At 52.9% G+C, this 259814-nt stretch overlaps 1 protein-coding gene and 2 long non-coding RNA genes across 8 annotated transcripts; 1 reads left to right on the top strand and 2 right to left on the bottom strand.

Moving 5' to 3' along the window:
* The first annotated feature begins 53042 nt into the window (after positions 1-53042).
* Positions 53043-247397, top strand: Septin9 (septin 9). 6 transcript variants are annotated; one of them, XM_045159748.1, is made up of 12 exons: positions 53043-53119; positions 72057-72113; positions 159836-160471; positions 234370-234561; positions 236576-236704; positions 237014-237095; positions 238494-238631; positions 240228-240345; positions 241885-241980; positions 242173-242269; positions 244514-244565; positions 245532-247397. In XM_045159748.1, exons 1-12 carry the CDS (start codon positions 53101-53103, stop codon positions 245665-245667), a joined length of 1752 nt encoding a protein of 583 aa, XP_045015683.1. In that variant the 5' UTR covers positions 53043-53100; the 3' UTR covers positions 245668-247397. The 6 variants fall into 6 exon arrangements, with proteins under 6 accessions (XP_045015683.1, XP_045015685.1, XP_045015684.1 ...); XM_045159750.1 differs by lacking the exons at positions 53043-53119; positions 72057-72113 and adding an exon at positions 85083-85381; XM_045159749.1 differs by lacking the exons at positions 53043-53119; positions 72057-72113 and adding an exon at positions 131614-131659.
* Positions 196222-198035, bottom strand: LOC123463586. The gene is made up of 3 exons (XR_006638999.1): positions 197919-198035; positions 197636-197728; positions 196222-196442 (listed from the first exon to the last, which is right to left on the bottom strand). It is a non-coding gene; the product is annotated as an uncharacterized LOC123463586 (long non-coding RNA).
* On the bottom strand, positions 204599-209152 carry LOC123463585. Its single transcript, XR_006638998.1, has 3 exons — positions 209022-209152; positions 206946-207066; positions 204599-205079 (listed from the first exon to the last, which is right to left on the bottom strand). It is a non-coding gene; the product is annotated as an uncharacterized LOC123463585 (long non-coding RNA).
* Positions 247398-259814: the final 12417 nt, after the last annotated feature.

Genomic DNA, 259814 nt, shown 5'->3' with positions numbered 1-259814 from the left:
TGTCCAGTGCCATCTTTTGCAGTGTGAATGTTTATTCTGTGCCATTATGGGTTTTCTGGGGATTTTTTGTTATTATGGCTCAGAAGATCTTGGACTATGGGGTTGTATGAACATCACTGGAAACGATAAAAAGTATGGGGACTTTTAAAGTTAGATGAGTGCATTGCATTTTACATCATGTATGGTTATCAGTTTATGGGGGCCAGGGGCAGAATGTGGTGGTTTGATTCAGGTGTCCCCCATAAACTTGGGTGTTCTGGATGCTAGGTTCCCTAGCTGATGGCAATTGGAAATTAATGCCTCCTGGAGGAAGTTTATTGTTGGGGATGGGCTTATGGGATGGGCTAGTTTCCCCATGCTAGTGTTTGGTACACTCTCCTGTTGCTATCTTCCACCTTATGTTGACCAGGGGGTGATGTCCACCCTCTGCTCATGCCATTGTTTACCCCTGCCATCGTGGAGCTTCCCCTTGAGCCTGTAAGCCAAAATGAACCTCTTTTTCCCAGAAGCTGCTCTTGATCGGGTGATTTCTACCAGCAATGTGAACCTGACCGCAATATCAGCTTTAAATATTTCATTTATTTATTTAAGAGAGAGAAAGAAGCAGATACCTATATAGAGAGAATGGGTGCATCAGGGCTTCCAGTCGCTGCAAACATATTCCATATGCGTGTGCCACCTGGTACATCTGGCTTACCTGGGTATTGGGAAATTGAACCTAGGCACTTAGGCCTTGAAGACAAATGCCTTAACTGCTAAGCCATCTCTCCAGCCCCTAAACTAGCTTTAAACACGAGGAAGGAGCCGACATGGTGGCACACACCTTTAATCCCAGCACTTGGGAGGCAGAGGTAGGAGGATTGCTGTGAGTTGAAGACCACCCTGAGACTACATAGTGAATTCCAGGTCAGCCTGGGCTACAGCAAGACTCTACCTCAAAAAAAAAAAAAAAAAGGAAGGGGACTGGAGAGATGGTTCAGTGGTTAAAGGCACTTGCTTGCAGAGCCTGGTGGCTTGGGTTTGATTCCCCAAATAGCCAAGTAAAGCCAGTGGTGCATGTATTTGGAGTTCATTTGCAAAGGCAGAGAGCTCTGGTACACCCATTCACACACACACTCTTTCTCAAATAAATAAATAAACACTAAAAACACTAAAGTGATGTGTTTAAAAATAAATAAAATAAGGAAGTAGGTACTGGGGTGGCCAGGACAGTAGCTCCTTCCCAGCACCAAGACTGTGCTGTGATGGCTAAGTAGAGGGTCCAGCTCATGCAGTTTCTGTCAATTCGTGTGATATCTGCTATTTTTTAACTTTGTAATGGAAAGGTGGTTGATGCCCCATGTGTGGTGGTTTGATTCATTGATTCAGGTGTCCCCCCATAAACGCAGGTGTTCTGAATGCTAGGTTCCCAGCTGACAGAGATTTGGGAACTAACATCTCCCGGAGGCAGTGTATTGTTGGAGGCAGGTTAATGGGTGTTATAGCCAGCGTCCCTTTGCCAGTGTTTGACACACTCTCCTGTTCCTGTTGTCCACCTGATGTTGGCCAGGAGGTTCTGTCCACCCTCTGTTCATGACTTCATTTTCCCCTGCCATCGTGGAGCTTCCCTTCAAGTCTATAAGCCAAAATAAACCTTCCCCCCCCCACAAGCCACTCTTGGTTGGGTGATTTCTGCCAGCAATGCGAACCTGACTGCAACATGTGTTCAGTGAAGGGCTTTAGATGGCTTGGTGTGCCTTGAAGGGAGTGCCCGACACCAGCTCTTTACCTGGGAGGGTAGCTTTTCCCTGGGTTCTGGCTATGCTGCACAGCCGGGGCTGTCCTGCAGGAGCTCCTGTGTGGCCTGGGATGTCCTGTGGCTGGGCCAAGGACAGCTGTTGGGCACAGTTATGGGCCGCAGGCCGCTGGAGGCTGCAGCAGGCCTGGACCTGGTCATCTCACCTTGAGAGGGGCAGGAGTGGGGCTGCTCCCTCCCTTCGCCTGGGGCACCTGGACGTTCTGATCAGACTTAGGTTTTAGTTTCTATGGCCATGTGACCTTTTACCATTTACCCCGGAAGGTCCCTATCTGTTAATGAGGTATCAGCCAGCAGCCTTCACACACTCAATCCCCCTGTGACCCGTACCCTGTACCTTTTCCCTCTGCTACATGAACGCTTATAAGCTGTCCTCAGACACAGTCTCCCAGTGTTTCTGCCTGTTGCACTCACGGCCACTCAAGACCCTGCTCCACTGTTGCCTGGACGCCCCTGGGAAACCAAGGTGCAGCAGCCCCAGGGCGGCCAGGAACCAGAGACAGCAGAGGAGGGCACAAGCTGGAAGCACGGCCAGGCCTCCGCACTCTTAGCCTGTGTTCCCGGGAGAACATCGTCCTAGTTACTGCCGTACCTCGCAGCCTGCTGCTGCGGTCACCCTGCCTGTGGGTGGGAAGCAGAGGATTGTTGCCCACCCCAGCCTTGCCTTTGGGCTTCACCACAGGCCACTGAGACCCCATTTTGACAATGACAGAGGGAACAGTCCAGCGTCCCTACTGGGACATGCATCAGCTCCAGCTGCTGTGTGTTGAAACTAGAGACTCAGGGTAGAGGCCAAGCTGCTCGTTGCCTGTGCACACTGGCTGCCCTGCTCTGCCCGCTGGCCCAGAGATGTCACTCTGTGCCTGTGATGGGTGGCTCCTGGGAGGAGTCCCCTGAAGGTGGCCCTGCTCTGCTGAGACTTTCCTCCCCTGGCACAAGCTTTTGTCTCCTGTCACAACGCTGAAGCCCCCCCCCCCACCAAAAAAAAGGCCAAGTGCTTAAAGGCTTGGTCCCTAGTGGTGTTTGTGGGAGGTAACGAACGGAGTCTTTAAGAGGAGGGCCCTCATGGGAAGTCTTTGGGCATTGGGGTCCTTCCTGCCCTGGAAAATGGTGGGGGACCACACTTGGGCTTCCTGGCCAACAGATGCATAGTTTTACTTCTTGGCACAAAAGTGGGGTACCACAAATCCTAGGCTGGAAACTCCAAAGCCTAGAGACCCAGAATGAACCTTTTGTCTTTTTAATATGGCAGAGACATCATTGCGGTAACCCAAAGTGGACTGGCTGATACCAGCTGCTGCCAGCCGTATTTAAGTACAGCACCCTCAGCTCTGGCATTTGATACCTAATCGTGGGAAGACATGCCTGGGACTTGCTGATGGATTTCCTGTACCTTTTACTGTTAGAGTACACATCCACTTATAAAGAAATGTTTATAACAAAATAATTGTTGGGGGCTGGAGAGATGGCTTAGTGGTTAAGGCACTTGCCTGCAAAGCCTAAGGGCCCATGTTCAATCTCTCTCCAGATCCCACATAAGCCAGATGCACAAAGGTGAGGCAAGCACAAGGTCGCACATGCGCACTAGGTGGCTCAGGCATCTGGAGTTTGATCTTAGTGGCTGAGGCCCTGGTGTGCCAATTCTCTCTCTCTCTCTTTTTCTTGTGCTTTCATTCTCGCTCTCTCTAAAAAATAGGGCTGGAGGGATGGTTTAGTGATTAAGCTGCTTGCCTGAAAAGCCTAAAGGCCCAGGTTCAATTCTCCAGATCCCACATAAGCCAGATGCACGTGATGCCATATGCATCTGAAATTCACTTGCAGTGGCCCTGGCATGCCCGTTCTCTCCCCTCTCTCCCCCTCTCTCTACCTCTAATAAATAAAATTTTAAAATATTGAAAAATAAATAAATAAAAAATAAACTGGGGAGATGGCTCAGGTTAACAGAGCTTGCTGCTTAAACATGAGTCTCTCTCAGGCTAGAGACTACCAAGTTTGACTCCCCAGAACCCAGGTCAAAACCTGGGTGTGGCCATGCATGATCTGTAACCCCAGTCCACGGAGGGGTGGGAGAGTAGAGACCAGACAATCCCTGGGGCTCCCTGGCAGACAGCAGCACTGGGCTGACAGCGAGCCCACCCCGGAGTTTTCTCAAGGTAGTAGTGTCTTGCTCTAGTTCAACCTGACCTGGAAGCCTCCACTCTCGGCGATCCTCCTACCTCTGCCTCTTGAGTGCTGGGATTAGAGGCATGCGCCACCACGCCCAGCTGAGCACCCCTTCTTGAGGAGATACACGGCTGGGTAATAAGAGCAGGACACCCAGTGACCTCCTCTGGCCTAGGCACCCGTGCGTGCACACACATGACCACACATCACACACGACACAGACGAACTCACACTCACAAGTAGTCAAGCTATGCCAGCCACAGCCACATAGACCACCTGTATACTATCTAGGATCTAGGTTTTGTATGTGTGCGTGCATGCGCTGAGGTCTTCACATGACCAAATCACACACTGACACATCTCTCAGGACGCGTCACTATTGTCAACAAAGGATGACTGTCACACACATGCACCTATGCACACACCCTGCTGGTTCCATTCCCCTGGAGCACCACCTGTGAGAAGAGGTGACCTTCCCCAATCCCAGACATGCGGTCTTAGACTCTGATGAAGCGCTGGCTCCTCTGAACGATCCCCTTCGCAGTCCGTGGGGCATGCTGGGGTTCTGGGCGTTTCCCCCCACGCTCAGGCGTGTCCTGCCTGGAGGATGAAACATCGCTGTTCAGCTTGACGGAGAGCCTTGCGGTCTGGGGGAGCAGGAGTCCAGGGACAGGATGGAGAGAACTGAGTGCCAAGTCCGGAGTTCGGGCAGAGTTGTGGGTCCAGCCAGCCACGGAACACTGCACAGCCCCAGGCTTCTCTCAGCCTCCCTTTCTTTCTTTCTTCTCTTGTGGGACTAGGGCTGAATCGGAGTCACTGAGGTGCCTCCATCATTACGACCCATGGCACGAGAGGACACCAGCTAGCCCTCTGGTTGTTGCGTCACTTGGTGCCATCAGAGCTCTACACACAGGGTGTCTCAGCACCACTCCAGACCCAGAATGCCCCTGGGCACGCAGGGCTCAGGGACAGCATGTCATGGGTGACAAAGCCACTAAGGGAGAGTTCATCAGAGAAAGAGAGAACAAGGTTATGCGTTTCCTTCCCTCTCTGGAGAGGACATGAGATGACCATGGGAATGGCACTAAAATGTCACCAGGCTACCCTTGTGCTCGGGAGCCCCTGGCAGTGAGAGGGCAGAGCACTTGGGCTGAGTGCCAGGTCTGGAGCCAAAGGTGTAGAGTGAAATGATGGCCGAGGAAGAATGCGCCCTGGCTTCTGGCTCCTTTTCTCTCGTCGCCTTCAGACCCACATCCTGTGAGCTGCCCGTGCCAGCCCCTGGCGAGGGCCCAACTCACCCCTCTGGGACAGCTGCCTCATATCTGGCTCTGCCCGTCTAAGGTCAAGGATGGCCTGGCCCAGAGAAGCTGCCCAGAAACCCCTGTGGGGTCAAGTTGAAAGATGCCTTTTCTTACCAGCTTCAGCCTGGCACTTGAGTGGTGACCTGACCTTGGGCCCTGACACCTCTGCCTCCCTGGGCTCCTCCTTCCATTAGCACACATTAGCGAGTGTGTTTCACAGCTGCCCACTTGAAGACCTTGTCTCCCAGGGACTTGTGAGCACTCATTTTATCTTCTGAAGCCGGGCGTGGTGGCACACGCCTTTAATCACAGCACTAAAGAGCAGAGGTAGGAGGATCACTGTGAGTTCGAGGCCACCCTGAGACTACATCGTGAGTTCCAGGTCAGCCTGGGCGGGAGGGAGACCCTACCTCAAAAACTAAACAACAAACAAACAAAAACATTTTCATTTACCCCTGAAAGAATCATGGGCCCTGTGGAAAGGATAGGCCACTCCCAAAGGTGGGGAAAGGAAGACCCCTCAAGAACTTCAAACGGGTGGGCCACCTGCCCTGCCAACATCATGGTTGGTGGGTGCCGGGGGGGGGGGGCGTGTGTGAAGGAGGCTGAAGCAGCTCTGCCCTGAGCCAGCCCACAACCTCAAATCTGGGGGAAGGTCAGGATGAAAGGACTTCTTCCACAAATAAAAGTAAGAGCCAGGGCTGGAGAGATGGCTTAGCGGTTAAGCGCTTGCCTGTGAAGCCTAAGGACCCCGGTTCGAGGCTCGGTTCCCCAGGTCCCACATTAGCCAGATGCACAAGGGGGCGCCTGCATCTGGAGTTTGTTTGCAGAGACTGGAAGCCCTGGCACGCCCATTCTCTCTCTCTCCCTCTATCTGCCTTTCTCTCTGTGTCTGTCACTCTCAAATAAATAAATAAATAATAATAATAATAAAAAAAGTAAGAGCCAGAGGAAGGGAGGAATGCTTTGGAAAGCTACCTTTAGGTTGCTGTTGGATTCAAGACCTCACATGGCTAGAGGAGGGCAAAGAAATGATGTTAAGGGCTGGATAGATGGCTTAGCAGTTAAGACACTTGCCTGCGAAGCCTAAGGACCCATGTTCAAGTCTTCAGATCCCACATAAGCCAGACACACAAAAGGTGACACAAGTGTGCAAGGCTGCACATGCTCACAGGTGGGGCACGTGTCTGGAGTTCACTTACAATGGCTGAGGCCCTGGCACGCCAATTCTCTCTCTCTCTCCCTAGCTAGCTATTTCTAGCTATCTCTCATTCTTGCTCTTGAATTTTTTTTTTTTTAAAAGGCCAGTCTGTTGGGCTTGCCTCCAAAAAAAAAAAAAAAAAAAGATGTCAAAATGAACAAGGGTCCAAATGGGAAGAAGGGGTTTGGGGGATGTTGTGGAGGAGGGGAGACGGCTCAGCAGCTAAAGGCGCTTGCAGCCTGCTGGCCTAGGTTCAATTCCCCAGTACCCATGTAAAGCCAGATGAATAAACCAGTGCATGCATCTGGAGTTCATTTGCTGCCGCAAGAGGCCCCAGCATACCCACTCTCTCTTTCCCTTTATCTCTCTCTCTCTCCTAATCCCTGTTGCAAATAAATATTTTTTTAAGAAAAATATTAAATAGAGCAAAAGTATGGAAAGGGAAGAAGGAAAGAAAAAAAAAAATCTACAAGGGAAGGCCACTGCCTCCTCACGTCTCCTCTCAGTGCCGTGGTGGCAGGGGCAGTTGCCTGTTACCTGCCTGTCTCCACTGGAATGAGGGCCAAGCCTGGCACCTTGCCTCTTCCTAGGAACTGCGCCCACTAGTGTCTGTGCAGGGGAAGACCGTGAAAGGAGGCCTTCCTCACCACCAGGAGGGACGGCTGGCCAGCGGCCACTTCGTTGGACCCTTTGAGCCACCCTGGTGACCACCCATGTTCACCTGGCTCTTTTTTGTTGTTGTTGTTTTGTTTTCTTTTGGTTTTCTGAGGTAGGGTCTCACGCTAGCTCAAGCTGACCTGGAAATCACTGTGCAGTCTCAGGGTAGCCTTGAACTCTCAGCGATCCTCCTACCTCTGCCTCCCGAGTGCTGAGATTCAAGGTGTGCGCCACCACGCCTGGCCTCACCTGGCTCTTACATGAGAGTTCTAGTATTTGTTCCCCCAAGGGTCGCAACCCCAAGGGCCTTGGGGACTCTGGGTTAAGAGGCCAGACAGGGAGCCCAGGGCTGGCTAAGAACAGCAGGGGTTAGGGTCTGGCCCAAGGCTTGCTGAGTGCAGACCGAAAAGCCCCCGACGTGCAGGGCTCACCCAGACCCCCCCCCCCCCATGGGAGTCATGCACTGGAACTTCACCCACTTCACTTCATTCCAGCCTCAGCGGCGAGGCGTGGCACAGTCTCTGAGGGAGCAGCGGATGGAGTCATTTCTCTGTTGACTCAAGTCTCCCAGCTGAACTGCACTAAGCCTGGCTTCCTGGAGGCTCAGCTGTGTTTGTGGAAGGATCTGAGCTGCGTGAGCTTTGCTGCAGGGGGGACAGCGGCTCCAGATCAGGCTGCTCGGCTCTGCTGGCCTCTTCCTCGCCAGGGGCAGTGCCCTGTGCCTGGGAAGCTCTTCCATCGGACTTTGTATTCTAGTGGCCAGTGTCTCTTGTGGCCCTCCATGGCGGCCTACACAGACTTCTGTGCAACCCAGTGACACTAGTGAAATTGGCTCATCAAGGTGTCCCTTCTAGATCTTTCCAGCAGAGACTCTGTGTCCCTGTCCTGTACAGCTTTACTGTCCCTGGGCCTGTCAGGGCGTGGCCAACTGGATACGTCACTGCAGCTGTGGCACAAAACCTGCTCAAGCTTGGGCCCATCAACATTCGGTCATGGGTGGCGGAGACTCATGAGGCGTCCCACCCCCGTCCGAGGAGCTGTGGCCAGTTAGTGGCTGCTGGGGGAGGCCTTTCCTTCAGTGCCGTGGCCACTGGTCACTTGCACGTGCTCCGGGAAAGAACTTCCCACACCCGTGCTTACGCGAACAGTGAGGCCCAGTGGGTCGCAAACAAACACACGAACAATCACAGCAGACGTGGGGTTAGCTAGGAAGAAGGGGCTCAGTGGGAGAAGGCAGGGAGTAAGAGAAGGCAGTGGGGGATAAACTTTAATAATGAACGAACCCATTCCCGAAGAAGAGAAAGGGGAAGAGGAGGAGGGGAAGTTGTTCAAGGCCAGCCCGGACTACATAGCAAAACCCTGTCTCACAACAAAAGGGGTGGCGGTGGGGAGGGGAGACGACAAAAAAAAAAAAAAAAAAAAAACCCAACCATCAACAGGGAATGGGGAGAGAAGAACCTAGACCTCTTCCTGACCTCTATGTAGAGGGAAAAGAGCAATTTTGGATTGTCAAAGGAAAGTACAGAAATTTCACAACAGGCACCTTCACTAGACCTCCATTGCTGTCCAGTTTGATCTTGCCATGCCCGGACTTAAGTGAGCTGGAAGGTGAATCAGTCTGGTGTGCTCAGACGGCAATGGCGGTGCACCCCAACATTCACAGCCCGTTCAGACAGGGTCCCCAGGCTTGGCACATGGGTTTCCCAGCCATAGTGGGCTCCGTGTGAGCACAAGCTGTTAAGCTGGTTCACGGTGCCATCCTGGTTTGCTTCTTTAGGAGACAGGATCTCTATATAGTATGCGCTTGCCTTGAAATCAGTGTGGAGCCCAGGCTGGCCTTGACCTCCCAGTGATCCTCCTGCCTCAGCCTCTTGAGTTCTGGAATTGCACGTCAGCAGGGAAGGGATGGAGACCTGGCTTCACACTCTTACCCTCAGCAACCCAAAGCATTCCCCTAGACTTCTGGGGACCTCAACTCAGGATACAAGGATCTGTGGCTTCCACAAAGGAAAGATTTCCAGCTTGTCCTGCTGGGTGCCTGTTCTGGGGCATTTCCTGTACCAGGACTAATTGTCATAATTTCTTCTTCTTCTCCTTCTTCTTTTTCTTTTCTTTCCTTTGAGGTAGGGTCTCGCTCTAGCCCAGACTGACCTGGAATTCACTATGTAGTCTCAGGGTGGCCTTGAACTCATGGTGATCCTCCTACCTCTGCCTCCCAAGTGTTGGGATTAAAGGCGCGCACCACCACGCCCTGCAAATTTTCATTCTTGATATGAAAGAGGACAGCATGCTTTTAGTCAAAGAAAACCATTAGGTGTGGTGGACAACACCTGTCAGCCCAATATTTGTAGACAGAATCAGGAGGATCAGGAGTTCAAGGTTGTCCTGGGCTACATAGGCCAGGGGCTGGGCAGATGTTCAGCAGGTAACAGCTGTGTGAGCATGGACCTGAGTTCATTCTTTTGCACCCACAGGGAAAACAAGGCATGGCCATGCATGCCTGTCACCCCATCACTGAAAGGGGCAGAGAGAAGAAATTCTGGGGTTCCTTGGCCAGCCAGTCTTACTGGAAGAAAATGACAAAAACTCCAGGTTCAGTGAGATTCCATCTCAAGGAAATAATGCAGAAGAGTACTTGGCTTCTGCACATAAGATGTTCACTGGGATGCATATCTGCCTACATATGAACACAACACACATATGTGAATATTCATAGTTTTCTGTCGGAACACATTGGGACCATCAGTTGAAAACTGTTTATAGCATTGGCCAGCTGGAACGGCTGTCTGTCCTCAAGCAACCCAGTTGGCTGGGTTTATTAAAGAAACATGGGGAAGAGGGATAGAGGACCTGGTCACCCTGACGTTTCGGGGAGACCCTGCTATCCCATGGCAGTGTTGGGTGCCACAGCTCTCGGATGGCCAGCAGTACCTCACTTCCTCTCCAGTGTTCCCAGGTAGGAGGTTTCCCACTGGGCCATCACTGCCACCAATGAGAACAGCCCTAGATTCCCCTGTCGGTCATGGGGTCAGTGGTGGATTTGGCAATGAGCCTACTTGCAGTCTGGGAGTACTCTCTGAGTGCTGGGTGCTGTCTTGGTGACCCCACTTGGATGAATGAGGTTCATCTCCTACAGGGCTTTTTAAAAAAGTATTTTTTAAAAATTTATTTGAGAGAGAGAGAAAGAAAGAGAGAATGGGAATGCCAAGGCCTCCAGCCACTAGTAACATACCCCAGACACATGTGCCACCTTGTGTACCTGGCTTATGTGAGCCCTGGGGAATCAAACCTGGGTCCTTTGGCTTTGTAGGCAATTGCCTTAACCACTAAGCCATCTCCACAGCCCTCCTCCAGAGTTCTTCAAATTCATTGCTGCTGGCTTGCTGGATGCTTTTTCTTAGGCACAGGGCTGTTCTGGGAGCTGCAATAGTGGACTTCCTGGCCTCCACCTACTTGGTGCAGCCTGGGTGGGCAAAACTGCCCCCCGTAAAAAGACTCAGTGTTCTAATCCAACTCCCTTGTGAGTAGGAGTTAGAAATTTAGGCCCAGAGAGATTAAGGCATTTGTTCAAAGGAGCACAGAATGAGGTGGGACATAGTCTATGCCCAGAAAGTTCTGGAGAAGCTACTGGGGGCTGATTATTTTGTTTTTTCTTGTTTTTATTTGCTATGAATTTGAGGCCAGTCTGGGCTATGTAGTGAGTAGTACCTGCCCAGCCTGGGCTACAGAGTAAGACCCCATTTCTCTTATTATTGTTGTTTTTGAGGTAGGGTGTTGTGGGTCCCTGGATCCTCAGGGTCGCCGTTCTCCAAAGGCGTCCAGGCAACCGCAGAGAGCAGGGTCTTGAGTGGCTGTGAGTGCAACAAAAAGAACCACTTTCAGGAGGCAGTGTCAGTGAACAGCTCCTTTTGTTTGTCGGGGAAATGGGTTCATAAGCAGTTGAGAGTGGGAAGAGGGTCCTAAGGGGATTGGTGGGTTCAAAGATTGCTAGCCGATGCCTCGGAGCCTTCATTCCAGCACGTAGGAAGAGAGTCAGGGGCTCTACATAGTGGTGGGAATGGGGTCGCAGGGGGATGGGCTGGGTGAAGGCTGCTCTCTGGTGAGTTTCCTAGGCAACTGGCCAAAGGTCACAGGGTTATGGGCAGAGCCTAAGTCGAGGCATGTTGGGAAGTGGCCCTCCTGTAGCCTGGGGGTCCTTAGCCATGCCTGGAAGCTCAGGCCCACCTCCTGAAGGCTCCAGCCTCGAGCATTTGCCTGGCAGTGCCCAACAGGGTCTCACTCTAGCCCAGGCTGGCCTCAAACCCACAGTGATACTCTTGCCGGCCTCTCAAGTGCTGGGATTGAAGGGTTATGCTACCCACTTGGCTGTATTTGGTTAATACCACCCCGTATGCCACACTGGTTTTCAGTTGCTTTCTGGGGTAAGTCTGTCAAACCTCTGGTAGGCATTCCTCCATAATACCAGATTTCTGTCATGATTACTTCCTGATTTTGTGTTTGACAATCAAAGTGACCTAGGCGAGGGAATTTTCTTAAAGCATGACCACACTCAAGGGTTCTGGAGGGGCGGAAGGGAGAGAGGGAGGAAGGAAGAAAGGGGCTCATGTGGGAGATCAGAAATAACCCTAAGGACCCAGTGTCTATTCCAGGAAGAGCACATGAATTCATTCACGCGTTTGATTTTATAATCGTGTCGTTAGAGGCTCTGTCACAGAATATGCAAATCAGAGGGAAATTACATGCTAATGGGCACCACATCGGTTCTATTTTCAGTCCCGTTCTGCTGCCTCCTTGGGAGAATAGATGTGGCTTCTTTTTTATTCCCAAAGCCGTTGGGTCAGGTTGAGTTCTGTCTTTTTCCTGACACTAAACCAGCCACTTTCTTGTTTCACAGTAAGATGGAGAACTTGTACCAGGAAGACTGACACATCTCCTCCTCCATCAGCTCATCTTCGTGCAGGCAATTGCCATGGAAAGAACCCACTGTGGAACCTAACAAGGGGAAGCTCCAGGGACACTCCTTCTAGTGTGTCTCATGGGGCACTTGTTCTTTCCAGAGGGCCAGCCCATGCTCCAGAGAGTTCGTCAACTCTTCCGGGTCCTTCATTCTGGCTGAGTGCATCCCATGTTCTCACAGCCAGCTCTCCTTGCCTGGGTATCACGTCTCTGCTAGGTAGTTGGCTGGTTTTGTTTTGCAGTGCGTGGGATCAAACTCACGCAGTCCCAAGGATGGTGGGCAAGCACACTACCACTCCCAGCCCTCCTCATTAGCTTTTTGTTTTGGTTTGTTTTTAGGCAGGGTCTTGCTCTAGCCCAGGCATTCACTCTGTAGTCCCATGCTGGCCTCAAACTCACAGCGATCCTCCTACGTCTGCCTCCCAAGTGCTGGGATGAGAGGCGTGCGCCACCCTGCCTGGTGCTTCGCTAGTTTTTATAATAACCTCACTGTCAGTTCAGAGGGTTTCCGCCTTTTGACGACAGGTTACAGAATGCCAGGCTGTCCCTATAGTTCCCACTACAGGGCTCCTGTCTTCTGCTCTGTTGGTGTTCACCAGGTGACCTTGAGATGCGCTCACCCCCTCTTTGAACCACTAGCCCCGCATTCTCAGGCTGAAGGACACTGGGCGCCCAGCCCCCACCCAGGGTGAGTGTCGCTGGAATAATAGCTGCAGGGTCACAGTGGCCATGGTGAGGACAAAGTCACCATTGGGACTCACTGGAAGCCCTGATCACGCGCTCGGGGGGGGGGGTCACCCCTTCTCTGGGGGTGCCCACCCCTGAATGAGTATTACTGCCTCAGCTGGAGGCCCTGCGTCACTGCCACCACCAGCAGCAGCCCAGTGGGTGTGGTCACAAGCTATCTGCTGCTCCAGCCAGCACAGCCAGCAGAGGCTCGCCCTGTCTTGGTGAACAGACTGGACAGACGCTGGCTTCAATGTTCATCCTGAAAGCTAGCACTGGGCACAGGTAATGGGGTGGGAAAGTGGCCCCCAGCCTCTCCCCACCACGCATCCATGTGCACATCTAGGGTCCACAGAGGGTCACCAGAGCCCAGCATCACACCATTCCTATAACCACTGCAAGGCCCAGGTTCAATGCCCCAGCCACCCACATAACAGCCAGCCAGGAGCTGGAGAGATGGCTTAGTGGTTAAGGTGTTTGCCTGCAAAGCCAAAGGACCCAGTTTCAATTTCCCAGGACCCACATAAGCCAGATGTACAAGGTGGCACATGTGTCTGGAGTTCGTTTGCAGTGGCTGGAGGCCCTGGTGTGCCCATTTCCTCTCTCTCTCTCTCACACACACACATACACACATGAATAAATAAATAATAAATTTTTTTTAAGTTGGCCAGGCATTCCATTGCAGTAGCAGGAGACCTTGTGAGTATACACACACACAAATATTAAATAAACCAAAACCAACCAACCCATCAAATAAATAAGCAGAGGCTGTGGGGCGTCAGTCCCTTTCAAATACCTGCCACTTAAACTCCTTGGCTTCCTCTCTCTTTGCAGCCTGTATGGTGTCTGCAGCCCAGTCTCTGGAGCTGGTGGGCTCAGCCTGAGTAGGGATTCCAGAACTTTCCCCATGCATGAGAAACTGTGTTTCAGCTGAGGACAGTGAGCAGTCAGGAGCAACTTGGAGGTCTGGCTGGGCAAAGGTGGCTCCCAGGCCTTCTGTGTCCTTGGACCAGTCCTGCGTCCCAACCTTGTGTCCTTGGACAAGTTCTGCATCCCGACCTTCTGTGTCCTTTGACCAGTCCTCTATCCCGACCTTCTGTGTCCTTTGACCAGTCCTCTATCCCAACCTTCTGTGACCTTGGACCAGTCCTGCATCCCGACCTTCTGTGACCTTGGACCAGTCCTGCATCCCGACCTTCTGTGACCTTGGACCAGTCCTGCATCCCGACCTTCTGTGACCTTGGGCCAGCCCTGCATCCCGACCTTCTGTGACCTTGGACCAGTCCTACATCCTAACCTTCTGTGACCTTGGACCAGTCCTATATCCTGACCTTCTGTGTCCTTGGACCAGTTCTGCATCCTGACCTTGTATCCTTGGACCAGTCCTGCATCCTGACCTCTGTGACCTTGGACCAGTCCTGCAGAGGCAAATGATGCTTGCTACACTGACTCTCCCAAGTCCAGTCCACGGTTGATCACAGGTTGTTAACAGGAACGAGAGGGAGCGATGCTCTGGCATGCCTGCAGCTGGACAGGCCAGTTAACCTGGGTATGGCCTGTACTCATGCAGCATGTTGGCGAGAGGAATTGTGAAGTCCTGCTATTTACAAGGTCAAAGTCCTCCCCTTCTGTGGTGGTTTGAATAGAATAGGTGGCCCCCAATATATTCAGTTGTTTGTTTGTAGTTTGCATTTGTAGCCACCTTCTGGAGGCGATGTCACTGGGTGATCTTAAGGTGTGGTGGTGGGTTTCTGATTTCAATCTAAAGATATGCAAAGTGTGCCTAGCTGGAGTTCCTGAAGTGTGTGTGGCTTTTGGCTTTTGGCCTTTTGGGCTTGAGCTTCTGTCTCTCTGCTTGGGCCTGTGAAGGCAGGCCAGCTTCTTCTGCCATTATGGAACTTCCCCTGGATCTGTAAGCTTCAATAAATCCCTTCCTCCATAACTGTGCCTGGTCTGAAAGTTCATCTCAGTGAACCTAAAGCTGCCTGCTACATCTCCACAGTAAGGGAGCAGACCCAGGGAAGGGGGGACAGATAGCCTGCTTGATAAGAAATGGCTAGAGGGCTGGAGAAATGGTTTAGCAGTTAAGGTGCTTGCCTGAGAAGCCTAAGGACCTAGGTTCAATTCAAGCCAGATGCACAAGGTAGTACATGCGTCTGGAGTTTGTTAGCAGTGGCTGGAGCCCTAGTGTGCCCATTCTCTGTATGCTTCCCTCTCTCCAATAAATAAATAAAATGTAAACAAATGAACAAGCAAGCAAAAAAAACCAATTCTAAACAAAACAAAAAGAAAAGAAAGAAAAGAGAAAGGAAGGAAGGAAGGAAGGAAGGAAGGAAGGAAGGAAGGAAGGAAGGAAGGAAGGAAGGGAAGGAAAGAAGGGTTAGAGCCACCATCTCACTTCTGTGCCTCAAAGGACCACTTCCTGGGTCAGGCCTGGGTGACAGGAGCTGCAAGACAAGGTGAGGACGGGTCTACAGGGCTGTGTGCTTTGAGCTTGGCCTGCAGCCTGGCAGGGGCAGATGTATCAACCCAACAAAAGCAGTGGGGGTTGGGATATGTGCTGTTAGCCAAGAGCTCATTCAGTCCCCAGGAGCTCCTCATGGTTCCAGAATCTTCTGGGCTGCTTGGAGGCCTGAGGCCCTTGGTGTGCTGTTTCCAGTCCCCCTCCCAAAGCACTCACTGTAGAGCCTGTGAGTCATGGCCCCAGGATGCGGAGCCCCATCTGGGACACTGCAACCTTGGTGACTTTAATGACTGTTGTCCCCAGACATCCATGTGTGATTTCAACCCCCTCACCTCCTCCTTCCTGTGAGCAATTAATAGCTTTTTGTTGTGACTACATAGTTTTCCATATAATTAGTGCTCCTCTAAGAATTGTACATGATTTTATTAAAAGTGGAAAAAAAAAAAAAAACTAAGCCAGGTGTGATGGCACACAACTTGAATCCCAGCACTCGGAAGGCAGAGGTATGAGGATTGCCATGAGTTTGAGGCCACTCTGAGACTACAAAGTGAGTTCCAGGTCAGCATGGGGTAAAGTGAGACCCTACCTCAGAAAAAAAAAAAAAAAAAAAAGCCAAACCAAAAAAAAAAAAAAAAAATACCCTCTAGAAGAAGTGACAGAGGAGTGCTCAGCACTGCAATATCTCTTTCACACCTTCCAAGGCTCAGGGCCTATTGTGGAAGAGGTGGCAGAAAGAATGTAAGAGCCAAAGAAAGGATAGGACTCCTTACAACGTGCTCCCTCCAGACATAAAATGGCCTGCATATCCATGACCTCACAGTGCCTGACGCTACCTACACAAGACCACCATAAGAGGAGGAAAAGATCATGACATCAAAATAAAAGAGAGACTGATTGAGATGGGGAGGGGATATGATGGAGAGTGGAGTTTCAAAGGGGAAAGTGGGGGGGAGGAAGGGCATTACCATGGGATATTGTTTATAATCATGGAAGTTGTTAATAAAAAAATAATAAAATAACAGAAAAGAAAAATCCCCTCTATTATAAGCTGAAGGTGGTGGTACAGGCCTGTTACCCAGCATCTGGGAGACACAGGTAGGAGGAAGAAGAAAAACGGAAGTCCAAGGTCAGTCTGGAGAGACAGCTCAGCGGTGGAGCATTTCCTGTGCCAGCACGGGTTCCTGAAAGAAAGGTCAAGTTCGAATCCCAGGACCCACGTAAACAGCTTGGCATGGTTATGTACGTCTGCAGCCCCAGTCCTGGAGGGGAGCAGGAGAGGCCTGAGAATGGCCAGAGCTCGCGGGACAATGGCTGGCAACTCCAGGGTCAGTGAGAGACTCTGGCTCGAATAAGAAAGAACGGGCAGGAGGACGCTGCAAGGGGACACAGCTGACCTCGGCTCTGGCTTCTGCAGGTGAGTGCACGGGGCCGCCCCTGGGCGCACACACGCATACGCTCCGCCCCCACACAGAAGCAAAAATAAAAGAAAGTTCATGATTATCCTCAGCTACATAATGAGTTTGAAGCCAGCTAGGGCTACATGAGATTCTGTATTAAAAAAAAAAAAAAGCCGGGGACTGGAGAGATGACTTAGTGGTTAAGGCACTTGCCTGCGAAGCCAAAGGACCCAGGTTCCAATCCCCAGTACCCACATAAGCCAGCTGCATGAGGTGGGCATGCGTCTGGAGTTCATTTACAGTGGCTACAGGCTCTGGTGCACCCATTCTCTCTTTCTCCCTCTCTTTCTCAAAATAAATAATTTTTAAAACAAAAAATTAAAAAAAAAAACTTTATAAATCAGCCAAAACAAACAACCTTCAGGCATGCTGAGCAGTACAGAGAACACCACCATTGATCGCCTCAGGACCGACTTCTACATTTAACAGTGGCTAACACTGTATGGTTTGCCTCTTCTGTTTTTGTTAATTATTATTTTTAACATAAGTTATCTTTCTTATGACATTTCCCTTAAATAGTTTTAGACATTTTCTTTGAAAAGTGACGTTTTAAACCTGAGTGGTGGCCCATGCCTGTCACCTTGGGCCTTGGGAGGCAAGGTCAGGAGGATTAGGAGTTCAAGGTCATCCTCAGCCACATAGTTTGCTTGAGGTCAGCCTGGGCTACATGAGGCCTTCTCTCAACCAAACAAACCAAATTACCCCCAAAATAATTTTTTTTAAAGTAGAGCATAGCGTTTCCATTTTTTTGTTTGTTTGGAATTAGTGTCAGCTGGCCATGAACTCACAGTGATCCTCCTGCTTTGGCCTCTCCAAGTGCTGGGGATTAAAGGCGCGCACCACCGTGCCCGGCAGAATGACGTTTTCTTCCTTCACTAGAATGCCACCTTGGCAGCTAACACAGTGGTGATTCCCTGTGTTACTAGTGCCTGTCCATGCCAGCTTTGTCTCTTTTGTGCCCCAAATGCCTCCTGCTGCCAGCACCCAGCTGCGGGCCGCACACAGCACGTGGCGGGCACACCTCTTGTGTTACCTCTAGTCTAGCCCAAGCCCTGTGCTATGGCTTGGGCATGGTTGGAGTGTCCCCCAAGGGACCCAGTGCTCGAAGCCCGTTGGGTAGAGGGGCTTGTTGGGGGTCAAGCTGTCGGAGAGGGTCGTGGAGAGCCCTCAGGCTGCTATGCTGCTTCAGCATCCGTTGACTTCCTGTCTGTTTCTCTGCTTTGCTGTGAGGCAAGGGCTGGGGTGTGGGCGACTCATGCCAGGGTGCAGGTGCCCTGCTGTTTGGACACTTTAGCCATTGGGCAAAATAAACCAGTTTACTTGGTAAATTGCTCCAGCCTCGAGGATTTGGTAGCAACAGAACAGATCGAGATCACGACCTTGATCATGGAGAAGCCTGGGCAGGGTGATGTGAGGAGGGAGTGCCAAGCTTGTGCTCCCCCCCACCCCCCAACCCCAGCTGCTCACTCGGTGTGCCCCGCCCCCCTGCATCAGAGTTTAGGCAGGTTTGACTTTGGTGCCAGCATGGAGCTCAGGCGACAGAGAGCTGCCCACAACACGCAATGTGCTGCAAGTTGGGCCCTAGGCTCCTGGTGAGAGCCAGCCCTCCCCGTTGCTAAAGCTCTGTGCCCTCGTTGGTGACGTTAAGGTCACCTGTAAGTGACACTTTAGTATAGGAGACATCCCAGGGAACGTGCTCTGAAGGCAGGGACAATGACACTGACCCTGAGTGGCTCCGCCCCCTCCCAGGCCCGTTCCAGAGGCGACAGCGCCATCTGCTGGCGTCCCCGCGCTCCGGCGGCCCGGGGCGTGCAGGGCGGCTGGCGGCGGGAGGGGGTGACAGCTTAGTGACCCACGGCTCTGCTCCTTCGCGGACAGAAGCCTGTCCTCCCTCCCCGGCACTTCAGGGGCGTCAGCGATGGGCGTTGGCACCCAGCTTTCACCCTCACTTGCCTGCCACATTCCCCAGCTTACAATCTGAGAAACTGAGGCCGCGTGAGGTCCCCGCGGGAGGCACAGAGATTGGCTACAGTCTCCGTCAGATAGACCACCCCTCCACACACACACCTGCGGACCTCACAAACTGCTCTTAGCCTTAGGAGCAGCCTAGCTGTCGCCTCCTCCAGGAAGTCCTCCCTGGTCCCTACACAAGAGGGCAGCGCTCCTGAGGCTGCCCCTGTGCCCACCAGCACCTGCCAGGTGTCATCTTCTTTGTCTGCTAGCTTGTCACCCTGAGAGGGAGTCAGGTAGTCTGGTAGGGTGACCCCTGAAAGAAAAAAAACAAAAGCAGGAATGTCTTTGAGCCAGGATCTGGCTTCTTTCTTACCTAGACTTGTTTTTCCACAATCTGGACCCCTCCTGGGAGGTCTCCCAGCTGTGACCCTGCCCTGCCCCGTCCTGTTCCCTGATCCCCTCCTCATGTCTCCTGCTGAGGCCTGCCCGATGGTACCCCACCTTGTTGGGGTCTGTCTACTGTCTCCAAGACCCTCCTGTGGACGTCTGTGGCTAGGAAGGTGTGACCTGGCCTGAGACCCCGCCTCACTCCCAGGCCCTTGGCATTGCTCCCAGCTCTGCGGCTGGCCTTGCCAGGACAACTGCCTCCTGCACCAGGTGTCAGGGTTCCACGGAAGCCTGAAAACTCTGTGGGCCAGCCCACGCCTGTGGCCAGGAGCACCCAGACTTCTTTCCAGGAGGCTTGGCCCCAGAATAAGTCCTGGAAAGGGGAGTCAAGTGGAGAGGAATGGCTACTGCATCCCCTCATGTGGCCACCGGTTGCCAGTGACTCAGGGCTTTCCTGGTGCCCTGGAATGATGCAAACAAGGTGCTGGGTATATTTGGGCATCAGAATCCACCAAGCGCAGGTCCTGGAAACTGGGATTGTCACACGACTGAGCAGCCATGAAACCTCTAGTGGGTGACAAACTCTCTGGACTTGTGTTTCCTGTGTGAAATTGGGGTCTGTAAGAAGGCATCAACACATCAGAGGTGAGGGCTGGAGAGATGGCTTAGCAGTTAAGGCACTTGCTTGCAAAGTCCAAGGACCCATGTTCTACTCTCCAGATCCCACATTAGCCAGGTGCACAAAGGTGAGGCAAGGGCAAGGTCGCACATGCCCACTAGGTGGCGCAAGTGTCTGGAGTTCAAGTGCCGTGGCTGAGGCCTTGGAATGTCACTTCTCTCTCTTATTTTCTCTCTCTAGAAAAAAATAATAAAGCAAAAACATCGGTGATGAGGGTGGAGGGGATGTGCACCTTTCCCTAAGCTGAGAGAGAGAAAGAGAGAGAGAAGGAGGAGGGAGGGAGAAAGACAGGCAGAGAGAGTGAGAGAGGGAGGGAGACTGCTTATACAGAAGTTGGGCTTACTACATGTCAGAAGCTCACTTGGGCTTGAGAAGTGGGGCCAAAGTCCTTGGGTCTTGGAGAGACTCAATCCAGCCCTTGCCCCCTGGAGCACAGAAGGGCATCTGAGCTGCCTGGCAGGAGAGGTGGCATGCTTCGTGTCCCCCATCCCCATTTTCCAAAGGATGCATGAAGTTTCCAGGAGTCAAGAGAGTAGGCCAATGGGAGAATCCTTGAAGGGCTTGTTGTCTAAATGGCATTCAACCATTGGGCCCAGCAGTTGGGGTGGGCCAGCCTGGCAGGACGGAGTGCCCTGGGGATACTGAGGCAGTGGGTGGGCCTGCATCTAGATGCCTGCTTGTACAGAGGGAGGGAGGCCAGGAGTGGAACAAGGGGAAGAGCTGGCAGCCTCCCTCGGGATGAGAGCCTGAGGTCTGGAGGTGGGCTGGGGGACAGTGGGGAGCACCAGCACAGTGGCTGGCTGAGAGGCCCTGGAAGTTGCCCAAGACGTCCACAAGGGTGGGGAGGAGAGTCATGGCAGGAAGGCAGAGTGGAAGAATGGAGCTGCTTGCGCCCTCCCTCAGAGTTCCCATTCTCCTGACCCCCTTAGCCCCACCTCACTGCCTCCCCGACGGCCGCACCCCATAACGCTCTCTGCTTCCGTCACGTCTTCCCGTCACTCCCACCATCACTGGCTGACTCACCCGTTACCTCCTCTCTCTCTCATCCATCCATTTTCTCTATTTCTGTTACCTCCACTTCTTCCACAACCTTTACCCCATTCCCTCCTCGCCCACTACCTCCTCCATGCCATCACTTCCTCATCCTCACCCACCACCTCCTCCCCGTCATCGCCTCCTCATCTGCCTCCTCATCCTCATCCACCATCTCATCCGTCACCTCCTCATAACCATGCGTACCCATCGCCTCCTGCACTCACCACCTTTCATCATCACTTCCGTATCCCACCACCTCCTCCTCCTCCGTTTTCTCGACCCCATCTCTCCCATCCCCTCCTTCCATGTCACTTCCTCCATCTCCACCTCCTCCTCTTGTTCTGTCCAGTTTCATCATTCCCGAAACAGCCCCGCCACCATCATCACTTCCACATCTCCTAGTTGGAGAAGACCCAGAGCTTGCCCATGCTGCCCCCAGAGGCCCTTATCTGGTGTTTTGCCCAGTGTGGCACCACCACTCCATCTCCTTCCTCTTTTACACCTGTCAGAAGCCCTTTCAAAGCACAGAAACAGATCAGGTGCTGGTCCTGGGACCAAGAATGGAGCTCAAGCCAGGAACGGTGGCTGTCATGCCTATCTTCCAGGACTCAGGAGGCTGAGGGAGGAAGGTCAGCACGAGTTTCAGGCCAGCCTGGGCTACAGAGTGAGTTGCAGCTTAGCTTGGGCTAGAGCGAGACCCTGACTCTATAAAAAACAAAGAAGGGCGGGCGGAGGAAATGGTTCAGTAGTTAGAGGTACCTATTTTCTTTTTTAATATTGTATTTATTTATTTATTGAGGAGAGAGAGAAAGAGAGAGGAAGAATGGGTACACCAGGGCCTCTAGACACTGCAAACACTCTCCAGATGCATGTGCCACCTTGTACATGTGACTTATGTGGATACTGGGGAATCAAACCTGGGTCCTCAGGCGTCCCAGGCAAGTGCCTTACTGCTAAGCCATCTGTCCAGCCCAAGGCGCTTACTTTCAATGCCTGCTGGCTGGGGTTCAGTTCCCCAGCACCCACATAAAGCTGATGCAAAGTAACACATATATCTGGCATTAATTTACAGCAGCACAAGCCTCTAATGCCTCTTGCTGTCAGACACTCACATACAACACACACAGACACACACGCACACAAGTTTTTTTTAAGTGGTGCTTGACAGGGTCATCCAGTCTCAGGACTGAGAGGGAAGGGGAGGTGACTCTGGGCTCAGGATTACAGACTGAAACAGGGTGTGCCACCATGTCGGGCTTACTAGGTGTTTTAATAGATATTATAAACTGAAGATTATTCAGTGTTTCTATCTGCATTCGCAACCTTGAACTTCCCACTGAATATCACATCTTTTACTCCTTGTTACTGTTTTAGAATTTCAGCTCCCTGTGAAATTTGTCATTTTCACAATCAATACTAAGTTAACATACACATGTCTGTGTTCACCATCTTTTTTTATGGTCTCCTCTGTCTCCTGCCGAAGCTCACATTTTGGTAACGTTTTCAGGAATGGCTTATGGGAGGGTAACTCTTTCTTAGGGCTTGCATGTCTGATGTCGTATACCTGTCAGCACTTGTGTGGGATAGTTGAGCTGGGTATCAGATCCTGGGGGACAGGCTGCACCCCCTTAGACTTGATAGTAGCACCCCAGGCTGCTAGATATCTGCTGAAGTCTACGGCTTGTTTGTCTGTGCATCTTTTCATCTCTCTCTTTATTCTCAGGTGCATCATAGCCTTGTGTGAAGTGTCAGCCAGGTTCAGGACCCCGGGTCTGAAGAGTCAAGTCTCCTTTTAGTTTTGAGACGTTTCAGCTGCTCTCTCTGAGAACGCCATATCTTGCCTCATCCTCTCGACTCCTCTCGACTCTCTGCCTGCCCTCTCTGTTCCTTCGTGGTCACTGCTGATTTTGACAGATTTCCTCTGCTCTGAGCCACAGGGCCAGTCCTACCAGCCGACCACCTTCTTCCTTTCTTCCGGGTGTCCTGCCAAGTACCTTCCTCCACCAACCAGTGACCCCAGCTTTTCAGGATTCCCAGTGGGATCTTCTCAACCACCTGTTTTCATTTCACTGAAGCCATTTGAGGCTTCACAATTTCTTACATTCTTTGATAAGCCTAAGCATTTTTATTGAAAGGTGTGTATTTATGTTTGCCATTTTTGTGTGTGTGTGTGTGTGTTACTGGTTCTACCTGTGCTCTCTTCTGTTAACTGGTATTTGAGTATAGCTTGTTTTTTCTAGGTTCCTTATATGTGTGCTTTTCCTTTTGTTCAGCATGGAGGATTCTATCAAGTATTTTCTGTAGAGCTGGTTTTGTCTTCAAATACTCCTTTAACCTGCTTTTGTCATGGAATGTCTTTATTTCTCCATCTATTTGAATGGATAACTTTGCAGGATAAAGTAACCTTGGTTGACAGTTGTTATCTTTCAGAACTTGGAATATATCACTCCAAGCCCTTTTGGCTTTAAAAGTTTGTGTTGAATAATCTGCTGTAATCCTGATGGGCTTGCTTTTGTAGGTAACTTGATTTTTCTCTCTAACTGCTTTCAATAATTTTTCTTTGGTTTGTGTGTTTGGAAGTTTGATTATAATATGGCGAGGGGAGGTTCTTTCTGGGTTTTGTCTGGCTGGGGTTCTAAAGGCTTCCTGTATCTGTATTGGCACCTCTTTCCCAATTTGGGGGAAATTTTCCTCTATGATTTTGTTGAAGATGCCTACTATGCCTCTGGAGTGGAGTTCTTCTCCTTCTACTATGCCCTGAATTCTTATATTGGATCTTTTCATAGTGTCCCGAATATCTTGAAATTCCCACTCATACTTTTCTATAAGTTTGTCTTTCTCTTTGTTGGACTGCATTAGGTCTGCCACCTGGTCTTCTAGCTTAGATATTCTGTCCTCTCCCTCATCCATCCTACTGGTGAGATTTTCTACAGAGTTTTTTATTTCATTAGCTGTGTTCTTCATTGCTAGTAATTCTGACTGGTTTTTCTTTATTATTTCTATTTCCCTATTTATGTCTTGTATTGCCTTCTTTATTTCATTAAATTGGTGTCCTGCCTCTTCTTTGATTCCTTTGATTTCCTCTTTGATTTCTTCCTTGATTGTTTTCATGTGTTCTTTGACCTCTTGGAACATATTTATAATTATTCTTTTGAACTCTTTCTCAGGCATTTCCTCTAACTCTTTCTCTCTGGAGGACATTTCTGATGCATTAATACTTTTAGGTGGATTTATATCATCTTGCTTTTTAGTGTTTCTTGTGTTATAATGTATATATTTTTGCATCTTGGATTAAGTTTATGCTTGGATTTTCTAGCTAGCTGTGTATTCTTAGCTGTATCAATTGATTTGATGTAATATATTTTCAGGGTAGGACCTTAAGGTATTAGGTGCGGCTCTTAAGACTCTCAGAGTATCTACAAAGATGTTCTTAGGGGTTGAGATTCCCTGCTATAGGAGTATTCAAGCAGGCTGAGTGGAATAAAATACAGGTAGATTCTAAAATTTAACTAAACACTGTACACATTCAATCAAAAACAGCCCCGAGTATGTATGCAAGAGTAGTTATTATAATGACCAGATCTTCTATCAACAAAGAGGTTTAGATTTCTGGTCTGTTGAGGGATCCAAGTCAGCTTGTGACCAGTGAGACCCTTCCCTGGTGCAATCCCAGTTACCTTGGGTGATTTTGGTCTCAGTCAAGTTGCTGCCTGGGTCGTCGGGCTGCTGTTCTGATTTCTGGAGCTGGGCACTTGCTTTTCCTACGGGGCAAACCGAGCCGCTGCTGCTGCCTCTGCTGCTCCTATAGCTGCCACCACCGGAGCCACCACCGCTGCTGAAGCTGCCGCTGCCGTGACCACCGCCACTGTTCCCCCCCCCCCCCCGAAGCCGCTGCTGCGGGATCTGCCGCAGCTGCCGCTCCTGGGTCCGCTGCTGCTGGGGCCGCTGGTACCGGTACTGGAGCCGCTGAAGTTGCTGCCGAACTCTGCTCCTGCTTGGGTCCCGCTGTCAGCCCAAGTTGGCGTGGCCGGGTCCCGGGCCGCTGCTGTGTTCGCTGGAGCTGGGCTCAGGCGGTGGGGGAGGGGAGGGAGCCGCGGCTGCTCTGGTTGTCTCGCTGCTCCACGTGTGCTTCTACCTCGCGGTCGTCTCCTCCCCTGCTCGCTGCCGCTCTCCCCTCACGTTTCCCAAGTTGCGGAGAGCGCGGTGTGAGGGGAAAATCCCGCACCTGGCTTTTCCTGCGGCTCTAGCTGGTCTGGCGGTTTTCTGTTGCGCCGCGGCTGCGGCGTTTGGCTGAGCTGCCTGAGCCGCTGGAGCCGCTTATCCCGCCTGTGCGGGCTCTGGCTGCTCTATAACTCTTCTACTTCTCCGCTGCCGCCTCAATTTCCTATACACCTCACTTTTTAGTAAAAACGTGTATTTTGCTGAGTTTTTTGGTCTTTTTCCCCCCTAGGCTGCTTTGGCGTAGTACCTACGCCGCCATCTTAACCAGAAGTGCCTAAGCATTTTTATTTGAAAATCATATTCAGATGTGTCTATCATCTCCATTGCATCTGGAGTGGTTTACTCTTCACATGGTCTAGTTTCTTGGTCTTTAAGGTTAGCTCTGTCCATGTGTTTGGGGTCATGATTGCAGATTCTCTGTGTCTCTGTCTGTCTGTCTCTCTCCATATGTATCACTCTCTCTCTTTTCTACTTGCAGCCACATGTCTAACCTCTTCCAGTGCCCCTACCCCAGAGTGATGAGGTCATTTGAGACTGGCTCAGAACTCCCACCTACTCAGGGGTCCACTAGAGGCACTGGGGTGGCAACTCCCAGGGTGCTGGTTCTGAAGTTCTGGCTCCTCCAACCCTGCAGCGCCATCCCAGCACCTTCACAGAGCTGGGCTCTGGCCACCACCTGCTTCATTCTTTTCTTCTGTGGTTTGATTCTTCACCTGAGACAAAAGAGATGATTCATTGTGCAGATGATGCTCAGCCACAACAGAGAACAGAGCTCATCCAGAATGCCACAGGTCCAGGACAAACAGCCAAAACAACTGCCATGGCTATGAGTGAGGCAGGCCTCTCACAGGTGGCCTTGGCAATCAGAGGCTGGTGGAAGAGATAATTTCTAAGGTTTTGCTTGCTTATTATTTTTTAATATTTTATTTATTATTTATGTGAGAAAGAGAGAATGGGCATGTCAGGGCCACTGGCCACTGGTCACTGCAAATGAACCCAAGACACGTGCACCAATTTGTGCATCTGGCTTTTTGTAGATACTGAGGAATTCACTCTAGGTGACTAGGCTTTGCAGGCCAGAGCCTTAACCACTGAGCAATCTCTCCAACCTTTTTTTGTTTTTTTTTTTTTGAGACAGCATCTTACTCTGTAGCCCAGGCTAGCCTCAGACTTGCCTCAGACTTATGGTGATCCTCTTGCCTCTGCCTCCTCAGTGCTGGCATTACAGGTGTATGCCACCATGCCCAGCATCCTAGACAAATTCTACACAGTATCTCACAGTCTAACAACTTGTGCCAGCGTCCCTCTGGAAGCCTTTCTTTCTTTCTTTTTTAGAGAGAGAGAGAGAATGGTGTGCCAAGGCCTCAGCCACTATATCCAAACTTCCGTCACTTGCGCCATCTAGTGAGCATGTGTGACCTGGCATTTGCCTCACCTTTGAGCATCTGGTTTACATGGGCTCTGGAGAGTTGAACATGGGTCCTTAGGCTTGGCAAGCAAGCACCTTAGGGGCTAAGCCATCTTTCCAGCCCAAAGCCTTTATTTCTTTTTTTTTTTTTCTCTCATTTTTATTAAACATTTTCCATGATTATAAAAAATAAAAAAATATAAAATATAAAAATATAAAATAAAAAAATATAAAAAATAATGGTAATACCCCCCTTCCCCCCTTTTCCCCTTTGAAATTCCCTTCTCCATCACATCCACTCCCCATCTCAATAAGTCTCTCCTCTATTTGGATGCCATGATCCTTCCCTCCTCTTATGATGGTCTTGTGTAGGTAGTGTCAGGCACTATGAGGTCATGAATATCGAGGCCAATTTTTTGTCTGGAGGGAGCACGTTGTAAGGAGTCCAACCCTTCCTTTGGCTCTTACAGTCTTTCTGCCACCTCTTCTGCATTAGACCCTGAGCCTTGGAAGGTGTGATCGAGATGTTATTCGGTGCTCTAGTTACTTCTTTCCAGCACCATGATACCTTCTGAGTTGTCCCAAGGTCACTGCCCTCTGGAAAGAGAAGATTCTCTATCCAAAGTGAGAGTAGCATTAATATAAGTGTATAAATATTAAGAGAGGTGCTTACTGGGCAGTTTGATAAGCATAGTATATACACTTATCCAGACATCAGCAGATGTTACTACCCTAGGGCTCATGACTACCCCTGTTTTAAGTTTTCAGTATCAGGGATGTATTCCCTCCCTTGGAGTGGGCCTCCGGTCCAATTGGAGGGCAGTTGGTTTACACCATGACAGATGTGCCACTATTGCACCTGTTCCAAAGCCTTTATTTCTGTCATAGGTCTCCCTGGTGCACAAGCTGCTTTGCCTAGACTCACCATTCTCTTCTTTCCACATTTGCCTTCCTGCTCGTGGAGTGGAAGTTTCAAAGGTGCTGGCATTTAGCCAGGAGCCCCAGACTCACTCTTCATGTCTTGTACATGGAGATGTTTTTCTGACCTTCAGATATACACTGAAGGTTATATCTGCTTTTTAAAAATTCGCTTGCATGTGTAATGTGTTATGGTGTGTTGTGTATGGCGTTTGCATGTGAACATGCCCATGAATGTGTGGTGCATGCATGTGCCCGAGCACTTGCCTGCAGTGGGATATGCTCGCCTATGGGGTCCAGAGGGGAACATTGGGTGTCCCCCTCCATGGCTCTTCTGTCCAGTCTTCTACTGTCCTTACTTGAGCCAGGGTCTTGCAGATTCTGGAGCTTGCGATGTTGTTGTGAGCCCCAGTGATTCGCCAGTCTCTGCTCCCAACAGGACGAAAGTTACAGATGTGTGCGGCTATGTCCAGCTGTTCCCGTGGGCCCCGGGGGTCTCTGAGGCCCTCATGCTCACACAGGAAGTGCTCTTAACCTCTGAGCATTTCCCCAGCTTCAAGGCTATATCCTCTAATGTTCGCTTTTTAAAGTTTATCTGCCTCTGCCCTGTGGAATAACTTGAAATATGAACTTTAAAAATGCCATCATTTAATGATTCAAATCTTTTCTTGATTGTAAGTCCATTAAAAGTAGAAACCCAGTTTAATTTTTCAGAGTCCTGGAATGTAATGAGTTTGAAGGTTAATTTTTTAAATGAACCCCATCAAACTGACCCAAATGTGAGCACAGCTGGACACATTCTCCCCCGTGGTGGCTGGCTTTGTCAGCAGCATGCAGGCGAAGGTCATAAATCACTCTTCCCACTTAAAAGCTGGAGGCAATAAAATGTCCTAGCACTCCTATCAGTTTGTCTTGATTGAAGCTTCTTTGCTAATTGGAGTTAATTGTTGATAAGCCATTTTATTGAATTATAATATTGACACAGAAAAATGGACAAATTATAAGTGTGCAACGTGACCAGCATTCCCACACGGACACTGTCATGTGTCCTCCCCGAGAACATGGGTGGAGATGGGGACACCAACTCCTGCTCAGGAGAAGGAAGTGCAGATCCGGGAGGGTGCGGGACGTTTCCTAAGGGGAGAGGCAGGTAGAGAAGGGCCAGGCCGCCTAGTCTCCTGGTCTCTGGCTCTGGAATTCTGGGAATGACTCAGAGACCCTGATGTGGCTGGAACAGTGGGTGATACCAGCTGGGAACAGAAATGAGCAACTGACCCTAGGTGGGAGGGGTCCAGGAGAAAGGAGGGAACAGGGAGGGGCCTGGTGGAGGGGGTGCGTGTGAGCCCCCTCAGGCTCAGAGCTAGGGGCCCTTGATGATGGCCTGCTCTGAGGGCAGGGTGTAGCCTTTAACAAAACGCTGGCGCAGGGGAGATGGCTCAGTGGATAAAATGCTTGCTGTATAAACAGGAGGAAAGACAAGAGTTCAACCTAAGCACCCACGCAAACAAAACAAAACAAAACAAGAAAGGAGATGAGTGGTGCATGCCTTTAATCACAGTACTCTGGAGGCTGAGGTAGGAGGTATCATCGCAAGTTCACATGAGTTCAAAGCCAGCCTAAGCTACATACAGATTGAGCTCCAGGTCAGCCTGGGCTACATAAAAAAAAAAAAGAAAAGAAAGAAAGAAAGAAAGAAAGGAAAGGGAAAAAAAAAAAGCACCATATGGCAGTGACTACTGGAGAGACTCAAAACTTTTCAAAAAGCTAAGAAGCGAATGTTGAAGGCCAGCACTGAATGAGACACTTCTCTCACTGCAGGGCTCAGGAAATGTTGCAGAAGAGGAGTAGAGAGAATAGAAGCGCCAGAGGGGACGTGAAGCGGCTGTTGTAGTCATGACCTCACAGAGGCTGTCCTTACCTGCCCAAGACGGGCACAATATTGGGCTCACCAACATGTCATCATGGGTCATGGAGAAGGGGGAAAAGACATCAGAGTAGAGAGAAGAAGGGGTTCAGTGGAGAGGTGCAGCAGGAGGGCGACAAAGGACGGTAACGGGAGGAGATTAGGATCAAAACACATCATGTCCGTGTATGGAAACTGTCAATAAAAAAGTTCATGCCAGGGCTGGAGAGATGGCTTAGTGGTTAAGCGCTTGCCTGTGAAGCCTAAGGACCCTGGTTCAAGGCTCGATTCCCCAGGACCCACGTTAGCCAGATGCACAAGGGGGCGCACGCGTCTGGAGTTTGTTTGCAGTGGCTGGAAGCCCTGGCGCACCCATTCCCTCTCTATCTGTCTCTTTCTCTGTCACTCTCAAATAGAGAAATAAAAATAAAAACAAACAATATTTTTTAAAAAGCTCATGCCAGGCTGGAGAGATGGCTCAGCGGTTAAGATGCTTGCCTGCAAATCCTGATAACCTGGATTCTATTCCCCAGTACTCATGTAAAGCCAGATGCACAAAGTAGTGCATGTTTCTGGAGTTTGTTTGCAGAGGCTGGAGGCCCTGACGTTCCCATTCTGTCTCTACTCTCTCTCTCTCTCTTTGCAAATAAATAATTTTTTTTTTAAAGAAAAGGTTGCCAGGCATGGTGGCAGCACTCGGGAAGCAGAGGTAGGAGGATCACCATGAGTTTGAGGCCACCCTGAAAATTCATAGTGATTTCCAGGTTAGCCTGAGCTAGAGTGAGACTGTGGTGCTTTGACGCAGATGTCCCCCATAGACTCAGGTGTTCTGAATGCTAGGTTCCCAGCTGATGGAGATCTGGAAATTAATAAGTCCTGGAGGCAGTGTATTGTTGGGGGCAGACTTATGGGTGTTATAGCCAGTTTCCCCTTGCCAGTGCTTGGTACATTCTCCTATTGCTCTGGTCCACCTTATGTTGGCCAGGGGCCATATCCCTCTGCTTATGCAATTGTTTTCTCTGCCATCATGGATCTTCCCCCTCAAGCCGTAAGCCAAAATAAACCTCTTTTTTTTTTTTTACCAGCAATGTGAACCTGGCTGCAACGGTGAAGTGTTACCGAGGAGTGGGATTGCTGCTAGACACCTGACTGTGTGGCTTTGGCCTTTTGGAGCTGATTTTCAAGAGGAATGTGGAAGGATTTGAAACCTTGGCCTAAGAGATGGCTTGCTATGCTGTAAGTACAGCTTGATGGACTATTCTGGTCAGAGTTGAAAGACCTGAATGCAGTAAGAACTATGGACTGTGAGGTTTGGCTTATGAGGGTGAGAAAGAGCTTTGCTTGGAATGGGCTAGCAGCTTGTGTGAGAAGCTTGCTGTTATGGCCGTGTCCTGAGAAGTTGTGCAGGGTTGCTTTGTGTAGAAATGAACTGTTGTGAGCAGAGGGATATGGCACAGAAAAAAAAAAAAATGAAACCTTTGGGCCTAAACTGTTGCCTGTTCACCTGCAAATTGGTTGAGACATTACAACCATTGAGGCTGGGCCAGCTGATCCTCAGTGGGGCATCAGGAAGAATATAGACTCTTTTGAAGGGGCCTGAGTGCTCAAGGCGTGTTCTGTTCTTCAAAGTCTGCTTTATTCCCTCCTGGATTAACAATTTGGCACCCTACCTAGTATTGTGGAGTATAAGAAATACAGAAAAGAGAGGGTCATTGAGTTTGCAACATGGTCTTGTGTTTTGGAAATGGCCATGGTCAGTGTGAAGCAGGTTTGCTGGGTGCCTGCATGGAGACCCCATGGAGACATGAGGATGAACCGTGGATTGCAGTGGAGACCCATTGGAGATGTTGGGACCACGAGATGGCTGCTAAGGAAAGCTGCCCTCCCTGGTGAAATTTTCCTGGACTGTGAGTAGTCTAGCTGGAGGGGTGGAATTGGAACTCCAGAGACTTGTTGCTGGTTAGAATTATCGGACTTGGAGACTTGTCACTGGCTAGAGTTGTTGGACTTGGAGCTCTTGGTTGGGTGATTTCTACCAGCAATGCAAACCTGATTGCAACAGAGACCCTACCTCGGGAAACAAAAATAAATAAATAAATAAATAAATAAAAAATCCCAAGTTATGCTTGCACGTCCACATATGCATGGTGACGCGCGCATACCTGCATACACACACCACACACACACATACACACACATACACACACACACCAAAATAAAATAAACACAAAAGATGGACAGAGTCTCTGTAAGTTTTGTTTGAAATTCTGGCCTCAAGCAACCTTTCTGCTTCAGCTTCCTGAGTAGCTGGGACCAGCTGTGGTTTTGATATTTTATTTTATTTATTCATTTATTTTTGGTTTTTGAGATAAGGCCTCATTGTGGCTCAGGCTGAACTGGCACTCACTCTGAAGCCCTGCCTGGCCTCAAACTCATGGCAGCCCTCCCACTGAAGCCTCCCTAGTGCTGAGCTTATAGACGTGAGACACCACACCCAACTTTTATTGTCTTTTTTATTTAAAAGATTATTTATTAAAGAAGTGGGGGTGAAGGAAGGGAGAAAATAAGCATGCCAGGGCCTCTAGCCACTGCAAATGAATTCCAGATACATGCGCCACCTTGGGTACCTGGTTTACATGGGTCCTGGGCATTCGAATCAGGGTCCTTTGGCTTTGCAAGCAAACACCTTAACTGTTAAGCCATCTCTCCAGCCCTATTTTGTCTTTTTTGAGACAAAAATATCACACTACTGTCTAGAGTGGCCTGAAGCTCATAGTGATCCTCCTGCCTCAGCCTCCAGAGTGTTGATATTACAAACACACCTCACCATACCCAGCTTATCATCGTTTTATTTTTATTTTGAAACAGAGTCTTGGGTAGCCCAGGCTGGCCTTGAACTCCTGGTCCTCCTGCTTCCTCCACCCCCTTAGGGATGGAAAGCATGTAAATCGTCATGCATGGCTGTCATTATTTTATTTTTTTAAGGACAGAAACACACATACACGTGAAGACATCAGCCTTCTAAGTTGAACTTTACAATGTGTGTGTTTATATATGATATATATTTGTTGATACAGGATAATATACCACAGAAACGTGCTGCACACCTGAAGGTTGACTCTGTGTGTGTGTGTGTGTGAGATGTGTGCATGAGTGTGAATGTATGTTCATATGTGTGTGTCAGTGTGCTTGCGCTGTGGGTATCTTTCGCAATAGCTTTCCACTTTATTCTTCAGACAGGACCTCCTAAACCTTGACAATGAGCCTCGTCTGGCCAGCCAGCACTCCCCAGACGGCCTCCTGTTGCCGCCCCCCAGCGCTGGGATGGCAGGTACACTTACCTTCCAGGTGGACCTCGGGGATCAAACGAGGTCCTCGTTCATGTGCAGTAAGCACGTTACTCAGCGAGCCTCTCCCCAGCCCGGACGGTCTGATCTTAATGGGCGTGCTGCGTCGTATCTGGCAGGGTGCCCGGGGAACGCTTGCAGAGATGTTGCCTGCGTACTGGAGTGAGTGTGTTACAGCCCCAGAGACACTGCCTGCAGGCCTGAGTGGCCCAGCACATGGCTCACCCCAAGTGCCCTGACCCTCAGTCACCTGTAGCCGCAGCCCCAAGGGCAGAGAGAGCCGGTTTCCCAACCCTCCTCTGGTGCTGCTTGGCAGGTTTTGTATTTATTTATGTTTTAATGAAAGCAAATTAGGATTCACTGGCTCTCAGGAACTGTGGTGCGATTGCTCGTGTGATAAGTGGAGACACCTGGCTCCTCTCGGCTTCACACAGGCGCTGCGGGAAGAGGCCCGAGCTGGGCTGGGTCTGCAGCAGGCTGGTTCCCACAGGCCGCTTTGCTGTCCATCATCAAACCCTTACCAAGCGTCTGTGAACCAAAGGGGGGCCTGGGGGAACCCGGAACTCAGTCTGGGAGACAACAGTGGACTAAAGTGTTCATGTGTTACCCTCTGCACACAGTTATGGAGCGGGCCTGGTAACCCCCAGGGGGAAGAGGGGAAACTGAGGTTCAGGATGGTAAATGATGGTGTCAAAGAACAGTGGGCTGGGCTGGGGAGAGGGTTCAGTGGCTACAGAGCTCGCCTCAAAGCACAGAAGTAGCTGGGTGTGGATCCCTAGACCCCACGTGAAAGCCAAAAACTGAGGTGAGCCTCTGTCATCCCAGCATGCCTACTGCGAGATGGAGGGTAGGGACGAGAATTTTCCAGAAGCTCGTGGGCCAGAGCCTGGCAAAGAGCATGGTGAACAATGGATGAGACCCCGCCTCCCACAAGGTAGGAGGTGAAGCCAGGCCCTGAATGCTATCCCCAGATCTCCACACATGTGCCATGGCATATTGCATGCCTTCACATGCAGAGAGAGAGAGAGAGAGAGAGAGAGAGAGAGAGAGAGAGAGAGAGAGAGAGAGAGAGAGGGCACGCACAGGGCTCATGTGCAGCACCACAAGAGAGACTTGGCCCTTGGTGCTCCTCAGACCCAGGAGCACTCTGTCCCAGAGATGCTCTGATGGTTTCGATCTCCCTAGAAGGCTCCAATGCAGAGGCTGCACTAGCTTTCCTTGGCAGCTGGGAGGAAACCTTCCTCTGACTGTTTTGGAGAGATGAGCCTTCGCTTGTAGTGGGAAGGCATGTAGAAAGAAAAGATGGCAGGAGCAAGGGCCCAGGGGTGGGAGTGTCACTTTGCCATTGCTGAGACAAAATGCTTGACCAGAAGCAGAGTAAGAAAAACCAGGGTTTGTTTTCAGCTAACAGTTTCAAGGAGAAGTTCGTCGTGGGAGAGGAAGCATGCCCGGGGCTCACTGCCACGGTCACATTGCCACACTCGCAGGGAAGAAGTAGAGAGGTGAATGCTGGTGCTCAGCTCACTTCCTCCCTCTAAAAAAGTTTTTAAAATTTATTAGAGAGAGAGAGAAAGAGGGGAGGGGGCGGAGAGAGAGAGAGAGAATGGATGCACCAAGGCCTCTAGCCATTGCAAATAAACTCTAGACACATGCACCACCTTGTACAACCGCTTTATGTGGGTCCTGGGGATTCGAACCTGAGTCCTTGGGCTTTGCCAATAAATGCCTTAACCACTAAACCATCCCTCCAGCCCACTTCCTCCTTTTTGTACAGTTCAAGAACCAGCCTATGAAATGGTGCTGCTCACAGTTAGGGCACATCCTCCCACCTCAGCTAACCTAATCTAGAAAAACTTTCACAGACAAGTCCAGAGATTTGCTTCCATGGTGATTATAAATCCTGTCAAACTGATGATTCGATGTCACAGGGGACGCTGGCACCATCAGGCCGGCTCTGCAGCGTAGGCCGCGTCCATGTGCCCGAGGTGCCAGAGGAAGCAGAGACAAAAACCAGAGCAGCTCCATCTGCCGGCCGTGACATGACCGTCGCTGTCTTGAATCACAGCAGCTGTGATCATGGCACCAGACCCGTGCAGGGTCCGGGTAGGACCTTCCCTTGGAGAAGTAGGGAGAGTCCTAAGGTCCTTGCCTGAGACTCCAGCTGCTGCCTCTCTCCTGTCCTGCACCACCTGCAAGAAGTCTTGCGGGTGCTACCGTACAGGGGCCGGGTGGCTGGGGAGGGGTCTCCAGTGATGCAGCCTTCTTGAATTGTTGCCCATGCCACGGTGGTGCTTTTGTGATGGATTTTCTGGAGTAACCCACAGTCTTGTCCTTACCTCCCCAAACTCATGAGTTCACCAAGCTAGGCTGAGGTAGAGTCATTTCTTTGGTCTGTCACTGGTGCCCTATGTGGGGTGAGTCGCCCCAGGAAAACATCATATAACTAAGACTCAAAATATAGGTTAAGATTGCCTTGGCAAATGGGGCATGGTGGCTCATTCTTGTCATTCTAGCACTTGGGAAGCTGAGGCAGGAGGGTTGCCATGAGTTTGAGGCCAGCCTGGGCTACGCAGTGAGATACTGCCTCAATGAAGAAGGAAGAAAGGAGGGAAGAAATGTTGGCTGGGGAATGGCTCAGGTGTTGAAGGAGCTTGCTTGCAAAGCTTGCTGGCCCAGGTTCAATTCCCCAGCACCCATATAAAGCCAGATGCATCAAGTGGTGTGTGCATTTGGAGTTCATTTGCAGTGGCAAGAGGCCTCAGGTGCCCACACTTCTCTCTCTCTCTCTCTCTCTCTCTCTCTCAAATAAATAGTTAAATATTTCTCTTTTTTAAAAAATATATTTTATTTATTTATTTGAGAGAAAAAGAGAGGGAGGGAGTGCCCCCTCTCTCAAATAAATAAATAAAATATGGGTCTTTTTTGTTTGGTTGGTTTTAAAGAGAATGGGCAAGCCAGGGCCTCCAGTCACTGCAAACAAACTCCAGATGCATGTGCCACCTTGTGCATCTGGCTTTATATGGGTACCAGGGAATCAAACATGGGTCCTTTGGCTTTGCAGGCAAGTGTCTTCATCACTAAGCCATCTCCCCATCCCCTAAATATTTCTTTTTTAAAAAGAGAGATTGGGGCCACAGAAATGACTTAGTGGTGAAGGCACTTGCCTTCAAAGCCAAAGGACCTAGCTTCAATTCCCCAGGACCCACGTAAACCAGATGCACAAGGTGGTATGTGTGTTTGGAGTTTGTTTGCAGTGGCTGAAGGCCCTGGTGCACTCATTCTCTCTCTCTCTCTCTTTCTCTCAAATGTAAGTAAATAAATTTTTAAAAAAGAGAAAGATTGGGGAAAAAAAGAGAGATTGGAGCAATTTCTCAGTGGTTATAGGCACTTGCTTTCAAAGCTTGCATGCCTGGGTTCAATTCCCCAGCACCCATGTAGAGCCAGATGCAAAAAGTGGCAAAAGCATCTGGTGCTCATTTGCAGTGGCAAATGTGCCCATACACATGCACGAACACACACAAATAAATTAATTAAAATGTTTTCAAAGAAATCAGGAATGAAAAAGAAAGGAAGGACAAAAGCAAGAAAAAAATAGGACTGGAGAGATGGCTTAGTGATGAAGGCGCTTGCCTGCAAAGCCAAAGGACCCATGTTTGATTCCCTAGTACCCATGTAAAGCCAGATGCACAAGATGACACATGCATTTGGAGTTTGTTTGCAGTGGCTGGAGGCCCTGATGTGCCCCCTCTCTCGAATAAATAAATAAAATATGGGTTTTTTTGTTTGTTTGTTTTTAAAGAAACAAAAGAGCTGGGTGTGGTGGCGCATGCAGAGGTAGGAGGATCATTGTGTGTTCAAGGCCAGCCTGAGACTACATAGTGAATTCCAGGTCAGCCTGAGCTAGAGTGAGACCCTACCTTGAAAAACAAAGAAAAGAAAAGAAAAGAAAAGAAAAGAAAAGAAAAGAAAAGAAAAGAAAAGAAAAGAAAAGAAAAGAAAAGAAAAGAAACAAACAAAGAAGAATGGGAGAGAGAGAGAGAAAGAGAGAGAAGCCTTGGGGCTTGGGGTTTTCCTCTGGTGATTCTCAGGGCCCCAGCTTCCCCTCCGGGAAGGTTCTAGAGAAGTGTTGTCAGCAGGGAAGCCAGTCCTTCTCCTTCCTCATGCCCTGGAGTGCGAGGTCACTTGGCTCCTACCCCTGAAGGGACCGGCAAGGCCTGCGGGAAGTGACCAGGGTCAGAGGCGAGCCAGCCGCGGGTGAGGGGACGCTCTGTCTGTGGGCTGTGGGCGGCTGCCTGACCAGCTTCGAAGCCGTGTGCCCAAGGCTGCGAGGCCCTCGAGCCACCGCACGCACAGCGCCTGCGCGAGAACAGAAACAGACATTGCTGTGTCTTTCCACACAGTTCGAATGTACTGACTCAATAAATTCACAAGCCGTGTCAGGCTCAGTGGCTGAAACTGACATAGTAATCCTGATTTCCCTTGATGTTGCCATTGGCAATCACAGATTCTTTGTGTGAGTGTGTGCGTGCGTGCGTGTGTGTGTGCGTGTGTGTGTTCATGTGTGTGAGTATGAGTGTGGGCATGCACAGGCCACTGTGTGTGTGTGTGTGTGTGTGTGTGTGTGTGTGTGTGTGTATGTGTGGAGGTCAGAGGACAACTTCTGGGTGTTGGACCTCACCTTCCACCTTGCCTGAGGCAGCCCATCTCGTTCTAGTTCTTGTTCTAGTTCATTGCCGTACTCATCAGACTAGCTGATCTATTATCTTCTAGAAACTTCTCCTGTCTCCGCCTTCCATCTCATTATGAGCACGCTGGGATTACAGAACCCTGCCCTAGCTTCTAGTTTATGTGTGGGGCTTGGGGATCTGAACTCAGGTGCTCTGGCTTGAGTGGCAAAGGTAGTGGCCATGGAGCCACACACACCCCCAGCCTCCACAGGTTTATCCCAGTCCTTGTGCATGAGTGTGTTCATGTGTGTGTGCAAACACGTGCATGTGTCGTGTGTGTGAAGGTCAGGAGAGAAGGTCCAGTCATCCTCCTGCTCCTTCCACCTGTTCTTTTGGGGGATTGTGGAGGCTGAAATGGAGTCTCACTCTAGCCCAGGCTGATCAGGCTAGCCTCAAACTCATGGCAACCCTTTTACCTCAGCCTCCTGAGTGCTGGGATTAAAGGTGTGCATCACCATGCCCAGCTTCCTTCCCCATCTTTTTGTTTGTTTGTTTTTGTTTTTCTGTGATAGAATGTCACTCTAGCCCAGGCTGACCTGTAATTCACTATGTAGTCTCAGGATGGTCTCGAACTCTCGGCGATCCTTCTTCCTCTGCCTCCCAAGTGCTGGGGCTAAAGGCTTATGCTACCATGGCCGGCTAACCTCTTATTTATTTTTTAAAACATTTTTGTTTATTTGAGGGTGAGGCAAGAGAGAGAGAGAACATACGGGAATATAGTGTGCCAGGGCCTTCTGTCACTGCAGATGATCTGTAGATGCCAGATGCATGAACCACTTTGGGTGTTTGGCTTTACATGGGTACTGGGGAATCGAACAAAACCATCAGGCTTTAAAAGCAAGAACCTTGCCAGGCATGGTGGTGCATGCTTTCAATCCCAGCATTTGAGAGACAGAGGCAGGAGAATCTTCGTGAATTTGAGGCCACCCTGAGATTGCCACCACACCCAGCTTACTTTTCTTTATAAACTTTTGTTGTTGTTTATTGAGGTAGGGTCTCAGTCAAGTCTAGGCTGACCTGGAATTCACTATGTAGTCTCAGGGTGGCCTTAAACTCATGGTGATCCTCCTACCTTTGCCTCCCAAGTGCTGGGATTAAAGGCATGTGCCACCACGCCCGGCTTTCCCCATCTTTTTGAGACAGGGTCTCTCTTGTTTTGCAGATGCAGGCTTCCAGCAAATGGCTGGGGAGCTTCCAGATTCTCCTGGCTCTGTCTCCTGTTACCATGGGCATGTTGGGGTTACAGAGTCATGCACCATTGTGCATCCAGCTCTGTGTGGGTGCTGGAGGATTGAACCTGGGCCGCACATTTGCATGCAAGCTTCTCCAACTGCTGAGCCATCTCCCCAGTCCTCATTCCAATCTTAATTACCAACAATGACTCTCAGATCACATATTATATTTCACAGGTTGTATTTAGAGAGAGTAAGAGACTTCTGGTTAAGATGGTGGTGTAGGTACCACGCCAAAGCAGCCTGGGGGGGAAAGCCAAAAAAAAATCTCAGCAAAACATACACTTTTACTAAAAAGTGAGGTGTATAGGAAATTGAAATGGCAGCGGAGAAGTAGGAGAACCAGAGCATCCAGAGCCCGCACAGGCCGGTAGAAGCAGCTCCGGCGGGTCCGCAGAATGCAGCGGTGGCGGTGCACCAGAAAGCTGCCAGGCTCAGCTTGAGCCGCAGGAAAAGCCAGGTGAGGGGATTTTCCACTCACACTGGAGCTCTCTGCAAACTCTAGAAACGTGAAGGGAGAGCGGCAGTGAACAACGGAGGAGCAGATCACAAGGTAGAAGAACACGTGGAACAGCGAGAGAACCAGAGCAGCATGGGCTCCCTCCCCTCCCCCACCGCCAGTGCCCAGCTCCAGAGAACAGAGCAGTGGTCCCGGGACCCGGCCACGCCAACTTGAGCCGACAGCGGGACCCAAGCAGGAGCAGAGGTAACTGGGATTACACCAGGGAAGGGTCTAACCTGGTCACAAGCTGACTTGGAACCCTCAACAGACCAGAAACCTTAACCTCCTTGTTGTCAGGATTAAGGGTGTGGGTGGGGCACCACATACCCTAAGGGACAGTTAGAGGATCTGGTTGTCATAATACCTACTCTTGGATAAATACTCTGGGCTGTTTTTCATTGAAAGTGTACATTGTGGGCTGGAGAGATGGCTTAGCAGTTAAGCGCTTGCCTGTGAAGCCTAAGGACCCCAGTTCGAGGCTTGGTTCCCCAGGTCCCACGTTAGCCAGATGCACAAGGGGGTGCACGCATCTGGAGTTCGTTTGCAGAGGCTGGAAGCCCTGGCGCGCCCATTCTCTCTCTCTCCCTCTATCTGTCTTTCTCTCTGTGTCTGTCTCTCTCAAATAAAAAAATAAAAAAATAAAAAGAAAGTGTACATTGTTTAGTTAAATTTTAGAAACTATCTGTATTTGGTTCCACTCAGCCTACTTGCATACTCTCATAGCAGGCAAACCCAACACCTAGGGTCACTTTTGTAGATACTCTGAGAGTCTTGAGAGCCACACCTAATGCCTTAAGCTCCTACAATGAAGATATATAACATCAGATTGACTGATACATCTAATAAAACCCAGCTAACTAGCAAATCCGATCATGAAATAATCCAGGATAGAGAGAGCAAGGGCGAGTGTGTGAGTGTCAGAAGGGCTAAGGAAGGTCGAGGAGGCTGCAGAAGTCTGAGGCAGAGCTGATACAGATGCGGAGAGAAGTCTGTAGGGGACCAGATATGAGCCATTCAGACACATACTTGCCCATGTCAAACTCACCTCCAAATGGCAGGATAAACTGCTGAAGCTGGAGCCAGGATAGAGGCAGGAGTCCTTTGCTATGTCATTTTTCCTAGATGATGCAGGTCACTTGGTCAGCATGCCTGCCTCATTTCAGACTGGCGGTGCTCATTTTTTTTTTTTTTTATAGTCCCAGGTGAGGGGGTTCCATCTGGTGTGTAATGGTTCATGTTGTCAAGTTGTTAGGACCTAGAATGGCCTGAGGGCTGATGTGATTAGATCAGCCTCTGGGCATGCCTGTGAGGCTTATCTTGAGCAGGGTAACTGAGGTAGCCTGTTCCATGGCCGGGTCCTGGCTGTGGAGGAGGAGAGTGCTGCCTGAGTGGCAGCCGTCGTCACTCTGCTTCCTCGCTGTGCTGAATGTGAGCAGCCGCCTCAAGCTCCTGCCGCCACACCTTCCCTGCTGGGAGGGGCTGGCACCTGGATCTGTGAGCAGAAATACACCTTCCGCCCTCACGCTGATGTTTGTCAGGTGCTCTGACCCGGCAATGAGGGGGTGACTACTACAGGGTGTGATTGATGAGCTCGTGTGTCTGTGTTTCTTATATAATTGGTGCATTTTCAGGTGTCATTATTATTGGCACAAGTAAATTATTTCAGCAGGTTGGTGCCTCTTGGTGTGCCGGCAGGTGGTGACTGTTCACTTGTTCTTTCTTGGCACTTACGCTCAAAATGGAGTCACTCCAGTCAAGACTGTTGCTGTATAAATTGAGCCATTCTAGGCTCTGCCTGGCCCGAAAGCTGATATTACATACAACACAGGATAAACAAGAGAAGGCCCTGCCTGCTTTCCCCATAGGATTCCCAAAGGAGGTCTCACAGAACACTTCCTACAGCCTTCATGGCACACCTGCCTACTACAAGAAGAGATCTATTATTGTCCTCTCTACCTAACACTGAATACTCACCTATTTCACATGTCCTTGTACCCAAGGCTATGCAACACGCCAGCATGTTTCTTCGGTCAAGGTCTGATCACGTCCCCGTGGCAAAGCCCTGGACGATCTTGTGCCTCCTACAACCCAGGGCCACCTCATCCCAAGTGGCTCACGTAGTGCTGTTTCCAGGTGAGATGTGATTCTGCTAATCCCACCACATCCCACCCCAGCTCCCTTCGGGTGCACAGGGCCTCCTCAGCACCGCTTGTGGGGACCCCTGTCGTGTGGCTCTCTTCTGTCTACCATACTGACACCCCAGTCAGAGTCCGGAGTCGTCCCTAGCACCTCTCCCCTCAGACCCCCGACACAGCCCCACTGCTGGTGATTTCTGCCTGTGACTTTTGAAAATGTCCCCATGTTCATGTCCCTCTGCTGGTCCCAGCCTGCCCCAGGCTCTCCTTGTGGTGGCTCCTCTCTCATAACCCGTCTGTGACATCTGCTCCTCTTAAAAATCCAGACCTTAAGGCTGGAGAAATTACTCAGTGGTTAGGGTGCTTGCCTGCAAAGCGAAATGACCCAGGTTTGATTCTCCAAAATAAAGCCAGATTATTTCGATTGCCCAAAATAAAGCCAGATGCATAAAAGTGGCGCATACATCTGGAGTTCATTTGCAGCGGTTGGAGACCCTGGAGCACCCATTCTCTGTGTGTGTGTATGTCTCTCAGCATGCCAATAAATAAATAAAATATTTCTCGAAAATATCCAGGCTTCGGAGTGTCTGCAAGGCCTGGCTCCTCCTCCATCCCTCTACTCTTTCTTTTTCTTTTTCATGAGGCAGGGCCTCACTCTATCACAGGCTGACCTGAAACTCACTCTCCTAGCCCAGGCGGACCTCAGAGTCATAGTGATCCTCCTACTTCAGCCTCCCGAGGGCTGTGATTAAAGATGTGCGCCACCACGCCGGGCTTGTCTCTTCAGTCTTTCTAGGCTCCAGTCCAGGTCCTTGGGTAGGAGAGAACCTTCTCCCTACTCCTCAGTCCTCCCACCACAGGGCCTTTGCACAGGCCACCTCTGCCTGCAGTTGAATCCCTCTATTTTTGCTGGTTTTGTCCCTGCACATCTTCCAGCAAATGTTTTGATTGCTCCCTGCTGCCCCTTCTTCACCTTTACTCCACCTGCCTTGTCCCTGGATGAATGTCTGTCACCCCACTCAGTCTATGCCTGGGGCCCCCATGTGTAACGTGTGGAAATAGTCAAGAAGTAGTTGTTGAATAAGCAAATAAAAAAATAATTACTGAGGCAAAAACGCATGGACATTATAACCTTGATATTTTCAGAGTGCTTTCCAGGAAGGCAGTGTCGGCAGACACGCCCACAGTGTGCACAAGTGTGTCTGCTCAGCCACACCTTTGCTGTACTTTGCACATGCACGGCCAAGTGTCAGTCAGCGGACATGTCAAGCTCCCAGGACAGCCAGGGTGGGAGCAGAGTCAGCAGCAGGCCTGAGAGCAGCCCGTGCACGGAGCAGAGGAGCCCCTGATAGCACTCAGAGCCTATGAGGAAGTGAGGGGGCACTGTGGGGAACCCGCTGGGGCCCTCTGCAAAACAATTCTGGCACTGGATTGGCTCCGAGGCTGGGACTGCTGATGGGCCTTCCCAAGGGCAGGTGGCTTCCGCAAGGGCCTGGGGTTCCCTGCCTCACAGTTCTCACGGCCTGCAAGACCTTCCAAGGCCAGACCTGTGGCTTGAAGTTTGCAAAGTTCTCTGTGTGCGGGCACCATGTTTCCTGTATGGTGATGCTGAGGTTAGGGGGCCTCTAAGAGGTGGGGCCCCACGTGACCTGGAGAGGCTGTAATGGGTTTGGGTTCTGCCCTGGGAGGGATGCATGGCTTCTGAGGGCAGCGGTCAGGTCTCCAGTGACTGGGTTCCATAGAGAATGGCTGTTATAACAGTCCAAGTGGGGGGCTGGAGGTGAGGCTCCAGGGAAGAGCGCTCGTCCAGCATTGTGACGTGCTGGGTTCTGTGCTCGGCATCACACACGTGAACCATCAATCGACAACGGCTGAGGAGATGACTCGGGTGAGAAACTGTTACCACGTGAGTATGGGGACCTGAGCGCAATCCCTGCGACATGTGTGAAGAAGAGCCGACTGTGATGGTGCGTGTCTGTGACGCCAGCACTGGGAAGGTGGAGCCAGGTGTACCCCTGGGACTCACTGGTCAGCTAGTCTAGCCTAATTGATGAGTTCCAGGCCGGGGAGAGAACGTGTTTCAAAGGAAGTAGATGGTGACTGAGGAATGACACCAGAGGTGGTTCTCTGGTCTCCACACACATATACACACATGCGCATGTGCCTGAACACATATCGACACACAATAAATAAATAAATAAAGTTTGCCTGAGTTGCTTAGCTATTGTCTTTCTTGTCTCTTGCATATATATTTATTGCCCACACACTTGTTTATGTACTATGTTATGACACTTTTGTGAGCCTCACCCTGCTTTCTAGTCACCAGAACTGTTATGAAAAAAACAAAAAACGGGGCTGGAGAGATGGCTTAGTGGTTAAGCGCTTGCCTGTGAAGCCTAAGGACCCCGGTTCGAGGCTCGGTTCCCCAGGTCCCACGTTAGCCAGATGCACAAGGGGGCGCACATGTCTGGAGTTCGTTTGCAGAGGCTGGAAGCCCTGGCGCGCCCATTCTGTCTCTCTCCCTCTATCTGTCTTTCTCTCTGTGTCTGTCGCTCTCAAATAAATAAATCAAAAAAAATTAAAAAAAAAAAAACGGGCTGGAGAGATGGCTTAGCAGTTAAGCACTTGCCTGCAAAGCCAAAGGACCTAGGTTCGATTCCCCAGGACCCAAGTTAGCCAGAGGCACAAGGGGGCGTATGCTTCTGGAGTTCATTTGCAGTGGCTGGATGCCCTGGCTTGCCCATCCTTTCTCTCTCTCTCTAACTGCCTCTTTCTCTCTCTGTCACTCTCAAATAAATGAATGAAAATAAACAAGAAAACTTTTTTTCTTATAAAATACCCAGTCTCAAGTATTCATTACAGCCACACCAAACAGATCAAGTAGGACAGTGTCTGTTCCACCTTGCTGGTCTTGAAATGCCAAGTGGCTACACTGGGGAGTCCCACAATACGAAGCTTGCATGTAGCTGGCTAAAAAAAGAGAGGCCCTCGGCCTCTGCATCTTCCAAAATCTCAGTGAACTTGAAGGCAGATCCCTCCCCTGTTAAGCCTTCAGATAAGACCTCAGCCTTGACTGGCTCCTGGCTGTGGCTGGACATGGAGCTGAGGAGCCAGGTCTAGGCCCCTGAGACTGAAGCCAAGAGGGGGTACATGTGAGTGGCTTGAAATCATGACGTCTGTATCATTCCTTATATGGCGACCAACACTGCGCTTTCCACGTGCCTTGGCATCCTCTGGACACGGGTTCTCTGAAGGTCAGCCTCTTGCTCGGTAGACCAAGGCCTGGAGGGCGAGGGTCCTAGAAAACAAAGCAACTGTTTCAGGCCCTTACTTTTTTTTAAATGTTTTATTTTATTTTTATTTATTTATTCATTTATTTAGACAGAGTAGGAGGCAGAGAGAGAGAGAGAATGAGTGCACCAGGGCATCTAGCCACTGAAATGAACTCCAGATACATGTACCCCCTTGTGCATCTGGCTTACATGGGTCCTAGGGAATCCAACCTAGGTCCTTTAGCTTTGCAGGCAAGCGCCTTAACCGCTAAGCCATCTCTCCAGCCCCAGGCCCTTATGTTTTACTTTTTCTATTCATTTCTGTATTTGTGTGTGGTATTGAGTGCATGTGTGTATTTGTGGGCACATGTATGTGTGTGTGTGTAGAGGCCAGAGGTCACGGTCGATGTCTTTCTCAGTCACTCGCTACCTTATTTACTGAGACAGGCTGTCTCACTCACAGAACTCACTGATTCAGTAGTTGAGTTATTCAATTTGCCCAGGAATCCTCCTGCCTCTGCCTCCTAAGTGCTGGAATTATAGGTATGTGGAGGCAGGGGTTTTGAACTCATACTTACATAGGAAGCACTTTACTAGCCCTGCAGCCACTTTTGGACATAACATTTAATAAATATTTAATTTTTATTTATTTAGTAGAGAGAGAGAGAGAGAATGGGTGTGCCCGGGTGTCCAGCCACTGAAACAAACTCCAAGATGCATGCACCACCCTGTGCGTCTGGCTTACATGAGTCCTGGGGGATCAAGCTTGGATCCTTTGGCTTTGCAGGCAAGTGCTTTAACTGCTAAGCCATCTCTGTAGCCCCTCCAACATAATTTTTTAATTATTTATTTATTTATTTGAGAGCGACAGACACAGAGAGAAAGACAGATAGAGGGAGAGAGAGAAAATGGGCACCCCAGGGCTTCCAGCCTCTGCAAACGAACTCCAGACGCGTGCGCCCCCTGTGCATCTGGCTAACGTGGGACCTGGGGAACCGAGCCTCGAACCGGGGTCCTTAGGCTTCACAGGCAAGCGCTTAACCACTAAGCCATCTCTCCAGCCCCCTCCAACATAATGTTAAAGGGACTTTTTCCTCCTTTTCTGGTCACAAACTACTCAAAGAGACACAGGTCCTCTGGGTGGGAGGGGTTTCAGGTGGTGGCAGAGCTCGCGGGTCTCTTACAGACACTCATCTGCCCAAGCCTTCTCGACTACAGTGGGGAGCTCAGAGCCTCCCAGTCCAGAGCCCGCAAAGGGAATCCTGGGCAGATGAAGTCCTGGGTGGGAGAAGTGCCTCCAGGCTTGTCCTGGGACCACCTCACCCTTTGGCCCTGTCCTGAGTCACACTTCCCTTTTCACCCAAAGAAATGAGCTTGCAACTGTCAGGCCTTCACAGCCTGCTTCCTTCCTCCCAGAGGGTGAAAAACCTCTTTCATTGCATCCTGGCTCCTGCCCATGTGGGGCCAGCGCCCAAGTCCTTTAAGAATGTGGGCGTTCCCAATGTGTGCATTGAAAATCCACCCCATCGGACAAACATCCCACTCACAAGACTGTTTTTTTTTTTTTTTTAAATCGAACAGGATTTTTATTTAGAAGTAGTTCCAGGCTTATAGAAAAATCACACAGAACACAGAGAATTCCCCCAGCTTCTTCGCTGCTACTGGCTGTGTGCTTACCGCTGTCCTGTACCAGGCAATGCATTCATTAGTTGCATGCCATGCGCCTGCATTGTTGTATTACTATTTATGTGTGCATGTCTGTGTGTGTGTGGGGGGGGAATGTCAGTTTGCTTCTGGTAACTGGGACAAATCGCCCCAACCAAAGCAGTTGATGTTTTATTTATGATGGTTTATTTCAGGCTTTCAGTGTCCAGGGAAGCTTCATCACGGTGGAGAAAAGCTTGCAGCCAGCTCCCAACGTCACACACCCTCCGCACAGACAGAGGGGACATTAAGAACCAGCTAGCTCCGACCTCCAAGTGGGCTGGGCTAATCAACCCAAGCCCCGCCCCCAGCCGCGCAGCTCTCCTGCAAGGCTCCGCCTCCCAAAGTTCCCGCCAGCTGGGGCTCAGCAGAAAGATTCATCCTAGACACTTGATGCTATGGGGGGCATGCTCACATTCAAACCGCCAGGGTGTGTGCGACGTGTGTGTCTCCTTGTGCCACTGTGCGTGTGTGGAGGTCGGTCTTGGGGTGTTGGTTCTTTCCTCTCACCTCGTTTGGGAAGGGGGTCTCTATTATTAGACTCTCTAAATGCCAGACTCGCTGAGCTTTGGGATTCTCCTGGGATTACAAATGCATGTGACACTTGCAAGTGGCTTTATGTGAGTGCTGGGGAATTGAACTTGGGCTGGCAGGTTTGCAGAGCAGCAGCAGCACTTTTTTTGTTGTTGTTTATTTCAGAGTGACAGAGAAAGAAAGAGGCAGATAGAGAGAGAATGGGCGCGCCAGGGCCTCCAGCCACTGCAAATGAACTGCAGACGCGTGCGCCCCCTTGTGCATCTGGCTAACGTGGGTCCTGGGGAATCGAGACTCGAACTGGGATCCTCAGGCTTCCTGGGCAAGTGCTCAACCGCTAAGCCATCTCTCCAGCCCCAGCAGCAGCACTTTTAACCACTGAGATATCTACTCAGGCTTTTATTTGGCATGTGCATATGATATGCATGTATGAGTGTTCATGTGTGTGATATGTGTGCATATGATATGCATGTATGAATATGGGTATTCATACGTGTGAATCCGGGAACAGGCGTGTCATGGTGCATTCATGGAGGTCAGAGGACACCTTTCACCCTCCATCTTGTTTGAGGCATGGTCTCTGTTGCTTACTGCTTCATTTGCCAGTTAGCCTTCAAGCTTCTAGGGAATTCTATCTTCACCTCCTATGTTGCAGTAGGCGTGCTCAGATTACAGAAGCCCACCACAGATGGCTTTCCCGTGGGGCCTGAGAATCTGAACTCAGGCTTGTGTGGCAAGCACTTTATCCACTGAGCTGTCTGTCTCCCCAAGTCTGTGTTAATGTAGTATTATTTGCTAGGCCATAGTTTATGCTGGACTCATTCTTGGGATTTTATATGCTGCAGATTTTGACCATGTATAATGCCATGTACCCATTGTTACAGATATTTCAAGAACAGCTTCCCTGCCTGGTGTGGTGGTGCACGCCTTTAATCCCAGCACATGGGAAGCAGAGGTAGGAGGATTTCCATGAGTTTTGTGAGCAGAGGGAGATGGAGAGAGAGAGGGAGAGAGAGAATGGGCCCAACAGAGCCTGTAGTCACTGCAAATGAATTCTAGATGCATGCTCCATTTCGCGCATCTGGCTTTATGTGGGTACTGGAGAACTGAACCCAGGTCATTTGGCTTTGCACACAAGTGCCTTAACCACCAAGCAATCTCTCCAGACCTGGTTGAGTTTTTAAAATATTTTACTTATTTATGTAAGAGAGAGAGAGGGAGAGGCAGAGAGAGAATGGGTGCACCAGGGCCTCCAGCCACTGCAAGTGAACTCCAGATGTGTACCCTTTTTTGTGCTTCTGACTTACGTGGGTCCTAGGGGGTTGAACCTGGGTCCTTAGGCTTCATAGGCAAGTGCCTTAACTTCTAAGCCATCTCTCCAGCCCCTGGTTTGTTTTTTTTTTTTTTTTTGAGACAGGGTCTCCATGTACCCCAAGCTGATCTCAAAGTCAACATGTAGCCAAGGCTGGCCTTGAGCTCTTGATTCTCCTGCCTCCACGCCCTGCGTGCTGAGATCACAGGTATGTGCCACCACACTGAGCTTGTTCTGTTCCCGTTGTTTTGTTTTGGGACAGCATCTCATTATGTAGTGTAGACTGGATTCAAAATCGCTCCTGCAATCGTTCTGCTGCAGCCTTCTGAGTGTGGGGGTTGTAGGCATGCACCACCAGGCCCAGCTGTGTCTCTGAAGTCGTGACAACAGGCCTCACAATCCCCTGGGGACTTCTTAGTCCCCTCCCCACAAATCCTTTCTTATTTAAGAATCCTGGGGTTAGAGAAATGGCTCAGTGGCTAAGGCACTTGCCTGCAAAGCCTAATAGCTAGAGTTTGATCAAGCCAGCTGCACAAAGAAGTGCATGCATCCAGAGTGCATTTGTAGCAGCTGGAGGCCCTGGTGCACCAGTTCTGTCCGTCTGTCTCCTGTCTCTGCTTGCAAATAAATAAATAAAAAGAAAAGGAAAGAATTCTTTGCTAGCTAGATGTGGTAGTGCAGGCCTGTAATGCCAGTGCTTGGCAACCTGAGGCAGGAGGATCTCAAATTCAAGGCCAGCCTGGGTTGTGTAGCAAGACCTTGTCTCAGACCTCACTGGAACACTGACGGATTTTCAGTACAATAATTATGTTATTGTCATTATTTGCTCCTCTCTCGCCTTGGCTGACCATGATGTACACTGGGCACATGTGAGGCCAGCTTCCCACACTGTTGCAGGCAATGGCTTTGCTAAGCTTTCTGCCTCTGCGGAAGAAGGTGTCCTTTCCCCCAGCGTCTAAGAGCGATTTTTTGTTTTGTTTTGTTGCTTTCCTTCTAGCCTTCACCAGCTTCTGCCAGGCCCACTGCCCTCAAAGCCAATACTATGTGTCTTGGGTTTAGTCAAGCCTCTTTTAAAATATTTTAAAAATTAATTAATTAATTTGCAATCACAGGGAGAAGAGAGACAGAGAGAATGGGCACGCCGGGGCCTCCAGCCACTGCAAATGAACTACAGATGCATGTGCCACTTTGTGCATCTGGCTTTACATGGGTCCTGGGGAACTGAACTTAGGTCGTTAGCTTTTTGCAGACTAGCGCCTTAACCAGTAAACCAGTTCTGTGCCCTAGTCACAGCCTCTTAATCATGACCCCAGCTGGCAAAACGTGGAGAGTACTGTAATTCCCATTTGTGACAGTGAAAACCAGAGCTTGGAGAAATTGTATGAGGGGCAAAACCCACCAAGTAGATAGAGGAACTGAATGTTTAAAAGGGTTTTTTTTAAGTGTGTAACTTTTCTTTCTCTCTCTCTAAAATAAATAAATAAATTGTTTTTTTTTTTAAAAAAAAAAGGGGGTTGCTGTTCCAGACAGCCTGTCTAGTGCCAGAAGGTGCTACATGAGCTACTGGGGGAAAGTGGTCAACATCTGTCTGAACAACGCAAGGTCTAAGAAGCAAACAGCCTGACGTGATGCTCACACAAGTGCAATAGTGGCACACAGCCATGGTGGGTAACCAACTGCTCTTGGATTGGCTAACAGATCCACTCTGTGGAAAGGAAACCACATCTGGAATTGGGAAACAAGTCAGAATCATATCCAAATAACGATTTTTACTTTCCAATAACCACTAAATTCTCTCTAAACTAGTAATGATTCTCCCATTTAACCGGTGCTGACTTCACTCTCTGTTGGAGAATCTGCTTCTCTTTTTCAGATGGAAGTGGGACCTGAGGAGAGAAACCACCCATCGCACTTCATTCCGGCCCCAGCTGAAACCACAGAGGAACTGGGGAAAGAGTGGTGCTTTCTTAGTGAATCTGATACCAGCACAAGGGTGATGGAGATAGACATTGAGGACCCTGAACTCCTAGCAAACCAGACAACCGGAGGCTCCTGAGAGCCCATCACTGAAGTAGACTTAAAACACCCAACATGGCTCAGGGAATTTCGTGGAAGAGGGGGCAGAAATACTGTTAGAGCCACAAGTTGGGACATTATGCACAGAGACATTGCCTCTTCCCCATAACTGATGGCTACCCCCACAATGCACAACCCACAATCCCCATGGGGATGACTGGCATCTCCAATGAGGAAGGTCTCTTTGGAGGGGGCACAGGGATGAGGGAAAGGATGGTACCAACATGTGCTGTTTACATACTGAGTATGTCCATAACTAATAAAAGGGGGGCTGGAGAGATAGCTTAGTGGTTAAGATGCTTGCCTGTGAAGCTTAAGGACCCAGGTTTGATTCTCCAGAAACCAGGGCCACAAGGTAGCCCACATGTGGAGTTCGTTTGCAGTGGCTAGAGGCCCTGGCGCACCCATTCTCTCCCTCTCTCAAATAAATAAATAAGTAAAACATTTTTTAAATTTATTTATTTATTTATTTATTTATTTATTTATTTATTTATTTATTTATTTATTTATTTGAGAGCGACAGACACAGAGAGAAAGACAGATAGAGGGAGAGAGAGAGAATGGGTGCACCAGGGCTTCCAGCCTCTGCAAACGCGCTCCAGACGCGTGCGCCCCCTTGTGCATCTGGCTAACGTGGGACCTGGGGAACCGAGCCTGGAACCGGGGTCCTTGGGCTTCACAGGCAAATGCTTTACAGCTAAGCCATCTCTCCAGCCCCCTTCTTTTTTAAATTTATAGTAAAACATTTTAAGTAGCATATCCAGACAGCTTGGGGAGAGGGCCATAAGAGGGTCAACTAGCCCTTGTGAGGACTGTCAGTGGGAAACCTCAGTAACGTTAGGTGTACACTCCACTCACTCAGCAGGGGACGGTGTCACACATTTTGACATTTAGTTGTCCACGAAAAAAAAGTAAAATAAAAATTTGGTGCTTAGGGGCTAGAGAGATGGCTCAGAGGCTAAAGGTGCTTTCTCTTTTTTTAAATTTTTAACTTTTTATTAACATTTTCCATGATTATAAAAAAATATCCTTTGGTAATTCCCTCCCTCCCCGCTGACACTTTCCCCTTTGAAATTCCATTCTCCATCATATTACCTCCCCATCTCAATCATTGTACTTACATATATACAATATCAACCTATTAAGTACCCTCCTCCCTTCCTTTCTCTTCCTAAAGGTGCTTTCTTATAAAGCCTGATGGCCCTGGTTGGATCCTGGTACCCATATAGAGTCAGATGCACCAAATGGTGAAATGGTGCATGCTCTGGAGTTTGTTTGCAGTGGGGAGCGGCCCTGGCACCCCATACTCTAGCTCTCTCTCACTCTCAAATAAATAAATAATAAAAATATTTTTTTTAAAAAAATTGGTGTTTAGCCCAGCATGGCGACGCACACCTTTAATCCCAGCACTGGGGAGGCAGAGGTAGGAGGATTGCGTGAATTCAAGGCCACTCTGAGACTCCATAGTGAATTCCAGGTCAGCCTGGGATAGAGTGAGACCCTACCTCGAAAAACAACAACAACAACAACAAAATGACGCTTAAACAATCTTCACCCGCCTCAAAATGTCCACTTCCCCCCACCCCCGCCGCCCTCGCCCCAGGTGAGATGAGGAAGGGGACAGGGTGCCCACTCTGGTCCAGGCAGTTCCTGGCACTAGGGCAGAAAATGCTGATGCCTGGATTCCCAGGGAAGGAGACTTGTTGGAGGTGTAAACTCTGTTAGTCTCTGCATACTCTCCGCTGTGGACAAGACACCCGGCGGGCGCCTCCCCGCATCGCCGACACCCGAAGGCCGGTGAGTCTCCGCCGGCTGCAGAGACAGCGCGCCCCGGGCGCCGCCACGCCCTCCCCCTGCCCGGAACCCGCGCCTCCCATCACCTAGGCTACCTGGCACGTTCCCGCTCATTCTCTAAAGCCTTGTTTGCCTTGCCTTGGCATGACCTCAATAGAACGCTTTCACCACCTCCAGAAAGAATTAATCATTTTCTCCTCTATACGTTTCAAAAAGCCGTTTCATTACGGAACAACGGAAGAAGCTTTTTTGGTGTGTCTGTGGGCGGAGCTGGGGGGGGGTCCTCACTCCGTAGCCCAGGTTGGCCTACAACTCACTGCAATCTTGCTTTAGCCTCCCGTGTGCCACCATGCCCGTCTGGGACGGGGGGAGTCTTAAGAATTCAAACGTGGAGGCTGGAGACATGGCTCAGCAGTCAAAACCAGGCACTGGCTTGTGAAGCTCACCAGCCTGGGTTCGATTCCCCAGTACCCACGTAAAGCCAGATGCACAAAGTGGTGCATGCATCTGGAGTTCGTTTGTGGTGGCAGAGGCCCTGGCGCGCCCACAGTCAGTCCCCAGCACCCCCCCTCCCGCAAATAAATGAAAAAAAAATAAATAAAAGAATTAAAGGTAAAGAAGCTGGGGAGATGGCTCAAAGGTAGGAGCGCTTGCCACACAAGCGTGAGACCCTGAGTTCGAATCCCTGTCCGGAGCGGTGCGGAGACCGAAGGATCGCGGCGGACCAGCCAAGAATCCAGAAGTAAGGAAGGCTCCGGAGCCTGACAGCGCCGGTTCCCGGGTGCACGGTGAGCGCCCCGCACGGCGCGGAGAGCTCGGAGGCCGCCTCGCTCTGGGGCGGGCGGCCCGTCCTTCGAGGACAGCGGGGACAGGCCAGCGCTCCCTCCTCGGGCTCCCACCTGGCCCCGCCCCGTCCCGAAGGGGAAAGTTGCCCAGGCGCCGCGGACCAGACCACGGGCGCGGGGAGAGGGGCGGGAGTGGGGGTGCGCCGGGGCGGGCCTGGCGGGGTCCTGGGATACAGCTGCGCGGGGCCGTCCTCGGCGCGGTCCGCTCCCGGGATCCTCTCCCGGGGTCCCCTCCCGGGTCCGCCAGGTGCAGCGGCGGCGGCCGGCGCGGTAGGCGGGACACCCTGCTCCCCGCCCCGCGCCCGCCCAGCGCCGCCCCGGGCTCCGAGCGACCCGGGAGCCCGCGCCCCGCCGCCCCGCCGCCACTTTCCTGGGAGCTGCGGCCACGGCGGCACCATGAAGAAGTCCTACACAGGTGGGCGCCGCGCCCGGCGTGGGGAGGGTCAGCGTCCCGGACGGACGGACGGACGGACGGACAGACACTGGCCACCCGCGTCTCGGACCCCGCAGGTCCATGGGCCCACAGAACAGCCTTGGGCGTCCCAACTGGGTGGACGCAGCGGCCTCCTCCTGGCGGCGGGCACCGAGGGGGGAGGGGCTCCAGGCATGATCCTCTTTTCTCCACGCGCTTGTATTCCTCTTTGCGCCAAGTGGCAGCTCCCTGGGGGACGACGGGGAACTGGAGGAGGAGTTTTAGGATCTGGAACCTCTTCTGACCTTGGCCTAGGGTCCCCTAGTTGTCAGGCAGCCCTGGCCCGCTCAGGAGTGTGAGGGACTTTCTTGGAGACATATTCTCTGCTTTAGCTGCTGTAGATGGCATACAGGTGGCACTCCCCGTCTGGGTGGGTGGGAGGGACTGGATGGAGGGGCCTGGGCACTGGCGGAGCCTGACGAAGCATCCTTTCTTCACCGGAGCTCCCGTGAGTCCTCAACCCAGTGGGGCACAGAAAGGTCTCCAGTTGGGATCATCAACAGTGCTGGGCTCATCTTTTGAATCTCAAGGTGCCATCACTGCCAGCTCCTCTACCACAGGCCCACAGAGGGAGGAGGGCATCTCCACTCTATGAGGGCGGTTCCACTTCACAGATGGGCAAGCGAGGGCCCATCAAGGGCAGGCTAAGGGCATAGTGGATCGCCATTCTTGCTTTTCTTTTCCCCTCCTTTTGTGGTCCAGGCAGGATCCCCTGTCCTCCTGAATTGTCCAACCTTTCAGTCTCCTTTTCAGCTCACTCCACCAGCCTTCCGTGTCCACTCCTGTCCTAATCTGTTTGGACAAGATGCTTTCTGCCACAGACCTGGGGATTCACTTAAGAAAGAGTGCAGAGTCCTGGGCCTGAGTTGAAGCTGAAGAGGTCATTTGGGCCATGCCCCTGCCTTGGGACTGCTCTCTATACTGAGGAATCTCTTGGTCAGCAGCTCTGCCTCTAACCTGCTCACTTCTGGTTATCATTTTGGCCGCTGGGCCCTGGAGCACTCTCTCAGGAGTCTCAGGTGGTCGGTATGGGGGTGAGGGAGGGAGGAGGGGGCTTCCAGGTGGCATTTGCTTGGGTTTGGCCCTGGGCCTCCTTCCCTCCTCCCCGGCATGCTCCACATGCTTGAAATGGTTGTGGGCATCACGGCTGGGCACCGGCTTTCTGGGCTGCTCAGGGATGACCCATAGTCCTTTGCTTTGTGGTAGGCTCCACCTCCATCTCCCACTGGTGGTACCCATCACAGGGGCGTCCAGGTCCTCCTAGTTCATAGGTGCTTGACCTTTGCAACTGCGATTCATCTGTGCAGGCCCCTGCAGCAACGTGGATGGGAAGGGCCTCAGTGCCTGATTTATTTAGAGGAGAGAGACCAGGCTCTCCAGTCCTCTCTTCCACACCTATCCCACCCATCCATGTGCCTGGTAAAGTTTTGCTAAAAGGATGAAACTTTCTGCAGTAGGCAGAGCTTCTGAGGTGGGTAGGAGCCAGCCCCTGTAAAAGCAGGCTCCAGGTCTCCTTATGTTTACCTAAAGGGGCAGGGCTCCTGGAGGATGGGCGAAGGGAGGGTCTGGACCCGTTCCAGTTGGTTCCTGGCCTGGCAGTGGGCCAAGGTTTTTGGGATCTCTCTCTGTTGCAGTTGCCTGGGTTTGGTCCGCAGGAAGCTCATGATCACATGCTGAGTATCCATCCCCCATGTCTCTTGGAGCTAGCTCTGTTCTGAGTGGAGACACTAGCTGGTTAGACTGGCCTTAAGAAGCCATTGTCGTTGTGAACTTAAGGACAAGTAGCAAAGAAAGTTAAAATAATAATAATAATAAATCTCCTGTTGGAAATCCAAGGGCAAGCAGGAAGGTTTCTATTCCCCTAGACTGAGTAAGATCATTGCTTCGGGGCCTAGTTATGAACTTGGAATACACAGAATGGCTGCCACAGTGTTCTCAAGGAGAGCTGGTGCAAGCGTTCCTGGGGCTCTAGAAGGAGCAGATGAGAAGTATGTTGGTGACTTCAGGACCGTGGGTCTGTACACATCTGTGGAATATACATTTTGTGCGGTGGGCGTACACCGCCAGGTCCAAAGGGGGCAAAAGAGATAACAAGATGTGGTCTCTGCTTGCAGGAGCTTGCCTTGTCATGGGGAGGCAGGATATGGGTGAGACACCAGCTCATTATCACCCCTGCCTCCTTTGGAGCACACCAGCCTGGGAGGAGGAGAGGCGGGGAAGTTTTAGGAGGAGGTGAGATTGAGCTTGGAGACTGTGGAGTCTGGAGTGTGGGGGATACAAAGGGTGTTCCCAGGTCAGGATGCTGCAGAGCACAGTGGGCACTTGGGGGACTCTCCTGGAGCCCGAGTCCAGCGCCAGGCTGTTCCTGGATGTACTGTCCACACCTCCGGTGTGCAGAGTAAGTGCAGGCTACAGCGGTGTGGCCCAGTGGTTCAGGGCAGGGGCTTAGCACCCATGGGGTCTTGGGATTAAGTTCCAGGCTGCTGTGGGAACCCAGTTCTTCTCCTCACCTGTCTTGTTTACTCACTTGTTAAACAGGGACCGTGCTCATGAGTTCATCTAGTGACAGCTTCAGCAATACCTGCTTTCCCATGCTGGCAGCTGCCCCATGCATTATTGTTGTGGACAGCAAAAGAGACCAGGAGGTCACAAGTCCCCCTCTCAGGATGTCCCAGGGTGGGGGAGAGAAGCTTCTGCTGGCCTCCCTGGCCTGGAGTGACCGCTCAGCACATAGGCTGCTCTCTTCCTGTTGCCTGGGGTTCCGAGTCTAAAGGTCACGTGGGGTGTTCTTGTGGGTGTCCCTGGCTTCCTTGGATCTATTCAGTGCCAGTGGCATGGAGTCTTAGCTGAAACCTGAGAGCTACCAAAATGGGTGTGAGAGTGTGATCGTACACTGGGGGATGATCCCGGAATTCCGTGTAGTTTCCAGGAAACTCTCAAAAGGGGGCCGGCCAGCATCACCAGCCCTGTGCCAGGCAGGGATTCAGTGAGAGGTTGCCCCCAGGATGAAGAGGGGGTTACCCCCAGTCTGTGCTCTAGGGGCACCTGGAAGGGTGAGAGATGCACTCCCCCCAAGGTCACCTCAGAGTCAGCCGAACCCGTGATGGTGAGTGTGGAAGGGGTGACCCGGGCCTCTTTCCCCATGGCCCCTTGTAGCTCTGTGTCTGCTCAGACAGTCTCTCACCTGCTGCTGTGTGCCCGGGTGCATTCCGGTCTGTAACTGTGTCCCACCTTTGCCACCCCGGGGCCCCCTGGTCCTGAGAGTGCTGGCTGAGCACAGGCTGAAGCCAACCCTTCCCAGCCTGCTGGGGACGTGAGAAGGCAAGTTCAGACACGGGCAGCTGGCTTCCTCGCTTGCCCTGCACACCCCAACCACAGCAGTCTCTCTGCCCAGGGGTTCAGGGTGAAGGGGTATCTAGGGGCATGCCTGAGTGTGAGACAGTCCCCTTTCTACTGCAACCCCTACGTGGCCTGCTTAAGCCATGATGGGTGCACGGGGACAAAGGATGGCCACTTAGGAGCAGCGGGGCTCCGGAGTCCACATCCAGCCAGATTCAGGGGCTGACTGTGGTTGAAGGGCTCAGGTGGGGGTCAGTAGAGGAAGCTCACCTGAAGCCCCCCGCCCCAGGGGGGGGGGAAGGGAGTGCTCCTAGCCCCCACCTTTATCCCTCAGCTGCTTTCCTGGGATGTCTGTCCCAGGATGCCCTGGGGCCGGCCCCATGTGGATGGGACCTGGAGGCAGACCCTGATTTCCGCGTGCTTGCCCCTGGGCAGTGTTGCATGGGCCCTGCAGTTTGCTTAAGATGTTCCTGATAGGAAGAGTAGGGGTTGACCAGTGCAGGGTGTATCCCTGGGGGCCCCAGGCGTGTGTGAGAGGCTCCAGAGAGAGAGGCCCAGGCCCGAGGAGAATGAGCCTCCGGATGAGGAAGGAGAGGTAAGTCGAGATCCCGCACCTCTGTTTGTTGGGGCTGTTGCTATGGAAACACGCCAGCTCTAAGCTGCTGCAGGGGACCGGGGAGGGAGTGGAGGGTGCCAGCGGCCCGTGAAGCCCCCTGGGGCTTGTACAAAGCACGGGATGTTGTAGTCCTACTGTGCTGGGCCTCAGACTCTCAGGGGAAGCTACCAAAGGTCACGTGACCCAGATGTGCCAACCAAAAGGAGTCTGTCTTAGTGGGTGCAGGGCTGTAATAGGGAGCCACTGTGATATCAGGCCCTGGGTTAGGTGGCAGCCAGGCCAGCAGGGTGTCCAGTGTCTGTGGTAGCAATTGTGCTGGTGACGTCTGTCTTTTCCCTACCGCTGTGCCTGGGCCCCTTGTTACAACAGGCCTGCTCAGCTGTGGAGGGCCTCATATCCCCAGAGTTTCTGGTTTGTTTCAACTCTCCCTGAGCATTCGTTCCAGAAACTTCAGCCCGGTGCTGCTGTGCACCCCAGGCTTATCTGGCTGTTCCGTCCCAGTCTTGAAGGGGCCCGAGGATGGAGAGAGTTCTCTGCTCCTAGCCCAGTTTCTCTGTCTTATCTCCCTGCCACTGCCTCTGGCCCAGGTCCACTTGCAGCCACCGTGAAGGGTACACTGAGCTGCCACCAGCAGAGGAGGTGGCGGCCCCCGGGCGCCTTGCTTGTCAGTGACCTCTTGGCAACTTAGCAACAAGGGAGCTTTGTGCAGGGCCTAATCTGACCTGGTTCTGTGAAGCGTGACTGTTGGCAGACCGGAGACCTTGAGACAGGAAACGGGAGCAGTGCAGGGACGGAAAGCCGATCTCAGCTTTGGGTCACAGGGTGGTCCTGGACCCAGGCCTTCGCTGGCGAGGATCACTGGTCGTCCTCCGAGATCCAGCGTCCCTGGAAATTCTGGGGTAAGGGATGAGGAGGGCCTTTCTGAAGACTTGCCGCTGGGTCCCACCCAACCGTGACCCGAGCTTCCAGAGGAGGGGTTCAGGGAGGAGTGTTGGCCTTCCCTATGGAAGCTAGGGCCCCATGCTCTTGGTGGGCTCCCTTGCCTTCGGGATTCAGAGGCTGTGACTAAGACCACTGGTCCCCCCCCCAGTCTGTACCTGGAGCTAGGTGTGGGCCACCACCATCAAAGAAGCCGCGAAATACCGTGGCTGGGCTCCTAGCCCTTGTCAGGCCAGACGTGTTGGGGCAGCGCCCACGGGAGCAGCAGCCGAGGTGGGAGCTGGGCTCCAGGTGAGCAGTTACCAGGAAGGGCTGGGCAGGGGCGAGCTGGCAGGCTGCCCGGGGGCCTTGCGCTGAGGTCATCAGGACCCGCATCCTGGGGCCTCCTCTCCCAGCTGGCTTCTAAATGATGACTCCTGTTTTCATCAGGGCCAGATCCCAGCAGGGGAGTCAGGCTTCTGTAACTCAAGCCACTTGGAAGTGGGTTACATCCAACTCTTGTCATCTTCCAGCCTGCAGAGGACTTTGGCCGCTCAACACAGAGGGCCTTGGAGGAGGTCGTTTGTAAAACTCACTAATGGTTTTGTGACTTTGCCTCCGTGGACACAAGGGATGAGTGAGTGTGTGGGGGTGGGGTGGGGGTGTTCCTGCTCACCGGTCGCCTAGCAGATACCGTGGTGAGGAGTCAGACAGAGACGCTGTGAGGGCACACAGCTCCTGGCCTCTTGGGGCAGGGAGGAGGGGCAGTGACTTCTCGCCAATATTGGCATCATGCTGCCTCCTGGCTTTTCCAAGGCGTGGCAAACCTCAGCTATGCAGAGTGAGTCATTCTGGATAACAGAGCTTTTTCCTGGTGGCTGGGGGTTGACACTGTTGGACTTTGACATTGCTTTTTTTTTCTTTCCCTTTTTTTTAAAGTATTTTTTTGGGGGGGGAAAGTTTTTCTGAAATACACTGTGTATTAATCTTTCCTTTTTTGTTTTGCTTTTGCTTTTGTTGGCTGCTGTTAATTTTGTTGCTGTGAACTTTACTAAGCAATACAAACAAATTGAAAGGAGAAATTCAAGAATCCCATTGGTGATAACATTTCCTTTCATGTTCATTTCAGTACTTGTCCCCGCATGTGTGAAATGTGTCATCTAATTATTGGAGGTGTGCAGCATGCCTTTCCCCCAGCTGCGTATTCCACGTTGGAATAACGTGTCATCCTGTCTGTGCACTTGTGACTGGACTGTAGGTGTGGGTCTTAATGAGTGCGTCGGCACTCTCCAGCGTGATGTCCCGTAATTTTCTTCACCATCCTGTCATGGGAAGGGCCTGCTGTCATGAATCCTCCAGATGAGGTGTGACTCTGGAAGGGTGGTGTGGAGCTGAGCTGACCACGTTACAGCGACACGTGTGCTTATAGCTGTGAGATGTGGCCTGGCCGGCTGGTGGCTTGAGTTTGTGTCCTCAAACCTGTGATCCTCCTACCAAAGCCCCCTGAGTGCTCCAACAGGTATGAGCCACCACGCTGGACTTTGGAGAAGGAGGATTTCTTCTTTCTTCCTTCTCTTAAAAAAGAATGTTTTTTTTTTTTTTTTTTTTTGAGAGAGGGTCTCCATAGCCCAGGCTGACCTTGAGCTAGCTGTGTAGCCGAGGCTGGCCTTAAACTATTGACCCTGTTTCCAAGTGTTGGATTCCAGGCGTGCATCCCCACTTCTAGCAGTGGGGTCTGCCTCTTCTTATTACAAGATTGACGTGATGCCTACTGTGCCAAGAGGGTATCGTGCTTGCTTCTTCAAGTAAACTCTTGTGACCCCAGAGAAAGGCAACCAGTCAGTCACAGCAGCACTTTTGATGTGTATACATGGGTTTTAAGCTAGGTAGTTAAAACTCAGGTGACATTACCATGGCGAATCTCTTTTCAACCATCCTGGAGTTATTCCCAGTGCCAGACAAGGGTGCTCACTACAGCATTTTATTTTGAGGCATGATGGACAAAAAGTACCACCTGCCATTCATCAACGTATCAGTGGTCCTTGGCTCGCTGGCTGTCAGACCATCTACCTGCTGTCTTGATTCTGCACTGTGGCTCAGAGGCAGGGCTGGGCATGGCATGGGCTCCTCCTACCCAGTGACTTCCTACACCCTGTGGTTACATCTGCGCCTAAAGAGCTTCCTTGGAACAGCACGGGCCAAGGCATGTGAAGATGGGTTGATCACCACGGTGACATTGTTATGATTTCTTCTGGAACCTTCTTACGTTCAGGCCACTCAATAGTACTGGCTGTAGGGCCTTCTTCTGTTCCTCTAGCTTTCTCTACCCATCATCCTGGTAGTTTGGGCAGGTCTCTTCTCTGCAGTCCCCCACCTCCTCCTCTCCATGGCATATCTTTACATTTGAATCTGATGATTCAATAAAGTTAGATTTAAGTTTACATTTGTTTCTCTTCATGGCTTATGATAACATACCTCTCACCGGAGTAACTTAAGGAAGCAAAAGTTGATTTTTGGCTCACAGCTCCAGTGTCCAGGCCATCATTGTGTGGGAAGCTTGGCGGCGGGAACATGACTCATAAACTCAATGTTAATCTCCATTCAATCATTTATTTGTAAGGAAAACAAGAAAGAAGCATAGCACTTCTTGCTGCTGCAAACAAACTGGTATCTCGTCTTGTGCCTTTCAGCCTTGGAGGCTTCGGGAATGAATGCTGGGGCTCAGCTCACTTTCTCCTTTCTTTTTGATTTTAAAGTATTCCGATGGTAGGATTAGGAACAGAAAGGCTTAACTTTGGGGGATATCTTTCTTTCCCTTCCTTCCTTCCTTCCTTCCTTTCTTTTTTTTTTTTTTTTTTTTTGAGATAGGATCTTACCTAGCCTGGGTTGGCTTTGAACTAGCTAGGAATCTGATGATAACCTTGAACTCCTCCCCCAACCTCAACTTCCCAAATGCTAGGATTATTATTTTTTTTATAAATATTTTTTTAAATTTATTTGAGCGACAGACACAGAGAGAAAGACAGATAGAGGAGAGAGAGAGAATGGGCGCGCCAGGGCTTCCAGCCTCTGCAAACGAACTCCAGACGCGTGCGCCCCCTTGTGCATCTGGCTAACGTGGGACCTGGGGAACCGAGCCTTGAACCTGGGTCGTTAGGCTTCACAGGCAAGCGCTTAACCTCTAAGCCATCTCTCCAGCCCCCAAATGCTAGGATTATAGGCATACGTCACAATGCCAGTTTATGGAGTGCTGAGAATTGAACCCAGAGCTTTGTACATTAGGCAAGTGCTCTACCAACTGAGTTACAGCCCTAGACCAGGAATTTTTAAAGCATGGATAATAGAAGAACTGAAAAGGGGGCTGGAGGGATTTCTCAGTGGTTAGAGTTGCTTGCTTGCAAAGCTTACTGGCTGGGGTTTTGGTTCTCAAGTACTCACGTAGATCCAGACATACAAAGTGGCACATGCATCTGGAATTTGTTTGCAGCAGCAAGAGGCCCTGGCACACCCATTCCTTTCCTTTCCCCTTGCAAATAAATAAATTAATAAAGATGAACATAGAGTTTATGAGTCAAGTTTTTCTGCTAAATTCTGATGGGCTCAGTGCCCTTCATGAACCTGTCACATAAGCCAGCTGTGGTGGTACGTGCCTTTAATCCCAGCACTGGAGAAGTTGAGGAAGCTTGATCTCCAAGTGCTTGGGGCCAGCCTGGGACTACAAAGTGGTTCTGGGTTCTAGAGTGAGATCCTGCCTCAAAAAATAAACAGGGCTGGAGAGATGGCTCAGCTGTTAAAGGCACTTGCTTGCAAATCCCAATGGTCTGAGTTCAGTTCTCCCCTACCAACATAAAGCCAGATACACAAGGTGGCATATGTCGTGGCAAGAGGCCTTGTTGTGCCCATTCTCTCTCTCTCTCTCTCTCTCTCAAATAAATAATATTAAAAACCAACTATCAGGGCTGGATAAATGGCTTAGTGGTTAAGGTACTTACCTGCAAAGCCAAAGGACTCAGGTTCAATTCACCAGGACCCACGTTAGCCAGATGCACAAGGGGGTGCACACACTTGGAGTTTGTTTGCAGCGGCTGGAGGCCCTGGCACGCCTGTTCTCTCTCTCTCCCTACCTAATTTTTTTTCCTCTCTCTCTCTCAAATAAATAAAGAAAAATTTATTTATATATATACACACACATAGCCAACAAGCAAAAACAAACCAGCAAGGTGTAAGGTGTTGGCTATTGATCTAACATTCTTGCTGCTGTGGTCAGCATGCTGTTCTGTGTGACAGGGTGAAGGGGATGGACTTCTGTGCTTATAACTTTCCCTCTGGTAATCGCTATTGTTTTCCACAGGCCTGCTCCCTGGCTCTGTGCACTTCCAGTCCTGGTTCACTTCATTGCCCACGTTTTCTTTCTTTTTTTTTTTTTTTTCTTCCCTTCTGGCGCCAGGCGCTGTAGGACATGTTGATGATGTCTGCTGCTGTTGGATTCCCCACTGTAGGTGGAATTGGATGTGTAAGAGGAGGGAGGATTCCTGGAATCCAGCTTTACGTTGGGATGCTGAGCAGCCATTGAGTTATGTATGGAAATAACTGGAAATCCCATAAAAATCATGCCGTTCACGCCAGGCTAAGTGGCTTTCCAGTTGAGCGTCTCCCTTGTGGAGTCCCCCAATGCCAGCAATCCTTCCCTGTCATCTCAATCAGGGGGCAGGACAGTGGGCAGGAACTCAGAATGGAAATTCACCCTGATCCCAGCTGATCATAGTGCAGGTTATTTTCCATTCAGTACATTTTGCAAATGGCTTCGGGCCCCGGGAGTAGGTTTCTGGGACCTTTGTCACTGTGTTAGAGGGACCCATGTACGAAGAAGGTCTTTAGTGGGGGTGGAGATGATCTAGAGATTATAAGGAGTTCCCTACCCCAGATTGGACCTCAGAGAGAGTGTCTCAGTTACGTACTCTGTGCTGGGACAAAATGCCTGACCAGAAGCAGCTTAGGAAGGAAAGGGTTCATCTTTGGCTTGCAATTTTGAGGGCAACTTTGTTACAGTAAGGAAAGTATGGCAGGAAGAGCCAGCTAGCCAGCATCACATTGTCACATCAGCAGAGAGGAAGCAGACCAAGGTAATGATGGCTCACTGCTTTCTCCTTTAAAAAAAAAATTATTTATTTTTAATGAGAGAGAGAGAGAGAATTGGCATGCTAGAACCTCCAACCACTGCAATGAAACTCCAGGCGTGTGCGCCACCTTGTGCACATGTGTGGCCTTGCGCTTGCATCACCTTGTGTGTGTGGCTTATGTGGGATCTGGAGAGTTGAACATGGATTCTTAATCTTCACAGGCAAGCACCTTCACCACTTAGACGTCTCTCCAGCCCTCCTTTTTTTTTTTTTTTTTTAATTTGAGGCAGGGTTTCACTCTAGCACAGGATGACCTGGAAGTCACTCTGTAGTCCCAGGCTAGACTCAAAGTCATGACGACACTCCTACCTGAAAAGGCTGGCACTACCACATGGGCACTTCCTTCCCATTTGATAGTCCAGAAACCCAGCCTATAACATAGTGCCATCCACAGTGAGGTGGGTCCTCCCACCTCAACTAATCTCATCTAGATTAGACCTCACAGACCAGAGATTTGTTTTCAGGGCAATCCTAAATCCTGTCAGGTTGATGACCAGAGATTATCGTAGGGAGAAAGTCCTGTCACCATAGTCTGGGGGCCAGGGTCACCTAGAGAGCTTGGACAAAAGTGGGCCACTCCAGCATGAGCCCAAGTCACTGAAGAGACAAAACCTGCTGCCGAGGACACCCTTGGGGTCAGAGATGGGGTGGGAACCTCCTCAGCCTCTCCTCTGCTCTGATCTTCTCAGCGCCTCCCATGCCTCCCATCGGTTGAACATAGCCCCCAGGGCTCCTGCTCCCGTAGCCTGCAGAAGTCCACTCAGACACACCAACAGAGACCTGGAGGGGTGAGGAGTGAAGGGTGACCAGTGCGGAGTGCGCACATGGGAGCCACACCCCCGGCTCTGCCCTGCACACACCTTCCCCGCTGTCAGGCAGGAGGAGCGCCCTGCTTCCTGCAGCAGCTCCCTGCCCCTCCCCATAGCTCCTTTTTTCCTCGCCTTTGCTCTTATCAGTGAGGTTCTGAGTATCATTTCCCATCTATGGACTCAAGTATCCCCCCAAAGTCTACAGTGAGACCTTAGCCCTCTGTGTACGCCTTTGGGGAAGGCAATGAAGATGCAAGGAGATTATAATGGTTCATATATATATATATATATATATATATATATATATATATATATATATGAGTGAGAAAGCGAGAGAGAATTGGTGCACGCTGATCTCTATTTAGTGCAATCGAACTCCAGGCGCGTGCGCCACCTTGTGGGCATGTGTGACCTTGAGCACTTGCATCACCTTGTGCGTCTGGCTTATGTGGGTCCTGGATAGTCAAACAGGGGTCCTTAGGCTTCGCAGGCAAGTGCCTTCGCTGCTAAGACGTCCCTCCAGCCCATAACGGTTCATCTTGATTGTCAGCTTGACAGGTGCCACCTTGTGCATCTGGCTTACATGGGTCTTGGGGAATTGAACCTGGGTCCTTTGGCTTTACGGGAATGAAAACACCTTAACCACTAAGCTATCTCTCCAGCCCTGAAATTCATTTCTAATGAAGCATCCTGGTTTTGTGGTTTCTTTTTCTTTTTTTTTTTTTTTTGAGGCAGGATCTCATTATAATCTAGACTGACCTGGAACTCACTGTAGAGCCCAGGATGGCCTTGAGTTCATGGTAATTCTTCTGTCTCAACCTCCTGAGTGCTGAAACTATAGGTGTGCACCACAGTGCCTGGCCTCATTCTGTTTTATGTGGCAACCTTACATAGCGGGGGGACCTAGTGTCTAGACCCCACTGTGAGCCCTCAAGGGGAGGTTCTATGGGTCCTTTTGAGGGGAGCCCTGATGTCACATGATGGACAGGGCCACCTTGCAGCCGGAATGCATGCTACCCCATGCAAGTGGACAGAGCTGGCCATGGGCACTCCCAGCATCCTCTTCCTTAGCTATAGATTGTGATTCTTTGTCTTGTACTGGATATTGAACCTAGGGCCTTACACATGCTAGGCCTGTGCTCTACCAATGGGCTACATCCCCAGGCCTCTGTCTGAGTCAGATACCCTGGCTGGTGCACCACTAAGAAAGAGACTGGCAGGTAACCCAGGCCCAGAAAGCCAAGCGCCACATGTTCTCTCTCATATGTGGATCCTAGCTACAGATGACTGGGCTTCTGCGTGAGAAGGAAAATACTTAGTAGCAGAGGCCAGTAAGTAAAAAAGGAGACATAAAGGGTGGAGAAAGGAAGGGAGGAAGATACTTAATAGGTTGATATTGTATATATGTAATTACAACGATTGTAATGGGGAGGTAATATGATGGAGAATGGAATTTCAAATGGGAAAGTGTGGGGATGGGGAGGGAGGGAATTACCATGGGATATATTTTACAATCATGGAAAATGTTAATAAAAATTAAAAAAAAAAAGCAAAACATAAAAAATAAAAAAAAGAAAAAAAAAAAGAAAGAGACTGGCCGCATTTGGTCTTCTGTATCTTGCACAGCACCTGGCATAATGTAGTATTTTTCATTCGTCCAACTCTCTCTCTTTCTCTCTCTCTTGTTTTTAAAAATATTTTATTTATTTATTTATTTGAGTGAGGCAGGGGGAAGGAGAGGGAGAGAGGGAATGTGCCAGGGTCTCCAGCTACTGCAAACGAACTCCAGACACACACGCCACCTTGTGCATCTGGCTTACGTGGGTCCTGGGGAATTGAACTTGGTTCATTTGGCTTTGCAAGTAGGTGCCTTAACCACTAAGCCATCTCTCCAGCCCTCTCTTTTGTTTTTTGAAGCAGTGTCTCACTCTAGCCCAGACTGATCTGGCACTTACTCTGTAGCCCAAGCTGGCCTTGAACTCATGATGATCCTCCTACCTCAGCCTCCTAGTGCTGGGATAAAGGCATGTGCACATCTGGCCTGCATCTCTTTTTGGTTGTTTGGTTTTGACAATTTTATAAATGCATATAAAGTACTTTGATCATATTTGCCTCTCAACATCCCTCTTCTTTCTCTCTACTCTGGCCAAACTTCTTTGCATCTAATCCCTTTCTACTTTCATATCTTTTTTAAAAAATTACAAAACTTTATTTATTTATTAGAGTCAAAGAGAGAGGGAGAGAGATAGACAGAGTGAGCGAGATAGAGTGAGAATGGGCGCGCCAGGGCTTTCAACCACTGCAAACAAACTCCAGACGCCACGTGTTACCTTGTGCATCTGGCTTATGTGGGTCCTGGGGAATTGAAACTGGTATTTTGGCTTTGCAAGTAGGCGCCTTAACCACTAAGCCATCTCGCTAGCCCCGCTCAGCAACTAGGAAGTGCCAGTAACTACTCTGGGTAGAAGGGGTCTTAAGAGCCCCTCCCCCGTCCATGACAGACTACTGACCAGGTCAGTCTTGCGCAAGAAACCACGGCTGCTGTGACTTCATGAGCTGTGGCTGAACCGTTTCCCTCATGCACATCTTGGAGATTAAAACCTTGTTGAGAGCTAAGCAGCAGGTTCCCCAACACAAACCAGAGTGCTCTGGCCCAGGACGCACATTGCCTCCTGGGGACTTTTGGCCCTGCAGCTGGACCGTAATGGTAACCCTAACCCACACAGAGACTGGGGGCCTCGCTGGGTAGGTGAGTTTGCCACCATCTTTTGATTGACATTTTGTAGCGCATGGACTGTTTGCTTTGCACTGTGGCCGGTGGGGGGAGGCAGGAAGCATGCCCTCCACTTTATGGAGGGGACAGATAAGGAGCTGGGAACCCCTGGCATCAAGGCTGAGGGCTCTGCTGAGATCGTGTTTGATCTTGGGGAGGAAGGGGCTGAGTACTGCCTCAGTGCTGTGCTGACGGGGGTGGGGGCACGGGGCTCACCAGGAGGGTCTGAGCCCCACGTCTCCTCAGTGCATGGCTAGGATTGGACTGCAGCAGAGGCCAAGGGCAGGAGCAAGGAAGAGGGGAGGCGTTATCACCCCACCTCCTCGCGGGGGTCTAGAGATAAGTCCTGAGTGGTTGCTGGTGATACGCTTGGAATCCGCTCTTCAGGTCCACCTGCAGTCCTTGACGCCGGTCCAACAGGGCACCACTTCTGGGAGCAAACACGGAGGTGGGCATGGAGACCATGTGTCCTGGAGCCCCCCTCCCAGGCCCCAAGGAGAAGGGCAGCCAGGGCAGGAGCAGGGCTTCCCAGAACAGGGGCCGCTGAGATCCCCTGGTCTGCCCCCAAGAAGCTCTCATGAATTTTAAGATGGGGAAAAGGCGCAAGTTGGGTGATGGCTCCTGCTTGTAATCTCAGTGCTTGGTCGGCAAAAGGGTTATCACAAGTTTGAGGCCACCATGGGTTACACAGTGGGCTCCTGGCCAGTCTGGGAGACAGAGGGAGAACTTGTCTCAAAATCAAAAAGGAGAGGGGCCTGGAGAGATGACTCAGTGGTTAAGGCACTTGCCTGCAATGCCTGCGACCCAGGATTGATTCCCCAATATCCATATAAAGCCAGATGCACAAGGTGGAGTTCGTTTGCAGTGGCTAGAGGCCCTGGTGTGTCCATTTTCTCTGTCTTTCTCTCTCTTTTTTTTTGAAGTCTCAACTATAAAAATAGAATTTATTCAAATTATATACAGATGCATACAGAATACAAAATACATTCACATTCAACTTCTATTTCTCAACTAGAAAGTTATGTATATAGTATGAACAGCTATATGGAATTCTAAAGTTACCATTTTCTTTCTTTGTTCTGAAGTCTTTCCACAAATGGACTGGTCTTACCATCTTACACTATGGCATTTACTTCCCTTCCACAAGAAAACTTATCACACCACATATATCTGGCAAGTCTGTCTCTTTTCTCTCTCTCCCTCTCTCTGCTTTCAAATAATTTTTTTAAAGATCGCATTTAGGGCTGGAGACATGGCTTAGCAGTTAAAGCACTTGACAGCAAAGCCTAAGGACCCAGGTTCAATTCCCCCCGTGTAAGCCAGATGCACAAGGTGGCACATGCTCTGCAGTTTGCGATGGCTGGAGGCCCTGGCGCAACCATTCTCTCTCTGTCTGTTCGCCTGTTTCTCTCTCTGTCAGTCACTCTCAAATAAGTAAATAAATAAATCAAGTATTTTTTAAAGACATAGAGTTTAAAAACAAAAAAGGGGACCTGGGGAGATAGCTAAGGCGCTTGCTTACAAAGCCTGCCAGTCAGAATTCAGTTCAAGCCAGATGTACAAAGTGGCTCATGCATTTGGAGTTTGTATTATAAGAGGCCCAGGCATGCCCATAATCTCTCTCTCTCTCTCTCTCAAATAAACAAATAAAAATATTTTTTAAGGGGGAAAAGGTCTTTGCCTTATAGGGCTTTTAGGGTTTTGCCCATGTTAAGCACAGACTGTACTAATGAGCTAGACCCCCCAAGCCCCAAATCTTATATATACATCACCATGTGCTATTTTGATATGATTTATGTCAGATATCTGAGTCGGATAAACATTTCTACCTCTTCAAATGTACGGCATTCCTTTAAGGTGTAAATATCTGAAATCTTTTCTCTTGCCTCTTACCAAATCGAATAACCACTGAGGAAACCCCAACTCTGTTCCTGTTGGGCCGACCTGAAGCCAAAACTAGACAGCAGGAGTCTGAGCCAGTGCCCAGAGACTTGGATTCGAACCCAGGCCTCAGCCTTGGAAGACTCCATCATTCGCTTTGGGACGACTCCAGACAGAAGGGTTTTGCATCATCTTCTCTCCTAAATATGCTTTATTTTAAAATCACATAAAAATAACTCAATTCTCCACTGGATCATGGTCCTTAGCCATCTTGGAGGAAGGCCTGCAGGAGGAGGTCCAAACCGCTACATGTGAGTCCCTCCTGGTCTGGGCTCTTCCTGGGGCAGTAGGAGCCCGAGCCTGGCCTGCAGAGGCCCTTCTACCTCTCCACAGTGGAGCCCCTTCACATTTTCTCTGTGATGAGGGCTGGTTGGGATCAGAAAAATAAACAGCCTTAAGAAAATAAAAACTCCACCCCAGAAATATGAAACACATGCTATTTGTCTGTTGGGTTTGGGGAGAAGGGGTCATATGCCCCAAGTTGTTAACCCACACAGGTTCTCTTCTCTGGTCCTTATACATGGAAGCCAGATGACAGGCAGCAGGAATGGGTGTCCAGCTGGTCCAGAGGGAGGTCCAGGCAGCCTCTGTCCCCAGCATTCCCCGCAGAGAATCATCTCCACCGGAAATGACTCAAGCCACAAGAATGTTTGGCCTGGTCTCTCTTGGCAGGCCAGCCATTCCTCATCCCATGGTTTCCATATAGGGGGCGCACTGGACTTGGGGCCATAGCTGCTGTCCACTGATTCTAGGTGGTTCTGAATAGCCACATAGCCCTGGAGTTTGTAAAAATGAGGCATGGAGTGCAGAAGATATGACCATGACCACTACGTGTCTATGACTGCCATGTGTCCATGACCCCTACGTGTCCATGGCTGCAGTGAGGTACCCACCATGACTGTCCTACTCCCCAATAGATTCAGAGGTCCTGCCTCCATTTCTCTCCTGTGGCCCTGGGCAACCCACCTGAATCACATCCTGGCTCAAGGGGGCTGTCTGTTCCTAGAACCAGGTGCTGGCTTCTCACAGCCCCTACCTGTCCATTCACTTATCTAGCCATCCTTCCACCCCCAACCCCAACCACACATCTGCCCACCCATCTATCTACCTATTCATCCATCCATCCTTGTACACACATCTACCCATCCATCCATCCATTCATCCTTCTAACCATTTACCTACTCACCCATTGCTTTCCCCATATAACTGCTCATCCATTGATTCTTCTGTTCCTCTAAGCATTGGAATTACAGTTATGAGTGCCACCCTTCCATCCATCCCGCCTTCTACCCATACAACCTACCCCCCCCCCATGTATTCACCCATCCATCCTCTGCCCATGGGATGGACTGGGATGCCCTGGGTGTCCTGGTGAGGTCTCCCTTGCTTGGCAGAAAGAGGAAGATGCTCACGAATCTCTGGGAGAGGTCACAAAGATGGCGAGGGTGGGGATCAGCCACTGCTGACTCTGGACCAGTCGCTCAGCTCTAAGCCTGACTCCTTCACTCTCCTATGAGATGAGGGGGGGAGCACCTTGGGGTGCTTGCCTCCCTGGGGATGACAGTAAGGGCAAGGGGCACTCAGACAGTGCTCAGCCCATGGGCAAAGCCTGGGCAGGTGAAGGCAGGATGGCTGTGCAGTGGCCACTCCATCTCCTCCGGGGCTCAGGCCGGCCCTTGACGCTCCTTTAACTGAAGCTTCCCTGGCTCTCTGGGCCGAGGCGCTCACAGCCACACGGGAGCTTGTTGCTTACTTTGGACCAATGCAAAGCTCAAGCTTAGGGTTAACTGAGCTCTGCGTGTGCTGTTTCCTGGGAGAGTACACTGCGTCTCTGCTGTGGGCTTCCCAGTCCTCTGTAGGAGTAGAGCTTGTGTGCCACCCTGGGGAGTGGGACACCAAAGCAGGTGGACAAGACCGCCTGGCCCGGCTCCCGAAGCGCTGCAGACAGAGCTGGCTGCATCTGCTTCCAGCTGACCACAGCTTAGAAGGGGGCTTGTGGGCTGGTTGAGGGGTGAATAGATGAGTGAGTGAATGGATGGGCAGGTTGGTGGGTTGATGGGCAGGTGTGTGGATAGATAAATGGGTGGGTAAGTGGTTGACTGGCTGGGTGGGTGGGTAGAAGGATGGTTGGATAGATGGGTGGATGGATGGGTGGCTGGCTAGTCGGATGGATGGATGGATGGATGGATGGACTTGTGGGTGGCTGACTGGCTGAATGAGTGGTGGGTGGGTGGATAGGTAGGTATGTAGTGGAAGGATGGGTGGATGAATGGGTGCATGGATGGTTAGGTAGCTGGCTAGTTGAGTGGGTAGGTGGACAGATGGGTGGATGGGCAGATAGACGGGTGGGTGAATAGGTACTGCCAGTCTGAAGGATTACAAGGAGAAACTGACCCCTTTGACCACTAACCAGGGTGGGTGACGGGTGGTAGAGCCTACAGGGAGGTGTCTGGGTCTCGCCTGGGGACTAATCTTGTTGCAGTGGGGGTGGCGAGTGTCCGAGGTTGGATGTCCTTGCAACTCTGAAAGACGGCTACACAGCACTGTAGGAGTCATGTCCCCTAAGTCCCCTGAACGTCATGACCTGGCAGCGGCAGAGTGGCCACCTGCTTTCTTGAGTCTGCTCCTCCTGGCAGACTTTGGGGTTTGCTCAGCTTAACACCTCGCAAAGTCCTCAAGTGAAGACTTGTCTGCAATGGGCCCCTCCAGCAGGCGAATGCTGGTCAGGGTGTGCGTGTGCGGGTGAGGGCAGCTTGTGGCTCCAGGCTGGCTTGATTTAGGCTTGTTTTGTGTTCCTCCCAGGGGCAGGAAGAGAGCAGCTCTGGCTGGCCTTCCTCTACCCCAGCCTGGTCTGTGCAGCTTTGGGAGCGATGGGGACTGGACAGGGCTTTCCATCCTGGTATGGGGAAGCCTTGCTCATAAGCTAGGTGGGCGTGAGTCCTAGGATGGGCTGGCATTACTTCTGGGTGCAGCCCCTCTCCATCAGCACTCACTGTTGCCAGGATGCTGGAGTCATACCACGGGCCTAGATCCTGGTTGCTGTGTGACCACAGAAAACTCAGCCCTGCTGGGACTCAGCTCCCTTACCTGCACAATGGGATCCTGAGGTTTGGTGGGAGAATTGTGTAAGGCAGCTCTGTGGGTGGCTGTCAACACTCTAAGGGGCAGATGGCTGCCAGTCTGGGTTTAACTGGTTCTGGAGCCCTTGGCAGGTGCAGAAGTGAGAACACACCTGTGTTAACCACCCACTAAGAGGGAGAGCCCTGGTGGCCTCGTGTGACCTTTGCCTGTTTTCTGATCCTAGGAGTCTCGAGGACCTCCAGCGGCCGTCTCCGGAGGCTTGGTGACCCCACAGGCCCAGGTAAGTGCCTTGGTTTTTAGCCACCTTTGAGACCTGAATTCCCACTGGCCATCCTAGGCTGGTGAAGGAAGCTCCTTGCCAATGGCCTGCTGCCTTTGGTGGCTCTAGGCACACATGGCTTATGGCACATCTTTGCGAGAGACAACCTTGGTGCGGCAGGGATGTCCACTCTACAGATAGTCGACCCCCAGGGCAGAGGTCATGTTCATGTGCACAGGGAAGAGAAAGCGGGGTATGCATTCAGCAGGGTGGCCCTTTTGGAGGTGTGAGGTAATGGGTGTGCCATGGAAGGGTGGCTTTGACTGTAGTTTCTTGGTGTGAATTCACTGTCCACAGACCCATCATGACCTACTCCATCATTAGGGCGCTGACCAGCATCAAGTCAGTGGACGCCTGTGTGGGGGGGTGCAGGCGTGGGGAGGGAGAGTCATATGCTATTTTTTCTGCTGCATCAGCAATGTTCAAAATTTTCCCTAATAACAGTGAGGAGATGAAACAGACACGCCCTACTTGGGGCTCTGGGGCCAACCAAAAGCATGGACTTACCTCTCCAAGGCCCGCAGTGGGCCCTACCCATCACAGCATCCAGCCTTGTCAGGCAGTGGGAGAAAGTCTTGTGTGGGTGCTGGGGAGCACCCTCCTCCCTCAATGCCCAGGGCAGAGTCATGTGTCTTCTCTCCCTGGGCATCTGTAGCCCCCAGGCTTGCCCAGAGTGGCCTCTCAAGTCCTGTCACTTCTTGACTGTCCCTTCCAGTACCAGTCTGAGGGGGCACATGTGCTCGTTATGGTAGTTTTGGTTCTGAGAGGAGGTCGGGACCCAGAGATGAAGTGACTCGCCTCCCTAGGAAACAGTCTTTTATTTTTATTTTTTCGAGGTAGGGTCTCGCTGTAGCCCAGGCTGACCTAGAATTCACTATGGAGTCTCAGGCTGGTCTCAAACTCATGGCAATCCTCCTACCTCTGCCTCCCGAGTGCTGGGATTAAAGGCGTATGCTACCATACCTGGAAACTTTTTTTTTTTTTTTTTTGAGGTAGTGTCTCACTCTAACCCAGGCTGACCTGGAACTTTCTCTGTAGTCCCATGTTGCCCTCAAACTCATGATGATCCCCCTACCTCAGCCTTCTGAGTGCTGGAATGATAGGCATGAGCCACCACACTCAGCTGAAATGACAAAATGGGCTCATACGTCCATGTGTGTTGGGAACCAGATGGGTGTCAGATCCAGGATGGGTGGAGAGGACATGTAGAGGCAGGACAGACAGCCACTAAGGAAGAAAGACCGATGCTACAGGACACAGAGGGAAACCCACAGAGACAGATCATCTGAGCATCGGGACTGATGTGAGAGACATGCTCCTCTCACTCTGGCCTTTCCTGAGCGGAGCCCTCTCCAGGGCAGGGAGGCTATGGGGGGCAAAGGCATGCCCCCCAGGGCTCACCTCCCTCTAGCCCAGCCCTGTCCCCACAAACACTGTTGTGAAAGTGTTTCATCTCTTACACTGTGGTGAGCCCCACATATCTGTTGTCCCCTTAAAGTGGACACTGAGATGTGAATTGGATTCATACATTCATCTGAGTACAGTTCTACGTGACACTGATATGCAGCTAGAGGCCAAGACAATAGATAGTTCTAGACCAGCACCAGCTACCCAAGGTTCCAGAATTCCAAGTGCCCCTGAGGTGTTTGCTCCCAGGGCAGCGAGATGTCTCCCAAGTCTATCTTCTAGCGCGTCAGGCTGCCAACCTCAGGGTGTGGGCTGGCCAAGGGTGGCTCTTTATAAGGAACTGTCGTGGCAGCCGGGGTGTCGTGTGCGTAGCATGTGGGTGGGTGGCTTGGATGCTGTGCCAACGTGCTGGCTGTGATGACCCGAGCGAGGGTGTGACTAGCCTGGGTGTGGGAAGTAGACGGTGACGCCCTGGCTAGAGGCAGCTGGAACCCCGAGCCATTCAGCACCCGTGGTTAGGGGACGCTCTGCCCACCGCAGTCCCAAGACCCACTAACCACTGAATCGCCTCACCAGTGTAGCGTGTGGGGGCGCCCTCTGTGGGAGGCAGAGTTGATCTGTAGCTGCTCTGCCCCACTGTCTCCCTACTTGCTGGCCAGACTTGATGGGAAGGGGCTGGGGAAGGCGACACTTTGGGGGTTCAGCTCTGGGGGAGGAGATGGCATGCTGAGATGCGTGCCCGAGCCCCCCCCCCCCCCCCGCTGTTGCTAACCCAGGCTCAGACAGGCCAGTTCTGTGCCGTCAGCACTTGGTGGTCACGACATGCTCAGCTTGGAAGCCTAAGGCATAATTTGCAGGAGCCCAAAGCTGCAAGCCAGTGATCTAGGTTCCGCGCGGGGCTGCCTGCTGACACACACACACACACACACACACACACACACACACACACACACACACACACACGCAGTCCTTTCCGGGGCCTCCGGAGCAGTGGCTCTGGTGGGACACACTTTCCCAGTCTTCGTGGCTTCTGGTCCCCCAATCTCTGCCTCCCCACTGGCAAGACTAGGGTCTAGATGGGAGTACTTCCCTAGGCCCCAGGCCTCCACTCCCTGCCTCTTTGTCCCTGTCCTCTTCCCAGCCTCTGTCACACACACCGTCTCATGTGTCTGCAGAGCCGAGGCCACATCGTGGTGCTTGAAGTTCATTTTATATTCTTCCCGAGGCTGAGTTTGAGTCTGGCCAGGCAACGCTGTTTATGGCAACCAGGCACAGTCCCTCAGCTCAGACAACACACATAGTCAAACTTACATATATATACATTTATAGATAGATAGATATACAGATATACAGAGATATAGATATAAATACAGCAGAAAACAACTAAACCCCAAACTGCGCAGTGTGGGGCATTGCAGGTGTCGCCAAAGCCCCTTCTCTGCGACCCTCCCCCCTCCCCGCCCCCTGCCCTTGCCCAAGGATGACCACGCCTCTGCGTGCAGCCTGAGTCAGGCGTGTCTGTGTCTGCACCGGGCACTTGTGCATCTGAACCGTGTGTCCCGAATGCCATGAGCGTCGCGTTACTGCTCTTCTCCTGGGGTCAGCCCTGCTCCTTGCTCACGCACACGGCACGGTGGCTTAAATCATTGATTCCCACAGCGAGCCAGGGCTTCGTGTGTGCGGAGGGTGTTCTCTGCCTGGCATCCTGCTGGGGTTCTCGGCTAGGCTCTGCTGGGAAAGCTCTCTACCACGTTTGCCCAGTGGGACCCCGTGAGCTGTAGGATGCCTACCTCTGTCCCAGAGATGCCACAGCACCCTTGCCGGTGGCTTTCTGTCTACTCTCCCACACTCGCCCCCTCTCTGTGCCCCAAGCTGCTTGTCTGGGCGCAGCCACTGTCGTCTCTCAGACTGCAGTCCTGGCTGACCTTTGTCCTGGTTCCCACGGCACACACAGCATTTCCTGGGTTGAGTCTGAGCTTCCCTACCTCCTGCTGGGCTCCCTAGAGCCTTCTCCTTCTGCGGACACGACATCCCTGGGTCTCTAGGGTCTGTCTTTCTTCATTCCAGTACCTCTGGCATCTGTGGCCTCACCCTCAGCCATTGCTCACTTTGTATCAGGCCAAAGTCATCCCTAAAATGCCATGTCTGCTTAGAACCTCAGACTGTGACCCGACCTGGTAATAAGACCTTCAGATATGTCATTGTTCGATAATCTTTCTATGGATTCATTCTCGGATAGGGAGGGCCAATTTCCAATGGCTGGTGTCCTTCTATGCACAGGAGACGACCCAGAGAAAAGGCACCCCAAGAGCAGAGACCAGAGCGCTGTAGCCACCTGGGGAGAAGCCAAGGAGGAGGTGTGGCTCTGTCAGCATTTTTTTTTTTTTTTTTGAGAGCAACAGACAGACACAGAGAGAAAGAGGCAGATAGAGAGACAGAGAATGGGTGCGCCAGGGCCTCTAGCCATTGCAAATGAACTCCAGACGCGTGCGTCACCTTGTGCATCTGGCTTACGTGGGTCCTGGGGAATCGATCCTCAAACTAGGATCCTTAGGCTTCACAGGCAAGCGCTTAAATGCTAAGCCATCTCTCCAGCCCTCTGTCAACATTTCTGAACTGATGAATTCCAGAACTGTGAGAGAACCAAGCGATACTGTGTGGAGCCCCCGTTTGTGGCCCTTTGTTACAGAGACACATGACTTTCAAGCACTTCCCATGGGCTATTGTGGACAGACACCCCCTCCCCCAAATGCCCTCTGTCTTTGGGCATCTGAGCCCTCACGGGGGGGGGGACACCTATGTAAGAAAAATGAGCAAAAGTCACTCTCCCTGCCCTGCTACTACTGCCTGCCTCCTTCAGCTGGTGCCCCTGGATCCGTTCTGCCCCTTACCCAGCCTACTGCCCCTCCCATGCACCCTTTTCGGGAAGACTGCTTCCTTAGGCCTTGCTAGGGCCCTGCTTGGTGAGGACTTGGACTGTGAGCCTTGGATATGACTCATTGCCTAGCTGCCAGTGTCCCCAGTAGACAGTGGGCACTAGAAGGGCGAGGCAGGTCATCCTTGTTCTGTTTCCCCAAGGCACTGTGCCCTCCTGTCTTGGCGACAGTAGCTATTGCAGGTGTGGGTGTCTATGGCTGGTGGCCCTGAGCTGGACAAAGTGGATGAAAGCGTGCCATGCTGAGGGAGCTGGCAGAGGAAGAGGCTGCTGAAGGCTTTGTCCATGGGCTCCTGAGGGAACATCCCGGCTCATACCCTCCACTCCTACCCACGGATGCCCATACTTTTCCTGTATCTCAGTCTTGCCGCCCACCCAAGTCCTCAAGCCAGAATTGCCCTGTTGACCCCTCTGCCTCCAATAGGTTGCCAAAGGTCTCACCAACATGCCTGTCTCCACTTGATGGGATGCCCATTGTCTTGACTATGTCCTTGACTGGGGCTGTCATCTCCTGGGACCCACAGTGTCTCTCCCTGGACCCCTGGTGCCCTTTTTCTCACTCTTGCAGGTCCCACTTTGTACATAGCTGTATTTAGGTGACATTTGCGAAGTCCCTCCTTGTACCAGGGACGAAGTCACAGGATCCCTCCCCCTCTGCTGCTCACAGCATGTTGGGCCACAGTCTCTCTGCGTATGGTGCCCCTGGCTCTGCACCCTCACCAGGAATAAGCTCAGCTCTGAGCTGGGCTGGTGACGTGTCTCCCAGACCCCCTTCTCCGTTCTTGTCCTTCCCTTTCTTCCCTGCCTGTCCCCAGCACATAGGCCCCCCTGGATGGACTCCCCCAGAGCAGCCTGCTCTCCTCACCCCTGGCAGCATTCCCTCGGGAAGACAGCCACCTTGTCCCTGCGGGGCCAGGCTGGGATCCAGAATCACACTGGCTTCACCTGTCAGGTCCTGTTAACAGGTTGCCTCTTCTGTCTGCTCTGCGGGGGCACATGCCTAACAAACGTTGTTGGGTTGGCTTTGATAGGAGAAGCATGGGGGGAACTGGCCAAGGCGAGTAGCTGAGAACAGAAACAACAGCCGTCTTTTTCTTTGCCTGCTGGGGAAGAAAGTCATGGGAGGAGGAGAAAGAGACAAAAGTTTGGGATAGGGGCTGGGGGGATGGCTCAGTGGGTAAAGCACTTGCTTGCAAAGCCTGTCAGCCTGGGTTCAGTTCCCCAGGACCCACGTAAAGCCAGACGCACAAAGTGGTGCATGAGTCTGTAGTTCATTTGCAATAGCAAGAGGCCTTGGCATGTCCATTCTCTCTCTCTGCTCACGAATAACTAACTAAATAAAATATATTTTAAAATGTTATGGATAGCCAGGAGGCACTTCGGTCATTTTTCTTTTCAATTATTATTTCAGACAAGGCTTTGCTATAAAGCTCAGGCTGGCCTCAAACTCATGATCCTCCGGCCTCTGACTCACTGGGGGTGCCACCCTGCCCTCCTACTATTTAAGTTTCAATTAGCATAATGGCTAATGAAATGATTAGCATAATTAGGGCAATTAGCACAACTAGCTGGTTCCTGGTGGCATGCGTTCACCGCCACACACCACCCCCATGCCAAGCAAGGCCGTTACAGGACGGTTTGTCACTGCGGACAATTGCAAGAGGAGGTGCTGGTTTGCATTGCTTACATGCTGGCTTCTCAGCTCCGTCCTGTGTCCAGCCAACATTTGTTAGGCTCCTACTGAGCAGGCAGAATGTCAGCCTCCCGGTGGGAAGTGGGGCTCAGCATCTGTTGGGGTGCAAAGAGCCCCGGCATCCCCCGAGCCCCACGTCTCTCATTCCACCTCTCTAGGAGTGCAGCGTCAGGTGGGCGGCGGTCCAGGACGGATGGCTGAGCGCAAGGACCTTTAGCATGGAGTCCTGCCCGTGGGGGCTGCTTCTCCCCCATCTTGGTCTCCTTCCACGCTGATCTGGAGGGGCTCCCAAAGCAGCGGCTGGTCCGGGGACCCATGAACTCTGCCGCAGCCTTCTGGGCAGAGAGGAGCTGGCCTGTGTTTGCTTAGGAGCAGCCTCTCCTGAGATATAATAAAAAGCAAAGATTCTGGAGAGGAATGCAGCGGCCCTACGCTTGCTGGGGGAGCCAGAGCAGCCCGGGTCAGGGCCTCTTCTGGCCGCCCACTATGTTGGCAGGTACAGAGGGAGAGGCGGCTGCAGGCCAGCTCGGCAGTGGCCGCCAGCGCGTCCTTGCCTCTGATCCGGGGACGCTGGCTCCCGTGGTCAGTTCTGCAATGAGTGAGAAATGAACAGCAAAGGCCTTTTTTTGGTGGAGGCTGGGTTTCATTTTTATTCTTTTTGACACAATCTCACTATTGCAACCTTGCCTGGCTTCGAAGTCATTATATAGACTGGGCTGGGCTCGAACTTGCTACACTCCCCCTGTCTCTTCTGCTCAGTGTCTGGGATTGCAAGCACGCCCTGCAACACCTGTCTTGGGAGTCGTCTGTGTGTGCGGTGCATGGCTGCGTGTTCACGTATGCATGTACAGGCAACAGGCAGAGGCTGGGGGAGCTTTCTCGATCATTCTCCGCTTTATTTACTGAGGCAGGTCTCTCACTTGAAGCCAGGGCATGCTGCGTTGGAGTTGGCTCGTCTAGCTAGCCAGCACTCCCTGGGGATCCTCTGCCTCCCCCCCCCCCACTAGTGCTAGAATTACAGGAGGGAGGGTTACCACGGCCACCTGGCATCCACACAGGTGTTGAACTCTGGTCTTCACACTCATGTGGCAGATGTTTTATCCACTGAGCATCTCCCTGATCCCAGAAAACACATTTAAAAAAAAAATCTTTAACAGGTGAGGTGGCTCAGGCCTTTAATCCCAACACTCAGGAGGCAGAGGCAGGGGGATTGCCATGAGTGTGAGACCAGCCTCAGACTACAGAGTGAGTTCCAGGTCAGCCTAAGACTCTACCTTGAAAAACAAAATTTTTTAAACCCCCCAAATAAAATAAAATAAAATCTTCCTTTTGGAGTGTGTGTGTGTGTGTGTGTGTGTGTGTGTGTGTATGTGCGTGTGTGGTATTTGTGAGTGTGGCCATATGTGGAGGTCAGAGCACAGCTTTGGGGTCAGACCTTGACTCGGTGTTGTTCACCTCTGTGTTTGCCAGGCTGGCTGGCCTACAAGTTTCTGGGGAGTTGAACCTGGGTCCTTAGGCTTCTCAGGCAAGCACCTTAACCACTAAGCCATCTGTCCAGCCCTGACTGGGATTTTAGATGTCCACCATGGCATCTGAATTTTAAATGGCTTCTGGGGATTGGAACTTAAGAACTTATATTTGTATGGCAAGAGCTTTATACATTAAGCTATCTCCCCAGCCCCACAAAAGTCATAGAGAGAGAAAGAGAAAGAGAGAGAGAGAGAGAGAGAGAGAGAGAGAGAGAGAGAGACTGACTGACTATGGGTGTGCTAGGGCCTCTTGCCGCTGCAAATGAACTCCAGATGCATATGCCACTTTGTGCATCTGGCTTTACCTGCATACTGGAGAACTGAACACAGACTAGAAGACTTTACAAGCAAGCACTTTTAACCACTGAGTCATCTCTTCCCAAAGTCTTTTTTTGTTTGTTTGTTTGTTTTTTTGTTTTTTTGAGATAGGGTTTCACTCTAGTCCAGGCTGACCTGGAATTCACTATGGAGTCTCAGGGTGGCCTCGAACTCATGGCGATCCTCCTACCTCTGCCACCCGAGTGCTGGGATTAAAGGCGTGCACACCACCTAGCCCCAAAGTCTTTTTTTTTTTTAAGTGAGAATGACACTGCATCATAATGTGGCACTGACTGTGGAGGCTCCTACGCATCTGCATTAAGGAAAGGGACATAGAAGGTGACAAAAAGTCAGCCCATAGCACTATCAGTCCAGTGTCCACTCCCACCTCACAGTCCCTTTTCCAGCAAGCATATAATCCTCTTTTACCAGGGACCTCTTGCCTGGGCCAGAACTCATAAAGGAACCCTTGCGTTTCTGCTCTCCTTGGGGCCTCCTCATCACCGCCTGCAGCTCAGACCACTCGCGACACTTGGCACATTTTGATGCCTGTACAGCCAGGCTGGGGTATAGAAGATGGGTTGCCATGAAGAAGACCAAGGTGCCAGGGTCTGAAGTGGCAGCTGCAGGTACATTTGGGAACTTCCTAGTGTTCTCTGGTCCCAGCTCTCGGGTGCTGCACAAAGCCGCTTAGCCGTGTGCTATAAAAGCGGATGCTGCCGGGCTGGAGAGATTGCTCAGTGGTTAAGGCACTTGCCTGCAAAGCCTAACCACCTGGGTTCGATTCCCCAGTACCCACGTAAAGCCAGATACACAAAATGGCGAATGCATCTGGAGTGGCTGAAGGCTCTGGTGCCCATTCTCTCTCTCTACTTGCAAATAAATAAAAAATATTTAAAAGAATAGATGGTGTTGGGCTGGAGAGATGGCTTAGCAATTAAGGTGTTTGCAAAGCCAAAGGATCCAGGTTCAATTCTCTAGGACCCATGTAAACCAGATACACAAGGGGCACATGCATCTGGAGTTCATTTGCAGGGGCTGGAGGCCCTGGTGCACCCATTCTCTCTCTCTCAAATAAACAAAACAAAATAAAATAAAATAATAGATGCTTTCATTTGGGAGCCTGAATTTCTGCTGAGGAAGAAAATCCCACCTGAGAAGAAGGCTGCCAGGGCCAGGCCACATTCCGAAATGCAATAGAAGGGACAGGATCAACTCTGAAGGGCTTCCTGGAGGAAGAGGCATGGCTGAGCCTTGACAAAGCAGTGTCGGGTCCAGCTGGAGAGTGAAGGAGGGCAACTCTGCAGATGTCCTGAGCTGGGCCAAGGCACCACAGGCAGAATAGCCCTTGTTCCCAGCTTTTGGTTCTAACTTCCACAGCACACCAGTGTCTAAGAGAGAAAGCTGCCCTTACTCTTCCTCTCTGCCCTGCCCAGGGTTCCCAGTTGCCTCTTCAAATGGGTCACCTCTGCAGCTCAGAGAGGCTATGAGCCAGGAAGAGGCCAGGGTGCTTGGATCAAGGGCATGGGCCAGTGCAGGGTGAGGGCTGAGATGCTGCCCCAGGGCTGGCAGGGACTGGAGATCATGCTGCCCTGCCTGTGGGCAGGCCGGGGGTGAGGTAAAAGTTGGGGCCTATGGGCTGGCACAGCCAGAGCTCCCAGAGCTCAGGCATTGGGTGTGCAGGACAGCAAGCCTCAATCCAGGTCAGAAAGGCTGGCAAAGCCAGGCTGGCAAGGCTTCTCTCTGTGCTCTGGGCGTTAGCATACCTCTGGGGTGAAGGGTCCCCCAAAGCCTTCTGTGTTCCTCTGGAAGGGGAAGGAGAGGGTGGCCTGGCAAGTTGTCCACACGCCTGCACACACGGTGAGCAGCGGGTGCTCCACCATCTTTGCACCTGAGTTTGCTCCGCCCCGACCCTTTCTCCAGCGCCTCAGCGCGTGACTAAGGCAGGCCTTATCCGAGTCAGCCCATAGGGCCAGAGAGGCTGGTTTCAAATGATCCTGCACTTGAGCCAGAATGCTTGGATTTTTTTTTTTTTAGGCATGGTGAGGAAACAGATCTTGAGCCAAATTGGATCATGAAACGCCAACGGTCCCCATTGTGCTGAGCAACAGTAGAGACTACAGCATCAAATCCAGCACTCAGGAGGGAACTGTAGAAGGACTGCCATGGGTTCAAGGCCAGTCTGGGGCTACAGAATGAGTTCCAGGTCGTCTTGGGCTAGAATGAGAACCTGCCTCAGGAAAAAAAAAAAAAAAAAATATCCACTTAATAGAATCAGCAGACAGTACAATTATAAACAGAAAATCCAAGAAGGGCTTTTTCTACTTCAGTAAAAAATGGTAGTGTAATCCCAGAACTTGGGTGGTGGAGGCAGGAGAAGCAGGAGTTCAAGGTCATTTTGGGCTGCGTAGTTAGTTCAAGGCTAGCCTGGGCTATAGGAGACCCTGTCTTGAAAACAGAAAACCTCCCTCCTCCCTCGATTCCCAGCGTTCACGTGGAGCCGAGGTGGGTCTGACTGCGGGTTTCAGAAGAAGATGGCTGCTTCTGCTCAGCACATGGAGGCCTTGAACAGCGGGGCTTGGGTCTGTCTGGGGCGCCTGCCTTTGTGCCCCAGGCTACCAGAAGAACTCGCTACACAATTTTGTTCTCTTACAGTCCCGGGGGCCAAAAGTCAGCATCGCTGGTCTGAAATCGAGGTGTGGTCAGGGGGTGTGCCCACTCAGAGGCTGAGGGGTGCCCATTGTCCATCTCTGCCAGCTGTTGTTGGCCACAGGTATTCCTTGGCTTCTGGCCACATCACTCCAACCTTCTAGGCCACATCTTCCGTTCTCTTTGCTCTATCTTCACTTGTTCTTCCCTAATCTTTCTTCTCCCCCTCTTAATTTTTTTGAGGCAGGGTCTCACTCTAGCCCAGGCTGATCTGGAACTCGCTGCAGAATCTCAGGTTAACCTCAGACTCACAGTGATCCTCCTGCCTCTGCCTCCCGAGTGCTGAGACTGAAGGTATGCACCACCATACTTGGTTCTTTTTCATGTAGCCCATTAGGGCCAAGTTAGGTGGCCAAGTAGGATCTTGAATTTCCGATCCTCCTGCGCCTCTGTGTCCTGAGTGCTGGGGTTACAGGCATGTGCCACCACAGCCAGTTCAAACCCAGAGCCTGTGAATGCCAGGCAAGCACTTTACCAACTGAGCCACATGCCCAGACCCCAATCTCCCTATTGTGGGAATCATTGCCTCTCAGGCCGCTCTGGATAAACCAGGACAATGTTTTCATCCGGAGGACCTCAATCGCGTCTGTAAAGTCCTTGTTCCAAACAAAGCCCCAGTCGTGGGTCCCCGGGATTGGGACGTGAGCTCTTCAGTCCACTACAGCACTGGGGAGCGCCGGGTCTCCCTTGGCTAAGGTTCCCTCCTCACCTTTTCTCACAATGCCGCTGCCCTCTGGGACTCTGCTCCTCACTCATTTGAGGTTTCCCAGAAAACACAAATCCGACATGAAAATGCCTTGCTGGCTGGGGGCTGGGGGGTGGGGGGGCACATCTGGGGTCCAGTTCCAGGCAGGGAGGGGATGGGCCTGAAAGGCTTCTAAGGCTCCGTGGCTGTGTGATCTAGCTGAGGTCTGTCTGGAATCCTTTCGTTAATGCACATAACTCACGTAGCCCCATGGGGCAGAGACTGTAAACTCAGAGGCCTCCTAGGGGCCAGCAAGTAGTGACAATGTGGCTTGTGGGACCCAAACACAGTGGACAGTGAATACTTTGTCTAAAGAGGGCTGTGATCTTCAGGCTAGCACCGAGTGGGCAGGTAGAAAGTCTCCCCCCCCCCCCCCCCCGCAGGCCACATGCCCTCCATTATTAAAGAGACACTGTAAATTTGAGCCAGGCATGATGGTCCCCTGTCTGTGAGCCCTGCACTGGACAAGGAGGGCAGGAAGATCACTGCAAGTTCAAGGCCACCCTGAGTCTAGGAAGTACATTCCAGAACAGCCAGGGCCTCACTGTTATCATGACCCTATCTGGGACTACAGAGTGAGTTCCAGGTCAGCTTGGGATAAAAACAAAACAAAACAAAACAAAACAGAAAAACAATGAAAAATCCACACCATAAATCCTGGAGTTTCCAGAGAAACAGCCTAGCATAAACACACGTTTTCTTTAAATAGCAATGGAGGAAAAAAAGCCCCTTCATTTCAAGTGTGAATGGTGCCACACGGCCTGGGCACCGTCCTGCAGTCCTCCTATGGGCACTGCTGTGCCCACTGGCCTAGTCCGGACTCTCACTACTGATGTCACCTTCCCCTTTCCTAACCTTCCTTGCTAGGTGAGCAGCCCCTGGACTCCAGGTGGCCAGCAGGAAACGGAGCTGAGCCACCACCCCCAGCCACATGCCCAGAGAGCCGCTGAGTCTGGGGAAATCACAGCCAGAGGACGTGCTCCCTCCCCGGGGACCACTGAGACTTACTGACTCATGTGTGTGGGGTGGGAATCTTCCAGGAAGCCTCCAGCCAGCTCACCCTCTTGGGAGCCTGGGGTGGGGATGGTGACTCCCTCTGACGAGTCACATTAGCAGGACAGAGGTGACTCCGGTCAGGGTTTGTCCTGGGCAGGTATCTGGAACCTTCTGTCAGTCCTCAGGCCTGTCTTCGAGGTGGCTGGCCATCCTCCTGCCCAGCCAGGCCGGGTGCGGGGTGAGGGCCGGACCAGCGGAGGACGAGCACACAGCTTTTGAAACGTTAAAACCCAAGGAAATCGCACGGTCGGTCGCTTGGAGGGAGGAAAATGAAAGACTTTGAGAGTCTCCAGGAATTTGACTCTGCGAGTTGGTTTCCAAGAGCCTAAGTTAAGCATCTCCAAGTGGATATTAAAAGGGAGCAGCCAGACTCCGGCGGAGGGGGCTGGAGGCGGCGGCGAGAGGAGGCGCTGCCCCGGCGGAAGCTGCACGCCGGCCCGCGGGGCCACCACCGACCGGAGGCCAGGCGGGAGACCCGGGACGCCGCTGGACCCCTTCGAGACTCATCCTCGCCCCTTCTCTGACTGATTTTGGTTTTCTTTTCAATTTCTCTCCTTTCGCTCCCCATTCCCTCCCGTGTGGAAGAGACAATGGTACTTCAGTGCGGAGCAGAGACATATGACCAGCACATGAAAATGTGGTAATTTGGATGTATTCGTGATTGCAACATATTGAAGAAATTAGACCAGACAGAGAGTGTTTTTGGAAGAGGAGGAGGCAGCAGAGAGAGGGAGGGCGACGAGGGTGAGAAAGGGGAGGACGCCTCTGCCTAGGGGACTCCAGGACGGCTGCTGCTAAGTATATCCATCGTAGGAATGGAGAGGGACCGTATCACAGGTAGGCCACGGCCCTCCTCGCCCCAAGTCCCCTCCCCCCCCCAACCCCAGACCTGGCTAAGTCAGAGCTTTAGTGATGCTTTTGTAAAGTGAGCACCCAAGGTCACTTGTACTCATTTTTATGGAAATATTTCCCCTCCTTCGGACTGTTCTAGGTTCCGGAGATGGGATGTAACTCCCCAAACTGAAGCCTGCCAAGCCTGGCTTTTATTCAAACTGGGCTCTCCTCTCTCCGTGAGACTTCCCTTTCATGGCCCAGTGTGTCACTTTTGCATCAGCCATCACTGTGACTGCTCAGACCCAGGACAGTGGGTGGGGAACCGCTGGGCACCCACCCGGGGTTGGGGCAGCCAGGCCTGTGTGTCCACCACCGCGGTTTGCTTTGCGCTGCCAGCCAAAGCCCGTCTCGAAGGCCGCCTTGGTCTCCTCCCCGAAATAGCATTTGTGGGCCTCGCCGCCGGCAGCTGATTATAGAGGTGGTGGCTCCGGAGCTCAGAGGAAGCATGCTAGCGCGCGTGTGCCCTCCCGTGCCGCGCGTGCGTGCATGTGCATGTGTGTGCTTGTGCAAATGTGGCCATGCGCTCCAGCAGCCCCCTTGGAGCCGGTTCAGAGCTGGGCTGAATTCTAGAAAAAAACACGGAGTCTCCCCTTCCCTAGCCTACAGTCTCTCCCAGGCCCAACCTCCCCAGTTCTTCTGCAGCACGTGCCCTGCTGGCCGTGACTATTGGTGATTGTGGGTTAGTAGTGCCTCTGAGCTATGGGTTGGTGAGGGGCAGTGTGGTGGTAGGGAATCCTGGGGACGTGACCGGTGCTCTAGGCTCATGAAATCCTGGGTTCGTGGCGAACTTAAGAACACCATTTCATAAGTGCTGTTGGCTCTGGGAGGTTGGTTGCTTCTGACTATGTGTTAGGGGTCCTTAAGGGACCGGAAGAAGGAACGATCATCTTAGTGGCTCCTTCAAGGGACAGCCTGCTTTTTTGGAGATACTCGGGTTCCTGATGTGAGGTCGGGATTGGCCAGCATCCACAGAGAGAGAGTCACCAGGGCTCCTGCTAATATTGGGTGTGGCATAGGGCACTGATGGCCACCGTAGATGATATGGCAGATGGGACTTACTTGTACTTGAGCTCTGTGACCTGGGCCAGCTGGAGGTGCCCAGATTCTGTGTACCCAGTCTGTAGGGCTTGCATGTCAGGGGGAACTAGCAGCCACTCCCTGGGCCTGGACAGGTGTATGGGGTCCTCAGAGAAGACCACCCCATAGGCAGCCTGGCAGAAGAGAGTGACCCTGTTGCCTCCCCCCATCCCATCAGCTGGAAACTGACGGTTGCTTTGGTGGAGGGGCTGGGGAGAGCCTCAGGAGCCTTGTCTCCAGCTCTTATTTATGTAGCTGTGCTGGGCATGGAAGCGGGAGCCTCATGAATGTTAGGCAAGCACGTAGCCGTTACCGAGCAGCACCTCAGGCCAGCCCAGGTGGTTGAAATCAGGAGATCAGAGATCCTCTCATAGAAGACTCCCTGGGGACCTGGGAGGGATTGCTTGGAGCCTCTTGGGCTGAGCAGAGAGCTTTTCATGAACAGAACAAAGCAGCCTTTGAGAGCAGCCCATCCTGGCCTTTGCCACACCATCACCCGCTGTCCTCAACTGAGGACAGCGCAACCAGGGACCAAGTAAGAGCCGATCTTTTTTTTTTTTTTTTGAGACAGAGTCTCTTGTAGCCCAGGATAGCCTACAGCTTATGTAACTGAGGATGACTGAGCGTCTGATCCTTCTGCCTCTACTTCCCCAGTGCTGGGATAACAGTGTGTGCTATGATTCCTGGTTTATACAGTGCTGGACATGGAACCCAGGGCCTCACGCATGCTAAGCAGGCACTGTACCCACCGAGCTCCATCCCCTTCCCAGCTGGGACCTTCTCTTGGGATAAGCCAGGGTCTAAGGTCCTCCCTCCCTTCCTTCCATAGTTCTTCCCTTTTCCCTCCCTCCTATCTTCCTTCCCTTTTTGGCCATACGATAAACGGAACCTAAAAGCCTCAGTCATTCTAAGCAAGCACTCTACCAACAAGCTATACCCCAAGCCATTTACAGTCTCCCTCTCTCTCCCCGCACGCGCGTGTGTGTGTGTGTTCGTGTATTGAGTGCAGATACGTAAGCCACCACCGCACACATGGAAGTCAGGGACAACTTCGTGTGTCTCTCTCTGCCTCCACCTTATTTGAGGCAGACTCTTTCATTATTCACTACTTAATGCTTTTGCCGGTCTAGCTGGCCCTGTGAGTTTCTGGGCAATTCTCCTGTCCCCATATCCTCTCTGACTGTAGGTGTGCTGATTACAGGCGCCTGCCACAGTGTCCGGCTTTTACACGAGGTCTGGGAATCCAAACTCAGACACTCACGCTTCAACCTCCCAAGGATGTAAGCACAGGTCACCTCTCCAGGCGACACGGGTACTTTCTGTGAAGGCTCCAGTGATTTTGCGACACTCACTCCCCTCCCTCCGAAACGCAGCTATGAACTGGCTGTAACTAGCGCAAGGGGTGGAGCCGGCTGCTTCTGCAGGGCGCTTCTTGTCATGTCAGTTCGCTGGGGTCAGTCATAGCTAAACTCCTAATCCCAGCCCCTAGGGCAGCAATCTCTCCTTAAAAAAATATATTTTTATTTAGTTATTTATTTGACAGAGAGAAAGAGTTACAGGGGTGGGGGAGATATTGGGCAAGCCAGAGCCACCAGCCACTGCAAATGAACTCCAGACGCGTGTGCCATCTTGTGCATCTGGCTTATGTGGGTCCTGGGGAATCAAACTTGGGTCCTTTGCCTTTGTAGGCAAACGCCATCCCTCCAGCCCTCTTTTTTTTTTTTTTTCGAAGTAGGGTCTCACTCTGGTCCAGGCTGACCTGGAATTCACTATGTATGTAGTCTCAGGGTGGCCTTGAACTCACAGTGATCCTCCTACCTCTGCCTCTTGAGTGCTGGGATTAAAGGCATGTGCCACCATGCCCAGCTTCTTTTTTAAAATATATTTTATTATTTATTTGTTTGAGAGAGATAAAGAGAGAATGGGCATGCCAGGAACTCCAGCCGCTGCATACAAACTCCAGACACATGCTCCACCTTGGACATGTGGCTTATGTGGGTCCTGGGGAATTGAATTTGGGTCCTTTGGCTTTGCAGGCAACTGCCATCTCCCGAGCCCTGAGAGAATCTCTCGTTCTGGTGCACCGGGCAGTCTCGAACACATCACTTTATGGCATGGCCTTCATTTCCTAAACTGCCAAGGGAGGCCAAATCCCTCCCCTCCAGTGAACTCAGCGTGCCTTGAGTTCGCTGGTCCTCTGTACCTTGCGGAAAGGCTGGCTTCTTCCTTCCTGCTGGGCATGCTGGCTCTTGCCCTTTTGTCTGCATGCCAGTGACAGTGGCTCTCATCTGCACTCATCTCCATCCATGTTCCAGTGTGTGCTGAGCTGGCGGTGCACAGGAGAACACACGTGGCTAGATACCCGGCTTGCCACACGCCCCCCTCCACTGATCTCCAGCCGTGGTCTGTGGGCCGATGGGTAAGGTGTGTCCAGCCTACTGCCCATCAGCTGCTTAGGAAAGGTAGGGGTGGGAATATAGTCCCTCCTGGTGGCCCCGCAGGCTATGCTTAGCCTCAGGAAAGGGACTCTGGACAGGTGTCCCCAACTTCAGCTCTGCCTGCTCCTTCCTCTTCCTCCTTCCCTTCTCCTCGCCTGTGGCCCTGGCTTCTCTGCAGCTCTCTTGGAGGTTACCGCCTCCCCTGGGAAGCATGAGTCACAGAGCGGGGACAGGCCTCCGAGGCACAGAAGGCCACTCCTCCAGCCAAGCTGGGTCTGGGATCTTTTTTTAAAATATTTTTTTGTTGTTATTCTGGACTGGATTTGTAGCTTTTACAAATTAAGCAGTTTTATCTTGTTCCAAAAGCTTGTGTTTCCACAGCGAGAGCCTCTCCAACAAGGGGACTTTCCACTGGGAACGGCTGCTCAGCTGGACCTGGAGAGGGTGGGGATGGCCAAGCCGGGGGGGTCACTTATAGGCAAGGAACCTGGAAGTCACTGCACGGTCATGAGAAGGGCCCAGCCACCCTGTCATTGGAGATGTCCCCTCACTGAGGTCTTACTGGTAAAGTGGGGCCTGGAAATGGGGACCGGCTCCTCAGGGCAGGGTGATTCGGCCATGAGACAGGCAAGGAGCTAGGGTCACTGTGGAGGTCATGCCCACCTGCCCTCATCTTGCTATTCCTTCGCTTTGCCGCCTGGGGCATTTTCACCCCGGGCCTTGGCATGCACTGAGGGCCCTGAATTTCCCCACTGCCTTTGTTGTCTCCCCTCCAAGATCAGAGAGCTGGCCTGAGGCGGCTTCTCCTCCACCCGCTGCATCACCAGCGAGGTCTTTGGTCCCTGTCAGAGGTCCCAGTGGCTCAGAGCCCCACAAGTGTGTCTTCCCCTGCTGGGCAGGCCGGGAGTCTGAGAAGATGCTGCCAGGACTCCCTCCTTCAGAGGCTCCAAGCAGCTTCTGTCTCAGCTCTGGTGGCTGCGGCCGTCCCCGCTCTCCTTGGCTTAGAGCCACATCACTCCAGCCTCTGTCTCTCTTGTCAAATGGCCCTCTTTCCTGTCTCGGCTCTGCTCCTCTGCCTGTTTCCCTGTCTCTCATAAGGACACTAGTCATGGATTTAGGGCCTCCTGGGCAGCCAGGGCAGTCACATCTTTGGGGGGGTGCACAGGCACATGTAAATGCAGATGTGTGCACCCCATATGTACATGTGAGAGAACAGAGTTCCTCCTGTATCACTCTCTCTTCCTTATTTTCCTAAGACAGAGTCTCTCACTGAACCTGCAGCTTTCTGTTTTTCTTTTGGCTGACCAGTGAGCCCCACCAATCATCCAGTCTCTGCCCCATTCAAGACTGGAGTTACAGGCATGTGTGGTCATGCCTGGCTTTTATTATTATTACTATTTGAGAGAAAGAGACAATATGGGCGTGCCAGGGCCTTCAGCTGCTGTGAATGAACCCCAGTTGTGTGCACCCCCTTGTGCACATGTGCAACATTGCACGCTTGCGTCACTGTGCGTCTGGCTTATGTGGGACCTGGAGATTCGAACATGGGTTCTTAGGCTTTGCAGACAGGCACCTGAACCACTAAACCATCTCTCCAGCCTGAAGCCTGGCTTTTTTTTTTTTTACATGGGTGCTGGAAACCAAACTCAGGTCCTTGTGTTTGCATGGCAAGTTCCATTACCACCGAACCATCTCCCCAGCCACTCTTTCCCCTACCCCATTTTTTTGAGACAGAGTCTCATGTAGCCTAGACTGGCCTTAGAGTCGCCATGGAGCCGAGGATGTCCTTGAACTCCTGGTTCTCCTTCCTCTGCCTTCCAAGTGCTGGGATTACTAGTGTTCCCTACCATACCTGGCAGCCATATCTTAAGGTGCTTAATTAATTATGTCTGCAAAGAGCCTTGACCCACATGAGGCCAACTTCCACTTCAGGCAGACATGATTTGAGGCAAGGAATACCATTCTCCCCCATGGAGTCCTTGCATGCTGGGCATAGAGGCTTGTCCCCTATCCCATACCCCTCCCTGGACTGCTCTGGGCCTGTGGTGTGGCTACTAGCTTTCTTGCTTGGGTATTTGTCCCTGACGATGCAGGGAGGGGCTAAGTCCCATGTGAGATTCTAGGGACAGTGGAGCCTCCACTTACTTCCTGCCCTGGGTCATCTTGTGCCCTGTCCCATCTGGTACCCTGAGCTCCTAGGGTGAGAAGGGATGGGGTTCCAGCCTTGGAGGCAGAGTGGACCTGGAGACAGGATGCATGGGCAAGAGGGCAGTACAGTTCTTTCCAAGCCCCAAATTGTCTCTACCCAGAAGGAAACAGAGAATTTATTTCTCAATGTGAGTCTACAGCCATACCGCCCTGAATATGCCCCATTGTGTCTCATCTCAGGAACCGAGAATTTATTTCTAAGAATGGCGTACATGCACAACATGCTGCTCCGCACCAAAGAGCTTCCCTCCTAGCCAGGTGCAGGTCCACAAGCACGTCATTCCCGCACTTGGGAGGCTGAAGCAGGAGAATAATATTAAGTCAACGGACCTCGGTTCGATGCCCCAGGACCCACGTTAGCCAGATGCACAGGGTGGCACATGCGTCTGGAACTCCTTTGCAGTGGCTGGAGACCCTTGAGCGCCCATTCTGTCGCTCCCTCTGTCTCTGTCTTTCTGCCTCTTTCCCTCCCTCACTCTCTGAAATAAAGAAATAAAATTAAAAAACAAAACAAAACATAGGGCTGGAGCTTGGGAAATGGCTCAGCTGATCAAGCACTTGCCTTATAAGCACTTTCTTTACTCTTTTTTGAGTTTTGATCCCTAGGATTCACATGCTTAGTGCGGCGGCGTGCGCTGAGGAGAGGGGCCAGAGACACATGGACCTCTGAGGCTGACTGGCCAGCTAGTCTAGCCAGTCAGTGAGCTGCAGGCCACTGAGACCTTGTCTCGAAGGAGATGGGGGGCGGTCCTGAGGGGGACGCACGAGGTTGTATTCTGCACGCACCTAACTTCCATACGCACGCACTAGGACGTCTGCTGGCCTGGCTCCACAACAGGGCCCGTGCTTAGCACAAGAGGAGCCCTGGCTTTGGCCTCCACACAGAGCAAGATCAGGGACGCGTCCTTCTGTCTGGGTTGAGCTCCATAGCCACTCTGACCTTGGAGTACTCTGGATTCTGGATTTTTTTTTTAATTGTGTTAAGCCTGGTGTTTGTGGCTCATGTCGATAATCCCAGTGCTTGAGCAGCTGAGGCAGAAGGATTGACATACATGACTTCTAAGCCAATGTGGCTACAGAGTGAGACCCTGTTTCAAGACAGAAAAAAAAAAAAAAATGCCAGGCATGGTGGTGCGCGCCCTTAATCCCAGCACTTGGGAGGCAGAGGTAGGAGGATTGCTGTGAGTTCAAGGCCACTCTGAGACTCCATAGTGAATTCCAGGTCAGCCTGATCCAGAGTGAGAACCAGCCTTGAAAAACCAAAAAAAAAAAAAAAAAAAAAAAAGCAAATAATGCCACACCTGTAGCCCACACTCGTGATCCCAGCACTGCGGAGATAGAGAAAGGAAGATCAGGAATTTTAAGTTATATTCAGTTACATAGTGGAGTCAATACCAGTGTGTGCTGCTTGATGCCTTGTCTAAAAATAAAAAAAAAACTCAGGAGGCTGAGGTAGGAAGATCACTGTGAGTTCGAGGCCAGCCTGGTGCTAACAGGGAGTTCCATACCAGTCTCCAAACAACAACAACAACAAAAAATCCCAAATAGGGGCTGGAGAGAAGGCTTAGCGGTTAAGCGCTTGCCTATGAAGCCTAAGGACCCCGGTTCGAGGCTCGGTTCCCCAGGTCCCACGTTAGCCAGATGCACAAGGGGGCGCACCGCGTCTGGAGTTCGTTTGCAGAGGCTGGAAGCCCTGGCGCGCCCATTCTCTCTCTCTCCCTCTATCTGTCTTTCTCTCTGTGTCTGTCGCTCTCAAATAAATAAATAAATATTTTTTTAAAAAAATCCCAAATAGTAATAGTGACAAATTGTGGTTAAGCATATAATAGCACCCCAGTGCAGAATTCAGGGGGATCAGGACAGTTACACGTGTAGCCTTCCCCACCACCCTCTCCAACTTTTCATCCTCCCTGTGACACTCTGTCCTAACACCAGCTCCCAGTGCCTGATAAGCCTCACGATCTTTCTGTCCCCTGTGGATTCGGTAACTCTTTGAGCCGAGCCCAACTGTCCATGTCCCTTTGCAAAGGGCTTGGGTCACTCAGCCCGGCTGTCCTCAAGGTCCGCACATGGCGGCATAGCAGATGTCAGCATGGCCCGCCTCTGAAATCAGAGGGCATCGGGCCTGTTGTCCAATATGCAGCGTGAATGTGGGTGAGAGATGTGAGGACCGGCCCGAGCTCCTGTCTTGGTCCCTTCAGGGACACCACAGAAGAGGGGTGGCTGGGCTCGCTGACTGTCTGAGGACCAGCCGGGCTGTCTTCCACAGCAGCTGAGTACTTGACATTCCTGCCAGGACTGTCACGAACTCCCCAGCCTCACCCACCTGCTGCTTTCTTTATTGATAGCAGCCTCCCGAAGGGGTGTGAGGAGGCTGTTCATTATGGACTCTTTTCATCACTCTTCCTTTCTCCTCTCTCATCCTGGCCTGGCCTGGCCTCAGTTCTGGCCCTGGATGTGGTGGGACGTGTGGCCAGGGTCTGGGCTGATGGTGGAGGCCTTTGGGACCCCCAGGGTCCTGTTGTGGGGGCTTGGCTGCTGCGCCTGTGTAAGGCATGTTGGCTTGTGAGTCAGGGGAGGGGGACTCTGTCGTCCACCTGTCCCCACATCCGGCTGTCCTGCTCAGGAGAGGCCTCTGGGCACACCTGTTTCTGCTTTGGCCACGCCTGGGGTCCTCCCTTCTGATGTGGGCGCGGCCTCCATCCCTGAGCTCCTCCCAGGCCTTTGTGCTCCCTGGGCCCCAGGCTCAGCTCTCTCTCCTCTGCTCCAGCAGTGAGGCCCGCCTGCTAGGGTCTCACTTCATTCCCTGAGTGAAATGGGGTGCTGGTTGGCTTCCTGCCCCAGACAGCACCCATCTCCCTCTGCCGGTTTCTCCCCTACCCCTGAGGTTTGGCTCCGGTTCAGCCCTGGATCCTTCATCTGCTCTGGGCGGGGGATGCTGGGGGCTAAAGGGGAAGATTGTTTGTCTTCCTGATGGTATGTGGACAGATGTCTATGTAGCCAAGACAGGATGCTGATGACCGGCCAGAGAGATGAGTCCACTCAAGAAGGGGTGCTGATGACAGAGCGGAAAATACCCGGCCAAGAGCAGCCTATGGGGGAAAAGGGTTTATTTTGGCATACAGACTCAAGGAGAAGCTCCATAATAGCAGGAGGGAATGATGACATGAGCACAGTGTGGACATCACCTCCTGGACAATATCAGGTGGACAACAGCAACAAGAGAGTGTGCCAAACACTGGCAAGGGGACACTGGCTATAATACCCATGTGCCCGCCTCCAACAACACACCGCCTCTAGGAGGCATTAATTCCCAAATTGCCATCAGCTGGGGAACCTAGCATTCAGAACACCTGAGTTTATGGGAGACACCTGAATCCAACCACCACTCAGGCCAAAGAGATGAGTCCATTCAAGTCTAACTTGGTCAACCAGTGAATTCATTGCAGCCACTTATAGGGTGACACAAAAGCAGCAGCGGCACAAAAAAAGCCATCCCAGCTGTGGTGACAAGTCACAAAACTATCCCTAGAGCTTTCGGCCCGACTTGCAGGCAGCTCCACCGAAGAGTCTCCCTCTCCAGCAGTTGTCACTGCTGGTGTAACCCGAGACTTGTCCACGTGGTTCATTTTCTGAGCCTTGAGGGAATGTTTCAATCTGGTCTCTAAAAAGTCTGGGGACCTGCAGTTCAGACATTTGGTTAAAGCTCAATTCTGGGGGCTGGGTAGATGGCTCAGTGGCTAAACGTGCCCCAGGCACCCACATAAAGCTGGATACAAAAGGTGGCACACGTGTCTTGGTGTTTGAAGTGGCCAGACCTCGGTGCACACTCGACACGCGTGCACATGCACACACACACACACCACACGTGAGAATAAGCAGCAATTGAAATCTCACTTCTGGTATTCCGGGCCCCCGCCCGCCTGTTTCTCAGAGCGCATGGTCTCTGCTCTCTTGGGCACTGGGCATGGGGTGCTGCTGTGACTCCCTAGAAGCAGCAGGAGCAGGGCTGCCACTCCATGCCCTGTCTTTCTGTGGCTTCGCTTCCGACTCTCCCTCTCTGGTCCTTCTACCCTGACGCTCAGCGGGGGCGACCCTCAGCCTGGAAGGGGCAGGACAAGCCTGGGTCCCCGCGCTCCGGCCCCAGGGACAGGCTCCCAGCAGGTCTCAAACTATCCACCATGGAGGAAGCAGACCTCAACATGCTGCTTCAGGGTCTGCAGTCCTAGGCCGTGGTCCGCAGAGGTGTGGTGCGCGAGGGAGCGAGGAAGGAGTGGGGCAGAGAGGGTGTGCCTGTGGGAAGGGGTACCCACTGGAAACTGGATGCTGTGCGTGGGTAGAGGGGCTCTTTATCTGCAGACAGGCACTTCCTGTGCGTCAGCACCGGCTGATTTATTGCAGCTTTGTAGGGAGCAAGGGCATGACACATTTTGTCCAGCAGGTGGCGGTGCAAGCCCTTGAAAGTGGGGTCGGCCCTGGCTTGTGCTTTCTCCTGTATCTACAGGATGCCATAGGGCGCAGGTGAGGGTCGTGGCCAGGATTAGGGAGACAGAATTCCTGGGACTCCTGCCCCTAGGAGGGACATTTGTGAGCTGTAAACTAGAGCTCTTGGGGAAAGGGAGGGAGGTATGACACTCCGTTGTTTGCCTCGATCTCTTACCAACTTTTTCTTTACCAACTTTTTTTTTTTCAAGGTAGTATCTCTCACTCTAGTCCAGGCTGACCTGGAATTCACTATGTAGTCTCAGGCTGGCCTTGAACTCACAGCGATCCTCCTACCTCTGACTCCCGAGTGCTGGGATTAAAGGCGTGTGCTGCCACAGCCGATACAGGGAGAGAGGTTGGAGGGAGAGAATGGGTGCACCAGGGCTTCCAGCTGCTGCGCCACTTTGTGCATCTGGCTTTACATGAATACGGGGGAGTCGAACTCTGGTCATTAGGCTTTACCGGCAAGTACCTTAACCACTGAGCCATCTCTCCAGTTCTTTTCCCAACTTTCTATGAAACATTTCAAATATTCAGAGGAGTGAGTGGAGTGCCCTCTGCTCTCTGGGGACTTACTCATTTACTATTAGTTTACTTCCATTTTTATTTTTTGCTTTTGTTTTTATGAGGTAGGGTCTCGCTTTAGCTCAGGCTGACCTGGAACTCACTCTGTAGTCTCAGGGTGGCCTCGAACTCACGGCAATCCTCCTACTTCTGCCTCCCGAGTGCTGGGATTAAAGGCGTGTGCCACCACACCCGGCCCTATTTGTTTATTTCTTTGCTTCTAGGTGTACGTGTGCAGTGTGCGTGTGTGTTTGTATGTGTGTAGGCACATGTGTGTGCGCATGTGCGAGGGTAAGCCAGAGGTTGATGTCGAGAGTCTTCCTCCCCATCTTGAGGCAGGGTCTATGTGGCCCGGGCTGCCTTGGAATTCACTGTGTAGCCCCGGGGTGGGTGTGGGGGGTGATCTCGAACCCCGCCCAGTGTGCCCGCATACCTCTTGAGTTCCGCGATTACAGGCGTGCGCCACCACATCTGGCTGATGCAGTACAGGGGGAGAACTCAGCACCTTGTGGGAACAGGCCCTGAGCCCTGTTCCCAGCTCATTTCATTTTTGCCACAGCCAGTGGTTCCTGTGCTGCAGTGCGGAGGTGGATGCCCCGCTCTCTGAATTTGGACAGGTAGGTCTACTGTGTGTCCCGGCCCCAGTGGGAACACAGAAAGTCACTTTTTCCCTGGAGTGTCTCTCCTATCCCTTCCCACTCAGCTCCTGCCCCCTGCCTTCCCCAGGGCCGGCTGCCGCTCCTACTGATTTCTACCATACTTAGCCAGTTTCAGTGCTGGCCACGTCACCCTTGTGGCTGGTGGGTACCATATTGTTGTTGGATCGTGTTCCTCGCGTGACGCTTCAGTGGAAGCTTTTCCATTTTCCCTGTGGACGAGCCCCTGGCTGCTTCCCTTGGGACTCTTGGGAGTTGAGCTTCCTGAGGAGCCGGCATGCCCGAGTCTTTCACAGACAAATGCTCTCGTTCCTCTTGTGCAGGTACGTAGAATGACCGGGCCATTGAGTAGGTCATACCTGAGGGTACTGGCCACTGCGCATTCGGCGCTGTCACTCTGGTCTGTGGGTCATTCTGGTGGGTGGCTGGTGGGATTCCGTCACAGCTCGGATTGTGCATCTGCCTGATGACTAATGTTGAGCACATTTTCCTGCCCTTTTTAGCTATTCGTGTATTTTTCCCTTTGTGAAATCTCTTTTAGAATCTGTTGCTCATTTTAAAATTGGATGGCTCAGCTTTTCCTGATTCTTTCTGGATATTGGCTTTCCGTAGGATTCATGTTTCAAAAATAGTTTATCCCAGCTTGGGTTTTGCCAACTCATTTTGTTAATCGTAGCTTTTATTTATTTGCAAGCAAAGAGACAGAGAAGAATGGGCACACAGAGGCTACTTGCTGTTGCCAATGATCAGCAGATGCATGAGACACTTTGTGCACCTGGCCTCATGTGGTTACTGAGGACTCGAACCTGGGCCATCAGGCTTTGCAAGCAAGTGCCTTTAACCGTCTCCCCAACCCCAATGGTATCTTTTAATAAGAAAAAGTAGTTGGGTGTGGTGGCGCACGCCTTTAATCCCAGCGCTCGGGAGGCAGAGGTAGGAGGATCGCTGTGAGTTTGAGGCTGCCCTGAGACCACATAGTGAATTCCAGGTCAGCCTGGGCTAGAGTGAGAAAAAAAAAAAAAGTATGTCCTTTTACTTTATTATTTATTTATTTTATTTATGAGCAATAATGAGCAAGAGAGAAGAATGGGCGCACCAGAGCCTCCTGCCCCTGCAAACCAACTCTACTTGCATGTGTCACTTGCTGCATCTGCCTTTATGCAGCTACTTAGGAATTGAACCTTGGCTACCAGGCTTTGCAAGCAAAAGCCTTTAACAACTAAGCCATCCCTCTAGCCCTGTTCTTTGACTTTTGGTGAAGTCTTAATTTTACCAGGTTTTTTTTTTGTGTGTGTGTGGTAATCAACTTTCTTTGTTGTTTTAAGAATTCTTTGGGGCTGGGGAGATGGCTCCATGGGGAAGAGCACTTGTTGCACAAGGGTTTGGTTGCCAGCATCCGTGAAAGGCAGCCAGGTGTGGCCATGCATGCCTACGATCCTAGCCCTGGGAGCGGGATAGAGACAAGAGGATCAGGGCTGGAGAGGGCTTAGCGGTTAAGCGCTTGCCTGTGAAGCCTAAGGACCCCGGTTCGAGGCTCGGTTCCCCAGGTCCCACGTTAGCCAGATGCACAAGGGGGCACACGCGTCTGGAGTTCGTTTGCAGAGGCTGGAAGCCCTGGTGCACCCATTCTCTCTCTCTCCCTCTATCTGTCTTTCTCTCTATGTCTGTCGCTTTCAAATAAATAAATAAATAAATAAATAAATAAATAAATAAATAAATAAATAAATAAAGAGGATCAGTGCACTGGCTGGCCAGCCAGTCTAATGGAAAACAGTGAGTTTCCAGGTTCATGAGAACCATCTCCCTAGCCCTCTCCACCTACATTTTTGAACCAGGTTTCCACATTTTATGGGAAAGCCCCTCTAGGGTGGAAGCTGGGTTTGTGTAACTCTACAGATCAGTTTGGAAAGAATTCACATCTTAACTTCTTTCTTTCCTTTCTTTCTTTTTTTCTTCCTCCCTCCCTCCCTCCTCTCCCTCCTTCTCTTCCCCTCCCTCTCTCTCTCTTTTCTTTCTTTCTTCCCTTCCTCCCTCCCTCCCTCCCTCCCTTCCTTCCTTCCTTCCTTCCTTCCTTCCTTCCTTCCTTCCTTTCTTTCTTTCTTTCTTTCTTTCTTTCTTTCTTTCTTTCTTTCTTTCTTTCTTTCTCTCTTTCTTTCATCACACCAGGGCCTCTAGCCACTGCAATTGAACTCCAGAGGCTCATCTGGCTTATGTGGGTACTGGAAAATTGAACCTGGGTCCTTGTACTTCACAGGCAAGTGTCTTAACCGCTAAGCCATCTCTCTTGCCCAATTTCTTTCTTTTAAAAATTTTTTTATTTACTTGAGAGAGGGGGGCCGAAAGGGAGAGAAAGTGAGAGAGAGGAAGAGAGAGAGAGAATGGGTGAGCCAGGGCCTCCAGCCACTGCAAACAAGCTCCAGATTCATGTGCCACCTTGTGCAACTGGCTTACATGGGTCCTGGGGAATCAAACCTGGGTCCTTTGGCTTTGCAGGCAAGTGCCTTAACTGCTAAGCCATCTTTCCTGCCCAAGACTCACATATTAATATTGAGCATGTTCATGAACATGGCTATTCTAAGTCTTTTTTAAGAGAAAATTTCTCTCAGCAGTGCTCTGAAGTTTCCTGTGTAGAAGACTGTCATAATATTTGCTAAATTTATTCTTAAGGATTTTAGATTTTTTTTGTTTGCATACTTTTTTGTGTCTGGCTTACATGAGTGGCTGGAGAATTGAACCCCAGGCCAGCAGGCTTCACAAACAAGAGCCTTTAACTGCTGAGCCATCTTCCCAGCCTTTTACTTTAGGTTTAAAATATCTATTTTATGTATTTATTTATTTATTTATTTACAAGCAGAGCTGGGTGTAGTGGTGCACACCTTTAATCTCAGCATTCAGGAGGCAGAGGTAGGAGGATGGCTGTGAGTTCAAGGCCACCCTGACACTACATAGTGAACTCCAGATCAGCCTGGACTAGAGTGAGACCCTACCTCGAAAAAACAAAAACCCCAAATATTTGTAAGCGGATAGACATGAGAGAAGAGAGATAGACAGAAAGAATAGGCATGTCAGGGCCTCCAGCCACTACAAATGAACTCCAGACACATGTACCCTCTTGTGCATCCAGTATTACGTGAATACGGGGGAACTGGGCCCAGGTTGTTAGGCTTTGCAGGCGTACCTTAACCTTTTAGACCTCTCTCCAGCCCATCATCATCATCATTATTATTATTACTTGTGTAATCACTGTCCATCATCTACTTGGTTGTATAAAGAAACACTCAGGGGGCTGGAAAGCTGGCTTAGTGGTTAAGGCGCTTGCCTGCAAAGCCAAAGGATCCAGGTTTGATTCCCCAGGATCCATGTAAGCCAGATGCACAAGATGGTATGTACATCTGAAGATCGTTTACGGTGGCGGGAAGCCCTGGTGTGCCCATTCTCTCCCTCTTCCCCTCCCTTCTTCTCTGTCTCTTATAAATAAAGGAAAATAATAAAATAAAATAAAGAAATACTTGGGGCATTAGTGAGGCATGTCTGTGAGGGTGTTTCCACTAGGAAAGCGCTCTACTGAGCTAAATCCCCAACCCTTGTTTTCATTTTTATTTATTTATTTATTTGTAGGGAAAGAGGGACGGGGGAGCATGTAGAGCCTCTAGCTGCTGCAGACGAATTCCGAATGCTGGCACCTCTGTGCATCTGGCTTTACATAGGTGCAGGGGAATTGGAGCGGTGCTGGCAGACTTTGCAAGAAAACTAAGCCATTTCCCCAGACCTTGTTTTATGTTCATAAAAAAAATCCAATTTATCATTTTTGTGAAAAAATGTTATGAAATGTACTTTTGTGCTGGTGTAAGAAATCTCAGGGACTGAAGAGATGGCTTAGCGGCTAAGCACTTGCCTGTGAAGCCTAAGGACCCCGGTTCGAGGCTTGATTCCCTAGGACCCACGTAAGCCAGATAGACGAGGTGGTGCACACATCTGGAGTTCGTTTGCAGTAGCTGGAGGCCCTGGTGCACCTATTCTCTCTCTCTCCCACTGCCTCTTTCTCTCTTTGTCTGTCGCTATCAAATAAATAAATAAATAAATAAAAATAAACAAAAAATTTACATACACCACTTTGTATCCGGCTTTACTTGGTTAAACCTGGGCCAGCAGGCTCTGCAAGCAGGCGCCTTTAACTGCCGCGCCATCTCCCTCGCCCCAGGGTCTCCTTGTTCACTGCTGTCAGTCTAACCGGCCCGTGAGCTTCGGGCTCTCCTGTCTTCTCCCGTCTCCCCAGAGGTGTGCGCTGTGACTGCAGACGCGCCACCACGTTCGTAGGTTCTGGGAGTTTGAACTCAGGCCGCCAGGTTCACATGGCAAATGCCTTACCCACTGAGCCATCTCCCCAGCCCAAGACTGTTTAGCTTTATAATCAGCAAGTGTCTCTATTTTTAAAAAAAATCTGTTTTATTTATTTATTTGAGAGGGACAGACAGAGAGAGAATGAGGCCAATAGAGAGAGAGAGAGAGACAGAGAATGGGCACACCAGGGCCTCCAGCCACTGCAAACGAACTCCAGACGCATGCGCCCCCTTGTGCATCTGGCTAATGTGGGTCCTGGGGAATCGAGCCTCGAACCAGGGTACTTCAGCTTCATAGGCAAGCGCTTAACCACTAAGCCATCTCTCCAGCCCCAAGTGTCTCTGTTTTCAAAGGTCTTTTCATTTTCCCCCAGTTCTCTCCACAACATCCGCACTGCTTTGTGGTTTTGTGTGGCTTGTCAAGTCTGTTCCTAAGGATTGCATTTTTTGGCACCACTGTAAATTCAAGGGCTGTATATTTTTTCTAGAACAAAGCAAATAGACCTTCTGCTTCTCATACTATCCCCTCAGGACATGGGGCACTTCTGACACTGAGGGTCCAGGGTGCCCCCTCCTCTCCCCCACCCCCCATGTACGGAGCAGCAAGCTCACAGCCTTCCTGTAAGGCAGCTGGGCTCTGACGCTGTCATCTGCCAGCAGGAAGTGTCGGGTCCCACAGGCTGGGGTGCAGTCCCACGAGGCTGTCCCTTCTCAGCAGCCAGTCAGCAAGCCTGGACTTCTGGACTTCCGACTCAGCAGCCACAAATTGGAGAAATCCTCCTGCACTTCAGCTAATTTGCTGGATTAGCTCTCTTAACTCCAGAAGCCACTTTGTGCGTCCCAGCTTATCATGAAAGCTATCTTTTTTTTTTTTTTAACGTATTTATTTATTCATTTGAAAGAGAGCTTGGGCACATCAGGGCCTCTTGCCACTGCAAATGAATGCCACTTTGTGTATCTGGATTCACATGGGTGCTGGGGAATTGAACCTGGATAGCAGGCTTTATAAGCAAGTGCCCTTAACTGCTGAGCCATCTCTCCAGCCCCAGAAAAACTTTTTTTTTTTTTTTTTGAAGGCAGGGTCCCATTGTTCCAGGCTGACCTGGAACCCACTCTATAGTCCAGACTGGCCTTGAACTCATGGTGATCCTCCTACCTCAGCCTGGGATTATAGGTATAAACCACCATGCCTGGCTCACGAAAGATATTTCTTTATTTATTTGCAAGTAGAGAGATACAGAAAAGAGAGACGGACAGAGAGAATGGGTGCGTCAGGGCCTCCAGCCACTGCAAATGAACTCCAGGTGCATATGCCTCTGTGCATCTGGCTTTATGTGGGTACTGGGGAATTGAACCTGGATTGTTAGGCTTTGCAGGCAAGCACCTTAACCACTGAGATGTCTCTCCAGCCCATGAAGGCTATTTTAAAGGAAAGACATAAACAGCCAGATGAACAGGGCGAGGTCTGAAAGGGTCAGAAGTCTCTGTGAGATTCGGGGTGCAGCTCCCTGCATGGGGTGGGTTTCTGTTCCCCTCCCTGCAGGCTTTCCTGAGCCAAGTCCTGTTGGAGCTTTATTGAGACCTCATTATGCAACGTGAAGGATCAGTCACTGACCGGTGGGACCAACTTTAACCCTTCCAGTAATTGATCCCCTTTCACTGGTTATTCATTCTTTAGCCAGCTATGGTGGCTTGAGCCTGTAATCTCAGTGCTCAAGAGGTTGACACAGGAGATAGACATGGGTTTGAGGCCAGCCCGGCAGCTACCTTCTTCTTTTTTTTTTTTTAATCTTATTTTTTCTCAATTTTTTAAAACATTTCCCATGATTATAAAAAATATCCCATGGTAGTACCCTCCCTCCTCCCCTTTTCCCCTTTGAAATTCCATTCTCCAGCATATCCCCTCCCCATCTCAGTCAGTCTCTCTTTTATTTTGATGTCATGGTCTTTTCCTCCTCTTATGATGGTCTTGTGTAGGTAGTGTCAGGCACTATGGGTCATGGATATCCAGGCCATTTTGTGTCTGGAGGGAGCACGTTGTAAGGAGTCCTACCCTTCCTTTGGCTCTTACATTCTTTCCTCCACCTCTTCTGCATTAGACCCTGAGCCTTGGAAGGCGTGATCGAGGTGTTACTCAGTACTCCAGTCATTTCTTTCCACCACCATGATACCTTCTGAGTTGTCCCAAGGTCACTGCCATCTGAAAAGAGAAGATTCTCTACCCAAAGTGACAGTAACATTAATATAAGGGTATGAACATTAAGAGAAGTGCTTACTGGGCAGTTTGATAAGCATAATATATACACTTATGCAGACATCAGCAGATATTACACCCCTAGGGCTCACAACAACCCTTGTTTAAGTTTTCAGTATCAGGGATGTATTCCCTCCCATGGAGCAGGCCTCCAGTCCAATTGGAGGGCAGTTGCTTTCCACCATGACAGACCTGCCACTATTGCACATGTTGCCTCATTTGGCCTGGCTGGCCAATTATAAGGCTTGCAGTGTCCACTGTTGAGTATCTTCACTGGTGGTATCTCTTTCTCCCATTGAACTGCATGGAGAATGGCTTCTTCCAGCATCTGTCAGCTGGTCTACATGGAGGAGGTTATCAGCTCAGTTCCAGCAGGATTTCTCAGTGGCCTTGCAGCCTAAGTATGTGGAGTCTTCAGCAATAGGGTCTTACCATCTATTCCTGGTGGGAAACCAAGGACCTCAGCAATGGCCTATAATGTTTTGGGGGCAGCTACCTTCTTATTGCAGGGACAAACACCCGACCAGAAGCAGCTTGTGGGAGGAAGGAGTTTATTTCAGGCTTACAGATTCTAGGGGAAGGTTTATCATGGTGGAAGCTGCTCACTCCATCACACTCCAGCCACATCAGAGAGACCACAGCCAGCCCCAGCCAGCACACACTGACTCTGAACACACCTTAGGGCTGGACTCAAGATCCACTCTCAGCGACACACCTCTGCCAGCAGGGCTCCTCCTGCTGGGGACTACATAGCAAGCTTAACCTCAATCAAGAATCCCTGAGGCTATGGGGACATTTACATTCCAAGCCACTACCCTGGGCTACATAGTAAGTTTGAGGCCAAATGAAAAGACCCTGTCTCAAAAAAGAAAAAGAAAAGAAGAACTGAGAGATGGCCCCGTCAGTAATGGTTTTGCAAGTCAGTAATTCTTGTGTGAGAATGAGGAGCCAAGTTCAGGTCCCCAGCACCTCCGTACCCACATGAACACAAGTACAGTGGAGCCTGTCTGTAACCCAGCACTGGGCGGTGGAGGCAGGAGGATCCCCAGGGCTTGCTGGCCAGCTTGTCTAGCTGAATCACGGAGCTCTGGGTTTGGTGAGAGATCCAGCCTCAAAGAGTAAGTTGAAGAGCGACTGAGGAAGACACTCATGATCATGGTGGCTTATGTCAGCAATGCCAGCACTCAGGCAGTTGAGGCAGGAGGAAAGAAAATGAGTCCAAGGACAGTCTGGGTTAAAGAGTGAGTTCTAGGTCAGTGTGGTCTCTAGTGAGACCCTGCATCCAAAAACAAACAAATAAAAAGACTAGCAGATATCCAGTGTCAACCTATAGCCTCCCCAGGCATGTGCACACACACGCACACTCACATTAACATGTACACACACACATAACAAACACACATATACATGCAAAACACAATAAAATTTAATTAAATGTTTAAGAAATCTATTTATTTTAAAAGTTACTGTTGAAGACAGGCATGGTGGCGCACGGCTTTAATTTCAACACTTGGGCGGCTGAAGCAGGAGAATTGCCATGAGTTCGAGGGAAGCCTGGGCTAAAGTGAGGCCTTGTTTCTAAATAACTAAATAATACAAAACCCTAAAAATTGCTCTTGCAATCAGTTGTGTGGTTGCTGTCTCCTGACCAGCCCTGACTAAGACATCAAAGCCAGTGGAAGGAAGCAGTAATCATGATAAGAGGCGAAACCAAGGAAGTGGATAAGAAAAAAAAATAAGGTCAAACTTTGGTTCTTTAACATGATCTACAGCCTGATAAACTTGTACGTAGACTGATGACATAGAAAGTGGAGAGAGAAAAAGGGAGAGCTTTTATCAGTGTTAGCAATGAAGTGTCATCATATAAGATCCTAGATGTGATAAAGGCATATTATTCACAACCTTATATGACTACATTCAATAATATATGTGAAATGGAAAGATTTTTCAAAATGCAATTTATCAGCCAGGCATGGTGGAGCATTGAAGAGGCTGAGGCAGGAGGATTAGAAGTTTCAGGCTAGCCAGTTAGAGCCAGAATAGTTCTCTCTGTATATTAAATTGATTTTTTAAAAATATTTTTTGTTCATTTTTATTTACTTATTTGAGAGTGACAGAGAGAGAGGGAGAGAGAGACAGATAGAGAGAGAATGGGCACGCCAGGGCTTCCAGCCACTGCAAACGAACTCCAGACGCATGCGCCCCCTGGTGCATCTGGCTAACGTGGGTCCTGGGGAATCGAGCCTTGAACCGGGGTCCTCAGGCTTCACAGGCAAGCGCTTAACCGCTAAGCCATCTCTCCAGCCCTTAAAATGATTTTTAAAAAACCCAATAAGAGGGCTGGGAAGCTGGTTTAGCGGTTGAGGCACTTGCCTGCAAAGCCAAAGGACCTTGGCTCAATTCCCCAGGACCCACGTAAGCCAGATGCACAAGGTGGCGCATGCATCTGGAGTTCATTTGCAATGGCTAGAGGCCCTGTCGTGCTCATTCTCTCACTCTGTCTCTTTCCCTTTCTCAAATACATAAATAAAAATATTTTAAAAAATCTAAGAAGAGCCGGGCGTGGTGGCACACGCCTTTAATCCCAGCACTCAGGAAGCAGAGGTAGGAGGATCACCGTGAGTTCGAGGCCACCCTGAGACTCCATAGTGAATTCCAGGTCAGCCTGGGCTAGAGTGAGACCCTACCTCAAAAAAAAAAAAAAATCTAAGAAGAAAATTTTAGGCTCAGATGGCTTCCTTGGTAGATGCTATCAAACATTTAGGGGAGAGAGGGCTAGGGAAATGGCTCAGTTGGTTAAGCACTTGTCACACAAGCATGGGGACCTGAATTTGGAACCCTAGCACCCTCATAAGTACTAGGTGTGGTGATGTGCCTGGGAAGTAGACATGAGGATCCCCCAGGCAAGCTGGCTAACCAGCTTAGCCCAATCGATGAGCTTCCAGTTTCACTCTCAAAAAAAAAAGAAAGAAAGAAAGAAAAAAAAGAAAAGAAAAGAAAAAGGGAAAACAAAAAAAAGGAAAAGAGAAAGTGGAAAAGTGGGGAACGTGATTGAGGGAGACACCAGTGTCGACCCCTGACTTCCGCACGCTCATGCACACTCAGGCACTCCTATGCACACATGTAACTATCATACGCTCCCACACATATACCACCCACAGGAAAAAAAACCACTGAAGGAAGACCTGGCACCGATGGTGTGTGAACGTTTGCAGGAAATAAAGAGGAGGGAACACCTCTGTGATGGTGTGTTTCATGGTCACCTTGACAGGACCCAGGACACCCGTGAGGGCTTCTGCAGATTAGAGTGCGCTCTGGGCGTGTCTGTGTCGGGTCATCGGGATTGGGCCGAGGTGGGAAGACCCACCTTCACCGTGGGCGGCATCATTCGTGATGGTCCTGAAATTGGATAAAGGGGAGAGAGGTGGCTGAGCATCAGCTCTGGTGGCTCTCCGCTGAGGTCACGATGTGACACGCCCGTTCCCGCCAGCTTTCCCCAGCTCAATGGGCAGGAGGCTGAGGCGAATCCTTTTCCTCCTACAACTTGCTTCTGGCCGGGTATTTTTGCCTCAGAAGTGAGAAGTTGACTGAGACAGCCGCCAAACCCATCTCAGGATATCTTGTCCCTGACAAAGACATTACCGAAACAGAGTAACGCAGGAAATGTCACACCTATCAACATTTCCCCCTCCTCCCCCACAAAAATCCTTATCAAATAATTAGGCTAATGAAATCCACCAGCCCATAAAAAGGATTATATATCATAACCAAGTTGGTTTTATTCCAATCTTGAGCAAGACTTCTGTTTTTTTGTTAATTTTTATTTATTTATTTGAGAGTGACAGATAGAGAGAGAAGAGGCAGATAGAGAGAGAGACAGAGAATGGGTGCACCAGGGTTTCCAGCCACTGCAAAAGAACTCCAGACGCATGCGCCCCCTTGTGCATCTGGCTAATGTGGGTCCTGGGGAATTGAGCCTCGAACCGGGGTCCTTAAGCTTCACAGGCAAGCGCTTAACCGCTAAGCCATCTCTCCAGCCCAAGACTTCTTTAATATTCAAAATTGACAGCTAAGCATAGCGGCACATGCTTGTAATCCTAGCACTTGGGCAGTGGAGGCAGGAAAAGCAGATGTTCAAGGTCATCCTTGGCTACATAATGACCTGGGGTCAGACTGGTCTACATGAGACCTTGACTCTAAAAAGAAAAGAAAAGAAAACAGAACCAGAATCAGCCACTGTGACTCATCCTCTTCACAGAATAAAGAAAACACTGGTCATTTCATAGAGACAGGAAAAGCATTTATCAAAGTCAACACTCATTGAAGTTCAAATTCTCAGCAAATGAAGGGGAGAAGGAAATGTTCTCAGTGCGACAGACTCAGAGTTAACACCGGCATCTCCCACCTGCACCCAGGGCATTTTAGTATTATATCATACGTCACAGGCCATCCTCAGACACTCTGGAGTGTCTCTGTCTATGCCAAGTGCCCAGAATTAGGTGTGTGTGTGTGTGTGTGTGTGTGTGTGTGTGTGTGTGTGTGCGCGCGCGCGCGCACGCGCGTGTGTGGTGTGGGGGTGGGGGCTGGTTCCAGACTTCCTCTTTGCCAGCTTGTTCTGGTCATTTGTTGATTTGGCAGCCTTTGTACAAGGTCTTTTGGTCCTCACCCTCCACACTGTTCTCCTGCCTCACTACATCACGAGAGAACTTTGAAGACAGGGTGCTAAGCGAAAGAAGCCAGCTGCTTGTGCCTGGAACCCTAGCAGTGGGAGGATGAAGCAGGAGGATTATGAATTCAAAGCTGGATTAGGCTAGATATTGAGACTCTGTCTCAAAGCAACTATAGTTAATGAGCTTATTTTAAAAAAAAATTTTATGAGAGAGAGAGAGAATTGGTCTGCCAGGGACTCCAGCCACTGCAATCAAACTCCAGATGCGTGCTCATCTTGTGTGCATGTGCACGCTTGTGTCACCTTTTGCATCTGGCTTATGTGGGACCTGGAGAGTCAAACATTGATCCTTAGGTTTTGCAGGCAAGTGCCTTAACTGCTAAGCCATCTCTCCAGCCCAGTGATCTCCACCTATTGGGGGCAGTGTTTGATATTTACTGTTTAGGTCAAGGCAGGGAGAAGTGTTCAGATTTTTTGGTGTCTGTTTCTCTATTGCTGAGAATGGCATTGGCTGTGGTTGGCTCTTTATGTTGTTCCCTCACCTACTCCATAGATTGAACTTTAATAATAACCAGTGCAATGGTGTTGGGAGGTGGAACATCTGGGAGGTGATTAAGTCATGTAGAGCCCTTGGGAATAGAAGGTGTCCTTGTCAAAGCAGCCTGAGACAGTGTGCTTGTCCCTCTACCATGGGAGAATGCAGTAGAAAGCCTGTCTTTTTAAAAATATTATTTATTTATTTCTGAGAGAGAGGGAGACAAAGAGTCAGAGAGAGAGAGAGAGAGAGAATTTGTGCGCCAGGGCGCCAGCCACTGCAATCAAACTCCAGACATTTGCACCACCTAGTGGGCGTGTGCGACCTTGTGCTTGCCTCGCCTTTGTGCATCTGGCTAACATGGGATCTGGAGCAAGATCAAACATGGGTCCTCAGGCTTCGCAGGCAAGCACCTTAATTAACAGCTAAGCCATCTCTCCAGTCCCAAATTGACTGCTTTATAATGACAAAGTGTACCCTTGATTTCTGACAATAATATTTTCTTGGGGTTGACTTTATTGATATTCTCATAGCTTCTCCAATCTTCATGTACTTACTATTTGGAATGTATATCTTCTTCCAAATGGGAAATTTCGGCCTGTGCTTAGACTTAAAGCAAGTGTCATATACATGGCGTATATTTGGGCCTTGCCTTTTAATCCATTCTGACAACTTTTGCCTTTTAATTGTTTTTGAGACCATTTCTAGTGAATACAGTTGCAAATGTGGCTGGGTTTAGTCTGCCACCTGACTCTCTTGTTCTTATTTGTTCCATTTTACTTTTTTGCCTTCTTTCTTGGTAATTTTTTGTTTTTAGAATTTGATTTGAATTTATGTTTTGGCCTTTTTTTTTTTTTTTTTTTTTTTTAGGCAAGGTCTCGCCGTAGCCCAGGTGGACCTGGAACTCATGGCAATGCACCTGCCTCAGCCTCCTGAGTGCTGGATGGCAGGTGTGAGTGACCACGATGGGCTTTGCTTTGGCCTATTAATTATGCTTCGTTGTATCGGTATCTTAGCAGCTGCTTTTTTTTTTAATTCTTTCTTTATTTATTTATTTGAAAGCGACAGACACAGTGAGAAAGACAGATAGAGGGAGAGAGAGAGAATGGGCACGCCAGGGCTTCCAGCCTCTGCAAACGAACTCCAGACGCGTGCGCCCCCTTGTGCATCTGGCTAACGTGGGACCTGGGGAACCGAGCCTCGAACCGGGGTCCTTAGGCTTCACAGGCAAGTGCTTAACCGCTAAGCCATTTCTCCAGCCCAGCAGCTGCTTTTTAATGACAACAAATATCTTCAACTTTTCACAGTCTACTCAGAATCAGCATCATAAAAGCTAGTGTTGGTGGCTCACACCTGTAATCCCAGCACTCAGGAGGCAGAGGTGAGCTGGGCATGAGGCCAGCTTGAGCTACAGAGCGAGTTCCAGGTTAGCCGGGCCTAGAGTGAGACCGTGTCTCAGTGAACTACTAACTAACTTACTAGCTGACTGGCTGGCAGACTACAACGAATCAATGCACTGTGTTGAGTACACCATGCCAGGAGCAGAGACGGGCACTCCACTGTGCCAGATTGTACTGAAGGACTGCACTCAAACTATGCCAGTTTTGTTGGCTACAGTCAATCAAGTGGTGCCAATTGTTTTTCCCTAGGTGGCCCCAGGGACAGTCGGGGCTTCTCTGCTTCTTGGTCCCTTAAACTGGTTGGTGGGAGGACAGGTCACCATCTCAGTGTTAGGTGCCCTTCTGTTTATAGGGTCAGGGGAGGAAGTTGTACCTTTTCTTGGTCTGGTGTGTTTGATAAGTTCTCCGGTGTGATTTTTCTGATGTGATTTTAATACGTCCATGTGCCCATGGGTGCCAGTAACATACGCAGACATGTTGATGTCTTTCCACAATGTCAGGATTTATTGAATAATGAAAAATTTGCAAGCTACATGAATTCTGTTGGCTGCAATCTGCCAAGTGGCCCTGATGTGCCTTGACAGCTGGCCATTGACAAACACTAGTTCTTTTCTTCCTGCCTTTTAATCCAGCTGGGATTCCATTTGCTCTCGTTTCTCCTGGGGGCTTTCTGAAAGCTGATTCTCCCTGACATCCATGTATCTGGAAATGTCTTTCCCTGTCGTCAGCACCTTCCTCCTTCTTTTGGCGTTGGGGATGAAACCCAGGGCCTCGAGCATATGAAGCTGCACCCCTAAGCTGTACCCTGGCCCCTCGCCTTCACTCTGTTGTGTTGAGTGTGAGTGTGTGTGAGTGTGAGTGAGTGTGTGTGTGTGTGTGTGTGTGTGTGTGTGTGCCTGTGGAGGACAGAGGACAACCTTGAATGTCAATGTCATTCCTCGGGCACTGTCCGCCTTTACTTTCTTTTTTTTTTAAAATTAATTAATTTATTTATTTATTTGAGAGCAACAGACACAGAGAGAAAGACAGGTAGAGGGAGAGAGAGAGAATGGGCGCGCCAGGGCTTCCAGCCTCTGCAAACGAACTCCAGACGCGTGTGCCCCCTTGTGCATCTGGCCAACGTAGGACCTGGGGAACGGAGCCTCGAACCGGGGTCCTTAGGCTTCACAGGCGAGAGCTTAACTGCTAAGCCATCTCTCCAGCCCTCTTTCTTTTTTCTAAAAACATTAATTTGTACCTTTATTTTGAAGTAGAGAAAGAGATGAGAGATGGGGGGAGAGAGAAAGAAAGAACGAAAGAGAATGGGCACACCAGGACATCTTGCCACTGCAGAAGAACTCCAGATGTATGTGCATCTCTGTGCACATGGCTTGGTGTGGGTACTGGGGAATTTGAATGGGGGGTCATCAGGCTTTTAAGCAAGCATCTTTAACCATTGGACAATCTCTCCAGCTCCACCTTCATTTATTATTTTTATTTTTAGTTACTTCTGTTCACCTTTTTTTTTTTTTTTTTTTTTTGAAGCAGGGCTCCTCACTGGCCTGGAGCTTACCAGGTAAGCTAGGCCAGCTGGCCAGCCAGCCCTGAAGGTCTCCCCATTCCACCTCCCCAGTGCTGAGATGACAAGCACCTCTCCCGGCATTTTTACATGGGTGCTGGGGCTCAGACTCAGGTCCTCTTGCTTGCATGGCAAACATTTCACCGACTGAGCTATCTTCCCAGCCACCACCTTAGCCACCATTGCTTCTGTGGGGAGGCAGCATTCATATGATCATTCCCCTGTCCATACTGTGACATGGGGGGGGGGTCTCAGAGAATTCCCACGCGAGGTCTGGTTGCTCAGCGCCTGCCCTTGTGCAAAAGTCCTTAATAAAACACAAACTCAGGCCGGGGAGATGGCTCAGTAGTTAAAGGCACTTGTTCACAAAGCCTGTTTGCCTAGGTTTGAGTCCCCACTACACCCACAGAAAGCCAGATGCACACAGTGGCTCATGCGTCTGGAGTTCTGCAGTGGCAAGAGGACCTGTTGTGTCCAATACACACACTTTCTCTCTCTCTTTCATAAATATACCAGAAATTCATCCAGTTGAGTGGTCTCTCACTTTGTGGAGACTTTGCTGTGGTTCCCGCTGAGTCCTGCCACGAGCCGAGGCCCCTCTAGGAGCAGGTCCTGCTACAGCAGCTGCTCCGATGATGCCAGGGCTGGCCCTTCCACACATGTGGTTCATCCATAATGGCGTGCTTAGGGTCCAGGAAAGTCTTTGAACTCTAAACCCTAGGCTCATTTCTGATTTTAATCAAAGAATTGAATTTAAAAGACTGAGAAAGATAATTATTAAATTACTATATTTATTGAGGGAAGTACAGAGCTAAGGAAAGACATCCACGTGGCTAGAGATCCCACGTGGAGGGCTTGGAAAAACCATGGAAAGAAAAGAGAAAAAAGAAAATTCAAGGAGCTCCTGCCATGTGGGCAGTTGAAGGGGATAAAGAGCCCAGTGGAGAGTAAGGGCTGGGGGCTCTCCCCTCGGCTCAGCCAGGCCAGACCTAGGCTGGCAGCTCAGCTGAGGGAAAAAACTCACCCACAGCTAGAAGTTCCCAAGTGGGCAGAAAGCAAAGGTATTTATGACCTCATAGCGGTGGGCTGTCTTCCAGCGCAGGTGACCCAGAGGGATCGCTGGTTGGTTACGGCTGGGGGCTGTCTCGGGAAGAGGCTAGCCCTGACACCAAGTTCCAGGGACTGAACTTGACCAACCACAATGTTTAAATCCTATGTAAGCCCTTCCTCCCAGGAGGGGTCCTGACTCTGGAAAAACAGGTCTAGAGAACTAGGCAAGAGATAAGAAGTCAGATCATCTTTGATTTCTAGCAAGTGCAGACTCTCCTGCCTTTTTGACTTTCAGGGGTCCAGTCACCCTAACTGCACCCCCTCCCAGGACTACATTGCTGCCACCCGGATGTGGGCTAGTCGCATCCTCCTTCCTGTGAGCTCGCCGGTTGGCCGGCCAGTCTGCCTCAGACCTGGAGGTTCCCCCTCCCTCAGCAGCGAAGTACAGGGCAATTGCCCTTCTGGCCTGGGTGGCCATGGAGCCTGTTACAAGTCACTGGTTAGGCCAGCACAGAGACCCTCCCCCCATAAGCTAGAAGGTCGGGTGGGGTAGGAGCCCCATCACCTCCAGGACTCAGCTTTCCTGAACCCGTTGTGCAGCCTGGGGGGGAGGGGCAGCCTCCCTTTCCTCCTCCCCCACCAACCCCAAGCCTACCCGCCTCCAGTGCCCAGCACAGCACCAGGCCTGGATGGCGCTGCCATGGGAGTGGGGCACTGCACATCACTCCCGTGTGCTCTGGATGCTGGGCTCCACTCTGAGGCATGCCAAGAGAGACTCCAGAGGCACAGGTCCTCCCTCCTCTGTGCTCCCAGAGACGAGCAGGGGTGGCTCAGGCCCGAGCTCCCCGCTCCTCCTCCTGCGCTGGGCCCGGCCTGCCCCCGGCACCGCGGGTCGTGCCCCAGCAGCACCAGCCTGTGCACGTGCTGGGGTGCCAGGTCCGGAAGGAGGCCTGCGTCTCTTCTTCCCCTCGGCGTGCGTGTGTGTGTGTCATGTGCACACATACACCCTTCCACAGAGGAAATGATTCACACCCAAGCACGGAGGTTAGGGTCAGAGCAGGCAGAGCGGATGAAAAGAACCAAGGGGAGGAAAGAGGGTGGGTGAGGTTGGGAGCAGGAGGGCGGGCGGGGGGCCCGGGGAGCCAACCGCCTCCCACGCGTGGAGCTCGCTCAAGCCCCAGGGGAAGATGTGGACTCAAATCTCTGAAGTTCAATCTGCTTCTTTTTTTTCTTTTCACAAGTTTTATTAACATTTTCCATGATTATAAAAAATATCCCATGGTAATACCCTCCTTCCCCACCCCCGCACTTTTCCCTTTGAAATTCCATTCTCCATCCTATTACCCCCCCATCTCAATCATTGTACTAATATATATACAATGCCAACCTGTTAAGTACCCTCCTCCCTTCCTTTCTCTTCCCTTTATATCTCCTTTTTAACTGACTGGCCTCTGCTACTAAGTATTTTCCTTCTCACACAGAAGCCCAATCATCTGTAGCTAGGATCCACATATGAGGGAGAACATGTGGCGCTTGGCTTTCTGGGCTTCTTTCTTTTTAAAAATATATTTTATTTATTTATTTAAGAGCGAGAAAGAAGGGGAGAGAGTATGGGCACGCCAGAGCCTCCAGCCACTGCAAACGAACTCCAGATGCATGCGTCCCCTTTTGCATCTGGCTTATGTGGGTCCTGGAGAGTTGAACCAGTATCCTTTGGCTTTACAGGCAAATGCCTTAACCACTAAACTATCTCTCCAGCCTCAATCTGTTTCTTTTCTTTTCTTTCTTCCTCTTTTTTTTTTTTTTTTGACCTAGGGTCTTACTGTAGCCCAGAGTGACCTGTGACCTGGAATTCACTATGTAGTCTCGGGTGGCCTTGAACTCATGGTGATCCTCCTATCTCTGCCTCCCTAGTGCTGGCATTAAAGGTGTGCGCCACTACACCCAGCCTCCAATCTGTTTCTTGATGTCTGGAGATGCTATGAGGGTGAAGGAAAGGATGTATGTGGCATGTGTGTGCACATGTATGAAGTATGCAGGTCTGTGTGTATGTGGGGAGGTTAAGTGTGTGCATGCGTGTAGCATGTGTATGAACATGGGTGTGAACATGCAGGGAGCTATGCAGGTGTGTGGGTGTGAGGTGTGGGGGGTTGTACACATGGGCAGGTGAACAGTCGTGTGTGTACATGTGGGGAGGCGAGTGTATGCGTGTAGGGAAGCATGCAGGTGTATGTGTGTTTGCACGTGGGTATGTGTGTGCATTGGGGAGGTAAGGGAGTTTGTGTATGCATGGGAAGAGTTATGAGGTGTATGTATGTAGGAAGGTATGTAAGTATGTTTGCATGTGGGAAGTATGAAGGTGTGTATGTGGAAAGGTGTGCAGCAGATTCATGTGCATGCATGCATGTAGCTCTCACGCCCATCTTACTGTCCTCTTGACCATCAGGCAGAATATCCGTGAGCCTCTCCACTCTTCAGGCTGCACATGGAAGGATGCACATGCTTGATCGGACACATACACACACACACACACACACACACACACACACACACACGCACGCACACACACGCACACACATGCACACGGCAAGCCCTCCCATGGACTGCACCTAGGTCCGGCAGGAAATAGACTCTGGGAAGCTGTGGCCACACCTTTGGCGCAAGACCATGTTTCTGTTGCAATTCATTCAAGGCAACAGAAGGTGGTTGGGGGGCGGGGGCAGTTGTTTGGGAGAGCAAGTGTTTCCTAATGTGTAGGGCAGTTGAGGGACTGTCTGGGCAGCTCTCGTCTCAGGCTCTACAAGGCCTGGGAGGTCAGGAGCTGCCACACTGAAGCCTGGGCGGGCCCTCTTCTGTCTGAGCTCTGGGCAGTGGGAAGGCTGACCTCTGGAATGGCCCTGGGCCCTGCCCCTGGAGTCCTAGCCAAGATCAGAGCTGAGAAGTTTCCACCCCAGGAAGGGTTGGCCAGCACCCGTCCAGCTGCCCTCCTGGCTGGCCCTGGGTGGGGGTGCTAGGAAACCTGTTAACTGTTAACAGGCCCAGAACTGGGCATATTGTAGTAATCCCAGTTCTCAGGAGGCTGAAGCAGGAGGATTGCTGTGAGTTCAGTCCAGTTTGAGCTACAGAGACCTTATCTCAACAAACCAAAACCTTATAAGTTCCAGCCGACCTTGGGTCCCTAGGATGCCTTGATGTGAAGGAAGACACCTGAATGAGGACACAAACAGGAATGGGAGCAGGGCAGGGCAGCCACACAGGCCCCGTGTGCAGATGCTCAGATGGTCAGTGGCCAGCTGCTCCTGTGAGGGACGTGGGCGATCCCACAGAGGCTTGCTGACTAGGGCTGGGGCAAACGGTTTATTACCTGTGCCACGAGGCAGAACAAGGCGTACAAGATTTGGCTGTTGGGAGGGTGGGACATCACACTTCAGGGCTGTAGGACCGATGGCCTAGACGGTCAGAAATGGTCTGTCCTTGCCTGGAGTCCTTGCTGGACAAGTGCGAGGGCCTGAGACCAATCAAATTTGATCTCCAGCGCCCATGTCAACTGCTGGGTTTGGCTACATGTATATAACCCCCGTCCTGTGGGGGTTGGAGAGCAGAGAATTGCTGGAGCTTCTGATGGGAAAAAAGAACCAAAACAGTGAGGACAGCAGCTCTATGTTGAGTGAGAGACTGTCTCAAGCAAACGGGCTGATGAGCGGCTAGGCCCACCCTACTCCACTGTGCCTTGATTTTAACTTAGCGACATTTGCAAAGACCCTGTTTCCAAATAAGGCCACATTTATAGGTACTGGAGGTTGTGCTCTGACCACACCTTTTTGAGGGACACAGTACACCCCTCTTTAGAAGGGTTTCTTCAGGGCTCAGAGAGCCCCAAGAAGAACCCACATGGCCACAAGCCTTGAGCTGGTGTCCAGGAGGTCACTCTGGAAGGGAGCTAGGTGGGGTTGCTTCAAGAACAGGAGGCGTAGCATAAACCAGGAGCTTGAGTCACTGTGGCCATGTGATTGCAGGGTTGTCAGACAGAAAGGGAGCCTTTATTTATTTGTTTATTTATTTAGTTATTTCGAGGTAGGGTCTCTCTCTAGGCCAGGCTGACCTGGAGTTCACTATGTAGTCTTGGGGTGGCCTCGAACTCATGGCCATTCTCCTCCCTCTGCCTCTCAAGCAGTGTTGGGATTAAAGGCGTGTGGCCACTGGTGGGAGCCTTTATTTTTGAGTTCCAAATACCAAAGTAGATCCAGAGACTTGGAAGGTACTAGAAAGTGTTTTTCTCGCCGTTTTCACTTAGTAACAAGGCACTAGGCGTTTCACAAAGAAGTGTGTTGCCCGTGTGTGTTGGCTACTTGCTCATGGCTGCAACAGAATACTTGACAAAAGCAACTTAAGGAAGGAAGTGTTTGTTTTGGCTCACGGTTCCAGAGTACAGTCCATCATGGCGAGGAAGGCGAGGGTCAGGATCGTGAGGTCACACCGAGTCCCAGTCAGGAAGCCCAGCTGGATGCTGGCACTCCGCCTGCTCGATCTTTCTTCCGTACGCAGCCCCAGACCTCACCTCGACGGATCTGGTCTGGAGGCTTCCTCCCAGATGTACCCAGAGATCTGTTTCCTAGGTAGTTCTAGTGACAATGACCATCAAGTGACAATGGAGATTAACCAAGCAGGGACCACGTGGACGTTGTCCAGGGCTGCCAGGGAGGAACCGCTGAGGCCCTCACCAACACCAGGAGTGTGTCGTTTCACAAGAGCTGGAACTCCAAAGTGCATCCTGGCGTTTGAGGACATGTGTGCAGCGGTGACCCCACGACCAGGTCCTTCTCACTGGACCTTGTCTTTAGGGTCGTGGCTCCAGTCTGCTGCCCTTCCCCCCCCCACACCCTTTCTTTGCAGCTGCCTGGGTGACAGGAAGCTTGCGGCTCCTGGTTCCCATGGAAACAGAGCCCCACTGGGACTTGGAAATTAAGCCCCTAACAGGTTCTGGGAAAGTGTGAACAGATGGTTGAATGTGCGTGAGAGCGCGGGCCCGTGTGTGGCATGTCATGTGTGTGCTCCTCCTTGAAAACATCACTTACTTGTGTGCCCATGGGACTGTTTGGGGATATTCGAGGACAACTCCAAGGTATCTGTGAGGTGAGGTCTTCTTGCAACTGCCAATGAACTGGCAGAATGCAAATGACCTTTAGAATGGTTGGCCCGAGAATCACAGGTCACTGAGGTCACGGGGATCACGGATGCATGCACCACTTTGCTTCTCTCTCTCTCTCTTTTTCTTTTTTGGAGGTAGGGTCTTGCTCTAGCCCAGGCTGAACTGGGATTCACTATGTAGTCTCAGGGTGGCCTCAAACTCACAGCGGTCCTCCTACCTCTGCCTCCCGAGTGCTGGGATCAAAGGCGTGCGCCACCACGCCCAGTTTATCATGCCCCACTTTGCATCAGTTTCACATGGGTGCTGGGGAACTGAATCTAGGCTGGCAGGCTTTGCAAGCCAGCGCCTTTAACTGTTGAGCCATCTCTCCAGCCCTCAACGTATGTCTTATTTTCACTTAATTTCAATGTATGTCTTATTTTATAGCTTTTTTTTTTTTTTTTTTTTTTTTTTTTTTTTGGTGCCAGGTTCTATTCTTCTATTCTCAGCATTTTACAGATATAAATACATTGTCATTTCAGCATCATTCCATGAAGGAAGTAGTACCTGTCGTCATTTTATAGATGCCACGTGGAAGCATGAGGAGTCACGGGGTCTCTCTGTTCTCTCCCTCACTCTACTGCTGTTGCTTCTGCTCTGATGTGAGATGAAGGCACCCAGGAAGGTTCTAGCAACCCCATCCATCTGGTCTGACTCAGCTCCTAAGAATGGGTTTTCCCCAATTCTTCTGCTGGCCCTGGGGCCCCCTCGCGGTTGGGGGTCTCGTCAGCTCCTGCTTCCTCCAGGTCTGTGCGGACACAGGACTGGCACGCTGCTCGGGAGGCACAGCTTCCTGTAGCTGTCAGGGAGAGGTAACGGGAGCAGGTCACTCCTCCTCCCAGGAGCCTTGGAGACAAAGCTGAGGGGTCCATTGGGTCCTCCTGCCGCTTCCTTGCCTGTCATCATAAGTGACAAGCTGTCACAGGGCTTTCACACAGGTGACAAAAGACTGCTGTCTGCGATTCATATGCTTGGTGAGGGACATTAATTCCAGCCCTGGGCGTTGCCTAGCTACTCAACCCCAGGCTGGTATTTACCTGCTAACAGTGTCTCACAGAGACCAGAGCAGTGGGCACATGGAGAGTGATGAGCAAAGATGGTGGTAGCCACCAGCTACCAGCTCCTTGGCTCCATGCCAGGGTCTTATGTAGCTTACACCAGACCAGGAGCAAGATAGATTGTTGTGGTTTTAATTTCTTTTGAGACGGGGTCTCATGTATCCCAGCCCTCTTGCTATGTGCGAAATTTGACCTTGAACTTCTTTTAGTTTAATTTTTGTTTATTATTTTTATTTATTTATTTGAGGATGACAGACAGAGAGAGAAAGAGGCAGATAGAGAGAGAGGTAGAATGGGCACGCCAGGGCCTCCAGCCACTGCAGACGAACTCCAGATGCGTGCGCCCCCTTGTGCATCTGGCTAACGTGGGTCCTGAGGAATTGAGCCTCGAACTGGGGTCCTTAGGCTTCACAGGCAAGTGCTTAACCACTAAGCCATCTCTCCAGCCCTTGACCTTGAACTTCTGATCCTCTTGCCTCTATCTGCGCCCCCCCCCCCGGACTAGGAGTGCAGGTATATGCCACCATGCCTGGTTTATATGGCATTGAGGATGTAACCCAGAGCTACGAGCATGCTAAGCGAGTGCTCTACCAACCGAGCTACAGCACCAGGTCTCTAGATTTATCTATTTATTTATCTTTTTTTTTTAAAATTTTTATTTATTTATTTATTTATTTGAGAGCGACAGACACAGAGAGAAAGACAGATAGAGGGAGAGAGAGAGAATGGGCGCGCCAGGGCTTCCAGCCTCTGCAAATGAACTCCAGACGCGTGCACCCCCTTGTACATCTGGCTAACGTGGGACCTGGGGAACCGAGCCTCGAACCAGGGTCCTTAGGCTTCACAGGCAAGCGCTTAACTGCTAAGCCATCTCTCCAGCCCTATTTATTTATCTTTATTGACAACGTCCATGATTGTAAACAATATCCCATGGTAATTTCCTCCCTCCTCCCACTTTCCCTTTTGAAACTCCATTCTCCATCATATCCCCTCCCCCTCTGAAGCAGTCTCTTTTATTTTGATGTCATGATCTTTTCCTCCTCTTATGGTGGTCTTGTGTAGCTAGTGTCAGGCACTATGAGGTCATGGATATCCAGGCCATTTTATGTCTGGAGGGAGCACACTGTAAGGAGTCCTACCCTTCCTTTGGCTCTTACATTTTTCCTAGATTTTTAAAAAATATTATTTATTTATTTGCAAGGAAAAAGAGAGTGAGAGAGAAAGGGTATACCAGGGCTTTCAGCCACTCCAAACAAATTCCAGACACATGCACCACTTTGTGCATCTGGCTTTATGTGGAGGAACTGAACAGAGAGAGAGAGAGGCAGATAGGTCCTTAGGCTCTATAGGCAAGTTCCTTAACTGCTGAGCCATCTCTCCAGCCCTCTAGATAGTTTTGGCTGAGATGTTTATTTATTTTCTTCAAAAATTAATTTTATTTATTTATTTATTTGCAAGGAGAGAGAGAGAATGGGCACGCCAGGGCCTTCAACCACTGCAAATGAGCTCCAGATGCATGTGCTACCTTGTGCATGTGGCTTACGGGGGTCCTGGAGAATTGAACCTGGGTCCTTTGGCTTTGCAGGCAAAATGTCTTAACCGTTGAGCCATATCTCCAGCCCTATTTATTTATTTATTTTCGAGTCAGGGTCTCACTCTAGCCCAGGCTGACCTAGGACTCACTCTATTTCTCAGGCTGGCCTTGAACTCACAGTGATCCTTCTACCTCAGCCTCCCAAGTACTGGGACTAAAGGCATGTGCCACCACACCAGGCAAGATGATAACTTAGATCTAGTCTCTTAGCTCACTGTGGCTGTTCCGTAAGTCCCAGAGTGAATGACAGAACAGGGAGCTGATGGCTTTATTAGCTCTGCTTGTCACCATCCCATGGCCCATCCCATGGTCTCCCTTTGGGGTGTTTGACCTCGGAAAGAGGGACTCTAACTCTTTATCCGTGTCAGGATGAGCGTCCACGTGGCATCAGGGGAGCAGCTGGGGATTGCCAGCACCCTGTTGTTGGCGGGCTGGCAGCCAGATTCCCTGGCACGGGCGTGTGGGTGATTGCCAGCCACATGGGTTTAGAGTGCCGTGCGCACGTCTCTGCCCCCAACCGCCGCACTGGGGATGCTGTTGCTTCTTGCTTTATCCTGTGTTGGCTGCCGTGATGTGGTATCCAGCTGTGTTACACAGCTGTGTACGAAGACCCCAAGAGAGGACCCAGGCCTGTGTCTGTGCTGGCAGAACCTTGGCCCACGCCCCACCTTCTGTGCCGGCGGCTGGAGTCGGGCCGTGCAGGCTCCATCTGGACTCAGGCTCCCCGGGGTGGCAGTGGTGGTCCCAGGCCAGACCAAACCACCAGGCTCTGTGGTCTCTGCAACCAGTGTCGACGTGGCCCTGTCTGGGAACGTCCCCACCCCATTCCCGAAGGTGAGGACTGTCTTGTTGTTGAACAGCTTCTTACAGAGAGCTGACTCAGTGTTTAACCAAGGATGACCTTGAACTTCTGATCTCCTGCCCCTACCTACCTCCAGAGAGCTGGGATTACAGGCATGTGACACCATGCCTGGCCCTTTATTTATTTTGCTACGTGGCCCAGGCAGGCCTAGAACTCCTGGCCCTCCCCCCTTGTTGGGAACACAAGCGTTGCCCACACCCGGGCTCTTTGGGCTGTTTAAAGGGCTTTCCGTCAGCTGGGCTCCCTGCACGTTGTGACATTCCAGCCTGGGGACCGGGGGTGGGGGGGGGACGAGGAAGGACATTCCTCCATCTGACGGCTCCTGGGACGCTTGCTAGCGGAAGTGATGTCTGAGACCCGAGGAGGGAGAAGAGTCAGGAAAAAAGGCAGGAAGGACTTCAGGGCCAGGCGAGGACCAGGAGAGACAGGAGAGACGGCTCAGTGGGACACTCTGAGCGGCTGGAGGCGTGGGGGAGGCAGAGGGGCTCGCAGATTGGACGATGGCTCACTCTGAATCTACCAAGTATGGGAAGCCAGGAAGGCTGTGACAAGGGAAGTGACAGGTCACACCTCCCCTTTCGAAAGGTCGACCCACCGTCGGCTTGGAAGCCTGGATGGAACCTAGTCAGAGCGCAAGCGGGCGGGCGTGTCGGGGCGGCCGTGGGTGGACGGAGGACCGTGCTTGCCACTGACTTGCACGAGTGGCCGATCGTGTCTAACGTGGTGTCGTATTCAGGGCTTACGACTCGGAAGTGGGAAGGTGGCAGTCGGCCTCCAGAGGCTATGGCCCATCTTGTTCATGTCCCTCCTGGTCTGCTGCCGTATCAGGTCACCCCTTCAGCTAGCTGCCTACTTGCGCAAGCCCCCATAAGCCCATCTCCTCTTCAGGTCCTCAACAATAAGGAAGTGGCCAGAGGAGCCCACTCCCCATGGATTCTGGAGGTGTCCCTATGGACCCCAAAGCCTCGGCTCTGGCGCCGTGTCATTTGTGTGGCTCCTCTGCATCAGAGGGCCTGGCAGAGGGAGCAAGTCCCTGGCAAGGGCCCTTCCCTGCAGTCACCAGGCTGTGACTCATGCTGAGGGAAAGGGGCAGAGCAGGAGGCCAGCATGTTAATGGCAAACCCATTAGTCCCCCCAGGTCACTCTGCATTGGGGACAAATGGCTCATTTAGGTTGATCTGGCCACCTGGTGGCTTCCAGCCAGGGACAGTAGACCTAAGTGACTCGCCTACTCACCGAGCTTCCCACCTCCCTCCCCAGCAGCATCTTGCTTCCCAGGGGAGCCACGGGGCCAGGACTGAGGTTGCATGTCAGCTAGAAGTGACCCAGTGGCCAGCATCTCCCACAGAGTCACCACACCGCCTAGGGTGTGACTCGTGAACAGGGGAAGGTGGAGGACTCCGGTCACTTGGGTCCACCTAGCTATCCATGTCTCTCCTGCAATAGATGAAGCCTGGGAGGCCTTCAGAGAAGAAGAAGTTAGCAAGAGGCCAGGACTGGGGGACCTACTGGCTCCCAGGGCTGCTCAACTCTCTGTGGCTTCCCCCAAGGTCATTGGAGCCTGGCCCAAGGCCAGCCTGAGACAGCCAGCTTCTCTCTCCCTCAGACCTGCATCTGCCTTATGAGGAAAGCCCCGCGATGCGTGAGGTCCTGGGATTGCTGGCCACCGGCAGGACTTGCTATGCCCACCTCCTGTTTCCAGGAGGCTTCCGGCTGTGTGAGCTCAGGTACTGGGGTTCAGGCCACGTCTTCCTGGCTGGCAGCTGATGGGAGAGCAGGGCCCCTGGCCGCTCGGCTCTTTCCCTGAGTGGTGCCCAGGGAGGTCGTCCGTCCTGGCAGGGGTGCAGAGGGTTCCTGTTCCCGCAGGTCAGTCTCCACTGTGCACACGATGTCCCAACCAAGGGACCAAAGCCCCAGAGTCCAGGCCCCCCGAATGAGCTGCCAGTGATTCAGGACACCCACCTCCTTCCTACCTGCTGCTCTGAGATGCCAGTTCCATTCAGCCTGATCTCTCTCTTCTCACTGCCCCCCTATCGTGCTTTCTCCTCCCCTCTAATGCTGTCTTTTCCCCTGTCTTTAGCTCATATCTTCTATTATCTATGTATCTACCTATCAATTTATCTATTCAGCGCTGGGGACAGAACCCAGGGCCTCATGTGTGCTCAGCGAGCGCTAAGCTACCAAGCCTCGCCCACAGCCTTTTATTGTTTTTGTTTTTGAAAACGAGGTCTCATATAGCCTGGCCTGACCTCAAACTCACTTTGTAACCAAGGCTGTCCATGAATTTATAATCCACCTGCTTCTACCTTCCAAGTGTTGGGATTACAGGTGTGTTACCCAGCCTTCCTTCCCTGCCCCCCCCCCGAACCCCCGCTTGAGGTAGTAGGGTCTTGCTTTAGCCTAGGTTGACTTGGAATTCACTATGTAGTCTCAGGCTGGCCTTAAACTCACAGTGATCCTCCTCCTGTCCCTCCTGAGTGCTGGGATTAAAAGCGTGCACCACCACGCCTGGCTTTCCATCTCTTTTACACAGCTCAAACTGTCCAAAGACAGAATGAGTGGCATTGGTGGGTACTGAGCTCTCTGTCACGGGGAGAGTTCAAGAGTAGAGTGACTAGGCGTTTAGGGACAAGAGAGGGAGGTGGGGGCCAGCAAAGCTGCGGGGGCAGACAAGCCTTGCAAACCCTCTGTGAGGTGCAGGAGAGGGAGGAATAATTTCTGCTCCCTGTCCTTCCCAGGTTGTCTGGCCCCTGCTGTCCACCAGCCAGGGGCATAGTTAGGACCCTGGCCACAGGCCCAAGCAGGGGTTTGCTTCCTACAGATGATGTCTCCGGGGCCACTGTGGTGACTTTAAAAATAAGTACTTTCTTCTTGCTGTGATCAGTGTTGATGTGAAAGGAACTAGGGCATGCTGGTGACTCAGCCCGAGTCCCCACACTGCAGCAGTGGCAAGCTGCCTCCGACCCTGCAGGGCAGGGTGACTGTTTGAGTCCAGCACACTGTGGGCCTCTGGGAACAGCCTGGCCTTCCCTAGTGGGCATGCTGTCCAGCCAAGTGTCTTTGGCAGCACAGGGTGAGGTATCTGCAGGCAGGTTGGCACAGGCAGAGGGACAAGCTGGGTGTCTGGGTCAGGACCAGGCTGGTCACTCCTGCTTGATCCCTTGTGTGCCTTGGCAGAGCCCGGGGGTGGGGAGGGTCAAGGCTGCCCATCCATCCGGCCGTCCTCTCTATCTCTTCACCTCCAGCCTGGGTGGGGTCTGGGACTGGCCCATTCTGAAGTCATGCCATGGGGCAAAGGGAACTGTGCAGGAATGCAGGGCTACTAGACTTTGCAGAGGGAACGAACAGGGAGGACTCAGGGGACATAGAGCTAGGATCGGCAGGCCTCTCTGCCTACCGGGCGGGTTATAACTCACTCAAGCTGGCGCCGGTACCAGGATTCACCATCTGTGATCATTCAAGGAAGGGTTCTGATGGCAGCGAATCTCTTGGAGGGTTGCACTTTCCACCCAGCCCTTCATTCTTTGGGGGGGACAGGCCTATCCCTCCCTGCTTTTGTCCCCATGGTCACATCAACTTTCATATCTTTGTAACGTGCAAACTTTTCAAGTGAGCCAAGCGTGGCCTTGCACTCCTGAAATCCCACCACTCAGGAGGCAGAGCAGGAAGATGGAGAGCTCAAGGCAGACGTGGGCTTCCCTGTCTCAGAAAATCAACCCACCACGAAACTTCCCCAAATTTGAAGTTGAAACTGAAAAACAGGGGAGGGCCAGGCAGCTTGGCAGCCCCTGGTCCTATTTTCAGCGCTGGGAACACAGGATCCATAACCGAACGTGCTCTGAGCTACTGGGCCCACTGGGGTGGTGGTGGTTGAGGGGGACTCGGTGCGGAGAACAGAGCGTGGTCAGGGCCCCAAGGCCGGGAGCGTCCTCGATGACTCAAATACCTAAATGTAAAAGAGGAACGAATACTTTGTTTTAAAAAGTCTCTGCTTGGGAGATAAGCGCCGGATTGTGGTCGGGTTCCTTGTAAACGTTCCGCAAGAGGCAGCTGGCTGGTGACTGGGAGGCCGGGAATGGATTAGTCATGCGCCCCTGTGAATGCGAAGCCTGGGCAGATGGTGGGACAGGCTTTGTGGTCTGCGCACTGGGTGATGTCAGCTGTCCCCACCAGCAGGCTACATGGGCAGATTCAGAGTCGACTGGCCTACGGGAGACTCAGTGGTCCAAGCTTGGTGGCTCGCTGCTCCAAGGGTGGATGACAGAAAGGGACACGGGGGGTGGGGGTGGGGGTGGCCCAGGCATAGGCAACGACCCGCCGGTGATTCTGCATGCATTAACATGGGGCTGCTGGGCACGGAGGCTGGCAAGAGTGCAGAGTGTTGAATGTCCCTGAACCCCTTTGGTAGGGGTCTCCATCAGAGGTCCCCTTGATCCTGCTGTCCAGCGAAGGACACTGCCTTTGTCATTCCATAGGACTAAATAGGAGCGAGGGGGTGAGTCCCTGTTGCACGCTGGGAGGTAAGGAAGCAACCGTGTCCACAGCCCTCATGGTGCTGTGAGTTTGACAGCAGAATGGCCGATGGCTAGACAGCGCAGGAGGAGGCTGTCCAGGCTGGCGGAGCCACAGGTGCCGGCGTCCTGGGCAGTGTGAAGGACAGGAAGGTAGGCATGGGCTGAGTGACTGGACGAGGCGAGGGAAGCTGGCAGAGCTGGGTAAGAAGTTCGCATGGTGTGAGTGAGGCCCTCCAAGGAGGCAGCATTTGAGCCCAGCTTAAAGCCTGGCTGTGAGGAGGGAAGGACAAGGTAGGAGGTCAATTAGGAGCCGGTGGGGAGCACAGGAGAGAGAGAGCAGCCAGTAGAGCAAAGGCTGATACCCGAACCATGAAAAGTCTGGTGAGCAGGCTGTTCAACCCAGGTGCCATCAAAACTGAAATTGCATATAATGTAAAATTAGATATAACGGCCAGGCGTGATGGGGCATGCTGTTAATCCCAGCACTCAGGAGGCTGAGGTAAGCGGATTGCCGTGAGTTTGAGGCCAGCCTGGGGCTACAGAGTGAGTTTCTGGTCAACTTGGGCAAAACCACAGTTAGAGGGCTGGAGGAATGGCTTAGTGGTTAAGGCATTTGCCTACAAAGCCAAAGAACTGAGTTCAATTCCCCAGGACCCATGTTAGCCAGATGCATAAGGGGGCGCATGCAGCTGGAGTTCGTTAGCAGTGGCTGGAGGCCCTGGCATGCCCATTTTCTCTCTCTTTCTGCCTTCCTCTTTCTTTATCAAATAAATAAAAATAAAAAATAAAAAAACAGATATATAGCTATATGTAAATTATATGAACTTACCGAATTAAAATGTAGTTATACATGAATTATTGTTTGAAATTAATTTCATAAAAGTACCATGTTGCCGGGTGTGGGGGCGCATGCTTTTAATCCCAGCATTGGGGAGGCAGAGGTAGGAGGATCGCTGTGAGTTTGAGGCCACCCTGAGATACATAGTGAATTCCAGGTCAGCCTGGGTTACAGTGAAACCCTACCACGGGGGTGGAGGGAGGTGGGGGGGGGGACACAAGAAGTACCATGTGATCTAGCAATTACACTTCTGAAACATCTCAAGAAACCAAAAGCAGGGACCCAAGCAAGGGGGCCATGTGCATTGCAGCAATATTAACAACAGCCACAGGAGAGAAGGAACTCAGACATCCACTGAGTGATAACTGGATACATAAGCTGTGGTGTGTCCATAAAATGGAAGTTTCCAGCCTTGAAGAAGATGGAGAATGCTGTGTGTAGTGTCACATGCCTGCCTGGTAATTCCAGCACTTAGGAGCTGGAAGTAGGAAGATCAGGAGTTCAAAGTCATCCTTGGTTACATACTGAGCTTGAAGCCAGACTGCGCTATGACAAAAAAAGCATGGGCGGGGTGGGGGGGGGGAGAAATTCAAAGCTGGACATGCTGGTGCACACCTATAACCCAGCATCTGGGAGGCCGAGGCAGGAGGATGCCTGTGAGTTTGAGACCAGCCAGGGCTACATAATAAAGCTTTGTCTCAAAACAAAACAAATAAAAAAACCAACAAGCAGGAAATTCTGACTCTTGCTACCATGTGGATGAACCTTGAACAGTGAGCCTCAAGGATATTAGATAAATTTGCGGATAATAAATTTGCAGGCAGGCAGAGGAGGATGGGAAGTGGCTGCGGAATGGGTACAGAATTCTACTTTGAGAGGAGGACAAACATCTAGAGATAACTGGTGGCAACGGCTGTAGCATTGTGTGTGGTTAAGAGGGAAATACTTTTTTGCTGTTGTACGTACTTCAGCACGTTAAAAATGTATTTAAGAGGGCTGGAGAGATGGCTTAGTGGTGAAGCGCTTGCCTGTGAAGCCTAAGGACCCCGGTTCGAGGCTTGGTTCCCCAGGTCCCACGTTAGCCAGATGCACAAGGGGGCGCACGTGTCTGGAGTTCGTTTGCAGAGGCTGGAAGCCCTGGCACACCCATTCTCTCTCTCTCCCTCTCTCTCTGCCTTTCTCTCTGTGTCTGTCGCTCTCAAATAAATAAATAACAAATTAAAAAAATGTATTTAAGAGCTGGAGAGATGGTTCAGAGGTTAAGACACTTGCTTGCAGAGCCTAAAGACCCAGGTTCGATTCCCTTGTACCCACGCAAAGCCAGATGCACAAAGAGGCACATGCATCTGGAGTTCATTTGCAGCATCTGGAGGCCCTGGTGTGCTCATTCTCTCTGTCTCCTCTCTCTCTCTCTGTTTGCAAAGTTTTATAAAATAATTATGTTTAAAACACACCTAAGAATGCACAAAACTTAGCAGTTACTGTTTCTGCTCTTTTATAACCTAGTTGTGCTGGGATGGAACCAAGGACCTCCTGCTCTATCTCTGAGCCCCGCCCAGCCCTGTTGTTCGAGCCCTCAGACCTGTACCTGTGCCGGAAGTGCGGTGTGCATGGCATCAGGATGGGTACTCGATCTGGTCCTCAGATATTCTAGAAGTAGACACTCGCTAGTGGTCTGGAGACGAGACAAGGGAGAAAGAGAAAGAGGGGGAGAGAGAGAGAGAGAGAGAGAGAGAGAGGATGCAAGAATGATTTCTTGAGCATCTAGTCAAGTCAAACAGTGACGCCATTTCCCAAGAGTGGGCAGAGGGATCCTGGGGAGGCTGTGGAAGGCCTGGTAGTGGACAGAACCAGAGCTCTGGGGCTCGATGAGGCCCAAAAAGAGGTGAGCTATTTGTGGCCTGCCCTTGAGAAGCCTCAAGTCCCAGCCCTGATGGCAGGCAGCGTCCTGTCCCACGGTGCGGTGGTGCCGGGCAGAGGGCCATGGCCTCCTTTGTTCCAGCCCCACTGCGGAGTCGCTTCCCATGGAGGCTGGGCCCGGGTGCCAGGGTCAGGGACTGTGACGAGGGAGCCGAGCGGCTGCTTCCCCCAGTTCTGAGAGGCGGTCCCATGCCTCATGCAGTCCATTCCTCAGGGGGACTGGGGGCTTTTCCCCAGACCTCCTCTTCCCCATTTCCAGAAAGGCCTGACCAGGCTTCTCCTTGCGTCCTTCCTACTGACTCTGGACGTCTGGACACTTGCTCTCTGAGGTCCGCCCCCAAGACGGCAAGCCGTCTGTCTACCTCTGCCAGGTGACTTCTTAGGTATCTTGTGATAGGATGCTGTGGCCTCAGGGATGGCCCAAGTGGGAACAAGGCTGCACCAGCGTCTCCTGGCTGTAGTAACTACTACAGACTGCTCTGTCTCAGGGATGCCAGCCACCTGTAGGCCATCACCTAGCAATCAGGGTGTCCTCAGGGCCACACTCCCTCTGGAGACTTCCGGGAGGATCCTTCCTGCCTCCTCCAGCTCCCAGGTGATCCATTGCCCGTGGCTACGCTCCTCTAACCTCTGCTTCTCATTTCTCTTGTTTTTAAGTAAGCTTCATTCTTTTTTATTTATGTCTTTATCTTTGTAAGCAGAGAGAAAGAGAGGGGACGTGCCTTGGCCTCCTGCCTGGTGAACAAACCCCAGACACATGCACCCACTCTGTGCATCTGTGTCACCTGGCTTTCGGTGGGTTCCGGGGAATTGAACCTGGACCTTTAGGCTTTGCAAGCAATCGCCTTAACTGCAGAGCCGTCTTTGCACCCTCTACTTCCTCTCTGTCTCTGTGCCTTCTTGCCTCTTCTGAGGAGCCTGGTTGTTGGATTCAGGACCCATCCACCACCGCTACACCCTCACCTGAATGACATCTGCGGAGACCCTTGAGCTGTGGCAGGTCACATTCTGAGTGACCTTCCAGTGAGCATATCATTTTGGGGACTATGGTGCCCCTGGGAGCAAGTAGTCCCTAGCATCTAGCCTTTAGGTACATAGTCTCTTTTGGCCAGTTTTATCATGGATCCTACCCCTTCTCACAATCTTGGAAGGATGCTTGCTCTACAATGACTTAGAGCCTTACAGTTCTCTTTCGCTGGCCAAGTTTTTGATCAGCGCCCTGCCATGCAGAGAGGGCCCTTCACCACACTAGGGTCAACCCTTGTGAAAAGCCTGGAGCTTGGGCAGGGGTGGTGGGGGGGAAAGAAACAACATGGCCAAGCTATCAGAGGATAGCTGGGGGGAAAGGGGTGGGCAGCCATGGAAGGAGCCATGGTTTAAGCTGAGAAAGCGAGTGAAAGCCAAGTGGCACTTGGATTCTTCTGCAGTTTGGAAAAAGTAATTATGGTAAGAAGGGAGGTGCCCCGCTGTTTCTCATGTCCACCGAGGGCAGAAAGAATGATGTACAATTAGAGAAGTTGGTTAGACACAATGGTGAACTTCCTGCTGGGAGTATGGCCAAGCCCGCCTTAGCTTACCTCAGAGGGTTTAAAGAATACAGGAGGTTCCCAGGCCTGGTAATGTGGACTGAATATTTGCAGTGATGCGGCTGGAGGTGCGGGTGGGTGGGGAGATGGGGTGCTTGAACTTTGGAGGCAGGTTCCACTGGCTGGCAAGGGGTACTTTCTAGCTATGGAAGTCAGTTCCCTCCTGCTATTGTCTTCTGAATTCCCAGCGGGGAAGCATTTTGGTGGCTGCACCCTGGCGGGGCTCCCCCCCCCCCTTGCTTAACGCCTCCATGCATGCAAACATGTCATGCGCAATGACCTGTCGCTCTGCTAATCTCCACCCTGGCCCTGGGGGAGAACAATCGCATGGGTGTGTCTATACTTACCAGGTGCTTTTTATAACAAGATGGAGAAAACACCCGCCAGCTCGGGCTGGAAGCCGTCCCACAGACCTGGCAGACCCAGCCGTTTCCCAGGCCTCTCTGCTGTGGGATGGGGCTTCTTAGAGGACTGTACCTTTAAACCTCCCAGTTCAGGATGGACAGGTGACCTGGTGGTGATGACTCCATTCCTGAAACCATGGCTCCCAGGTAGACTAGGCTGTGCAAGCATCTGAAATGGTTGTGGTTTTGCAGTTTTCATGCCCATAACCTCAACTGGGTTGCAAATAGTTTGAAAAAAAAATCCAAGGTCTGAGGGAAAGAGGGGGTGCTTGTGTGAAGAAGGAAGGACTCCGTTCCTTCCCACTCAAGAAGCGGCTCCTCTCCTGAAGCCCAGCCTGCCTCCTTCAGGTCCCTGCCATTTGGGGTCTCTAGTGGGGTGAGAGTGGCAGCTCTGAGGCCCACGCTAGCTCAGGCACTCACACGCCACTACTGGAGACCAGGGGCAGATTGCTCACCCGCTCCAGAGGCGGGGTTGTTATTCCCTGCCCTGCATCGCCACTCCCAGAGCCCTGACTGCACAGACGCCCTAAGGTAGTGACCAGGACAGTGAATAGCTGTGCTGGCTCGGTCAGGCAGAAACACTCCTGTCCCCTGTGGGGGTCCTGGAGACCCCTCCCGAGGACTAGCATGTTACTTCTGTGTCTAGCCCATGGTTCTGTCCTCAGTGGGTCGAGCGGTCTGTTTGGTGGATGGAGAAGTGTAGAAGATGGTTCACAGGGAAAGCACTGACAGTGGGTACCAGCCCCACAGGGAGGGGGGGGGGTCTCCGAGCATCCCTCCTCCTCTTCCCCGCTTCCTCTTTCTCCCTTCAGATGTTAGAAACTGCCTGCTCTCCTCTGCGGGGGAAGGCCGAGGCCCACTCCGCCCCAGGGGGAGCCGTGCAGTGGACGCGGGGGAGGTTGGAGCAGTTTTTGGCTCTGCTGCCGGGGCTGAGCATCGCTGCCCCACCGCTTCTCCTGGGCCAGGGCTTTTTTTTTCAGCTCAGCCCGAGGATGCCACAGCGATCCCGGGAGTGCGAGGCGGGTAAGATGCAGCGCACTCGCCGACACCCCCCCACCCCCAGCGGCCCGCCTGCACCCTAGCCCTGCGCCGCCACTTAACCCTTGCGGGGCCCTGAGCGCGCGGAGCCGGCGCTGGAGAACTTGAGCTGTGTAAATAAAGCCTCTCGGCCGCAGGAACCCCGCGCCCCGGGGAAGAGGAGGAATCTCGTCCCCCCTCGGAGCCCGCCCCGCGGCCCGGCCTCCACATCCGCCCACATCTGGCCGTGCTGGGGCGTCCGGGGGGGAGGGGCCGAGGCTGCGTCCGTCGCCAACAACCCCCCCAACCCGGGCGCAGGCCAGGCTGGGAAAAGTTGGGGGGGGGAGTGAGGGCTGCTCAGGTCGGGTGCCCGGGCCTCTGGCTGTCCCCGCCGAGGCCGGCTCGGGCTCCAGCGCTCCCCTCCCCACCCCAGGCCTTGACGGGCGGGCGGAGCAGCCAGTACGAGCCGGGGAGGCCGGGCCCCGGGTGCGGGAACCTGATCCGCCGGGGAGGCGGGGGCGGGGCGGGGGCCGGGGCGCGGGGAGGGGCCGGCGCCCGCCTTCCTCCCCCATTCATTCAGCCGCTCGTGGGGGGCCGAGGGGGCTCCGGCGACGAGCTCGGCACAGGCTGCAGCGCGGGCGGCGGCGCCCCAGCCAGCGCGCAGGGCCCGGGCTCGGCCCCGGGACGCTTCCTCGCCGTCACCGTCCGCGGGACTTCCCTGCCCACCGCCCGCCACCATGTCCGACCCCGCCGTCAATGCGCAGCTGGACGGGATCATTTCGGACTTCGAAGGTGGGTGCCGGGTCCAGCGGCCCAAGCGGGGGCGAGCTGGGCAGGACCCTCGGGCGCGGGAAGAGGGTCCGCGGAAGGGAGGGAGGCGGGACCCCTCCTTCATCCCCTCGACCCCGATCGCTCGCCCTCTGCTGGAGAGCACCGCTCGTCCCGGGGCCCCACGTCGCCTACGTGGAGCACCGGATGGGTCTGGGGGAACCCTGCGGTTGGGGGGGTGATCGTGCACCTCATGGACCCCCGGCTCTTGCACCGCCGCCGAGGGTTCCCTTCTTTCCATCGTTGTTTGTGTTTGCCGAGCGACAGTCGCCTCCCCCGAGGGCGCCGGGGACTTGTTCGGAACTCCTCGGGAGCGCGCGGGCCCCGTCGGTTCCCTCCCTCTGGTGCGCGCCCTCAGCTCCCGGGTGCCCGCGTGGGAGTGAGCGCCCTCCTTGCCTCGGATCCAGTGGTCGTTTGCGTCCGTTCTGGGGGACCGTCCTCCCCTCCCCCGCCCCAGGCCCCCGGGCTGCGCGGCGTGCGGGCTGGGGAGGGCCACTTCGCCGTGCAGCCCGTGAGCCGGGCGCACCAGAACCACGCAGCGGCGGGGTCCCGGGTGGGGCGTCCCATGGCCCTCATCACCCAGGCCTGGGACAGCCTCATCCACATCCGAGCGAAGGGCACAACCCTGCCGGACCGGGGGGGTGGGGGTTTGGGGGGGAGAAGGGAGGGAAGCCCTGGGTGCGGGCAAGGGCAGCATTTTGTTCCCGCTTCCCTTCCGAGTTTACAAAGCGTGGAGACACTTGGGGCTGTTTCCTCCGAGGGTGGACCTGGCATCCCAGCCCTCGGCCTGTGGGTACGCGCGCTTTCCTGGGGCCCCGCGATTGCTGGTGTGGTGTCTCTGCGTCCCGAGTCCCTCGGAGTAAATAAAGCGTTGGGAAGCGAGTCTCACACAATGGTCTCCGCGCTGTGTCTGGGGCAGGGTTTCCGAGGGGCGGTCCTGCCTTTACCCGGCCTCTGCGCCCGCCCCTCGACCGGGCGCTTCTGCAACCTTGGGCAGAGCCCTCTGGTGGGCCCGGAGCGAGAGAGGATGGACGCCAAGGACTTACAGGCGGCCAGGTACCAAGCTCACCCTGAGAGTCACCAGCCAGAGATACTGTTTGCTCCCGACTCAGCCGCCCACATAACCCACCAGAGTTCAGCGTCATCTCTAAGTGGGGGTGATGGAGTGACACCTGGAGACCAGAGCCCAGAGCCCATGTGTGTGTGTGTGTGTGTGTGTGTGTGTGTGTGTGTGTGTAAAGGAGGAGCTGATGGCCTCTTGGCAGGCATAGACTTTGCAAAACCTATCATGTCATAGCGTGGGGAGTTGTGGCCTGCAGAGCTGTTAGGACTTGCGTCCCTGACCATGTAGAGCTCTTGGGTTTTCCCCACGTCTGTTTAGTTCTGTTTTGCCTTCTGCAGCCTGGTGGTCACCTCCCTCCCTGGGTCACACGTTTGTGCATCCTCCGCTCTGGAGACTTTCATCCTCCTACAGCGTGTCATGTCCCAGTCAGCCAGTCTGGTCCCTTCTCTGCACACGGGCTCATGGGCAGAGACACTGCCCACCTCAAGTCCGTGGGCAGTTTGCAGGCCTGGGGGCATTCGGGGCTGTGCTTTCATTCCCGCAGGAATAGCAGTTGGGGGTGGGCTTTCTGGAGAGGCGTCAACGGTGGTCTAATGTGCACTGTGGAGGCCAGCAGCGTCCTATCCCTGAGGGTCCTTGTATGTCACTTCTTTGTCACCCCATCATGCTCCTCCAACTGGTGGCCTCTGGGCTGCCTCCCAAGCCGGCTTCTTGACCCTCAAATTAAGTCCAAGACAATGGCCTCATTGAGAGCATCCTGGTACAGCAATTGGCAGTCCTTTGATTGGGGGAGGATTTCGTAGTCTTAGGGAGTAGGGCCTTGATCTTTACTTCCCTGTGGTCATCGGCCCTCCCTCCCCCATCACCGGTGGAAGTGTGTGTGCATGAGTGTGTACAAGTGTACACAGTGCTTGAGTGAGAGGCCAGAAAAGTGACCCTCCCCAGTGCTCTATGAGTGTGGAATGGAATTGATATGTGGGTAACCTGGGCATGTGGGGGGTCAGATAGTCTTGGGTAGTTTGGGATGAAGGGACTTGGGGAAGGGCGATCCGAGAGGAGGGTGGCATGGGTGAGAGGAGATGGCAGTCGGCATCAGGGCAGGGAAAGGTCACCGTGGACTATCGGGAGAAGTCGGGCGGGGGAGGCTGACCTTGAGTGAAAGTAGGAATTTGACTGCAGGGTGGAAGAAAGAGAGCTTTCTGGTCAGGCTGCTGCTGTAGGCGGCAGGCAGGGAGCAGCTGGGGAGATTGGAAGGAGCGGGCCTATTAAGGGGCTGGGGTGTGTGTGTGGGGGGCAGGCAAGGCTGTGATCCGAGGCGTCCAGCCACAGAGGGCCAGGTGAGCCCTGAGAGCGGCGTGGCAGTTCGCTGGGAAGCAGCTGCTGGTCTGAGCAGAGCTGGGGGAGCGTGCTGTCTTTGCTCAGGGGCTGTCCAGGGGCCTCCGGGGGTCTGCCCATCCCGTCTGCCAGGTAGGTGCAGAGGGGAGGGATTAAAGAGGCAGAGGTCCTGTGGCTGGCCGTAGTGCCTATCATGGAGTGCATGTTGGTTACCGAGGTGCCGTGACCCAGAGGTGGCCACCCCTGCAGAAGGATGAGCTCTGAGCCAGGGCATCTGTTGGGGCGTGGGGTTCAGATACAACAGAGACCCCACCCTGGAGTTCAGCAAGGAGTTTGCAGGGGGGCGGGGCTGGAGTGTCTGGTTATCCAGCCAGAGGAGTCCCTATGGGTGTGTGTTCCGAAGTGAACTCTGCTGGTATCTTCACTCTGGGCATCTGATTATCTTTCTGTTTAATTCTGTCTGTTTCTTACCCCTGATTACCGATCTTCCCCATCCCTGTCCCCAAGGACCCAGGGAACCATATTCTTATTATCACCAAGGATGGAACTGGGGCGTGGGGCGGACTCAGGCTGTTGGGACTGATAGGGTCGCTGAGCCCTCCACAGTCATGAACCTCCAATGTCTCGTCTTTTCTCTCCCTTTAAGGAAGGTCTCGGGGGTCTTCCCCTCCGCCCCGTCTTGTAAGACAATTTAGAGTCTCATTTCCCACCACTTCTTGCTGATTTCCTATGTGCGAGCTCTGCCTTTGCCACTTCCCAGCACAGAGGGCTGCTTGGCGACTGTACCACGCGCCACCCCTGCCTTCCCCCTCCTCCTGCCGTGAGGTGACCGCAGCACCCACCACTCCCCTGTGACGGCGTAGGAAGAAGAGCCACCCTTCCCTCTCCCCTTTCCCAGTCAGGGGAGGCAGCTGGACGGTGTGTTCTCTCCTGAACGCACGCCAAATCCTGTTATCGCAAACGCAGTGACGAAAGCCGCTCCAAGTGGCCGCTGTCCGCACTGGCTCTTGCGGTGACCAGATATGCATGGCCAGAAAGGATTCCTAAAAGTCCTTGGTATTTGTTCACGCAGAAGGCCAAACACTGATTCAAGACCCTGGTGATGTTGACCTGGAGCGCTCCTTCAGGGGTCCCAGAAGAGGCCTTCGGGCTGGGTCCCGTGGGCATTGCAGTCTCCCACCCATGCAGAGTTGGTCGAGGGAGCAGAGAGAGGGGCTCTTGGGTGAGAAGGGACCGTGAAGACACTTCTGAGATGGGGGGGCAGAGGGAGCCGCTGGTGATGGCTGGGCCCAGGGAACACTTCATTCCCTTCAGTGGGGTTTGTGGACCACTGCAGACCCGCCCCTAATCAGTGCGCGGGGGGGGGGCTCCTGCATGACGAATTCTGAGTTCCCACCAACACTTCAGGCTCCCAGAATATTGCCACCTGCCATTCACACCTCCCTGCAGAAGGGGTTGATGAGGTTGCTCAGGGGGACCCCAGGGGAGCCAGGGCTTCCTGGTGTGATGTGCCCAGCCGTGAGAGGGACCAGCCTCTTTGTCAGATCCAACAACTTCAGCCCCCCTGGCTTGATGCCCTGTGTGTCTGGAGACCAGCACTAGACGAGCCAGTCTGTTGTGCCCACTGGACGGAGTGGACAGGTGCGAGTAACATGTGCATGTGGGGGGTCGTATAACTTTGGGCGGCTTGGGATGAAGGGACATGGGGAAGGGCGATTCGAGAGGAGGGGAGCATGGGTCGGGGAGGCTGACATTGAGTGAAAGTAGGAATTTGACGCCGGGTGGGTGGAAGAGAGTTTGTGAGTGCTGTGACCAACCTGCGGCTACACGGAGGGTCACCCTGCCCAGTTGTCCAGGGAGAGATTGGATGGGGGAGGGGCTTTGGTAATGCTTGCTGGCCATGTGACATCACAGGGATGTATGAAAGAGGCTGGAAGGGCCAGAGAGATGGCTGAGCAGTTAAAGATGTCAGACAGGTTGGCCCTAAGCCGTAGAAGGTCCCACAGGCAAGAACCCATCCGATCCCACGGTGGGGCCAAAGCTGGACAGCGTGGTCACCACTAATGCTGACCAGATGACTTAGCATCCATAGATCCCTTCTGGGAGTTCCTCTGAGTCCGGCAGATACCCAGGTTCCTGGCCGAGCAGGGTAGGGGGAGTCCCTTCTTCCTACCCCACTGACATTATGCCTGGAGGTGACCCAGTGCTCCTTGGAGACTAGGGTCATAGGAAGGTTGTAGGCTCTTCTGGAAGATTGACCCAGTGTCTTGAACCTGAATGTCACTGATGGGTGGAGCATATGTCCATCTACAGGGCCAAAGGCTGCCAGGCACTGGGGGAATGCTGCTGTCAGCTGAACTGTGAAGGCGGGGCAGCTGAAACACATGGATACAGCGACCCCCAGTCCCCTCATCCAGAGGCACAAGCTATAAATTGTGTGTGTGGTGCAGAACTGGGCTCTGAGTTGTGACTGTCCAGTGATGACCGTGAGAGCTGAGGGGCCAGTCTGCGCGCTTGCCACGGGCACTCGCTCTGCACCTCCATACCACTAAGGGCTTGGGGCATCTGGACCTGGGGTGGGGGCTGTTGCCTAGGAGTGAGCCCCTAGGGTTGGTGGCAGCCACAGCCAGTTGATCAGCTAGCACACAGTGGGCTTGCTGTGGCCGCACTTGTGGGCAAGGCTGACCTGCTGGTGAATATCCGGCACCTACCACATGCATGGCTGGCACTCCCAAGGGCTTCTGAGGGATTATGAGCGGGTAGAAGCTGGGAGCTCCCTGCCTGGTGACTGGTGGCCTTAGCCTGTCCCTCTCGGGGTGCTGAGCTTGGCATCTCGGTGCCAGGAGGAGAAAGCTGGTACCTTCCTTTCTCCAGCTCCCACTTCAAGGATGAAACAGACCTGATTCCAGGGCAGTGCTGTGTCTCTCTGTTCACTGCCCTGGGACCCCGGAGATCAGTGGGGGGTGCCTTGCTCCTCCTGGCAGAAAGATGGAAGGAACTCTGTCCTGGATTTGGGGGTGGGTGGGGTACGACGTAGATGCCTTGAGCAGCAGACTAGCCCCCCTCTGAGCAAGGCAGAAGACAAAGGGAAGGGGACGGTACCAGCAAGGACAAGATGAGTCCTGGACATTGGCAGCACTTTAAAAAAAAATTGACAGTAAACTTGAAGTTTCTGAAACGTCTGTTGGTCCCCGTCTGAACGGAGCCAGGCTGTGTCCAGTGCAAGTTAAACAACCAGAGCTCAGAAATGCCCTCCAGGCGCCTGAGGGTGTCCCGAGGCAACTGGTGGTGGTGTCTGGCTGGAGGGATGACGAATCCTTGAGCTTCTGAGACTGTATTCCAGAGAATTCCAGGCTGTTTGGTCTTATAAGTAAGTCAGAGAGCCTCCAAATTTGGGGGAAAAAAAATCAAGAGGGCTTTTGGAAATAAAACCAGTTTGACCTTTCTTCCTCAGTGTCTAGGTCAAAAGAAAATACAAGAACTTGTTTCCCAGCTGGGTTTGGGGGAGTGAATTTTAAGAAGTAGATGGATGATCTGTAACTCTAATCCCAGCACTTAGAAGGCTGAGGCAAGAGGATTGCTGTGAGTTTGAGGCTAGCCTAGGCTACGTATGGAGCCCCCCCCCCCCCCCCGTCCGAACCTTCGTCCCAGAAAAATAGCCTGGGCGTCAAGCTCTGGACAAGTGCCCCCCCCCCCCCCAGCCTCCAGGCTGCCCAGAGCCCAATTTACCATCATGTCCTTGGCCCCTAATGGGGATTTCTGGGATCTGGCTTTTCTCCGCCCTCCCCCCCATTCTTTCCACAAATGGTTCCTCTCTGAGAGCCTGGGTCTCCGAGCCCGGGTACAGTCTGTGTAAGGCCTTTCTGGATTCCTGGTTTTTATCTCCATCGCACAGCTGGTGTCAGGAAGAGCTTTCAGACCCTTGCTGTCTTGGCAGATGGACTAGGGCAGGGCTCGGGCACCCCCCTCTAGAAGGCTGCAGCGGAGGGACCTCAAGGTATGAGGGAAGCAGGCCACCTGGGCTCCAGACAGGCCGCTTTCTGCCTCAAGAAGATCAGGGCTGACCAGCCTCATCTGTCCTTTTGGCGGGAAGAGAGTGGTCAGGCCCAGGTGTGGGGCCGGTAGGATGAGCGCCCTGCTGCTCCCCTCCCCCAGGCCCTGCCTGGTTCTGAGTGCAGGGGCCTGCTCGTCTGGCAGATTCCAAACTCCAGGCAGTGCCTCCCTGGGCGCAGGAAGCAGGCTCTGAGCAGGGATTTGGCCTTACTTTCCACGTGGGTGGGCAGTTTCCCTGGGAGGGGTAGACCAGGCCCCTGCCTTGTATCCCCCCAGAGACCGATGCTATCTGTGGTAAAAGCGGACAAGTTTTCCTGGCTCCAAGCCAGGCCTGGAGGGGCTGTGTTCTCTGCTGTCCCCTGCCTGCTGTCCCCCATTATGGGTCATGCAATAGAGTGCTCTGGAAATTAGCTAGGCTTTGTTCTTTGTTGGTTTATTTTTGTTGTTGTTGTTGTTTGTTCTTTAGTGCAAAATGCGGCCACAATTTTCTTTTGCTATTTCTGCAGACTTGTGTATGCATAAGTCCCCGTGTGCCCACATCTGGCACAGATTCCCTGGGCACTGAGGCTGAGAGTGTGGTGGGCATTAGGCAGAACCTCACCACCACCATTAGGGTCTCCCCCAGTCAGACCCTGCTGTACTTGTGTATGGGATCTGGGTGAGGAGGAAAGCATCTATTTGGGGCACATTGCAGCCCCCCAGTACAGGAGAGAGTGGAGGCCCAGGTCCTGGCCCAAGGACAGGATAGGGACACTCCTCCCCTAACCTTCGCAGCAGCCACAGCCAGGCCAGGCTGCAGGCCTGTGACATAGTTACCTCTCTGCTAATATTTAAACGATGAAGCCAGGCTCCTGCAAACAGCTGCCCTGGAGCCAGCTGAGCCTCCCTGCCTCCCCACCTCCCCCATTGCATTCTTTGTCTCTGACCCAAGTCCCGACCCTTCCAGCTGTTTCTCCCCCCACCCCCCATGCCTCACAGGCATCTCCTCTGTCCTAGCTTCTTATTAGTTTTCATATTCTCTTTTTTTTTTTTTTCAAGGTGGGTCTCACTCTAACCCAAGCTGACCCGGAATTCACTATGGAGTCTCAGGGTTGCCTCGAACTCACGGCGATCCTCCTACCTCTGCCTCCCGAGTGCTGGGACTAAAGGCGTGCGCCACCACTCCTGGCTCTTTTTTTTTTTTTTTTTTTTTTAAGGTAAGGTCTTGTTCTAGCCCAGGCTGACCTGGAATTCACTATGTAGTCTCAGGCTGGCCTTGAACTCAAACTATCCTCCTACCTCTGCCTCCTGAGTGCTGGTATTAAAGATGTATTCCACCATGCCTAGCTCATATTCATTTATTTAATTATTTATTTTAATTTTATTTATTTATGTGAGAGAGCAAGAGACAGAAAGAGGCAAACACACACACACACACAGAAAGAGAGAGAGAGAGAGAGAGAGAGAGAGAGGGAGAGAGAGAGGGAGAATGGGTGCACCAGGGCCTCCAGTTATTGCAAACGAACTCCAGACGCATGCACCACCTTGTGCATCTGGCTTACGTGGGTCCTGGGGAATCAAACCAAGGTCCTTTGGCTTTACAGACAAACACCTTAACTGCTAAGCCATCTCTCCAGCCCCATTTTTTAAAAAAGATACTTGGTGACTTCCTTTTTAAAAAACATTATTTTAGAGAGGAGAGAGAGAGAGAAAACAGAGGGAGAGAGAGAATTGGCACGACAGGCCTTCAGCCACTGCAATCGAACTCGAGACGCTTGTGCCACCTAGTGGACATGTGCAACCTTGCGGTTGCCTCACCTTTGTGTGTCTGGCTCACGTGGGATTTGGAGAGTCAAACATGGGTCCTTAGGCTTTGCAGGCAAGTGCCTTAACCACTAAGCCATCTCTCCAGCCCTCATATTCATGTTTTTAACTGCACCCCTGCTTTATATGCTAGGGCTTTTAAATCCCCTACCCCCATTCCGGCAAGGGGAGCTGGGCTGCAAGGGTATTGCAGATGCTGCTGGGCAGACCCATGTTATCCCAGTGGAACCACCTACCATCACTCCCACTGCTGAGAACTACTCCCTGGCCCCGCCACGTGCCACCTCACAGAGCGAAATCTTTGTCTCTCCTGTCCGGCTGACTGCCGCTTGGGTGTGGTGGAAATCTCCACCCGTTTGACAGTGATGAGTGGGGATCCCAGGCTTTCAAGATTGGGGAGCTGATTTGTAGACTGCCCCAGCCTTCCAGCTTGTCCCCAGCTTGGGGCCACATCTGTGAGAAACGTGAAATGGGAGCTCCTGTTTGATTTGTTAGGTCAGGATGGGCTTTAGTGCGATGGGCTCCTGGCATTTGGGGTCTCGCTCTCGGAGGCCCAGTTGGGACTTGTGGGCAGAGCGCATGTGTCGTCCGCTCCCCTCTTGTCCGTGCTGCGGCGCTGGGCAAGTCATTCGCCTCTCGGTGCCCCCATTTCCCATCTGCAGGAAAAGTGAACCAGTCTTCCTGGCTCCACAACAGCCTAGGCGGCCACGTCCTCTGCTGTGCCCTGCCTGGTGTTCCCCATTACAGATCAGAAAGTGGATATCTGGACACAAGCTGGCTTTTGAATTTCCCTTTAGTGCAAAAAAAAAGGTGCCAAGTCCTCTCGTCATTTATTTTTCACATGTGTTGTTGTATGTTTGCTCATATGTACGGGCGCACATTTGTGTGCGGGTTAGGGTGTGTGTGCAGGTCTGTGTGGAGACCAGGGTTGATGTTCAGGTCTTTCTCAGTCACTGTCCATCTATTCTTTTTAAAAAAATTATTATTTAGAGAGAGAGAGAGAGAGAGAGACAATGAGCGAGCCAGAACCTTCAGCCTGCTGCAAATGAATGCCAGGTGCATGCGCCCCCTTGTGTGCATGTGCGGCATTGCGTGCTTGTGACACTGCCTCTGGTACGTGGGACCTGGAGACTTGAACATGAGTTCTTAGGCTTTGCAGGCAAGCGCCTTAACCACAAAGCCATCTCTCCAGCTCTGTCCATCTATTCTTTGAGACAGGATTTCCCCAGACTTAGCGCTCACCGATAGCCGTAGAGTACTAGCACTTTGCATTTCTGGGACAAAGCTGACCAAAGGGAGTTGATGGGAGGAGAGGGTTTATCGAGGCCCATGGTCATGAGAAGAAGCTCCATGATGGCAGGGGACAGCTTGGCATGAGCAGAGGCTGGACACCACCTCCACGACAGCAGGTGGAGAACGAGCAGGAGAGTGAGCCGAACTCTGGCAAAGGGGAGCTAGCTCTAACACCCCTAAGCCTGACCCCCAACCAGAATACCTCCTGTAGCAAGCCTCCACCTCCAAAATTACTGTCAGCTGGGGTTCAGACATTCAGAACACATGAGTTTATGGGGGACGTCCACTTCAAGCCATCACAACTAGCTAGCCAGTGAGCACCAGGGGTTCCCCGCCTCGGCCTCCCCAGAGCTGGCATCACACGCGTCTTACGTAGTCTCTGGGGATCTGAACTCAGGTGCTCGTGTTTGCACAGCAAGCACTTTGTCTGCTGAGCCGTCTCCCCAGTTTCTGCAGATACGCGTCCCAGAGAGACGGCTGCCCTCGGGGGGCCTGAGGAGGGAGGGAGGATGAGGAGGCACTCGGGAGGCCCTGACTCCAGAGCCAGGCGACGAGGCCTCTGCCACACACGGCGTGAGGGCCCTCGTGCAGTGGGGACAGATGAGCAAGCCTGGCTCCTGTTCCCTGGAGGATGACTGTCAGCAGGAGGAAGGTGACAGTGGCTCTGGAGGAGGGAGGGGAGGTGATGCATTTCCTGCAGCTGGAACGTGAAGTCAGTGGGTTTGTGTGTGCGTGTGCGTGCGCGTGTGTGTGTGCGTGCGCGTGTGCGTGCTGTTCCCAGGTCCCGGTGGTGGTGGAGGGACCTTCTCTCTCTAAAGTGACATAATGTAGGCCTTGGGCAGGTTTGGGGACCTTGTGACCGCCACACCTCCTTTGTCCTCAGGAGCGCTCAGTGGGTGGCTGAGTTGTGGGTGTCCTTCAGTCTGTGACTGCCCCAGGAGTCGGGAGTTGAGCAGTGGCCAAAGCTGGACATTGTCCTTGGGTGACTGCTGGGAAGTGAGCTGGGGGAGGGGCAGGCTGCTGAGCTGGCAGCTCTCGGCCCGGCAGGGCTGTGTCCGTCCGGAATGGTGTGCCTTATGGGGTTTCCTTCTTGCAGGATTCCGGAGGGCGGGTGGTGGAGCTGAGGCTGTGTGCTCACAGAGCGTCCAGATGTCCACCTGTCACCCCTGGGCAACATCTTAGGGTGCCCAGACTCACCACTCCCTGAGCCAGAGCCAGAGCCTCCAGGAGCTAAAGGCCAGCAGTGAGTTTTAATAAGCTCCCAAAGTGATTCTGGTGAGCAGTCCAAGCTGTGGATAGTGGCCTGGAGTCAGAAGCTTAGAAATGTAGAGAAATCTGCAGTCAGGATCCAGGGATGCGTGGGCCCTGGCCACAGTGACCTACAGGCTCTCAAAGTGCACATGCCAGCCAGGAGCTGCTCAGAGGATAAGGTATTGGCTACCCAAGTGTGAGTCCTTCAGTTCAGTGCGGTTCCACCGTACCGGTGGCAGGCACCCTGTCGTGAGAAGGGAGGCCGAGATAGGAGAACCCTCTGGAGGCTCGGGGGCCAGTGAGTCTGGCCAAGAGTGCCGAGCAGTGAGAGACCCTGCCTTGAACGCTGTGGGAGGCAAAGACTGACACCAGAAGTTATCCTCTGACCTCCGCACCCACACTCACACATAGGGACACACGCGTGCCCACAGACACACGCGCCACACGCACATCACGCAGCAGCATGCGGGATGTCAAGACACTGGTGGTAGTTATCTGGCATCATCGTGGGGTTTGGGGTTTCTTCTGTGTGTACTTTTGTGGGTACGTGAAGTACGTGTGTGATGTGTGGCGTACGCATGTGTGTGTGCCAAGGGGCATGGCCCACGCACGTGTGTAGGGGCCAGAGGAGAATGCCGGGTGTCTTTCTCTTAGCACTCACCTTGAAACTGGGTCTGTCCCGCAACCAGGCGCTGCTGTCTGTCAGCAGTCCCCAGGGCGCTCGTTTTGGCTCCCTGAGTACCGGGGTTCCGGACATGTATGGCCACACCCAGGTTTTTAGGTGGGTTCTGTGGAACTGAACTTGGTGGCCTCTGGGCCCAAGAGGTTTTCGTGCTTAAATGGCAAGTACTCTTAGCCACTGAGCCATCTCAGCCCTGTGGGTTTTTTTTTCTCTTCTCTCATTTTCTGATCCGTGTCAGCCTCCATCGTCCTAGATTGTCAGGAAACAGACCAGAAGGGTCACGTGTGTGTTCCAGGGTAGGGTGTGTACATATGGTCCTTGTCCTCTGTGCCACATCCGGCAGACTTCCAGCTCTGGGCGATCTGCAGAGCTCCCCAGTCCTCCCACACTGAGCGGCTGTGAGGATGGCTTGGCTGAAAACTCCATCTTTAGCTGAGAAAAGGTTGGCCAACAGGATCTTCCTTCTTCCTGTCCCAGCCCCTCCCCTAGCTTCTGGTCCCTGCTGGGGCAGTAGCTCCCAGGCGGTCTTGAGGGGTGGGGTGCTGAGAGCTGATTGCTGCTACTGTGAAAGGCCTGGCTACCTGGGCCCCCAAAGGCAGGGCAGAGGTTAGGGGCTGATTGCCTGCTGTGGGCAGTGGAGTTGGAGGCCCTGGGCTAGAGTGTTCTCTGGCGCCCAGGGCTTGGATTTACTGTAAATAAGTAGTTCCTCCAATGTTTTTGGCACTGGCGTCAACAGAATTGAGGGGGCATCTGCTTACAGTATGTGGCCCTGGAGGGGCGGCGACAGCCCACCTGACCCGAGTAGACAGGTGCTGCCCGGGGGGGGGAGACTGGCTCTGGATTCCCCCCCCCCCTCTTGTAAACAAAGTCCAGGCAACACATGGAAGGTGGCATAGCATCCATGGGTGCTGAGGACCCAGGGCCTGTCCTGCACAGGAGGGTGGAGGGGGGTTGCCCTATCTTCCCCACCCAGGAAGACTTTCCCAAAGCTCTTGACGCCAGGCAGCGGGCTGCTCAGAAGCTCAAGGAGAGAAAGGAAGGCAGTGTTCTCAGCCTCGGAGCTGGGACTGGGTGGGCGTCGAGAGAACAGATGGACAGAACAAATGTGTGAGACATGGAATGAGGTGGGGACAGCGTGATCAGTCCCTGGAGGCTCAGGGGTTTGGAAGAGGCGGTGGAGGCTGAGGAGCAGGGAACACATACCCTTAGGTTTGCTAAGGTCGCAGCCCAGATGGAACTGGAAACGTGGGGGAGGCCAGAAGCGCCAGCTCCAGGTGTCTGCGGGGTGGGATCTTTCTGGGGCCCTGAGGGGGTCCTGTGCCAGGCATTGTCTTTAGCTCCTGGTGAGTCCCGGCAGGTCCGGTCATCCCTGAGCGTGCAGCTGTGTCCCTCTGTTTGCCACACCAACCTCATGCGGCCTGCTTTGTGTCTCTAGCTTCTCTTTCTCTCACTCTCTTTTTTAAATATTTTATTGATTGATTGATTGATTTGACAGAGAAAGAGGGGGTGGGGAGAGAGAGACAGAATGAGAATGAATGGACACGCCAGGGCCTCCAGCCACTGCAAATGAACTCCAGATGCATGTGCCCCCTTATGCATCTAGCTAACGTGGGTCCTGGGAAATCGAACCTAGGTCCTTTGGCTTTGTAGGCAAGTGTCTTAACTGTTAAGGCCATCCCTCCAGTCCCCCCCATTTTTTTGAGGTATGGTCTTGCTCTAGCCCAGGCTGATTTGGGATTCACTCTGTAGTCTCAGGGTGGCCTCGAACTCCTGGTGATCCTCCTACCTCTGCCTCCTGAGTGCTGGGATTAAAGGTGTGCGCCGCCACGCTCGGCCGCTGGCTTCTGTTTTTCTGTCTCTTATTAGGACACTTGCTGGATTGAGAACCTGCCTTACTGAGCCCCAGGATGACCTCATCTTGTGACCCCCTAATGACATCTGCAGAGATGAATGCTGCCCAGCTAGGGTTGCCCTCGTAGGTACCCGGAATTAGGACTTCTCTGTGGACATCTCTGTGGGGCACCACTGAGTCTGTGACACGACTGGTCTTGGGGAAGCACTGTATGGGGATCAGGAACAGACCGGGATGTTCTTTGTTGTGTGACTTGAGTGACCACTGGCCTCACTACAGTGTTTCTACTTTAGACCATGGAGGCAGCTGCGGCATGGGAGAAGCAAGAGACCCAAGACTGTCCCCTGTATTCTCCCCCTGCAGCACCCCGCATGGTCCAGGCTCCAGGGTGGGTGGACAAGGCCGCGTCCTGGGCCTGGGGTGAGCCTGGGGAGCAGCTGTGAGCTCTGTTGGCAGATTCCAGTCACCTTCATCTGCCATCCAGTCGTCGTCCTCTAAGGGTGACTGTACTGCCCTCTCTTCCCCTGGGACCCCTGGGTCCAGCTCCTTCTCTTGGGCACTAGCCCTCCTGCGAGGCTTCCGACAGCTATGAGCTGTTGGTGTGGAGACCTCTGACTGTGAGCTGCTCTTGGCTTATGCCCAGGGTTCCAGCCTAGCCCAAGGCCACACCCTGCTCACACAAAGATCCAGAAGGTTCAGGAGGATTTCACAGAGCTTTCTAGGGGTTTTGCTGGCTGAGAGGGGGAGCCCCAGGAGGACCACAGCAGGAGGAACCCCCACCAGGCCCTGCCTGTCTCTCACCCTGGGCTGTTTAGAGTTGCTCAGCAGCCCCTCTCATGGAGGTACCGCTGCACCATGGCAGCTCCTTCTGGAAACTTCTCAGTGTCCAGCTGTGTCCTCTCTCCCCTTTTCACTTTCAGTTTTCTGTGAACCGTTTTCTTTGCCAAAACCATCATGTCTTTGAGGTAGAGACCAAGAGCCCCCCACCCTTGATTTGAGTTCAGTAGAACCTGAACTGGGCAAGACCATGTGGTCATGGTGGCTCCATTTCTACCTCCAGCCAGCCTGGTGAACCTTGGGTCTGGTTATTGAAGGCTGCCTTCTGACCCCCTCCCCTGACTCTTGGGTGCCTCTCTGACCGGGGCCTGAACTCTGCTCCCCTGGGTCACTGTGCCCTGTAATTAGGCCAGAGCTCATATCAGCCTGGGCCTCGGGCCACAGTACAGAGAGCCCCATCTGGCCCTTTGGCATCCCTGGCTGGCATGATTAATGGAAGGCTCCACCTGGGCCAAGTGGCTCCTGGAGTTAGGCTTCTTTTTCTCCTCCTCCTTTTTTTTTTTTTTTTGCATTTTTAAAGTGCTTTTCCCATTTCCTCCATTGGTCAGTGGTGTGGGAAGGGAGGGAGGCTTCTCTGCTGGGGAGGTCAGGGCTGGCCACTACCCATGTGGGCAGTAACTGGTTTGAGAACAGAAAAGGAAGAAATAGCCAGACCAGGAAACTGGGCCCAGGCGCAGCTCTGCCCTGCGCAGAGAGGAAACTGACCGCGCCTTCCTCACAGTCTCTGGCCCCGACCCCCAGCAGGGGTTTGCCATCATAGAAGGGACCCCTGCGCCGGCAGGCCAGCTGGCTGGACTGGCTTTTGAGACTCTTTCTTGGAGCGGCCCTTGCAGGGAGGATTATGGGACGAGGGCCTCGCCAGGAACCTCAGGATATGGGGGAGCAGTGTTCAGGGGGCCAGGCACCTTCCGCCGTAGGTGGGGAGGAAACAATGAAGGTGGTGGGGATCCTTGGGGGAGGGGAGGGCGAGTATGTGGAGCTGGACACTGGGCTGTGTCCCCAGACAGGCCCTGGCAGGGTATCTGGGCTGCCCAGAGGATGTGGGTGGATTAAAGCGCAGGAAAACTACCTCCTCCTCTGGGACTCCTGACCCCTGTGACCCCTGACATGTGTGGCCCCAGAGCTGCAGGCTGTGGTTTTGTTTTTTTGAAGTCTGTCACCCCCACAGCCTCCCTTCTCTACTCATCAGCTGTCATTTATTAGGGAGCCTTTGACCTCAGAAGAGCCAGAGGTCACCTGATCCCTTCTCCTCCCCTGGCCCCACCACACCCAGTCCCTCCTCCAGGAACCCCATCCAATTCTGAACACACTTCTGCCAAGCGTGGTGGCCACGCACTTACAATCCCAGCACTTGGGAGGTGGAGGCAGGAGGATCAGGAGTTCCATGTGAGTTTGAGGTCTGCCCCTGGGCAACCTGAGACCCTGTCTAAAAACCAAAGACACAAGGCAGGAGAGACGGGTCAGTGGGTAAAGTGCTTGTCACACGCAGCATGAGGGCCCGTGTAAAAAACCAGGCATGGTGTGTGTCATGCGCCTGTAATCCCAGCACTGGGAAGACAGAGACAAGAGGAATTGCTGAGTAGCTCATCAGGCCACATGGATGAGCCCTGGGTTCAGTGAGGTGCCCTGTCTCAAAAAAAAGGAAGAAAGAGAGATGTTAAGGAAGACACCATTAACCTTTTGATGCATACATGCATGTGCACTGCACACATGTGCATCCCCATGTATAAGCTCATATACACACACACACACAAGTAACCAAAAAGAAACCTCAACTTTTAGGGAGCTTCTTCCCCGTAACTACCCAGATTGGCAGCTTGCGCCCTCTCCTGTCCTGCTTCTCTTGGGGGTAGGCAACAAGCCTCTGGTTCACGGGAGAGGTGTCCTGGAGTTCCCACAGCTGTAATTTAGCCAAAGAGAAAAGGAGTTCTCTTGGAGTGATCTTTAAAGTCTTCCTGGAATGACCCTGGGGCCAGGCTGAGGTGGGAGGTGAGAGACCAGCCAGCACCAAGAGGAAACCAGGAGCCATCTGCTGAGGTCCCAGCTCAGCTCTGGGCAAAGGAGACTTCTTGGATCAGTAGATGCACGTGTTTGAGAAGGCTTGTGGCCCTGTGAGGTGGCTTCCTGATTCTGAGTGTGGTCACCCAAGACCCTCTGGGGTGGGGGGAGCGTTATCTGCTGCAAGTCACAGGGGTGACCCTGTGGCTTCTCCCTGGGGATATCTGGGAGTGAAAAGGAAGCATGAGTGACTAGCAGGTGGGAGCTGGGAGCCTCCCAGGTGGGCAGATGGGGGGGGGGAGCCGCTTAGGCAGCCAGGGCCAGGCGTGAGAAGGGGCCACTGGGAGAGGCGTTTGCCGGTGGGTGTGAGCTTGGCTTGGCAGGAGCTGGTGGACTGCCAGGGTCAGGAAGCTCATCCAGGGCACTGTTCCTTCCTTGAGACTGAGGACCAGAGGTCGGAATGTGTTAAGCCCGTCCCCTCTCGATCCCCTGCCACCTGGCCTGGCGCACTCTGGGACTGCCTCCTGGTTCGGTAATTGGCCATTTCAGCTACCTCTGGGCTAAGAGGAGGGAAGGCCACCTTGCCCCTGCTCCTACCTCTGCATTCCACCCAAAGCCCCTCCTTCCCACGGCAGTTCCTCTCCTCTCTTCAAAACCCTCTTCCTGACTCCCACTCTTTTTGGCTCTCCAGCTTTTGGTGTGTACAGTAACCCCTTTCTTTCTACTCTCTCTGTCTCTCTCTTTGGCACACACATCTCCCTCTCTGTTCTCTCTCTCTCTCTCTTTCTCACTTTCTTTCTTCCTACTTCTTTGTTTTTCTTTCTGTCCCATTACAGTAGTCTTAGACCCAAGAAGCAGTCTACCTTGGTTCTTCATTGAGAGTCCAGAATCTGATTGAACAGATGGACCCTTAGGAACTTGAACAAGGTGACTCCTGAGATTTGTCTGTCCCCTTTCTTCTTGCTTTCTCTTCCCTCTCCTTTTCTTTCCTTCCTTCCCTCTCCCCCTCCCTTCCTCCCTTTCTTTCTCTCTCTCTCTCTTTTCTGTGCTAAGTCTCACACATAGGCATGAGCTTCACCACTGAGCTGCCCCTCAGTCCTCTCCCCTTTATTTTTATGGATTCTCTCAGGTGGCTTTAGAAGTGTCACAGACTGGGTAGGGAGGGCTTACACCTGTGATGCTGTATTCTCTAGAGTTGTGGAGGCCAGCTGTCCCAACCCAGGGTGTGAGGAGGGCTGGTACCTTCTCCAGACCCGGAGGGACAGGCTGTCCTGCGCCGATCCCAGCTTCTGAAGCTGCCTGTGGTCCTTGGCTTGCAGATACATCCTGGGCACCTGGGTCTCCATCTTCACATGGCTGGATGTCTGTTTTGTGGCTTTATCCTTTTCTTTTATAATAACACTTGCCATTGGATTTGGAGTGCACCCTCACTCTGATGATCTCAGACCCTCGCAGAATTTTTGCTCCACAAATAAGGTCCCAGGGGATAGATCTCATTTAGGGGGACACTATTCACCCATCCATATTTGGCACACCTAGAGGTGGTGCCGGTGTTCTCTGCAGGTACCGTGATAGATTCTGGGAGGTCACCATAAAGAATCCCCAGGGGGCTGGAGAGATGGCTTAGTGGTTAAGGTGTTTGCCTGCAAAGCCAAAGGACCCAGGTTTGATTCCAGGATCTACGGAAACCAGTTGCACAAGGTGGCGCACACATTTGGAGTTCATTTGCAATGGCTGGAGGCCCTGGTACACCCATTCTTTCTCTCTCTCTCTCTCTTTCTGTCAAATAAATAAATAAATAGAAAGAAAAAATTATTAAAAAGAAAAGAATCCCCAGCGCACACACTAGCTAGGTGAATGGGTGAGCTCTGGCTTCAGTTGAGAAGTCCCCATGGTGGAGAGTGATAACGGGAGTTACTGGGCACCCACATCTGGCTTACACATGCATACACATATGTTCACCACCCACACAGGCACAAACATGCACACACACATCACACAAATACACATGCAAAAAAAGGGAAGACAGATACCCACAGTTTGACTTTGGGCTGACTGCCCTCTCCTGGCTTGTCCTTGGAGCCAGACCCCATGGCCAAATCATGTCTCAGGGATACTGGTCACATCTCCACTTCAGGGTGGGAGAAAATGCCCAGCCTTTTCTTTCTTCCTTGTCCGAGATGGACCCTTGGGAAGATTGTTCTGGGCGTTTAGAGGCAAACAGACAAGATGCGCAGAGCAAGACCGTGTGGATAATGTCCCAAGCCCCAGCCTCTACACACAGGCCACATGTGCAGATAAGCCCAGGGCGGCCAGAGATCCCCGGATGGAGCCCTGCGGGCCGCTCTTCTGCAGCTCCTGTTTGCTGAGAGCCCCGGAGGACTCGGCCTTGGGGCGAGCAGAAGCCTTGTCAACCCCTCCATTCCTTCTCTTCACACCTTCGGTGGGCTTGGGGTGTCTGGCAGGGGCTCCCCATGAAGGAAGAGTCTCTGCGTGTATTTGGACTTTGCCTCCTGTACTCATTCCTGTTAAACAACAACCTGGTCCTCTGTGGGGAGCCCTGGGGCGGGGCCGCTGCGCTGCTGACGGATTTCCCTTGCTGGCTCCATCCACTCTGCTGCACTGGAGCTATTTTTTAAGTCCTTCCTTTAGGGCTGTTTGGCTTCCTGAAGACATTTCCCTCCTCTTGTCACCCATCTATAGCCTCCTCCCTGTCCTGGGCCTGTCCACCTGCCCTCCGTAACTCGTGCTACCCTCCCTCACCTCGCAGCCCAGGCCCCCAGCAACAGATCCTAGGCGAGGACCCGAAGGGTGGGCAGCCCCTGGGGCCTCCGTATGAGGATGAGCGAGCCTGAGGAAGGGAGTGGAGCCCAGCAAGCATCCTGTAAGCATCTAGAGCTTGGTTCTCCTGTGCAGCCCTGGGGACTACAAACCAGGTCCCCAGCGTCAAGCCACCTGGTGTGCGGGGGAGGGAAGTGAAGTGGTGATGATCCAGTTTGGGGAACAGCCAAGATGTGACTTCCCTTCCCTGCCTCCAGTGGGCCTGGGTGCTGGGAGATGGATGCCCCAGGCAGCCACAGAAGCTAGCCAGCTGAGGCCAGCTAAGGTGAGCTCAGGCCGAGCAGCAGGTGTGACCTCCAGAGCTTCCATTCTGTGGGTGAGCACCCCGAAGAGAGTGGTTAGACCAACCACAGCTCCTCCAGATATATCTGCCACCCTGTCAGCTCCTGCTCACTGTTCCTGTGGCCGCTGGAGAAACCCACTGGAGAATGGTCACTATCCTTTTTCAGGCTCAGGCTGACCTCCCTAGTAAGGCTCACAACGTGCATTGCCCCATTCCCCAGGCCAGCTCTGGAAGGCGTCTTTGCAGGCCCCTGCCCCTGCCACACTGCCCAGTTCCCTCGCTCCCACCTTGAGATTGTGAGAGTCTGGGACTGTGGGACCGCCTCCAGGTATGATAACTGAAGATACTTCTCCTCACACCTTTGCAGGAGAGCCAAGGCCCTTCCTTCACAGAGAAGCTTCTCTCTTCTCCATACAACTCTTTCCCTGGCCCTCACTCTCTTTTTTTGAGCTTTTTTCCTCCAGGAGTTTGCAAACCTCTCTCCTCTATGTCTCCTCTCTTTCCCTGATATATACATCCCCTTTCTTTCTTTCTCTCTCTCTTTATCCTTTCTCCCTCTCTTCCATTATAATAAAGTCTTAGATCCAAGAAACTGTCCATCTTGGTCTTCCATGATGAGCCCCGAAACCTAACAGAGACCAGATCCTGTTCCCTGAACCTTGTACCATTTGGTGTGGATTCTTTTACCTTCCTTAGACCCTGCACAGGCGGGGGCTGCTGCCTTAAGTTCAGGCTAAGTAGGAGGATTAGGGAGCTCCCAGCCATCCCCCAGAGCTGTCAAGGCTAAGGCCTTGCCTCTAGCCCCACCCCATACCAAAACAGCAGGGTCCAATTCTTTTTAAAAAATATTTTAATTAATTAATTAATTTGATAGAGCAAGAGGGCAAGAGAGAGAGAACGGGCACGCCAGGGCCTCCAGCCACTGCAAATGAACTCCACAGGCGTGAGCCCCCTTGTGCATCTGGCTTACGTGGGTCCTGGGGAATTGAACCTGGGTCCTTTGGCTTTGCAGGCAAACACCTTAACCACTAAGCCATCCTTCCAGCCCCATGGGCCAATTCTTAAAGGAGAACTGAATGGTGATGGTCAGCAGAGCCTGTGCCCTGGCAACCCTAATATACCCAGCTTCACCATCTTTCCTCAGTATGTATGTCAATTTAAAGAGCCAAATTAATAGTAAAAAGCAGAAAAAGGAAGCTTATTCAATGTGGCCACATTAGAATGAGAGCAAATGAGATCCAGTGACCCTTGGATCCATCTTAGGGGGTCCTGACATGAGGTTCTGTTTTATTTTTATTTTCTACATTTAAAAAAAATTTGAGCTGTGCGTGGTGGCGCACGCCTATAACCCCAGCACTCGGGAGGCAGAGGTAGGAGGATCGCCGTGAGTTTGAGGCCACCTTGAGACTCTTTAGTGAATTCCAGGTCAGCCTGGGCTAGAGTGAGACCCTACCTCAGAAAACCAAAAGACTTTTTTTTTTTTTTTGCTTAGAGAAAGAGAATGAGCATGGGCATGCCAGGGCCTCCTGCCACTGCAAATGAATTCCAGATGCATGTGCCACTTTGTGCGTCTGGCTTTATGTAGATACTGGGGAATTGAGCCCGGTGCATCAGGTTTTGCAAGCAAGTTCATTTAGCCACGGGGCCATTTCTCCAGCCCCAGGTTCAGTTTTAAGTAGTTTTAAGTCGAGGGCCAGAGGAGTACAAGTTGTACATCTCTTTCCTGCTGGCTGGCACCAGGCTTCAGCTTTTTCCTTCTCTCAGCATGAGATTCCTTGGGGCGGGGGGGGGGGGAATCCAGTACCTCGGGGTACCTTGTTTCAACAGTCTGTAGACGAAAGGGAGAGTCCCTTTAGAATATCAGTACTGTCAGATGGACCTGTCTGGCAGCCCCTTCCCTACTCCTAGGTCCCAGATCCTGGCTCCCAGGTATCCATGGTGTCTTGAGGACAGAGCCCACATTACTGCTGCTGGGGGAACCAGAGTGGGTGTTCTGGAGCCGGAGGTCAGAGTTTCATAATGCTTACTCCTTTGGGAGTCATGCAGAGATAGATAGGTTAGCAATGACCTTGGATTTTAGTATTTTTAAAAAATTATTTTATTTTTATTTATGTATTTGACAGAGAGGAAGAGGGAGAAAGAGAGGGGGAGAGAGAGAGAGAATGGACACGCCAGGGCTCCAGCCACTGTAAACGAACTCTAGACGTATGTGCCCCCTTGTGCATCTGTCTTAACATGGATCCTGGGGAATCAAACCTGGGTCCTTTGGCTTTGCAGACAAATGCCTTAAGTGCCAAACCATCCCTCCAGCACAGATTTTAGTATTTTTTAGCAAGATCTCGCTGTAGCCCAGGCTGACCTGGAATTCACTATGTAGTCTCAGGCTGGCCTTGAACTCACAGCGATTCTCCTGCCTCTGCCTCCCAAGGGAGCAGAAGCGTGAGCGCTAGGATGGAAGGCGTGCGTCACCACACCCCGCTGGGTTTCAGTGTGTCTTTGTAAGACTGTTGCTTGTTCAGGTTAGTGCCCGGTTTTGTGACCCCCCCTGGTTTCTCCTCCCAGACCAATGTGCTCCGTGTGCCAGGAAGTGCTCGATCTGGTTTCAGGAGCCAGTGGAGGTTTGTGCAGCCTGTGGTCAGAGCAGGGGCCTTAACAATGGTCCCTTGTGTGCACCACATTCCTCTTTAAACAGGCCCAGGCCAGGGCTGCTCCTGCCTGGGCCTCCCAAGGGCTTGGGAAGGGAAGGTTTGCATTTGGAAAGCGGCCGCCCTCGGCTCACTGCACAGCAGCTGAAAATGTAAGTGTTTGAGGGACAAGGAACGGGAAGGTTTTGGGCCCAGCCTGGACTTTGGGAAAGAAGTGGGCTGGGCGATCTCCTCCTGGGAGTGTGGGCATGGGGTGCTGTGCCAGGTTATTCATACTCTCCAAATTTGTTCAAGCAGCAAGGTGTGTCTATTGTTTGGGGGTCCTGGAAGTCTTAGTGACCACACGTAGCATTGGTGGGTCAGGCCTGGGCAGGAGGATTCAATGAAGAACGCTCACTGCCATTCCATCCGGAGAGAGTCATTTCCGCCAGAGTGCGCGAGTGTATGTGTGCGTGCAAACTGCACGTGTGTGTATGACAGAGAATTAAGGTCTTTTGTGTACATCTTGTAGTCTGCTGTTTTTACTTAGTATTCTCAGCATTCCTCCTCTCCCAAGTTTTGATCCGTGATTTGAACGACTGAGCAGGACTGTGACCCATGGGCTTCTAAACTCTACACGGCTCGCATGGTTGCAGTCTTCCTGCCCCGCGTGAATGCTGTGTGAGCGGCCCGCTCTGTAAATCTTTCTGTACTTCTGATTATTTCCTTGGGATTCAGTCCCAGATGTGGGCCAGAAGCACACGCTTTGGTGCGTGTTGAGGAGGGCGGAAGCCCAGAAGGCTTGGGGAAGAAAGTGAAGCTTGGGCCTGGCTTTGGTGGGGGGGGGGGGTTGGAGAACAGAGAAGTGAGTAGAGGTGACCTGATTCTGTGCAACAGGCCACAGTCTGGGGTGTCCAGCTGGGGGTGGGGTCCCCTGTCTGTCCTTTGGTTGCACTAACTTGGTGCAGCCAGAAGAGGAGTCCTCTGTGGTTCCTGGTGTCTGGCAGGTCACTGGACCTGATGTCCGGTCGTGTTGGGTCTCGGCTCTGCAGAGGCGGAACTGATGCTGTGTGTGGACACCCTCCGCAGGGAAGGGCGGGGTGATGCCCACAGAAGTCCCTGTGTGTGGTGTGGCGTGGCGTATGCAGCCATCCCGGCCGTCTCCATGGGGGAGCTCACTGGGACTAGGTGGTGGCTGTGTGTGCAAGTGTAGGACCTGGGGATGTTTTTAGGACATTGGTGAGGGGAGGAAGGTGTTGGAGGACCCCTATCCTGCCAGCCCCGTGACAAGACCCTGGGAGGTGCTTGCTCATGGGCATCCTCTTGCCAAGCCCGTCTTAGACCATGATGTCATTTCTTTCATTGCCAAATACCCTGGTGTAAATCTAGAGCGAGTGGATGCTCTTCCCCAGCGACCAAGCCTACCATGCGGGCTGTGAGGGACCACGGGAGGTGCTCTCTGCTCGGGTTCCTGGGGGCCGAGGTCGTGGGGCCCCTGACCATGCTTGCGTGGGCCTAGACAGAGCTGTGTGGATGGAGCAGGGCTGGGGCTGGGCCGAGAGCAAGGTAAGAAGAAAGGCCTGGAGCGTCATCTTTCCTTGGGTCCCGGAGTTTGTGTTTGGCGGGAAGCACAGTGGCTTGACCACACACTCTCCCGCAGTGCTGGGTTCCCCCAGGAAGGCTGAGTTCAAGGTCTCAGCAGGGATGAGCTCCCTCCAGACACACCAAGAAGCACCTTCCTGCCTGTCCTGGCTGCTGGTAACCTGGACGGCACTGCTCCTATGTCCGATTGCTTTTTGCCTTGAATTCTCTGGCTCCCCCGTCTCCTTCTCCTCTGTCTTTAAGGGCACTTCGTGGCGCCCACCCCAGGCCGTGGATGCTCTCATCGTGATGACATCCAAGACCCTTTGCCGCAAGGTCACCTGCACAAATTCTGGGGATCAAAGCTGGCACATGTCTTTTGGGGGGGCCCACATTCCAAGCCATTCTAGAACCTTAGAAGAAAGCAGGGCCTCTTGGGCCGAATCAGGGTAAAGACAGGTGCTTACCTGCTCCCAAGGCCTATCCTCAGGGCTTCATGCCTATGGTTGGAAAACTGGGACCGCCATTAGTAAGCCAGTAGGGTGGTGGCGCAGTGAGTAGATGTGTGTCTCCCAAACCTGTTCCTGGAGGCCAGTGGCCTGAGGTGGGAGGGTTCTGAGTGGCATGAGACCCAGGCAGACCCTCCGGGAGAGGCTGGGGTAGACTTGGGGGCATGCCTGTTTGTGTTCGTTGCTTTCAGACATCCCAGCCCGGACACGATGTTGGGGGGAAGGCGGACAGGTCTTCTGCTCGCGCAGTTTTATTTTAGTGTTTGAGAGAGACGATGTAGATCAAGGTGGCCTCAACCCCCTGACAGTCCTCCTGTCTCAACTTCCCAAATACTGGGATCACAAGCAGCTGGTTTTGGGAGGGGGGATTGTTGAACTAGTGACGCAGGAATTTCGGGGTCCCTCTGTCAGTGCAGCAGAATATGCCAACGCACCAATAATCTTGGCATGTCCCCAGATTCTTAACTTACGAATTTGGAGAATGAAATCCACAGATCAGAGGGGTGAGGGTCCGAGAGGTTTTGGCATACCTTAGCACTTTAAGGAGGGAGCGCTTTAAGAGAAGATAGTATATGGGAAGAAAGATGTAATTGTTGCCCAAGGAGGCAAGAGGGACTTTGAGAAGCCCCTCTGAAGACTCAGGGTGGGTTCTTCTTATGAGCCCCATGGATGGGTGGTTGATTTAGGCAGTCTAGTCCTGACATCAAGTATCTGGGGTCAGGAGTTTCAGAAAAGGGCAGTCTTGCCAGAAATCTCATTCTGGAAGAAGGGCTTTCTCAGAGGGCATGGGGGGACTCTCTCAAGGGGCAGAGATAGGAAGGGCCAGACCCTTTGCATGTGTAATGAGCTACACTTTGTCCTCCAGGCTCAAGGGCAATTCCTAAATTCAGCCAAGGAGGAAGCTACTTTGGGGGTCCTACCACCCCTAATTTGCCTCAGCAAGGTTTCTTTCACTCGAGTCCAGGCTGGCCTCAAACTTAGTCTGTAGCCCAGGCTGGTCTCAAACTCACAGCAACCCTCCGTCAGCTTCCAGAGCACTGGGATTGGTGAAGCGTGTGCACCGCCGTGCCTGGCTTGCCTGATTACCTCTGCTCTTCCGTGAGCGCTCTGCACGCGTCACACGCAGCAGCGACCAAGAGCAGCGTGGCGCTGATGGTCACAGAACGGTAGCTGATCTGATGGTTGGGGGGGCTCCATCTGTGGGGACAGCACCCCCCCAGTGCCTTGGGGCGTGGGACTGGGGTGACCGAGGAGCTGCTGGCCAGCAGACACCTGATGGGTAATAGCGTCGGACAGCGAGCACGGCAGTCATTCAAGATGTGTGGGTGGAGGGTGGTGACAAGTGCCGTGCAGAGTCACAGGCATGGAGACAAAGAAGGTAGCAGAAGGGGCAGCCGTGCCGGGTCTGTAGCTCACTTGCCTAGCATAGACAGCGTAGTGAATTCGTGGCCAGCCTGGGCTGTAGACAAAAAAAAAAAAAAAAAAAAAAAAAAAAAAAATATATATATATATATATATATATATATATATATATGTATGTATGTATGTATATGTATATGTGACCTAGGGCTGGGAATGTAGCTCAGTTGGTAAAGTGCCTGTCTAGTATGCAAGAAGGCCTTGGGTTCAATCACCAGCACGGCATAACCGGACACTTTGACATAACCCTTTAGTGGTAGCACTTGAGAGGGAAGCATGGGGATTAGAAGTTTAATTAATTAATTTGAGAGCAACAGACAGACAGAGAGACAAAGAGCCAGAGAGAGAGAGAGGGAGAGGGAGAGAATGGGTGCACCAGGGCCTCTAGCCACTGCAAACGAACTCCAGATGCACGCGCCACCTTGTGCATCTGGCTTATGTGGGTCCTGGGCTTTTGAGCCTCGCACCAGGGTCCTCAGGCTTCACAAGCAAGCACTTAACTGCTAAGCCACCTCTCCAGTCCCCGGATTAAAAGTTTAAGGTCATCTACATAGTTCAGGGCCAGCCTGGGATGCACGAAACACTATCTATCTATCTATCTATCTATCTATCTATCTATCTATCTATCTATCTATCTTCATCATCATCATCATCTGTCTATATATTCTGACAGGGATTTTAATTAGTTAACATAAATCATTAAGACATATAAAAATCCAGGTTTTGCTGGGTGTGGTGGTGTACGCCTTTAATTCTAGCGCTCAGGAGGCAGAGGTAGGAGGATCGCCGTGAGTTTAAGGCCACCCTGAAACTGCATAGTGAATTCCATCCAGGTCAGCCTGGGCTAGAGCAAGACCCTACATCGAAAAACCAAACAACAACCACAAAACCCCACAAAACGCAAACAGAAACCAGGTTTCTAGACTCTGTTTAGTGGTTTGCAGTCCCGGCTGCATCTCCTCACTTGTGGCTGCAGGGCAGTGGGCAGTATTAGTCCCCTTTTGTATTTTCCTTCATCACGTAGAAACTGTGTGTGGACACATCATGTGTTGGTGCCTTCATTTCCCTCCTCCCTGCCCCGATTGCTGGTATTCCCCATGGGGTTGGAGGTTATGAGTTGTGAGAGCAGCAGTCAGTCATTGTGGGGGAGGCAATGCCTCTGGATACCCCCCAGTTCCTCAGTGCTTTCCTGTGGCCCCGGCTGATGTGCGAGGCTGGTTCATCTCCTCCGTTCTTGCTGCCTGCTGCGCCCAGCGAGCTTGCTTCCTGGGCGTCTACCTGCCCCAGCGAGTATGCCTCTTTTTACTTTCTACTTTTAACAATATTTTATTTTTATTTATCTATTCGTGAGAGAGAACGAGGCAGAGGAAGAAAGAGAGAGAGAGAAATCATGGGCGCACCAGGGCCTCCAACCACTGCAAACAAACTCCAGATACACGTGTCCCCTTGTGCATCTGGCTTACGTGGGTCCTGGGGGAATGGAACCAAGGTCCTTTAGCTTTGCAGGCAAGTGCCTTAACTGCTAAGCTAGCTCTCCAGCCCTTTACTTTCTATTTTAAAATAGGGCCTAGACCCGGGCGTGGTGGTGCATGCCTTTAATCCCAGCACTCAGGAGGCAGAGGTAGGAGGATCGCTGTGAATTTGAGGCCACCGTGAGACTACATAGTGAATTCCAGGTCAGCCTGAACTACAGTGAGAACTTACTCAGAAAAACCAAAAAAAATAAAACAGGGTCTCACTAGGTTAACCAAACTTGCCTTGAATTTGCTGTATAGACCAGGCAGGCATAGAATTTGAGATTCTCCTGCCTCCACCTAATGGGTAGCTGGGATTTTAAGCCTGTGCCACTAGGCCCAGCATCCGTGCCTTCTTTTACACAAAACATAGATGTGTCCTGTTTCTTCATCACGTCTTCCTCTGTGTCTTTCAGCCTTGAAGCGATCTTTTGAGGTCGAGGAAGTTGAGCCACCCAACTCTACTCCACCCCGGAGGGTCCAGACTCCACTGCTCCGCACCACAGTGGCCAGCTCCACCCAGAAGTTTCAGGACCTGGGTGTGAAGAACTCAGAGCCAGGTGCCCGCCATGTAGACTCCCTGAGCCAGCGCTCCCCAAAGGCGTCCCTGCGAAGGGTCGAGCTGGCGGGGCCCAAGGCTTCGGAGCCCATGTCACGCCGCACTGAGCTTTCCATCGACATCTCCTCCAAGCAAGTGGAGAACGCGGGTGCCACTGGTCCCTCCCGGTTTGGGCTCAAGAGGGCTGAGGTGCTGGGCCACAAGACGCCAGAGCCGACCCCTCGGAGGACGGAGATCACCATTGTCAAACCCCAGGAGTCAGCTCACCGCAGGATGGAGACTCCTGCCGCTAAGCTCCCCGAGGCGCCTGCCGCCCCTGTTGCCGACGCAGCCCCCAAGAGGGTGGAGATCCAGGTGCCCAAGCCAGCCGAGGCACCCACCTGTCCCCTCCCGCCCCAGACTCTGGAGAACTCAGAGCCCCCGATGTCTCAGCTGCAGAACAGGCTGGAGGCCAGGCCCCCTGTGGCGGAACCCCCATCCCGGAGCCAGGAGGGTGAGTAGCCCAGAGCCGGGTTATCAGGCTGCATGGTTGAAAGAGCGTCTTGCTGTATGGGGTTGCTGGAAGAGCTAAACATGTGTGGAAAATGGAGAGAGATCTGAATGTTCAGAGCGGTGTCCCACGATTCAGAGCGTGAATGGCTCTCTGTCCCCTAGGGCCACAGTGAGAGGCTGCAGCGGCAAAGGTTGTGGGCTTCTTTGGTGGACCACATGGCTGGGCCACATGTAACATGTTTCCATGTGATCCTGGACCTGCGGGGACCCTGGAGGCTGGAGAGGAATGGTTGGCTTGAGCACCACCGTGGGCTCTTGTGGGGTGTGGAATGAGAGCGTCTCAGAGGGGCTGATGTTCTGGTGGCGGCTGGGTCATCAGTGGGTCATCTGGGAGAGGCAGGTGTCCACGCACGAGGAGTCCTGGGGCCTGAGATCAAGGGACCTCCTGAGGTTTGCAGCAGAGTCCTTCTCTCCTGATACCTGGGCTGTCCATCCTTCCCTTCCTCCTTCCCCTCTTCTTCCTCCCCCTTCGCCCCAGTTGGTGAGTCTAGAGGCAGAAAAGCATGAAGTAGGCCTTGTCCTCCTCTGCTAAGAGTCTGTGGCTGAGGGCCACCGTGGAGGACTCTGGTTCAGGGTGGGGGTTGCTGAGGCATGGGATGGCTGCACACGGTCATTTGAGGATGCTGTCCTGCAGTGGGAGGGTGTTCCAGCAGTGTCCTCAAACGAATCAAACCCAGAGTCGTGTTCATGTGGAGAGCTCATAGGGAATGCAGCCACGTCTCTGGGGACCCTGGGAGTGCTGGGGCGGAGGGACGCTGTGATCCTTCCAGATGTGTGCTGTCTCACCCCAGGCCACAGTGGGGGTTAGCTCTGCTGAGCCATGCTAGCAGGGTGCCGCTGGCCCCTCAAAACTGAATTTGTTTGGTGTACATTGCTTCGAAATCAATAATAGGTCAGTACTGTGTGTGTGTGTGTGTGTGTGTGTGTGTGCGTGAGAGAGAGAGAGAGAGAGAGAGAGAGAGAGAGAGAGAGAGAGAGAGGTATGTGAGTGCAGGCTTCGGCATGCGGCAGTCAGAGGACAGCTTCACGCGCTGGTCCTTGCCTTCCGCTTCGAGGCCGGGTCTCTTTTTCACTGCCGCGTTCACCAGGCTAAATGAACAGGTGACTCTTTCTCTGCCTCCCTTCTCCCTGCAGATTGTGTCGCTAGCTCCACTGTGGCTGGCATTAGGTGGGCTCTCAGGTATTTGTGCAGTATACACGCTTCTTTCTCGTTGCTGTGACTAAATACCTGGTAAGAAGCAACTTAAGAGAGGGGGGTTTATTTCTGTTTACAGTTCAAGGTTACAGGGCATCTTGGCAGGTTAGGAAGGCAGGAGCTTGAAGGAAGCGGTCACATTGTGTCTGAAACCAGGGAGCGGAGAGTGAAGGATGGAAGCTGTCTGGTGAGGACCCCAGGCTGTGGAGCGGTGCCGCCCGCAGTTAAAGAGGGTCCTCCTACCTCAGTCAGCCTCATCGAGATGATCCCTTACAGGTATGCCCAGAGGTGCCTTTCCCTGGTGAGTCTAGGTCCTGTCAAGTTGACAAACCCCAACACAGGGCTGGTGCTGTGTCCGCTGAGCACCTCCCCAGCCCCCAACAGTGCAGCGAAAACTTTCTTCATGACTGTTACTGGTTTTGTAACAAAATATGCATAACAAAACTGACTGTCTCAACCATTTTTAAAATATTGTATTTATTTATTTATATGAGACAGAGAGAGAGAGAGAGAGAGAGAGAGAGAATGGGTGTGCCAGGGCCTCTACCCACTGCAAACGACTCCAGATGCATATACCATCTTGTGCATCTGGCTTTATATGGTTACTGGGGAATTGAACCTGGGTCCTTGGGTTTTGCGGACAAGTGCCTTAACTATCAAGCCATCTCTCCAGCCCATGTTTTAGCCATTTTAAACTATGCATTTCACATTGCTGTCCAACCATCACCACCTATCTCTAGAACTTTCCATATCCCAGGCAGGAATTCCGTGGCCATTAAAAACAACCCTCCCCCTCCCCCCACCGCCGCCTCTTTCTTCAGGCCCTGGCAGCCCCATCCACTGTCTGTCTGTTGGTGATTCTGGGGACTCCATGCAAGTAGAGAGTCCTTATGTTTTGGTGACTTGCTTATCTCACTGATCATGATGTCTGTAAGCTTCATCTATGCTGCAAAATGTATCAGAACCTTGTTCCTTTTTTGAAAAAAAGCCCCTATTTATTTGCTTAGGTGTGCATGTGTATGTGTGGGTGCACATGGGTCTCTTGCCTCTGCAAACAAATACCAGACATATGTACTGCTTTTTGGATCCTGCTTTATGAGGGAAATGGGGAGTTGAATCCAGGCTGGCAGGCTTTGCAGGCAAGTCAATTTAACTAATAAGCCATCTCTCCCTAGCCCTACATTGTCCCCTTTAAACACTGAATGGTTTATTCCATTGTGTGGACAGAGCATTTAAAATTTTTTTAAAATTATATTTATTTAAGAAAGAGAGAAAGAGGGAGAATGGGTCATATCAGGGCCTCTTGCCATTGCAAACAAATTCCAGATGCACATGACACTTCATGCATCTGGCTTTACATGGGTACTGGGGGAACTGAACCCTGGCCAGCAGGCTTTGCTAACAAGTAACTTTAACCACTGAGCATCTCTATAGCCCCATTGTTTTTTTTTTTTGTTGTTGTTGTTTGTTTGTTTTTTTGAGGTAGGGTCTCACTCTAGTCCAGGCTGACCTGGAATTCACTATATAGTCTCAGGGTGGCCTTGAATTCATGGTGATCCTCCTACCTCTGCCTCCCGAGTGCTGGGATTAAAGTCATGTTGTCACCATGCCTGGCTTTCCAGCTCCATTTTTTCAACGATATAATTTTTTAATATATATTTATTTATTAGAGACAGAGAGCATGAGAGAGAGAGAGACAGAGAGATAATGGGCACACCAGGGCCTCTAGCCACTGCAAATGAACTCCAGATTCATGCGCCACTATGTGCATCTTGCTTACGTGGGACCTGGAGAATCGAACCTGGGTCCTTAGGCTTTGCAGGCATGCACCTTAACTGCGAAGCCATCTCTCCATCTCCCAGCTCCATTTTTAAAATTCTTTTGGTGGTGGCACCGAGGAATGAGCCCAGGGCCTCACGCATGCTGCACTGAGTGAGCTGAGCTGCCCATGTCCCCGGCCCCAGGACAGAACACATTCGTCTCTTGTAAACAGTCCTACGAAGATGGTGACCCAGGACTGTTCTCTCGGGCTTTCCTTTTGGCCTGTGGGTTTCCCAGCACTCAGTGGCCTTGGGGCCCGGGGCTGGGGGTGGGGTGGGGGTGTGGAGACTCCAGTGGGAGCCCATGCTCCCTTGGTGGGACTCAGCAGGTCTAGGGGCTTGGGGCTTTGCACTTCTGCAGTGCCTGGCATAGCCGGAGTTTCCACAGCTCCTTCCAGCCCTGGGCGTGTGTGCCTGCACCTCTCCCCCACCTCTCTGAACTTAGACCCTTGCTGGGGGTCTCGAGGGCCCGTCCGCGGCCGCAGGTGGCGTGGGGCTGGAATGGAGGCGCTCAGTGCCTGCTGCCCTGCCCTGTCCCTCCTTTCCTCATCGTCTTCTGTCGGCCCGGGACCTCTGTTTGATGGCACCGGATACACCCCCTTCCCGGAGGTGTTCACGCTGCTGAGTCAAACAGGATGCGGCTGGGGAGACAGAGGTCGACTGGGGGCTGTCCAGCAGTGATGACGCTGGCGCTGATGCTCTGAGAGACGAGAGCGGGTGCGGGGCGTGTCTGCTCAGGGTGATGCCCCCAAGAGGATGGGGGGGGGGAATTGCTGCTCTTCCTCCATGCAGGATACAGCTCAGCTCCAACTTTCTGCAGAGGCTAGGTCAAATGCCAGGGCCCCAGGGGAGGAGTCCAGCAGGGTCTGTCCTCCAGAGCTTGTCCAGCTGTGGTCAGGCAGTGGGTGACCAGTGAGAGGAGCACCATGGGAGACTGCTGGTGAGGGAGGACATTCACCAGCCAGAGCAGGGCAGAGTAGCAGAGGGCCCCCAGGATCCCAGACTCCCCAGGACCACAGACCTCCAGGTGGAGGGAAGGGCATAGAAAGCAGGCCTTGTCCCATGGAGGGCTCTTGTAAAGTGTCTGGGACGCTCCTGGGAGAGCCTGCCTCAGTTCTTCGGACCTCCCATCTGGGACTCTGCCCCTTGGGACACACATCTAGCTCCTCTGCCTGACTTCCTGCCATCTTTCCTGCAGTCCTAGCACATCCATGCCCTCACAGCCATCCCCTTTTGCCCTCCCTGGGGCCTTCGCTTGGCAGTGCCCAGGCCCTCACCCCCCGCAGGCTCTGCACCAACTGCTGCGTGCGGTGCTCGGCCCCTCGATGTCTGCGCTCGGGATAGCGTGTCCTTGCCGAGTTGCTCGGAGGCCTGTGTTCTGAGGGTCAGCGTGGATGAGAGCCATTCCAGCCCCAGTCCTCACCGGCTCGCTCCCAGCTTCGCCTGCTCTGCCCCTCCCTGGGCCTCCCTCACCTTCCCCACAAACGCCAACTCATCCTTTTCCATAGTTGGAAATAGCTCACTTCCCTGTCTTGGGAGGTCCCTTAGGTCTCTTCTTCCTGTGAAAAATGCTAGGTCCGCTTGAGGTGTAAATACTCTGTGAATGGACCCTCTTTCTTCTAGTAGGCTCCCCCACCCCAGTTCTGCAACAGGCTGACCTGGAATTCACTCTATTCTCAGGGTGGCCTTGAACTCATGAAGATCCTCCTACCTCTGCCTCCTGAGTGCTGGGATTAAAGGTGTGCGCCACCACGCCTGGCTCAGATTTTTTTTTTTTTTTGTATGACAAACAGTAATGCTTTTCCTTAAAAATGCAGAAGACACTGAAATTAGAGGAAAAACTGAAATTTATCTGTAAGCCTTTTATGTCCTTAACATTTAGCTATATCGTCTTCAGTGTTCCGTCGCTGCCTCGCTGGAGGTCAGGTTCCTCGCGGGTGGGGCCGGGGCTGTTGCTGGCTTCGTAAAGAAAACCATAAAATAACCAGCAAGTGACCTAGGCATTGCGGGTAGAGTGAGTGACCTTTGGGTGGTGAGATGGGGGCCTTTCGGTGGCTCTTGTAGGCACATCCAGGGATTCCAAATACCCCATGGGACCTCTCGGGTTCAAATAGATGCTTCCCACAGACCTTCCCCCATGGGTCCTGGTCTCCTGCCCTGTAGGCCTGGGGACCTAGATGGGTGAAGCCAGGGGCAGTATAAGCTGGGGCCTCTTCATCCTATTCCATGAGGCCTGGGCTACATTTGGCTTCTGGAGGTCTCTGCTGGGGTGCCTCAGCAAACTAGGGAGGGTGAGGCGGGCTGCTGGCTGTCAGCCACAGTCTCCCTGGGACGCCTTATAAGGCGGGCTCTGTGCTTGCTCACTCACTGTCCGGTGCCCAGCCTTCCCTGGTACTCCTGAGGTCCCTTTGAGTTCCTGGGTGGGTCACTGCCCCACCTGAGAGCTCGCTGGCTCCTGGCCTGCCTTAGTTTCTGGAGCTGAGTTTAAAGGGCCCTCACAGCCTGGTTCCCCTTCGACTCAAGCCGTCTCGCAGTCGCCCCTGTCTTGGTTGGAACGCCCAGGGAGGCACTCGTTTCCCTGGTTCCTTGCCTAGGAGGTGTGGCTGGCCACCTCCCACGTGTCCCTGGGTGTTCCACTAGGCCCTGTGTGTGTGTGTGTGGGGGGGGGGTTTGAGAACAGACAGAAGGCAATGCACACAGTGGGGGTTTAGGGGGCTTCCCTGGGGCTACCCAGCAGGGACATGGAGGAGGCCCAGTGAGGGGAGAAGCTCCAGTGGGGAGAGGTGTGGGCCTAGTCTGGGGGTGCGGAGGCATCAGCCAGGGAAGGGGAAGAGTGTGCCAGGCCCAGCGAGGGGAGGACGTGACACACCCGCATTACTGGGTGGGACTCGAGGGTGGCTGCCACGTGACTTGGGGAGGAGATGCTCCAGGCTCTGCAGAGGGTTTCAGAGACAGTCCCTGTGTTTTCTGGACATACCACGTACCAGTCTCTGGGCGGCGGCTTCCCCTAGGGTAGATTGTCCATCCTCAGTCCCAGGCCTGAGCTGAGAGCTTGCTTGTGGCTCTGCAATACAGTAACTTGTGGGGCCCTGCGGTCTCCTGTGTGGAGCTCCCAGTATCTCCTGGAGCTATGGACATGCCTGCGGTAGGGACATTCCTACCAGGCCCTCTTACCTGCATGGCCCCGTGAGCTCCTGGCATCCTACCCAGGGCCTGGATTCCTTTCCCTCCTAAAACCATCTGAGCTGTCTTGAATCCCTTCACACCTTGCCTGAGGACCAGACTAGTGAAGGAGGAGCGGCTAGGCTGGGTGTGTCTCCTCCAGGATGAGGTAGGACAGAGACAGACAAACCCTGGCTCTGGAGCTCTTAAGAAATGCTCTTTCCAGGCCGACCGCCCAGCTGTCTGCCCAGCCCTGGGCTCAGTGGTGAGGGGGAGCTGGGCCTGGCCTGGGAATGCAGCTGAGCAGCTGCTGAACGCCTTAAATAGAGAGGCCCAGCTGAGTTAGGGGGCGGGCCTTACTCTGCCCCCTGAAACTCTGTGGCCTGGCACAGGACTATCCAGCCTGACCCCAGGCTGGAGCCCAGCCCTGACACATGGTACTGGGTTACCCTCCCACTCCTTGCTCCCAATTTGTCCCAGGAAGCTGGAGTGAGCAGCTGCCAGAGGGCGGTCTTTCTACACCCCCATCCTCCGGGCCCCAGACAGCTGCTGAAATCTAGGGTCTGTACGGTGGGGTGGCTGTTTGGGGTGGTCTGGGGCAGACAGCCATGCACTGTCTGTGTGGCTGGGTACACAGAGGGTACATTCAGCTCCAGAGAAACACTGACGTTCCCCAGCTGGTGCCCTGGGTGTGGGCAGCCCCTGACCAGACACTGGATTCTGCAGACCGGCCTGGGAGAGTGCCACGTGGCTCACACTGGTCTGTTGCGTCCCTTGGGACCTCACGCCTGGGAGCTGCAGGGGAGGGACATCCTGAGCTGGGCTCCACTTCCTGACAAGCTTGCTGTGGGACGGATGGTGTCCTCCCCCGGGCGCCATCACTGGGGCTTCTTTGCCCTACCGTAACCGACAGGTCAGGGACACTGGAGTCCAGGACTGGGCCTCTTTCCAGTTCTCTGCCAACACTGGGCAAAAGAGGGAGTGAAAATGAGGCTGGGAGCACTTGGGAAGTATAGAGGCAGGAGAATCAGGAGTTCAAGGCCAACCTCAGCTACAAAACATGTTCAAGGCCAGCCTGGTCTACATGAGACCCTGATTTGAAAACAACCCAAAAGCAGTGTGCTCCCACCCTTGACTCCAGCCCGTACTACACTGCAGCCTAGGACCAAGTAGGCCCCGGTGGGGACCACTGTGTCCCTCCAGTGCCCCCTAGAGATAGGGAGTGGCTGGTTCACAGGCAGAAGGCCACTTGCCCCACACATGGCCCAAGCTGGAGTCTGCTCCCTGCTTCTGGTGGAAAACATCCCTCCGCTGTGCCTTGCCCTGCCCAGAACTTGAAATTGGAAGTGGCTCTAGAGGGCCCATCGCCTTCCTTCCCCATAGCCCATAGCTTCTTCAGCAGGAGCAGAGAGTCAGTGCCAGGTCCTGCCAGGGCGCCTTGCCCACTGTCTGGGTCTGGACTTGGCCCACAGAGCTCCTGTTTGTGCCCTGCCCGGGCCTGGTGACTTGCCCCCTCTGGCTGATCTTTTTTTTTTTAAGTTCTTATAGAATCAACTCAAACGTTTTATTTTTTGAGGTTAGGGTCTCACTCTAGCCCAGGCTGACCTGGAATTCACTATGGAGTCTCAGGGAGGCCTCAAACTTACAGCGATCCTCCTACCTCTGCCTCCCCAGTGCGAGTGCTGGGATTAAAGGCGTGCGCCACCATGCCTGGCTAGACTTTGTGTGTGTGTGTGTGTTTTAATGAGAGAGAGAATTGGTGCATCAGGGCCTCCATCCACTGCACTTGAACTCCACAGGTGTGCGCCACCTTGTACGCATGTGTGACCTTGCATACTTGCATCACCTTGTGCGTCTGGCTTATGTGGGACCTGAAGAGTCGAGCATGGGTCCTTAGGCCTCACAGGTGAGCGCCAGGCCATCACTCCAGCCCCCTCTGGCTGAGTTTTGTTGTGGTTCGAGTGGGTGTAATTCATCTTGCACGGCATTGATAGGAGGGAATGCGGTGGCTTGTGTGGACTGGGAGTGGGCGCCAGCTCGCGGGAGGTTTGTGTGAAGCCCGTTAACAGAAACCAGGCCCAGCTCTCGCTCAGGCAAAGGCGTGCCTTGTGTCAAGACGAGAGCACCACCTTCTAGAATTTCCTGGTCTCCAGTTCATGGCGCCTCTCCATGCTGTCCTGCGTCCACCTGCTAGCTGGTGTGCACACACTCCGGCCCGTGTCCCCGGCTCTCACTTTTCCCTCTTCCTTCGTGCATTCCACAAGTCAGTGCACACGCACCGTTAACGACAAGTCCTAAAGTTCACGAGAAGTTTGCCAAGGAAGCCTGTCCCCTGGCTCCAGTGTTGTTCCGGAGGGCTGTGACAGCTGTGTGCGTGAGCCGTTGTCCTTCAGGGTCTTACATGCGCAAATGTCATTCAGAACTTCCGTCACAGAGTCTGCGCTGCAGGGCGACTCAGAGGTAGAGTGTGCCAGGCTCGCATCTGTGAAGCCCTGAGCTGGAGTTGCAACATGACCAAAAAAAGGAAAAGAAAAAAGTGTCTATGTGTAAATAATATTATACAGGCATCTTGAGAATGCAAAGGAAGTCAGGCTGGCTCGTCATTTTTTTTCTGCTTGATAACATTGCACATGTCTTTGTGATCAGTCTTGTAAATTTGGCAATTCTTTTCCCCCCAGGGGTGGGATTTGAGCTCAGGGCCTAATGCATGTTGGGCAAGTAGCACATTTCTCCTAGCAGCGACATCGTAGGTTGCCCCTAACATTCCTTTAAAGAATATTTTAGGGCTGGAGAGATGGCTGAGTGGTTAAGGTACTTGCCTGTAAAGCCTAACAACCTGGGTTTGATTCCCCAGTACACACATAAAGCCAAATGCGCAAAGTGGCACATGCACCTGGAGTTAGTTTGCAGCTGCTAGAGGCCCTGGCTTGCCCATTCTCTTTCATTCTCTGTCTTTCTCCTTGCAAATAAATAAATTTAAAAATATTTTATTGATATATTTGCAAGCAGAGAGGATGAGGAGGGAGGGATAGAGAGAGAAAGAGAAGGGTGAAGCGAGGTCCCATGTCCTTCTTGGGGATACGTGCCTAGTGACCTGAAGACCTCTCCTTTGGCCCCACCTTCTAAAGGTTTATGGCATCTCCCAATAGTGCCACCACCCGGAGGAGCAAGACTTAACACATCGTCTTTGGAATAGACGGAGCAGCCAACCTACAGTGGGGCCGTTATGTTTGTGTGCGTGTTCAAGCCGAGGATACTGTGTTTGCCTTTTAGTTGGGTTGTTAATCCTTTTCCTCCTCCTCCTTCTTTTTTAGAGTTCTTTGAGAGTCTGGGGAGATGGCTCTGCAGTTAAAGGTACTGGTTTGTAAAGCCTGCTCCCTAGCACCCATGTAAAGCTACATGCAAAAAGTGGTGGAAGCATCTGGCATTTGTTTGCAGCACCAAGAGACCCTGATGTACACACACACACACACACACACACACACACACACACACGGAAATTAAGAAGTTTATGCCTATGATCCCAACACTCAGGAGGCTGAGGCAGGGAGATTTTCACAAGTTCAAGGCCATCCTGGGCTACATAGCAAGTACCAGGCCAGCCAGAGCTAGAGCTAGTAAGATCCTGTTTCAAAAAAAGAAAAAAAAAAAACACCCTCCAAATCAATACAGAATTGTAGCCTTTGTTATGTTGTCATAGCTGATACAAAGTGCCAGGGCCCTCCCACAGTGTTGTTGGCATTTTCATGGGTGGCCTGCCCTTTTAAGGTTTTGTTCCTGACTCTCTTTTACTTTGTGCCTTTGGAATTCATATCCTGCTACCTTCCAAAACTGTAGACAAGAATTTCGCCCATGTTTTCTTCTAGTATTTCTGTGGTTTTATCTTTATGTTCTGAAGTCACTAATCCATTGGAATGTATCTCAGCGTAAGCGCTGAGGTGGGATGCAGGGTTCTGCACAGATGTGCGTGTGGGCATGAGCATTGCTATTTTTATCACTTTTGGTGGCTGTCGGGTGCTGGCTTAACAAAAACAGTTTGGATGCGTTTCTTTTTCCCTCTCTGTTCTGGAATGTGTTTGCAGCAACACAATCATCTGTCTGTCAAGACGTTTTAAGAGTTTGGGAGTGAAATTATGTGAGTCTGATGCTTTTGTGGGCATCTAGTACTCAAACTTGAAAATTCATTTTCCACGGGACTGTGAGTTTGGCGAGGATTCTTCTTAAATTTTACTTTTTAGGGCAAGAGATGTAGCCCCATGGCATAGTGCTTGCCTAGCACGCATGAATGGTTTAGATCTCTAATACCACAAGAGAACATTATTTTTTTCGAGTTGGGCATGTGATGCAAGTCTATAATCCTAGCACTTGGGAAACTGAGGCAGGATGATCATGAATTTAAGGCCAGACTGGACTATACAATGAGAACTTGTCTCAAAAAAAAAAAAAAAAGGGCTGGAGAGATGGCTTAGCGGTTAAGCACTTGCCTGTGAAGCCTAAGGACCCCGGTTCGAGGCTCGGTTCCCCAGGTCCCTCGTTAGCCAGATGCACAAGAGGGCGCACGCGTCTGGAGTTCGTTTGCAGAGGCTGGAAGCCCTGGCGCGCCCATTCTCTCTCTCTCCCTCTATCTGTCTTTCTCTCTGTGCCTGTCACTCTCAAATAAATAAATAAATAATTAAAAAATTGTAATTACTTTAAAAAAAAAAAAGATTCCCCCAAGCATATCACCTTCTAGTTTACTGGAAGTCCCTAGGGCTGTTCCAAGGTAGCTGCTTAGCAGATTAGTCCAGGTGGGTGGACAGTGCGCAGCCGTCAGCGTGCCCTTGAGTCTGCCCTGGGCACAGGGCTGTCTACAGAGAAAGGCATACAAAGTGGGCTGGATGGGGCAACATCTGGGGCACTCTGCAAGCACACATGGGTCCTGGGGGGGCATGTGCAGAGGGCCCTGCACCCTGACCTGAGAGCCCCATGTGCATGGATGTAACCGTAGAAGTTGGTAATGGAGATTGCATTGTGGAGCTGGGTGGAGTTGCCCAGGCAGGCTGGAAGGTCTCCAGGAATCATGAACAATCTGGAGTCGCTCAGAAAGTGGCTTATGAAATACATTTTATATCATAAACCAGGATGTTGATACGTTTGTGTGTGTGTGTGTGTGTGTGTGTGACCAAGTGAACAAAATTTGCATGTGTTAATTCTTAACCTCTAAGATGCATTTACCACACTCATTTTCCATTAGTTCCCTTTCTGGTTTTGTTGTTGTTGTTGCTTTTGGAGAAGATGAAGTCTAAAACTTTTAAGAAATGGTGTCTTGAGATTTAATTAACTTACCCTATGCTCAACCTATTTAAAGTGCATGATTGTTTGAATGGGTGGCTCCTCCTTCTCATTCCTTTTCTTCTCCTCTTCCTCCTCGTCCTCCATTTGTTTTGAGACAAGATCTCATATAGCCCTGGCTGGCCTTGAATTCGTATGTAGCCAAGGATGTCCTTGAACCCCCGATTGAGCTTCTGAATCTCCTGCCTCTGTTTTCTGAGTGTTGGGATTGCAAACATGGACCACCACACCCAGCACAAAGCTGTGCCTCTCAGCCACCGCAACCAGATCTGACCACCTCAGAAAGAGGTACCCCCCACCCCCTCTCCAGCCTTAAGCAACAACTCATCACAGGGGCTACATGTCGATGAATCCCCCAATTTGTAGTTTTCTTATCCACGGAGTCGCCTGCTGGGGCCTCTTCTGTCTGTTGTTTTCCTTAGCGCCACCTTCTCAAGGCTTACCTGTGCTAGAGCCCAAGTTTGCTTCTTTACTCCTTTTCTTGTTTTGCATGCGTGCCTAGTGGGTGCCCCAACTCCCCGCTGCTCTTCCAGCTGGTCTTGAGTGAGCCGAAGTCTCTTCACTGGCTCCAGAGCTTGTGAGTTTTTGACAACTCTTTGGTTTCTACTTTCCTGCAGGACTGGGGTTACGGCGTGTGCGGCCACACCCAGCTGTTTAAGTGGGATCTGGAGATTTGAACTGTGGCAGTCTCGGGCCCTCAAGCCCAGGAAGCAGTCTTTTCTTTCTTTCTTTTTCTTTCTTTTTTTTTTTTTGGTTTTTTGAGGTAAGGTTTCACTCTAGCTCAGGCTATCCTGGAATTAACTATGTATTCTCAGGGTGGCCTTGAACTCAGGGCGAGTCTCCTACCTCTGCCTCCTGTGTGCTGGGATTAAAGGTATGCGCCACCATGCCGGGCCCCAGGAAGCATTCTTAATCATTGAGCCATCTCTTCAGACTGTCCTTCATCCTTGTTAGGGATGCGTGGCTTTCTTTTTTTGTTTTGTTTTGTTTTTCGAGGCAGGGTCTCACTGTAGCCCAGGTTGACCTGGAATTCACTATGTAGTCTCAAGGTGGCCTTGAACTTACCGTGATCCTCCTACCTCTGCCTCCTGAGTGCTGGGATTAAAGGTGTGTGCCACCATGCCCGGCAAGGATGAGTGGTTTTCTAATCACATGTTGTTTTCAGTCCACTCGAAAGATGGTGCATGTGTGAGTTGTTGGCACTGTTTAGATGATGTCAATGTGTTCTTTCTAGAGTAAAGACAAGCTGCCTGTGAACCACTGAGTAGCTTCCATGACCCGAAGTGGGGGCTGTACTGACCTAACCTAGGGGGCTGGTCTCAAGGTGTGCTGAAGTTGCCACTGGTGGAAGAGAGGTGTGTGTGAGGTCTGAGAAGATTCACTGAGAGACCTCTACCTCAGGAGTGTTTGTGTGCTCAGGACTCATTCATGACTTGTTTCAGGAGGGGCTGGGGAGATGGCTCAGTGGCTAAAGGCACTTTCTTGAGAAACCTGCCAGCCTGATTCTCCAGTACTCACATAGACCCAGATGCACAAAGTGACACATGCATTTGGCGTTTGCACAAGAGACTCTCCTTCCTCCTGTTGCAAATAAATAAATAATAGAGAAAAAAATGTCAAAAAATAAGTTTCAGAAGGAAAAAGATATACTTAAAAATCTGTATCCGGAAGAGGAGACCTACTAGGTAAAGGCACTCAGGAAGGTAGGTGTTCGTTTTGATAACTGCGTCTTGCAGTAGGGAAATGCCCTGGTGGGGCAGAGGTATGGGCCTTGTCTGGCCACAGCCCGTCTCGCTGCTTCTGCTGCTGTGTGGTGAGCAGTTTCTTCTGCTGCGAGCTTCCGTCGTACCTGGCTGGAGTTATTATTTGAAAACTTGCCTAGTTTTAAGTTTGTTTGCTTTATGTGTATGTGCTGTGCATGTGTGTGGGCTTACGTGTGGGGTGCACAGTCACGTGTGTGCGATGTGTGTGCATGTGTGTGCGTGCGTGTACATGTGGAGGCTGCAGGTTTACCTCAACGCGGTTATCTTATGCATACTGGTCTTGAATATGAATTCCATTACCAAGACTTCTCCAGTAGGACCCGACCCATGGCATTGCCTACCGCACATAAGAAGCAGACAGCATCATCCCAGTGGGCTCTGATCATCCTACCATGCCGTATTGATACCTGTGGTCTCGAGACGTTTGTGTCAGAATAGAAGTCACACTTTTCTTTGATCCAGGAATCATAATTGTTGGAACCTGTGACTGTGGCCGACATGCTGAAAAGATCGGTGAGGTTTTCAAGAAGAGAGAGGGGAACGCCCGGAGCTGCGTGAGGCCCTGCAGAACTCGGTGGTGATGTCCACAGTGGATGGAATTTGTGTGTGACTGTGTGTCATACGTACCTGGAAGGAGCCGAGTGATGACAGAGCTAGCGAGTACAGCCCTGGGACAGCGGGCCTGGGGGTCCTGGCGGCAGGAGGGGGTTAGGACAGCCCCTGGGGTGGGCTCCACACGTGCAGACCTGAGGGTGCTAGGCATCTGGAGGTTAGTGCATGAAGGTGGAAAAGGCTGGGCTAAATGGGCCGAGGGGAAACACTTGCTCTCATGCGGAATTTCAGGATGAAACTCAGGAATGAAGACGCAGTGCCTTAGTGCAGGCTTCCCTCCTTCCTTCCCTCCCTCCCTCCTTCTTCTCCTTCTTTCCTCCCTCCTTCCTACCTTCCCTTTCCCTCTCTTTCATTTCCTCCCCTTTTCTTTCCTTCCTTCCTTCCCTCTCTTCCTCCGTCTGTCTTTCCATTCCCTCTTTCCTTCCTTTCTAGTGCTGGGGATGGAACTGAGGGCCTCACACATGCTAGGCAAGTGTGCTCCCACTAAGTAATGCTTCCAGCCTGTTAATGTGCTATTTTAAAATTCATGATAAACAAATATTAAAATTTCAAAATAGAAACGGGCCCCAGCTGTGCATGCACATGGCCCTGCTTCGTTCCCTGGCCCTAATCCTGTCCTGAGAAAGCCGAGGTTTATGGGGTTTGAAGCTGAGAGGTTGGGGCAGGAAGGAACTCTTGGGACGGAGACAACTTGGAGCAGCTCTGATGCCCTTGCCAGTCGGTGATGTTGCTGTGGCTGTCTGGCATCACTCGAGTGTAATGAGAAGGGGGGTGGTTTCTTATGCCAGAGATCCAAAGGGAGCAGGCTTGGGGAGGGAGTGGCAACCCTGGGCACCCTTTGAAAGCAAAAGCAGTAACAGGGACTCATTAACGATGGGCAAGGCGAGGACATCTGTCTAGGATGGCTTGTAATTGGGAGAGAGCCAGCAGTCCCGAGGAGCTGAGTGAGTCGTCTTGGAGGCATGAGGACAGAGGCCCTTAGTCTTGTATCCCTTGAAGGGTGATTGGCTATACCTGTGGTTTGAGGGGCTTCTCTGGCTCAAAGCAATCCCGCTGTACCCTAAAACTCAGGATGTAGGAAAAACAGTCCTAAGGGTGCCATCTGCCTTCTACCAGGGTGCCCAGGCTCCCCGCCGACACCCGCGATCTGTGCCACGGAGCTCCCAGATTTCCCAGAGTCCTTCATGTCTGAACCTCCACCCACGCCGTCCGTGGGATCAGGGTGAGAACGGAAGCCTCGACCTTGAGCTCTCACGTGCTAGTTTCCACGCGCCCCAGTAAACCATGGGTCCTTCTGGTTCCAGGCCTAGTAACCAGTCTGTACAGCAACACGCCTAACAGCCTCCGTGCATCCACAGGGCAGGTGGGCTTTGAGACGCTTTGCATTAGAGCCAGGATTAAGAGCCAGGTGGCCGGACTTGGTGGCGCACATCTTTAATCCCAGCACTTTGGGAGGCAGAGGCAGGAGGATCGCTGTGAGTTCAAGGCCACCCTGAGACTACATAGTGAGTTTCAGGTCAGCCTGGGCCAGAGCAAAAGCCTACCTTGAGAAACAAAAAAAAAAAAACCAAGAGCCAGACAGCCTGGATCTGAGTTCTGGTCCTACCACTATTGGCTTGAGGTCTTGTGCCAGTCTCTCTCCTCCAGTGCCTCTGTTTCCCCACTTAGAGAGCTCCTGCATCAAGTTGTTGGGAGGATGAGGGGAAGGCGGTGCCTAGGTGTTGTGGTTTAACGTGGCAGAGCTGCATGTCACAGTGAGTGCTTACAAAACGTTAGCTGGTGTTGTCACTGACTTCGGTGAGCTTTGGCAGTCAGGCTCTCCAGGTGGGGAAGCCCTTGGTGACTGGCAGGATCTGATAAGAGAGGGGAAGGGAAGGTGATGACATCTGAGGGCTCAGTGTCTTATTACTCTGACAAGAAACAAGTCGAGGTAGTGCACAGCTCAAGGCGGGGAAGGCCTGGCGCAGGAGCCGGAGGTAGCTGGTCACCTTCAGCCCACAGTGAGGAAGCAGAGGTGGATGCTGGGGCTTAACCAGCCGTCTCCTTTTTGCACAGTCCAGGACCTCACTCCATGGAATGATGCTGCCCACTATCAAGGTGGGTCTTCCCACCTCAGTGAACCCCGTTGAGATAATCCCACACCGGCTCCTAGGCGAGTCTAGGTCCTGTCTAGTTGACGTTGGATATAACCCATCGCAGGGAGGCAGCTTTGGTACCTGTGAGGATTGAGTTCTCTTGGCCTTGTTCTGTGTGTCTGTCTGGAAGAAAGGGAGACAGGAGCCTGTAGAGTTCACCTTGGGACATGGGAAGAGCATGTGTGGTGGTTTGAATGAGCTGTGTTTTGATCCCCTAGATGGAGGTAATTTGGGAGCCTTGCGGGAGGCGGGGTGTCACCGGGGCTTCGGGGTGTTGGAGCCCAGCTCCCCTCGCCGGTGCTAGCCAGCTTGCTGTTCCCCCGGCTGCTACAGCAAGGTGTGATGCAGCCTGTGCTCTGCCTCGCTTTCCAGCCACAATGTCACTTCCCCTCAAGGCCAGGCTGAAATAAACCCCATGAGAATGGAAAATACATATCCCGTGCACATGCAAAGCTTTGCATAAACACGATGGAGACTGTCGGGCTGATCCTGATGACTTTCTGTCACAGGAGATACAGCGGCGGAAGCCATGGTCGGACTTGTTTACTGTTGTAAGTGTATCTGTTGGCGTCGGCGTTCCCACTCTTCTCCAGGCTTCTCTGCCACTGTGAGACCTCTTAAAGGGACTCGGTGTACAGCCTTCCCTTGGGGTGGGGGTTGGCACAGCGGGTCACCTGAACTCCTGCCGCTGAGGTGGACGTGTGCTTTGTTAGTGAGCACAGGTAACAGGCTTGACGGCCAGGGCTTGGCCAAAGTGGCTCATTCTCCTGAGGTCTGGACCCTGGTGTGGATGAATGGGGGCTGGTGGCACCTGGGTACCAAGGCCAGCAGTGACTTCAGAGCTGGGCTGAACCTGTTGCACAGAGGCCAGAAAGGCAGCCTTGCCCACACAGTCTTCTTTATTTTTTTTTTCTTTTTAGTATATTTTATTTATTTGAGAGAGAGAGAGAGAAAGAATGGGTGCGCCAGGGCCTCCAGCCACTGCAAACGAACTTCAGATACGTGTGCCTCTGGCTTACGTGGGTCCTGGAGAACCGAACCAGGATCCTTCGGCTTTGCAGGCAAACGCCTTAACCACTAAGCCATCTCTGCAGCCCCCACACAGTCTTTTGACAGGCTGCTGTTGTCCAAGCAGACAGTGGAGTTCCCTGGTTCCAAATCTGTGCTACCTGCCCTGTCCTCAAGCCTCAGGGATCCTGGAAGCCACCCCCCCCCCAACTCTATTGAAGCCTCTAGACAGTACCAAGGCCACCTTTGTTTTGGGGTTCTCTGAGCTGGCCAAAATGTCCTTCTGAGGTGTTTACTCAGGTGGTCATTTGAGACCCATGGGGCCTTGCTTCCCTAGCTAGACTGAACCTGGTGCATGGGCTGCATCTGCTGTGAGCTGAGAGACCAAAAGAGCCAGAGGTGGACACTTGATCCTGGAGTCCATGGCTAGGAAGGAAGCAGGGAGGCCCGGTTGGCTACTGTGTTCCATCCCCCCTGCCTCCCAGGGTTCCAGGCCCCCCGTCCCAGTGACTGACACCATGGCCCTCCTTAGCTGCTGTTGATCTCTGGGTCACTTTCTCTCATGTGTCCTCACTGTCCTGATGTTCCTGAGACTTGCCCGGCACCACACCACACGGCAGATGACCGCAGCGGGGGTGCTGTTGGGAGGGAGGGACCTGGGCTGTAGCAGGGCAGGTCCCCTATGCAGACCCAGCGTCCCTCTCTGCTGAGGACGGGGAGCCTCTGTTAACTGTGTCATCATACTGCTGTTGAGGGAGTCTATCCAGCTGGAGGGGGTGACAGGCTGCGGTCAGCAGTGGGCACCCGTGACTCTCAGCAGCACACTGACCCCTGCTGGCTTCCCCTGCCCGGCCTGGGAGTTGGAAGGTTCTCTGGAAGATCCCCACGCCTGGCCCTGCTCTGGCCTTTCCGCTGAGTAATGCCTATCTGATACTTGATGGGTGAGCGAGTGGGTCCCTGTCACAGCCAGCGCAGCTCAGGTTTCAGAGGGTTGAGATGCGGCCCAGCCTGGGCCCATGAAGCAGCTTGCTCCCCAGGACCCCTCAAGGCTGCCAGGTAACCTCAGCGTGCGCGGTGTTGCAGGACGAGGCCCTCGCATCTGCAGGGTGTGGTGGTTCTCCGGTGTGGGGCCAGGCTGCTGCGGGTGACTGAGGAGGAGCCAGGGCCGTGGTTGGGGAGGATGGCCTCTCCATCCCCTTTGTCCCCCGGGCGCGGGAGCCTGTAGACCTTCATACCCCAGGCCTGTGCTCTGGTGTAGCAGATCACATGGCTGTCCATGGTGAGGGGAACTCTTCCTAGAGACCCTGTGACTTTGGAGTCTGGTCAGGGCCCTCCCTCGTCTCCGAAGTGAGACGCTGAGTCTCCAGGGAGGGTGGACCGGTGATCTCTGGCTGCAGGAGCACCCTGCTTGGCGAGGGATATTTTCCCAGGACCTCTGTGAGGAGGCCTTCTGCTCAGGAAAGGAGGGGGAGCGACAGGGTCCAGGTCAGTGGGCGGGAAGCAGAATGTCCATCCTACCCTGATGTTCTGGAAGACAGGAAGTTTGTATCTGCCTGATCATGGCCCAGCTTACTAAGCACACCTTCTCAGAGATTTTCTTCTGGGCTGATCTTGATAATGACCTCTATTCACTAGAGACCCCCGGGAAGCCCCCAGCCCGTGGGACCCTGGGTCCTACTGGTGGATGATTACCTGAGCTCGAGGTCTGGGGATTCTTTTCCCATTGTGCTGGTGGGGAGTGCTCCCTAGGGCCTGGATGGACTTTCATCCACTCCTTGACCCTCCTGGCCTCTGCTCCTCACTCCGTCCATCCAAGGGGCCTGGCTGGCTTCCATTTTTCCTTTTCTCTGAGTCCTGCTGGGCCCAGGGGCTTCCCCTTCCCTCAGAGGTTAGGATTGGGTGACCATCTGGGTCCTCCCCTGTCTCCAGACTCTCAGGTGGGTGGATAAGAGCAATAATCGACCATCCTAACACCATGAGCTCCCTACCCCAGCCCACCCATTTTTCTTGACCAGGTAGTCAAGACACAGAGAGCTTTGGCCACTTGCCCATGGCCTATCCACCCAAGACCTGTTATGGACCCTCAGGAGCCAGGCTGTGGAGAGGTCTGGGAGGCAGGTGGTGGGAGGCAGGGTCAGTGGGAACAATGAGGGGAGCAGATCTTTTTGGGGTGAGAAGCTCAACCCAGTTGTGGTGGGAGTGGGATTTGGGCTTCTTGGTGAGGAGGACAAATGCAGGTGCTCCAGGGCCTCCATGTTGCCTCTGGACACAGCGGGTTTTACCGCCTCTACACTGCCTCCCTACAGTCTTGGCTGCGGGGTATAGTTTCCTGCCCTAGGAAGGGTATGGGCTCATTCCAGAACATGCTGTCCTTTTGTTAAGGGTGGGCTCTGTCCAGCTCACCTGGGACCCACTGATTGTCCTCGAAGTGCGCTGTGGCTCTTCAAGAGCCTGAGTGTAACGAACCAGCTGCTGAAGGCAGGATGGAAGTGGGCAGCGAGTCTCCTGGGGACCCCGCACCTCAGCCACACCCTCTCCTTTGGGCTTTTACAAATGGGGCCCCGGGTACAGGTCACAGGGTGTAAGAGAACTCGTCCAGAAACCCAAGGTCCTGCTAGCCTTCTGGGTTTTTCTTTTAGCTCTCCTGTGTTTCCTGGTGCCAGGCTCTGAGTGTGCCAGGCCCTGGGCGGCACCCAGCTCTGTCCTGAGCCTCCTGAGCCCCAGCCCCGCCCTCGTAGCATTAGCAGGGGCCTCAGGTGCAGAAGGAGGCAGGACCTTGTCACGTCTCTGCTCTTGGGCCAGGCAGCGTGGCCAGGACAGTAGTCCATATCTTGCCTGGTTTCCTGGGAGGTCAGCCAGCTGGTATGGCCCTAGAGACCAGGAGGGGCGCTCCTTACCTTGCCTCCCTTGCCCTCATTTCCTGCCTCTGGGCTGGGGCAGGCCTCCAGAGCTATAGTTGGAGGGGCTGAGGCAGGGGAAGTGGGAGTCAGAGAAAGGGACCAGAGAACCTGCAGACCATTTCCCCCACCCCCATGGCACCCTGCTTCCAGGGAGCCAAGCCAGTGGCCACACTGATAGATGGAGAAATGGAAGCCTCCCCGCTGAGGGGAGGAGTGTTGTCCCCAAGTCCTACCCAGGCAAATCCCAGAGGGCCTGGACTGGCCGTCTTGGTCCCCATAGCAGACAGGGGGATGTCTGGGCTCCAGGCGTGGGCTCCCTGAGCACGGCTTCGCTAGCTGTAGCGCCCCCTGCTGACGTGTAGCTTCCTAGCACCAGCCTCGCCCTGGAGCTGCGGCCTCTGGGGAGGCCTGCCGCCCTAGCTCAGCAGAGAGTCATCCAGCCCTGCCCGCCGCCAGCCCTCCCCTTTCCCTTTGGTCCAGTGCCAGGGGCCAGGTGGGAGACCTGAGCCCGGGGGTTATGTCTGCATCTCCACCAAGCCGTTGCCAAGAACAGACCACTCGGTCCCTCACACTTGGGATGACTCTTCCCCACCAACATGGCGGCCTGCGCAAGGCTCGGGACCACACGGTGGCATTTGTCTTTAGAACTTTAGGTCCTAAAAAGGGGGATCCCTGCATTGACCAGCGCTGGCCCGGGGACCCGTCCCAGTTACCCCCTCCCAGGCACGAGGCTTGAGCCTTGAGCTCCTGCCAGCCGGCTGCTCACGGCCTCCCGTCCAGCTGTGACCGCTCTTCCAGGGAGCCGGCTGACGCATCTGGCCTCCGCGATTTGTTTTTGAACAGGAATGAAAGGAGAGAGTGAGTAAGAAAGTGTGGGGGAAGGTCAGAGAGAGGGGAAGAAAGATCTGGAAAGTCCAAACATGTGTTTTGGGAGCAGGTGCCAGCTATGAGATCATCAAGAGGGTGGCCGAGGTCCCGAGCCTGGCCCAGACCAGGAGAAACTGGCCTGGGAGCTGGCTCTTGGTCCCTCTCTGCTGTGCTGAGAGCTGAGAAATTCGTTTCCATTTTAGGGACATTCCACCTCCGGCCTTATTAATATTTCATTAATCATAAGTGACCATTATTGCATACTTACGTACTCCGAGCGCTGGGCTCCGAACCTTAGGAAATGTCACTGTATTATATCAGAGGAGGCACAGAGAGGATGGGTAGCTGGCCCCTGGCCACACGGCCAGAAGCGGTCTATCTCAGCTGTGGAGGTAGCTTTATTTGGCTCCAAGCCTCAGCTGGCAGATGAGGCGCATGGATTTTGTACTATAGGGAGAGACAGTCTCTGGTCCTGCTTCTAGGTCCGACAAGAGGGGTCGCTGGCCATTCTATCACAAGATATCCATGCCAGTGTGTTCCCGGGCAGTGGTTGAGAAGGGGCTTCCAAAGAAGGCAGAGGGACTGGGAACAGTTCGATCCATTTGGGCTCAGCACCGGGACCTTTAAGATAACACTCAGGGCACTGTGAAACTAGTCACTGAGCTCTGGGCTCTTCTGTGTCTCTATCTGGAAGGCCACTGTGTCCCTCTCACTTTGTTCAGAGTACTCTACTGACTTCTCTACCCCAGGCTGTCTCAGGGACCTGCTGGCCTGCACAGTCAAAGACGCCCTTTTCTGCTTATTGCGTTTTCTGCTGACTTTGTAATGTTTAGTGTTGGGAAAGTCATTGTGTGACTCAGTTGTTATGTCTATAAAATGGGTCGACTGGCACCTTCCTACCTCCTGGAGCTTTGGCAAAGAGTCTGGTGAGAAAGTTTGCTCAAAAGAACTTTGTATCAACATGCTCTGGGGCTGGGGATGTGGCTCAGTTGAGAAAAACTTGTCCAGCGTACACAAAGCTCTGCATTTGATCCCCAACACCGCATAAACCCGGGGGTGTTGATGCACGCCTGTCGTCCCAGCACTTGGGAGGTAGAGGCAGAAGGATCAGAAGTTTTAAGGATTCTGAGCTACAGAGTTAAGTTTGAAGCCAGCCTGGGCTACATGAGATCTCATCTCGAAAACCAAAAACCCAAAACCAAGCGCTTGGCAGAGTGAGGCTGAGCGGGGGTTTGTTGGATCCCCAGGTGAATAGAGAGTTGGGATTTTTCTGGAGCTGAAGTGCTGAGGGAGGACGGAAGTTAGTGCAGAGTCTGTGTGGGAGGAAGTGGGGGGCGCCTCCAACATGGAGCTCAGGTCTCTGCCTACCAAGACTGGAGCCAGTAAAGAGGACAGCAGACACGTGTCCATGTCTCCTCTCACCCCACGCACTGGGGGGAAGCTGGGCCAAACCGAGCTCTTCCCCAATCCCCTGCCCCAGGCTGTTCCTGGCATCCCCACTTCCCCAGAGCTCCACTGACCTGAACCAGATGACCCAGGCACTGGAAGAGGGGCACAGCTGTGGGAGGGAGGTTGTGCTGGCCAGTGACTAAGGACCAGCCTCCCAGGAAGAGACCAGAGGCTCCGGAAGTCCGCACTGTGCAGCTGGGACTCCAGGTCTGTAGCCGTGGCCTCCTCTGCTGTAGTCCTGCCCTGTACCTGCGTTCCAGAGGTCCAGGGGGAGGAGATGACCTGCCAGGGGCGCTGCCCTCTGGAGCACCACTCTGGCCACATTGGTGGAAGAGACCCTCTCGGGGCGGCTCGTATGTGGAAAGAGCCTCAGCCTAGCTGGCCTGTTCCCAGGGCCCTGAGGGACCCTTCTATTGCTTCTTACTTGGTGTCCTGGGACTGCCAGGGTCCTGTGTCCTCAGGGACCCAACATTTGCTCATTAGGCTCCAAAGGGGAAACCTCCACCCTCGCACCTACTCACGCAGCCCCCCCGTGCAGTAGATGCCTGCCCGCTTTGGGTCTGGGTGGAGAGCAAAGACATGCGGATGCCAGCAGCTTGAAATCCCACAGCAAGTGTGTGGCCCGGGTCGGACCAGACTAAGGGCTTCCACATGAAAACACTGGTGCTGCCGGAGAGCCTGGCATCTCCGTACTGGGGCTAGAAAGTGCCCGTGCTGGAAGTCTGCCTTTAAATGGGCAACGGGGACAGAGCGGAGTCACTGCAATTGCATGAGGTAAGATGGCCAAGGTTTCTGGATCCAGGATACTGCAAGGTTTTTTTTTGTTTGTTTGTTTTAAAGACATCTATGTTCCTGTGTACAGTTTAGTGGGCTGTTTTGTTTGTTTGTTTGCTTGATTTTGTTTGCTTGTTTGATGCATGTAACACTTTGTACATTTGGTTTACATGGGTATTAGGGAATCGAGTCTTGAACTGAGATCCTTAGGCTTCACAGGCAAGCACTTAACTGCTAAGCCATCTCTCCAGCCCCGGGCTCTTTTCTATTTTTTATTTATTTACTTGAGAGAGAGGGAGAGAATATGAGTGCCAGGACCTCCAGCCACTGCAAACAAACTCCAGATGCCTGTGCCACCTTCTGTATCTGGCTTATGTTGTGGATCCTAGGGAATTGAACCTAGGCCTTTTGGCTTTGCAGGCAAGATTCCTCCAGCCCTGTTTTTTTTTTTTTTTTTTTTTTTTTTGGTTTTGTTTTGAGTCCAGGCCTCACTCTAGCCCAGGCTGGCTTTGAAGATTAGCAATCCTCCTGCCTCAGCCTCCTGAGTGCTGGGGTTATAGGCATGTGCCACCACACCCAGCCACTATGAAATTTGTGACCTGAGGCCTCTTCTCAGGCTCAGCCTTCCTGAACTACATCCATGCCACCCATCCCCTTCCCAGACTCCCCAGAGAGGGAAGCAGCCCCCTGCCCACCGACCTTCACTCACATTCTTCAAGACCAGCAGATGCTTTTGTACTGCCCTGTACCTCTAGTCCTTCAGTCTGCTCTCCGTGGTGGCTTAGTGAGACCCCCCCCCCAGTACCCCAGCCCCAGGAACGCCTCATGAGGTGTCCTGTGTGAAGAGCACCCCCTGGAGGTGTATGGCGGCACATACTGTGAACTTCTATGGACCCTGAGAGACCATTGGTTCCTTTCCGTTGGAAGCCCATTGTAGTAGACAGCCTCAGGTCACTGGGATGAACTGTCAAACAAGGCACAGTGAGGGGAGGAAGGAAATGTATTTGAAGCTTACAAGTTCAGGAGAAATTCCATAGTGGCAGAAATTGTTGTCCCCCTTTTATAGGATCGAGCAGAGAGAGAGAGACACACACCACCCCACAGGTAAACACACTTCAGGAACGCCCGGCATGGCTCAAGCACTTTGCATATGTCCTTAATGGAATTCCAAATCTAGGCCCACACACCTTAGGACTGGACCCTAGAATGAGCCCATTGACACTTCCACAAGCCAGGTGGCTGGAGCTGTAAGTTACGAGCTTTAATAAAATCCTGAATCCACTCGGGGGTGGGGGGGACACCCACGGTCCCTGGTACGCTTGGGACATGGGTTCTGGGGCGGCTCCACCCCTCTGCCACCCGTGGTCACTGGCTCCGCCCTCCTGGGCTGGCCGCCTACACCTGCCTGGGAGGTTTGTTCTTGGCAGCCTCATTCTGGTCCATTCTGGTCCCTGCTTCCATTCTGTGGCCTCAGTGGGGCCGCCCCATTGCCAGCCTACCCAGCCCTCCATTCCTGTGGGGGCTCTCTGCAAGCTATGGTAGGCACACCACCAGGATGGCCTGGTTTCTTGTGTGCTCCCCTGAGGTCAAGGAAACTGGCTTGCCATTTATGCTCTGTGAACGCCTGCTGAGCGCTAGGGGAACATGGAGCAGGGAGGCTGAGACCTGCTGGTCCCGCCAGGGAGGACATCCTGGCAGAAGTGGCAGGTTTCGGTGCCTGCTGACGGTGGGATCATGGCAAAAGGACCTCGCCAGAAATTGCGGGTGGCCAATCAGCTAAGGCTGCACTGAATGCATTGTTGGCGGGGACCCCAGTGCAGGCCTTCAGCGGAAATCACAGTCTGTGCAGCAGCGTGAATGGGCCTCTTCACCCCAGCAACCCCAAGGCACCACCCAGGGAGTGAGGGGCTTCTGGAAGACCAACCCAGTACAGGTGGGGGTGGGGGAGGCAGGGACACAGTGGGCCCAACATGGACAGGCTGAGGTTCAGCTGGGGAAAGTGCTAGAACAGGGAGGGTGACCTTGTTCCGGAAGCTCCAGGACAGTCAGGTGTTGACGGCACATTCCTATAATCCCAGCCCCAGGGTGGTCGAGGAGGCAGGAGTATCGTAAGTTTGAGGCCAGTAGGGCGATGACACGGTAATGCGCTGCCTCAAAAACAAATAAAACAACCCAGAAATGCTCTAAGGAAGATTCTTGGCGGGTTGGGTTTCCGGTGGGCCCACATCACCTTACCAATGTGGCCTGGCCCTGGGCGGGTCAGGTATGGGCGATGCTGGTGCGTTTCTGCCGCAGGGCTGGCCCCGGACCCTGGCGAGAGGCTTGCTGTGTTGCGAAGAATTCTGAGATCAGGCGGCAAAGCTCACGCTGTGGGTTGGCGCTGCCTGCCCCCGGTGAGGGGAAGCTGGTGAGTGGGTGCCCACCTGCTCTGTTTGCAGTCTGCCCAACCTGCTTGCAGGTCACTGGCTCTGCTGTCTGCATTCTGCCCCAGCCCTGCCAGGGAGCCATTTGGGACCATGTAGCCCTCTTGCTTGCTTTGCTTTTCCCACGTGGCTATTTGGAGCGGGCCCCTCACAGTCATGGTGCCCGAGGGTCCCGCTCGGCTCTGGTCTGCCGGCAGCACCACCTCCGGGCCCCGGCCCAGACATTTGTCACCGTCTCTGACGTTCTGACCAACCCCTGCCATGTAACCAGCCGTTCCAGTGTGCCAGCCTCCGAGCCCAGCTGTCCCCACGGCCTCCTTAGAAACCTAGGCAGCACAGAGAGGCTGAACTGCTGGGCCATGGTCACATGGCCGGTACCAGGCAGGAACAGGATTCAAGCCAGACCGCTGACTCCAGTGGCCTTGGGGCAAGGACATTGGCCGGGCAAAGGATAGTGGAGGTGACCTTCCTCAGACTGGACTCAAGAGGTGAGCTGGCCATTCTCAGACATAGTGACCTGGTACAGGCCGCACTGTCAGCAAGTGCGGTACTGGGTGACCTTGGATACCTTCTGGAATCTTTCAGCCTCCTTGTCTAGAAAGGGAACAAAAGGTCCTGCCTGGTTGAACACCACACTCAGGTTTAGGGACAGCTGCCTAGTCTGAGGCTCAGCAGGGGTCATCTCTGCAGGCAAACGTATGTCAGTGTTCTTTTCAGGGCAGGGCAGCTCTCCTGAAGTTGCCCCGTTGGGGTGAATAACATGGGTGCCCACCTGCCTCTCTCTTGACCCGTGCCACAGGTCTGCTGCTCCTGGCAGCCTCAGTTCCAGTGATGACTTTGGACCCGAGCTGCTCCAGCTGGGGCGGGGCTCACTTAGTCATGCTTGCCCATCGTGCCCACAGCCCTGTGCTCCGTCCCCGGGATCACGTGGACCGGGTCTGGTGGTGCACACCTGTCATCACAGCACTTGGCAGGTTGAGGCAGGAGGATTAGGAGTTCAAGATCACCTTCAGCTCCATAGTGAGTTCAAGGTCAGCCTGGGCTACATGAGACCCTATCTCAAACAAAATAAAAATAAAAGAGGAGAGAGAGAGTAAGAGAGGAGAGCTGGTTATGCTGAGCATGTCCACCACCTTCCAGCGTGGACTTTCTAGGCACTTCACCTGCCCTCCTCTCCATAGAGCATGACTGGTCATCCAGGCCAGCAGAGGTCTTAGAAGTCCCTAGAGGAATTTACCCAGTGTGCTCCACTGTTCTGTGCTTGGAGAGCTCCCTCCCTGCCGACATTTTTCCTGGAGATGTCAGTCATTCTGGGGTGGGGAGGGGAGCTGGAGCCATCAGTGCGCCGATGGAGCAGTGTGTCCACACAAACCCTGGCTGACCCCCCGTGTTTCCCGCAGCCAGCGGCGGCTGGGCTGGGGCTGGGAAAAGGACCTCAGTGCAGGGCGTGCTCCAAGCCCTGGTCTTGGCTCCAGAGCCCAGCTGTGGAGAAGGAACGGGATCCCGGCCTCGCGGAGCTGCCAGGGAAGACTCCAGGCCCGGCCCTGCCTGTGACTCCTTGCAGCCGTCCGCTTTCTTGCCAAGTCAGGACGGCTGAGGAGCGCCGCATTCCTTGTTGGAAAGCAGTTTTATTGTCCCTCTGTGAAAGGAGTCCAAAGCAGTGCGGCTCCAGAGAGCACGGAGGAAGAAAATGTTCATGCGAGAGCCAGAGACTGGGCTCAGGACAGGCCAGCTCGGCCGTCACCAGTATGATCAGCCTGGCCAGAGCTCCTTTTTTTGTAGTTTTCTTTTCCCCCAAATATTTTTATTATGTTTATGAGAGAGAGAGAGAGAGAGGGAGAGAGAGAGAGGGGGAGAAAATGAGTGATGCATGCGCCTTACATGAGTCCTGGAAATATTGGGGAATTGAACCCTGGCTGGCAGGTTTTGCCAGCACATAAGTGCCGTTCACTGCGGAGTCATCTCCCCAGCCCCTGTTGTGGTTGTTACTACCCTTTTGCCGTCATCTTTGGCCAGGTGTGCATTCGTTGTTCCAGCCACCCACCCACCCACCCACCCACCACTGATTCTGAGACCTTTCTGAGCCCTGGTGAGGACAAGGCCCTGCTTCCTGACTTCCTGTTTCCCGTTGGAATGTGAGGCTCCAGGAGGCTCCTCACCCTGCTGCTGTGCATCCCCCATCTCAGGGGCAGAGGAAGGAGCTCTTGCTGTGTGGCCGCAGCCTAAGGAGGGCTCGGGCTGGGGCAGGGGAAGTGCCCAGAGGCAGCAGGAGCTGTGCCCCACACACTTACTCAGTGGCTTGTATAGCACTTCCCCATCTGAGAATATACTCTTGGATCCGAGGATGCTGACAGATAACCCGGGATGGAATGCTTTTTCTGGAAGCCATCTAGAGAGGGATGGACCACAAGGACAGAGTTGCTGACTTGGGAGCCGCAGCCCCAGACCACAGTCCCTGTTCTCACAGGAGCCCCTGTCCCCCTTGGCTCTGAAGAGGAACAGAGGCACTACAAGTCAAGAAAGTCCCTCCTTTCCCATGGCTTCTACCCTCCTCCCGTTCTGACAGGGCACCTTGGGTTTTTATAAATTGTATTTTATTTATTTATTTGCAAGGAGAGAGAGAGAAAGAAAAAGAAAAATGGGAGCACCAGGGCCTCCAGCCACTGCAAACAAACTCCAGACACATGTACCACCTTGTGCATCTGGCTTTACGTGGGTCCTGGGTAATCAAACCTGGGTCATTAGGGTTTGCAGGCAGGCACCTTAACCACTGAACCATTTCTCCAGCCCCACGTAGGGTTCTGTATAGCAAAAAATGCAGCATTAACTGGCTTCAGGTACAGGGAAATTTGCTGAGTTTTGGGCGTCCCAAACATGCTATGGAAGACCCCTTCCTGCTGTCCCCGGCCACCCTGTCCCTACTGAGGTGGCCTGCACTGGCATAACCCCTTCCTGTGAGCCCCTTCCGTTAGCCAGAAGACCCTTAGAGAAGCCCCTGTGTGGTCACAGGGCAGCTTTGCCTCTCAGCTGCTGCCTGGTACCTGACACCAGAACTGGTGACCAGATGAAACTCACTGTGGCTCTGGGCCTAGGGCAGGGCAGGGCTGGACCAGGGTGACACGGCAGGGTGTACCAGGGGCCCCTCCCGTGGTCGGGGGAGCAGCACTAGGTGCCTTTCACTTAGGCTGGTGCTGTGTCCCTCTCCTGTCCCAAGCTGCTCTTGTCCCCTGTGAGCCAGAAGGAATGGGGCTCCAGTTGCTTCCTCACCCACCCCTGGCTTCCCCGGAAGTGGCAGCTGCTTGGAGCAGTGACCTCCTGGCTTCCATGGGCCCAAGAGGGGTTGGGCTGCGGCTCAAATGTGACCAGCTGCCTGGCTGCCTGCGGGGGTGCATGTGCAGAGGAAGAGGAGGGGCTGACCAGCCAGCTGGTGCTGTTCCCTTCCATCCAGTCAGGGCTTCCCCCTGCCCTTTATAGCTCGCTGGCCCCCCAGCCCACCCTCCCAGCTTCCTGTGCTACCCCCCTCCCGTTCCCATATGGTAGTGATTAAGCCCTTCCGCTGTCATTGGAGGACTGCCTGAAAGGGGATCACTTGCTGATGAGTGGGGGGGGGCATCGCCGTGTCCTGCCTGTCAGGAGTGAGGGCCGTGTCGTGTCGTTGTGAGTGCGTTCCCATTTTCACTTGTCCAAGGTTCTGGGCTTGGTGCATGTGGACTGGCGCTCTGAGGGTGTCTCCAGGAGGCCCTGGCCCTGTCCAGCAGCTTCACACATGCCACTTTGTGCATCTGGCAGTTGAACCTAGGCTGGCTGACTTTGCAAGCGACTGCTGGGCCATGTCCCCAACTGGAGCTCCTCACTTAAAGAAAATCCTTCCTTCCTTCCTTTTTTTTTTTTTTTTAAAGGTAGGCTCTTGCTGTAGCCTCAGCTGACCTGGAAACTTCTGTGGAAGTTTCCTTGGAACATGGCTGGGCACATCCTGAGGCAAGACTGGCCCCCAGGGCTCAGCACTCATCGACTGTGTGGCTCAGGTCACCCTGTTCAGACTTTCTGCACCTCATTACATCATGTCTACCTCTCAGCCCCTCTCCCCAGAACATAGGTAGGTAAAGAAAGCAGGCTGGTGGCGTGCATATACCAACGGAAGGTCTCTGGGGGCATTGCAGGTTTGCCAGTCCTTTCCTGGGCTTGTGGAACACGCCCAGTTTTCTGCGTGGTTGCGGGGCCTGCTTCGCTCTGGAGCCCTCCATGGCCGCAGCGTAGGACAGACATTTGCAGGCACTGGTCAGACCTCAGACCGCAGGCTTCGCGTGAGCACCGTGGCTAGGCTGCAGGGCCGGTGTCTGCTCTTGGGGACTGAGCACAGCCGGGCTGGAGTGGCAAAAAGACACATGGCTTTGAGGACAAGTAGGTCATGGGGAGAAGGTGCAGTGTCTTCACGCGTGGGCCCCTGGGATCCTGATTCATAGGGAGGTGGCTTTCTGGAACTAAGTCAGGACTCCTGCCATGGCCACTGCTGGGGGAACAGGGACTCAGAGGAAGGAGGCCGCTCGCCCTTTTCTGCCATCTCAGCACTAGCCTGGACGACCCTGCTTGGCCTCTGAGAGCAGACAAGCTCCGTCGTGTGCAGGTGGGCTCTGGCTGCTGAAAGGCTGCTGGGAAGACTAAGGCTAACCATGCCTGCAGATGGTAACCAGGGCTTCCTACTACCTAAAACATCTTAAGGACTCCTTACTAGAAAGAATACTTCATTGAATACCATAGCCCTGCCAGGTCCATTCTGTTATTATTATTACCATTGTATGCAGGAAGAAGCGAAGGCACAGATTAAAGAACCTGCCCAGGGACACAGAGCTATTCAATGTGGTAGACAGATGGGTTAATTTGAGCTGAGAGAGAGAGAGAAGAGGAGGAGGTGAAGAAGGAGAAGAAAAGAAAGGAGAGGAGAGGAGAGGAAGAGAATGGGCACACCAGAGCCTCTTGCTGCTGCAAACAGCAGATGCGTGTGCCACTTTGTGGATCTGGCAATTGAACCTGGGCCAACAGACTTTTCACTCTAGCTGAGGCGGACCTGGAATTTACTCTGTAGCCTCAGAATGGCCTTGAACTCAAGGCAATCCTCCTACTCCAGCCTCCCGAGTGCTGGTATTAAAGGCGTGCGCCACCACGCCTGGCTTTTTCTTTTTCTTTCTTTGTGTGTGTAGGGGGTTTGAGGTAGGATCTTGCTATAGCCCAGGCTGACCTGGAATTAGTCTGAGGCTGGCCTTAAACTCACAGTGATCATCCTACCTCAGCTTCTCTAGTGTTGGGATTAAAGGCATGTGCTACCACACCTAGCGAAAATTCTTTCTTTCTTTTTATTTGTTTATTTATTTTTTGAGGCAAGTCCAACAAACTGGCCTCTTTCTCCTCCTCCTCTTCCTTATTGTTCTTCTTTTAATGCAAGACAGCAAGAGCAAGAGAGAGAGAGAGAGAGAGAGAGAGAGAGAGAGAATTGGTGCACCAGGGCCTCCAGCCGCTGTAATCGAACTCTAGTCACGTGTGACCTTGTGCATGTGTCACCTTGTGTGTCCGGCTTACGTGGGATCTGAAGAGTTGAACATGGGTCCTTAAGCTTCACAGGCAAGCACCTTACCTGCTAGACCATCTCTCTAGCCATATTTATTTATTTATTTGCATGTGTGCATTAATGAACGTGCAAGGGTCTCTTGCCACTGCAAACGAATACTCCCTCTTAAGGTGGAAAACAAGTGGTCCAGTGAGGTGTGGGGACTCAGCCTGAGTCACGCAGCAGCTTAGTGGCAGGGCTTCTGCCCCATACAGCTGTGCCTTCTCTCCTTGTCTGTCCTTACCAGAGAAGCTGGGGGGGCTGCGGGCTGCTTGTCCAATACCTGACCGGAAGTAGGATGGCATCTCTACTCGATGACGGTGACACAGGGTGGGCGGCCTTCACTATAGGAAGCGTGTTTCTGGTGAGAGGTTTCATGGCTGTCTCTCTGGTCCTCCTTGTTTCCTTGGCTGTCTTCCGTGTCTGAGGGAGGTCAGCGCATGGCCCTCGTGGGTGGGACACCGTACTTGTCACTGTGAGTCTAGGATACCCTGTGGATACTTGAGCCCTTGCTTCTGAGCCGTGCTTCTGTGTGGCTGGCCAACCTGGCCTCTAAGGATCTTCTATCTTCCACTTGCGAAATCTTCTCTGTGGGCCACAGCACTCAGGGCAGGATGTGAGAACGTTCTCCCGAGCCCAGTGTAATTAGCAAACCGAGCGTGTGCAAGTGCGTGTGCATGTGCGTGTGCATGTGTGTGTGCATGTGCGCCCTCCACTGCCTCAGCTCTGGGAAGGGTTAACACTGATCTGCCTCCCGCCCTCTGCAGCTTTCCTGGGGCGAGGGCCGGAACCGAGGGGCCTTATCTGCGGAGGAAGGGGTGGGTGGGATGCTGGGCTCTTTAGGCCCCTCTCCGTGCTCAACTCGGGCATCTTCTGCCGGCCAGCTGTTCAGAGTGCAGCCAGAAGGTGGAGGGAGGGTTCCTGGAGCCGGAGGAGGACTGCTGGATGTGGGATTCATTACAGGGTTTTGGCAGCGCTGAGGGCCTCGCTTTCTCCGCTTTCTCCCTGGAGGTGGGATGGGGGTGGGCTCTCCCGGAGCTGAGGTCTGGCCCCGAGCTGCGGAGTGGGGGAGGCGAGGGGAAGGTCCTGCTTCCTTTTTCCTGTGCCTGCAGCTGGCCCTTGCCCCTGGAGCCTCAGGCTGGAATCTCGCCCCTGCAGGGGAGTGACCCTGACCTCCTTTTGCCTCCTGTGGGGCTGTAGCCACCCCTGGCTAGAAGCCTAGGCAGATGTGGGCATGTGCCAGTTCCCCTGTCTTGGGAGTAACCAAAAGCCACCAGGGTCTTCTGTAGGATGAGCCTAGTCACCACTATGGCTGAAAAAACCAGGAACAGGCCAAAGTGGGTCAGAACAGGAATATCCCCCAGGCAGGTATGGTTGGTTCCTCTGTAATCCTAGGACTCTGGAGGCTGCAGTAGGAGGGTTATGAGCTCCAGGCCAGCCAGGGCTGCATAGCAAGTTCCTGTCTTTTTAAAAAATTACTATAATTATTATTTATTTTAGGGAGAGCAAGAGTGAGAGAGAGAGAGAGAGAGAGGGGGAGAGAGAGAGACAAAGCAGAGAGAGAATTGGCACACCAGGGCCTCAGCCACTGCAATCGAACTCCAGAAGCTTGTGCCACCTTGTGGGCATGTGTGACCTTGTGCTTGCCTCACTTTTGTATGCCTGGCTAACGTAGGATCTGGAGAGTCAAACATGGGTCCTTAGGGTCCACAGGCAAGAGCCCCAACTTCTAAGCTCTCTCTCCAGCACGCACGTTCCTGTCTTAAAAACAAAAGATAACCAACCAAACAAACAAAAAACCAAACCGAAAGCCTCCGCGTGTCTTGTCGATACTGAGGAGTTAGTGTGGAAGGTGCAGGAGGTGAGGCACTCAGGAGACTCGGACGCACACAGATTGCCCAGGGTGGTGAAGTGGCTTCCCCGAGGCCAGACAGCACAGCCTGCTGCCTCCAGCTTGCAGCTGCTAGGGTGCTGTGGTTTTGGGCTCCTCGGTGGCACCCAGCTGTCTGGCCTCAGCAGGACTAAGGCCGGGGGAGCAAGACAGGGTATGCGGAAGTGGTCGCAAAGCCAGAGCCTGGGAGAAGAGGCCTCTGCTGTATGGCAGGGCCAGGACCAGTGACCCTATTGTCAGCAGAGCACTGCCCTGCCCGCCTCCCTCACTTCCCACACCTCCCCGGGGAGCCGGAGGGGGTGACTCCCGTTCTCTACCATGCAGGAAGGGGGGCTCATCCTTCTGGGGCTCCTTAGTGAGGTGGGACACCCCTGGAGGTCAGGAGGCTGCCTGAAGCCTCCCTACCTGTGAAGGACGAGGTGAGGGGCATAGCTGCCTTGCCTCCTGATGGCTCTGGTGAGAGGATATAAGAAATGGGGCAGCAGTCACTACTACTGTGGGCCTGGCCTGCCCAGTGACCTGTTCAGGAGAGCCACCCTGAGTCACCCAGTGGGGCCTGGACAGACTTACCTGTTCAGAGCCAAGGGGAGTTGGTGACATGTCTTGTTGTCCCCTGCATTGTCACCCTGCAGACCCATAGGACAGCCAGACTCCTCACGAAGCTCTCCCCGCCAGTGCCCCAGGTCAGTGAGCCCTCACCTTGCGCTGGATGTGCACAGAAGGTGGCATCGCCCCTGGCATTACTGGTGGAGTGGAGACCCAGCCCCACAGTGTTCAGAGGCCTCCACTCAGGTGAAGCCTGGACTCTTGACTTAGCTTCAGAACAGAATTTCAGAACAAGCCGGTGGGAGCAGCGTGGGTGGGTGTGAAGTAAAGCGTTTCCCTCACGAGTGTGAAGACCTGAGTCAGATCCTCAGAACCCGTGTTCACAGTGCAGGGTGTGTGTGGAGTGTTACCCTGCGAATCCCAGCGCCGGGACGTGAGGATTCCCGGCCTCCAAGCGAGGAAGTGACCCTGACTCACAAAAAGGTGGACTTTGTTCCTGAGGGTGACACTTGAGGTCATCCTCCGGTCTCCACACACATGCATACTCACCCAGGAATTACACATTTAAGTTTTATTTGTGTTTATGTGCGTGTTGGTGCCGTAGGGTCTCACCACTGCAGATGAGCTCTGGATTCATGCAGCGTTTTTCATCCTGCTTTATGCAGGTGCCTGAGGACTTGAACCTGGACCTCAGTCAGACTTTTGTGAGCAAGCGTCTTCAAGTGCTGGGCCATCTTCCCAACCCAAGAAAAATATTTTTAAAATCGTATTTTATTTATTTATTTACTTGAGAGACAGTGAACGGAGTGAGAGAGAGATGGTATGCCAGGGCCTCCTGCCACTGCAAACAAACTCCAGGTACATGGGCCACCTTGTGCATCTGGCTTACATGTGTCCTGGGGAATTGAATCTGGGTCCTTAGGCTTCATAGGCAAGCGCCTTAACCATTAAGAAATCTCTCCGGCCCAAGAAAATTTTTTTTTTTTTTTTTTTTTTTTTTAAGGTAGGGTCTTACTCTAGCCCAGGCTGACCTAGAATTCACTATGTAGTCTCAGGGTGGCCTGGAACTCACTGTGATCCTCCTACCTCTGCTGGAATTAAAGGCGTGTGCTACTATACCCGGCAAGAAAAAGATTTTTAATAGAGTTAAGAACAGGGGCTGGCTTTATGACGGATGGCAGAGCTGCTTGGGATTTTGTAGGAGCAATGGCGCTGAGGTTTACTGGATTGTCCGAGATGTTGCGTAGAGGTGCCAAGTGAACAGTTTCCAGATTGCTGATGAATATTGTGCTTATGAACCCCTGACTGGCCACTTAATTTTGAAGGTTGTTGCCTGTCCATTTTGATAACCAGCTTCACTGTAAAGTCCCTGGAGTGCAAAAATTTCTGACCAAGGGTTGAAGACATACTTCCCTGTTGCAAAACATCCTGAAAAAGGCAGATGTGAAAAGAAAATAGTACAATTTTGGATGGTGCCGGTTTAAAAATAATAAACTTTGGAATGATGAAAAAAAAAAAAAGAACAGGGGCTGGAGAAGTGGCTTAGCGGTTAAGCGCTTGCCTGTGAAGCCTAAGGACCCCGGTTCAAGGCTTGATTCCCCAGGACCCACGTTAGCCAGATGCACAAGGGGGCGCACGTGTCTGGAGTTCGTTTGCAGTGGCTGGTGACCCTGGCGCGCCCATTCTATCTCTCTCTGCCTCTTTCTCTCTCTGTCTGTCGCTCTCAAATAAATAAATAAAAATAATAAAAATAGGAGCTGGGTGTGGTGGCGCACGCCTTTAATCCCAGCACTCGGGAGGCAGAGGTAGGAGGATCGCCATGAGTTCGAGGCCACCCTGAGACTACATAGTGAATTCCAGGTCAGCCTGAGCCAGAGTGAGACCCTACCTCGAAAAACCCCCCCAAATAATAAAAATAGAGTTAAGAACAGAAGTTCGGGCTGGAGAGAAGGCTTAGTGAGTAAGGCGCTTGCCTGCAAAGCCAAAGGATCCCTGTTCGATTCTCCAGGACCCATGTAAGCCAGATGCACAAGGGGGCGCATGTGTTTGGAGTTTGTTTGCAGTGTCTGGAGGCCCTGGTGTGCCCATTCTCTTTCTTTCTCTCTCTCTCCCTCCTTCAAATAAATAAATAAAGAAATAATATATATATTTTTTTATGAAAGAACACACCTGGGCCTGGGCCAATGCTGCTCACGCGGGTCCTGAGTGCACTGTCTTTCCAGCAGCCATGTGCAGTTCCGAAGCTTCATGTGAAAGCGTTGCCGAGGGCCTTCAGGGAGATCATAGGTGACTCCCAAGGTGGGCTGGACAAGATTACAGGCTGATACCGTGCAACGCAGTCACAAGGGTTGCTTAGAGACTCAAGCTGTGTTTTTACTGTAAAGGAAACTTCTAGTCCTGTTTGTGAGAGTCTCAGAAAATTGTAGGTTCACATCTGGGAAAGAAGAAAGGCCATACTTGAAGGTCACGTACACTCAGGCTTTGAGCATACCTCATTGCTATTTTAATATCCTTATCTGAAATATTCTCTGCATAAAAAGAATATTATGCTGGGTGTGCTGGCCCACACCTTTAGTCCCAGTACAAGGAGGCTGAAGTAGGAGGAGCACTATGAGTTCAAGGCCAGCCTGTGGCTGTAGAGTGAGTTCCAGGTCAGCCTGGACTTGAGTGAGACCCTACCTCAAAAAAAAAGGAAGGAAGGAAGGAAGGAAGGAAGGAAGGAAGGAAGGAAGGAAGGAAGGAAGGAAGGAAAAGAAAAAGGGGCTGGAGCGATGGCTTAGTGGTTAAGGTGCTTGCCTGCAAAGCCAAAGGACCTAAGTTCAATTCCCCAGGACCCATGTAAGCCAGATGCACAAGATGACACATGTGTCTGGAGTTCATTTGCAGTGGCTGGAGGCCCTGGCATGCCTATTCTCTTTCTTTTTCTCTCTATCTGCCTCTCTCAAATAAATTTAAAAAAATGTATTTTAAAAAAAGCATAAAAAAAAAGAGAGAAAGAATATCGTTTCTGTGAGACAGCCTTCAGAGTAAACTTTGCTAATTGTGCTGGAATGCGTGGCCTCCGCTGGTGAGAGGCTTCCACCGGACTCTGGGGTGATGGGCTCCTTCTCCTGTCCGTGGTCCCTTAATTTTCCGTCTTTCCACCCTTTCATCTGACACCTCCGGCTGAGGTATCTGCTCACATGTGGTGTGTGGGGCCATGACCAGCCAGGGGCCAGGGTGGGAGCTCAGACAGTCCTGGAGATTCCTTGCATGCAGACTCCGGCCCTGGTGGCCAAGAGGGACAGAGAGATTTGAAAGGCTCTTGGGATGAGGCTACTTGGTGATGAAGGAACAGTTCATCGCAGATCTGTGCTGGCTCCAAATGTTGTGTGTTGTGTGTTCACCCCATGTGACGGCAGCAAGGGGAGTTCCCTGATGTCCCACCCCTCATCCTAAAGGAAACAGAGATGTGAGCCAAGCACCCAGCTTCAGGGCTTAGAAACCTACTCCCGTGCTCTCTTAGGACCGTCTAGCGGGGCCTGGTCACTGCAGAGCCTGGGGTGTAGTCTGAAGTCTGCTGTTCGGGAGGGATATGGCAGTGGACATTGGGGTCACACCTTAAAGAGTGCGTCCTGGGTGACTCACCTGGGCCCAGCACCATGGAAGGGTCCCTCAGAGTAGACGGTGTGTCCCAGTGGGCAGCGTGAGAAAGGCCAAAGGGAAAGGAAGCTCCCGGAGCTGAGAAAAGACCAGAAACAGATTCTCCCCTGGAGCCCGCAGTGAAGGTCAGATGGTCTGCAGACACCCTGACCAGCCCAGAGAGACTGAGTTGGACTTCTGACCCCTGGCCCAGCTAGGTGACAACTCAGCATGGCCTTAGTCACTGACTCTGTAGTCATTTGACGAGAGGGAAGCCGGAAACACCTACCTGGGATCCTGCACTGGACACCTTGGAGGAATGATCTCCCTCGTGTGGATGCAGCTTTGGAAGGTTCTGGGTGCTTCTAGATCCTTCCGGCTAGGTCTGGAAGGAAGTTCTCTTCCCTCCACTGTCACAAAAGAAACCGGGAGCACACTGACCATTAGTTCTCCTTTTACAGATGAAGGTGAGGCTATGGCCTGAAGGATCCACTTCCTCTTTGTGACTTTTTAAAATATATATATTTTATTTATTTATTTGAGAGAGAGAGAGAAAAAATGGGTGTGCCAGGGCCTCCAGACACTGCAAACGAACTCCACATGCATGTGCCCAGCTGTGCATCTGGCTTATGTGGGTCCTGGGGAATCGAACCAAGGTCCTTTGGTTTTGCAGGCAAATGCTTTAACTGTGAAGCCATCTCTCCAGCCCACGTTTTTTCCCTTTAGATTTAGAATTGTGTAGCTGAGCCAGATGTTAGGGTTAGTGAGGACACAGGCCCAGCGTCATGCAAGGAGCACAGGCTAGATTTCCAGCTGCGCATGCCAACTGTGTTCTTTGGTGGTAAGAAGGTTCCAGGGCTTCACTCAGAGTAAGCAGACCTGGGACCTGCCACCTACATGGCCCTTTTCCTGGTCACCTTGCCATCAAGTACAGCAAGGTCCCACTCCACCCGTCCCCAGCAGCTTGCTAGAGCCAGGCACATGCCTGTGTTTTTTTCCTGTGTGTGTGTGTGTGTGTGTGTGTGTGTGCATGTTCATGTGTGTGGCACATGTGTCCATGTATGTATGTGGAGGTCAATATTGGGTGTTCCTGGAGCTTAACAGTTGGGCAATTTTACTTGAGCGTCAGGGATTTGAACTCAGGTCCTCATGCTTGTTTAGCAAGCTCCCTTTACCCACTGAGCCATCCTGGACTGACAGAGCAATTCCCTTCAGTGTGATCTCAGTGATCTCCCTGCCCTCCCCTGGGCCCACCGTGGAAAATCCTATACTGCTTTGCCATCTACCATGCATACCCCCAGCCTGGGCTTTCCCCTCTTCCTTTCTTCCCAGATACCCTCCGGGGCTTGTGTCCAGGCCTTTGTCTCTTGTGGGGGGGTCCCCTTTCCTATGATGTCTATTTCCTGCTTATGTCTGGTCTCTTTAGGACTCTTCCTGTCCCTAAGTGTCACAGACCCTCACCAGGTGCTAGTAGGTCACCCCCATTTGGCTCCACCTCATCTGGTTCGCTCTAGCCCAGGCTGATCTGAAACTCACTATGCAGTCTCAGGATGGCCTCGGACTCACAGTGATCCTCCTACCTCTGCCCCCCAGGTGCTGGGATTAAAGGCATGTGCCACCATGCCCAGTGTTCTCCTTGCCAATATATAAAAATATTTCTTTTGGGCTGGAGAGATGGCTTAGCGGTTAAGCGCTTGCCTGTGAAGCCTAAGGACCCCGGTTCGAGGCTCGGTTCCCCAGGTCCCACGTTAGCCAGATGCACAAGGGGGCGCACGCGTCTGGAGTTCGTTTGCACTGGCTGGAAGCCCTAGCGCGCCCATTCTCTCTCTCTCCCTCTATCTGTCTTTCTCTCTGCGTCTGTCGCTCTCAAATAAATAAATAAGTAATTTTAAAAAATATTTCTTTTTTCTTTTCTTTTTATTTTTTTAGTTTTTCAAGGAAGGGTCTCACTATAGCCCAGGCTGATCTGGAATTCACTATGTAGTCTCAGGATGGCCTCGAACTCACAGTGATCTTCCTTCCTCTGCCTCTCGAGTGCTAGGATTAAAGGTGTGCAGAGACCATGCCTAGATCTTTTGGACGCAGCACGGCCACGGGCAGGAGCTGCTTCCTCTCCCTCCTGTTTCACTTCAACGTGGAGCCTCAGTCTGTGAGCGCTGATGGCTGCTCCCTTCCTCCCAGCTGCCTCTGCCCACACCCCTCACCCTCCTGTCCAGCCCAGGGGCCAGGAGGCCCCTGCGGTGATCAGTGTGTCGTTCTTCCACTCCCAGTGTCTCTCTGTCCCTGTTGTAGTAGGACAAAGTCCGTCCCAGGGGTACAAAGCTTGCCCAGGGTAGTTCAGCACGGGCAGGACCTGGGGTGGTGAGAGAGGGCATAGATGTACTCAGCCTCCCAGCAAGTTGGCATGGAGCCGGATTTGAACTCAGCCCTTCTGACCTGTTGCCACCTGGCCTGTTGCCTGGATGAGTGGAGCGTTGCGTGCTGGAGGCCCGAGACCTTGGTGACTCATGGATGGAGCAAGCCTGGGGTAGTGGCTCATGCCTCTAATGTTGTTATTTATTTGCAAGAAGAAAGAAACGGAGAGAGAGGGGGAATGAATATGGGCGGGCCAGGGCCTCCAGCCACTGCAAAGGAACTTCGGACACATATGCCACCTTGTGCATCTGGCTTTACATGGGTACCGGGGAATCGAACCCAGGCCATCAGATTTGTATGCAAGCACCTTTAACCACTGAGCCATTTCTCCAGCCCTGCTCATGCCTGTAATCCCAGCACTTGGGAGGCTAAGTCGTGAAGATTGGGTTCGAGGCCAGCCTGGGATAGAGTAAGTTCCAGGTCAGCCTGAGCTAGAATGAGACCCTACCTCAAAGTCTGAATAAATGTATGAATAAATGTAACCAATAGCACCAGGCCAGGGGGGAATCTGGCACACTCTAAATGGCTGTGAATTTGGGGTGCACAGTTGCAGTTCCTACTAGAGAAAGGGAGGTACAATAGCTGGGTGGCTGTGTCTGGTTGGTCCCAGGTCAGGAATTCCTGGCAGTCAAGGTCTTCAGAGGACAGCAGGGCTCCCCAGGCTTTGTTTGCAGGCAGATGTTGGACTTGGGGGACTCAAAAGTTTTGTGAGGCCTCCATGCAAGAGCTCAAAATTGTTGTTATGCCTCCGTGCAGCTTCTGGGCACCTCACAGGTGTCCTCTTTGCCCCTTCCAAGGCTGGCAGAGCAGCAGTACTTAAGTACTGTCCATCGAACTGGCCAGGGCCCCTGGATGTGGGTCTCCCCGGGCCTTCTGCCTCAAGCCTTGTCCTCTGTTCTCTGCTGTGCTCAGCGCTTGCTCATTTCTGTATCAGTCAGATTGGGTTAAACTCAGGGACATGAGCATTTTGGACCCCTCCCTGTTCCATCACGTTCAGCTGTCCATGTCACGAGTATCTTGGCATGGTTCAGGTATGTACACATGTGTATATCACTTGGTCCTAAGGAGTTCTTAACCCCAGTGGCACATGAGCCCTCCTGGATGCACCAGGGGTCATGCCCACAATGGGTGTGTTGGGGGGTCCTAGCCCCTTTGGGTGCCATGCTGCCAGGGTTGAGAACTGTGGGTTTTCCAAGCCTACTTCTAGAAGCCAAACAGCATGCCCCCCTTTTTAAAGTTTTTAAAAAATATTTTATTTTTACTTATTTGAGAGAGAAAGAGGCAAATAGAGAGAATGGGCCCATCAGGGCCTCCAGCCACTGCAGACGAACTCCAGAAGCATGTGCCAGCTTGTGTATCTGGCCTATGTGGGTCCTGGGGAATTGAACCTGGATCATTTGGCTTTGCAGGCAAGTATCTTAACTGCTAAGCCATCTCTCTAGCCCAAAGATTTATTTATTTATTTATTTATTTATTTATTTATTTATTTATTTATTTAAGAGAGAGAGAGAGAGAGAAAGAGAAAGAGAGAGTGCACCAGGGCCTTCAGCCACTGCAAATGAACTCCAGACCTATGTGCCAACTTGTGCACCTGATTTATGTGGGTCCTGGGGAATTGGACCTGGGTCCTTTGGATTTGCAAGCGTGCCTTATCTGCTAACCCATTCCTCCAGCCCCAGCCTGCCTTTTTAACTTACTTAATCCCTACCCCATTGGGCCTGGAAACCCCAGAACATTTAGGGTTTGGCTCAGAATTTTGCCTCTTGGGTTTTGCATTGGTCCTGGTTTCAGAATGGGAAGGGAAAGGAGTTGTGTACCCAGAGCGTTCCCACCTGCACGTCCTCCCTCCCCAGAAGCCTGGAGCGTTCCCACCTGCACGTCCTCCCTCCCCAGAAGCCTGGAGCATTCCCACCTGCACGTCCTCCCTCCCCAGAAGCCTGGAGCATTCCCACCTGCACGTCCTTCCTCCCCAGAAGCCTGGAGCGTTCCCACCTGCACATCCTTCCTCCCCAGAAGCCTGGAGCATTCCCACCTGCACGTCCTTCCTCCCCAGAAGCCTGGAGCATTCCCACCTGCACGTCCTCCCTCCCCAGAAGCCTGGAGCATTCCCACCTGCACGTCCTCCCTCCCCAGAAGCCTGGAGCGTTCCCACCTGTGCGTCCTCCCTCCCCAGAAGCCTGGAGCGTTCCCACCTGTGCGTCCTCCCTCCCCAGAAGCCTGGAGCGTTCCCACCCACACCCTCCCAACCCAGAAGCCTTGGACGTTCCCACCTGCACGTCCTCCCTCTCCAGAAGCCTGGAGCATTCCCACCTGTGCGTCCTCCCTCCCCAGAAGCCTGGAGCGTTCCCACCTGCGCGTCCTCCCGCCCCTGCTGAGGAGCCCACAGGGCTGGCTGTCCTGGTGCTCTGGGCACACTTTGAAACTGGTCTTTGTCATGGAACTCTGTGGACTGATGGTTTTGTTGTGAGTTTACGATCCTGATGGTGTGTCTGCTTACCAGTTGCTGGTGCTGTGGATGGTTGTGTGTGGTGGAGGGGATGGTGGGGGGTCGTGCGTGGTGGAGGGGACCGTGGGGGGTTGTGCAGAGTGCCTGGGTTGTGGCTGGAGAGCTGCTGATCTACAAGGTGATCTTCACACTAGGATAAGAGAATTTTCTGTAGACACATTTCAAGTTAAGGTAGCATCAGGTGATTTAGGAGACACATCCTTGATGTCACGCTAGCCTGTTGGTTTGAGACAGGGTCTTGCTGTGTAGCCTAGCCTGGCCTCGAACTCAATCCTCCTGCTTCAGCCTCCGGAATGCTGGGATCACTGATGTGTGCCATCGCGCCCTGCTTAATGATGGCTTTTCAAAATGGAAGAAAAGCCTACAGTGGGTGTTGCTTGCTGGTGGGGGCAGGGTGAGGCATTTTTAGAAAGGAGGAAGCAGCTGGGCGAGGTAGCGCACGCCTTTAATCCCAGAGGTAGGAGGATCACCATGAGTTCTAGGCCACCCTTAGACTACATAATGAATTCCAGGTTAGCCTGGGCTAGAGCAAGACCCTACCTGGAAAAAGGAAAAAAAAAAAATTAAAGAGGAAACAGACATGCGGTCTTGTCCCGTGGAAGTCTGCAGGCTCGTTAGAATACAGTGCAGCTTGAGGTGGAACTGCCAGGTCACAGGGGTCCTCAGAAGAGTGCCACAGAGGAGCCCCTAAAGTTAATGTGGGGAAAAGACTGGCCAAGTGGGCAGGGTCCAAGGAAGGGATGAGACAGGAAGGGGTGCTCAGGACAGTGGAAGAGCAGAGTTAGGGCCTGGGGGATGGGCAGAGCCTTGGAGCAGCAGAGCTGGGAGGAAGGGGAGGGAGGGAGGGTCCCAGACGGGGCGGGGAGTGGGGGGGAGGGCAATGGCCGCTAGGATCTTCAAGCCCACGGGTTCTCCAGAGAAGGAAGAGCAGGGGCTGCCGAGGGAGTAGGAGAGGGGCGTGGCCTGGAGAAAGCAAGCTGGAGGGCCGGAGGGATGGGAACCAGCCAGGAAGGAGCTGGAATCAGAAACACGAAGGAGGGCGGGGGCTGTGGGGCAGTCCTCTCAGAGACCGAGTCTATGGGTAAAGGGCAGCGAGGTGCTGGGGGCAGCCCTTCCCTTAGGGTCAGGTGGGTGGGAATCTTGCCACAGCCCTCCTGATATGTGATGGGCAGAGGTCGGATGGCAAGGGCCAGGAACTGGATGCTGGGGAAGAGGTGAGCCGCGAGTGGAATAAGAAGTTGGGCTGTTCAGGGAGGAGACAGAGGAGGTCTAAGGACAGGACTTGTTTTTGTCTCTGAGGTCGGGCAGCCTATGTTGTGGTCTCCTAGACCCAGATGGTAACAGGAAGGAAGGAAGGAAGATGGTGCTCGAACCAGGGGAGAGCCAGGACCCACTGCAGGTCCCCGTTCTGATTAGAGATAGAATGTGCAGGGGGCCCGTCCCTTGGGGCCGTTTTTTTGGCCACCCCCACCCTGCCTACCCCAGGGACATACAGCCAGCTTTTGGAAGTGTGGGAGGCGTGCAGGCATACGGGTGACTCCTGGGGCAAATCTGTAAGCGCTGGCCCATTCCCCAGCACAAGAGCCCCGCGCCAGTCACGGAAGGACAGGAGGGGCACATCTTGGCATATGGTGGGAAACATCTGCTGTACCTATGGGGGTGTTGCCTGGGCGGATAGAAGACAGTTGGCAGGAAAGTATGGTCGGTGCTCACAGCCCGGCTCTCTGTGGTGGCCAAGTTGCCTTCCAGAAGAGTACAGGGCCCAGAAAGTATGTGTGTGTGTGTGTGTGTGTGTGTGTGTGTGTGTGTGTGTGTGTGTGAAAGAGGGTGCTGAGCAAACCACACCAGTTCCTGCCGGCGCGGTGCTGCGCAGAGTGGTTCGTGGTGTCCTGTGCTCCTGGCAGGTGTTGGCCTCCAGGGCCGCTGGCCGCCTCTCCCCACCGGCTGTGTGTGTGGGGGGGGGGCTGGAGCCCCTGCTGAACCACCCTGCTGCCCACCTCCTTTGTTACCTGCTCCTGGCACATGTGCCAGGATGCTGTGGGGTCCGCTGTCATCTGTCACACAAGGAGGAGGGTCCAGTAAATGGGGGTGAGGGGGACTTCCTCCACCTTGGGGCAAGTCTTGGTATGTGGGTCAGGTCACCGGCACGCTAAGGGTGACAGCAGCTTGACAAGCCAGGATCCCTCCCCTCACTGGCTACATGGCCTTGCCACCCTGCTCCCGCCTGGGTGCCAGTGGCTTCGTGTGTGCCCAGAACCTGTACGTTCCCGTGGGCCCGAGGGGGACATGCTACCTTCCGTGGCTGCTTTCCACAGCGCAGCACACATCCTAGGGGTCTGAAGGTCCAAAGTCAGTTCAGACTCCTGGGCTGAAGCCAGTATGTCAGCAGGGCGGGTGCAAGGGGTGCTGGGAAGTCTGTCCCCAGCCTCTTCCGGCTCTGGTGACTGCTGGAGTCCCTTGACGTGTGGCTGTATTGCTAATCTCCACCTCTGCCTCTCTTGGCCACCTCCTGGGCTGTGATCAGACTCCCTGTGGGCGGGACATCGGTGATACCCTCCTGGGTAGCTCTTCCTGTTAGTCACCATCTTTATTCATGTCTGCAAACCTCCTTGCCCTGACAGATCCACCACACTCACAGAGGGGCCCATCCCAAGGCCTCATGTTATATATTGTGGCGGGGGGGGGGTTGCTTTATAGTTTAAGGCCTAAAAGGATAAAACAAACTAGTTAAGAAAGAAAAGGATACATTCAATTCTTTAAAATTTTCATTATATTGCATTTATTTGCACGTATGAGTGTTCCGGGCAAGCCAAGGGTCCCTTGCCATTACAGGTAAATATCAAACACATGCACCACTTTTTGTGTTGTCTTTACGTGGGTGCTGGGGAATTGAGCCTGAGCCAGCAGGCTTTGCAGACAGGGCCCTTGAATCGCTGAGCCATGTTCCTAACTCACAATTCTGTTTTCTTTAAATGCATATATATTGAGCCCAGGCTGCCCTGGAATTCACTGTGTAGTCTCAGGCTGGCCTCAAACTCATAGTGATCCTTCTACTCTGCCTCCCGAATGCTGGGATTACAGATGGGCACTACCACCATGCCTGGCACATGCATACATTTTCAGCTAGGCATGGTGATACATAGCTGTGATTCCAGTGCTCGGGAGGGCGAGGCAGGAGCATCTGGAGTTGGAGGCCAGCCTGAGCTGCATGGCGAGATGGTGCTGTTGTGACACACACACCCTCAGCGTCCCCATTCCCGACATCCAGTGTGCTCCGTGTTCAGCTCTCATGTCAAAACCTTTTCATCACCCGAGGCAGAAACCCCCATCCTGAAGAGTCACCCCTCCCCAGGCCCCGCCGGCAGCCACTAGCCTGCTTTCTGTCTCTATAAATTCCTTTTTAAGTGCAATTCTATGTGACTTTCAAATAAATAAACACAGCATGATGACTTAGCTGTTGGAAGGATATACATGGGCGGAAGCCAGTGCGTGGATGGATACTCAGGCTCCGGAAGGGTAGGAGTTGAAATAGCCTGGGTGTCCATCAACCTTTCCTTGCTCTGCTCATTTCTTGGGGTTTCTGCCTGAATGCCCGCTCGTTTGCTACTCCCTCTTACAATTGTCCCCCAGTGGTTTCTCAGTTCCCAAGCCATGTTACCGCCAAGCTTCAGCACCCTCCACTGGAAGTTCTGAGCTCCACACCCGTGGGGGGATTGCAATGCCCAGTGTACCCTGTGGACCAGACCACTGGCTGATTGGCTGCAGGTAGGGTGCACCCCAATCCTGGCCTCCTCAAGCTAGTTTGGATGAGAAGGGACGGCCCGGGGGCGGGCTAGGTTGGTCACACCGATGGTGGCTTTGGCACAGTCTGAATGGTGCTGAGTCACATGTCCAGCAAATAAATTTTTAAGAAGCTCTGCTCTTCCTTACAGTGAACTTAGGGGTGGTGGTAGTACTAGGAAGGGGACAATGACATGGGCTCAGTGGCTTTGATGCTGAGTTGTTTGTGTGTGTGTGTGTGTGTGTGTGTGTGTGTGTGTGTGTGCGTGCGCACATGTTCATATGTGTGGGTACACGTGGGCATGCGTGTGGAGACCAGAGATTGCCATCAGGTATCTCTCTCTATGACTAGCTACTTTAGTAAGACAGGCTCTCTTACTGAAATCAGAGCTCGCCAGTTTGGCTAGACTAGCTAGCCAGTTTGCCCCAAGGATCTGCCTGTCTCTGCCTCCTACGTGCTGGGAGTACAGGCACATGCTGTTATGCCTGGCATTTACTTAGACGCCAGGGATCCAGATCGGGCCCTCATGTTGCCCCACAGTCACTTCACTGGCTGAGCTCTCTTGAGCCCCTATTTGTTTGTTTGAGGCAGGGTGTCACATAGCCCGGACTGACCTTGCACTTTGGCTTTGCATTCCTGATCCTCCTGCCACCTCAACATTCTGGCCACGTGGGCTGCAGCCCCTGATGTAGTGCTGGTTCCAACTCCGAGCAGTGTCGAAGATCCCATTGCACTCTGCATTTTAGTCGTAGCACAGAAAGGGAAAAAAAAAAATATGTGAAATATCTCTGTCATTTTCATGTTGGTTACATCTTGAGTTGATAAAATTTTGGCTCTTCTAGGTCAATTAAAACACATCCAAATGAATACCACCCGATTCCTAACATTTTTTTCATGTGGCAACCAGTAAGTTTAAGGTTGCATCTGTGACTTGTGTCCTAGACTTTGGGCTTTCTGCCAGAGTGCTGTCTGGGCACGTGGGTGGTTGCCAGGCTGCGTTCTTGACTGGGAGAGCTGAGTGACAGAGACCCTCTCTCCGAAGTCCCCAAGGATGAGTGTTGTGTGTGGAGAAGCAGTCCCCCAAGATCACCCTTCTCATCCTCTGAGACACTCCTTGGGCACCGGGTGAGGGTCAGTTACCAGAGCAACATGCCACATTGCGCAGAGCAGATCCCAGGTCGGGATCTGGAGGAAGGCCCAGAAGAGTGGGCTTGGATGGGAGCAGGGGCTTGCTTGAGCATGTGGTACCCAGGCAGCAGGGAGCCCAGAGAACTGGGGGACCAAAGTAAGGGGAGTTGAAGAGCGAGAGGCTCACAGGGGACTATGGGAGGGCAGCCCTGTGTCTTCAAAGAGGACAGGACAAGAGAACAGGGGGCAGCGTCACCGAAGTGCCCCCAGCCCTGACATGGGTAAGGCAGGAGTTCCTTCACCATCGTCTTTGCTGGTCCCCAGAGCTGCGTGCCTGGGCCGGGTGGCAGGACCTTTGCCGGGCAGGGATGGTGGAGAGAGGGGGTCACTTCAAAGAGTGTTCAGGGCTGGTCACCCTGGCCTGGATCGGCCTGCGGTTTAATTTGTGTGGTTGGAGTTGATGGTGCCCATTTTATAGATGGAGAAGGACAGATTGCAAAAAAAAAAAAAAAAAAAAATGGTGAGTGATGGGCCAGGGGTATTTGGTTTGGTTCAGGGTGAGAGCCCAGGGCCTTGGCCTCAGTCATGGCTGGAGCTGCGGGTGGGAGAGGGGGCAGGGAGCACTGGTTATTCTTCCTTGGGGCAGGGATGAAAGTCATTTGGGGGAAATCAGCCATTGGCCTCCCAGGGTGTCGCCAGCCAAAAATCTCTTTTTCGGCCCCACCCCCCAACACGATTTAGTGTGGGAGCTTGGCTTGAGGCCACAGCCGCCATGCCTGACCTGGGAGTGATTCACTCCAGGTCAGAGGCTAGGGCGCCAAGATGGGTCTGACACATCCCAGTGTGCAGGCTGGGCCCCAGCAGCATCAGCTCCCGCCCTGGGGACCCCCTCGACCGACCATACCCTCAGGGTCGCAGCACATCACCGGAGCCTGCAGGGAGGGGGAGAGGAGGAGACTTGGTGACTCACTGCCCAGCCCCCAAGGAGGAACAGGAGCTGCGGCCGGCGCTTCAGTCTCAATCCTGAGGCTTCTGAGCAGAGAGTCCGGGTGAGCTAGCCACAGCCGGGGCTCCTGCCTCCTCTCCTGCTCTGTCTGTCCCCTTCACTGGCTCCAGCCAGCACTGGGGCAAGAACATGGATCGGAGCATGGGGGTGGCTGGGCCTGCTAGAATCCTGCAGACTTGCGGGCTTTTGTCATGCCTGTCATCAGAACAGGTTTTTTTTTTTTTGGGGGGGGGTGTGCCCTATTGGGCACGTGGGTGGAGCGGGCACCATGGGCAGTACCTGTGGTATTCCATCCTAGCTGGGAGGGTAGGGGACCCTGGTTCTAGGTGGGCACAGACTTTGGTAAATGCAGGTTGAGGGCAAAAGAAGGTCCACGCAGCGACCCCCAGAGCTCTTCCCCAGGGACCAAGCCGCCTTTCCCCTGGGTATGTCAGATGGGGCTCTGCGGTGACCCCCACGTTGCCTCCTACAGCCTGCACCCCTCTCCATCTCACCCTAGCCCTCACAGCAATTCCCCACCGAGCCTCCCTCCGCAGGCCGTCTCGGGCCCTCCTACCTCTGCCCCTCGCTCTGGGAGGCTCCTTGTTCCGCGGCCACAAAGCCCCTTTGATCCTCGGCTCGGCTCGGAGCCATGTGACCCGGTGGGCGGGCCGCGGCTCTCCCGAGTCCAGCGCACCGACTCTCAGCTGCCGGGGTGAGTCCGCCGAGCTCTTTGTTCTCCAGGCCCTGCTCGGGGCTCGGGGGCCCTCAGGTGTTGGGCCCGCCCCGCCGGGCACCGTGGGGCCTGGAGCTGCGCGGCCCTTGGGGCACCCGAGCGTCCAGCTGGCCGGACAGTGTCGGCTGCCCGGGAGAGAGGGGCCGGGGGGCGGCCGGGGCTCCCGGTCTCCATGCGGAGACCAGGTTTCCAGTCCCAGCGTAGAAGAAAAGGGCTTTGTGTGGGTGCAGCTACCTCTCCCCGAATGTTTGGCCAGCTCCACCGTGGGGCGGGGAGTGCCTTGGAACATGTTGCCCTGGCCAGGGGCTTCCCTGACTCCCAGGGGGCCCGGGAACCGAGCTGAATCGGCTGATAGGAGTGGGTGGCTTCCAAACACTGGCTGGAAATGAGTTTCTGCCGGCTGTAGGAAGGCTGTAACCTCAGATCCAGGGTGGCGGGCACCCAGATGAGGTCGGCTTCGGGTTCCTGGCATGTGCCGGGTGGAGGGGTGTTGCAGGGTGCGGTGGGGGCTGATATGCATTTGTTTTGCTGGAGAATGCCGAGTGCGTGGGTGTCTGCTCTCTGGAGCCATGCCTTGGAACCTGTGTCCTGAGCCCACAGTCTGACCGAGAGCCAGGGGCGAGGACCCAGCTCCTCAATGGACTTGCCCTCTGGGGGACTTTGAAGTTGAGCTGTGATATTAGGAGGACCCCAGACTAGAAACCCCCGCACCCAGATTCTGGCGCCCTGCTCCTGAGACCTCATCCCCACTGTCTCATGAGGACTGAGGAAGCTTCCAGGCTGCTGTGTGGGTGCTGAGCCTCCCCCTTCCTGACCGAACCCCCTGGGAGCTGGGGTGGGGGATGTTGGTCTGAGGGCTGGGGTGCAGAGACGCTCCCCAGGAGCTCCTAAGTATGAGATTCCTCTCTATGAGAAAAAATGTGCCACCCGGAAGCAGCCCAGCGGCCGTGGGGCGGGTTCCTGGCAGCTGTGCTCTGGGCTGTGGGGACGGTACCCACTGGACAGAGTTGGAATTTGATTTGAATCGAATGTGGAAAACCCGTTAGACGAGGAGGTGGTGGGGAAAGACCCTGCGCTCTGCGCTGCTGCTGGGCCCTTCCCCTCACCCACACTTTCCCCTCCACACATCATGGGGCCCTTGTGGCATTTGCACAAATGTCACTCACTTTGGCCTGCTTCCCTCAGTGGCCAGGAGGCTCCTTTTCAGGAAGTAAGAATGTACTCGTTAAATCCCCCTGGGTGGGCCACCAGCCTCCTTTTCGGAAAGGTGGTTCATCCCTCTTGGGTTCTCTTTGGGGGTATTCAGTGGCTGCAAAAAGTGACCCATTTCACAGTTCACACTGTTTTTTGGGGTGTGTGTGTTATATGCACACGTGCGTGCAGAGGGCAGAGGGAGACCTTGGGCATCTCTCACAGAACCTGGAGCTCCCCATTTCTTGGATAGACTCACTGACCAGGAGTCCCAGGCATCCCCCCATCTCTGCCCCTCTCAGCACTAGAGTTACGGGAATGCCTGGCCATGCCTGGCATTTAAACATGTAGGTGCTGGGGATGAACTGAGGTCTGCATGCTGATGCCACAGGCACCGAGCTATTCAGCTGCCTCCCAGCCCCTCCCTTTTTGGGCCCTGGCCTCACTCTGTAGCCCAGGCTGGTCTTCACAGCAGTCTTCCTGTCTCAGCCTCTCCCGTGCATCATCGCCACACCCGGCTATGATGAACCATTCTAACATAGTGCTTACCTGGCCCTTCCCCTGCTCTTTTCCTGTGTTGGGTCACCTGTGGCTCTGTCACATCTCCTGGGTTGTGTTTCTGAGTTCGTTAAGCCTGACTCCTGTGGGCTGTCATAGTGGCAGTGATGGGACCAGCCCAGAACCTACTTCCTGTGTGTGTGGTCGTGGCCATCCTAGAAGGAACCCAGCTCTGATGGGGAGAGGCCAGTCACAAGACTCTGTGTGGTAAGTTTGTGGTCAGCCCCATCATGCCACATCCAAGTGGGACCTCTTTTAGGCCTGTGGAGTCCTCTGAGCGCCCTTGGCAGGGAGGACAGACCTGGGCCCCTCACCCCAGGAACCCTCTACCCACTGGGCAACCAGAGCTCCCATGGCCTTCGCTCCCCACCCCTCCCTTCCCAGTTTCCTGTTGCTTCGGGGCTGTCCTGCGCTGCTCTCCCCAGATAGGATGCCTCTGCCTCACTGAGGCCCCTCGCTGGAGGAGGAAGACTCATTCCGGAACCGCACAGATGCCCTGCCCGTGTCAAAGGTCTCTGTGAAGCAGAGACCACTGCCTAACTTCCGTTCTCTCAGCCCTCCCGCCCCCCAGCACTCTCACACATTGCATTCTGAGCTGGCTTTCCCACACCACCCCGGAAGTTTCTGGGCTTCCTCCCTCTCCTGCTGTCTCTGTGTGTGGGAAGAAGGACTTTATTCTAATGCATGAAAGCAAATACACTGTGGCCACCATAGGGACTGGGTGGGCACAGCCTCAGCATCCCGTCGCCCTAGTATAGGATAGTGATGCCAAACTGGGTTTGGGGACGCGGTCAGGGCCCAGTGCCCCAGAGAGTCCTGCTTCCCCTTTGGTCTTTGGGGATGATGTTTGTGGCCGTTGGTTGGGGCTCCTATCCCAGACTCTGCCTTCCAGCACTAAGCTTTGATTTGTTTATGGAGCGCCAGCTCTGTTCCTTGGGCAGGTAGGGGCCTGCCTTAAGGAGCCCCAGAGTCTTGGCGGCTTTCCCAGGGTGCCTTCTGAGGGTGGCTGTGCACAGTAGGTGTGTGCCAGTGTTCTGTGAGGGATCAATCAATCAGGATGGGGGGGTGGTTCCTTGCCTGCTCCTGGGAAGGTGGGCCGGTCTGCACTCCACACCCAAGATCTCCTGCCAGCCTTTGTGGCAGTCAGGAGGCTCCCAGGATGCACAGTGCCCGCCCTGGCTCCTGAGGACCGGGTGGAATGCCTGCCTCTTCCTTTCCGCTCTGTCGTGAACCATAAGGGATCATGCTGTCCCCAGCTCCGAGGCTGGTGAAGAGGGTTTTTCTCGGAACAGCGGGGATACAGATCCTGATCCCAGCTCACTTGCATCTGCCACAGCTGCTGCGTGTCCTGGGCTGGGTCCACTGCCCACCCCGCAGGCTGGGTTCATCATCTGATCTCACAGGACCCCGCTTCTCCCCCAGGCTGACTCCCAATGATACCTGGAAGGGAGGCTTGGCTTTCTTGGGGCTGGATGTGGCTCAAGCAAAGGACCTGAGTTGATGGTCAGCTGCCAGTCTTAAGTGCGATCTGTAGATGCATTACTTCGGGTTCAGTAGCTGGCTTGTGGACATGAGATCTCCTAGATGTCTCAGCATCCTCCCAAAGCAAAGGGCGGGTACACCTCCCAATGCCAGTGCCTCAGGCAGCACTTGGAGCCCCAGTTGCACACTGGCCATGTGAAGACTAGATTCAAATCACTGACACCACTGTGATCCCACCCTGCCCATCACCCTGGCTGTAGCCCCCATCCCAGCTCTGGTCCTGGGTCCTCACAGGGCCTGCTGCTGTTTATTTTCCCCCTCCTTCCCTCCCTCCCATGTAGCCCAAGCTGGCCTTGAACTCATCTTCGCACCTCTACCTGCTGGGATTACAGGCATGCACCACCCTCCTGGATTCATGTGGTGCTGGGAATCAAACTTAGGGCGACTGATACCTCTCTCTCTCTCTCTGTCTCTTTTGAGACAGCGCTGTAGATCCCAGGCTGCCCTTGGTCTCACAATCCTCCTGCCTCAATTGTCCCAAGTGCTGGGACTACAAGGGTGCATCACCATGCTTGGCTTCTGCCCTCTTTTTTTTGTGGGGGGGGGTCGCCGGACACCAAGTACACAGTGGTCATCAGAGCTTGTCAGGACAGTTGTCCTTGCTGTGTCCTCAGTGGAATGTTTACAGAACTCCCCACCCCCCCCAGATCCTCATCTCTTATCTTATCACCCAGGCCTAGCTCCAAGTGCCTGTCACCACTGGAGGAGGAGATAAGATTTTCTTGGCCTCCAGGCCTCCCTCTCACCAGGCCTAGCTGGGCAGGAAAGAATATCGCCCTGCTGTGGCATTAGGGTCCTCTGGGCAGGTCCAGCCCTGGATGTGGCTGGTCCTCTCCCTGTGAGGAGGCCCTGCGCCTTGGGATGTTGGTGTCCTAGCTTCCTCTGTCACTAGAACTTCGCGGGGGTTGCAGTTTATTGATCTCAGTGTCCCGGTTCTGGACATCCTAGGTTAATGTTTGAATGAATGAGTGGCCAGCCTTGTATGACCATAGACTTTCTACTTTTATCCAAATACTTTGTGGTTTCAGAGAGACCAGCAAGGAAGCCTTGTAGGGTCATTGTCCTCCCCCATAAGAGGTTTTTTTTTTTTAATATATATATGAGAAAGAGAGAGGGAGAGAGGGCGGGAGGGAGGGAGAATTGGTGCACCAGGGCCTCCAGCCATTTCAGTTGAGCTCCAGACACAGGCATCACCTTGTGTGTCTGGCTTACGTGGGTTCTTAGGCTTCTCAGGCAAGTGCCTTAACCACTAAGCCATCTATCCAGACCCCCCCCATAAGAGTTTTTTTTTTTTTAGTATTTTTATTTTTATTTATTTATTTGAGAGAGAAAGAATGGGCACACCAGGGCCTTTAGCTACTGCAAACAGACTTCAGTCGCATGTACCACCTTGTGCATCTGGCTTATGTGGGTCCTTGGGAATCGAACTGAGGTCCTTTGGCTTTGCAGACAAGTGTCTTAACCATTAAGCCATCTGTCCAGCCCTCCTCCCCCCACCCCCATCCATGAGAGTTTTTAAGAGAAACAAAAACACACAAAGCAGCATGCTCTGGGTGACTTGTACACATTTTGCCCAGAGCAGAGCACTGGTCCCAATGACTCTGCACCCCGAGGGTCCCTTGGGAGTTGGGAGTCTCCAAGGAGTGTGTCTTCAGTGCAGAGTTTGCTGAGCTGGGGCAATACCACCCATTCCCAGGGGTCATCTGTGGGCTCTGAGACTGTGATAGCTGGGCCACGGGGTCCGTTGACTGGAATGAGAACTGCTGTTTGTGGCTGGCAACTGGAGAAGGCAGGATGGCACAGAGTGGCAGAAGTCAGTGCTGGCATCCGCTGGTTGACCCATGGGCTTCTGTTAAGAGAGTGCTCCAGCGCTGATCCTCCCCTTGCTTTAAAAAAAAATCACTTTTACTTTTTATTTGAGAGATAGATAGAGAGAGAGGGAAGGAGGGAGGGAGAGAGAGAATGGGCACACCAGGGCTGCAGCCACTGCAAATGAACTCCCGATGCATGCGCCCCCTTATGCATCTGGCTTACGTGGGTCCTGGGGAATCAAACCTGGGTCCTTTGGCTTTGCAGGCAAATGCCTTAATCGCTAAAACATCCCTCCAGCCCCCTAACCCCCTTTCTTTGGGAGTGAGGCTAAGTGGAGCCACTGCAAGCTGGCCTGGTGACCACTAAGCTTGGTGACTGAGGTCTCTGCCAGGGCGCCTGGCTCCTCTGTTAGGCTTTTTTTTTTTTTAATTTATTTTAGATAAAGAGGAAGAGAGATAATGGGCATGCCAAGGCTTCTAGTTGCTGCAGATGAACTCCAGATGCATGCGCCACCTTGTGCAGCTGGTTTACGTGGATTCTGGGGAATTGAACCTGAGTCCATAGGTTTCGCAGGCAAATGCCTTAACTGCTAAGCCATCTCTTCAACCCTGTTAGACCTTTTTGACAGGGGAATTACAGTCAGGCTCAAGCCCTTCAGGGCCGAGCGCTGTGGCCAGTTATTTCTGAGGCTTGGTGAAGATGTCGATAAAGAGAAAGTTCCATGGTGGCCGCCCACAGTCCGGTGATGGGCATCTGGTGGTACAGAGTCATGTGCCTAACCTGTAGAGCTGGGGTCCTTGTCCCTGTTGCATATGTAGAGCCCCACAGCCAGGCCCTCGTGGTATAGGGCCCTCTACTGAGCCTTGGAGCCCCTTGTTGGAAACGTACCTGGCTAGGACTCTGGCTCTAGCCACCCACAGCCCCAAGAGGCGCAGTCTTAGGGGTCTTGTGCCCCATCTCCCTCCTTCATAAATAAAGGTGTTCAATGGTCCCCTGGGAGGGTAGTCCCATCCTGGGACTGGACTTGAAGTGAGATGTCCCCCATACACTCATGTGTTGTGAATGCTTGGTCTCCAGCTGGTGGCAGCTTGGGAGGTGCAGCCTTGCTGGGGGAGGCATGCTGCGGGGGAAGGGGGGCGGGCATTTGCGCATTATTGCTCAGCTTCCCCTTGCCAGAGCTCAGCTCACCCTTGCTGCTTTCCGCCAGCTTCTGTGGCAGGAAGTGATGCCCAGACTCTACCATTCTTTTTTTTGTTTGTTTTGTTTTACGAAGTAGGGTCTCACTCTGGTCCAGGCTGACCTGGAATTAACTCTGTCATCTCAGGGTGGCCTTGAACTCATGGCAATCCTACCTCTGCCTCCCGAGTGCTGGGATTAAAGGCGTGTGCCACCACGCCCAGGTTGGACTCTACCATTCTTTCCTCTCCCTGCCTACCTGGAACTTTCCTTTGAGACCGTAAGCCAAAATAAACCTTTCTTCCCGTCAGCTCCCTTTTTTTGGTTGCATATTTTATCCTAAAAGTGGAAAATGGAAAGGTAGTTGATGGACTCTGGGTATCTTCACCCTTTGCGCTCCACACTTATGTATGAATTGTTTATTTATTTATGTTTTTCTAGGTAGGATCTCACTCTAAGCAAGGCTTATTATGTATCCCAGGCTAGCCTCACTCACAGTGATCCTCCTGCCTCTGCCTCCTGAGTGCTAGGATTAAAGGCGTGCACCACCATGACACAGGGTTTTTCACTGTGTAACCCAGGGTCACCTAGAGCTTGAAGAAATTCTCCTTCACCTGTCTCCCAGGTGCTGGGATTGTAACAAGAACCACCATGCCGGGTCTGCTTAATGCTCTTTGGAAGGCTGACCCCAACAGCCACGTCCCCTCCCTCAGGTGGTCTCCCAGGGCTCCCTTCAAATGCACATCAGTGGGGGCTCAAAGCCCTGTTGGGTGGGAAGCAAGTGGTAAAGTTAGTGCGTTGGATTTGCCGGTCAGGAAGTGCCCCCCACAGCTCCTGGTTAGGAAGTACCCTCCACAGCTCCGTGCTTAGCAGAGGGTAAGCCAGGGATTGCGAACACTTCATTAGCGCATGACTGAGAAGGCTCATTGGTCTAGTGGCCTGATTCTCGATTTGGATTACAAGACAGTGACTGAGGTTGAGGGCCCCTCACTGGACCACTCTGCCCAAGGCAGTGTGCCCTGCATAAATTCCGTGCTGCCTCAAAGCTGCGCTGTGACATCATCGTCTCACTGCTGGGACAGAACACTGGTTCGGAAGCACAGCTTATGATAAGAAAGGGTGTGTTTCCAGCTTGGTTTTGAAGGGAAGCTCCGTCGTGGTGGGGGCATAGCAGGAGTGGAAAGCTAGCTCTTGTGATACCTAGTGGGCTTGGACTAATCAGCCTTGAGGGCCGCCCCCAGGACACCCCACCTCCAACAAGGTTCCACCTTCCATAGGCTGGAGTATGGGACGTAATTATAAACACATGAGGCTATGGGGCAGGTGGGGGGGCACTCTACCCTCAAACTCCCACCCCTGAGGAGCGCTGTGTCCTGAAGCCCCCTGACAACTGGAAACGGCTGATTCTGTGCCTCCACCACCCTGGGGGAGGTTGGGCATGCTCCCCAGAGCCCAGTGAGCCTCCCCTGCACCAAGGAGGCTGGTGACTTCCTCGGGCTGGTGACTAGTGACTTCCTCCGGCTGGTGACTGGTGACTTCCGGAGGGTGGCCTGTGTGGGGAGGGCCCAGGCCAGGCAGAGAGGGGGCTGACCTGGAAGTCAGACTCTCAACTCTCTGATCAGCTGCTCTTGTGCTCCTCACCCCCACCCTGGATTCAGTGAAGGCCTTTTTTTTGAGCACTTCACCCATGGTTAGCAAACCTTGCACGTGGGTGGGGGGCAGGCAGTTTTAATTTTTATTTTTTTTTTATTTTGAAGTAGGACCTCACTGTAGCCAGCCCAGGCTGCCCTTGAACTCACAGCAATTCTCCTACCTCTGCTTCCCCAGTGCTGGGTTTAAAGGCGTGTGCCACCACACACAGCAGAGAGAAAGAGAGAATGAATGAATATGGGCCGTTAGCCACTGCAAACAGATTCCAGATGCATATGCTACTTTGTGCATCTGGCTCTTTGTGGGTACTGGGGAATCAAACTGGGGCTGTTAGGCTTTATGGGCAATCACCTTAAGTGCTGAGCCATCTCTCTAGCTCCCCAAAACTCTTGAAGCAGCTTCTAGAGAGTGGAGCACCCTGGGTAAGACTTGGTACCCTGATAAGAGTGGGGAGCCCAGTTTGGCTGTGGTGCAGGTTCCTGCAGAAGACAAGAAGGGCAGAGTCAGAAGAGACGCAGGTTCCAGACCCTCTGCTGGGTGGCCCGGAGACCCTGTCTGGATCATTTGGGCGAGGGGACCAGGGCCCAGGTACCAGATTGCTGCTGCCATGGGGCACAAGCTAAGTCCCTGGAGGATCCAGCCGTGTCCGTCTCCAGAGACCAGCGCGGGTCTCCCCTGCTCCGGCACAGCCTCTGCCATTTTGCTGGCTCTGAAACAACCTAGCTTCAGGCTTTAAACTGTAATTAAAAAAAAAAAAAGCAAACTGGGTTAGGCAGGCACGCCCGTGATCCCTGCACTCGGGAGGCGGAGGCGGGACGATCAGGAATTTAAGACCATCTTTGGCTATCCTGCCAGTTCGGGGCCAGACCCTGTCTCAAACACATCAAAAGCAAGCAAACGAACCGTGCAGTGACGGTGCATAGTAGAGTAGTGCACACCTGTCAGTCCAGCACTCAAAAGACAGAGGTAGGAAGTATGAGAGTTCAAGGCCTACCTGGGCCACATCGTGAGATCCGGTCTCAATGTCTCCCTCTAAGAAAAGGCGATTTTGTTAGGTGGCCTGGGATACCACTTTCCCACGCAGGTAGGTGGACCACCTGGGTCTTTGTTCCTCTTACCAACCTTGTACATTAGACACAGTCCTCTATCGTCAGAAAGGATAGTTGGGGTTACAACTTGAGTCGCACATGGAAGTGTCCAGGAGTTGATCTACACAGAATGTGGACAGTCGAGGTTGAAATACCGCTGGTTGCAGCAGCTGTTGCTATTGCTAAGCAAACACATGGGGGAGAGCATGCAAGCAGGTTTTCCAGAAGCTTCCAGAAACATCTGAGCCCATTGGGCAATGAGTACACACTCAGCAGTAAGATACAGGGCCTTAGGACCCATTGGCGCATGCAGGAGCGGGAAAGATGGCCCCTGGGGCTCTAGAACTTAACAGGCCCAGAGCTCTAGTGTGGGAATAGGAGAGGCTGAAGTGTAGCCTCGACAGTGGGGGCTGGAGAACCCCGAGGTGTGAGTCCCTGACAGTGAAGAGAGTGAGCAGCTGCTGTCCCCTGGGTACCACCCCCACACGCCACTCCCTCAGCCATCGCCTGCTTCCTGGTCGCCCGGGAACAGCAAGGCCATGGGGCATGAAACTTTCTCAGCTGCCCTTTCTCATCCTCTCAGATGTCACAACCTCCTCAGCTTCCTCCCGCCTTAACTGCCGCGCCTGGATGCCTCTTGCATCTTCTGGTGAGTCCCGAGGTAGTGCCCCGGGCTCACAGCCTTCTTTCTTCTCTTCCAGTCGCTCGTGAACTTGATCCACGATGCTTTGAGGCGACTCCTGGGTGGTACTGATGTGCTGGGATGCCATTGTGATTGTGACTCAGGCCTGGTCTTGAGGCCCTGGCAGCGCTCTGTGGAAGGAGAGGCATGCAGATGACTTTGCTACGCCTCCATTTCTCCATCTGGCTGAGGAGCAGGGGACGTCCCTCCCTGTTCCCAATCCATTGGGGCTGCAGGGGCCAGCTAGTCTCCCTGAGGGGCTTGGGTGTTTGTACATGGAACAGGAATTAGGGGAACCCCTATCTTTTGCTATTGGAGTTGATCCCTCCTCACGGACTTCTGGGAATCAAGAGCTCAAACACCATAGGACACTGCACAACCCGGAGGTCTGCTCTCTTTGGGGCCGTGTGGCCCTGTGAAAGTAGGCCTAATCAAATTCTCTGTCCTTGTGTCCCAGGCTCCTGGCAAGCCTTGTTAGAGTTTGGGGTGTGAGAGGGAGAGGACTTGGGCCTCTTCCAGATGCAGCGTGGGTCCTGCTGAGATGGCCCAGGACATCTGCCTGGGCACTGTGGGAAGAAGGCCGTTTCCTCCCAGTCCTATCTGTTGAGAACACCCATCAGTGAGATTCAAGGCTCAGCAGCAGCTCCTGCTTCAAGAGCCTTCAACCAGGGCTGGGCCTGGAGTCTTTGGAAGGAAGTATCGAGTGGTAGGCAGGTTTTCTTTTCTGTCTCTTTGGCCCAGACCTCGGGGACAGTAGAGTTAGAAAGCCCTTTATGCCTGTGTTTTTATTGCCACCCTCCCCCCAGCTCCGTTCCAGGATTAAGGCTTCCTTCTTTATGAAAAGTGTCTTTCTGTGACTTGCCAGCTTCCAGCCCCTGCCACACAGGACCGCTTTAAAGCCCACGGGGGTGCTGGGGAGATGGCTCAGTGGTTAAAGGCACTTGCTTGGTAAAGCCCACAGTTAGACACATAGTGTGAGAAGCAGGCAGGGGAAGAGCCATTAACAGCAGAGACCCTCCCTCCTCTCCTCCCCTCCCCCGCATTTGGAGCTGTAGAATCTAAGGGACAGGCACTAAGGAGGCCAGACCACTGTGAGGGTTTCTGGACTTGGGCTGGGGCTATGACTGGGCACAAAAAAGGCACTTGTGGGGGAATGTGCCCACCTCACCAGCTCTTTGCTGGTTCTCTTTTCTTTGAAACTGGTTCTTGCTATGTAGCTCAGGTGATCTTGAATTTGAAGTCATTCTCCTCCTTCACGAGTGGGGATTATAGGCAGGCACTCCATGCTTTGCTTTGGAGTTTTAGTAACGGCTTTATTGAGCTAGAACTCACATATCATAGTATCCACTCCAAGTGTACAGAACAGGGACTTTAGTATATAGACTAGCAAAGTCTGACCAGAAGCAACTTGTGGGAGGAAAAGTTTTTTTTTGGCCCATGTTTAGAGGTGGCGTCTATCGTGGTGCAGAAGGTGTGGCGGCAGGAACTTGGGGCAGCTGGTCACATTCAGTCCATAGGGAGGAAGCAGAGGGTGGTGAGCGTGGTGTTCGGTCAGTTCACTCCTTTTTGTTCAGCCCAAGACCTCAGCCCACAGAATGATGACGCCCACTTCAGCTAACCTGATTGAGGTAATTCCTCACAGACATACCCAGAGATTGGTACCCATGGGGATTCTAAATCCTGTCAGGTTGACAAAACAGATTATCACAGAGAGTTACAATACTAGCCAGGATTCTTCACAAAAAAATAGGAACCATTGGAGGTGAGTGCAAACAGTCCTTTTACCCACAGGGAAAGGAAAAGTCCAAGATGTCCTGCGGATGCATGAAACGTCACATAGGCACAGTCCCAACGGATATGGCGGGTTTGCTAGTATTCTGTTTTTTTTTTTTAAAGTTTATATATTTATTTATTTGCAAGGAGAGAGAGAGAGAAGGGAGAGGGCCTCTAGCCACTGCAAACGAACTCCAGATGCATGCATCACCTTGTACATCTGGCTTTACATGAGTAGTAGGGAATCGAACCCTGGCCGTCAGGCTCTGCAAGCAAGCACCTTAACCACTAAGCCATCTCTCTGGCCCCTTGTCTGCTTTCTTACCTCTGTCTTTTTATGGAGGAAGGATACACCATTGCAGGATGAGATCGTGCTCTATACCGCCCGTCAGGCAAGGGAACTTGGCTCCACTCCCACTTTTGGGGCACTGTGAACAGTGTCTCGTTGAGTGCTGACATGCAGGTTTTCATGTGGACACGGGCTTTCCCCTCTCTGGGGACCACTGGGTACTGACGATTTGAGCACACTAACCTCTAAGCCAGGTACCCTCGGTGTATCACACTTGTCCCAGCCTGAGTCTCTGAGTATCTTTGTGATTCCCAGAGTTGCCTTCAGGCACCCTAAGCCCCAGGAGAGCCTCCAGATGCTATCTAGAACCCAGGATGTATCAAAGCTGAAAAGATGGGGGTGCAGAGCACCCATAGGATTCACACTGAGGTCTTGGCCACTGACTTCTGTCAGCTGATGGCCCAGAAATGTGTTGGACAAGGTGGGCTGAGGTGGACAGAGAGCTGTGAGAGCAGAAGGGGGTAAGAAGGGACTTTACTGAGGGCCCCTCCTTAAGGAAAGGACCTCCCTGGGGGAGGTTGGGAGTGTAGCCACAGTGTGGGACCGGTTTCTGGACTGTTCTCTGTCTCTCTGTCTCTCTCTCTCTCTCTCTCTCTCTCTCTCTCTCTCTCTCTCTCACACACACACACACACACACACACACACACACACACACACACGATAAACCAAAGAACAAACGTGAGCCCGCTGTTGCTTCAAACCACCGCAGGCAAAGTGAAGCCCTTCTGGCCTGCACCCCCTTATCCCACGTCCCTTCTGCCTCTGTAGGCTGTGTCCTGCTGTGCCCACTCTTCAGGGAAAACCTGCCAGCCAACTTGGAAGGCCCACTGGGCACAGTCTCCTGAAGCCTGCCAGGACTCCTCCTTCCAGTCCTCAATCCTCCTTGTCCAGAGAGAAATTACCATATGAATGCAGCTTCTTCCCAGAGCCAGGGCTTAAGGGTCCTGGGAGGGGACAAGCTCCCAGGCTTGGGGCTGCCCTAGGGGTCCTCCAGGTTCCAGTGCTGGCTGGCTGCAGAATCCAGGCAGGGGCACAGTCCAGTCTAGTGGGTGTGTGTTGGAGGGGGCAGCAGTCTCCCTGGAGGATGTTGCTCAGCTTCCACAGTGGGTTTGTAATGGGGGGAGGAGAAAGAAGTCAAGGGTGGAGGGGGCCTGGACTGACACAGAGAGAGTGGTCTGTGGGATGGGACAGCAGCAGCTTGGGAGCCGCTCCCCTCTTTGTGTAGCCCCCCGTTTGTTGCTGTGTTTAGAGATGCATGTTATTACTGGCATTGTTGTTACGTCGCTGGTCACCTTAGGAAGGTTTTGTATTGCACAGGAGAGTGGTTCCTGGGCTGTGGAGCACCATGCACAAGTCAGGATGGTGCCCGTGCCATTCTGATTGCCACACTCCGGGCAGAGCTCATGGATTCAGAGTTTGCACTGAACTTCTGGTTGTGTCTCAACCGCTAGGCTCATTTGCAGCTGAAGTTTGGGCCGGGAAAGCATCCTGTCTGTCTTGAGCTTTTCCTGCTAGGAGCAAGTCTGTCCTCCGATGTAGCCCGCGTCTCAGGAGGGACCAGCTCACGGTGATGTTTCTTCTGGGCTCAGTGATGTGGGGACCCATTGTGTTTGGCATGGAGAGCCCTAAGCCAGGTTTTAGAGGTAGACTGCAGATGATGGACTGTTCTGCCCCTGCGTCCCCCTGTGGTGTGTTCTTTTCTGCCCACATCCCAACGCTGGCATTAGGGGGAATGTAGGAGGGGGTAGGAGAAAAGACAGAGCTTCAGGCCAGCCTGGCACCCCATTCTCACCCGACTCCCACCCCTGAACTCTTCCTGAGCCGCTTCCTCGACAGGTTTCCATCAGGCCCTGCAGGGTCCTGTGCCACCTTCCCTTGCCTTATTGCAGTGTGGCTACTGGTGTGGGGTGAGGAGGGGTGAAAACTGAAAGTTGTATACATCTCATTCACCCAGTTCAGAAAAGGTATTTATCCACTCACCCACCTATCCATCCATCCATCCATCCACCTACCCATCTACCCATCCATCCACCCATCCATCCATCCATTCACCCACCCATCTAACCATACATCCACCCATCTATCCATCTATACATCTACCCACCCACCCACCCATCCATCCACTAACCTATCCATTCATCTACCCACCCATACATCCACCAACCCATCCATTTATACATCCACCCACCCATCCATCCATCCACCCACCCATCCATCCATCCATCCATCCATCCATCCATCCATCCATCCATCCATCCATCCATCCACCCGTCCATCCATCCAGCTACTCATTTGTTCTCAGTGTCCTCCTGGTGCCCTGGGTGTGAAAGGCTATGAGAGCAGTGAGCAGGGCAGAACCAAGAAGCTTTACCTACAGTGGGGGGGGGGGCGGCGAACACTGCGCGCACTTACTACACACTGAGCAAGAACACAGGAACCCCCCATGTAGATGAGCTGTCCTGGGAAGACAAGGGAGAGTTCCCAGCAGCAGCAGAGGAGAGAATGTTCTGGGTCAGGTGACTTCAGGGAGGCTTGAAGACTTTTGTATGTGTGGAAACTGGAGAGAAACTGTGCTTTTTAAAAGCTCCCTCACTTTCATAATATCATTAGCAGACAAATATCAACATGCCATTTTATATCTAAGAACATGGAAGCACAGGGAAGCTGGGTGACTTGCTTGGCTCCTCATGGCGTGTCTGTGTCTGGTGGAACTAGGAAAAGGGGCTGGGATTTTGTGCCGTGCCCATTTCTGTGGAAAGCAGTCATCAGGGACAAGACCAGAATAGGTTAAGTGCCAAAATAGCCCTCCCTAGTGCTTTGAGAGATTGAATCGGGATAAGGGTAGTTAATGCTGATTGCTTGCGTGGTACACTCATTCTCCAAGGAAATGGACCCCGAGTGGGAGACACTGAGCTAGAACTGATGGAGCTGGGACTGAGGGTGGCACTGGGGGTCGTGGAAAAGAAGGGAACCAGGATGTAACCGCTGGGTGGCTGGAGATGGCAACCCACAAAAGTGAGGATGGGGGAGAGCATGCAGGTGGGGCTGGGGCCCACAGTTCAGGCTGGGACGTGTGAGCGCCACATGGACCTTGAACACCCAGACTTGGGTAGGACTCGAGGTCCACAGGTACCCAACACCTGGCAAAGGGTCTGGCGCAGAGAGGCCCCGGAACGTGCCTGGCGAGCTGTGATGGACTCTGTAGTGTCAGGCAGGCACTGGGTTATACATCTAGACGGAGAAATTGGCATCGTTACCCCGGACATCCAGGAGTGAGGTGAGATCAGCCGAGGAGAGGGTGCTGTGGGGTCAGACCTGGCTCCACAGGTGGCATGGGAGCTGGCAGACAGTCTGAGAAAGAACCATCAGGGGTAGCGGGAGCCAGTTCAGAGGCCGGGACGAGGAGGAAGGCTGCGCGGTCAGAGCCTCGTCCCCGGCCAGCGTGAGAGAGGCACAGGGCCGTGCGCACCTTTCTTCGAGGAGCTTGAGCCTCCTGTCCGAAACGTACGTCTAGAAGCACATCTGAGCTTGGTGCACCAGCGCAGGCAGCAAGGGCCACACGACGGCCATCGTGGGCTCGGGGGTGATTAGATGCCCTTTCTTTTGTGCTGGTAGGGTGGCCCTGGGCAGCTTTCAAGAGGGCCTGGGGTGAAAGATAAGCTTGTCTTTCTGACCAGCCTTGAATGGACCAGCCGTTTATCAAGCCATCCACTCACTCTTCCCATCCACCTGCTCGTCCAACCATCCGTCTGTCTACTCATACACCGCCGTCCACTCATCCACCCACCTATGCTCCTAGCCGTCCATCCACCCACCTGTTTATCCATCCACTCACGCCCTCACCCATTCACTCTTCCACCCACCCATCTATCTGCTCATGCATCTACCCACTCCTTCACCCATCCATCCATCCATCCGTTTATCCATCCATCCACCCACCCATCTGTCCACTCATCTGTGCACCTAGCCGTCTACCCACCCATCCATTTCCTGCCCCACTTGCGCATGTGCTCATCGTCCACCCGCCCTTCCACTCATTCACCCACCCACCCATCCCCTTCCTCCATTCAGATCCCATTCACAGTCTCGGGGTTGTGCAGTTGGACGGGGTGTCACAAGGGGTCACCATGCTTGTCTTCAGCTGACTGGGCTGATTGGAGGGGGGGGGCTCCTCTTGGAGAACAATAGCATGGGATGAGAGTCGCAGACATGCCAGAATGAGTGCCCGGGGCCGTGTGGTGGGCACAGTCTATATGGGCTGCCCGAGGCTGAGGGAACTGTGTGAGGCCTGTAGGTTCCCAGGCTGATGGCTGGCCCCTGCTTCCAGATTCTCCCCCCCCCCCCTTTCCGGTGGTGTAGTAAAGGTTTCTCCCTTCTTTAGGGATCCTTGGGTCAGGCTCCCTTCTCAGCACCACCTGGAAGAATGCTCATCCAGCTTGAACCTCCGCCCATCCTCAGCCCTCCTCTTTAAAGTCCTAGCTGACCTGTACTGAAGGGGACCCCCTTGCCATCTCTGCGGAAAGGCCCCTTTCTACTGGGATCCTGGCAAGGGGATCCTTGCCCCGCCCTACAGACCCTTGTCTCCTTTTTGTTATTTCAAGCGATTTCACAAGTTGGGGCTGCCTTTGACCGCGTTTCGCCCCTTCACCTCGCCCCAGCTCTGGTGTGTGTCAGCTGACAGCGTGCCGGTAGGAGTGGGGTACGGGGACAAGGATGCTGCTCCGGCCCTCTCCCCTTACAGGCTGTCCACGATAAGAGGAAATTCCTGTGAGGAATGAACAGTTTCCACCAACCCGTGCGGAGGAACTCCTCTTCTCTCTTTATTTTTAAGTTTGCACGCATTTGCCCAGAACGAAGCGAATCTGTTGTGGGGCAGCCGCTGCGGACAGTGAGGCAGCTGGGCGGGGCTGGATCTGGGGGTGTCAGCTGCTGCTGCTCCTGGAGGCAGTTGACGGAACACAGTTGTAGCCCCCCCACCCCGTGCCAGTGGAAGTTGAGGGGCTCTTCCTTGGCCTCAGTGGCTAGCACTGGAGTTCCCAAGCAGCTTTTGGGGAAGTGAATGAGGGGGGCTTGCAGGTCAGAGCCTGCTCTGAGCCAAGATTGATGTCTCAATAGCCGAGCCCCTGTGAGAACCTCGCTTCCCGGGAAGAACCCAGGAGGCCTCTTTGAGGGGGGCGGGGCACGCTTGGACTCTGGCCAAGTTCGCCTTGGCGGACTGGGGCCCATTGAAACCGCGTTGGCAGAAATACCAGGCTCCTTGAGATTCCTTGTCATAATGGAAGAGTGAGGTTTAGGGGGGGAGGCTTGGCTGGCAGCCAAAGTGGGGACCCTGCCCCCACTGTGGGGACTGCATCTCTGGGCTCTGTCCCTCCCAGGCTCTCTCACCTTCACTCGCTCCCAGCAAAGGAGAAGCACCCCCAGGGAAACCCCATCACTGCACAGTTAGATCCTGTCTTGGAAAGCTGGACGGGGAAGGCTCCGGGGGGGGGGGGGACCACCGAGCAGCTGTCCCCAGTGTGGGCACACAGCCCTTTCTGCAGAGGCCAAGACCCAGAGCTGTTGGGCGGGAGTCCTAAGTAGGGGTTGCAAGTGTGTGTGTGTGTGTGTGGGGGGGGGTGTTGCGAAGTCTCAGATTTCTGGCTTTCCTTTTCCTCACCAGATTCTGAGGAGATACTTCCTGCCCCCAGCAAAGTGTGAAGTGTAATTCTATTTGAAGTTACTTAGCAGATCAGATGAGCCATGTGCCCTTTTAACATGCAGCCCCTGAAACCCAGGGTGTACGAATTTGCAAAATTCGCTCGTTTATATGCAGCGCTTCAAAGAACCCAGGCAGGAAGTCCCTGGTGACATTTATGCAGAGTGCAGTGTGGCTTCGGTGGGACACAGTCCAGCAACAAACTGGCCTGAGGGTGGGAGAAGATCCGCTTTCAGAGCTCTCTGGAGAAGTCCTTCCACATCGTCACCCACCTCAGAAACTCAAAACTCACGCTTGTCCATGCGGATGGGGCCCCGCTGGCTTGGCCCTGAGCCCCATTCCTCCTCCGTTTTGTGTCTCAGGTTACCCCCTCCGCCCCTTTAGCTTTTCTTGTTGTCTCTCTCCTCTAGAACCCAGGTGCTCCGACCTGTGCGTGCATGCGTGCGTGTGTGCGTGCGCATGTAGGAGGAAATTCAGAACTCTCATTCAGCCTCTTGTGTGGGGGCTGGGCATGCACACTACCCATGAGCTATATCCCAAGCCCTGGAGCCTGGAGTGGAGTTTTCGAACTTGCATGCACATGTTGGTGTATGGCTGGAAGTGTGTGTTTATGGGGTTTTGGTAAGTCCTGGGACTGCCTGGCTTCCTTGCTCTGGGTGTGTGGTCTTGGATATGCCAGGACTGCCCTACATCAACACTATACGCCAGGAGCCCTGTGCCAGGCCCTGGTAGGGGGTAGCCTGAGTGGAAGCAGTCAGCCTGCTCTTGGGCCTTCGGTTTCCTTTTCTCAGATGTTACTGAAGCAAAGTGCTGATGCCCTTGAGAAGTCTGGGAAGGCTTCTAGTAACCAGCTCAGCCAGCTGGGCAGGATCCCTCCTGGAAACTGTGGTCTCTGCCTCCAGCTCCTGGGGTAGGCAGACTAGGGAGCACTGACCTGGAGGCTCCAGTGCTCCAGGAGGCACCTTCCAGATCCTGGCTTCGGGGACCCAGCCTTCCTCTGTGTTTTTTTTTTTTCCAGGCACTCACAGAGCCCACCTCAGGGGTCACTTGTCTGGGTTCAAGTCCTAGTTCTGCCACTTCTTAGCTCTGCGACCTTGATAAGTGACAAAAGCCTGGTTGCCCTCAGTTTCCTTTCTGTGAAATGGGAAGATGACTACTTATCTCATCTGGTGGTCATGCTGACCTGATACTGTGCCGCCTCATTTGAAATGTTCCCGCACAGTGAGGCTCTACAGGGCCATTGACCATCATTTGTTGTTTTCATGTTTTTATTTTTTGTTTGTTTAGCATACAAGAAAATAGGGCTCAGAGATAGCTCTGGCTGTAATCCCATCATTGGGAGGTAGAAAGAAGGAGGGCAGGCCCAGAGATCAAGATCATCAGCAGCAGCATACTGAGTTTGAGGTCAGCCTATGCTCCATGAGACCCTGTCTCAAAAAACAAATAGGAGGGCTTGGTGGTTAAGGCATTTGCCTACAAAGCCAAAGGACCCAGGTTCAATTCCCCTGGACCCACATAAGCCATATGCACAAGGTGGTGCATGCATCTGGAGTTTCATTGCAGTGGCTGGAGGCTCTGACATGCCCATTTTCTCTCTCTTTCTCTCTCTCTCAAATACATATATATATATATATATATATATCTCACAAATAGGAGCTTGGTATGGTGGCACACACCTTTAACCCCAGCACTCAGAAAGCAGAGATAGGAATATTACCGTGTTCAAGGCCAGCCTGAGACTACATAGTATGTTCCAGTTCAGCCTGGGCTACAGCAAGACCCTATCTGGGCACAGGTAACAGGTTTTCTCCAGATGGTGTCTGGAAAGATGACAGACAGGGCAAGTGGGCCCCCCCGCACCTGCCTGCTCACTTCTGCTCCCCTGTGTGGACCTGTGGCCTGGACTTGTAGCTACCCAAGGGCAAGCTAGCCTTGCTTTCTGCTGTAGGGATAATGGTGTTCCAATGTCTATGTGGAAAGCTGGCATGAGATGAGGAGGCCGCTTTGACTTTGCCCTGAGAGCTTCATCCTGGGGGTGCAGTTTGACTGTCCCGCAGTACCACGTGGCTTCACCCCGCCCAGTTGTTGGGAGCAGAGTTGAGCAGTGACTCAGTGGTCATTGCCCTGGCAGAGCCACCCCTGCTTCTGACCTAAGAGGTAAAGATCGTGAAGGGAGGACTGTGTGCCTGCTCTTGGGATACTGAACGAATACAAGAACTGTGGGCCAGGGAGGGGTGGCCCCTTGGGGTTGTTTTCCCTGTCTGGCCTTACAAGCCTGCGGGCTGAGAGCTCTCCTGCCTGCCAGCCAAGCGCATGAAGGTCTGCCCTGGGTTTGTGATGACGTGTGAGCACCCTGAAAGCAAATCTGAGACCCGCAGCCCTGTCATCCTCGGGGGACGCTGGAGTGTCGCTCGGTGTGGAGGTCTGCAGATGGTTCCGGCTTGGGGTCAGGTGAGACCCGCCCGTCAACCTTGGAGGAAAGGCAGTTTGGAGGTGCCTTGAGGCGCAAGGAGCCCTAGACAGGTCTCGTGCACCGTGAGACCTCAAGGGAGGCCTTGTCCAAATCTCCCTCAGAAGCACTCTCGCTGGGAGATGATGGGCCACTTGCCCAGGGCATGGCCCGGCAGTCCTGGTACAGGAACCAGGCCTGGTATTAGCATCTAGGCCCGAGTGGCACAGCCTACTGGGCTGTTTGCTGCAGCCCAGCTGGAAGCGCCCACCCGGTCCCAGCGTCCTTGGCTCTCCTCACTGCTCTGCCTGCCTCTCCTCGGCCCACGTCCACTTCAGTGGTGCCCATTTGCCCTGTCGAATCCCGAAACATCTCCATTACTCCGAAGACCACTCCGTGTCCATTAGACGTCACTCCCCCTGCCCCTGCCCCGGGACCTGCCTGTTCAGGACGTTGCGCACACGTGGAGTTAGCGTGTGGCTTTGACGGCTAGTTTCTCTCACATGTCTGTTGTCAGGGTTTGTGCACATGTAACGTCTCCGCGCTTCCTTCCTTACCGGTGCGTGGGGCTCCCTTAGACAGGCACCCACGGGACTGTTTACTCTTCTCAGTTTTCTGTGTGTATGTGTGTTTGCATGTGTGTGGGCACATGTGTATGTATGTGTGTTTGTATGTGGGCACACGTGTATGTATGTGTGTGCTTGTATGTGTGGGGGCACATGTGTGTTGTGTGCGTTTGTATGTGTGGAGGCACATGTGTGTATATGTGTGTGTATACATATGGGGGAACGCATGCGGGGGCGTGGAGGCCAGAGATTGGCCTCAGGTGTCTTCTTTGGGAGCCTGCTCCGTGTTCCCTGAGCCAGGCTTTCAGCTCCAGGGCTCCCCTGCCTCTGCCTTCCCCGTGCCGGGACGACAGGCTTGGACCTGAGCTCAGTCCTCCCGTCCACACAGCTCTTCCACCACAGAAGCCTTCCCCCAGCCCTCGTGTGGCTTGGGTGGATGGTGTTTTGACATTTGTTTTGATTTTTTTTTTTTTTTTTTTTTTGGTAACCTGTCTGTTTTGTGCAGTGCTGGGGGTGGGATCCAGTGTGGTTTCGTGGGCGCGCTGGGTGAGTGCTCCACCACTGAGCCGTCTCCAGCCTTTCGTTTTGAGTTTGTTGCTGGGTGGAACAGTGTCTCTTCTGCCTCAGCCTCCCTAGGGTGACAGGCATGTGACACCATTACCTGGCTTTAGATCTCCCTCTCTCTCTGTCTTTCTTTCTTTTTGAGGCAAGGTCTCACTCTAGCCCGGGCTGACCTGGAATTCACTATGTAGTCTCAGGCTGGTCTCGAACTCACAGTGATCCTCCTACCTCTGCCTCCCGAGTGCTGGGATTAGAGGTGTGCGCCACCACGCCCAGCATTTAGTCCATGCATGTGTGGGTGGGCACTTGTGTGGATGTCAGAGAACGTCTTTGGGATAAGTCCTTACCTTCTACCTCAACTCCATAGGTGTACCGGGATTACAGAAGCCCACCACAGTATCCAGTTTTTCCATGGGGCCTGGGGATTTGAACTTGGGTACTCTGAATTGTGTGGCGAGCCCTTTACTTGCTGAGCCATTTCTCCAGTCCTAGATATTTCTGTGTGCTACTTGCTGGGCTAGGACTTGAGGGTGCCCCTGAGCAAGCTGAATCCTTGGGGTGAAGAGGAAGTGTCAGGAAAGGCGGGCCAGAGCTCACAGAAAGTAATCAGGTGTCCCAGAGTGCATGGGGAGCTGCAGGGCTAAGTTCAGTGTGGGCCTCTTGTTGCTCTGATGGCTTCCAATGATGTTCCAGAAAATAAATCACCTCACGTTCCCTCTGTTAAGTGCGGGTTGGAACCGGATATAGTGGTAAGGCCTATAATCCCAGCACCCACCAGGAGTCTCAGAAGTTCAAAGTCAACCTTGGCTACATAGGGAGTTTGAGGCCAACCTGGCCTATGAGAGACCCTGTCTCCAAAGAATAAAGAAGTGGGTTGGGGGCTGGACAGCTGGCTTAGCATTTTGAGGCGCTTGCCTGTGAAGCCTAAGGACCCAGATTCGATTCCCCAGAACCCATGTAAGCCAGATGCACAAGGTGGCACATGTGTCTGGAGTTTGTTTGCACTGGCTGGAGGCCCTGGTTCTCTGATTCTCCCTCTCTCTCAAATTAATTAATTAAATTAAGTAAGAGGAAAGAGGGAAGGCCTGGCACATCCTCCAGTGTGGTTCAACCTTGCGGTTGTTAATGGGTATGTGTGTGGGGGAGATTAGTCAGGAGAGAAGCCAAAGAGAACCTGGTGGTTGCCTGCTTCCGTGGAACCAGACCAGCATCTGACCCAGGCTGTCCAGGCCCATTACATTATGCCCAGTGAGACACTCTGGTCACAGAATCAAGTCTATGCAGCACGGCCCCTCCCTCTTGCAAGAGGTCCGTAGAGATGTCAGATTCACAGGAACAGAAAATCAAGTGGGGTTTCTGGGGAGGCTGTGGGCAGGGAGTTGGGGACACATGAGAAGCAGTGAGCGCATGACTCAACGTGACTCAACTGTGTACCCAGAAATGGCTCCGATGGCAGATTTTACCGCCATCTTTTTCAAGGTGAACGTAGCCAGTGGCTATGCAGGCTCAGGCCATGTCTGTCAGCACAGGAGTCTGTAGGCTCTTCAAGCCCTTCCAGCTGGTTCTGGCACCCTGGGGGGTCTGGGCAGGCCCCTGGTGGCTTTCCTGAGGTCTGGGGTTCAGTGCACAGGGGGTTCTGGTGAAGCTTCCCAAAGCTCACCTCCCAGCCAGCCGTGCAGGTGCGGAGGTCAGGCTCCCCTCTGAGGCCTGCTGGAGTGTGTCCAGGGCCAGAAACTTCCCAAATCCCTGGGAGTGATAGGGCTCCTCTTGGGTTCTTATTATGCTTCAAGCAGCGCTCCTGGCGGGCAGGATGTTTGGTTTGGTTTGGTTTGAGTTTCTGTAAAGAACTTTGTGCTTGTGGAGGGCCCCCTGGGGCCCTGGCAGGCCTTCTTTGCCTGAGGGTGATGAAGAGAGTTGGGGCAGCCCTCCCCCTTCACACTGCTCAGGAGGGGTGAGAGGTGCCCGGAGGGGGGTGGTGGTGGTGGGGGGGACCAAATGACTCCCAGACCCACCGACAGATGGAAGCAATTTTCAGTCACGTGAGCTAGGCCTGAACCGCTGCCCTGCGAGGCTGGGCCCCTTTGACTGTCTCCAGGAAGCAGGCCCCAAAGCCACAGGTTCTGGGGCCAGATGCAGCCCCGTCTTTGTTTACTTAAGATGCTGGAAGCCCCAGAGGATGATTCTGAGGAGGGGAAGCTGAAGCCCTCGTCTTGAAGCCTTGCAGGGTTGTGTCCCCGACCCAGGCTGGGGACCTGCAGCCTGGGGCCTATAGGACGTGCAGGTCACTGGTGACGTTTATGGAGGGACATGTATGGGCCCCTTGGCAGTTCATGGGGTTTTCTGTCTTTTGGTTGCTCCCGTCCCCTCCCCCTCAACTTCCGGAAGCGGAGGTGAGCTAATCGTTCCCCATGGAGACCGCAACAGGAAGTCACTGATCCAGATTCACACTGACTGGGAGGGCACTCCCCTGCACAGCCTTCTTGGAACAGGTTTTGTAAGCCATTTCTCCTTTTATCTGTCCCCTCGGGAGAGCTTGGAGAGGGGACTGACAGGAGATGCTGTTTGGCCATCTCCCGGCTCCAGCTGGCCACTCCAGTAGAATGAATGAGGAGTCCTAACACTTGACCTAACTGGGGAACGAGCCACCGCGGAACACAGGGGCTTAAACAAGCAGGACAAGTTGTCCCCTGATTTCGGCATTCCCCGCACAAGTGCAGAAGCCGTTTAACCAAAGCCCAGGTCCCTGCTGGCTGCAAGCCCTTCCTCCTGGTCCCGCCTGCTTGGAAGGGTGACCCCGAGCTCATGTCCCCAGCACACGCACCAGCTCGCCTCCCCAGAACCCTCCTTGGTTGGTTGGTGTCCTGAGGGAGGAGGCATCAGATGCACCCACGGTTCCCTGCTCTTGAGTGTGCCCTAGGGACAGAGCCAGTGAGACTGGCCACTCCCTGGAGGTGGGACAGGACACAGCACGGAGAGGGTGGGAAGAATTGGGCCTGCTGGATTAGGAAAAGGACTCAGGAGTTGGCACCTGGAAGCTGTGGGCTGGCAAGGGCTGTTCCTGGTGGCAGGGGTGTCCCCTCTGTTGGACCATGTCTGCTGCTTCCACACCTGTGGATGTGGTAGTGTATGTAGGGTGTGGATTGAGCTGTGGGGCCATAACTTGAAGGTGGTTAACATTTTCCACCATGGTTCAAAGATGCCTCTTCCCTAAGGGTCTTTCAACCAATGCACCTCAGCAGTCCTAGGCCGCCTGGGCTTCAGAGCATCTCTCGGAGACTTTCTCAGTGAAGCGCCTTTTAACCGTATTGTGAGACATGTACTCAAAGTGGTTGTCTCAGTGAGACCATGGTGGACCCGGCCTTGTACACTCCTGCTGGTGGATCTCCAGTGGACACAGTCTGGGGGTCACTCCTGGGCTGTGATCATGGACTGAGGTAGCAGTGTGATCTAAGCTCTTATTTCAACCGACAGACGGAAGCTGGGGTTATTTCAGGTTCAGCCCTAAGTGCCTATCTGCAGACCAGCAGATAACAGCTGGGCCTTTCCTGTGGGTAAAGGGTTCAGGGTGCCAGATGGTCAGCCCTTGACCCTTTCCTGCCCACCCTGCCTCAGGATGGTCAGTGAGGTGCATGGGAGTAGAAGTGCCCTCCAGGAGGAGGGGTGGGGTGCAGCAGTGTGTTGTTTTCTGTAAGAGGTCCCTTGTGACCTGCTTGTGGTTACCTGGTATACTGTAAAGGCCTCTGGGCAGTGACAGCTGCTGTAACTTCTTAGAGCTGAAGCGAATGAGATGCAGAGAGGTCCATGGGAACAGAGGCCCCGGGAAGATGGGGCAAAGTGCTCGCTGCCTGCCTGGAGCCACAGAGGCCCCAGTTGGCATGGAGGATCCTGTGAGCCAGAGAGGCCATGGAACCCAGGCCTGTTGGATGGTGCCATGGTGAGGGCCCTCAACTCTGGGCATTCTGAAGGGGTCCCTTGGGTGAGTTTCTAGCCTCCAGAGTCATGGTTTCCTCATCTGAGAATGGGCCTGATGCTTGGAGCCACCTGGCACATGCCGCCTGGCAGATCCCACTCTGATGTTTCTGCCCTTCCTTCCCCAGCCACTGAGGCAGCACCCGGCTGTGTGGGCGACATGGCCGACACCCCTCGAGATGCCACGCTGAAGCAAGCACCTGCGTCGCGCAATGAGAAGGCCCCGGTGGACTTTGGTTATGTGGGCATCGATTCTATCCTGGAACAAATGCGCAGGAAGGCCATGAAGCAGGGTTTTGAATTTAACATCATGGTGGTTGGTGAGTCTTGTCTACCCTCCTTCACCCACCACTCCCTTCTTCAGGGCAGAGGGTGGGCACTGGCCTCAGCCTCAGCTCCAAGAGAGAAGCAGGAAAGATCCACTAGTAGTGCCGATGCCCACAGCCCTCGCGAGCCTCGGAGGGGGCAGATCCCGGAGTTAGGACATGGGCTTGGGAGGCACTTCAGTTGGTAAAGTGCCTGAGTTTGACCCCCAGAACCTCTGTAAAAGAAGATGGGCGTGATGGTGCATGTTTGTAATCCCAAGTGCTAGGAGGTAGACATAGGAGGTTACCTGGGCTCTCTGGCCAACCATTATAAGTATGTGAGCTCTAAGCCAATGAGAGACCTTGTTTCCAAAAAGGGGCGTGGAGGATGGAGAGATGGCTTAGTGGTTAAGACACTTGCCTGCAAAGTCTAAGGACCCATGTTTGACTCTCCAGATCCCACGTAAGCCAGACACACAAGGTGATGCAAGTGCGCAAGGTTGCACATTCCCACAAGGGGGCGCACTCATCTGGAGTTCAATTGCAGTGGCTAGAGGCCACTTCAATTCTCTCTCATAAAAAATTACCAGGAAAAAAAAAAAGGTGCATAGCTCCTGTAAAAATGACATCCAAGAGTGTCCCCTGGCTTCCATATGCACCTACACCCACATGAACACATACCACACACATATATACATGCCTGCATTAAAACAAACAAGCAAACAAAGCAAAACAAAACAAAAACCCTGAACCCCCAAGGGCTGGGAAGATGGCTGAGCAACTAACTAAAGCATGGCAGTTTGATTTTGCAGTGCCCACATCAGGCTGGATGCTGAGTGGCACACCCTGCCGTGGTCTCAACCCACCTCTGCCAGTGGGAGGCAGGAGAATCCAGATGCTCACAGGCCAGCTACACTAATTCACACGGCAATGGCAAAATCAAGGGAAACCCCGTCTCAAGAAGAAGGCAGAAAGAGGTTGTCCTCAGACCTCCTCACGTGTAAACCACATGGCACACAGCCCACCCCACAAATTAAGAAAATAATAATAAAGAAAATAAGGAATGGGCTGGAGAGATGGCTTAGCAGTTAAGGCGTTTGCCTGTGAAGCCTAAGGACCCACGTTTGACTTTCCAGATCCCACATTAGCCAGACACACAAAGGTGAGGCAAGCGCAAGGTTGCACATGCCCACTAGGTGGCGCAAGCATCTGGAATTCGGTTGCAGTGGCTGAGGCCCTGTTGTGCCAATTCTGTCTCTGTCCCTGTCTCTCTCTCTCTCTCTCAAATAAATAAATAAGTAAATAGCCTCTGGTAGAGCTTCGGTAGGCAGGCACATGTGGATCCCCGGCTCTGGTTTTCTGCTGAGTCCCATCAGAATGGGACTAAGCCATCCTCCCACCCAGCAGGCTTGGCTACAGGCTCCCTGGCAGCTTAGCTCAGCTGCCTGCCTGTCCCAGGTGGCGAGACCTGATAATGTCTTCCCTCTTTTCATGGCCTTAGAGAAGTAGATGTCACCATGGGAACTCGCTGATCAGTGTGACCTGGACACACTGTTTGCAGTGGGAAACCTCTTTTCTCAGAAGCCCCTCGAGCCACATCCCGTCCTCTGAGTACCCTTGAGCAGGGCCCGGATTCCAGGAGGAATGAACCACCACTTTAGAACTCTGCTCCCCCCAGGCTCACAGCAAACAAACCAGAGTGGTGGCTTCTTCTCTGCAAGTGTGTTGGTCTGGCCCCTTACACTTCCTTTCCGCTCTTCCCCACTGCTAATCGGCCCACATGGGCCTTCTGGGAGGTCATCATGCCTCCGGTGGCCTCCCTGGACCATCATGGGAAGGGGATCAGGCCAAATGTGACCAGGACCCTGAGCCCAGCTATGTGAGTTTACGCTGAACCCACTGAAGACGTAAACCCCGGGCACAACCCACCTGGTGAGGATTCCCGGGCATTGTGAGCCCAGTTATCACTGTGTCACATGGCCACCGACTACGTCCTGGAGAGCCATCGGAACTCGTCTTCTCTCCACAGGGCAGAGCGGCCTAGGGAAATCCACCTTAATCAACACCCTCTTCAAATCCAAAATCAGCCGGAAGTCTGTGCAGCCCACCTCGGAGGAGCGCATTCCCAAGACCATTGAGATCAAGTCCATTACCCACGGTCAGTGCCACTGGGGCGGGGGTGGGGGAGGGCTCTTTCAGGGTGAGGAGTGTGAGGTGTCCTGTGAAAGAGTACTCACTGGGACCCCTTGGGACCCGACCACCACTTATACACACCATATGTCCTGCCAAGCTGAGTCCCCAGACAGCTGAGTCATCTGTTCATGATGGCAGGGCCACCCAGACTTCCTTACCAGAGGTCACCTTCTTCCCGATGTCGCCTCAGCTGTCATGACAGCTCATCACAAAGGCAGGCAGCTTGAGGGCCCGGGTGTCCCCTCTGACTTGCATGCTGGGTCTGTCCATTCAGATATTGAAGAGAAGGGGGTACGGATGAAGCTGACAGTGATCGACACGCCAGGCTTTGGGGATCACATCAACAATGAGAACTGGTGAGTGCCCCGGGCTCCTCTTTCCTGTGGGAGAGCACCCCCTGGGGCCAGGGGCCCCAGAGTATGCCACAGCCCATGTTAAACAACCTGTCCCCTTGCTCTTGAGCCTAATGTGCTACTAAAGCAGCACATCTTAGGGTCCAAAAATTCTGGGTTCAAGTGGAGTCATACTGGGGATTATGCTCCCCCTCAGGTAAAAGGTCAGCCTGGACGTTTAGGTGAACCCTAAAACACGCATGTCTTATCTCTGCCCAAAAGCCAATCAGGCCTAGCACGAGATGAGTCATCTCTCGTGTCACATCTGCCAGGCCCCAGGAGACACCCCTGAGAGAGTGTTGACTTAAACACTGGCGCTGCTCTCACCTCGAGCCTGACAGCCTCCTCCAGGGAGAAGGTAACAGTCACTCGGATGAGTCATAACTCATCAAAGCAGAAATTGAGAAGATACAGAGAGCTTGCCACTAAAGGAGGCAATAACATGCTCTCCGAGGCTCAGGGAACATTGTAGAAGAGGGGGTGGAAAGATTGTAAGAGCCACAGGTTAAGAAAGAGTATCCATGGGCTGGAGAGATGACTTAGCGGTTAAGGCACCTGCCTGCCAAGCCTAAGCACCCATGTTCGACTCTCCGGATCTCACGCAAGCCAGACCCACAAAGGTGAGGCAAGCGCAAGGTCACACATGCCCACTAGGTGGCACAAGTACCTGGTGTTCAATTGCAGTGACTGAGGCCCTGGTGTGCCAATTCTCTCCCTCTCTCTCTCCCTCCCTCTGTCTCTCTTGTTCTCTCTAAAAAAATAAAAATTAAATTGAATTAAAATTAAGAAAGAAAGAGTATCCAGAGGCATTGCCCCCTTGCACACAGAGACTGCTTGCTGTGTTCAGGACCTCACAGTGAATACCAGTAACCCCACTGAGGACCCTCAGTGGATTGGAGGGGAGAGGGGATATAATAGGATAACTCAATGGGAATGTGACCACTATGCAATATGTTCCTACAGTAAAGTTCATCATTAAGTTGGTTTTTTAAAAAAAACTTTATTATTTATTTATTTGAGAGAGAGAGAGAGGGAGAGAGAGAATGGGCACACTAGGGCCTCCAGCCACTGCAAACGAACTCCAGATGCATGCGTCCCCTTGTGCATCTGGCTTACGTGGGTCCTGGGGAATCGAACCAAGGTCCTTTGGCTTTGCAGGCAAAACGCCTTAACCACTAAGTCATCTCTGTAGCCCACCCCTCTTTTTTAAGGCTAATCAGGCCAGGAGTTTTGGGGATTGATTGCTCATGGGTGAGAGTTGGAAGAGCTGCTCCTGTCAGAGTCTGGGTTCAGAGGGGACGTGCCCCCAGCTAGCATGGGAGAGGCGGTTCTGTGCTCAGGCTAACTCGGCTCTCCATGCAGCTGGCAGCCCATCATGAAGTTTATAAATGACCAGTATGAGAAATACCTGCAGGAGGAGGTCAACATCAACCGGAAGAAACGCATCCCCGACACGCGTGTCCACTGCTGCCTCTACTTCATCCCGGCCACCGGCCACTCGTACGTCTCGGCGGACCTTGGGCCCGGGTGCTGGGAGCTCTGGGTTCCATCACCTACGGGGCCACCTGCAGGGTGCTGTCCTCCCCGCCGCTGGACACAGAGGGGCTGGGGCCGGGCCGTGTGTGACATGCGGTGCCTGGGTCCCAGTGTCACTGGGACTTCTTGGACTGTGCCTTTCCGGCACGTGCCCCATTCTCACCTGTGTCCACGGAGCTGAGGATGGAGCACGTGCTGAGCTATTCCAGAGCCTGGTGGCCAAGCTTGGCGTGGGGAGTGAGACCCTCGAGGCTGTGTGCCTGTGTGTGTGTCCCCAGCCATCACCTCATCCTCTCCATGGCTGGGTGGCCCTTGCCCATGTGCCCCTGGGAGGATCACCTGCAGTCCTGGACATGAGGCAGAAGAACAGCGTCCTGCAGCCCTATCTGAGGCTGCCTTGGTTAGGGCTATTTCCTGGGTGCCCTGTCCACGCTGAAGCTGCCCCCGGGAGGCCTTAAAACTGGGGAGCTCTGGGTGCCCTGTGGAATCTTTCTCCCCCAAGGAAATGGGCTCTTTCGGTTTTTCGAGATAGGGTCTCCATCTAGCCCAGGCTCACCTGGAATCCACTATGTGGCCTCAGGGTGTCCCCGAACTCACAGCGATCCTCCTGTGACTGCTTCCCGAGTGCAGGGAGTAAAGGCGTGCGCCACCACGCCCGGCAGAAATGGACTCTTGGTGGTCTTAACAACCCTGGTCCTTGGCAACCTGTGAACCCTATCTGTCCCCAATACTTAGCTGCCTTTTCCATGCCTTGGTGGACACATTGTGTGGAACCTGAGCCTCAGGCTGCTGGTAGTCATCCCCCCCCCCCATGGACACCAAGAGCCCAAGGCAGGGAGTGCAGAGGCCTTGCCTGGGATGGAGTGAGTTCCTCCCCAGCACGGAGCTGCTCCTTTGGGGGCTCTACAGCGGCTGCTTCCCAAACACTGCCTGGGCCGGGGCTGGGCCGGGGCTGGGGCACTGCACGGCAAGCCGGGAGAGCGTCCCCAGTGACCCCTCTGGACTGAGATGTAAGCTGGGTACCTCACCCGGTTTCCTTCCCCAGTGCCCAGTCCCAGGGGACAGTGGTGACTCCCACTTCCAGAGTCTGTCCGGGTCCAGCGTTCCTGCTGTGCTCCAGTCAGAAAGAGAGTGATGCTCTGGGGAGCAGCCCTTCCTGGGGGACAGCCAGCCTGTCCTTGGAGCTCCAGAACTTCTAGGGGCTGGCTCCCAACTCCTCTGCTCCCTGCCGGGGAAAGCTCCTTGGCAAAGTGGCCATGGGAGCCAAGTTGCTGCTATTGGGATGGGTGGTGTCCAGGTCCAGTTAGGCTCTAGGGACCTTGTGAATGGGGGAGGGGAGCTTGGAGCTGGCTCTGCCCTGGCTCCCCCACCTCAGCCCAGTGCAGTGTCGACTCGGGGCCTGCCCAGTTCCTCCTCCTGCGCACGCACCCCGCTCGGCTGGTGCCCCACCTGCAGCCTTGTCCCGGCCAGCAGGGACCCCGCTGTGAGCTCTGGGGTGGGAGACCCTCCTTGGCTGCCCCGCTACCTCGGCTGAGTCTCATTTACACGGTCCCGTTGCAGTCTCAGGCCCCTGGACATCGAGTTCATGAAGCGCCTCAGCAAGGTGGTCAACATTGTTCCGGTCATCGCCAAGGCTGACACGCTGACGCTGGAGGAGAGGGTCTACTTCAAGCAGCGGGTAGGACTCTTGGCCTCCACCTGACCTCCTGCCCCTTGGGGAATGGCCTAGACCAGCTGTGGGCCTATCAGGAATTCCTCTTAGCCTAGGGGTACTTGACAGGAGAGTCCCTTGTCACCTCTCAACCCTTCACAGTGAATGGAAGTCCCTGACCTGGGTAAACTGTTGGGAGGCATCCCAGGGGCCCCTTTGGCTGCCCCCCCCCCAGTGTCTCGATAGCAGCTCTGTGTGAGGGATCCATTCTGCAGAAGTTCCAGGTGGGGTCTGGAGAATAGACAAGTGCACAGCGAATGTCCCTTCTGGGGGGTGACAGTAAACGTCGCTCCCAGAGCTGGCCGTGGGACCCAGCAAGCCAAACAAGTAGAGGCTCCTTCCTTCTCTCCCACAGCGGAGGGCCACTGCTGTCCCTGTGGGCGTGTGCAGTCGGGTGAGCCCTGGGCCACTTCTACAAGAAGGAGTTGCATTGCACTCTTGGTCACTTTGACAAACTGAGGTCCCTGGCCTCCAGCCTGGTGGACATGAGCGCGGCCCTGAGTTCAAGTCTAGAAGTCTCCAGGGCCTCTATCCCAGCATGATTAGGGAAGGACAGTGAGGGACATTTTCTGCTGGAGGGTGAGTCCAGGTGGCCTCCACTGTGTGGACTGGAGTCTGCTAGGGGCAGCTGAGACAGCTGTTGCCCGGGTTGTTCTCTGGTGGCTGTCACCCCCTGGGGCTGCCTTCAGTGCAGGGACAGCTTAAGGTAAGCAGGTACACCCGTGGTCATAGGAAGGAAGGAAGGACCCACGCGGTCCTCATTTGTAAACGGGCTTCAGGGTCTCTAGAGAGACAGATCGAATCTGTATTACCAAGGGAGCAGACTAGAGTGGCTCACACATGAGCTGGACAGTTCCTCAGTGGCTGTTGTCTGCGCCCTGGAGAGTCTGCTTAGGCCGTGAGGCTGGAGGCCTCCGTGATCCAATATGAGGCTGCAGGCCTGGAGGGTCGCTGGAGAGCTGCTGGTCTTCAGTCCTCACTGGAAGACTGAAGAGCCTGGGATCCAGTGTCAGCAAAGGGCTCTGCCGCAGGGTAGCTGCCCACACCAGCGTGTAGCCAGGGCAGCCAGGCAAAAGGTCCACTTTCCCCTGGAACCTCTGTATATATAAGCCGCTGCCCACTCTGGGAGAGAATCTCCCTCACCCCCAGTTCTTCCTGGAACACGCCACCACCACACACTCACACGTCTGCCCAGATGCCTGTCTCTTACTTGGATCCTGATCCAGTCATTGACAAGGAGGATGGCTGACTCCAAGCCCCCGGAAGTTTGTCTTGGAGGGGGTGATGAGCTGGACTGGAAAAAGTTACCCCAGAGCCCCTCGGGCCTGGCAGCTCTGCGGCTGCCCCCTTTCACTTGGTGCGTGAGAGTTGCAGTGTCAGCTGCCCAAAGCCCGCTTCGGACCTGAGCTCGTGGCAGCCCGTGAGCTCACGGCGCGGGCAGATGCCTGCCGGTGGGCAGAGCCTGACGCGGGGTGGTGGTGCCACTCTCTCCTCTCTGCTCCCCAGATCACTGCAGACCTGCTGTCCAACGGCATCGATGTGTATCCGCAGAAGGAGTTTGATGAGGACTCGGAGGACCGGCTGGTGAACGAGAAGTTCCGAGTAGGTGCTGGGAGCCTGGGCGGGGGTGGGTGTGTGTGTGTGTGGAGAATGCTTTAGGCTGGAAGGGAATGGAGCCCATCTATGCATACCAGGCTCTCAGATGGAGGTTTTCAGTTCTGGGGGGGAGGGGCAGCTCAGGGATGGGACTGCCTTACTGATCACATGTGACCAGTACCACCTGCCCTTTCCCAGGAGATGATCCCATTTGCTGTGGTGGGCAGTGACCACGAGTATCAGGTCAATGGCAAGAGGATCCTTGGGAGGAAGACCAAGTGGGGCACCATTGAAGGTACTGGGGAACCGCCCCTTCTGTTGCCCTAGGCATTGACCCACAGCCTGAGCTTGGCTCCTCCACACTCATCTGTCGCATTATGTGTCCCTGTGACTTTGCCTTCTGTGAGGACATTGGATGAGTGCAGTGTGAGGCCACGATGCTCGTCCATCTTGAATCCTCAGCTCAATGACTGTGTCACAGTACCGAGGGCGGGGACCCAGCCAGGCCTTTCCCAGAGCAGAGTTTAGCCCCCTAGGTGGCATGAGCCCCAGCCCTGCTTTGCTTTCTTCCCGCTCTCCCATCCTTCCAGAGGAGGGAAGGACAGAGCGGGCTAGAGGACAGCAACCAGCTTTGTTTCTTAGAGAAACTTGGCTAAAAGTCCCCAAAGAAAAGGAGCAGGAAGTTGGGGCTTCGTGAGTTTGGGAAAGTCTCTAATTCTCCAGGTCCTCAATTTATACCATCTCTAAAATGGGGGCTGCGTACTAAGGTTTCAGCGAGGTGAGAATATCACAATGATGGTTGGAACTTTTTTCTTTTTTCTCTTTTCTTTTTCTTGCTTCCCTCCCTCTCTTTCTTCCTTCCTTCTTCCCTGCTTCCCTTCCTTCTTTCCTTCCTCCTTTCCCCCGTACCCCTCTCCCGCATTTTCTTCCTTCCTTCCTTCCTTCCTTCCTTCCTTCCTTCCTTCCTTCCTTCCTCCTTCCCTCCCTCCCCCTCTCCCTTCTTTTATTTTTTCCTTCCCTCCTTCCCCTCTCCCTCTTTTTCTTTCTTCCTTTCTTTCCTCCTTTCTTCCTTCCTTCCGTTTTTGGCGACAGGATCTCACTCTGTAGCTCAGGCTGGCCTCAAATCTATGCTTCTCCCACCTCAGTGTCCATGTCCCAGTGCTGGGATGACAGTATGCGTCCCCACACTCAGCCTGCTGGAGCCTTTCCGGACTGGTTGTTTGAGCCGAGGCACCAAGACAGTTGCTGTGTGGGCCGCCTCACTTGCAGCTCTGCCCCGGGGGTCCCGGAGCGGCTCCACATCCAGAAAGAAGGTGTAGCCAGGGCTTTACGCCCGAAAGTGCCCTTCAAATACAAGGGTGCAGTTCTGCCTTGGACCTCTTGGAGTTAGGAAGACCACATACCACCTGTGCGCTCACTCCATCAACCCGACCCCTGCCGTGCCCTCCATGTGGGGTGGCATCTAAATCACCCTGAGGGCGTTTTCAACGTCTTCAGCTCCTCCTGTTCCCTCTTTCCACCCGCCCCCTCCCACCATCTTGCTCTCAGGGAATTCGTATGGAATAATTAGGATAATCAGGCATAATTAGGAGAGTAGAGAAGTTTGGAACCAGAAAGGTAGACTGACATTGACATGTACGTGCTGCCCCCTGGTGGCCAGTATGGACATTGCAGGTGTCCAGTTATGGAAATAGACTTAACAAGGCCAGGTTGCTGACTGAGTAGGAACTGACTTTGTCCTGCCACCCCAGTGTCCCCAGTGCTGGGAGCAGTGCCAAGTTTGAGGCAGGTGCCCCAGACTCACCTATAGAGCAAGTGACCCCCGTTTTTAGTCACTTTTCTCATTGCTGTGACAAAATATCTGGCAAAAACCACCTCAGGAAGGAAGGGTCTACTTTGGCCCACAGCTTGAGGGCGCAGCCCAACACAGCAGGACAGGCATGGAGGCAGGAGAGTGAGGAGCTTGTCACCTGGAGCCTGCAGTCAGGAATCAGGGGGAGATGAATGCTGGTGCTCAGCTTGATTTCTTCTTTCCTTTGAGAGAGAGAGAGAGAGAGAATTGGTGTGTCGGGGCTTCAGTCACTTCAGTTGAACTCCAGATACTTGCGCCACCTAGTGAGCATGTGTGGCCTTACACTTGGCTCACCCTTGTGCATCTGGTTTATGTGGGATCTGGAGAGTGGAGCATGGGTCCTTAGGCTTTGCAGGCAGGTGCCTTAACTGCTGAGTCATCTCTCCAGCCTGATCTCTCCCTTTTGTTCAGTCTGGGACCCCAGTCTAGGGGGTTGTGCTATCCAAACTCAGGGTATGTCTTCCCTCCATTAAACTTCCCTGGGAATGCTCTCACAGATGTGCCCGGAAGGTGACAGTGAAGATAAAACCTTCATTTCCACACCCCCCCCCCCCCGTTCTCTCGCCTGCCTGCCTTCCAGGGGTGCCATCCTTTGAGGCTGCTCTTAGCAGAGGTAGGGGGCAGACAGGAGGGCGAGGAGGGCGTTCCATTCCCTTGGAACAGTAAAGCTTTCTGTCTCCTCCTCAGTTGAGAACACCACCCACTGTGAGTTTGCCTACCTGCGGGACCTCCTCATCAGGTGAGCTGGCTGTCACCTCCGAAGGGCCTGGGGTACGGGTGGCAAGTGAACGATCAGAGGGTTCGTTGGCAGGTGGTGGTCCTGTCCTCAGGAAGACCTCCAAAGCTCATGTTCTGCAAAACCCTTTCAAGAATTTGTGAAGAAGGGGAAATCCTCCCCAAGCCATCTGAGGTCACCGGGGTGGGAGGGACTGAGTTCTGCTCCCCCTTTTCCCCCCGGCTACTAGATTCAGCTACGGCTGTGGAAGCAGCAGCCGGGGCTCTGTGAGACTGTCTCAAAAACAGACAAAACCAAAAGAAAGTATCATAGTGAGACCCATTATTTTGTTGAATTAATACATACGAATAGACAACAACACTAAAAGAAGATTGCACCGGGCAAGGTCATCTGTGAGGGTGGGGAGAGGGCTTCTAAAAGAGGGCCTCACCCTTCCAGCCTGCTTTTCCAACGGGAAAAAGAAAGGAAGTCTCAGAGCCGGGGAGCAGGGGCTCAGTGATGGCGTACTTGCCTAGTGTGTGAAAGGCGGTGGCGTCCATCCTCAGGACTGCTCAAAGAAGCAGGAGAGGAGTCAGCCCAGGGCTGCAGGGGTGGACCCAGCCTCTGACCCCAGCCAGGCGCCTCCTGCTGGCCACAGCCTGCTCTTCTGGTGTGGAGCAGAGACGTTTCAGCCCTTCCCCGAGTCCTCCCTCTCGGCACCCGGCCCTCCTTCCCGGGTGCCCCAGGCTAGCCATTGCAGACACAAGAAAAGCAAGGCATAGGTTAGAGCACATGTGGGTGGAGAGGATCTTGGGTTACGGGCAAGATGGACCCTTCCTTCCCAACTTGTGTCAGGCCTGGTCCTGCCCAGGGGCGGGGACCACACCACGGAGAGCCTAGCCTAGCCATTGGGACTGAGGGCCAGGAATGGAGATGGGCATGACCGAGGCAAGCTAGACTCTCACCCCCACCGACCCGCGTCTCCCGCAGGACACACATGCAGAACATCAAGGACATTACCAGCAGCATCCACTTCGAAGCCTATCGCGTGAAGCGGCTCAACGAGGGAAACAGCGCCATGGCCAACGGGGTGGAGGAGAAGGAGCCGGAGGCCCAGGAGATGTAGATGCCACCCCCACCCCAGGACCCCACCCCCCAAATCCTTCCATCCTCCTCGGTCCATCCACTCGCTCCCCTCTTATTTTATACAACTGTCTCCATTGGCCACAGTCTCCTGCCCCTTCCCAAGCTGCCTGGTAACCAGAGGAGACGTCCCGCCTCGTGTGCTCGTACTGGCCGCAGCTATGGAGTGGGTGCGACCATGGCCTGAGCCTGCCTCTGGTCTAAGCTGGCCGGTGGCCACAGAAGAGGACCAGGCCCGGCCTCTGAGCAGCCAGAAGGGCCTTGAGTCTGTGCCCTCTGAGGCCAGGCCCTGGGTGTGCACAGGTGCCCACACATCCCCATGTCCACGACCTCGAGTGGGTCCTAGGCGATGTCCGAGGGAGGAAGGGGCCGCTCTTGTCCCTCCACGTGGCACAGGCCACCCTTCACAGCACCCTTGCCCACCTGCTTCCAGGGGAGACTAGAGAATTCCACAACCGAAGTTGCCAATTGCCCAGACACGGGTTTTCCCGTTCCGTTCCCACCCATCCCAAAGCAGAAAGTGCCTTGATCTCAGCCGTCCACATGAGCCAGTGGCCTCTCTCCAGCTGTCCTCTGGGGCCAGAAGCAGGGACATGCTGGAGAGAGGGAGGTGTGTCTTTTTCTCCTTCACCCCTCACCCCCCACGCCGCCACTTCCCGTGGGCTGTCTGTGCTGTCGACGCCCTGGACTCTGACGAGGATGAGAAAGAAAGCACAAAAGATGAACCCCACCCACCCCCATCTTAGGAAGGTCTAAGGAAGCCCATCTGTGAAGGTGCGGGAAGGCAGGTGGAGTGTGTGGGGAGCCACCCTACCCCGGTGCCAGGGGAGGTGTGCGTGTGTGTGTGTGTGTCTGTCTGTCTGTCTAGTCGTTGGTTTGGCCTTAGTTGTTCTGGTTACATGGGTGCCAGTTGCCCCCTCCCCACACTCACTGCCCAGGGTCTGACCTTGCTTGACTCGCTGACCCTGGTCAATAGGAGCTAGAAGAACGATATGCTGGTCCCAGATCCCATCATCGAGACCCCCACATGGAGAACCAAGGGAGTCAGAGTCGCATGAGACATGGCTGGGCTGCAGGGCAAAGTCTCACGGCAGCAGAGTCTAGCTCCCTCGCCCCCTGTCCCCCTGAGAGGACAAGCAGGGACCATCCTCAAGCTGACCAAAGTTTCATCCTTCCCACTTCCTGTTCCCGTCAGCCCCTGGGAAGTGGGAAGGGGCTGGAGAGGCAGGGCACAGGTGAGTGTTAGGAGGCGCACCTCTGCAGACCCCCAGGCTGGCTTCTCGCAGCCTAGAAGCATCGTGGAAGGGATGGGGTGCAGACAGGCTCAGGGTGTACAGAAGTCATTGAATTGGGTGTGTCCCTCCCCCTACCCAAGTGTGGAAGGCTTGTCATCAAGCCCCTCCGCTGAACAGTTTACTTGCCAACTGCCAACTTGCCAAGTTGTTGCCAAAACCAAGACTTCGAAGGAGATACCCAGCACCTGAGCCCAGGGCACCCATCCAGTGCCCTTCCCCGGCCCACAGCATCCCGGTGTCCGTCCGGATGGCTTTGCCTCCGGTCTCTGTAACCAGACTTTGGAAACTGCTCATTTTGCCAGCCTGTTCCACAAGGGCCTTTTGCCAGGCGCCTCCTGAGAAATTTGTCTCTTTTTGTATAAATAACAAAGTGTTGAGATTCATTCCCTGAAATAAATGTTTCCAATGCAAACTGGCAGACTCTGGAGTGGCGATGGGCTTGCTGCTTTCTGGACAGGGGACTGGCCAGATAGGAGGCAGGTGGACGGGGCCGGAAGAGGTCAGGCTACGTCGGAACCCGAGTTCTAACTCCCACCAGAATCACAGTGAAAACAGGAACTCCCTCTGGAGACTCGTGGCCGGGAGGAAATCAGTGCGGGAGTCTGCTGCAGAATTGTAGGGGAGGGAGGGGGAGAAGGAAAGGCTGGGGACATTTGAAGCACTTGATTATGGGGTCTTCCACAGGGAGGCGCTGGAGAGCTGCTTCTGGGTCCTAGAAAACTTTTTTCAAGGTAGGGTCTCACTGTAGCCCAGGCTGACCTGGAATTCACTCTGTGGTCTCAGGGTGGCCTCGAACTCACTCTGCCTCCCGAGTGCTGGGTTTAAAGGCGTGCGACACCACGCTGGCTCTTTTCTTTCTCTTTTAGCTTTTTGAGACAGTGTCTCAGTATGTCATCCAGAGTGCCCAGAGCTCACTCTCTAGTTCTGGACAGACTTGAAACCACCGAAATACTTCTGCTCACGCCTCCTGAGTGCTGGATTACAGGCATGAGCCATCATGTCTGGCAAAGTTTTTCTAAAATTTAAGCATAGGATCAGTATCATCTTATAGGCATGAGGTCTTATATAAAGACATGAGTTTGGCCCCCAGAACCCATGTTAAAAAAATAAAATAAAAAGCTGACTGTGGTGGTCCACATTTGTCCTGCTGCCCAGACAGGCTAGCCTACTGACAAACCCAGTTCCAATGAGACTCCCTGTTTCAAAAAGTTATATGGCTCCTGAGGAATGAACCCCAGGTTGCACTTGCACACACGGGCACACATATACACACACGCGCAAAATTTAACAACAAGAAAAAACTTAAGTCTGCCAGGTCAAATCCTAAGAACTGGTTGTTTGATGGTACTTTCACCCCAAAAGAACATGACCCGACACCATGTGGATTTCCAGAGGCCTGGTTGAGCAAGCTACTCTTTGGATGTGGAATGAGATGGAGACGTGTGTGCGGAAGGGTACTGTGTGCCTGGGACAAATTACCATAAACTGAGTGAACAGAAATTTCCTTTAAATTTTTTTTAATATTTAATTTTATTTACTAGAGAGAGAAGCAGCCAGAGAGAGAATGGGCACTCTAGCCACTGCAAATGAACTCCAGACACATGTGCCACCTTGTGCACTTGGCTTATGTGGGTAATGAAGAATCAAACCTGGGTCCTTAGGTTTCACAGGCAAGCGCCTTAACCTCTAAGCCATTACTCCAGCTCTAAAATATCTATATATATTTTATTATTTATTTTCAAGCGTAGAGAGAGACAGAGAACATGGGCGTACCAGGGCCTCCTGCTGCTGAAAACAAACTCCAGATACATGTGGCACTGCATCTGGCTTTACGTGGGTACCGGGGAATCGAACTTGGGATTTTAGGCTTTACAAGCAAGCTCCTGAACCCCTGAGCCATCTCTCCAGCCCTAGAACAGAAATGTCTGTCCTCACAGTTTTGGAAGTGAGAAGTCGGGTCCTGCTCCAGGCAGTCTCTAGGGAAGAGGCCCATGGCTACGACCCCTCCTGGGGGTACGGCCGTGCAGGCTCTGTCTATCCTCGAAGCCTTCCTGCACCTCCTGTCTCAGAAGGACATTCTCTTTGGGCATGTGGACCACCCGAGTCAGGATGATCTCATGTATCTATAAAGACCCTATTTCCAAGTAAGGCTGTATCTTAAGGTTTTGTGTGGACATGAACTTTAAGAGACTTTCTGTTCACCCCATCACACCCACTGTCCATCTCGGGGCCTCCAGTATTACATGGGCAGCAAAAGAGAAGTGGAACCCCAGACTCACTTTCCACTGCCAAGCCTGGTGGCCTCAGGAGTGTCTCAACTTTCTTGGCCTTCCCTGGCTCTTCTGTTCGTCACATGGCTTCTCTAAGCTTTGGAGAAGGCAGATGGGGCACATCTCCACCTTTAGCCACTGAGCCTTCTCCCAGACATTGGGGGGTCATCTCCAAATGGGTCAGTGGCCCATGGCTGCATGGCTCCTTAATGGAAACCAAGGATCCTGAGGTATGGGTTCGACTACTAATGTCTGCTGTGGCTGGGAGGGGCAGGCCCCATGGAGTGGGGGTTGCTGGGGCCTCCATTTCTAAAGCCCTTCCTGGCAGGTCCTCCCCTTAGCACCCCTCCTTCTTCCAGACTGAACTGATCCATTTTGACCCTTGATGGCCCTCCCTCCATTCCTGGTGGCCCTCCCTCCATTCCTGGTGGCCCTCCCTCCATTCCTGGTGGCCCTCCCTCCATTCTTGCTGGCCCTCCCTCCATTCCTGGTGGCCCTCCCTCCATTCTTGATGGCCCTCCCTCCATTCCTGGTGGCCCTCCCTCCATTCTTGATGGCCCTCCCTCCATTCCTGGTGGCCCTCCCTCAAGCATAGGCTCCTGCCCAACAGCTGCTCTTTAAGTCTGATACACCTCTTTGAGACATAACTCCCTCTTCAAGGCCTGGTTGCATGTGGGCCAGGCTAGCCCTTCAGTGGCCGACTTTCAATGGCATCATATACCCAGCCACAGCCAGCACCATCCTGTCTTTTAAGCTATTGACATCTCATTGACACAACGGGCCACCATTCCAGCTCACTTGCGCCTCCCATACAGCAGTGGGGGATCCCTGTCTCCCACCACCCAAGCCAATACCTTGTGTAAAGCCAGAGTGGCCAGTTATCCCGTCTTTCCACAGCTCTTAGTGCTAAAACCAGCAGTGGCTGGGAAAAGTGGGTGAGGTGGCCTCACAGTATGGGAACCCCACCCCCTCCAGGCCACTGAGCCCCAGCTTCGTGTGTACCCAGTGTGGTCTGGACCAGGCTGTCCCTAGAAAGAGCAAGAAGACCCCTGAGATCAGCCCTGCTCATACTGGCTTGGGCCTCTGTCTGGGAAAGGGAATCCACTCAGGTCAGGCATCGTCAGCCGTCCTCCCTCATCTTAGGCCTGAAGGTTTGGAGGCAGGAGGAGCTGGATGTGGCGCCTGGCTTTAATCTCAGCACTTGGGAGGCAGATGAAGGAGGATTGCGGAGAGTTCGAAGCCACCCTGAGATTACAGAGTGAATTCCAGGTCAGCCTGAAGTAGAGCAAAACCCTACCTCAAAAAAAAAAAAAAATGGAGGCAGGAAGTAGGTGACAGGCCCTGTCAGCTCAGCCTGCCTGAGTCTTTGCAGCTCTGGGGCTTGGGGACTGGGAGGCCCTTTGGAGGGGGTGGGGTCCACTCAGTCCACCTGGATCGGCCTGGGAAGAACGTCAGGAGAGGCCCCGCTGGGGTGCTGTTGGCTTTTTATTTATGAATGGCCCCTCTCACTTTTTTGGTGGCAGATTGGAGCATGTCCAAAGATGAAAATGACAGAAAAACGCTACACCACAAAGAAAACAAAAAGCCTCCTGCCCCTTCATACACTGAGGCATCACCTATCCCCGACCCCGGGGTTTGGTCTCAGTCTCTAGGACGGCAGCGGGCAGGATCCTCAACACCCACATAAATGCCAGGTGTGCTGGCATATGCCTATGATCTCAGCACTGAGATGGAGACAGGAGGATCCCCAGGGCTTTCTGGCTAGCTGGACCAGCCTAACTGATGAACTCCAGGTTCAGTGAGAGACCCTGTCCCTATAAGTAAGGTGGAGAGTGATTGAGGAAGACACCTCGACCTCTGACTTCCACACATACGTGTGTGTGTGTGCACATCTGTGCCCATACACATACAGATGCATACACACACAGACACAAGCACGTAGGTATCACAGACACACAAGCAACAACAAAAATCACATCTGATGGCCAGAAGTGCCCCCGACCCCAGCGGGCAGCAGCCCCTTCTTTGCACGTGCCGGAGCCCAGTGGAAACTGTCAGGCGGGCTTCGGAAGAGCCCGGTGGAGCCCCTCTACACCCCTCCATTCGCCCCCTCCTGCCCTCCCCCTTGGAGAGAAGAGCAGAGGTCCCCCAGGGTCCTGGCTGGTGGGGGGCACATGCGGGCGGGGCCAAGGTGCATTTCCTGAGTTGCAGCAGGAACAAGCTGCATTGCTGGAGGGGACTGGCTGGAGGGGCGCCAGCATGGAGCCAGCCCAAGGGCCCAGTCACTGACCAGTCACTCTGCATCGCCTCACCGCTGGGAGGCGGAGGCCGGAGCCAGACCTGGGGAATCACCCCTTGAGAGCGTAGGAGTGTGGGCTGCGGTCTCCCCCGGATGCCTGGTGGGTTGGATTTGAATGCGGAATCCCCCCACTCCTCCCATGCTCCCCCCACCCAAGATTCCTGCTCCTCCTGTGGGCCAGGGCCTTTAATAAGATGTGCAAAGTGGGGCCAGGCACGGGGGTGCAGGCCTGTGAGCCCGACACTCCAGAGAGACAAGGTGAGAAAAGACCCCTGGCATCCTCTGCTCATGCAGCCCGTCCTGGCCCCGTGTAAGACGCCCTCAATGCCCATGAGAACTAGGAGCACAGCAAACAAAACCTGCCACGCTGACCAACCTTAGGTGTAGGAATTAAACAAATTTTTTTTTTTTTTTTAATTTGAGAGCGACAGACACACAGAGAAAGACAGGTAGAGGGAGAGAGAGAGAATGGGCGCGCCAGGGCTTCCAGCCTCTGCAAATGAACTCCAGACGCGTGCGCCCCCTTGTGCATCTGGCTAACGTGGGAGCTGGGGAACCGAGCCTCGAACCAGGGTCCTTAGGCTTCACAGGCAAGCGCTTAACCGCTACGCCATCTCTCCAGCCCTAAACAAAATTTTTAAAGTGCATTTGCATGAAGTTCAGATTCTTCATACTATTAGATAAACCTCACTGACAGTAAAAAATTGTGTTGCTTTTTTATTTTGGAAAATGGTTTTAGTAACTGTACAATATTCCATAGCATAAATGTATCTTTCTAAAAATTTTTATTTTAATATTTTATTTTTATTTATTTATTTAACAGAGAAAGAAGGAAAGAGAAAGAGAGAGAATAGGCGTGCCAGGACCTCCAGCCACTGCAGACAAACTCCAGACACATGCGCTCCCTTGTGCATCTGGCTAACATGGGTCCTGTAGAATCTAGCCTGGGTACTTTGGCTTTGCAGGCAAACGCCTTAACTGCTAAGCCATCCCTCCAGCCCCCCCCAACTTTATTTTATATATTATAACAAGTTAAACTCTTTATCCCCTTATCCCAACTCCCGTAATCCTGGGGCTCTCCTCAGTGGGTTATGGTATTCACCGTGGAGTCATGAAGCCTCAGACCGTCCCTGTGTGGTAGTGGGAGGGAATAACCATACCTCAGGGTGTTCCTACCCACTGTGTGGCTCTTACAATCTTTTTACCTTTCACCCTTTCTTCTGCAATTTTCCCTGAGCCATGCATGGCAGGCCTATTGAAACATATCCTTTGTTTGTTTTCGAGGTAGGGTCTCACTCTAGCCCAGGCTGACCTATAATTCACTATGTAGTCTCAGGCTGGCCTCAAACTCAGTAATCCCTCCTACCTCTGCCTCCCGAGTGCTGGGATTAAAGGTGTGTGCCACCATGCCTGGCTATAAACATATCTTTTTTTAAAAAAATTAGGTGTGCTGGAGAGATGGCTTAGTGGTTAAGGTGTTTGCCTACAAAGCCAAAAGACCTCGGTTCAATTCCCCAGGACCCACATAAGCCAGATGCACAAGGGGGTACATGTGCCTGGAGTTTGTTTGCAGTGGCTGGAGCCCCTGGCATGCCCATTCTCTCCCACCCCCCTCTCTCAAATAAATAAATAAATATGTTTTAAAATGGGGGGGGGGCTAGATAGATGGCTTAGTGGTTAAGGCACTTTCCTCTGAAGCCTAAGGACTCATGTTTGACTCTCCAGGTCCCACATAAGCCAGATGCACAAGGTGACACAAGTGTGCAAGGCTGCACACGTGTTCAAGGTGGTGCGCATGTCTGGAGTTCAAGTATAATGGCTGGAGGCCTTGGTGAGCCAATCCTCTCTTTCACACACATATAAGGAAAGAAAAGCCAGTCTCTTGGGATTGCCTCAAAATTTTTTTTGAATTTATTTGCACATGTTGTGTGTGTGCACACACTAGTGTCTTTTGCTGCTGCAAACGAATGCCCATCCAGCTTCACGATGGGTGCTGGGGAATTGAACCTCAGCCTTCAGGCTTTGCAAGCAAGAGCCTTTAACCACTGAGCCATGCCCGCAGTCCTGGAAACACGTCTTAGTTACCATAATGAGGCCTTCTACTTTGTGCTTTCCTGCAATCCGGGATCTGGTGGGGACTGAGGATCCCCGAGGTGACTAGCGGAGCATCCCGGCCCTTTCTTGTGGTCTGAAGGGCCTGGTGCTCCCTGGGAAGCTCGTGTAGAATGAGCCAGAAACAGCCAGAATGGCCCAGAAGTCCAAGTGGGCAGAGTCTCTAGAGGAGATACGAAGGCTCCAGGAATGGTTCCCCGCTTTCTTCCTGTCTCCCTGGTGCTTATGGTTTGAATGTGAAATGTCCCCCAAGGCTCATGTGTTTGAAAGTTAGTCCCTAGCTGGAGGCACTGTTTTGGGAGGACCTGGAATGTTTTGGATATGAGGCCTCGCTGGTAGATGTGGAGCCATAGGGTTGGACGTGAGGGTCATGGGCTGAGCTGCTTTCTGCATTCCGACCTGGGGGGACGTGAGGAAGTCGTACCACAAGCTCCCACCCAGGTGCCATGCCCTCCTCCCCAGGACGGACTGGACTGAAACTGAGCCCAAATAAATCCTTCCTCCCTGTGCTAGTTACTTTCTCCTTGCTGGGAACAAACACCTAACCCAGAGCAACTTGAGGAAGGGAAGGGTTGATTCTGGCTTACAGTTCAAGGTGGCACATTCCATCATGGCGGGAGTGAGAACAGAGCTGATCGCATTGTAGTCAGTGTCAGAGAGCAGAGGATGAACAGGAAGTGGGGGCAGGCTGTAAAAATCTCAAAACCTAATCCCCAGTGCACAGTGACCCCTTCATCCAGCAAGGCTCCAACCCCCTAAAGGTTCTAGAACAATGCCACCATGCAGCAACCAAGCGTTCAGACACTTGAGCTTATGGGTGGCATTTCACACTCAAACCACCTCACTCCCTTTTAAGTTGATTCTGTATTTGGTCACAGGGAAGAGGCGTCACTAATCCACTCTCTTCCCCTCCTTCCCGCCCAGTCTCTGCATCCTGGCTTATGGATGGTTAGAGCTACCCTCTAAGGACCTGGACGCTGACCCTGAGTCCTACATTAGCAAAGACTCATACCTCAGAGGTCAGTGATGAATCTTCATAATCAACTGCATTTAGAACCACCAGGGAAACAACCTCTAGGTGAGTCTGTGAGGGCATTTCCAGAGAGGTTTCGCTGAGGAAGGAAATGTGGTGGTTTGGATGATGTGACCCCCGTAGCCTCATCGGTTTCCAATGCTTGGTCCCCAGTTAGTAGCAATTTCTGAAGTGAAGCCTTGCTGGAGGACGAGGTTGCTGGAGTCAGGCTTTAGGGTACTGAAGCTGAGCTTCCCCCTTGCCAGAGCACAGCTTACACTCTTTTTATTTATTTATTTATTTATTTATTTATTTATTTATTTATTTATTTATTTGAGAGCGACAGACACAGAGAGAAAGACAGATAGAGGGAGAGAGAGAGAATGGGCGCGCCAGGGCTTCCAATCACTGCAAACAAACTCCAGACGCGTGCGCCCCCTTGTGCATCTGGCTAACGTGGGACCTGGGGAACCGAGCCTCGAACCGGGGTCCTTGGGCTTCACAGGCAAGCGCTTAACCGCTAAGCCATCTCTCCAGCCCACAGCTTACACTCTTGCTGCTTCCTGCCAGCTCTGGGACAAGAAGTGATGCCTAGCTTCTGCTCTGCCATCCTTCCCCGGCTGTGATGAAGCTTCCCCTCAAACTGTGTGCCACCATAAACCCTTTTCCATCATCTGCTTTCTGGTAGTTGTTTTGCCCAGCAATACCAAGGTGACTTAACGGGAAGACTCATCTTAACATGGGCCGGGGTCCTAGAATGGATATGAAAAAGAAAGCGAGGGGGCTGCAGAGATGGCTCAGCATTTAAGGCACTAAGGACCCATGTTCAACTCCCCAGATCCTGCATAAGCCAGACACACAAGGTGAGACATGTGCAAGGTCACACATGTGCACAAAGTGGCACACACATCTGGAGTTTGATTTCAGTGGCTGGAGGTCCTGGCACACCAATTCTTTCTATCTCTTGCTCTCTCTCTCTTATAAAAAAAAAAAAAAAAAAAAGAAAGCGAGCTGAGCTGGCATCTCTCTGCTTTCTAGCTGTGGATGCCCTGTGACCAGCTGCCTCACACTCCTGCTGCCGTGCCTTCCTACCGTGCTGCTTCGAATCACACGTGCCCCGTAAATTCGTGTGTTTTAAATGTTTGGTTCTCAGCCAATGGCAGTTTGGGAGGTGGAGCCTTGCTGGAGGAGGTGTGTTGTTGGGGGCGAGCTTGGGGGTAGAGCTTGGCTCACTCTCCTGCTGCTGTGCCACCTGCTGTGACAGAGGTGATGTCAGCCTCTGTCCATGTCATGGTCTCCCCTGCCATCATGGAGCTTCCCTTGAGACTGTCAGCCAAAATAAATCCTGTCCTTTTTTTTCTTTTTAATATTTTTTATTTATTTATTTGAGAGCAACAGACACAGAGAGAAAGACAGATAGAGGGAGAGAGAGAGAATGGGCGCGCCAGGGTCTCCAGCCACTGCAAACCAACTCCAGATGCGTGCGCCCCCTTGTGCATCTGGCTAAGATGGGTCCTGGGAAATCGAGCCTCGAACCGGGGTCCTTAGGCTTCACAGGCAAGCGCTGAACCACTAAGCCATCTCTCCAGCCCAATCCTGTCCTCTTATTAGATGCTTTCAACTGGGTGCTTTGTGCCATCAATGAGAAAGTGACTACAACACACAGCATGATGGTCTGTACCCACGAACCATGAATCAAAACAACCCTTACTTCCTTAAGTTGCTTTTGGAAAGTATTTTGTCACAGCAACAAAAAAGTCACCCAGAGGGACAAGGCTCAGAATCATCTCTGTGACCATTTTTGATATTTAAATTTAATTTAATTTTTGGTTTTTTTTTTGAGGCAGGATCTCCCTTTAGCCCAGGCTAACCTGGAATTCACTCTGTAGTCTCAGGGTGGCCTCAAACTCATGGCGATCCTCCTACCTCTGCCTCTCACACAAGGCGACACACGGAGGGTTAAAAGGAGTGTGCCACCATTTTTGAAATACTCATTTCCTAGCACTTTTACTCCTTGAACTTGGGACTATACAAAGAGCCCAGGGAGGGCCTGTTTGAGATCCCATACAGAAGAACCCCTGGATCAGAGTGGGGGTGGGATAGGGAACTGAGGTACTGCCGAGGGTCCATCTTAGGCTCAGGCGGGCCAGCAGGTAGAGAGGGGTGAGGGCAGGGACTGGGGCTGGGATGGAGGTGCCCTTGTGTGCTGTGTGGCTTTGGGCCTGTGGCTGACTGAGCTCACCTGACCAGTGGGGATGACGGTCATTACGCATCATTCTGAAGCTGGGGAGCAAGGCAGGGAGAAACCCTGTGTTAGTCAGTTTTTCATTGTTGTGAGAAAATCCCATGACAGGAGGAAAGATTTATGTTGCCCCATGGTTGCAGAGAAATTTCAGGCCATGGTCAGCAGGCTCCATTTCTTGTAGACTGCACACGGCTGAAGGAATCTGCTCGCCTCGTGACAGCCAGAAAGCAGAGCGAGAAGGAGAGACCCAAGGTGAGGTTCAACCTGGACGGCCAATTCCTCCACCAGGTCCCACTGCCTAGTTTTCACGATTTCCCAATAATGGCATCATGTTATGAATCCATCGATGGACTGATCTGTTATTGATTAGGTCAGATCCCTTGTGGTACCATCACTTACTTCCCCCAAACCTCACCTCTGAACATTGTATTGGGAACCAAGATTTCAACACATGAAGTTTGGGGGATGCATTTTACATCCATAACAGGATGGAGTCTGTGCCAAGCCGAGGGCCATCTATAGCACATGCTGACCCACACCTAGGCTCTGGGTTTACTTTAGCAGTCACAAGTGACTCTTTGCTCCTTTTTCAGGTCCAAGCGAGCCATTTTGGAGGCTGGGTTTAGGGGTGTCCCATGCAGGGGCCTGCCTTCTGTAGAGCCGTGGTGGTGCTGGTCCCGTTTGGCAGGTTGGGGTGAACCCAGGACACGTCTAGTGTAGGGTCTTCTAGGCCACAGGTCTCCACTCATTGACAGTCAGACCCTGTGGCACCCACCACCACCTCCAGTCACCCAGGGTTCCACCTGGCCTCCCAGACGTCGCAGCTAAACGAACAGCGAAAACCCTGTGGAGAAAACACCTTCCTTCCCTTCAGGGAGGGCAGCTATAAGTAATTGGAAGGAAAGGGATGTATAAATAATTAAAGCTGCCCAGAATGAGTGGTTCTTGAACCGTCTGCCTGATTAAAAAAATAATTACTTGGAGAAGCCTGGCTGCCAGTGCACCGGTTCTGTTACCCACAATGCTGCTGCCGCTCCCCCTCTTCCCCTCCTCCCTCCTCTGGGTGCCAGGGGCATCGGCACTGGGCTCGTCAGCCAGTCCTGGCACGTAGAGAACTGTCTGTCTCTTCGCTCTCCTTAGTTAATAACTTCATCCAAGCCCTGTCCCAGGAAGAAATAGAAGTCCCCAAGGAGAAACTACCTTGCAGAGACACCACCATGCCAAGAGCGCTTCCCTGGGAGATTGACTCCAAGGCTCCCCAGGGGCAGAGACCCCTGCCCGGCCAGGGTGGGCACAGCGCAGGACAAGGGTTTTGCGTGGACTCTGGTCATCTGATGGGACTGTCGTGTCTAAGCCTCTCCCAGCCTCTGTACTTGCATGGCTGAGGGTCTGCATGGCTTCCTGTCCTCAGATGTCCTTGGCTGGGGAGGACAGGACTGGGGACTATGTCAGACTGTCTGTTTTGCAATGCTGAGGATGAAACTCAAGGCCTCGTGGATGTTGGGCAAGAGCTTTCTTCCTGAACCACACCCCGTCCGTCCATATGGTACCCTAGTTGTTTGTTCGACTGTTTGTTTTCAGAGTAGGGTCTGCGTCTCTAGCCCAGTCTGACCTCAAGCCCCCGGCGCTCCTACCTCAGCATCCTGAGTGTGGGGTTAAAGTCCGGCGCCACCGTGCCCCACGTTCATTTGATCCCTTCGGTTCTGGTCTGCTGGAATTCCTGCCACATGCGCCGTCTTCTCTCCTACGGTTCCCTTTGCTAGATGGCTTGACATTTTTGCTGCAGTTAAAGACCCTCTACGTGATGGTGCGAATGTGAAATGCCCACGAAGCCCAGGTGTGTTTGGACGTCTGGTGGCGCTATTTGGGGGGCTGAGGAACATTTAGGAGGTGGTGCCTTGCTGGAGGAAGTGGACTGCTGGTGGGCGGGCCTTAGGGGTCACAGCCTCTGGTTCCTGCCTGAACTCAGTCTCTGCTTCCTGGTCAGCACCATGGACAAGCCAGCTGCCACTTGTTCCAACCACCAGGGAGCCACCTGCTGCTGCATCTTCCTCTGTGCCACAGACTTCTTGAACAGTGAACCTGGGGCTGGGGTGAGGCTCAGCAGTTAAAGGGGCTCACTTGCAAAGCCTGCCAGAGCCTACTGGCCACGGTCAATTCCCTGACTAGGAGGACAAGAGCAAGAGATCCTAGTGCGTGCGCGCACACACACACACACACACACACACACACACACACACGCAAGCATGCAAAGAAATAAATAATTTTTAAATTAAAAAATTGTGAGCTGCAAGAAGTCCTTCCTTCCTGAAGTTGTTTCTGTCAGGCATTTTGTCACAACTGCAAGAAAAGTAACTCATACATTGCCGAGTAATTCCAACATCCCAGCCATCTGTGGATTTTACTCCTAGTGATGATTTCTCTCCTGAGTGTGGTTTGAAATTTCCTTTTTTTTTTTTTTAGTTTTCTTTAGGCACGTCCTGCAGCCTGTGTATCAGAAAAGAGGTGGAAGGTGAATCTGTCTCCTGAGGAAAGAGCACTCACTCATCTTCCTCCATCAGGCTGCTGGGGTCGGGGCTGAGTTGAATGGAGTCTGGGTCCTGGTGGTCTGCTTGACCCCTAGCTGTGCATATTTTGAAGGGAAGCGCAGGTCTTTTGCTGACGTCAGAGAGTGAGAGAAGAGGCTGTTGCTGGAAGCGTCCTCGTGCCTCTATGAAAGGCAGCGGGGCACACCTGTTGCAGGTGCTGTGTCAGAGGCATGGAGGTGGTGAACTTGGTTCATGGAAGTTGGTTCTACCCAGTGGATGGCGTTGCCCCGGAGAGATGGTGGCTTATTGAAGTTGAGGGGGGTGGGGGCGTCGTCACTTGTCCTTGACGCTTTAGATGTTTTAGCTGGG

The sequence above is a fragment of the Jaculus jaculus genome, chromosome 9, assembly GCF_020740685.1.
Source record: "Jaculus jaculus isolate mJacJac1 chromosome 9, mJacJac1.mat.Y.cur, whole genome shotgun sequence".
Lineage (NCBI taxonomy): Eukaryota > Metazoa > Chordata > Mammalia > Rodentia > Dipodidae > Jaculus > Jaculus jaculus.
This window is presented reverse-complemented; position numbering and strand designations above follow the sequence as displayed.

Excerpts from the sequence above, each read along its gene's own strand:
- Septin9 (XM_045159748.1), top strand. Across the intron at positions 72,114-159,835 it reads TGGTGACCCCACAGGCCCAG|CCTTGAAGCGATCTTTTGAG; the intron begins GTAAGTGCCTTG and ends TGTGTCTTTCAG. Across the intron at positions 241,981-242,172 it reads TGGTGAACGAGAAGTTCCGA|GAGATGATCCCATTTGCTGT; the intron begins GTAGGTGCTGGG and ends GCCCTTTCCCAG.